Below are 206,359 nucleotides of genomic sequence, written 5' to 3'. Positions count from 1 at the left end.
AAGCATATTGTCTTTAAATCTTGTTGAATTGGATTCAAGCTAGGTGATTAACTGGGCCATTATAACACCTTCATTTTTTTTTTCTGAAAAAGTCTGCTGCTATTTCTTGGTGGATGGCAGCAGATTCTTCTCAAGAATCTCCCGGGAAAGGGCTCCATTCATTGTTCCTTCAATTATATGAAGTCTGCCAGTACCATGCGATGAAAAACAGCCCCACACCATGATGCTTCCACCTCCAAACTACACTCTTGGTATAGTGTTTTAAGGGTGATGTGCAGTGCCATTTCTTCTCCAAACATGGTGTGTTGTATGACAGCCAAAAAGTTCAATTTTGCTCTCGTCTGACCAGACTACACTCTCCCAATATTTCATAGGATTGTCCAAATGAGTTGTAGCAAACTTTAAATGAGCTTTGACATGCCTTTTCTTTAGTAATGGATTCTTGCAGGGTGAAAGTGCATAGAGGCCATGGTGGAGTGCATTGCCTATTGTTTTCTCTGTGACAATGGCACCTGCTGCCTCCAAGTGTTCCTGGAGCTCTTTCCGAGTGGTCCTTGGCTCTTGGGCTACTTTTCTGACTATTTTCCTGACTCCCTGGTCAGAAATCTTACGAGGAGCAGAAATCTTGCATGGCTGGTAGAGTGATGTTGCTTCCACCTGCGGGTTATGGCCCCAATGGTGCTGACTGGAAGATTCATAAGCTTTGAAATACGTCTGTATCCGATTCCATCAATGTTTTGCAACAATAAGGTTGCGAAGGTCTTGGGAGAGCTCTTTGCTTTTACCCATCATGAGATGTTTCTTGTGTGACACCTTAGTAAGGAAAAGCCTTTTTATAGACCATCAATGTACTAAACCAGCTGATATTAATTTGCACAGATAGGAGGTATAATTACTTACAGATTTCAGTTGGTTCATTGCCTTACCTTGCCTTGGAGAACTGCTTTTTCTTAGCATGTTCAATATTTTTTTCATGTGTCATTCCCCTTTATTACACATAACTTTATTTATGGACTTTAATGTTGTGAATTCTTTATATGTGTGGATTTCTTGAGTTAATACTAATGTCTGGTGAAAATTTCATGTGAATAGTATCATTGCAAATATGTTTACACGTTCAATACTAATTTCCCCCACTGTATAATGGACTTGCGGTGATAAAATAATTCATATGTTTATACTGATTAAAACTGTCCAATAATTCGAGTTCCATTCTGCTGGTGGAATGGAATGCCAGTGTACTGTGAGAAACGGTTTAACTCTATCTATTTTCTTCTATCTTAGCTTCTGTTCTGTTTGGGCTAAGCTGTTTTCTACTTTACTCATAGTATTTAGTAATACAATTTGGAGAATCAGGTGGCACAGTGAGGCAGAAATGGGAGGCATAGGTGTGACTGTGTGTGCAAGGTGCCTTGTGATGGACTCGCATCCCATCCTTGTATGTTTCTAGGATAGGCCCAGGATCCCAGGAAAAAGCAGTTACTGAGAATCAACAAATGAATTCGAGAATATGTTGAGAATTCAAACACTTGCACACAATCTTCCACAGTAGTTGGAAGAAATACCTTGTTGATGCGAGTTCAGAGGCCAGACTGGTTTGAGCTGACAGGAAGGCTATAATAACTCAAATAACCACTCTTTACACTGTAATGAAATCCCAGAAAGTACAACACATTGAAACTTGAGGCAGATGGGCTACAACAGCAAAAGACCACATTGGGTTCAACTCTTGGCAACCAAGAACAGGAATCAGAGGCTACAGTTGGCACAAGCTCAACAAAACTGAACAATTGAAAATGGGAAAATGTTGCCTGGACTGGTTTCTGCTGTGACATGCTGATAGTAAGGTTAAAATTTGGCCCATGGATTGTGTCAACAGTTCAGGCTTGTTATGATGGCATAATAGTGTGGGGGGAATGTATTGGGCCATGTAATTCCAGTTGAGAATCATTTGAATGCCTCAGCTTCTCTAAATATTGTTCTTGACCACATGCATTCCTTTATGGCCATGATTTACCCATCTTATAATGGGTACCATAGAAAATCTCAGAAAATTATACCAGCACTATAATGGAATTGTGTTTATTGGATCCCATTTTGGCTAACAGAAGCACTATGTCCAAACTTTATATCAGATTCTGATAGCATGCCCAGCAAACTTTCTGGAACCTAAAAACCAAAGTAAATCTCATAAAATATTTATAGATGGTAATTGTTGTCAACTATAGTCTAAATAACAGTTTCACAATTTGGGAAAGACATCACTGCTTTGAAACATAGTTAGCCTGCTTACTCAGTCACATTAGATAGAAGATGGAAAGCTTTTCAGAATGTTCTACAGGTTGTATGGTTCAGAAGTTGAATAAAATTATGTTATGCAAATTGCTATTTGCTGTTATAATTTGTGAATGGAAAAATTACTTCTTTTTGCAGCAGCCCTGTTATTTTAGTGTTTTCAGGGCATAGTGGCAGGGTTAAAAAATAAATAAATAATTAAAAAATACTTGTATAGGCCACACCCACTTCTGGTTTTAATCTGAATACAGAAACAGACACAAATATTTTGTGTTTATATTACGCCTATATTAGATCTGCCAGTGATGCAGATCTAATAGCACACTCATAGGAGGACAGGCAGGAGATCATTAATTGAATTCTCTGCAGCATGTGTTGCTCTTGGCATTACAATTAGTCTGAAGAAGACAAGGCGAGGCCTGTTTTGAGCCATGGTACAACGCACGTCGGATGTTGTTGACACAGTTGGGTATCATGGGAGCACTTTGAAATGGGATGGCACTCTTGATGCTGAGATCCACTATCGAATATACACATCCAAGCTACATGGTCTTTGGGAAGCTGAATAAAAGGGTCTGGTCAAATTGTAACATTACAACTAACACCAAGATTACGTCTACCAGACATATGTTTTGACTGTCTTGCTGTACTCATCTCAAACGTGGTTGACCTGCTGCCATCAGCTTAAATGGCTTGACAGATTCCAACAGAACTGCCTGAGACAGATACTTTCTCTAAAATAAAATTCTCTAATGCTTGACCACATGGTGCTTAACTAGGGAACAGTGTCCAAGTGTCAAAATGCAGGCAAATGTACACAGGCATCGGAATATTCCTGTATACATGGTTGTTGTAAGTATGCTTGAGTATGCTCCTAAATTCTAAGCTCTCATTCAAATAGAGAGAGCAGAAAGAGTAATGACAGAGACAGAAAAACATAACAGAGCATATTAAATAAAGGCAAAGTTAAATGTGACATTTATTTAAAGTATTAAAAGTTAAGATGAATAATTTTTGTAATGGTTAAATTTATTTTTCATTTGTCAGTATATTTATGATTATAAATTTTAATGTTAGGTGCAATTAATTGACAAATACAGATACCTGTGTGTTTAATTATAAAAATAATAATATACAACTCTAATTTATATGACAAAGTCTATGCATTCTCTATAGAAAATGTATGAAGTGTCTTTGATTTATGTATCCAAAACAGAAGTGAAATGTAGGTCTCCAGAACACAACTGGGCAATGAAAAGGGAGGCATGAGATGGATCCAGCTGTCCTGATATTTTATGCTGGGAGAAATGACCTGGGCCTACATCTTGTCATAGATATGATATGATATGATATGATATGATATGATGTGTGTGTATACATTTATGAAATTAATCACACATTTATATATGTATGTATGTATGTGTGTGTATATATACAGTGCATCCGGAAAGTATTCACAGCGCTTCACTTTTTCCACATTTTGTTATGTTACAGCCTTATTCCAAAATGGATTAAATTCATTATTTTCCTCAAAATTCTACAAACAATACCCCATAATGACAACATGAAAGAAGTTTGTTTGAAATCTTTGCAAATTTATTAACAATAAAAAACAAAAAAAAAAGCACATGAGCTTAAGTATTCACAGCCTTTGTTCAATACTTTGTTGAAGCACCTTTGGCACCAATCACAGCCTCAAGTCTTTTTGAGTATTATGCTACAAGCTTGGCACACCTATTTTTGGGCAGTTTCTCCCATTCTTCTTTGCAGGACCTCTCAAGCTCCATCAGGTTAGATGGGGAGCATCGGTGCACAGCCATTTTCAGATCTCTCCAGAGATGTTCAATCGGGTTCAAGTCTGGGCTCTGGCTGGGCCACTCAAGGACATTCACAGAGTTGTCCTGTAGCCACTCCTTTGTTATCTTGGCTGTGTGCGTAGAGTCGTTGTCATGTTGGAAGATGAACCTCCACCCCAGTCTGAGGTCCAGAGTGCTCTGGAGCAGGTTTTCATCAAGGATCTCTCTGTACATTGCTGCATTCATCTTTCCCTCTATCCTGACTAGTCTCCCAGTTCCTGCTGCTGAAAAACATCCCCACAGCATGATGCTGCCACCATCATGCTTCATTGTAGGGATGGTATTAGACTGGTGCCTGGTTTCCTCCAGACATGATGCTTGCCATTCAAGCCATCAGACCAGAGAATTTTGTTTCTCATGGTCTGAGAGTCCTTTGGGTGCCTTTTGGCAAACTCCAGGCGGGCTGTCATGTGCCTTTTACTGAGGAGTGGCTTCCGTCTGGCCAATCTACCATACAGGCCTGATTGGTGGAGTGCTGCAGAGATGGTTGTTCTTCTGGAAGGTTCTCCTGTCTGCACAGAGACACGTTGGAGCTCTGTCAGAGTGACCATTGGGTTTTTGGTCACCTCCCTGACACCACCTCAGGCCCTTCTCCCCCGATCGCTCAGTTTGGCCGGGCGGCCAGCTCTACTAAGAGTGCTGGTGGTTCCAAACTTCTTCCATTTACGGATGATGGAGGCCACTGTGCTCATTGGGACCTTCAGTGCTGCAGAAATGTTTCTGTACCCTTCCCCAGATCTGTGCCTTCGATACAATCCTGTCTCGGAGGTCTACAGACAATTCCTTGGACTTCATGGCTTGGTTTTCAATTCAATTCAATTCAATTTTATTTGTATAGCGCTTTTTACAATAGACATTGTCTCAAAGCAGCTTTACAGAAATATCAACATGGTATACAGATATTAAAGGTGTGAATTTATCCCAACTGAGCAAGCCACTGAGTGGCGACGGTGGCAAGGAAACCTAAAGGAAATCCTTAAGAGGAAGAAACCTTGGTTTGTGCTCTGACATGCATTGTTAACTGTGGGACCTTATATAGACAGGTGTGTGCCTTTCCAAATCATGTCCAATCAACTGAATTTACCATAGGTGGACTCCAATCAAGTTGTAGAAACATCTCAAGGATGATCAGTGGGAACAGGATGAACCTGAGCTCAATTTTGAGTGTCATGGCAAAGGCTGTGAATACTTATATAAATGTGCTTTTTTGTTTTTTCAAACAAACTTCTTTCACATTGTCATTGTGGGGTATTGTTTGTAGAATTTTGAGGAAAATAATGAAATTAATCCATTTTGGATTAAGGCTGTAACATAACAAAATGTGGAAAAAGTGAAGCGCTGTTAATACTTTCCGAATGCACTGTATATACATATATATGAAACACAATAGTAATATTTGTGTTTTAAATTTTTCACTTTCAAATCTTTAGACCTTTGTGCCTCAAGAATACTGGTGAAATGGTAAAAGTTTCTATCCGCCACAAAAGTAAAAAAAAAAAATAGTGGAAAAAAAAAATCATAAAGCGAACCTTACTGTATAAAGTAATAAAGTGAATACTATGTAAAAATGCATCGGTGTGTTGCTGTATATGTATGAACTGTTTTATAAAAGCAATAAGCCCTGATTTACACTGATTTCAGAAAAGCTGACACGCATTTAAGAAAGCCCCTTAGCTGTTCTGAAATCACTGTAAACCATGGCTTGCTGCTTGACTGTAAGTGACTCAAAAGTACAGCACATTCAAAGTGCATAAAACACACAGTGCATGAGAATATATTTATGTAATTAAATTGCACCTGTTTGTGATTTGCTCTACACTCTACTCACACTAAGCCATAACATGATTAAATTTTGATTTTGAAATAATCCTGCAGCCCTATTATTTACTTTAACTTACATTTTCATGATTTAATTCATTATAAGATTTTCCTCAATTCAGAAACCCTTATTCGGGAAAACCTGGTTGGTAAGGACCTGAGAGGTAGACAGGACTTGGCACACCCCCAGACAGCAAGCCAGTGGCAACGGTGGCAAGGAAAAAACTCCAAGAAGTTAGGCGGTAAAAAACCTTGAGAGGAACCAGCCTCAGCAGGAGGAGCCCATCCTCCTCTGGCATGGTGCACACATTACAATAACATTCTTATTTAAGCTAACATATGAAGTATTAATATATCTAGATATTGAAACAAATTATATACTATGATAATAAAACAATTTATAAATATATTAATATGAATTAATTGATCATCCAATGATTACATGCAATCAGTGGTCTAATGAAGCAACCCCTGTCATCTAGCCACTGGGTCTGACATGCAGAGTGGTTTGACTTTACCAAGAGGTGCCATTTAGTGAAAGTCTCCCACAGTGAGGACAGAGATTCCCCCAAAAGGTTTCTTGCTGCCTTTGATCATCTGAAATCTCCAGTTTAGATAGGCAAAAAGATCCTGGACACTTCAACAATGATAAGAATATCCACATCGCATAATCTAGCTTGTACTTCATCTAGGAGATTTCCAAGTCCTTGATATGGTGGCTTCAGTTTCCTAGGAAGTTTTCAAATGGAATGCAGTGTTTTACCAGAAATATTGAATGCTGCTGTTCCAGTAAACACACTCACGAGCACTGTAAGCCTGAAAAGATTCCCTTCCTCCCGGAGTTGAGGCAGTTGTCACAGAATCTTGGTCAGTACTGTGTATATGATCCATTCCTGCCTTCTCTCTTCTGGAACTACACAACTACACTGAGCAGGTACTATCATAAGCATGAACATATTTCCTGGTTAAGCAAGATGCAACATGAACATTTTTGTAAAAACTGGTTCTATTACAGACCCTGACTTGATTAGGAAACAGAGCTCTGTGACAGATTGTGCAGACATGTGTAGGGCCTTGATGAATCTTGAAGAAAGCAAAGGCTGGGGTGTTTCCAGGCTGGAATGGATGTATGGTTTATATTTATTTTTGATCCTGAGTGTGCATTGCAACCGATGAAGCACATGATATGCAGTATCACTGACACAGTTCTGTGTCTTGCACAGAGTACATCGTAGTATGTGATGTACGCTGAACTCTGGGTCCACCTGCATATCTCGTGTACTCTTTCATTTTCTTCTGGAAGATAATAACTGTGCTGTACCTCCTCACCATGTACTCATTTATTTTTTTCTCAAACACAGTGTCCGTGCTATACCTCCTCACCATGTACTTTTTCATGTACTCTTTCATTTCTTCTGGAAGACAGTATCTGTGCTGTACCTCCTCACCATGTACTCTTTCTTCTTTGACTGGACAAGAGCATCTGTGTTGTACATCATCATCATGTATTCTTTCTTCTTTGCCTGAATAACCTCATCTATTTTGGACCATCTAGCCAGGTTCACTAGCTGATGCTGAAAGCAGTTTTCCAGGCTGTTGCTCTGTTTCAAATGACAGGCATGAATTCATAGCTGGTCTCATCAACACAATCCCAGAAGTGCTTGAGAAAGTAAAAATACTAAGAACATTATTTGACATATATATAGCTTCACAATATTTTTGGAGCTAGACAGCATTCCAATGCTTTTGGAGCTAGACAGCATCCCAATACTTTTGGAGCTAGACAGCATCCCAATACTTTTGGAGCTAGACAGCATCCTAATACTTTTGGAGCTAGACAGCATCCCAGTAATTGTGGAGCTAGACAGTGTCTCAATACTTTTGGAGGTAGACAGCATCATAATACTTTTGGAGCTAGACAGCATCACAATACCTTTGGAGCTAGGCAGCATTCAGCACTCACAAAAATCATGCTACTGAATGTGACATGATGTGAGTATGTGCATTTTTTATGATCTTTTACATAAATTTTCCATTTTTATTATTCTTCTTAAGTTAAACCATAACATAAAACTAAATATTTGTCAATTGTTATGTTGTAGGAATACCGTGAGGACATCAGACAATGATACAGGATGATACACAGATGTTACAGTCATGACTACATGCATAATTCAATTCAGTTTTATTTGTATAGCATTTTTAACAATGGACATTGTTCCAAAGCAGCGTTACAGAAATATATAAATTCAGGATATAGATTTTAAATGTATGAATTTATCCCTAATGAGCAGGTCAGAGGCTCAAAAGGGAACCCATCCACATCTGTGTGACATCGGATAGTGCAAATATAAATAAATAAATCCCTTCTATATATGCTAATACTATGTGGTCAAATAGTGCAATTGTGTAACCAGGAAAATTCATTACAGTTTTTACATGAAGTCTGTTTTGCAACTCTTCAGGATGATGCTAAAGAAGGCCCTACCCAAGGAAGTGCAAGAAAAATTAGACGGCGTAGTGGGACTGACTACAATAGAATGGAAATCATTCATGGCACACATCATGTAGATCAGTACAGGGAAAAAAAGGAAACTAAAGAAGAAGCCGAGGCATTGATGACCCAACTGTACAAGGCACAGCTGGGAGAGATAGTAAGAGCAGAGCAAGAAGAGAAGGAAAAGAAGAAAAAGAGTGCCAACCAAGCTGCGCTGATGGTGACACCACAAGCCACTGCACCTCAGGAACAGCCAATTGTGGCCCCTGTTCCAGTGGTGGCACCGACACAAGCACAAGTGACATACGCTCCAGTACAGATACCTGCAATGCAGCTGGTACCTTTTGAATACATGTATACGGAAAGGCCCCAAGCTCCCCAAAATTACCGATTTCAAGGACAGGTGCCTCAGAACAGGGGCCGAGGCAGAGGGTTCTTATGTGGGGGCCCAATGCAAGGACCCGCCAGACAGAGCATGTCTGCTGAAGGATGTTGAGACCCTAGTCACCTCAGGAGAAATTGTCCACAGGCAATGGCCAGGTACACATGGGGAGATCATGTGGATAGGGCTGAGAGGAGAGGTCAGGACATAGGGCCACAGGCCATGGGACAGGGACAAGGAAACCAATGGATGGAGCAACAATGGCAGACCCCAGTGCCTCATGGAGGGCCGATGTTTGGCCCTAATGAGGAGCCAAACCCACACCAGAGTTGAAGAAGCCCAGAGAAGTCAGAGAGGGAACTGATGCAGTACGTCACCACACTGCACCCGGAAAAAGAACCAACAGTCCTGGTGTCTGTCGGGAAGGGATTAAAGGTACCCTTCATGAATGATACAGGAGCTACTTATTCAAGCATCGGGAAAGAAAAGTGAGGGAATGGAAAGGAACTGAGAACCCATACTTACACAGGTCACCTGATGGGCAGTTCATATATATCTCTGTAACAGCAGTAGACCCAATGGTAGCAGTATGCGTCGTGATTCATAAGGTAGCTGCAGGGGACAAGCAGATGGTAATGGTAGAGGAAGGAAAAGATCCAGACGAGGAAGAACTGCTAAGATCGAAGCAAGTGTGTTGATTCCAACCAGGAGCCCTTGCAACACTCCAATCTTTCCTGTCAAGAAGCCCAGTTCAGATAAATGGAGGTTGGTACATGATTTGAGAGCTATACATCAAATAGTGGTACCTGAAATGCCAATTGTTCCAGACCCGCACACATTGTTATCAAACATACCTGATGGAACAAAATGGTATACGGTAATTGATCTGTGCTGTGCAATTTTTAGTGTACCTCTCCACCCAGATTCTCAGCATCTATTTGTGTTTACTTATGCTGGACAACAATACAGATACACGAGACTTCCTCAGGGATATTGTGAAAGCCCCTCTATAGTTAACCAGGTTCTAGCTCATGACATTGATACTCTTTTTTTGTCGTAGGACCCTGTTGCAGTATGTGGACGACCTTCTGCTTTGTAGCTCAACCAAAGAACAGTGCCAGGAAGATTCAGTAAAGGTGTTAACTATGCTAGCCAAAAGCGGCCACAAAGTGAGTAGAGAAAAACTTCAGTTTTGTAAACCTAAAGTAGAGTACTTGGGACGTGTCCTAGAAGGAGCAAGCCGTAAAATTCCGCCTAAGCACATTGAAGCCATTAGGAAAGCACCCCAACCGCAAACCGTATGACAAATGCTAGCATTCTTAGGAATGGCAGGTTTTAGCAAACCGTGGGTCTGTGACTTTGCGCTAATAGTCCAAACTCTCCGTGATTTAATCAAAAGCGCAGACCAAACACAGCCAAATGCTCCTCTTACCTGGACCCCTGGGGCGTTAGCTACATTTGAATCATTCAAAGCCACATTGATGTCAGCACCTGCATTGGCAAACCCTGATTATGGTAAACCCTTTCACTTGTATATTTCAGGAAAATGGGGCTTTGCATCTGCTGTATTGAAACAACAAGGTGTAGGTAAACAACCTATAGCGTACTACAGTACCGCATTGGATAACGTTGAAAAGGAATGTCACCATGCCTTGGTGGCTGCCGCATTTCCATATTAAAAGGCATCCTCAATTACGATGGGGCATCCAGTCATGCTGTACACAACACATGCATTGCATGCATTATTGACCAGTTAGTCTTTCCTCATTAGCAACTCGCGAGGCACAGGGTACAATGTCATTCTGTCGGCCCTGGAGTTAACCATAGAAAGGTGTAACACAGTCAACCCCGCTGACAAAATGGTTAATCCACAAGACGGATTGCCCCATGAATGTGTGTCCGAATCGGAGAAGTTCCTTAAAGCATGTGCCGACTTAGAGAATCAGTCATTGTCAAACATTGTCTTTGTAGATGGGTCGTGTTTTCGAGCCGATACAGAGAATAAAGCTGGATTTTCTGTCATAGAGGCTAGGTTGGATTCGCTTTCATTTAATACAGTAATGGAGGTCTCTTTACCCCAACCCTGCTCAACACAATTGGCAGAAATCAGGGCTCTAACTGCTGCATGTGAACTAAGGAGTGGTAAAAGCTGTACAATTTATACTGACTCAGCATATGCAAATGGAGTATGTCATGTATTTGGGCCTATATGGGCACAGAGAGGATTTCAGAGGGCAGATGGGTCCACAAATACTCATGGAGCAGCTATATCAGACTTGTTGTATGCTATGACCTTGCCAGCCGAACTAGTGATTTTGAAATGTCAGGCTTACAGGACTGATGGTACTTTTGTTACTAGGGGTAACGCGGCAGCAGACGAGGCAGCAAAGAAAGCTGCTTTAGGATGTAGTAAGCTACCCAGAATCTGATATGGAATCTATTCCTGAACCCTCAGACACACCTCCAAAGCTAACCAGGTCAGGAAGAGAGCATTAAGACTATTGTATAAATATGTAAATATGTGCAAAACTGTTTAAGCCAGAACCCGAACCACAAACCAAAGCAACAAGGAAGGAGAAGAAGAAACAGAGGAAGGGGAGGAAGAGGCAACCTCCAAGACCCTCAACTCTGACTACGAGCCAGGACTCGGCGCCAAAGACCATGGCTGACTTCACTAACATGTGCAGAGCCATATGGGCAACCAACCCACCAGAAACCAGACCCACTCCAATCTCACGGAATGCGGATGTGTAAGAAAACTCCGCAGGAATCTGGCAGGACCTTGCTTCTACAGAATTGACTGAAGCAAGAATGTGCCTGCAAGAGTGTAAAGACATTGAATTTCAACTGTTTAGAATGAGAAAAGATGTTGTAAGATTGAGAAGGGATTATGAAGACGTGGTTTGCAAGTTCTAGGTAGAGAAGGCTGCAGAGGGCCTAAGAAGAATGAGCTGATTGACCAAAAAACACAAACAGAAGTCACTAGACATATGTGTGATCTAGCTGGGGTTCATGGAAGAATGTGTATGGAACCAGGGTAAGAACTTAGGAGAAATAGAAAGGCTCATGGGGAAAGTAAAGTTAACTGAACATGTCCAAAAAAGGGCATTCGCTTCCGTCAATGAGGGGGAAGCTAGTTAGTGGTTCTGAGTGGGAGCAGTCTACCATGAGCAGTTAAACCACAAGGACAAATCCTGTGGTCTTAGCTGAATGAAGCATGAGCACAAGGACAAATCCGATGGTCTTAGCTGAATGAAGCATGACCACAAGGACAAATCCTGTGCTCTTAGCTGAATGAAGCATGACCACAAAAACAAAATCCTGTGGTCTTAGCTGAATGAAGCATGACCACAAAACTTAGAGTATAGAGTATAAAAGAACCAGAGAAAGAGCATTCAACTGCCAAATCTCGAGGTGAAGAGGCGTTCTTTAAGCTGTAATGAAAGCATTGATTTTCTAGAGATGTATAACAGTCTTTTGTTGTATTATGGTTAAAGTATAGATTATGATTATACTACTGTAATTGTTTGAGCAAGATTAATTGTAAGAACTATTGGAATACAACTGGTGACCCTCGTGTCCAGAAGTTTTCATCCATTTGTTATTCCTTATTCTGAGTTAATAAACCGAAGCCTGGAAACAGGCGATTCGTAAAAACTCAAAGACTTGGAGTCTTCTTAAAATTCTTACTCTTTAGATTAGTATTTATTTTAAGAATTACAATTCAAAGCATCAACTCAGCTCAACATCCATCTGTGGGCCCATCAGAGTCCAGCGGCACTTCGACAAAACCCCTGATAAGGTAAGAAGGAATCTCCTCGATCAGCTCTACTTGAATACTGCGTTAGTTTGGCACGAGCCTACTAATGACTGAAAAGTACTTTTAAGTATATCTACTGGATAGACATACCTATAAAAATAGTACCTAGTATCTCGGATAGGCGGGAACACAACCGCAAGGAACAGCACCAATGATGGCCTTGATAAACCCGGGAGAGGAAGAGGTCCAACACCTGCAAGAGGATAATGTGGAACAAATTGTGGAAATACAAAATGAGGCCAATGTCCGCAAGAGCTTCACAGCCCCTATAGCGCACATTCCAGAACCAAGGGGCCCATTCAGGCACATAATAATGGACTTTGTGGATATGGGTAGTGACAATCGGAAGGAGGGTAAGAGATGCATATTGGTGGTAGAAGACTGCTTCAGTCATTGGGTGAAGACTGTTCCAACGACCAATCAGGAGGCATTAACAGTGGCTAAGTTTCTGTGTAGGGAAGTTATTCCACGATTTGGAGTCCTGAATTTCATCAGTTCAGACAATGTTCTGCATTTTGTTAATCAGGTTATAAAGACTGTAGCTAAGACTTTGTGTATGGAGCATAAGCTGGGGTGTGTGTACCATCCACAGTCACAGGGAATAGTGGAAAGGGCTAATGTAATAATAAAAAACAAGCTTACAAAGATCTGTGAAAGCTCACGGCTTAACTGGGATCAACCATTGCCACTAGCCCTAATGAAAATGCGGTCTCAGACTAACCATACTACTCATCTAACCCCACACAAGAACCCCACACGAGGGCCGCCCTATGCCTATGGCGTTTACTCAGGGTCCCTACAAGGGCCCACCTCTTGAACAACTAGAGGGCAAAATGCAGGAATATGTGCGCCACCTAATCCAAATCCACCGGCATTTGTATTTGCAGGTACATGAGGCAATCCATGGTGAAGACGTCACCACACCAGAGAGACTGGTAAAACTAGGGGACTAAGTGTACATATGCACGTTCAAAAGGAAGCACTTCAACAACCCTCGAAGAGAAGGACCACTCAAAGTGGTTGCAGCAACTCCAGCTGCGGTAAAGGTTGAAGGCAAAGTGCACTGGTACCACCTAAACCACTGCAGCCGCAGGGCTGGAAAAGGCAGACTTTTTTGCCCTACTGAGGACGGGGAAGATAGGCTCCAGCGTTCTAATCAAGGAGGGAAAGGTAGACTCCTGCATCCTGCCAGAGAAGCAAACGGCACACTCTTTGTAGATAACCAAGAAGATCTAGATTTCGCAAGTGACAGCGATCCGGATGACCCCAGTCAGGTCCATCCCACATAACACGTGGACAAGTTAGGAGGAGGGGAGAGTGCAGAGCACGCCGACAGGCAGCAAGTGACAGCGACACTCCTACGAGCACACCAGGCTGTAGCACTCCAGAGCACAGACCACTGATGATTCCAGGCAAAGACTCCCCATGGGTAGTACCAGATGTATCACCTGGGGAAGTCCCTGCACCTCCAGCCCCTATTCCACACTCAGACCAGATTCCTGAGGCCCCTTTCATACTTGATGCCAAGACTGCGGAGGGAGTGGTACAGTTGTTAGAGGACGACCGTTACCCATATGAACAGCCATTTGGGACTCTAGATCTACAGGATCTGAGAGATCTCGACATCCTTGCTTATCCCCAGCAACCCCAACAGCACCTGATCATTGTCCCTGTCGCAGATATAAACCAGTCAATTCTACAGCTCCTTTCACCTGAATTCACAGTTCCGCTGGTGCAGGCAGCCCATGCAGTTGGGCCAGATGTCATTCCCCAAACTGGCCCTGAGGCCATACCCCCGAATAAGGCTGAGCCGCACCAACCATCACCCTAATATCCGGGTGCTTCTTGCGGCCATCGTTCTAACAAGTGTTGTCGGAATGACCGCAGTTGTTATTGTTATAGGTGGCACTTCATTTGCCAGTGCCTAACACCAGGCAGGCTGATGCTATACTCCTTCACAGACAATGCAGACCCACTAATGGCTTGCCCATATTGATGAGTCCTACTACACTTGTTAATGTAGTCTATAGATGTGCCTTAGCTTTGCTTAAATTGGCCCAGGGTGCACAGTTGCTTAGAGTAGACACCAACTATACCATCCATTAGAGAATGTGGGCATGCAGTGCTCCTCGCTAAGACGTACAACCCAGCAGTCATCTGGAGTTGATTTCCTGCATCAGAGGGCAGGCATGCTACAACCCATCCAGTTGGTCACACAAGTAGGTCCACTAAAGATTACTGGTCTCTCATAGTTATTTATTTGCTCTGCTGGCACCTTCAGAGTCAGTAATATTACCAAGGCAGATGGGATAACTCGCATTAGGGGCCTGAAAACAATATCGCACCTCCACTTTTCCTTTCATTGTAAGCAGAAGGCATGCAGTAATCACTCCAAACCGTTGTAGTCCAGAGGACCGCCGCCGCCCAAATGGTAAAGCTGCAGAGATATAGCTTTTAAAAGGAGGTTACCTGCCGCCGTAGTAATTTGTATTTAGATGGGATGTTTCACACACACAGTTACCAATCACACCTGAGCGTAGTGCTCGACCCCCACTGATATGACCTTTGGGAAATTTGGATGAATGTTTAGTAGAACCTTACAAAGACCACTACTTGTGTCCTACTGTCTGTCTGTTGGGGGCAGCTTCCTTCAGCTATGGCCCAGCTTGGATGCGTAACGTTAGCCAGAGCTGTGACTTCCGCCCAGTGAGTACCCCTCTAGATGCTTCTATTCCAGTATATGTTGGCTTCCCGCCCACCTTTCTTCTCTGTGTTTGCTCTGAGGAAGGCCTTGATTTTGTAGGCAACATATCTAGCGACTGTACTCACATTAAGCCAGCCCTCATGCCTATGGTGTCCACCCGTGCCCAGTGTGACAATAATACAGATTATATGTGTAAAGACTCATCGGTGGTTCATATACATTTGCCTGATTTAGTAGATGGCACTTTGCCCTTGGCGGATATTTTTTGGTATTGTGGCAGAGACAGGGTACGCCAGACCCTCCCTGTGGATTGGCTGGGGTGCTGTGGTCCAGTATGCCTGGAAGGTAAGACTCGTGTGCTTCCGATGACCAACGACACATATAACAACATTACTGTGCTTTCACGAGCAAAAAGGTACATTGCACATGTATCCTCGTGGACAGATTATGTGCGACATGTTGATGATATACAGTACTCTGACTGGGCTCCAGACCCAAGTGTATCTCTTGACTTTGGTGGAAAACCTGTGGGAATCAATATAAGGTCATTGAATCTGTGGGTGGTGGATTTGCCGCTGTGCTACTGCCAAGCGTCCAAGTAATCCGTAACACCGCATGGATTAACTACATCTGGTACAATCAACAGCAGTTCATTAACTATTCACTCGACACTTTGGGTCTGGTCCATGAGCAACTGCATGCTACTTCTATTATGGCTGCTCAGAACTGCTTTGCTATTGCTCAAATGCATGCCCTGAATGAAGCACTGTGCACCATAGTTGGGTCTGAATGTTGTGCCATTATACCCTTACATACAGAAACACATGGTGTCCTCACCAAGGTTTTGACCTGGCTTAAACAACTGGAGGAGGAACATGTCCATAACACAGGTTTTACCCCTCATTGGCCTTCATGGTTGTTTTGGTTTTTCGCCGATGACTGGGCATCCACGTTGACCCGCCTCGGAGTTGCCATTGTTATAGCTTTGTGTATGAAAGGACTCATTGCATGCTGTGTTATACCCCTTGGCAAGCGCCTTATCCTAGTTGCTGTTAATAATGTTGCTGGCCAGCATGTGGTTGTCCAGAGTTAGTGCCAGTCCAATGTCCCCTTGTCTCCTATGGTTGAGGTGTGTCCACCTCAGAGGGGGGAGGTGTTATTATACAATGTTTATTACATGTCCTGGAATACTCTTGCTTTGTGGTATGTACTTGTATGATACTGGGAATTTATTTCTTGTATTTATGCTGGGGTTATAAGTATCAACGCACTAATGTACAATAACCCCATTTTGCATAAAGACATTGGCTCACTTACGCACCTACTAGTTGTTACTGCATGGCAATTATAACAAGTAAAGAACGATGAAGCAACACTGTAATGCATGACCAATGCTTGCTGCAATTATTAAGGAATGTGCAAGTATGCTAAGGGTCTAGGTGCAGAGAAAGGACTTCACTGGACTTCACACCACAAGTCATCACTAGCTATAAAAAGGCAGGGCGGAGCGCAGAAGAAATAGGAGGTCCTGGAAATCTGTATAGTAAAAGAGGATCAATGAGCCATGCCCTGGGTGTAAGTGCTATCCTAACCTCTCCCCAAGGGCGGCCCCTTGCGATACGCAAAAGTATGGGTCGAAGATATAGTTTCAGTAGAGGTGGACTAGTACATAACACAACGTGTTCCCCGTGTGGACCACCTTATGGACATAAGGCATGATGAACTGTAGGTGGCATGAGCCCCATGAACAATGAATGGATTGTTGGCGGTTTATACTTATATCATGATGTGTATTGTGGTTACAGTGACCCATATTTCATTAAGCTGAGCCAGGTGTAGCCACTGTCGAGCATGCAGTGATGATAAGGTGGGAATTTTTCCTCACAACTGGGTTGAGGTTTTTTCACCCACCCCTGGGATACACTTCTTTTGGGAAAAGCAAATGAACCCTTGAGTCCTGAAAATACAAGGTAGTGGTCAATAAGGCCTATCTGAGAAACTAGGGACGCTATAAGGATATTATCATTAGATGTAGTCAAAAACAGGAGCATTAGTAGTGCTCAAAGTAGTCAACAGAATATCGTCAATTGTATCACTTATATTCAGTACTCAACAACATAGTATCAATTCACATTAGCCAATTATCTGAGCACCTTAGTCAATTATCTGAGCACCTTGACATGGCAGTGTATTGGTATGTGTGTCCTGCTCAGCCTGGTGATAGGTCATTACGTCCAGTTTTACAGCTGCCGTGTTATTTTGAATGGAACAGCACTACAAGAGTGGACTTTTTTACCTCTGATAGCTCAAAATTTGCTTGAGAGACACAGTGGACGATATAGGGCTGTGGACAATATAGGGCTGGAGATATTTTACAGACGGCACGCAGGATATATAACAGTAACAATAAGACAGTTGACTCATGGTGGCCAAAGGGTAAAAAACGCAGTATTTATACATAGGTATCCCTTAAATTAAGAGAAGAGTAAGGCTTAGAGATCCTCATAGGGAGAATGTGGTAATACATTTAAGATGCAGGAAAACAAAAGGTTAACAGAGTATGTAGTTTATTAAGAATCACTATCATACACATCATACACTGGAGAGAGAACAGGTCACCAATGGAATGATACAATAAGCAGGAGGATAAGGAAACCCTGGGGGTACAGGTGAAGAGCAGAGATGTTCCAGCAGAGCTGTAACATCCACTGCCAACTGTGCCAGCTGATGACGTATATATTCACCCAGGCCTGTAAGACTGAGCAGCCGAGAGAGAAAAATCCAGCTGCAGGAGGGTGTTGATCAGCTGGACAGAGATCAGAGAGAAAGGACAAAAATGAGATAAAACAGTAGTGGTAAGACTTAAAATATATCCAGATATATACATGTACAAGCACATGCAAAGAATGTAGGAAACACATACTCATAAGATGTTTTAAGAAACACACACACACACACACACACACACATATACTCACACAATGTATAAGAAGCACCAAAAATGTATAAACAAACTTAGAATTAGAGAACATGTGTAACATTAAGCAATAATGAAAATATATCTCACCTATAATGAAGAAGTGATAACATATCCAAATTGTCCAGGACAACAGGACGATGAGATGCGCACAGCTTGGTTACCAGAAGTGGGAATGCCAGTAAGGGCCTTGGAAAAAATTTTAAATACCCGAAAGAAAAACATGAAGATAAGGGAATATCCAATGGCTGAAAATGGATTTTAAGGGGATTCCAGAGTGATAAAAGTTGGTTCCAATGGTATTTCAAATTGGGAAAACTAGGATTTAAGGGAAATCAAAAAAAGATATTATTACAGCATATTGGGATTTCAAAAGAATTAGATGGGCGTAACCTAAAGATAAGACTGTATAAATATGGGATTGAGTCTGTGCTTAGATTCAGATCACTTTGGGGCGTCTCACTGAGTGGATCTCATGTTGTTTTTTGAACAATTTTTGCTTCTCTCATCCAATGTGTTCTAGATTTTTACTTTCAATTGTGCTTTTGAGTATGATCACTTATGGAAAAGGGTAATTAGCACCACAACTCGTTTTTGACACGACATCAGCAACTAGGAATTGCACAACCATGTTTATATATTTATTAATAGGGCTATACAGCCGTTTAGTGGTTAATCATGGGTATTAGGTGTTATTTATTTATTCTTTTCCACCCAATAGTATTAATTGTCATATTACTGAAGACAACATGGTAGAAAATGTAGATAAATTGAATAATTTTGGGCTGCAGTTGCTTTTGATCTGGTGTCAGGTTATATAAGAATATGCTGTCTGTATGATTACTTATGTGCCTGCAGTCTTGCACATAAATGCGTGTTTTATTATTCATACCACAACACTATAGGGTGTCTTAATAGAAATATTATACTATATATTATCTTAAAAGACAATTATCTTAATTTCTCAGAGCCCCTTATCTCCAGTCCGTCTTGTTTCACTTAAAAAATAACCTAACCTTCGTCTGTGTCACTCCTGACTGGTTTATCGTGAGAAAGGATTGTCCACACCTTCACACACTCCTGACTGGATTTTCGTGGGAAAGGATTCTCCACACCTTCACACACATTATGAGTGAGTTTTTATGTTTGTTCTGCATTTCTGTTTTATAATGCTTGCATGTACATTACCCTATAGTAGTTTATCTCTGTTTTCTGCATACACACCAGGCCTCTGTGTGTGTGTGTGTGCGTGTGTCTCTTTGTTGGACTTCTGCCTCAAATAGCACTTCTAGGTTTCAGTGTAAATAAGAAAAATAAATCTAAAGTGTAAATCTAAATCGTCAGTGTCATGTCCCTAATACAGTCCATTCTCTCCTATGTGTAGGATGAATGTCAGTTTTTCTTATCTCCTTTACTGGAGGGGCTGGATTTGGAGCTGAACACTCGCTATCAGCTTGCGCATCTCACTGCCGACATCACTATGCTGCTCGAAGTTCTTCGCACCCCCTCTGGGAATGCAGGGTTCCCCCCACCTGTCAGATATAGAATCCACCCAGCAAATGTGTGTGTGGATGCCTCTACACAGACAGACCCTCTACCTGCTGTCCCTTCCTCCAACTATCAGACTGATGATGACATGGCCTTCTCTGACCTGGGCTCTGACCTCTCTCCCTCTTTTACACCTGCCAGTCCTGAATATTCCCCTCCGTACACATCAGCTGGCTCTCACACGTCCCCAGGACGTACCCCATTTTACCACCTGTTTTCTCCCTACCACTCTACCCCGGATTACAGTCCCACCAGCCGAGTGAATTCTCAATAAAATTACATACTACTCATACTTGGTCTCCCTCGTGTTTATTTCATATCTGTTTTATATACAACACTTGCGTGAGAGAAATTTGCGGTTTTCTCTCAGATACCCTGCTCGCCTTCTGATAGACTTCGGGGATGAGAGGCTTAAATTCAACTGCCCCCAAAAAGTGCAACGATGATTTAATGAATGGTATCCTCCATCTTAATCTGCCTACATGACAGTTAACCAATTTATTAATACCTGTAATGTGACTGTGAAACTACTCGGGTGTGGGCAACTACATCAGTTTCCAGGTAAATCTATAAGATGCCTGAGATACATGGTAATTGTGGTACCTTATATGCTCGGGCGTGAATTCACACAACAAGAATAGGGGTTCTTTACAAGTATTGGATGTTCCAGTGTTGTGGGGTTCTGCCTGCATTGTTTGGGAATGGAGAGAAGAAGTTAATTGATGTTCAGAGTAGGGTGGGGAAGGGTGGGGTGGGGGCCGATGAGGGATGCTGTGTTGTTGTTGTTGTTGTTGTTGTTTTCTGTTCTTTTTACCTATTGATATCAACCTCGTTGTACTTCATTCTGTATTAACCTAATTTGATGGACAATACCCGAAGCACGATCAGATTCCTAAGTTGGAATGTCAAAGGTCTGAATGGTCCCATTAAAAGATCCAAGATTTTGACACATTTAAAACTACAAAAACCCGATGTTGCATTTCTTCAGGAAACTCATCTGTCTCAAGGATCAACGCAGACACCAAGCTCGCTGGACATTGCATATGTTCCACTCCAACATTGATTCCAGGTCCAGGGGAGTTTCTATCCTGATAAGTTAGACTGTGCCTTTTTCTTCTGATAATGTTATTTCTGATGTAAATGGTAGATATGTGATTGTGGAAGGGAAAATTTCACAAACGGCAGTAGTTTTGGTGAATGTATATGCCCCGAATTTTGATAACGCTCCTTATGCTCAGAATTTGTTGTCAAAAATTCCTGCTTTGAACACATATCTCTTGATATTTGGGGGAGATTTAAACTGTGTCATTGACCCAGTTTTGGACAAATTTACCGCTGTTACCAAGGCACCCTCTGCAATGGCAAAGGTATTCTCTGAGTTTATGGTTCAGAATGGTTACATTGATCCGGGGAGGAATTTTAACCCCACAGTGAGAAAATATTCTTTTTTTCTCACATACATAAATCTTTCTCTCGCATTGATTACTTTTTTATTAATAATGCTCTAATTTCTCGGGTTGTAAATGCTGAATATCTACCAATTGTTATTTCACACCACGTCCCTTTAAGTCTTGACATTCTTCTACTTTCGCATCACACCTTTCGCCCACCATGGAGGCTTAATTCTCTACTTTTATCTGATTCAATCTTTTATTCTTTACTTTGGGAAACTCTAAAGGCCTTCTCAAGGGGACAGATAATCTCTTATTCTGTTTATGCCAATAAAAAATGGAAGGATAAGAAAAAAGAGATATAAGATAATATTCAAGCTATAGATGACCAATATGCTCTCAACCCGACCCCTGAGCTGCATAAACAAAGGCTTAATTTGCAGGCAGAGTTTGATTTGTTATCGACAGGTGAGGCAGAGAGGCTTTTGTTACATACACATGGCAATTATTATGAATATGGGGATAAGGTCGGTCAGTTGTTGGCTCACCAACTGTGTAACCGAACGGCTCCGCGCTCTATTACTCAGATTATGCAGTCCAGTGGTGCATTAATCTCAGATCCTGTAGAAATTAATTAAACTTTTAAAAGTTTTTATTTCTCTTCATGCACAGCTGGAGCTCCTGACAATTCGGGTAACATGAACCATTTTCTTAGAAATATTGATTTTCCCAAAGTTGACCCTCTATTGGCATCTGAACTTGACAGCCCCATCACCTTAGATAAGATAATTAACTCAATCTAAGAAATCACCTGGCCTGGACAGGTTTCCTTCCGAGGTTTATAAGAAATTTCATGTTACATTGGCCCCATTACTTCTGGCTGTATTCTAGGAATCCTTAGAACTAGGTACGCTGTCACAAACATTGAGACAAGCATCTATAACTCTATTGCTTAAAGATGGGAACGACCCAATATTATGTAATTCGTACAGACCTATTAGCCTCCTCTATGTTGATGCCAAACTTCTGGCCTCTTGTTTAGAGGGGATTCTCCCTAGCGTTATTTCAGAGGAGCAAGCCGGATTTATTAAAGGACGGCATTCCTTTTCTAATATTCGCACTCTTCTTAGTATTTTATATTCAAAACAAAACAGCAACTCATCTGAAGTGGTCATTTCTTTGGATGCCGAAAAGGTGCTAAAGAAGTTCAGCTTTGGAGATGGACTGACTCCGTTTATTATATGTGGAACCGCAAGCTTCCATATATACCAATGATGCTAAATCTGACTATTTTACTTTGTCACAGGGTATGCACCAGGGATGTCCTCTGTCTCCCTTACTTTTTGCCATAGCAACTGAGCCTCTCTTGATAACTCATCCTGTATTTCAGGGTATAATCCGCAAGGGAATTGAACATAAACTAGCCCTAAACTAGCTGACGACTTACTACTTTATGTAATAGATCCAACTGCATCTATTCCAGAGATAATACACATATTAAATGACTTTGGGATATTTTCCGGGTATAAGCTGAACCTACAAAAGAGTGAATGCTTACCCATAAACCAATCGGGCCAAAAAATAAAACAGACTGACATACCATTTCACTTGGAGGATTCAAATTCAAATATCTAGGAGTTAATGTAACCCGTTCCGATTCTGCATTAATGGCAGCGAATTTTACACCCTTAATTTCATATATGAAGTCAGCCTTTCAAAGATGGGCAGCATCTTTGCATCATTCTACCCTCTTGGTAGACTAATTCATAATAATAATAATAATAATAATAATAATAATAATAATAATAATAATACCCTCTTGGTAGAATAAATATGGTAAAAATGAACATTCTTCCTCTAGCTTTTTCAGTCCATTCCTTTGTTTTTACCCAAATCTTTCTTCAAGAATATAGACCGATTAATCTCATCTTTTATATGGGCAGGAAAAACTCCCAATGTTTCCAAATTTTCACTTCAAAAGAGTTGACTAAGTGGTGGCCTCTCATTGCCCAATTTCATGTATTATTATTGGGTGGCTAATATTCAGAATCTGGTTCTCTGGGTGCAGGCCCCCTCTCTTCCATGGTGCCACTTAGAAGCAAAGTCTTGTATTTCATTTTCCCTCCCTGCTATGGTGTTCTCCTCCCTTCCTATACCCCTTTCACACTACACGGATAATCCAATAGTATGTACCTCTCTAAAAATTTTCTATCAGTTTTGCCGTCATTTTAAATCTGTCTCAGCCTCAACCATGGCACCTATATGTAATAACCACCTCTTTCCCCCCCTCTTTTATGGATTCCACATTCTCTTTTTGGGAAAGGAAGGATATGAAATGCTTTGAGGATCTTTTCATTAATAATGTGTTTGCAAACTTTTCTGAATTATCCTTGTCATTCAACCTGCCTCCGTCTCACTTAATCCGTTTCTTTCAAATTAGGCATTGTGTCTCCTCCCTATTCGCTGGGATTCCCTCCTTACCTACAAAGTCTGCATGGGAAGAGGTGTTCAAACTGAATCCTCATAAGGGTGGTATTATTTCACAGATATATGCAATGATCTGGAAAAGGACAATTCTTACAATATCAAAACCATTAGTGCTTGGGAAGAGGAATTAGGCCTTTAGCTTGAGGATGATTACTGGGGCAGGGCGTTAGAAAATATACATACCATCACAAGTGCTAGACTTACAATTTAAAATGGTCCATAGAGCTCACCTCTCTAGGAGTAAACTGTTTAAAATATATCCCAATGTTCCTGACATATGTGGAAAAAAATGCTAACTTTTGCCCTGTAACCTCAGTCATATGTTTGCACTCTGTCCCAAACTGCAGAACTTTTGGAACTCTTTCTTCAAAACTGTCTCTGAGATTCTTAAAATCAAATTAGATGTCTGTCTTTTAATTGCCATCTTTGGTGTTCCATCTCAGCATCAGCCTCTGAACTGTAAACAAGCTAGTGTTGTGGCTTTTGCATCATTACTTGCTCGGCGCAGAATATTGCTGTCTTGGACCTCTCCACAACCCCCCTCTATATCAGTCTGGCTTAAAGATTTAATCTTCGTTATAAAACTTGAAAAAATCAAGTATAACATCAGAGGGAGGGGTGAATAATTTTTGGGAAAATGGCAACAATTTATTACCTACTTCAATGATGTACGCACCCTGGAGGTGGATTGAGGGAAGGTATATACGGTAAATACTAATCATCATACTTTTTTTTTTTGTATTTTGTGTCCCCCTTTCTTTTGGTTTTGGCTGTGATTATTTTGTTGTGGCCGGGTATGGTGGGGGTTGTTGGATGGGGTGTTATTATATGTAAAATGCGATTTTCCAATAAAAATTCTATGGCAAAAAAAGTTATTAGCATAAACGTAATTGCAAATTTGAGCTGCTGCTAAAGGGTTTAAGATGGAGACTCCAAAATTGCTTCGGTTAATGTATAGATTGTCCTTTATTTGTGTGTCAAATTTCATAACTTTTCCGCAAGCGGTTCTATGGGCCACCATAGACTCAATAGTGGAAGAAGAAGAAGAAGAGGAAGAAGAAGAAGAAGAACCAGAAATATATCTGCAAGCAGCAATTCTGTGGCCAAGCAATACAGAGGCAAAGTGAGGAGATATGCAAGCATGATTTTAGCTTGGTCATGATTTTATGACAAACCCTTCAGAAGTTATAAGCAAAAATGTGTTTTTTCCATATCTCATGAATACTAGGTGGCGCTGTTCCAAAACTGAGTTGCTGCCCTCAAATTATGATGCTCATGACATAGACTAAGTTTGGTCTGAATATGCTAAAGCATTATAGAGATATAGCATTGCGTCCATTTTGGCATGATCACTTTCAAATTCATTTGTGCATCATTTGAGAAAGATTTGACCAATCAAGAGTTCAATAACTTTTTGTCGGGATGGTCTGAAGATGATCTGTGTCAATGTTGGTGAAAATCGGATGAATGGTCTAGGAGGAGTTCAAAAAAGAGAGATAGCATAAGAAGGTGTGGAAAAATCAACTATTTGGCACATTCTTAAAAAGAAAGAATGCACCGGTGAGCTCAGGAACACCAAAAGGCTTGTAAGACCACTGAAAGCAACTGTGGAAGATGACAGAAGAATTCTTTCCCTGGTGAAGAAAAACCCCTTGACAACAATTGGACAGCACAAGAACATACTTCATGAAGTATCTTTGTCAAAGGCCCCATTCACATTTGCCATTAACATGCGTCCTGGATGATCAGATCACAGTTGGCCAGCCAAGTCGCATAGCCATTCACACCTGGTATTATGAATGCCAGATTTCATACATCGTGTCCTCTGGAGAAAGCCTGTCACACTTTATTGCAGTATGTCAGTCTTCAGTTGCATTTATTTTCATGAAGAAATGTCCCGTGAATCATATTTCATGTACTTTAACAAAATGTTTAAAACAATTTTTATCATGTGGTTCTTTGCCACATGTCGTGCAGTAAAATTGTGTAATGCACACCTAGTTGTGTATTATCCCTTACTTAATGCACACCTTCCAGCCAATCAGAATCAAGCATTTGGACAGACCATGGTATAATTAAATTTAATCAGTGTCTGAATTATACATTGACTTTTTCAGGTTTGCCCAGATTAACTAGTTTTTGTAATGCAGATGCATGTTTCAGTGAACCACTGTGCTTTATCCTTAAAACAGCACATGAACACAGCATGCTTGAAGTAGGGGGAAAATTGCCAGTACTCCCCTTATTCACGTTGGCGTGTGTATCGGCCGGTATCGGCTAATCATTAAGTATTTTGTTCCGAATTTCTAGAGCGAATAAAAGAAACTAGGAGATCTTGCTGATGTTCACAACATTCATTTATTTACTCAAAGGGACAACCATTTGCCAAACTATTAATTTTATAATATAGAATAATAATATATTGTCTCAGGGAGGTTTTCCTTGCCACCGTTGTCTCTGGCTTGCTCATTAGGGATACATTCATACATTTAAAATCTATATCCTGACTTTATATATTTCTGTAAAGCTGGTTTGGGACAATGTCCATTGTTAAAAACGCTATACAAATAAAACTGAATTGAAACTAATATATAATAATTTAATAATGCAATATCTGTACTTTACTGTAATAATGTAATAATATAATAATGCAATATCTGTATGATACTATATACTATTATTATTATTATTATTATTATTATTATTATTAGGATTATTATTATTATTATTATGTTATGTATGTGTGTTTATCGAAAATCTGTTGTAAATACCTTATTCAGAAAATCCACTGAAAGGAGATATGCACATGCTCAGTTCTCAAGGAATTGTGGGTGCTAGCAGATGCTTAGCTTTAGGCTAATTATTTAGGAATAGCAACTCAGGCATACTTACAACAACCATGTATACAGGAAAATTCCAATGCCTGTACGCATATAAACATCATATTCGGAATATGGCTGCAACCTGAATATAGACCTTAAACAGAATTTAATGTACATGTAAACATAGTCATTGTCTGACTAACGATAGAGTAGCATTAACATTATTTATCTTGAGACTTTTGCATTTTTTTAAATTTATCTTGAGACTTGTCAAGAGAAAGGGAACAGCGCAGCTAACAATTTTTGTTCATTGTAGGAACATTAGATTTGGGTTCCCAGTATGTTCCCAAAACATACATTTTTAAGGTTTGTTTTTGGTTAGCTAGGAACATTTTCTTTACAGAAATAGAACAATGTTTTTAGGTTCCCACAACATCCACCAAACATTCTCTTAATGTTCCCCTAACATTCTCTTAACCAGAATTTTCATCATTTATTTTAAATATTCATACATTCATGCATCATTAATCATAAATAAAACAAATCAGCCTATATGAATAAATAATCAGCACACAATCCATGTTTTTGTTGATTCATTGTTTACATAAAATAACAAGCAGTGAATCTCTGGACATTCAAAACAGTAATTATGATTTAATACAAAAAAAAACCCCAACATGAAATCCTTTTCATAGATAAAAATTTGCAAGAACATTGTATCATTAAAAATTAAAACTATAAAATTTTTCAACTTCTCAACTTGAAAAAACAAGTTAACTTCACCATCATCTGCAAATTTAACAAAGAAATAACAATGGCAACATAAGTTAGACGGATATTAGATTAAACAATTAGAATTAGATGAACAATTAATTAAATAAATAAACTTGACTATATAGGCCTTTAATATCATGAAGTTTGTGCATGGCTGTGTCTAGTGAAAAATCTTCTTAAAAATATAAATTAACCTGAAAAGCAAAGATAAAAAAATATATATATATAAAATGTTTAAAAAAATATTTAGTCATAAATCTTCTTAATGAAAAATAAAATACACTTAATCTTCTGCAGTTTGGTTCTCAGATTAAATTATTTATTTTTAAAGAAGTTTATATATTTACATTGAAAAACAAGAGAAATACACTGATTATAGCTCAAGTGCAGCATTGCAATATTAAGTGATTTTGAGATTGACTTAAGCTGATATTTTCGAACTGTGAACTAATGTGTGAAACCTAACTAATTAGCCAGCTAGCTAGCTATCATCAAACATTGTTTAGCCTAAGTAACTAGTTAATTAACTAACTAGTGTGTTGTAGCTATTAGCTTCCTAATGTTAGTCAAAGAGAAGATAAGTGACAGTAAAATTAAGGTCCTTTAAGATGTATGTTAAAGTGTTGAATACAGTGCTATGAAAAAGTATTTGCGAGGAGGTTTTTTATAGGAGGTTTTTAGAATTCAGTCAATGAATTCTGTTTAATATGAATTAATAACGTTCAATAAGTTAAGAAATCTTACTTTAATCTTCAGAATTTAGTTAATGTGTTAATATTAATTTAATTAATGTGTTTTTTGTTTATGAGACCAGTTACTGTGAAACAACTTGTTGAAATGGAGAGAATACAGTTTTTATTTGCATTTCTTTCAGAATTGTGAAATTAATTATTATTAATTTAAAAGAAGGCTGTGAAGAGGATGGTTTGAGTGGCCAAAAAATCTCCAAGGATCACAGCTAGAGAACTGCAGAAGTTAGTTGTGTCTTGGTGTCAGAAAGTCTCCAAAACTACAATCCGAAGTCACCTACATCACCACAAGTTGTTTGGAAGGGTTTCAAGACAAAAGCCTCTTCTCTCATCCAAAAACAAACTCAAGCATCTTCAGTTTACCAGACACTACTGGAACTTCAAATGTGATCGGGTTCTATGGTCAGATGAAACCAAATTAGAGTTTTTAGCAATACACACCAGAGGTGGTTTTGGCACACACAGAGGTAGCCATATGGAAAAGTACCTCATGCCTACAGTTAAATATGGTGGTGGCTCTTTAATGTTTTGGGGCTGTTTTTCTGCCACATTTCAATCCAGTAATGGGGCCTACAGTTGGCTGCTCACTGCGGGCTCAATTTTCTGCCTGCACTGGCCCCAAAGGGGCATGTTTGCTGTGAAAGAGTAAAATGTAGAAGTGCCAGTACTGCATACCGGTGAATACCAGCCCACGTCGAGCCTGGCTACAATTAATACAATGCTGTTCAACTTTGTGACGAATAGTGCCATGAATACCTTGAAAAAGTATCATGCATTTCTGAACTACTCATCAACTTGAAAGCATGAAAGCGGAGCGACGTCCTCGGTGGAGCAGGAAAACAGCGTGACGTCCTCATCTGAACATGAAGGCAGAGCGACGTCCTCATCTGAACATGAAGGCAGAGCGACGTCCTCAGCTGAACGGGAAGGCAGAGCGACGTCCTCAGCTGAACGGGAAGGCAGAGCGACGTCCTCAGCTGAACAGGAAGGCAGACCGACGTCCTCAGCTGAACAGGAAAGCACAGCGGCTTTGAGCGTGAGGTTGTTGAACAGAGGGGAATTCTTGAGTCCGGCAGGAGACGGAGCAACGTCTTCAGACGAGCGGGCAGGCTGAACGAGATCCATAATAGGGGAGGGAGGGCGGGAGATGGTATTAGCCCCGACCACAGACTCCCCCTCCTGTTGGCGTGGCATGGCGTAGTCCTTCATAAACATGGGCGGTGAGTTGAAGGCCAGGTAATTCCTGGTGACCTGCTGCTGTCGTAGCACAGCGGCATTGAGTGCGGGGTTGTAGAACAGAGGGGAGTACTTAGGTTCGGCAGGAGACAGAGCAACGTCCTCAGACGAGCGGGTAGGCTGAATGAGATCCATAATAGGGGAGGGAGGGTGGGAGATGGTATTAGCCCCGACCACAGACTCCCGCTCCTGTTGGCGTGGCATCCTGATGCCCCAGTTGTCCAGCCGGGCGATCTGCTGCTTCTGATTGTGGGTCTTTCATTCTGTCACGAACCGAGGTTGAGGCAGAAGCAATCACAGATATATTAACATTTATTAAACAATTAAACAATTAAACAACAAAACAAAGACACAAAGACAACTTGGTATAACACCGTGGCATGAAACAAAACACCGTGGCATGAAAAAAAAACACCGTGGCATGAAAAAAAAAACACCGTGGCATAGAAGACAGAAGTCTAAGACAACGAAAGACAGAGAAACAGTGCAGACAATGACTATATATACACAAGAGTGCTCATTAACAGAACGTGAATCAGGTGCAGGTGGTCATGTGACCTGTAGTGCAGTGCAGTGGCTGATGAGAACTGGAGTCCAGAGTTTCCTGATACATGACCCTCATCACCAGTGTTAAATGAAATCTGAGTGCAAAAAAGGCCTCTGTTATTTATATGTGAAAAGGTCACTGCATTAAGTTTCAGTTTATTACCAACCTAACCTATAGTAAGAGTAAGCTATGTGTGCGTATGTGTTCTCTCATGAACATACATTCAACAGTGAAAATGGTTAGAAATCAAGTCAATATAAGTTTTACATACTGAGACGATATCATATAAAAACTGTGGCATTTTAAAAAAAATTCTTTTTGTTCTTCTTTTTGAAATTGTTCGATACCAATACCATACCACTGTGTCAGACGTAACCCTTTAGTCATGACTCATGAATGTCTATTTTATACGTGTATAGTAAAGGACGTAACTTCCATGCTTGAGACGTATATGGTCTAATTTACATTTTTGTGGTCGTAAATTATAGAAGCTAGTTCATTATAACTTGTGTCATAACCGTGATAACCAGTTATTCCCTCACCAGCATATCTCTATCTTTCTATTTCTCATAAACACACACACACACACACACACACACACACACACACACAATAAATAGCTTTTCATTTTCCAGAGAAACAAGTGTTGTGTCAATCTCCTTTTCCCTGTTGGGATAGGTTTCCCCCAGCCCTGCCCCCACCCAAACGGCGAAAAAAGCGTGCGTGCACAAAAAACTCTCCCCGGAGATGCTATGCTCGTACCACTGAGGTACTCTGGAAAGCCCTAAGGAAAACTAACATGAGTTAGTTTACAACATTCTGCAGATAAAAGTCATTTAAAACATTAGTTTTTAGCCTTAGGTCTTTCCAAAGTACCTCAGTGGGACGAGCACACCATCTCGGGGGTGAGTTTTTTGTGCATGCGTGCTTTTTTTGCCGTTTGGGTGGGGGCGGGGCTGGGGGAAACGGAGATTGACACAACACTTGTTAGCATACATTCTGTCCTTCAGACTTTCCTGTGCTGGGAAATTTGCAAAGCACCGTGTCTATGGCGTTATGTTTGAGTCACAATTTTGTGCGCACCAGCGGATATTTTGAGCAGAATGTTGTACAGAATTTTGTTAACGTGTGATCAGTCATGTGACTGCTGTACTGAATAAAAGTTTTTTGTTTGCTGCTACCCACATATAGTCATGTGAAAAAATAAGTCCACCCTATGGAAAGTATAATTTTTAAAACACATATTTCGACAAGCAAACATTTGATCCTCTTTGAAACAGTGCCTATTAATATAGTTGATACACTCTATGAAATGTAAAATATGAAAAAAAACCCACCATAAAATGAACATTTTGTAGGCCTAGTCATTTTCAAAGTTTAAATGAACAAAAAACAGACCAGTCACATGGAAAAAGTAATTACACCCCTACATTTATCACACCTTCAAATCCATTAAATTAGAATCAGTGTTCAAGATTGGGTGCCAGTGATTAGAACCTGCTTAGGGAGTGTAGTGGAACCCGTCTTATTTACACCCCTCTCATATTTAGTGGCTGATGTTCCCTTTGTTATTGTGATGTGTGGCGTCATCATGCCAAGATCTAAAAATACCTATGAGCCTGGCAAGGGATTTAAAAAGATGCCCAAATTATTTGATATACATCATTCCACTGTAAGGAAAATCATCTACAAGTGGCACAGATTTCAAATGACTCCCAATTTGTTCAGGACTGGCCATCCCAGCAAATTCAGCCCAAGAGCAGACAGTCTGATGCAAAAGGAAGTCTACAAGAACCTCAAAATTTAATCGCAGAATCTGCTAGTAAGTCTTGCAGCTGTTGGTGTCAAAGTGCATGCTTCTACAATCAGAAAGAGATTGCACAAATTTGGTCTGCATGGGAGGTGTGCCACGAAAAAGTCCTTGCTGTCTAAAAAGAACATTAGAGAAAGACTACAGTTTGCCAATGAGCATATAGACAAAGATCAGATTGAATCCCATGTGGAATTTGAATGTTGTGGGGGATTTGAAACGGGCAGTACATGCAAGAAAACCCTCAAACATCTTGTAACTGAAAGAATGAAAGAAGAGTGTTAAAAAATTTCAGCAAGCCGATGTCAGAGACTGGTGGACAATTATGCAACACATCTACAATAAATTATTTCTGCTAAAGGGGGCAATACTAACTTCTGAGGTCAATGGTGTACTTACTTTTTCCACAGAAGAATATCACATCTATTGATATTTCTGTTATAAATGATTGAAAAAACTAATTTTCCATTTGGTTTTGTTCAAGTACATCAACTTCATTAATAGGCATTGTTTCAAAGATGATCAAATGTTTGCTTATCCAAATATGTAAAAAAAAAAAAAAAAGCGCCATCAATTTCCATGGGGTGTAAAAAATTAAATCGACGCCAAAACTCCGGTTTCACTGCTGCAGTGCCCAGTGTAAAAGCACCCATTTGTTAACATGCAGTGCAGAGCTTACAAACTGCAGTTTTGTCATCATTGTCACCCAATTCAATGTAATTCCACACAAGAGACATCGTCTTTACACACAGCATGAATTCGATGTGTTTTCCCCCCTCTTTTGATTGACAGGATATAATCGGCCCTAATCATCAGATGTTTTATAACTATCATCCAGTGGCCGATAGCGTGAAAAATTGCCTTTATCGGCCGATACCCATTATTGGCTGATACATTGGTGCATCTCTACTTCATACTGTCACGATCTCCCCTTTAGGCAGCGCGCTTGTCGAGCCGGAGGGCGCGTGCGTACACGAGCAAGGTGCGCGAGCGCCCGCTCTTTGAATGTGGACAACCGTGACATTGTTGACTATGGACACGTGTGTTTGTTTTGTTTCTGTTCTGTCTCCTCCCTGTTGTGTTGTTGATTGTTGTTCGGGTGGGTTTTCTTTATTGTCTTCAGCTGCCAGCACTTAGCGCTGATTATGTTTGATATATATACCGCGCGCCTCCCAGTACAAGGCGCGGAGTATTACATATAGTTAATATAGTTCGATTGATTTAGTTAGTTTAAACATTAGATTAGTTCACTTTGTCCATGCTGGTGTTTTCCGCTCCCAGTTCCCAGTCTTAGTTTCATGTTTCGTGTTCCATGTGTATGACCTTGTTTCTCGTTTCCTCGTTGTGATTTCCGCTTAGCCCAGTTTATGCCTGTTTGCTGATTGCTTGACCCTTTGCCTGTCTTGACTTTTTGGATTACGATTTGGATTTGTCTGCCTGCCTCCTTAAATAAAAATGTCTTTACCTGCACCTGCTTCCGTATCCTACTCCCTTACATCTCGCGACGTGACACATACCATTTGAAACTACCTGCTTTGCGTTCTGATTGGTTATCAGGCAAGCACCCAATAAGGGATGTGGAGAGAGAAACAGTGAAACAGTGAGCTAGAAACACAAAGAGGGTTATGAGTACTGCATAACCTGGGCAAAACAGTTTGTTGTTTGGATTTAAATAAGCAAATACTTAAGAACCTATGATTGGATCGTTTTTCATGTTTCAGCTGGCAACAATTCTTTTAACCCTAACTGATGCAGTGTGTAGCTTCTCATCTCTTAAACAACCATGTCAGAAGACATATCCCAGGGTCATAGAAAAGATGTTTCACAACGGGCAACTTATTGGCCTGCATCAAGCAAAGAAAACAACTAAGGAGATTGCTGAAATCTCTGGAATTATGTTAACTGTCCAACACATTATTAAAAACTAGAAAAAGAGCGGTGAACTGTCAACTTTGAGGAAGAAATCTGGTCGGAAAAATTAATGTTCAAAATCTTGAATGATCACAATCGGAAATCTTTAAAACGCTTGGAGATGTCACATCGTAAATAAATGACAGTAGTACTTATGGCTATGTTTAATAGGGAAAGTAAGAGCATATCCACATGCACAGTGTGATGAGAACTTACAGGATTGGGACTAAATAGCTGTGTGGCCTAATCAGTGTGAGGCTAATCACATAAAAATGACTTCAATTTGCATAAAGATTAGACTTTATGCAATGGAAAGCAATAGAAAAAGGTAATGTGGTCTGATGAGTCCAGATTTACCCTATTCCAAGGTGATGGGTGCATCAGGGTAAGGAGGGAACCACATGAAGCAATGCACCCATCATGCATAGTGCCTTCGTACAAGCCTCTGGAGGAAGTGTTATGATCTGGGGTTGCTTTAATTGGTCAGGTCTAGGCTCAGCAACATTATGCAGCAATAAAATGAAGTTAGCTGAGTTCCTGAATGTACTGAATGACCAGGTTATCCCATTGATGGATTTTTTTCTTCCCTGATGGCACAAGCATATTCCAAGATGATAATGCCAAGATTCATTGGGCTTAAATTGTGAATGAGTGGTTCAGGGAGCATGAGGAATCATTTTCACACTTGAATTGGCCACCACAGAGTCCTGACCTTAACCCTATTGAAAGTCTTTGGGATGTGCTGGAGAAGACTTTACGGAGTGGTTCGACTCTCCTGTCCTCAATACCAGCTCTTAGCCAAAAATTTATGCAATTCTGGATGAAAATAAAGGTTGTCACATTGCACAAGATTGTCGAATAAGCGATCTTTACAACTGTGGTGAGCAGTAAAGCATCTCAGAATGAACAACACATCAAACCAAACAAGAATCTGAGGCTATCGTGGGCACAGGCTCGCCCAAACTGGACAGTTGAAGACTGGGAAAAGACCAGGTGATTTTGTTTCCCCCTAATCTTCAACTGCTCAGTTTGGGTAGGTTTGTGTCCATGATAGCCCCAGATTCCTTTTCTTAGCTGACAAGAGTGGAACCCAATGTGGTCTTCTGCTGCTGTAGCCCATCCACCCACCCAAAGGTTTGTTTCTGCATGCTAAGATGTTTTTCAGCTCACCACGGTTGTAAAGAGCGATTATTTTAATTATTATATCCTTCCTGGCAGGTTGAGCCTGTTGAATCTGACCATTTTCCTCTGACCTCTCATCAACAAGGCATTTCCATCCACAGAACCGTATGTTCACTCAATGTCTTTTTTCCCACCTCATTCTGTGAAAAGTCTAGATACTGTTGTGTGTGGAAGTCCCAGGGGATCAGCAGTTTATGAAATACTCAAAACAAATCAGAGAGATCTCACTTTTTCTTCATTCTGATGTTTGATGTGAACATTACCTTTACCTTTACCACTAGCTCATATGTATATATGTTGTTATAATAACATTATTGCTGTACTATTAGTGTATATCTCGTTTATTATTGCATATTGATAAAGGCGTTCCATGTATATGTTTTTTGTTTCATTTTGGCTGTAAGGATACGCTGATTTAGTTTTGTTAGTGAAACGCTTGGTCACGTGATCAGACTCATCCATCCAAAGTGCCCGTGAAACATGCACTGGTACATATAGGGTTAAGCTAACTATGTAACTAGCCCGGTGTCTGTTACCACTGGGAGTGGCCTGTTTTCTATACGACGTTACTTTATTATTGTATTATTATTTTATACCTACGATGTATTAGTTTAGTGATTATTGGTATGTGCGGAAACAAAATTGGTGATAAACAGGCGAGGGAGGGAAGAGAATCCGACGAACTGTTCACGTAAGGGTATTGTCGTAAAGCAGAGTGTCGTAAACCAGGTGCAGCGATGGCCCCGGATAGGGCGGGAGGGGGCTGGTGTTGCGGTAATCAGCTCAGCGAGGCCGCGGTACAGAATCATGGCGGATGGCCCCAGGTGCCTGCGTAGAAAGCAGACGAAACCGAGGAGAACTAATGGTGAGTGGACAGTGTGATTCCGGAAAGGCGAAATGAAAAGGTGAAGCGCGTTTCGTTTGGCTGTTAAGGTTTGGCCACTTTTTGATCATTTTAACGCCTAGATTAACTACTTTATTTACACGAACTCAGTAAAAGTGTGCAGACTTGGTAGACTGTCCAAATGGATAGCTTAATCTGAACCGTTAGCTTGTCTACCTGTGGCAGAAAGCCGTTCTGTTCCCAGACCGTTATCTGGAGAAACTCTCCACTGCTTCGCGGTCGTTTCACGTGGTATATCCTGAGCTGTTTTCTGAATAGCAAACCCTGTAATTTAGTTTCAGAAAAAAAACCCGAGCATTTTTTCGCGTAGTGCATAAACTATTTCTCTACGTGTAATTCATTGTTGTTCGACATCATTCAATCTGTAACCTACCTAAATACCGGCTTATTTAGGTTGTCTAAAGTATGAAAACCTGTATTGCTGTCTAGTGAGTGTGCGGTTTAAGGCTATACTATGCGGTGACATGTTTGAACTTTGTATTTTAACAGAACTGTTGTGTTCTGCAAACTAAGGTTGCCTTTTTGGTTTCTCTCCGGAAAGAATGAAATGTTTGATGTTGAGCTTGTGCATAAGCTTACGCAGTGTTGCGCTTCCTTTAAATAACAACAGGTTCGCGCTGTACCGTTAGAAGCGTGAATCTACCTTTTCCTGCGTGCGTGCGTGTGACGCGCGAGCCTCGCACCGCCCCGCGTAGGCTACCGGAGCCATCACCGTGTCTACCTGCACGATGAGCGGAAAAAGAATGGCGCAAGCTAATGCATCGTTTAACGGCTAAATCCTCGCCATTTATTTCTGGTGCAGTTGGAGCACAAACCGTGAAAAGGAACTGTCGCCCGAAAACCGTTCCGATCACCAGGAGCGAAAAAGCCGAGGCGCGTGCACGCTGCAGCAAATGGCAACTTGTGCAGGTAGAAAACAGATGGTGTTCTGATTTCAGCGGTGCAACAAAGACTGTTTTGTGTTCAGTTTCATGGCTTTGTTCTGTCCTGATCGTTTGTTATAGTTATGGAAAAGACGGTCGGCGGGCGAGGAAGAACAAAAGTAGCGCATAAGGTGGTTGCTAGATATTTCAATGGTGTGCAGTGGAAGCAGTTTCCTGTGAAGTGTTTATGTAATGTAGGTGGGGCCGGAGTGGCGGAGCGGACCGTTAGATGATGCAGTGAGGGATGGGGTTTGGCTCTGATGTCGGACACGGGCCAGGTAGTCTAGGTGATGTAACACCTTCTTATGTCTCCTAAGCTCGCGTCTCTTCAGTCTTCTGTTGAAACTGTCTCTAAAATATCACAAATGCTATATGACATGTTATATACATGCTAGCTGTTTTTGCGTGTGCCACAAAATCCTGAACCTGATTTTTATGAATGTGAATGCTTTGACGAATGCCATTCGACGAGTGTTTTTGCTGCTCGGATTTCTTTGTTGATGAATAGACTGCACATTCATAGATAATGGTAAGATAACGATTACCTTTACGGTATTATTTTTGTCCTGTATAGATTATTCGGATAATTACATGTAGAATAATAGTCATGTTATGGTTTCGTGTGCGCTCAGGTGGAGCCTCCCAGTATGTAGGTGATCAATGATCGGTGACTTCACATTATGACGTGAGGAGCGCGCGGCATCATGGGGGAGCATCGTTCTCTTATTGTACTGTTTTTTTTTTCTTCTTACATTTTTAGTTCTGTCGGTTAAGCTCCGTTAGATTCCGGACGTGACTACACTCACAAACATGCACAAATTAGGTCTTCTTTGATCGAACCGACACAAATGTTTATTGGTCGTGTTTTACGGCTGGATTAGAGAAATTCGGGATGCCAAGAATAAGCGAGGGAGTGAATGTAAATGTAAGAGCTATATAAATTTAATTGAAGAGGGGAGCAGTACTTGTAGAATCATAGGCTTCAACTGTAGCTTTATTTTTCATTCTTATTTTGAGAGACTAAATCTAGAATGAGTTTCTAAAATATCTGAACAACTGTAGTTGTATTCCAGCCCCTGAAGTTTAAACTATCACAATATTATGTTTTTTAAAGGCAGCAATAATTACATTTTGAGAATTCATGTATTTTCAGAACACAGAAATCAGATCAAGAATTATTGGCACCCTTGGTAAATATGTATAAAAAGGTTTATTATAAATGTCTTTGTGGTTAACAAGCTTAATTCAACACTGAACATGCAACCTTTAACTGAAGTTAATTTATGCTAAGAAAGAACAGATTTTTAAAGAAACCATTTATATTACAATTATTGGCAGCCCTAGAATTTCTTATGAATAAAATATAGGCATAACTAAAACATGTGGAAATCCAGAAAGGCCATGAGTAATTTATTTTTCTGTACTGTTATTCTCAAGCTAACAGTTTTTTTTTCTCTTGTGATCTCAATATAACAGATTTCATTTTCTTGAGATCACAACCAGTACCAAATAGGTCACAAATAGGTACCCTATTGTTATTCTACCTTTTCTTCAATTTCCGACTAATTAGATTTTCCGCCATCTTGGATTTTATCAAAAATAGTTTTTTTGCTGCTCCTACTGTTTAATAGTTACAATAATGAAAAATGCTAAAAATGCTTACATCTAACTGCCATTTTTGCTACTCATCCTCCAAATTTTGTACAATCTTCATCAAATTTGGCTCAGATCATTGTGAGACCTGTCCAGGGTTGCAACTAATGATTGTTTTCATAATCAGTTAATCAGACGATAATTTTTTCGACGAATTGTTAATTGGATAAAAAAAAAATTCAATACCATATTTTTCGTTTATTTAAAAATAATCCACAAGTCTTACAAATATAAACTTCAGAGAAAAACTTTACATTAACACAAACAATATGTGAGTAACAAACCATAAAGTGCAGTGAAAGTGAGATTTTATTAATTTAGCATTGTAGTTTTATTATCAGTGTTTTTTTGTGCATAAAACACAACTGTTTGTCCAATTTTATATATATATATATATATATATATATATATATATATATATATATATATATATATATATATATATATATATATATATATATAAAAACTATACATAAAAATATACAATCGGGGAAATAAATATTGGATGTGTCAACATTTTTTTCAGTAAATATATTTCCAATGAGGCTATTCACATGAAATTTTCACCCAACATCAGTATTAACTCAAGAATTCACAACATTAAAGTCCATAAATAGAAATGTGTAAAAAGTGGAATGACACAGGAAAAAATGATTGAACACGCTAACTGAAATTTAATTAATACTTAGTGGAGAAGCCTTTGTTTGTAATGACGGCTTCAAGACGCTTCCTGTATGAAGAAATTAATGGGCCGCAGCATTCAGGTGTGATTTTGGCCCATTCTTTGAAACATATTGTCTTTAAATCTTGTTCAGTTTGATTCAAGTCAGGCGACTGACTGGGCCATTCTAACACCTTGATTTTTTTTCTCTGAAACCAACTGAGCGTTTCCTTTGCTGTATGCTTTCTTTGTCCTGCTGGAAGGTCCACCCACGTCTCATGTAAATCATTGTGGTGGACGGCAGCAGATTCTTCTCAAGAATCTCCCGGTAAAGGGCTCTGTTCATCGTTCCTTCAATTATATGAAGTCTGCCAGTACCATGCGACGAAAAACAGCCCCACACCATGATGCTTCCACCTCCAAACTTCACTGTTTTATAGTGTTTTTAGGGTTATGTGCAGTGCCATTTCTTCTCCCAACATGGTGTGTAGTATGACAGCCAAAAAGTTCAATTTTGGTCTCATCTGACCAGACTGCACTCTCCCAGTATTGCATAGGCTTGTCCAAATGAGTTGTAGCAAACTTTAAACGAGCTTCGACATGCCTTTTCTTTAGTAATGGATTTTGTGGGGTGAGCGTGAGCAGTAGAGTGCACTGCCTATTGTTTTCTCAGTGATGATGGTACCTGCTGCCTACAAGTGTTTCTGGAGCTCTTTTTCCAAGTGGTCCTTGGCTCTTGGGCTACTCTTCTGACTATTCTTCTGACTCCCTGGTCAGAAATCTTGCAAGGAGCTCCTGTGTGTGGCCGGTTGATGACAGAGAGATGTTGCTTCCACTTTATGGCCCCAATGGTGCTTACTTGAGGATTCAGAAGTTTTGAAATACGTCTGTATCCGATTCCATCAATATGTTTTGCAACAATAAAGTTCCATAGGACTTGGGAGAGCACTTTGCTTTTACCCATCATGAGATGTTTCTTGTGTGACACCTTGGTAACGAAAAGCCTTTTTTATAGACCATCAATTTACTAACCCAGCTGACATTAATTTGCACAGATAGGAGGTATAATTACTTGCGGATTTCAGCTGGTTCCTTACCTTGCCTTGGAGAACTGCTTTTTCTTAGCGTGTTCAATACTTTTTTCATTCCACTTTATTACACATAACTTTATTTATGGACTTTAATGTTGTGAATTCTTCATATTTCCAGATTTCTTGGGTTAATATTGATGTTTCGTGAAAATTTCATGTGAATAGCCTCATTGGAAATATATTTACTGAAAAAAAATGTTATTTCCCTCACTGTATATATATTGTGAGTGAAGAGCAACATGGCCTCTTCACAAATAGATCACTAATAAAGAACAGAATTTATACTGCAAGCATGCAAATACAGTATATTATGACAGTAGACTTGATTAAAATTGAACCTCTTAAGCAACTGGCACCAATTTCTCTAACCGCTTGCAGAAAGTGTAGCATTTTGGATGTTGTGCTTCCATGCTACACAGTTTGCCGGTTACTGTCTTCTTTGCGGCATTTAATATAAAATGCTCCCTTGCCTTTCTGGGTTGCACACTTTTTTCCGCGGTCACTTGATGATTAAGCTTCTGTCTGATGGTGATTGAGGTCATTTTGGGCATAAAAGGTAATGTTGAAATAAACACTGAACTGAAGCATTTATTTTTGTTGACTCTTTGTATTCTGCTAAAGCTAGCAGTGTCGTATTCCGATGTTTGATGTCATATGCTATGGACTGGGAAAGGGCTTATACTTCTGGTTAGTAAAAAAAATGCTAGTGTTCTATTTAAGATGATTCTACCCTTCTAAAATCCTACCATCTAGTGTATGAATTTAGTGCATAGTAGGGATGTCACGAGAACCGATACTTTGGTTCCAAGTCAGTACCAACATTCTTAAAACGTGACGGTACTTGTTTTTCCTGAAGCAGCGTTGGAACCGGTTCTAATGGAGGTACCGAGGTTGCAATTCTTCCGGACCTGATGGGGACAGCAAATACGGGCAAGTGTTTTAGTCGGTCCACAAGTGGTGAAGAAGAAAAACAGTAATTACAAGCACACGGGAAAAACTACAGAAGTTTAGCTCCGCCGCGACTCGTTGAGAGGAAATGTGGTATGGAATATGGAAATACTTCACAACCGAGGCGGATGACAACAAACATATAATTGATGCTCTGAAGCCGGTGTGCAACCGATGCTATCGTTCATTTCAAACAAAGCGAGGAAACACCTGGAATTTGGCGAAGCACCTGAAAGACAGTCCTATATTATGTTTGTTTGAGGCAGCTGGCATTGTGGCCGTGAAACCAGCTAACGTTATGCTCCATGTAATGTTTGTGATGGCCAGTTATTTGTAAACAACGCTAACACATTGCAGTGTTATAAACTACCTCCTAATGGGCCACCATGCATCGCCATTCAGCCCGTGTCCTGTCAGCTAAACGTAGCCTAATGTCACTAATAATTATTCAAATGTTCATGCTTTTAATAAATCTTTTTGGCCTGCCACCATATCAGTGAATTTAAACTAACGCTTGCATTCAGAGTATAAGGGGTGCGTGTGCACGTGCGTTTAGGAGTGCTGCACTCCACTGTAGCCTCCACTCATTGTCAGACAGTGTTTGATAACTAAAATCTCTCTCTCTCTCTTTCTCTTTTTCTCTCTCTCTCTTTTTGCCAGTATCAGCCAGAGTAGGATGTCCTCCAGGAGAGTTTTTTAATTTAATTTTTAAAATTTTATTTTTATACCACACCGTGGTATCGACTTTGGTATCGAGTATCGTGTACTTTTGGTGGTATTGGTACCGACTACTAGATTTTTGTTATCCTGACATCCCTAGTGCATAGTGTAACTTTGGTCTGTACTCTCCGATGCGTATTTTTGGAACATGAGTAATGCAGTGAGTAAATGTACCCCTGCTGGGCCCAGACCAATTAATCAATAATGAGATTCGTTGGCAACGATTTTCATAATTGCTTATTATCGATTTTATCAATTAGTTGTTTAAGAACAAAAGTAATCAAATGAATTTTGATATTCAAAAACATTCTCCTGTAATGTGCTGGCAAATGCAAAATACAGGATGTGATGGTGTATCACAGTAATGTATCTATGTATCACCATGAAACTTGATAAATATTTTTAGGACCATGCCCTGAATGTACGGAAGATTGGTGACCATGCCACCTTGTGGCCAAGAACTGTAACAATTTTTTTTTTTTCCCTTATATCATTTGAAATATTTGGGCTAAATTCACAGTTAATTTTTCTTATAATTCCCTGGAGTATGCTGACGTGAATGCACACCAACATCTGAAATTCAAGTGTACTTCCTGTCTACCATCTTGGATTATGTAAAAAAAACTGTGTTTTCAGTACTCCTACTGTAAATCGGACAAAATTATTACCAAATTTGGCAGATATCATCTACAGAGATGACCTCACAAAAGTTATCGAAAGAATTTAAAATATTCCAAATGGTTTGTTCAATCTTCAAACATGACAGTGATTCAAAACATGTCCAAATTGTTCAGTGACCACAGAATTAAGCTTTTGACATGGTCACCTTCTGAGCTAAACCTCATTGAAAACATTGGGATGAGCTGAAGAGCTGGGTATATCTGGAGTAGGGCTGCAGCAGTATACAGGTTTCACAGTATACAGCGGTATGAAAATTGAAGGTTATCATACCATGTACATTTGCTTATCTTATTGAAAAAAAGGCAACCAGATGGAGAATCTTGCCTGCGCATGTGCATCTCCTTTACTCGTCTACTGGCTTTCAGACTCGTCAACTTGCTTCACACACACACACACACACACACACACACACACACACACACACACGCATACATACAGTGGCGAAAATGTCTGAGAGAAGCGAGGCTGATATGACCAATCTCCATCCCCCGCCAAAAAAGAAATTAAAATCTGCAGTTTGGGATTACTTAGGATATCCCGAAAATGAAAGGGGGTTGTCCTCGAGGACTGATATCCAGTTTGCAAAAAAAAAAAAAAAGTCTGTCTGTGCAGATCAAGGGATATGTCTTGTTTATAACTTTAATTCCTTACGAAAAAACGTGTGAACCGTGAGTACCTTTTCATCCCAAGTGTTCAAATGATCACTTCTAGGGAAACTGTCATAAAATATCAATACAAATGGAAGGTGGTGAAACCTTTTTTCCAATATAATAAATGACTCACAAACCTTGTGTTATCTTGCGATCGGAGGCAGATGTCTGAAATCTGGGAAAGGAAACGAGGCCATTCTGGGAGGTAAATAAATATACCAAATCATTTCGATAACAGACTTAAGCTGAGGCATTTCAGAATGACAAAAACAACATTTGAGATGCTGTGCAATGAGATTGGTTGCTGGTTAGTCCATTTATGCGACCCACCATGCCATTGCGCTGTATAAGTTGGCCACGATTGCTGAATATCCCTGAACAAATCACATGATTTGTTGAGGCAAAGTCACATAACTTTGATGCGCTTCAAGGAATTTATTCGGTAAATGTGTATGGAAGTATAATAGTGCCAAATGTCCTCAAGGCAAAATGGCAAGTTGAATTACATAAACTGAATAAAAACATATCACAATAACAATACTTGAATTTTTCTGCCCAGCAATTGGACACAAATTGAAAAAAACCCAATAACAATGCTTGAATTAGTTTCTTCTGCAATTCATTGGGTTTGTATATTTTGTTTGAAAACAAAATTCCAGCATTCAAAATCGAATGCACACATATTCACCTTCCTAAAATACGGTTCCAAAATATTAACTTGTTAAAATACCATCGTACCATCGTAACCTACCATTATTCGTCAGGTAGTATTTCAACAAATGATTTTTCAACCTCACAAATTCAGGCTGCAAAAATCCAGGTCTTTCTCTTCAAATGCTATTGAGCTTTAAATTATGGTAGATTTTGTGTATATGTCCATACGGTATAAAAACATCACAATGTTTAGATATTATTAGACAGTTTATTTAATTAAATATCAAAAATCGAAAAGGTGTGCGTTATAGCTGACACCTAGATGAACACTTAACAATTGGTTTTATGACCTTAATTTGTGCATATCTGCGAATACCGAACTTCCAACGGCAGGCCAACTTTATGCCAGTCTGCTGGGTTCATCTTCTGTTGTGGCTTGTTTGCACAATCCCACCACTAGGGGCTGGGCACAGAGTAACACGTTACAATAGTATCAGCAATCTATTGCTCTTTCTCTGAGACCCAGATGTGAAGACTTGAATTTTAAGACCCGAATTTTTGCAGCCTGAATTTGTGAGGTTGAAAAATAATGTGTTTGAAATATTACCTGAGGAATAATGGAGATGGTATTTTAATAAGTGAATATTTTGGAACAGTATTTTAGGTAGGTGAATATGTATGCATTGCATTTTGAATGCTGGAATTTTGTTTTCAAACAAAATATACAAACCCAATGAATTGCAGAGGAAACTAATTCAAGCACTGTTATTGCTGTGTTCTTTTTCAATTTGTGTCAAATTGCTGGGCAGAAAAATACAAGTATAGTTATTGCGATATGTTTTTATTCAGTTTATGTAATTCAACATGTCATTTTGCCTTGAGGACATTTGGCACTATTATACTTGTTTCCATCGTTGTTTATGTGCATGTTTTCTTATCGAATAAAAAAAAAATCTGCTTCAGTTGAGCGCATACGTTTTTTTAAATGCTCATTTGGGAGGTTTTATTCACATCTGGTGTTCCCATCCAGTGTTTTATTATGCGATATTTAAAAATTCCCATAAAAATACATGGATGTAAACATAGCTACTGTTTACATGGACATTATTTTAAAAGCTCACACAGTTGATGTTATTTTTCATTTAGTAGTTAATAGATCTGCACGATTATGGTCAAAATGATAATCATGATTATTTTGATCAATATTGACATCACGATTAATTATCATGATTATTCATTGATTTTAGGGACAACACATTTTTATTGCACTTTCACATTTAAATAAACAGACCACTGCTGTCAACTCCATGTTGTGCTACATTCCTGATAATGTACAGATCTTTGCATCAAATTAGACTGGTCTTTGAGTCCATCATCTCATAGAAACAAAACATAAATAAAATTGTACCCAAAATTTAATGTTAATAATTCATATTGACAGAATTAATTACGTTTTAATTTATTTATTCATTTTCATATGATTCATTTACATGTGATTCATTCTCATGTGATTCATATTCATGTGATTCATTTACCTTTTCTCTTCTCTCCACCCTTCCCTTTCCCAAATATTTCATTGAGAAGAAGAGAAAAAACAAAAAAAAAACAAAACAAACCCCCCCCGCCCCCCCGGCTGATCACGGCTACTCAATAACTGTCGCTGGTTATATAAATATTATAAAACCCAAGAACAGGCACAAAAATTTAAGTGGGAAGTGTCTGTAACTCCATAAAGTATACAATAAAGGGATGCCATTTATAAAAAAACAATAATAAATAAATAAATAAATAAATAAATAAATAAATAAATAAATAAATGTTAGGAGCGTATACAATACCTGTCTTTGCATTAGAGTACCAGCAACTATAATATATCTACCATTTGCATCAGCGATAACGTTAGTGGACGAAAACTGTAACCTTTTGTCAATTAAAATAGCGACCACTCCTACTTTCAAATTAAAGTTCGAGTGGAAGACGTTTCAAATATGTAAAAACCTTAGATCTCTTGACAGCATTACCTCTGACGTTCCAACAAATAAATCTTAAAAGGAGTGCCTGTCCCAGCCGGAGTGGGACCCCCCTCCCCCGCAACACACCCAAAGTCTCCATAAAACAAAGGGAGACAGCAGTGTTTCCCACCAAGAGTTGTCCACAATGTGAAAACAAGTCAAAGAGTAAGCCGAACTAACTAAATTACCTAAACAAAAAAAAAATTCCAGTAAGAGAAAAGTCCCCTACTGACTTCAAATCTGATAAATAGTCTGCGCACTTTAACAAATATAATGTCCTTACCTTTTAAAGACTTGTAACAAGTAATATAACACAGTGTAGCACGTAAAGATGAGGAAACAACACTAATAAAATGAAATAAACTCTAACCCAGTGAGAGCATCAAAACAGAGAAGCACATTAATGCAGAAGTAAATTTAAGAGGACTGAGTCCACAAAATCTAGACGAAGTAATGAATCGACGATATCTTCAATAAGAATCTGAATTCTGTAGCGCTGGAAGGCCGAGTGCAAAAAAAAGAATAAAAGTGAAAAAAAACTCCACTATATAGGTGATGCAGTTCACCCCGATATCAAGAGTTTAACGTAGTCTCCTGCTTCCTCCGCTGAAATAAAGTCCTTCTGAACACCGTTATATGTAATGCGAAGCCGAGCTGGGTGAAGTATTCCATAGCGAGCGCCCTCAATACCACGAAGTTGACGCCGAACCTCAGGGAAAACGGAGATGGTCAAATCCCTCGTTTTAATCTGCTGGATCTCTCTCGCACGGCGTAAAATATCAACACAGTCACTGTGATAGTGGAATCTGCACACAATAGCTCGTGGTCGTTCACCAGGCTTGGGCTTCGGCTGAAGGGTTCGGTGGGACCGGTCCAAAACCGGCTCCTTCTCCAGACCAAACGCCTCTTTTAACAAGGCCACTACAGCAGCAGTTGTACAGGTGTCAGCGCCCTCTGGAACTCCCACTATCCTAACGTTATTGCGCCATGACCTGGACTCCAAATCCTCACATTTATTCTCTAATTGAGTCACGGTCGCAGTGAGAGACTCGATAGTAGTCTTCATATGAACTATATCATCGGTGCAACCGGAGAGCGCGTGCCCCATTTCCCCAACAGTACCTTTCAGTGTTGATACGGTAGCATCGGTAGCGACTTTATCACCAGCCTGCTGTGTTTTCACGGCCTGCAGGTCAAGCTGGATAGTAGACAGCGCATCCCTGAAAATCGCCTGAAACTCCTTTTTAAAAATATCGGCAATGTCCTTCCTCAGTGAAGCCAGCAACTCAAGCTTGAGTGCGGCAAAGTCAGGGTCACTGCTCAGGGACACAGATTCAGGGGGAGAAGGAGACTCGCTCACGGCGCGCACACTAAGTCTCAGTCGTGTCTGAATGCTACCACGGGTTTTCGTGTTCTTTCCAGACATCTTAACGTGCCACAAAGTTCAAAGTGCAAATAAGGAAACGAAGTAGAATAAGTCAAAATATATTATATGACCAAAAAGCGTAATTAATTACAATTTTGATCAAAATCAGCAGGAGCCTCCAACTTCGCGTCTTACTCCATCGAACACCGAATTCCTTTGACGGAATTAATTGACTGAATTCTAAAAAAACCTCCTGTTAGGCTCACATTCACTCACCACAAACAAAAGCATTTATACTTCATAATTGAACATCAAACTGGTAATATATAAAATAAACTTTTTTGTATATTGACATTTACTGGATATGAAATATACTATATTTACATTTATTCACTTAGCAGACGCTTTTATCCAAAGCGACTTACAAATGAGGAAATATAAGCAAAGCGATACATCAAGCGGAGAACAATACAAGTAGTGCTACCATACAAGATCTTTTAACTGAGTTCTAGAAAAGCAAAGTGCACAGAGTAGAGGTGTAAGTGCCAGAGTAAGTTGCGTTTTTTTTAAAAAAAGGATAATGTGGGGTTGGCGTTTTAGGGGTTAGTTAGTTGTTCACAGAACAACTACCATTGAGGGACATTGAGGGACAGTTAGTGTGAAGGTTCTGGAAAGGGACCTTGAGCCACGCTGAGTAGGCACTACTAAGTGTCGGTCATTAATTGATCACAGATTGTGTGAGGGAATGTAAGCCTTCAGGAGAGTGTTGAGGTAGGGGCTGCTGTTCCAGACAAGGTCTTGTACGTGAGCATCAAGGCCTTGAATTTGATACAGGCGGCTGCAGGTAGCCAGTGGAGGGAGATGAAGAGGGGTGTGACATGGGTCCTTTTGGGCTGGTTGAAGACGAGATGTGCTGCTGCATTCTGAATCATCTGAAGGGGTTTGATGGAGCTGGCTGGGAGTCCCAAGAGTAGTGCGTTGCAATAGTCCAGTTTTGATATGACAAGAGCCTGGACTAGTAGTTGTGTAGCCTGTTTGGTGAGATAGGGTCAAACTGTCATCAAAAGTCACACCAAGGTTCCTGGCTGTCCTGGTTTGCTTGAGTGTGGTTGAGCCGCACTGTATAGTGAGGGGGCAGGCTGGGATGACGAGAAGCTCAGATTTTGCCAAGTTGAGCTTAAGGTGGTGTTCCCTTATCCAGTCTGACATGTCAGACAGGCAAGCAGAGATTTATGCAGAGACAGATGGATCATCAGGCTGGAAGGACAAATAGAGCTGGATGTCATCAGCATAGCAATGATATGAGAAGCCATGAGACTCAATCACCTGCCCTAGAGTTGTCGTTTAAATAGAGAAGAGCAGTGGACCCAGAACTTACCCCTGAGGAACCCCAGTTGTGAGTTGCTGAGTTTCAGAAATACCTCCCCTCCACAATACCTTGAAGGGTCTGTCTGAGAGATAGGATTCCACCCATAGCAGAGCCGTTCCGGTGATGCCTAGGCTGGAGAGAGTTGACAGGAGGATCTGATGATTGATCTGGTGTCAAAAGCAGCAGAGAGGTTGAGTAGGATAAGGACAAATGATCTTGAGGTTGCTCTTGCTAGTCATAAGGCTTCAGTGACGGAAAGCAGAGCAGTGTCCGTGGAGTGACTGCTTTTGAAGCCTGATTGCTTGGTATCCAGGAGGTTGTTCTGTCTGAGAAAATTGGAGAGTTGATTGAAAACAGTTCTTTCAAGGATTTAGGAAAGAAAAGGGATGCAGGAAACAGGTCTGTAGTTGTCAACTGCAGCATGGTTAAGTGACAGTTTTTTAAGCAGTGGGGTAACCTGGGTCTGTGAGGTAGGGTATGTGCCAGTAAAGAGTGATGTGGTAAAGATGTGTGTGACTGCAAGTAATAGTGTGGGAGAGATGGACTGAAGAAGGTGAGAAGGGATAGGGTCAAGAGGACAGATTGTGGGACGGCTAGAGCGGAAGAGTTTTGAGACATCAGTCTCTGAGCGAGGAGAGAAGGAGGCCAGATGAGAGTTACATGGAGGAGGAGCTGGTCTATGCATGTCTGGGGTTGAGAACTAGTTCCTGATTTATGTAACCTTGTTGGGAAAGAAAGTGGCGAAGTCATCTGCAGTGAGAGAGGTAGGGGAAAGGGGAGGAGGTGGACAGAGAAGAGAAGAAAAGGTTTTGAAGGGAGTATGGGTGTTGGGAGAGCTGCCAATCTACTCTTGGTAGTATAGGGCTTTAGCAGTGGAGATGCTATGGGAAAAAGAGGAGGGAAGTGTTTGATAATTGGTTAGGTCAGTCAGATTGTTATATTTACTCCATTTCCTTTCAGCTGCTCTTAGTTTGGCCCAGTTGTTACGCAGAGCTTTTGAGAGCCAAGGGCTAGGGGGTGATGTGCGAGCTGGTCAGGAGTTTAGGAGGCAGCTGCTGTCAAGAGTTGGAGTTAGAGTGGAGCTCTAAAATGTTAATCTAAAATGTTAGAGTGGAACATAGCATGTAAGTTGTGGTGTTTAAGTCCAGTGAGGAGAGGTGGCTATCAGAGGGAAGTGAGGTTGTGACAATGTTGGAGAAGTGTGAGGGGGAAATGGAGTGAAGCTTGTGACAAAAGGAGATAGAAGGTGGAGACAGTGAGGGGAGAGAAATAGAAAACTGGATAAAGAAATGGTCAGAGGTGTATAGAGGAGTAATAAGAAGATTTTGTGTGGTGCAGATATGTGTGAAGGTGAGGTTGAGCTGCTTGCCGGCTTTGTGAGTTGCTGATGTGGCGAACTGCTTGAGGTCAAATATTTTTGTGAACTCATTAAAAAAAAATTTGACTCGACACCGAAACTCCTGCTTCACTGCCGCAGCGTCCCATGTAAAATTTTAGCAGTGCAGAGCTTAGACCTTACAAACTGCAGTTTTGTCAACATTCCACACAAGAGACATCATCTTTACACACAGCACGATGTGTTTGCTCCTTCTTTTGATTGACAAGATATAATCGGCCCTGATCATCGGATGTTTTCAAACTATCAGCCGATAGTGTGAAAAATTGCCTTTATTGGCCGATACATCGGTGCATCTCTTATTTGTGTGTGTGTGTGTGTGTGTGTGTGTGTGTGTGTGTGTGTGTGTGTGTGTGTAGTGTGTGTGTGTAGTGTGTGTGTGTGTGTGTAGTGTGTGTGTGTAGTGTGTGTGTGTAGTGTGTGTAGTGTGTGTGGTGTGTGTGTGTGTGTGTGTGTGTGTGTGTGTGTGTGTGTGTGTGTATATATGTATATAAAGTTGGAGTGATGCTGTATCACAGGGGACATCCAAAACGAAGATTGTTTCTCTGAGACTGTCGGTGCAGAGGACACATAGCTTAGACTTGTACACTGGTTGCATGAATGCAAATTCTGCAGCATGGCTGGTAATCACTTAGAGTTGTAGCTCTGTGTATAATGGCATCACAGGTCCACTAGTCATCAGATGACTGGGCTTGTGAATGAATCACTGAGACAGAAAACAAGTGATTATCAGAGAATACTTTGCTTAAACCCTACAGTGGTGCTTGAATGTTTGTGAACCCTTTAGAATTTCCTATATTTCTGCATAAATATGACCTAAAACATTCAGATTTTCACATAAGTCCTAAAAGTACATAAAGAGAACCCAAAAAATATTATACTAAGGCATTTACATATTGAGGTAAATAATCCAATATTATATATCTGTGAGTAGCAAAAGTATGTGAACCTTTGCTTTCAGTATCTGGTGTGACCCCTTGTGCAGCAATAAGCAGTTATTAAAGCAGCTAAAAGTTTCTGGTAAGTGTTGATCAGTTCTGCACATCAACTTGGAGGAATTTTAGCCTGTTCCTCAGTGTAGAACAGCTTCAACTCTGGGATGTTGGTGGGTTTCCTCACATGAACTGCATGGTTCAGGTCCTTCCACAACATTTCTATTGGATTAAGGTGAGGACTTTGACTTGACCGTTCCACATTAACTTTATTCTTGTTTAACCATTCTTTGGTAGAATGACTTGTGTGCTTAGGGTCATTGTCTTGCTGTATGACCCACTTTCTCTTGAGATTCAGTTCATGGACAGATGTCCCGACATTTTCCTTTAGAATTTGCTGGCATAATTCACAATTCATTGTTCCTTCTATGATGGCAAGCTGTCCTGGCCCAGATGCAGCAAAACAGGCCCAAACCATGATACCACCATATTTCAAAGATGGGATGGTTCCCATGCTGGAATGCAGTGTTTTCCTTTCTCCAAACATAGCACGTCTCATTTAAATGAAAGTTCTATTTTGGTCTCATTCATCCACAAAACATTTTTTCAATAGCCTTCTTTCTGGCTTGTCGACATGGTCTTTTTGGAGAGCTATGGCTTTCTCCTTTCAATCCTGCCATGCACACCATTGTTGTTCATTGTGCTCCTGATGGTGGACTAATGAACATTAACATTAGCTAATGTGAGGGAGGCCTTTAGTTGCTTAGAGAGAGCACCTGGGTTCCTTTGTAACCTCACTGACTATTACGTCTTGTTCTTGGAGTAATCTTTGTTGGTTGAGGGTAACAATGGTCTTGAATTTCCTCCATTTGTACACAATCTGTCTGACTGTGGATTGGTGGAGTCCAAACTCTTTGGATGGATTTGTAAACCTTTCCAGCTTGATGAGCATCAACAACTCTTTTTATGAGGTCTTCAATAAATTCCTTTGTTTGTGCCATGATACACTGTCACAAACATGTGTTGTGAAGATCAAACTTTGATAGATCCCTGATCTTTAAATCAAACAGGGCACTCACTCACACCTGATTGTCATTCCATTGACTCAAAATGCCTGACTCTAATTTCACATTCAAATTAACTGCTAAACCTAGTGGCTCACATACTTTTGCAACTTACCGATATGTAATATTGGGTCGTTTCCCTCAATAAATAAATGACCAAGTATAATTTTTTAAAATTGGGTTTTCTTTGTTTACTTTTATGACTTGTTTGAAAATCTGATGTTTTCGGTCATATGTATGCAGATGTATGGACAATTCTAAAGGGTTCACAAACTTTCAAGCACCACTGTAAGCTGAAGCACCGGGGGAGGCCCGCTCTGTGAAGATACTGCAGATACCCACTCTGGCCTGTGTATGTGTGTTTGCACAACTGTGCTCGTGGCAGGTATCACAGACCCATGGTTCATCAGATGATTGGCAATGCTAAGAGATGCTTAGCACACTGAGGGAAACCCTACTCAGTGATTGACTGAGAGGTGTCACCCAAAGCCACCAAGCTGTGTGACTGTGTGGTAAGGTTTCTGCATGTGTTCTCACATGAACAAGTAGGAGTCCAGGTGTTCGGAGTTTTGACAATGGTCAAAACTGGTCCCCTCCTTTTTATTTATTTATTTGTTTGTTTGTTTGTTTGCAAAAACTGCAGGTTGTAAGTCAAAAGATTTCCATTTACATAGTGTAAATAGTTCATATCCCAAACAAATTATGATATACGGTATTCCAGTTTGATGACACCACCATCAGTCCATGATCGCAAAGGTGTGCACATTTCACATCTGGCCAGAGGCTGAAGACAGGGAGATCTAAAAGTATTTGATCTCACATTATCTCTTTTCACATTACCTTGTGCTTCATCTATCTTGACATCACAGTCTGTACAGGAAGTATTAAGTGTGCTAACGACTCACACTGAATACTCGTATATAGGCTTTTAGTGATGAATTTACCGTCAAGGTTACCAGCTGCAATTTACTGAATACAAAGGACAATCACACTTATAAGAGCTTGTTGGACATCCCATTCCAATACCCAGATTCATTCATCAGTCTGCCAGAAATTTAATCATTCTAGAGAACATTTGTGCATAGCAAGGAGTGTCTACATACTTTGGGTCATATAGTGTATTTTGGGCATTGGAAACAGGATGAATTTTCAATGCTATACTTTGTGCTAGCTCTCTAGGCATTTTATGCTAATATGCTTTTGGGAAATAGAGCCTAGGTCATTCTCAATTCATTTATTCATCTCAATTAAGAAAGTAATCCCACATAATTTCTCTCCCTCTTTCTCTTTCAGTGAAAAGTTTCTCAACTGTGTCAGAAGCAGCTTCAGATTCTGATGATGAAGATAAACTCCACATTGTGGAGGAAGACAGTATTGCTGACACTTCAGAGGAAAAGCCGACAGTATTCCAGCTCGGTGCAGCACAGCAGCTACACAAGGGACACACATTGAATGGTCAGTAAACAAAGTAATCAATTGTTTACTCAATGAGTTACTAATGATAAAATATAATTATTCTATGAATTAATTATAAATTATTGTCTGGAATATGTACAGATGGCAACCTGGGGCCAGATGCTTTGATACAGGAAATAAAGGTCAAAGGTAAGCAAATGACATACTCTCTGTAGCACAGCTACATGAGGAGTGTGAAAATGTAGGAAACTTTCATCCTATGCTATGAGTAAAGGAAATCCTGTAGTGAAGGTTGAAATGAGCAGAGGGAATGGATAATTGTGTGTATTTGTGCCCATTTTGTTCACTCAGTTTGCATCTCTGTGCTAATTTTGTGTGTGTGTGACCCATTTTGCTATGTGTGTTTCATCAAAAGAGGAGTGTGTAACTGATGAAGAGGATGAAGGAGGACAGATGAATGAAACCCCATGGCAGGGAAAGAAAGGGGTCATTTGTCCAGACATTCCAGAGGAGGAACAGGGCACGCCAGAGAGAGGAGTCCATGATGAGAACGGTACAAATTACTGTACAAGCTCTTCCAATTAATTAATTATTTTTCTTTCTTCTCTACTATCTCTACTTTTTTTTAAAACTTATTTTATGTCAAGCTCAGAAGAAAAAACAAAACGCGAATGTCTCTCCATAATGCGAATTACTCTCTCAGGTACACCTGATGATTTCTCTCAGCTCCACTCATGTCCATACTGTTCCCGAGGTTACAAGCGTCACACATCGCTGAAGGAGCACATCAAGCTGCGTCATGAAAAAAGCAAGGATGACTTCAGTTGCTCTCTCTGCAGCTACACTTTCACCTATCGCACACAGCTTGACCGACACATGAACGCTCACAAAAATGGAAGAGAGCAGGTATACCTCACCTCTCTTAAACCGTATGTAAATGCTGGAAACTTGACATGTATATCCAGCCAGTAGATATTAGATGTGCACATAACCACACCAAAGAGACCTCAACAGTTTTTCAATATATATTTTTCCCCACACAAACCGATCTTTCAAATTCCTATGTTCTACAATATTATACATACACTTTATGACCAAAAATATGTAGACACCTGATCAATCACATCCATGAGCTTGTTAAACATCCTTTTCCTTATTTAATCATCTTTTTACTGTTATAATAAATATCACATCTAGGCTTTAGACTAGATTTTGGAAAGTAGTTATGTGGATTTTCCTGTTCAGTCATAGAAGCTTTATAGTGGCACTCATATTGGGCGAGGAGGCCTGGCATGCAGTCAGCATTTCAGTTCATCCCAAAAGGGTTCAGAGGGGTTGTGTGCAGGCCACTTGTGTTCTTCCACACCAGTCTTGACAAACCATGTCTTTATGGACCTCGCTTTGGGCACAGGAGCATTGTCACTCTGGAACAGTTTTGGGCTAGGCTTCTTAGTTCCAATGAAGGGAAATCTTAATGCTACAGCATACAATAAGATTCTAGACAATGTGTGCTTCCAATTTTCTGCTATTTAAATGTGTGCTTCTGACTTTGTGGCAGCAGGTTGGGGAAGGCCCACAAACAGCCATGCTGGTTAGGTGTACACATAATTTTGATTACACAGTAGTGTAGCTATATCCCATTAAGATTTTATATCAACCAGATTAACCAAAAAATGCAAAATAAACATAATACAAAGTAAGATCTAGAGGAATTCTGAATTCTCTCTCTTTCTCTTTCAGAAGATGGGTTCACATTTGGGAGGAAACAGAAAGTTCAAATGTACAGAGTGTTCTAAAGCCTTTAAGTATAAACATCACCTGAAGGAACACCTGCGCATCCACAGTGGTTAGTTGCCACAAAATCACTGTTGTATTGATTGGGTTATTTGGTTTGTACACCGAGTAACAGACTGTAAACTCCATTATACAGAAAGTATTATAGCCAGTGACCTTCCAGTGTCATAAATTTTTATAACAGTTTAAGCTGGATGGTTTACTGTATTTCTGTGCCATTTCTTTGGCATTTATACATTTGGTTGCTTTGTGAGTCAGGCCAAATTGAATTACATGTGAGTGCTATGTGATCGCAGAATGAACAAATATGATAGTGTGCTTCTCCTTCTCTGTCTAGGAGAGAAGCCATATGAGTGCTCAAACTGTAAGAAGCGCTTCTCCCACTCTGGCTCCTACAGTTCTCATATCAGCAGTAAGAAGTGTGTATCAATTTCCCCTGCTGTTAATGGCTTGTCTCACACTCCTGGAGTCAAAGCAGCCCATACCCTGATTCACCCTACACGTATCCTCTTGCGGGAGAAAGTTGACATTGATAACAAACCTTTAGAGGAACAGCTACCTCCTAAGAAGATTAAAGAAGAGCCTGATGAGCATGAACTTAAACCTGTCAGAACTACATCGGTTGTTACTACAACCGCTATCAACACTACCAGCACTACTAATAAAGGAGGTGGAATTTCTATTCAGACTGCTGCTCCTCAGGGTGTAGTACAAACATTAGTTCTACCTACTGTGGGTCTAGTTCAGCCAATAAGCATCAACCTACGAGACCTCCAGAACACGTTGAAAGTGGCAGTGGATGGAAACATGATGTGGCAGGCTGTGCCTAGCTCAAATGCTAATGGAGCTAGTAGTAAGGTTGTTAATCAAGGGCAGCCACAAGCACAAGCAGTGCTTGTGCAGTCTCCCCATCCCCATTTGCAGGTGATTTCTGCAATCTCTCTCCCTGTGCTGGATCAGGATGGAAATTCCAAAATTATCATAAACTATAGTGTAGACCCACAAATTAGCACATCAGATTTGAACGCAGCACAGTCAGCATTGCGACATCAAACTTTGGCCCAAGCAAAAGTGCTAGAGCCAAATATGGCACCACCAGAAGTGGTAAAGTTGAATTCAACACAAACTACAAAGGTGGCACAAACTAACACGACACAGTCTAATGTCAGTCCAACCCAAAAACCACCCACCTCTAGACCAGTACCTGCACAAAGAAGTATACTTAAATCCACACAGTCAGCTGCTCAGAATAAAACAGCATCCATAATAAAGGTCACAAAGCTGGTCCCAGGAAAGACAAAGCATACACAGCCAGCATTGTTGCTTCTAAGAACAACCAATGGGTCTCAGGGCCTGGTGGTGAGACAGTTAGCAGCGGTGAACCCACAAGTAACTCCAGCTGTAGGAACTACAGATCTGAAATCAACCCCAGAATGTACCATCATGGCAGCAGAACACAATTCACTCATTGAGCTGAACCAGGTTGCAGAAGAGACCAATACCTCTAGGGACAGCTGCCAGCCTGAAGACCTGAGGTCAACTTTGCTACAGGGAAATCAGTTGAAAACTGAGACTGAGATTAAGACAGATTGTGAAGAAGCTTTACAGATAGAGAGAGAAAAGGAGAGAGAAAGGAAAGAGGGAATGACTGCACAAAGTGATTCAACAACAGCTCACAGAAGTGTTGTTTGTGATGATGGCTTCCATAACTACGCTACATGTCTTTTTTGTGACAACAGCCCCAGCAGCACTGATAACCTGAATTGTCTCAACAGCAATGAACAAGGACCTGACAGGTCTCTCTCTTCTCTGCTGGGGGATGAAGACTTTGGAAGTGTAGATCAGCCACCTATGAAGAGTCTTTTGCCCCTCCTTGAGGCATACAGCAAAGACTCACACCCCAGTGAAGAGCAGCTGTCTCAAGTTGCTGTATCAGTCAGTTTGCCTGTGGATGTGGTCAGTAGGTGGTTTCAAAGAATGCGCTTAAAGAACATATTACTCCACCACCCTGAAAATCCCCAAAATGGGCAACAGGTAATCACAGGACACTGTTGTGCCTTTAAGATGCTAACTCTGACATAATACAAATAAATCAAATATTTCATAGCATACCTATAGAAAATCTTAATGATTCTTTAATCAAAACCTTACAGTTTTAATTTTTTCACAGACTATTGCAAACTCTCAACCAGAGCCCAGTATGGACGCCCAGACCCAAATCCTGGACATTCCAACTGAACCACACAATGAGGAATCGGTGGGCCAGCACAGAGACCCTCCTTCTCTAAACCTCTCTACAAATGATATTGATATCATCATAAAGACAGAGGATGTGGAAGAGAAAGGGCAAGCCGAACCTTTGGATCTCTCACTCCCAAAGTCCTCTTGTTGTAACACCTCTGTCACCATTGCGGTGTCTGCCACCAAGCCATCTATCCCCACCCAAGAGGAACCGCTCAATCTGACATGTTTCAAGAAGGACACATTGGATGGCAACACCATTTATGTGACACAGTCAGCCACAAGTCCGATAAACATCATAGCCACACCTTTGCCAACTCTGGTTGCAATTGCAGAGCCTGGTGGAATTCCCTGCCTAAGAGCTGCCATCTCCACCAAACAGCGCACCATCCTCATCCCCCAGCTGTCCTACACATACACTTCCCCTTCCACCAACAGCAAGGCTAACCTCACCACTTCCTTCAGCAACAAGGCTAGCACCATCACCACAGTACCATCAACAGACACACAGGGAACAGTACTCGATGACTGTCAGGTAAGAAAGCATCTGACTTACCCAAATGAAATGTTACTGCTATCTGATTGTATGTCCAAATTTTTGTTGGCTCTCTTAATTCTCCAATATTGTGCTGTCCTACATAACCATAGAACAGGGGTGTCCAATCTTATCCACTAGTGTGGGTGCAGGTTTTCATTACAGTCAAGCAGGAGACACACCTGATTCCACCTGTTTAATCAGTTGATCTTGACTTTCAGTAGACTCAGGTGTGGGTTCTGCTTGGTTGGAATGAAAACCTGTACCCACACTGGCCCATTCCGGATAAGATTGGATACAACTGCCATAGAATTTAATTGCTTATCCTTATCTTACTGACCATCATGCTTATCAGAAGGAGAAGACTGATGCTGGAGATGAATCCATGTCCAGGTGGGAGGGGCTGAATGACTGCAACCTCTCCCCCAACAAGAAGAGGAGGAAGATGCATGGTGGCCAGTATGCATGTGACCTATGTGACAAGATTTTCCAGAAGAGCAGCTCTTTACTACGTCACAAATATGAACATACAGGTACATTTAAAAAGGTCCAAGGTTTGGCTTGAAACTTGAAAGTTGTTTGCAGGCCAAAGTGTAATCGAAAATGTCACCATATGTATAGGGAGTCATTTAAACCTCAGTTGAAGAAGGGATGCTTATAAGCAAGAGTGGCTATAGATTATTTGACCACTAGCTGTTTAAGTGGACATGTATTCTAGTGTGCAAAAGTTTGAAATCACTAAGAAATGTCTTTGTTTATGACAGAATGGAATCGACCCAGAGGTAATGCTGGCTTGTAGATTTTTCTCTGATTTTATGGTGAACCTCATCCTATAAGCGCTTAATAGGGTTGAGTTCTGGGGATTGTGCCAACCAGGCCATCAAAGACAGTACTTCAGCTGCCTGTTTCTTCACCAAACAGGTTTTGCATATCTTAGAAGTTTTATTTGACTTTTTTCCTGCTGCATAATGAAATTTGCATCATGGAAGCGCTGGCCACACAGGATGTCATGTCTGATATGCACTCTGCCACCTACAGCACCATATCACCATACTTTATTGAAGGTGTCAAGCATACATCCAGCATCCTTCTCTTAACTCTAGATGCTAAATATGTTCGCTTCTTCAATCCAGACACCTCAAATTAGACAATCTATCCACAATACTCATTTCCAGTTATCCACTGTGGTTTCTTTTGCTGTTTGAATCTTTTCGTTTAATTTGCTATATAAAATTTTTCTCTTAAACTGGTATTTCACTTGTACTATTTAAAAAACATCCAGTAATTCTTTTTTCTATTCTGTTTAGATCCTTTGTACGAAATCTTCAATTTCTTGGCAATCTGACACATGGAATAGCCTTCATTTTGTGACCAATAGATTGTCATGTTTCTTTTTTTTAAATAAACCTTTTAGGGACCAAGCACTGAAAGTCCACAGGGCCGATTTATTTATTTTTACTTCTCTTCTAAGGATTCTTATATATTTTCTTATTTTATATATATTTTCTTATATATTGGAGGTATTATTTTTTTCAAGGTATCTGGCTTTTGGGGCCTTTAACATGCTCAAAATCTCGGCACACACGTCTGAGTCGTTGGCCATGGTACATAAACTTGGTGCATATATCGTACATACAGTAGTGCTTGAAAGTTTGAACCCTTTAGAATTTTCTAGATATCTGCATAAATGACTTTAAACATCAGATTTTCCTAAAAGTAAAATCTGTCCTAAAAGTAGACAAAGAGAGCCCATTTAAAGAAATGAGACAAAAATATTATACTTTTTATACTTTGTCATTTATTTATTAAAGGGTCATGAAACCTCCCTCTTTCAGCTCGTCTACCTTTCAATGTTTTTGAAAAATGTGAAGAAGGGAGCGGGAGCGGGAGTGGGTGTGGTAGGGAAAAGCAGGGGACGAAGGGGGGGGGGGGCGGCGAGCCTTCAGAACACAACATCAATAAAGATGGATGGTGACAAAAAGGACTTCTCTCCTCCTGAATCCCCAGGGCTAAATGGAGACACAATAGATTGCAATGCAGATCCTCTGCCCTAACTATTTGAACCTTTAGCCCCTGGTGTGACTATGGAGGAACACAAAACTGGGGACAGCGTGGATGGGAGAAGTGTCGGAATGGTAGCTAGCAAATAGGCTCGAGTTTTTCATGAATAAAAGGGGGAAAGCTCTTCCCTTCAACGTGGACTCTTGTTGCATAGTTTTGCATGCGATGGCCTGCTGCGCTTTAAGCGGTTAAATTAGCTCAAAGGGCAGGTGAAACTGTCATGTTTAAAAATTAGACACATACTTCATTTGAGGGGATAGAAAAGTCCTAGGGTACCGCATCATTGTGTAGATGCTAACTGCTTTCACGAGCAAGTCCGAGGAAGATGAAAATAGCGGAAAAAAGTTCAAAATTAAGTAAGTTTTCTCCTACAAATAAAATTAATGCATACTAAGATTGTCTTTTATGATGTGCGATACGAACACCTCTGTTAAAATCTCAGAAAATGTAGTTTAGTGTTTCATGAAGCTTTAAGGAAAATTATCCAATATTACATATCTGTGAGTGGCAACAATATGTGAACCTCTAGGATTAGCAGTTCATTTGAAGGTGAAATTAATCAGGTGTTTTCAATCAATGGGATATCAGTCAGGTGTGAGTGCTCTGTTTTATTTAAAAGACAGGGATCTATCAAAGTCTGATCTTCACAATGCATGTTTGTGGAAGTATATCGTGGCACAAACAAAGGACATTTCTGATAACCTCAAAGAGTTGTTGATGCTCATCAGGCTGGAAAAGGTTACAAAACCATCTCTAAAGAGTTTGGACTCCACCAATTCACAGGCAGACAGATTGTGTATAAATTCAAGACCATTGTTACCTCCCCCCCTGTCCCCCCCCCCCCCCAAATTGTGCTCCTAATTACAAAAATTTAGGAGCACGGTTTAGTTTATTTATTTCTTTTTTTTAGAGATGGTTAATGTGCCACAATATAACACACAAGTAAGCATGAGAAAACTTGAGCTTGACAATTATGACATAATTTAGGAACATAGTGTGAGCCATGACAAATTAATTTACCTTCTGATAAACTAAATTTAATATTTTCAGTAAATTTTACAGGCTGTATGCAAAAAAAAAAAAAAAAACAACACCCGTTAACCTGTTCCACCATGTAAACAAACACAAAAAAACCTCAAAGTTCAGTCTTTGAAGTCTGCTCCTCTTAAATATATTTATAGCTACTCTATTGGTCATTTTCCACTGTCATGGTTCTGGGTTGGAGCCAGTTCTCGAACCGCTCTGTGTATATTGTGTATATATCTGAATAATCTCATAAAGGATGTGATTGGTTGGGTTCATTTACCCAGCACATGCAGCGCGCTTTACTTTAATGGTGTTCCCCTAATGCTCCGATCAGGATTTTTACAGCCGATACCAATTTCTTTTCATTTTGATCTGCCGATACCGATCTTTTTTCTTTAAGCTTTAATCAGGAGGTCTATCATAAACATTTAATTGTAAGCTCTCTGCTCATGATCACTGTTAATTGAATTAAAATAATAGCAATGGCACAAATACTGTCGGTTAAATGATAAGATATTTCAAAAATAAATATTTTTAAACAATAAAGAGTCCTAATTAAAAGTGGACTAACACAAAAATTATCCCTATTAGGAAAAATAAGGCTAATAGCCTTCTAAAGAAATAGCAAACTAAGCTTAATGTCAAATTGATATTAAAAGCAACCCATAGTAATTAAACATTATTTCATTTGTTATTTTATGTATATTTTATGAAGATATTATATATTTTTTATATGAAATTATTTATTTATAACTAAGCACATTTTCTGTCTTTACATTTTATTAGTATTTTTTTTTTTTTTTATCAGTTGTTCTTTTTAGATGGGTTCCCCAGTACAGTGTTGCCATGTCTGCTGATAATATTGCATTTTGGGGGGATTAAATCAAAACATGAAAACTGGAGTTTACTTTTCTAGTGATATCTGCCAACTCTGAGTTTAAATGAAGTGAATACGCTGTCTATTAGAGTTGGTGAAGAGAGTGAAGGGAGAGCAGCAGCGTACTGTATATTTCCAGAGTGAAAAGTTGATACTCTTGATTATGATTGGTGAGGAATTATTTCATGAAGAAGTTTGAATTACACCCAACCTTGTAGCCTTAGCATTATTATTATTATTATTATTATTATTATTATTATTATTATTCCATCCATCTTCAACCGCTTACTCCTTTTCAGGGTCGCGGGGGAACCTGGAGCCTATCCCAGGGAGCATCGGGCACAAGGCGGGGTACACCCTGGACAGGGTGCCAGTTATTGTTGTTATTATTATTATTATTATTATTATTATTATTAAATTATATATAATTTACTGGTGCCCAATGCCGCTGTGGCTAAACGAGCATGTCACAGTCGCAGGTTCAGGTCATTTCTCATGATCAATCAAAGATTGTGGTTTGAGAGATCGGCAAGTTGAGAGAAGCAGATGATGTACAGTGTTACTCTTGTTGTCATAATGGCTTCTATGCAGTATTTGCACACTTGTTCGGTTGACTGAGGTGATGAAAAGCAGTGCGAAAGTAATTGTGTATTTTGGAGTTTTTATTCCGATTGTATTATTATTATTATTAACTTCAAACAGGTCACTTGCACCGGTGCGACTAAATATTTTTTCACAGTCACACAAAGTACTTTTCAGTCGCAAATGTGAAGCACTGTGAATACTTTCCAGATGCACTGTATATACTCAGTACAAATATTGTTCTCATCGACCCGAACAACTTTCACACTTTCACACTGACAATTATCCTGGTCACGGGAGCCAAGCACATGGATGTGATTATTGTCACAGTCATAGCTTCACCAAATGGCAGCAGGAAGTGTCACTTAAAACAGGCTTTTAAATAGTCTTATATTTACCCAAATTGCTTAATTCTTTTTTTTTTTTTTTTAAAAAAAGGTTTTTATGGGGATTCGAATTCGAAGTTCAATGGAGTAGGACGCGAAGTTGGAGGCTCCTGCTGATTTCGATTAAAATTGTAATTAATTAGCGCTTTTCGGTCATACAATAGATTTTGACTTATTCTACTCCGTTTCCTTGTTTGCACTTTTAACTTTGTGGTACGTTAAAATGTCTGGAAAGAACACGATAACCCATGGTAGCATTCAGACACGACTGAGGCCAAGTGTGCGCGCCTCGAGTCCCCTTCTTCCCCTGAATCTGCGTCGCCGAGCGGTGACTTTGACTTCGCCGCACTCAGGCTTGAGTTGCTGGCTTCACTGAGGAAGGACATTGCCGATATTTTTGAAAAGGAGCTCCAGGAGACTCTCAGGGATGCGCTGTCTATTATCCAGCTTGACCTGCAGGCTGTGAAAACACAGCTGGCTAGTGATAAAGTTGCTACCGAGGCTACCATGTCAACACTGAAAGGTACTGTTGTGGAAATGGAGCTCGCTCTCTCCGTTTGCACCGATGACATAGCTCACATGAAGACTACTGTTGAGTCTCTCACTGCGACCGTGACTCAATTAGAGAATAAATGTGAGGATTTGGAGTCAAGGTCACGGCGCAATAATGTTAGGATAGTTGGAGTTCCAGAGGGCGCTGACACATGTACAACTGCTGCTGTAGCGGCCTTGTTAAAAGAGGCGTTTGGTCTGGAGGAGGAGCCGGCTTTGGACCGGTCCCACTGGACCCTTCAGCCGAAGCCCAAGCCTGGTGAACGACCACGAGCTATTGTGTGCAGATTCCACTATCACAGTGACTATGTTGACATTTTACGCCATGCGAGAGAGCTCCAACGGATTAAAGTGTGGGATTTGACCATCTCCGTTTTCCCTGACTACACACCCAAGATAGCCCGGGCCCAGGCCACATTTAACGAGATTCGGCGTCAACTTCGTGGTATTGAGGGCGCTCGCTATGGAATACTTCACCCAGCTCAGCTTCGCATTACATATAATGGTGTTCAGAAGGACTTTATTTCAGCGGAGGAAGCAGGAGACTATGTTAAACTCTTGATATCGGGGTGAACTGCATCATCTATACAGCTTCGTCATTTTCGCTATTCTTTTTTATTTTTATTTTTTGCACTCGGCCTTCCAGCTCTACAGTATTTGGATTTTTATTTGAAGATATCGTCGTTGCATTACTTCGCCTAGATTTTGTGGACTCACTCCTCTTAAATCTACTTCGGTATTAATGTGGTTCTCTGTTTTGATGCTCTGACTGGGTTAGAGTTTCTGTTTATTTCATTTTATTAGTGTTTTTTCCTCTGCTTTTACGTGCTACACTGTTATATTATTTGTTACAAGTCTTAAAAGTTAAGGAAATTATATTTGTTATTGTGCGCAGACTGTTTATCAGACTTGAAGTCGGTAGGGGCTTTTTCTCTTACTGGAACTTTTTGTCTTGGTAATTTTTTTGGTTAGTTCAGCTTACTCTCCGAGTTGTTTTCACATTGTGGACAACTTTTGGTTATTGTGGGAAACACTGCTGTCTCATTTGTTTTATGGAGTCTTTGGGTGTGTGTATGTGTTTGGGGGATTGTGAGAGTAAACAAAACATGCCAATGCTTTGAAGGATGTGAATTGGAACAGAGTAATATTAGTCAATTGTGAATCTGTTTTTAGAGGATTTCAACCTAACATGGTGAACAAACTATATTATAGAATTCAGGCAATTTTATTGGGGTTATCTCATACAGTGTGGCAAGTAATAATCTGGAAAGACCTTTGTAATATCACAGTCTAAAACCGGATTTAAAGAGAAGCAAATCAGTAAATGAATCACATGAAAATGAATCACATGAAAATGAATCATATGAAAATGAATAAATAAATTAAAAGGGAATAAGGTAAATGTGAAAAAAAAAAGGTTTTACTCTTACAAAGTTCACTCTTACAACCTAATCATATGTCTAAATGCTGTTTTATGGTTTCCACATTGATCTGTTTCAACATCCTTAGCCCTTTACTTTGATAACATTAACTTTTTCACCTCAAGTCATTCTTAGGTCAAGCCGATCTTAGGGCTTAAGCATAAGCATAAACATTCCAGACTAATGCAGTTCTGTGAAAATTTCTTTAACGTCTTATCTACTGGTTACATATGAGTTGGTTAACGCACTTATTGAGTCAAACGTTTCATGCACATAATGTCTAAATACTTGGTTTTTTTTACTTGGCTGCTTTTAATAAAAAAGGTTAAATGCTTATTTAAACAATGCTCTACTGGAAGATACAGGATTTTTCTAACTCAGTATATACTTACATCATTTACTTGATTAGAAAATACTCTATATATTTGAAAATACTCTATAAAACCTTCCACTTTTCCCCTCTGATAAAGTCCTTTGTTGAGTTGGCAGTGTGTTTTGGATCATTGTCTTGCAGCATGATAAAGTTCCTTTTGATTTAATTTGGTTGTGTTTCTCTGTAAATTGACAGACAAAATGTTCCTCTAAACTTCTCAATTCATTCTGCTGCTACCATCATGAGTTACATCAATAAAGATTAATGAGCCTGTTCCAGAAGCAGCCATGCAAGCCCAAGCCATGACACTTCCCCTACCATGTTGCACAGACTTGTATGTTTTGGATCATGAACAGCTCCTTTCTTTCTCCACACTTTGGCCTTTCCATCCATCATTTTGGTAGAGGTTAATCTTGGTTCCAGAATTTTTGTGGCTCATTTCTGTGTTTCTTTGCAAATTCCAATATGGCTTTCCGATTTTTACTGCTGATGAGTGGTTTAGTTCAACACTTAACTAGTTTAGCAACCTTACTTTTGGTTTAGTAGTTTTAAACATAATTTAAAGCACCTCAGGTTCACTACAATACAAGTTTCAGTTACTTTAGAAACTAGCCACCAGCCAGCCATGACATTAAATTCATCTGCCTAATATTGTTAGGTCCCCGCCAAAAGAGCTCTGACCCATCGATGCATGGAGTCCACAAGACGTCTGAAGGTGTGCTTTGGTACCTGGCACCAAGACGTTAACAGCAGATCCTTTAAATCCTGTAAGTTGTGAGCTGAGGACTCTATGGATTAAACTTGTTTGTCCAGCACATCCCACAGATGCTCACTCAAGATATGGGGAATTTATAAAGCCACCTGTCGGTGTAATTCTGATACAACCTTGTTACCATGGTGCTTTGGGCTGATTCAGTTACTTTAGAATCTTTTATCAGAATTGTACAGAATTATACCTAAACTGAAAATTGTGACTTTATTTGACTTTATACTTTAAATGACTTTATTTCAGTAACCGCAGTAGCAAGGCACACGTGAAAAGCACCACAGATTCACCAGAGTCGGACTGAACCCAGAGTATCTAAAACAACGTATACCCCTTGTACTGGAATTATCACCCATATATTAATATTTGGTATCCTTTGACTGTGATAATAGTCCCTTTTAATCTACTCCCGTTCCAATACTATATTTGGATCAACTTCTTGGTTTGATTAACGTCCTGGTATAAGTGGGGCTAGACCATTCTTGGTGACTCTGCTCTGCTACCATTGGTGTGTGAATGGGTGAATGAAAACCAGTGTAAAGCACTTTGGAACCGCTAAGGTTAAAAAAAAAAAAAGTGCTATATAAGTGCAGACCATTTACCATTTGGCAGATGCCCTTATCCAGAGCAACATACAATTATCTCATTTATTCACTAAGCAGTTTAGGGTTAAGGACCTTGCTCAAGGGCCCAGCAGTGGCAGCTTGGTGATGCTGGGATTTCACTCATGTAATTTCTTACAGATTTTTCCTTTCTGACCATAAAGCATCACATAAAATCACACACATCTTACTTGGAGGAATGCCCACTGGTGGTGCCACCCTGTCTTACCCCCACTTTGGCACTAGAGTTCTTACATGCCAGTGTAAATTCTAAACAAAAGCAATTGGGACCATCAGTTAAGGTGACATTCTGTGTGTGTGGTCTCTGTGAAGTGCCATCATTGTTCATACACCCTGTACAATAATTTTCTCCATTTGTGAAATAATTGACTATAATGTACCGTGTGAATGCAACCATGCAAATGTCCTGTACAATCTCCTATAGTCACTTCAATCAGTGTAGATGTGTTGGAAGAGCTTGCTTGCCTACAAGGGCCTTCAAATAGTTTGTTCTTTCTCAGTTCCTGTTTAAAAATCTGTTACAGTGGCACCTGAGAATGCAATCAATGAATCATCCAAACATCATCCATAATTAGGCTTCCTTCGGATGGTTGTTGGATCCTATAGAACTGGTTGCTATTGCTTTTTGTACTGTTTATTGACTTATGAAGATCATTATGTCAGGTTCACAAGAATAAGGACCCACTGCTACATTCTCCTTCATTGGTCTGTTTGGGTTTGATGGAAAGACACATACAAACAGAAAGTTGCCCCTCCCTTTGTCCTCACATGTACATATATACATCCCACATATACATCATCAGGCACATGGAAAAATGTGACTTTTTAAGTTATATGTAACATATGAACCTTCTCAAAATCATGAAACATTTTCTTCATTTAAACTAACAACTATTTGTCCTGCGCTCCAAAATGTGTCTAACAAGGTGTGAGTGGACTCTTCTTGCTGTCCTTTCAACAATCTCAAATCGGTGTCTAAGCTGCTCAAGCAGGTCTTGATATGCCAAACCTCTTTTGTGTGAATAGTGATGCTATGTGTCCCATCTTTCCACATGTACAACAAACAATACGTTGATTGGGCCTCCTGTTGTCTGTGCAATGTCTTGCTCGGTGTCCATCCGTTCCACATTTATAACAAATTACAGCTTTTCCTGAACTGACTGTTCACCTTTGGGTCTGTGATGGAAATTGCAGACTGATCTAGAAAAGTTCTTCTTTCCCCTGTCTGCTTTTGTATGCGGCAACTAGATTTCTTAATTCTACAGGTCTTTTCGGAGTGGTCAAGTTGAAGTGCTATAATTTTTTAAAATTGTTTCCTTTTATGGTATGTCTACATGCAGATCAAAGGTTTCGCACATATATGGACTAGTCTGTGCAATTAATGCGGACTTAAATGCAACACAGCAATACTGCACATTTAACATTCCACTGTAAAAACCAAACACCACCCTCAACCTTCATGCATATGATACAGGGTGCTCCTCTGGTTGCATTGTCACCTCTGTTATTTTTCTCCAGTTAAACAAAACAGTCCTGAAAAGTCTGAGCAGAGCCTCTCTCCATGTCTCTGTCTGCTGTTCTGTTAAGAACATTCTGGGAGACTGCTCTAGGAACATCTAGATCTACATCTAACATCTGAGGAAGGCAAGACATAATCAGTAAACATGCATCCGAATTAGACAAATTGTACTATTTACTACGTACTCTAGATTTGACATGAACTCTGTAAGATCTCTCCGACCAGTTTTGAAAAGCACCTACTGCTCAAACAAGGCTTTTAGTATCCATAAGAAACAGCTGTCTAACAGATGGGGCATTTGCAATTCTGGGATCACTCTTGCGCTCATTTACAGGATCAGCTGTTCTTAGTCATACTAGTGCCATTGGGAACTGTGCAGAATTGTTTGGAGAAAGTATGCTTCCAAAATATTCTGCATTGCAATCACTCATATCTAATCATTACCACTGCATGGAGCACTAATTGTAAGTTTATTCATAACATATTTGATGGCATCTTGAGTATTCAATTCAATTCAATTCAATTTTATTTGTATAGCGCTTTTTACAATAGACATTGTCTCAAAGCAGCTTTACAGAAATATCAACATGGTATACAGATATTAAAGGTGCGAATTTATCCCAACTGAGCAAGCCACTGAGTGGCGACGGTGGCAAGGAAAAACTCCCTAAGATGTTTTAAGAGGAAGAAACCTTGAGAGGAACCCGACTCAGAAGGGAACCCATCCTCATCTGGGTAACAACAGATAGTGTGAAAAAGTTCATTATGGATTTATATGAAGTCTGTATGGCCTTAGGAGCAGCCGTAGTCCCAGCAGTCTGGAATTAGAGAAGATTTAAGCTCCATCCAGAGGCAGAAAGGATCTGGATCTCTAGTATCTCCATAAATTCATGTGGGGCTCGGCGAAAGGAGAGAGGGAGAAAAAAGATAATTATGACTGCGAAGTAGTAGAACAGAATCTAGTCAGGGTAGGCTTGAGTAAACAAATACGTTTTAAGCCTAGACTTAAACACTGAGACTGTGTCTGAGTCCCGAACACTAATAGGAAGACTGTTCCATAACTGTGGGGCTCTATAAGAGAAAGCTCTTCCCCCTGCTGTAGCCTTCACTATTCGAGGTACCGTCAAATAGCCTGCATCTTTTGATCTAAGTAGGCGTGGTATATAAAACCAAAAGGTCGCTTAGATATTGTGGCGCGAGACCATTTAGTGCTTTATAGGTTAATAAAAGTATTTTATAGTTAATGCGAGATTTTACTGGGAGCCAATGCAGTATTGATAATATCGGTGTGATATGGTCGTACCTTCTAGTTCTAGTTAGGACTCTAGCAGCTGCATTCTGGACTAACTGGAGCTTATTTATATTCCTACTGGAACATCCAGACAGTAAGGCATTACAGTAATCTAATCTAGAGGTGACGAATGCATGAACTAGAATTTCCGCATCATGTAGTGACAATGTTTCTTATTTTAGAAATATTTCTGAGATGAAAGAAGGCTATCCTAGTAATATTATCTACATGAGCATCAAATGATAGGCTGGAGTCAATAATCACTCCAAGGTCTTTAACTGCTGCACATGATGAAACAGAAAGACCATCCAGAGTAACCATGTGATCAGAAAGATTACTTCTAGCTACACGTGGGCCTAATAAAAGTATTTCTGTTTTATCAGAATTAAGTAGAAGGAAGTTAGTTAACATCCAATGTCTAATGTCCTTTACACAATCCTCAGCTTTACTAAGCTTCTGTCTGTCCTCTGGCTTCGCTGAAACATACAACTGTGTATCATCAGCATAACAGTGGAAGCTAATTCCATGTTTACGAATAATTTGACCTAGGGGTAGCATATATAAAGTAAAGAGCAGTGGGCCTAAAACAGAACCCTGTGGAACTCCAAAAGTAACCTCAGTACGCATGGAGAATTCACCATTTACATCTACGAACTGATAACGATCGGTCAGATAAGATCTGAGCCAGGAGAGGACTGTTCCCTTAATACCAACAACATTTTCTAATCTATCAAGGAGAATAGTGTGATCTATAGTATCAAAAGCTGCACTAAGGTCGAGTAACACAAGCAGAGAGACACAACCCTGATCGTAGGTCAGTAGAAGGTCATTTACTACTTTAACTAATGCTGTCTCTGTGCTATGATGAGGTCTAAACCCTGACTGATACATTTCATGAATGTTATTCCTATCTAAGTACGAGCATAACTGCTTTGCTACAACCTTTTCTAAAATCTTAGAGATGAAGGGGAGATTTGATATTGGTCTATAGCTGGACAATTGAGACGGGTCAAGATCAGGTTTTTTAATCAAGGGTTTAATAACTGCTAATTTAAGTGATTTAGGTACATAGCCAGTGCTTAGGGAAGAATTGATTATATTTAGAAGTGGTTCAATTACTCCTGGACAAATCTGTTTAAACAAACATGTAGGTACGGGATCTAGTATGCAAGTTGATGAATTGGCTGAAGAGATTAATGTAGCTAGTTCGGTCTCTCTAAGCGAAGCAAAATACTCTAAACATTGATCTGATATTGCTACATTGTCATGTAATGGGTTTGTTACAGTACTGTCCGGTTTTAATTTAATGGCCTGTATTTCACGTCTAATATTTTCAACCTTATCGATGAAAAATTTCATGAAATCTTCACTGCTATGTAATGATTGAGTGTTTCTCTCTGTAGTGGTTTTATTCCTAGTTAATTTTGCTACTGTGTTGAAAAGGAATCTAGAATTGTTTTTGTTGTCTCCTATTAAGGTGGAGAAATAGATTTTTCTAGCATCGCCAAGAGATTTCCTATATTTCAGTAGGCTCTCCTTCCATGCTGTTTGAAATATCACCAGTTTGGTTTGACGCCATTTACGTTCTAATTGTCGAGTTGTCTGTTTTAAGGTTCGCGTTTGATCGTTATACCAGGGTGCTAATTTTTTTTCTCTAATTATTTTCCTTTTGAGTGGAGCCACTCTATCTAGCGTGTAGCGGAGTGTTGACTCCAAGCTTTCAGTCGCCTGATCGAGTTCTATGTGATCTGACGGTGATCCAAATCTAATTGATGTTTCTGCGAGGTTATTTATGAAGCTCGGTGCAGTAGCTGATGTGTAGGTACGTTTTACGCGGTAGCGAGGCGAGGTGGAAATATTATGATCAATTCGTATTATGAACGAGATAAGATAATGGTCTGAGACAACTTCAGACTGCGGAAGAATGATAATATTTTCTATACTTAGTCCGTATGTTAGTATGAGGTCAAGAGTGTGACCACCATTATGAGTAGGCCCGATTACGTTCTGATTAATCCCTACTGAATCTAAGATGGACACAACCGCTAATCTTAGAGGGTCTTCCAGGTTATCAAAATGAATATTAAAGTCTCCGACGATTAATGCTTTATCTACAGACACAACCAGGTTTGAGACAAAGTCTGCAAATTCACTAAGAAATTCAGTATATGGCCCTGGGGGTCTGTAAATAATAATTAGAGGAATTGACTTATTTTTTGTGGCTACATAACTTATACTGGTATAAAGAATTTCAAAAGAATTAAATTTATGCTTAGGTTTTTGTGTGACGACTAGATTTTTACTATGGATGAGACCAACACCTCCTCCTCTACCAGTTGAACGAGGCTGATGTACATAACTGTATCCAGGAGGACTGGCTTCATTTAATGCTATGTACTCGTTTGGTTTAATCCAAGTTTCTGTTAAACACATTAAATTACATTCCTGATCAGTAATGATGTCGTTAACAATAAGAGCCTTAGACGCAAGAGATCTAATGTTTAATAGTCCTAGCTTCAGATCAAAAGTGCTGGCTGTGCATTCAATATGATTTAATTTTATGTTAATTAGGTTATGAAGATAGACTTTCCGAGATTTTCTATATATTTGTATAGCTCGGGGAACAGACACAGTCTCTATAGTATGTACTACCGGTGCCGGATTTTTAATTGAACATTGATTATACTGAATGTTGTTATTATTGGAAGATGTACTTACGCTAGGCAGTCACTTGGAGTGTAGCGCCTTGGAAATGTTGTCTGATAGCAGTTCCGCTCCAAGGCTGCTGGGGTGCAGGCCATCAGGACGAAACAACCTAGGACGCTCCCAGAACAGATTCCAGTTATTGACAAACACCAGATTCTGCTCATTACACCAAGAGACTAACCAATCATTTAATGCTAGAAGTCTACTGAACTTTTCTGCTCCACGTCTGTATGTGGGAAGAGGTCCAGAGACGATGATCTTCGCGGTGGGTGATCTGCCTCGTACCGTCTCGATCAGGCTGGAGAAGTCCCTCTTCAGAACCTCCGTCTGCCGCAGCCTGGTGTCGTTCGTCCCCGCGTGCAGCACAACCGCTCCAATGCGCTCGTCCTTCTTCAGGATCCCGGATACCTGCGCAGCGACATCAAGGACACAAGCACCAGAAAAACAGTGTGTGCGCACCTTACCTTTAGATGAGGCTACACGGACGTTCCGCACAATGGAGTCCCCGACGATCACAGCGTTGGGTCTGGTCTGGCGGAGAGGGGCGAAGCGGTTCCTGGTTGGAATCTCGAACACCGGAGGTGGAGAGGGTCCAGCCCGCGCCTTCCGCCGCTGGTTCACCCAAGGCCCGAGGTGTGTTGGCGCCGGCGTGACGGAGACCACGGCTGGGAAAGTCCTAGGTGCACGGTCCCTGCACAGAGAAACACACGGCGTAGAGGGGCTGGGAGTGGAAATACCACGCTGTGTGCTTACCTTGGATATGTGGGCAGAGGCACAAGATGTTTCCATATTTATATAACGTAAGGTAAATAATTTTAAAGTATAGAGATTAGAAGAAATTAATGTAATAGCGTTAGCTCGAAGGGTGCTGCTTCCTCAGTCACACTTCAGGTTGCCAGATCCTGGCAAGTGAAGATTACAAGATGGCACCAGTGAGATCGTTACAACTGCTCAGACCACAGTGTGTTGGTTTTTGTTTAATTTTTGCACTTTACTTTAACCTCTTTTTCTTTTAATCACGGCTATTACCAGATACAGTATTACCAGAACTGAAAGAAAGGAGCCAGCGTCAGGAACAGGCTGAGGGTTCAAGCATCCCATGCTCCAGTACCTAACATCCTGCTAGCCAATGTCCCATCTCTGGAAAACAAGCTCGACAGCCTCAGGGCCAGGGTTAAGTTCCAGAGAGATAATTGTGACTGCAACCTCCACTGCTTCACCGAGAAATGGCTGAACCCAGTGGTTTTGGACCATCCCATCCAGTCGGCCAAGTACTTCTCGGTTTACTGCATGGACAGGTCGGTGGAGTTAGGGAAGTCAACAGGAGGTGGAGTGTGTCTGATGGTAAACAGCAGCTGGTGTGATAGCATGAGCATTGTTTCTCTCACATGCTCCTGCACACCCAACCTGGAGCTCCTATCATCAAATGTCACCTTTCCTACCTTCCTCAGGAATTTACTTCGGTTATAGTCAGTGCCATTTATATTCCACCTCAGGTGGACGTGGACACTGCCTTATGTGAACTACATGAGGCTCGCACTCAACAACAGGATGCTCACCTCCTCACCGTTCATTGTGGCAGGGGACTTTAACAGTGCCAACCTCAAACGCACAGTGCGAAACTTCCACCAACACATCACCTGCCCCACAAGGGGCGAAAGGTTCCTGGACCATTGGTACACTTTGTTCAAAGATGGCTACAAGGCACAGTCCCATCCACCGTTTGGGGAAATTGGACCATGAGACCATCTTCCTCGTACCTAGATACAAACAAAGGCTGAAAGAGGAACCTCCGGTTCAGAGGGAGGTATACAAGAAACTAGTCACAGTTCAGACATGTCTCTAGTGGATGAGCTGAACACTTTTTATGCTCACTTCAAGGCTGCATCTAACAGAGCTAATGGCACTAGTGGTACTAACAGCACTAACAGTGCTAATGGCAGCATGCATGCAGAGTGTGTCAGAAGGGGAAACCCTTTCATCAACTTGGAAGAAATCTTTCAGGCATGTGAACACAAGGAAGGCAGCAGGAACAGATGGGATCTCAGGTCAAGGCCTTAGAGCCTGTGCTGACCAGCTGGCACCAGTGTTCACGGCTATATTTAACCTCTACCTGGCACAGTCTGTAATTCACACATGCTTTAAACAGTCCATTATCATTTCTGTCTCTAAGAAACCCCAGCCTGCCTGCCTTAGTGACTATTGTCCAGTAACCCTAACCTTGGTTGTGCTTTGAAAGGCTGGTCAGAAACTTAATCACCTCTTCATTACCTGATACCCTAGACCCTTTACAATTCGCATACCGTCTCAGTCGCTCAAAACTTATGATGCCATCACACACCTCCGACATAGAGCCCTGAGCCATTTGGACACCAAGAGGGGACATTATGTTAATGCTGTTTGTTTCAACATTTAACACTATAATCCCCTCCAGATTCACCACCAAGTTGGAGGACCTGAGACTTGGTCCATCCCTGTGTCAGTGGATCTCCAACTTCCTGACAGGCAGACCACAAGCAGTACAGGTGGGCAGACATGTCTCACCCTCCCTCACCCTCATCACTGGAATGCCACAATAATGAGCTGCTACACCTTCACCATCAAAAGCATCCTGATGGGAAGCACCACAGCCTGGTTTTGGAACAGCACCAAGCAGGATAGGTGGACTTTCCAAGGTTTGTGCGATCAGCAAGTAGTGCTGGACAAAGGTCAGGATGATCGTGAAGGACCTCAGCCATCCGGACAATGGACTCTTCTCTCTGTTGTGGTCAGGGAAGAACTTCCGCTCCCTGAAGGCCAACACAGAGAGACTGCGGAGGAGCGCCTAGGACTAGACCTGGGATTTCTTTTGCAAAACACCCACACCCCCTAAATTCCTGTTAATATATGCATATTATCCTGTATTTATAAACATTTATTCTGTGCAACTACCTCAACTTGGTGTTGCACAGCATTGTATTGCACATACAAATGCACATATCTGCACTTTATTCCACATGTTGTCCATACTTTTTTCTGCCATCTATCTTTTATATCCTTTAGGTTATATTTTTCTTTTTCTACTTCTAAGTTATGTTTTATATCAATTGTTTCCATGTCACCAGGCAGTCATAAATAGCATTTCACTGCATGTCATACTGTGTATGATTGTGTGTGTGATCAATAAAAATTTGAATGTTTTTTTTTTTTTTTGCTTTTAGTACTGCAACTCCTTATTTCAACTGCTCTTTCTTTCTCGCTGGCTTGGCCCTTTTTATTTGATATAGCAGTATCAACTTTGGGAGTGCAATAGCTTATTTTCAATTGACAGAGCTTGTCTCTCTGCCTCCAATCTTTTTAACTGCTTAATTTCTTTTATCACTTTTTGGCATTTTCGGATCATCCTTGAATTTGGGACTCAGGATAGAGATCATCCATAACATTCTCAATACCATTGTACATACCCTCTGAACCGTGCTTGGTAATGTATTTAACAACCAGATCTGTCATTATTAAATCCTTACACAATACAGCGATTAAACCATTTATGACTGCACGTCACATAAAGCAGATAATGTAACTCAGCTTACTTATTTAATGTTCTAGAGTTTTGAACACAAACTTTTTTTCAAGGAAATATTATGTCATCCTGCTCACACTTTGTACCGTTAAAACATTTAAATTCAACAATGCCATGGTCCATCAGGCAAAACCCACACTGCTTTGGGGTTACATTGTAAAAGGTTGCTCCTGAGAAGCACTGGTTACACTTAATCCAGACTCTAACAGTGTGCAGTGAAGAGCAATTAACAAACAAACACCAAATAAGTTCAGTAGTTGCAGTGTACTGTACAAAGGAAAGTCACCAAATATTTACAAAAAAAACCTGCACCCTGCGTGATCCAAAATATAAAAGAGGAAACATAGTCCCAACAGTATTCCTCAGCAGCAATCTCCATTGGTACGGGTGGCAGTAATCCACCAGTATTTTTGACGTAAACAGCTGAGCATGCTTCCGTCCGTTGTCTCTCTTCTGGCTTATGTTCACTTCCACAAAGATATGGCATGAGGCGGTGACCTTGTTGAGTCTCACAATAATGCAAGGACAAGACCAAGCACTTCAGTGATTGTAGTAACAGGGCAAAAATGACGTTACATGTGGCAATAATTACATTAAATACACACGCACACACACACGTATAAAATGCATCATTATGTGGCAGTGCTACAACTTTATAATTTAAATGGGAACCCAAAAACACTATTTGAAAACACTGCCACAGTATGTGGAGTCAGACCACACTACTTTGGGTTTACTAGATTTAAACTTGGATTTTAAAAAAATGAGCCATGTTGGGCTCAGGAAAATACCAGTTCAGCATTTAACTGATTTAAAGTACAGCCAAAACCACACTATTTTGGGTTTAGTAGTAACTTAATTTGAGTCGGGTTTACTACAACACAAGTCTCAGTTACTTTAGAAACTAGCCTGTAATTCTGATACAACTCTGGATAGGCACTCTGTAGCATTGCTTGAGCAGTAGCGGTAGAGTATGCATGGTCTACTGCTTCATGGTTGAGCTGTAATAATAGCACTATACAGTTGACCAGGGCAGATCAGAAATTTCACGAACTGACTTGTGGCAAAGCTGGCATCCTAAGACAGTCCCAGGTTTAAAGTTGCTGAGCTCTTCAGTGCGACCTGTTCTACTGACAGTGTTTGTCCAGGATTACACTGTATGTAATCAACGTAGACAATGTGCTTGATTTTATGCAGCTATTACCAGTGGCTGCCCCGAACTCAATAATTAGGAGGGGTGTCTACATACTTTTGGTCATACAGTGTATTAATAATCCCTTAACTATATTTTAAAATCAATTTAATGGTACCTAGTTAATAAAAAGTGTTCTAAAATGTATTCTATCAAAAACTGACATTTGGTAGTGATTCCAAACCTGTTGATTCTAGTGTAAAATAGAAATGTAGTTTAGCCCCAAGTAATGCCGTGGTCACACTAGACTATAGCGCTCCGTTGACTTTCATTCAAACACATTTGAAAACGGCAGACCGGAAACACAAGCTCATGTATAGAATTTTCGTACTACATTGCATAATGAAAGTTAAAATTTGGTAAACTCTGACCTGTGTAATCGTATCACGTGAAGACGTGATCAATAGATGATCGCAATGTCACTGTGTGACCTTTTTAGTAAAAAAAAAACATTCAAAAATTGAAGCGATAATTTTAGCGGTATTGAGCTATCCTATACTTTACAACACAGCTTTGAAAGATTAAAAAAAAAACTTTATTATTATTATTATTTATTTTTTTTAAGAGTGCTGGTTTGTGGTGTTGTTGAAAACTGGAACAGGTGGCATATTTAACAAATGGAAACATAATCAAAATAATCCCAGACACTTGTTACAAACCATAAACAGATTGCTTCAAGTTAATGCTGTTACCACTTTGCCTGTTTCTCAGCAGCTATGTAATTCGTTTCTTCAGTTTTTTAATTCTAAGATTGATAACGTTCGCAAAGAAATTACACCTGACTCTGCCACTTCACTCTTTTGTCCATCTGGGTTCACTGGTGTTTCATTCACTCATTTCTCACTGCTTGATTCTGAGGCTCTCACAAGGGAAGTATCCAGCATGAAAACAACCACTTGCTTGCTGGATCCAATTCCCACAAACCTATTTAAATCGTGCTTCAGTGTTTGGTGCCCTACTATCCTCAGCATTACAAATGAATCATTGGAGACTGGGGTCGTTCCAGCAGTACTAAAGACTGCTGCTGTTACACCTGTACCAAAGAAGGAAAATGCTGCCGTGGATGATTTTTAGCCATTTTCATCCCATCTCAAATCTTCCATTTTTGGCAGAAATACTTGAGCGTGTTGTTGCCTCTCAACTATGTAATCATCTTACAATTAATAACCTCTTTGAACCCCTTCAGTCAGGTTTTCGTAAACTTCACAGTACTGAAACATCGTTGGTCAAAGTTACCAATGACTTGTTGATGGCCTCTGATTCTGGCGCTACTTCCATTCTTATTCTTCTTGATCTTAGAGCTTTCGATACTGTGATCATGGTTGAAACCTTGAAAGTGTTTTTGGTGTTTCTGGGACAGTTTTAAACTGGTTTAAATCCTATTTTACTGACCGTTCCCAGTTTATTTCTATGGGTGGTTACAGGTCTGACACTAGCTCTGTAATCACTGGTGTTCCTCAGGGTTCAGTTTTAGGCCCTTTACTTTTCAATATTTATCTATCTCCACTTGGGCATCTGCTGCGATCGCTTGGCCTCCATTATTACTTCTATGCTGCCGATACCCAAATCTACATTCACTCAAAATCTGGTGAAAACCTTGATGTTTGTTTTCTTTCTGACTATATTTCTGAGAGAAAAACATGGATGAACAATAATTTTCTGTGCTTGAATAGTGAGAAAACTGAAGTTATGCTTATAGGTTCCCGTCATCAAATTCTCCAAGCTCGTCCAATGTCTCTGTTGATGGCTCTGTTCTAGAGACTCAAAGTAAAATGAAGAACCTTGGAGTAATTTTCAATACCAGCCTTACATTTGATTCTTTTGTTCAGAGCACTGTTAAAACATCCATTTTTCAGCTCAGAAATATAGCTAGACTGTGCCCTATGCTGAACTTCTCTGTGGCTGAAAAACCGATAAACTCATGCCGTTTTAGCTTGAGTTTCTAAATCCACAATCAACAAATTGCAACATGCACAAAACTCTGCCGCCAGGATCCTGCCGGGAACCAGGAAATGTGATCATATTACTCCTGTTCTGGAGTCCTTGCACTGGCTCCCGGTCAGGTTCTGTGTCGATTTTAAGATCATGATGTTGACCTACAAAGCATTACATGGCTTTGCTCCTCAGTGCTTATCTGCTTTGTTAATCCCTTACACCCCAAATCGCAGACTGCACTCCTCACAATGTAATCTGTTAACTATTCCACAAACACACTTAAAATCTATGGATGTCAGGGATTTTTCTGTCTATGCTCCTTCACTTTGGAACTCTCTTCCTCCTGAATTCAGGGAAGCGTAGACTTTTGGCATTTTTAAAGCTCAACTTAAGACACACTTTTTTAAACTTGCATTTGACTGATGAGGTCTTTTATTATTATTATTATTATTATTATTATTATTATTGTTATTGTTGTTGTTGTTCTTATTAACTTTTACAGTGGCAAGAAAAAGTATGTGAACCTTTCGGAATTGATGAGTCTTCATTGTGCTCTTGGTGTCATTTTGATTGGGCGCCCACTTCTTGGTAGAGTAGCAACAGTCCCAAAGTGTCTCCATTTGTAGAATGTTTGCCTAAATGTAGACGTGGTGAATTTCTAAAGTCTTTGAAATCACTTTGTAACCCTTGCCAGCTTTATGTAAATCAACAATTCTTGATCGTAGATCCTCTGAAAGCTCTTTTTGGCAAAGCATGGCTCACAAAAGTGTGTGCAGAGCAAACTCCTATAGTTTGAGGGGTTTTTATCAGTCAAAGTAGCTGTAGTCCACACCTCCAAACTCATTTTCTTAACGAGACTCCAGGTGTGCTAAAACCTGACTCCAATTAGCTTTTTTGAGGTCATTAACTCAAGGGTTCACATACTTTTTCCACAAGCACTATGAGGTTTTTTTGGTTGTTCTCAATAAAGACATGAAAGATCAGAATTTTTTTTGTTATTATTTTAGACACATTATATTTGTCAATACCCTTGACTTAGATGAAGATCGGATCACATTTTATTACAAATTTATTCAGAAAACCATGAAATTCCAAAAGGTTCACATACTTTTTCTTGCCACTGTATATGATTTATTTTTCTGTGTACTGCTTATTTTATGTACGGTGCTTTGAGAAGCTGCTTTTAAAGGCGTTTTATAAAATAAAGTTTATTCTTATTATTATATCATTACATAAAATTATTTTTTAATGGCTTCAAATATTGTTTGACATTTTACTGCTGTAAAACTTAATTACATATGCAAACGCCAGTGCCCTGAAGTATCATGATGTATCCTGTTCCCGCCCATATTCGCAGTGGCGTCCAACAAAAATATGCATGCTTAAAGCCTAGTGTGACTGCAGCATAAGGGCTAATACAAATTGATTACATAGCTATTAATAAACAGTGTAGAAGATATTAGCACAGCATTGTTATGGAACATATATCAATTTTCTATTTTCACTGTCATCATACAGGTAAACGTCCTCATGAGTGTGGAGTCTGTAAAAAGGCATTTAAACACAAGCACCACCTAATCGAGCACTCACGTCTACACTCTGGAGAGAAACCATACCAGTGTGATAAATGTGGCAAACGCTTCTCACACTCCGGCTCTTACTCCCAACACATGAACCATCGCTACTCCTACTGCAAGAAGGAAGGTTATGACCAGCCAGAGCCAAATAATGCTTCATCCACACCTCCCTCACAGCTTGACTCAGATGAGAGGGAGAGCGAGGTTGAAGAGGAGATAGATGATGATGATGATGATGATGAAGAACCAGAAGGAGAAAAAGATGGTGAGGAAGATTTTTCTGGCTTTGACATGAGTGACATAAGAGTGGTCAGGGTTGGTGAGGAATATGATGAAGAAGAGGAGGAAGTGGGGAGAGGAGGGAAAAAACAGGTGACAGAAGAGGACCCAGTGGAGTTGGATACTCTGGAAAAGGAAGTGGTGAAGATTTTGGGCATGCAAGACATGATGGACAGCAAAACAAAGGAGGAAGTAGGGAAAACCAGTGGAGAATGACGTGTTAAATGACACTGTAGAAAACAAGTAATGATGTTTCTCTCTAGTAACTCCATATTGCTCTGTGAAAGATTAAGGCTTGACAAGCCCTTGGTTGACTCTTGATGACAGTGAGTTACTTTGGAAGGATTATTTTGTGTTTTTAATTTACTGTGTATGATCACTGGTGTGCCTGATCCACAAATTACAGCAGTATGTAAACTAGCTATATAAAAAATCAGAAAATTGTTCAATTTCATTAGCTGGATTCAACTGAAAGGTTTTACTGAAACTCAACTTCCAGTTGTTTGTTATTGTTACTGATGACTTACTTTGAATTGTTCCATCTGCAGTCAGGTGACATTTCTACACATTTTTATTGCCAGTGAAGTTTACTAAATCAGTATTTTATCAATATTTTAGTACTTTGAGATAAAAACTAAGATGCATTGTAGGTACATTTATGATTTTATTTATGAATACATAATGCCTCAAGTAAATACCATTCAGTATTTTTATTCTAATTAGGCCAGCCAGTGTTTGCATAGCAGTTTTGTTTTTGTGTCTGTACAAAGGAAATAAGTTTGCACTTACAAAGCACATGGGATCATCTATAAAGATAAAAAAGTAATTGATATGTAATGATATCCATTAAACAGCTAAATTATTGTTTTTGTGGTATAAATTATGTTTGGTTGGAATCCGTATTCAATTCTAATTTAATGTAAACACTCCTAAATGCTAATATCTGCAAAAAGAATTTGATGATTAAATTCTAATAATGACAATGTAAGTTGTTAATGAAAAAAAGTAAATTAAGTGGTCATCCTTGCTATGTCGGTAAATCTTTATAGATGATGCATACTATAAAGTGCACTTTTCTGTGGTATAGTATGTAGGAACATGACAGCTTAAAAATACTTCAGTCAGGGAATTGTGTAGGTCACAACTCAAAACCAGTGTTAGCTCTCCTTCTCCTTCACAGAATTATTTTCACTTAACAGTGCAGTACATGCCCAGAGAGGTCTGTGATGGAGTACCTATAGAAATACAGCTTATAAAGTAATTTAATTTTATAACATCCTCCTCAAAACATGTACTTAGAGAGATTAAAACTAGAAACATTTTGTTAATTTACCATCTGTACTAGTTTATTAACCATACATTTTGAAGCCATTTATAACACAAGTATTTAAGCAGTGTGAACTATTAGATTTGCAGATCAGCCAGTTTATTGAATGCAGTTATGAGAACACATTGTTTCACCCTTAGCATTATTGAATTCTTAATGTGTTAATTTGTAATAGATGAACTATGAAAGGTTCTAGGGAACCCCTCGCCAGCCTTATGCAAGACCGCCAAGCTGTATGTGCCATTCATTCTAATTAATTTGCTAATCCATAAACAAATAAACCATTTTAAAGCCAATTATGAAGTATTTTAAGACTTCTCTAGATGCATAGTCTAGAAACCAAGTTAACTTTCATTTAGACTTTTCAGAAAAATAGACAAATTTAGCATTTATTATGATGGAGAAATAAATCATGAAGGCAGTTTTTGATTCTTACTATGTGTTATAGTTTGGGTTTACAGTTTTTCTCATGCTGGCCTTGTGAATACTTATGGCTGCTTACTTTGGCTTAGAGCAGTATAACATTTCTATGTGAAATGGTTTGGATGCCAGTGGTTTGGAAACTTATAATCAAAGGGCCATTATGAAACTAAAGTATTTTTCCCACTAATTAAGTAATACCTGATTTAATCATTCAGTTATTACATGCTTAGTAATTTACCTTAGGGTAATTACTGGATAATGTGGCATAAGTGAATTGGTCAGAATTTGAACAAATGCACTGGCCCCCACACTACTGCTTTGGAGACAATAAGCAGTCAGATTAAGGTATAGGAAAATGAGGAAACGACAAAGTGACAATGAAGGAGTGAACACATTCTAGTGAAGGAGTGCACTTGATGTAAGAAACAGAAGCAAGTGACTGTGTTTAATTGCATTGTTTTTTATTGTTTTAACCATTACACATTACAGTATTATTCATTGTTGATGTATTGTTTTTAAATATTTGTGTTTACATCAATGCACATGTATATTGTGTATTTTTACCTTCAGTATTAAAAATATCAACAACAATAATGTTTTTAGTTTTTAATAAGATTTTTCATTTTAATGTTTTTTTTTCTCCACACATATGGGCAGTATTACAGGTTGTACTTTTCAGATTTCACTAGTTTTACATTGGAGGTGAGGTATTGTATTTATTACCGGCGTAGCACAGGGATTTTGGCCCTGTCTGAATCAGTCATGTCAGTAATTTTTATAGACTGCATGTGTCTGTGTCTAGGAAGATTATGCTTAATTTTACCTTCTATAAAGTGACCAGTTTAAAAAAAAAAAAGAAAAGATAAGAAAAAGAAAGTTAATACAGTTGAGGATAAAAGTTTATATACACTTAGGCTAACAACATTCAATCTCAGTTTTTCACAACTAGACACAGTACATGTTACCACACATTTCCTGTGAGTCAATTATGGTATCTACTTTATTTCCAGAAGAGGTGATTTCAAAATAATAGCTGAGACATTCCCAGTCCCCTCTGAAAGTATTGGAATGGCAAGGCAAATTATTTTGTTTTTGCTCTACACAAATACATTTGGGTTTGAGATCAAAAGATGAATATGAGACAACAAATAAGAATTTCAGCTTTCATTTCCTGATATTTACATCTAGATGTGTTAAACAACTTGGAACATGGCACCTTTTTGTGGCAGACCACCCAATTTTTTGGCAATCAAAAATAATGGATCAGATAGTCTTAATTTAAAGTAAATAACACTTAATACTTGGATGCATATCCCTTGCTTGCAATAACTGCATCAGTGGTTTGTTTCTTTTTCAGGACATTCCAAATTGTTGTATTGGCTATGCCCAATGCTTGTGCAATAGCTCTGATAGATTTTTCCACTTTTCTCAGCTTCAAAACGCTTTTCTCCCATAGACAGCTCTCTTGTCATCATGTTGGTTTATCCTGTTTTAACAATAAATGTAGTCTTCACAGGCGAAACCTAGGGCACAAACCAATAGTAGACATTCAGAGCCATTCATTCTTTAAACAATCAATTTAACAGGGCATACCTGGGTAACAAGAAACACCTATCAGTCACATGTTCCAAAATTTTTGATCACTTGACAAAATGGGTGGGTGTTCTAAGTTGTTAAACACATCTAGATGTAAATATCAGGAAATGAAAACTGAAATTCTGATCCGTCATCTCATATTCATCTTCTGATCTCAAACCCAAATGCATAGTGAAAAAAAATTTAATTGGCCTTGCCATTCCAATACTTTCAGCAGGAACTGTACTTAAGTGTATATTTATCAGATTTTCAGTGGGTCAAAAGTTGACATAAGCTTTGTTAGTATTTGGTGGTATTGCCTTTTAATTACTTGATCTTGAATCAAATGCTTGGTGTATCCTTCCACAAGCTCTTCAAAATAAATTGCTGGAGTTTTTGCCCATTCCTCCAGACACAACTGGCGTAACTCAGTTAGGTTTGTGAGCCTCCTTGCTCAGATATGCTTTTTCAGTTCAGTCCACAAATTTTCTATGGAATTCAGGACAGAACTTTGTGATGGCCACTCCAATATTTTCACTTTGTTTTCTTTAAGCCATTTTGTTATAACTTTGGTGGCATCTTTTGCAGGATCATTGTCCTGCCAGAAGACCCAGTTGTGACCAGGTTTTAACATTCTGTCATAAGGTTTAGCTTCAGTATTTCTAGATAATTCTCCTTCCTCATGATGCCATCTATTTTCTGAAGTGCACCAGTCACTTTTCCAGCAAAACACCCCCACAGCATGATGCTGCTACCACCTCCATTCTTCACAGTTGAGATTAGTGTTCTTCAGATTAAAAGCCTCACCCCATTTTCCGCCATACACATATGGCCAAAAACATGAGGACACCTGACATATGTGGGCCTTACCAAACTGTTACAAACAGGTTGGAAGGAAGACTTTGTGTGTTGTAGCATTACAGTTGCCTTTCAGTGGAACTAAGAGGCCTAGCCAAAATATATTCCAGGATAACAGTGCCCCTGTGCACAAAGTGAGATCTATGAAGATAAGGTTTGCCAAGGTGGGAGTGGAAGAACTCGTGAGCCCTGACCTGAACCCCACCGAAGGCCTTTGGGATCAACTGGAATGCTGACTGAGCCCCAGGCCTCTTTTCACAACATCAGTGCCTGACCTCATTAATGCTCTTTGAGGGAATGGGCAAATCCCCACAGCCACATTCCAAAATCTAGTTCAAAGCCTTCCCAGAGGAGTGTTGTTATAATAGTGAAAAGGGGACTAAATCTGGAAGGAGATGTTCAAAAATTCTATGGTTGTGATGGTCAGGTGTCCACAAACGTTTGGCCTGTGTGTGTGTGTGTGTGTGTGTGTGTGTGTGTGTGTGTGTGTGTGTGAGAGAGAGAGAGAGAGAGAGAGAGAGAGAGAGAGAGAGATTTAGCCAGTGTTAGTTTTAAAAACCATGATTTTGTGTTCAGTTCCCTTATTCTTTTGTATTTAAACCAAATGGGAAGTGTAAATGTGCATGCTTGATGTGTGAATTTGTGTGAAGGAATGGCTTCTGGTACATTTTGCACTTCTGTAAAGAACATGGCATCTCTGTTTGAGCTGTAAACTGTATATTCCTCCCACCCTGAAATAAATTCTCTATCATCACAAATGATGTATGGCAAAACAATTATTGTAATTATTGTATAATTAAATGTTTAACCCAAGTTGGTGCCCATGTGTAGCATCAGGTCCAATCAGGACAAACACATTTGTGTTAAAAGCCACTTTTTTCCAGAAACAGACCTTGATCTCATTCAATGTAAAAGTCCCCAATTCAGCCTTTTGCCAAATTGCTCGTTTAAAATAATTTAAGCTCTACTCCTACTACTTCAGGCCCTCCAGTTTTAAATGGCTTGTTTTTATAGTAATCCCGCGATCTAATATACTACTGCATCTCACTTTGATGGCAGCGTCAAATCTCTGAAAATAATATTTATTGTTAGTGGTAGGCGGTTGAAGAAGGCCAAATTGGACAAAAATGTACTTAGTGTATAATTAAATGTTTAAAGTCGGGTCCTATGGGTAGCACTGATCATTATTGCTAAACAGTTACATTTTTGTCCTACAAAGGGCTGGGTCCTTTTCTTGCAAACTTTAGTGTTTGTTTGTTTGTTTTTTAAAATCCTGGTCTTGGAGTAGGGGCTTCTTCAATGTCCAACAGCATTTCAGGCCATGGTGATGTTGGACTCTCTTAATGGTGGAGGTACTGTACATATTTGGTACCTGATGCCTCCAACTCCTTCACAAGTGCCTTTGTTATTATCTTGGAATTCAGTTGAATCTTTGGGCTCAAAGTTTGTTCAACCCTGTGTGTTCATTTATACCTCTTGCCTCAAAGATGCAGTGTCTGTCTGGTCCCAAGATTTTTATATTTGTATACAATTGTTTATACAAATGCTCATGATACAAGACTTGTGTAGGTCCACAATTTTTTTTCTGAAGTCTTTGCTGAGTTACTTGGATTTTCCCATGGTAGGCAATAAGGCACTGCTTCTAAAGGTAGGCCCTTGAATACACCTACAGGTGCACTCCCAATTTGTGCCTAATTATGACCACTGGCTAATCAGAAGCTTCTAAAAGTCATTACACTTCAAGACTGTTTAAAGAGACATTTAACTTGGTGTATGTGGACATTCGACCCACTGAGGTTATGATATTAAGTAAAACTGAAATATATCTGTCTGTAACTGTTATTAAAATTACCTACATTTTTAAAGTTGATATGAACAAACTATATGCCATAATGGTCTACTTGCACTCAGGACTATGACTATTTCCATATTTAAACTGTGCGCTCGACTTTCCTGTTGTACTGTTTATATTCATCAGTGCAGTTTTTTCCTTTTAACCCTGATCATAATAAGTGTCTGCCGAAAGGTATTTAAAAATGAATATTTTCAAAGACAATTGCAGAAATATCATGAGCACAGTATCTCTCTGCACAGCATCTCTGAAATTTAACAGATTTAAGCTTCCCTGTCTTCCCAGCTTAAAGTGATCTCAGGAGACAATAGTAAGCAAACCATGCACCCATTTGAACATTTCCACCCATACAAACTTCTGTAGTAGACATTTCACACCAGATCAGCTAGTTGAACTAAAATGACCTAGGGTTGGAGAAGACGAAAAGCACAGTGCCACTGCTCTTTGAATGGAACGGCTACAGTATTCAAACATCACTGCCCAGTGTGAAAAAGAAAGGCATGGGACAAACATAAATATTAAATTTAGAGATCAGTTTTTGTTCCAAGGAGTCAACATATTGAGGTTTCCGTACACAGCTGTATAACTAAAATTTTTGGTTTTCCATGACACAAATATGGCCATCGTAGTTAAACCAAACCAAATAAAATAAAATAGAACTGTTGGTTTAGTAATGCTAATAAATATAGGTAATCACTCACAGAAAATTAAAAATGGTCAAGCAACCTGTATTGGACCACTTGAAGTGAGATGGAATGACCCATATCACTTCAACCAATACATGTTTTATCATTTAGGATGTTAACAAGAAGCCACCCCAAACACTTTAGTTTTTGTGGTAAAAATCTCGTTTTGTATTTTCTTGTTGGCACCTCTGCATTGGGCTTCCTGTTCTATAAGGAAGCCTATAACACAGCAAAATAAAATAAATCAGAGAACAGTAGTAGAAGTCATTGTCCCAGCTCCAAGCACTCCAAGATTCAGAGTTCAACCCACAAAAACACTTCCCATCAAACTGGTGCCATCAAACCATGGCGCCCAGCAAAACCTTGTTGGTCAAGTTACAGGATGATCCATGATTATGTGGAAGATCCAAGTGTATAAAATATAGTCAGGTCCATACATATTTGGACAGCAACACATTTTTTTTTTATTTTGCCACTGTACACCACCACAGTGGATTTCAAATGCAGCAATAAATGTGTGATTGAAGTGTAGATTTTCAGCTTTAATTCAAACTAAAATATTGCATTAACTGTTTAGTGAATTCTGAAGTGTATAGAGCTATACTTTCTGCTCAGATTCAATCAAATGCTGCAAAACTGACAGCGATTTCACAGCGATTTCACAATACAGATGGACAATGACCCAAAACATAGCGCAAAAGCTACCTGAAGGCTTCTTAAGGCAAAGAAATGAAATGTTCTTAAATGTCCGATGACCTCAACCCAATTGAGCATGCTTTTCACTTACTAACAACAGAAAGACCCTCAAACAAGCAGCAACTGAAGGCAGCTGCAGTAAAGGTAGTCACTGACTGCAAAGGATTTGCATCCAAGTATTAAAAATAATCCTAATGTTTATGATTGTTAGTTTGTCCACTTTTGAGCCTGTGAAAATGGAGGTATTCTGCAAAAATTCCTAAACAGTGAATGCAATATTTTTGTTAAACCCCTTGAATTAAAGCTGAAAGTCAACACTTCAATCACACCTTGATTGCCACACCATTGTAATGGTGTACAGAGGCATACTTACAAAAATTGTGTCTAAATACTTATGGACCTGACCATATAGTCCAATAAGAGCTACTATCCAAAAAGAAATTACTACTACTACTACTAATAATAATAATTAAAAAAAACACTCCATGAAAGCAATTTTTTTCCAATAAAAAAAATGGTCGGGCTTACTTTACAAATGGATCCTACATGCTTATGCATGTTAATACATTTTCAATATTTCAGTGTTTTCAAAGAATGGCTATAATTTCAGAAGTTACTCTTCAGATGGTGAAAGATGTATCATGGCATATCGAATATGGCCTCATACTCGTGTAGAATAAGTTCAACAATTTGGTTTTGGTAAACCATATGTACCGCCATGTGCATGTTCTCAATCTCAGGACGTAACAGAGTTGGACCAAAGACGATTGCAATACTCTGCGTGGTCATCCTATTCTCCTCGCCATGCTCTATTACTCTACAAACACATACATACATGTTATATAGACACCGTAATTCTTAAATTACCTATATAATGTATAGGTATGTATATATTTTTTGTTTTCCTGCATTTAACACACATGTTAAATGTATATATTTACCCACTTTCTCAGGTGTTTAAAAAGTTCCTGCATTGTATCTTGGTTGGGTTGAGGCAGCTGCTTCACTAGATCTTTGATGGCCATCACTTTTTGTTTATAGTCTGTGATTTCTACACACACACACACACACACACACACACACAGAGGTAGAATCTGTATTCATATCATCAAGTCAGGAGGAGACTTGTCTCTGCCTTAAAACTTGCTGATTACTGTACATTCAATTTATTTTTTGTTTTTAGTTCTCACTCATTAATAAAAATACATTAACATACACACTTGCACAATCAGGCACACACAGAGTTGGTTTCTTTCTACTTACTAATGGCATTGACAAAGTCATTGAAGTAGGTATAGGTGAAGAGTGGTTCTGGAAGCTCTCGGAAAAACATCTTGAGTGCTCCGGTAGCCACATGAATATCCTCCCATTTACTATCTTCCAAATTGATCTTCTCATCTAAGAGAAAGCGCAAATGTGACTTATACCAGATGACTGAAGTATATAATACATAAAAATATGTATATGTAATATAGCCACAAACAGCAATCTTCTTTGTGAAAGTTTGTCATTTTGAGACGATAGTTCAATGCCAGTTGTGTGAAATGCCTGCTGAAATCTGATTGGCTGAAGCCACCACCTTCAGCCAAACAGATTTCTGCAGGCATTTCATGTTTTGGATGCAATTAAGTAATGATTAAAATTCCATTTACAGATCAGCAAAATGATGCAGCACACCAAATTTCAGCTCAAACAGACTTTTGGTTCCTGAGAATAAGCTATTCTCTGCACGATTTCAATGACCACACCCAACCTTTGCAGACATCCTCAGAACCTTGTACAGACCATGTCTTTCAAGTTTGGTTCAAATCCACATTATCAATCATGAATCACAGATGTTTGAGTAAACCAGCTCCACTTTCTTAGAATGTTTTTAATATTTTGATAATTGAATTATTGAAAGTCACACTCTGCTGTAGTAGCTGATGATGATTTGAGGGCAGCCATAGTTTGCTATGAACGCCCACCACACATATTGGTGGAGAGGAGAGTGATGTAGCCAATTCAAGGATAGAGATTATTAGGGGGCCATGATAAGGGCCAATGGAGGAATTTTGCCAGGCCACGAGGATTATACCCCTATGGGATTTTTAATGACCACAAAGTCAGGACTTGGTTTAATGTCTCATGCAAAGGACGGCGATGTTTTTACAGTATATTGGGGCATTAGGACCCACACAGACCACAGGGTGAGCAAAACCTACTGGCCTCCCTAATAAGATAAGGTAAGGTAGTACTTTATTAATCCCCAGATGGAGAAATTAGGGTGTCACAGCAGTAGCCAAAAAAAAAAGAAATAAGAGTTAAACGAGATAGTAAGGAGAACAATACAGGGATATATAAAGAGTATATACAGGATATAAAAATATATATAGACATAAGCGTAAACTCTATATACATTATATATATATATATATATATATCTATATACACACACACATTCATATGAGCAGTACATACAGCAAGCAACAATGTACAGTTCCACTATACAAGTAGCCTATGTACATAACGCATATGTACAATACTATATACAAGGAGCTGCTGTGACCGGCTGCCGCTCGCGTCGGCGCCTACTTGACCAGTTCCAGCAGCAACCTTAGTTTTCCAAAAGAGGTCTCTCATCCGGGTAGTGCCCAGGCTCAACCCTGCTTAGCTTCAGTGGAAAATAAGGCAAGAACTGCAGGGTGATATGGCTTTGGCTCCAAAAAGCTATTTTTACAGTTTGAGCAAAAGAATCAATCTAAAAAAATTATTTTCACTGTACAGCTTATTTTCCAAAAGATGAGCTTGTTTTTGTGTGCACAAACATGAACAAACACAGAAGCTCAGAATCTTGTCCTGTATACCTCTCGAGTTTTGTGCAAATCCATTTAAGCAAACATGAATTACAACTGTTTGAGTAAATCAGGCTCCACCTCATTAGAATTAATTTACGTGGTGGCCATATTGTTTACAAATGTCAACATGTTTTAAATACTTATTTATACTTATTTACTTAATGCTAGCTGTGTGACATTCCCATGAAAACTGATTGGCTGATGGCGTCCATGTTTTTTTAAGTAACTAAGTCATCGACAAATTTCCTCTTACAGATTAGCAGATAGAAACATCATACAGAATTCAACTTCGATCAGACTTATAGTTCCTGAGATCTGACCTTAGCCCTCCCCCTATGAATAGCAATGACCCCAACTTTGCAGACATCCTCAGAACCTTGTACTAAACATGTTGGTGGCATGTTTTTTTTTTAAAGTAATTATATCCTCAACTACATACCCCTTACATATTAGCACATACTAGATGCACCAAATCAAATTTCAGCTCAGCCAGCCTTATGGTTCCTGGGAAACAGTTATCTGACCTTAGCGCCACCCCCTATGCATGACCATGCCACAAACTTTTTTTAAAAATGAGCAAAAAAGAATTTTCACTCTATAGCTGTTTTCACAGTAAAGCCGAGTCACAGCTACAACTCCGCCTCAGTAGAATTGATTGACGTGTGGTAGTCATATTGTTTACAAATGTCAACATGTTTCTGACAATTGTTCAGGTTCACAATCTGCTTAGTATGGCACCACATTTCTGAAGATAGGCCAAAAATAGGACAAATTCACAAAACTAGGTTTTGCATATAATGCTAATAAATTTTTCTTGATGTTTTTTTTTTTTTTGGGAGAACTCAAGGAATCCCCGGCCAAAAGAACCGTCATTGCAAGACTAGCAGGTCATGAGATATGGACTACAACGTAAAACCTTGTGCTACTGGACCACCATCAGGCCTGTGTGGGTCCCCCATAGTGGGGGGCATACTGCACCTTTCCTCCAGTGTTACTATGATTTATGGTCTTTAACACTTCTTGCTTGGACACCTAAAAATCCTAACAAAAACAATAGTGTTCCAGCAGCAAGTGCTTGGACCACTAATAATAATAAGAATATCTTTGTACAGTCTCCTCCGAAGTGTCGGACCAGCAATGCCAATTGTTTTGTTTTTGCTGTACACTGAAGACATTTGGGTTTGAGATGAATTTGAGATGGTAGGTCAGAATTTCAGATTTAATTTCCTGATATTTACATTGAGATATATCAAACAATTTAAAGAACATGGCACCTTTTGTTTGAACCCACCCATTTTTCAAGTGATACTGGATCTGGATATGCTGTTCCAATACTTTTGGAGGGGACTGTATGCTGTACATTAGTTTCCCTTCACTGGAACTAACCAACCTGTTCCAGCATGTACAGCTGCGGTTGGACGTTTTCATAAACTCATCATGAACATGAATGTCATGGCAATATTTGGCTTTCAGTAATTTTGAACTGTTCATTTTCTGGGGCAGAATGATTGTACAACATACAGTATCTCACAAAAGTGAGTACACACCTCACATTTTTGTAAATATTTGATTATATCTTTTCATGTGACAACACTGAAGAAATGAGACTTTGCTACAATGTAAAGTAGTGCATGTACAGCTTGTGTAACAGTGTAAATTTGCTGTCCCCTCAAAATAACTCAACACACAGCCATTAATGTCTAAACCACTGGTACCAAAAGTGAGTACACCCCTAAGTGAAAATGTCCAAATCGGGCTCAAAGTGTCAATATTTTGTGTGGCCACCATTCTTTTCCAACACTGCCTTAACCCTCTTGGGCATGGAGCTCACCAGAGCTTCACAGGTTGCCACTGGAGTCCTCTTCCACTCCTCCATGATGACATAACGGAGCTGGTGGATGTTAGAGAACTTGTGCTCCTCCACCTTCCATTTGAGGATGCCCCACAGATGCTCAATAGGGTTTAGTCCAGCTTCTTTAGCAAGACAGTGGTCGTCTTGGAGGTGTGTTTGGGGTCGTTATCATGCTGGAATACTGCCCTGCGGGCCAGTCTCTGAAGGGAGAGGATTGTGCTCTGCTTCAGTATGTCACAGTACATTTTGGCATTCATAGTTCTCTCAATGAACTGTAGCTCCCCAGTGCCGGCAGCACTCATGCAGCCCCAGACCATGACACTCCCATCACCATGCTTGACTGTAGGCAAGACACACTTGTCTTTGTACTCCTCACCTTGTTGCCGCCACTCATACTTGACACCATCTGAACAAATTAGGTTATTTTGGACTCATCAGAGCACAGGACATGGTTCCAGTAATCCATGTCCTTAGTCTGCTTGTCTTCAGCAAAATGTTTGCGGGCTTTCTTGTGCATCATCTTTAGAAGAGGCTTCCTTCTGAGATGACAGCCATGCAGACCAATTTGATGCAGTGTGCGCCGTATGGTCTGAGCACTGACAGGCTGACCCCCCACCCCTTCAACCTCGGCAGCATTGCGGGCAGCACTCACGTCTATTTCCCAAAAACAACCTCTGGATATGACGCTGAGAACGTGCACTCAACTTCTTTGGTCGACCATGGTGAGGCCTGTTCTGAGTGGAACCTGTCCTGTTAAACCACTGTATGGTCTTGGCCACCGTGCTGCAGCTCAGTGTCAGGGTCTTGGCAATCTTCTTATAGCCTAGGCCATCTTTATGTAGAGCAACAATTCTGTTTTTTCAGATCCCCAGAGAGTTCTTTGCCATGAGGTACCATGTTGAACTTCCAGTGATCAGTATGAGGGAGTGTGAGAGCAATAACACCAAATTTAACACACCTGCTCCCCATTCACACCTGAGACCTTGTAATACTAACAAGTCACATGACACCAGGGAGGGAAAATGGCTAATTGGGCCCCATTTTGACATTTTCACTTAGGGGTGTACTTACTTTTGTTGCCAGAGGTTTAGACATTAATGGCTGTGTGTTGAGTTATTTTGAGGGGACAGCAAATTTACACTGTTACACAAGCTGTACACTCACTATTTCACATTGTAGCAAAGTGTCATTTCTTCAGTGTTGTCACATTAAAAGATATAATCAAATATTTACAAAAACGTGAGGGGTGTACTCACTTTTGTGAGATACTGTACATCTTTAATATTAAAAAAAAACAATAAAAAAAACAAGAATATGGTTCACAAGTTTTAATTCATTTGGGGTTTTCTGTAATCAACACAGGACCAAAATGAAAATTTCTTCAGTTCAATTTTCTATGGGATTCAAGTCAGGGGACTAGGATGGCCATGGCAGGACCTTGAATCTGTGGTCAGTAAACCATTTTTGTGTTGGTTTTGATGTATGTTTTGGATTATTGCCCTGCTGGCAGTCAGGTTTTCATTTAATATCGGTTTACAGTTACATTTACAGTGGCAAGAAAAAGTATGTGAACCTTTTGGAATTTCATGGTTTTCTGAATAAATTTGTCATAAAATGTGATCTGATCTTCATCTAAGTCAAGGCTATTGACAAATATAATGTGTCTAAAATAATAACACAAAACAAATTCTGATCCTTCATGTCTTTATTGAGAACAACCAAAAAAAACCTCATAGTGCTTGTGGAAAAAGTATGTGAACCCTTGAGTTAATGACCTCAAAAAAGCTAATTGGAGTCTCGTTAAGAAAATGAGTTTGGAGGTGTGGACTACAGCTACTTTGAGTGATAAAAACCCCTCAAACTTTTGGAGTTTGTTCTGCACAAGAAGCACACGCTTATGTGAGCCAAGCCTCGGCAAAAAGAGCTTTCAGAGGATCTACGATCAAGAATTGTTGATTTATATAAAGCTGGCAAGGGTTACAAAGTGATTTCAAAAACATTAGAAATTCAACAGTGTACAGTTAGGCAAACATTCTACAAATGGAGACACTTTGGGACTTGATAGGAAATTCTCTTATATCATGTACTCTCTTATATTATGAACTGCTGTCAAATACCCATGATGAATGTATACATTTAATTACCTCTTAAATAAGCTGATCAACTGCCATCCTTTCTTATAGCTGGCATATGTATTTTCTGTCTCTTGAAAAGACTTATTTTCATAGTGTGCTGTGTATTTTGTCTATCTGTCTGGCCCCTGCACCAGTAGAAACTGTCCACGCACTGCTGTTATCAATGTGTATAAATACTCTTGGTTTGTATGAATAAACTCGGATGTCTATTTGAGCATGCATGTGTTAGTGTGTGTTCATTTAGGCTCCCCAGATCGATCTGAAACACTCTGAGGAGAACCACACTTTCTAAGCACAGAACTAAAAGTTAATAGAAGTAATTGTAGAACAGGCTGAAAGGCATGACGGAAGATCTGAAAGGCATAATCTGAGATTCCTGAGATACATGGAAATCTAACAGGACTGTTGCTACTCTACCAAGAAGTGGGCGCCCAGTCAAAATGACACCAAGAGCACAATGAAGACTCATCAATGAGGTAAAGAAACAACCCCGAATGACAGCCAAAGATCTGAAGGCATCATTGGAACTGGCTAACATCTCTGTTCATGAGTCTACAATACGTAAATCATTGAACAAGCAGGGTATATACAGCAGGACACCACGAAGGAAGCCACTGCTTACTAAAAAGAACATTGCTGCATGCCTGAAGTTTGCAAAAGAGCACATTAACACTCCACAGTGGTATTGGCAAAATGTTTTGTGGACTGATGAAACTAAGATTGAACTATTTGGAAAAACCACACAGCAATACATCTGGTGTAGAAAGGGCACGGCATATCATCATGAAAACATCATCCCAACCGTAAAGTATGGTGGAGGAAACATCATGATTTGGGCCTGCTTTGCTGCATCAGGGCCTAGCCAGCTTGCAATCATTGAGGGGAAGATGAAATCCCAAGTATATCAGACAATTCTTCAGGATAATGTGAGAATGTCTGTACGTCAGCTGAAACATTGTAGAAGTTGGGTGACGCAACAGGACAACGACCCAAAACACTGGAGCAAGTCCACAACAGAATGGATTCAGAAAAACAAAATCCGCTTTTTGGAGTAGCCAAGTCAGATCCCAGACCTCAACTTAATAGAGATGCTATGGAATGACTTGAAGAGAGCCATACACATGAGACATCCAAAGAATATGACAGAGCTAAAGCAGTTCTGCCAGGAAGAATGGGCTAAAATTCCTCCTGAACGATGTGCAGGTCTGATCCACAGCTACAGGAAGCGCCTGGTTGAGACTATTGCTGCCAAGGTGGGGTCAACCAGTTATTAATTGTAAGGGTTCACTTACTTTTTCCACTGCCATTTTGAATTTTGAATGAGTGTGTTCAATAAAGACATGAGGGATCAGAATTTTTTTTGTGTAATTATTTTAGGCACATTATATTTGTCAATACCCTTGACTTAGATGAAGATTAGATCACATTTTTCGACAAATTTATTCAGAAAACCATGAAATTCCAAAAGGTTCACATACTTTTTCTTGGCACTGTATATACCGCTTTTCCAGACACTCAAAGCACTTTACATAGTATGGGGGGATCTCTTCAACCACCACTAGTGTACCATACACAGGGATGATGCGATGGCAGCCAAAGTGCACCAGAACACCCACCACACAGCAGTTACTAGTGGAGAAGAGAGAGTGATGTAGCCAATTCTGAGATGGGGATTATTAGGATGATAGAGAAGGGCCAATGGGGGAATTTTGCCAGGATACTTGGGTATACCCCTGTTGATATATGATGCAACTCATGATCCAATCCATAGTCAGACAGATTGTGTACAAATGGAAGAAGTTCAAGACCATTGTTACCCTCCACAGGAGTGGTCGAACAACAACGATGTTGTAGCCTGCGATGTCACAAAGGAACCCAGGGTAACTTCTAAGAAACTAAAGGCCTTTCTCACATTGGCTAATATTAATGCTCATGAGTCCACCATCAGGAGAACACTGAACAACAATGGTGTGTATGGCAGGGTTGCAAGGAGAAAGTTTCTTCTCTCAAAAGAACAATGCTGCCCTTCTGCAGTTTGCTAAAGATCATGTGTGCAAGCCAGGGCTATTAGAAAAATGTTTTGTAGATGGATGAGTCCAAAATAACATTTTTGGTTTAAATGAGAAGCGTTATGTTCGGAGAAAGGAAAACACTGCATTCCAGCATAAGAACCTTACAGTATCTCATCTGTGAAACATGGTGGTGGTAGTATCATTGTTTGGGCCTCTGCAGCTGGGCCAGGGAAGCTTGCCATCATTGATGGAACAATGAATTCTGAAGTATACTTGCGAATTCTAAAGGAAACTGTCAGGACATCTGTTCCTGAATTGAATCTCAAGTGAAAGTGGGTCATGCAGCAAGTCAACGGCACATCCGTGATCTCAATATTGATAAAAATAATCGGGATTATCATTTTGGCCATAATCGTGCAGCCATACTTCCAACACATCAACTTTGAGAACTGACTGTTCACTTGCTGCCTAATATATCTCACCTCTTGACAGGTACAAGTGTAACGATATAATCAGTGTCATTCACTTCAACTGTATATACAGCCTACAGTATATAACTATCATACATACATATATATATTTATATATCTATATATATCTATATATATATATATATATATATATTACCATGATTAACAGCAAATCTCAGCTTCTGTATGACTGCCAGATTCCCACTTACTCTATAGAGACCATCCAAACTCAGACCTAAAATAACAGAAAAACAGGTTTTTGTAATGAGTGTAGAAATTGAATCATAGTCACATAGTTTTGAATAATAGCCAACCTTTTCAACTGTTTTCAAGGTGTTAATGCAAGTATAATCATTAACTATTCCCTCATTAATTCCTGCGGTAAATTTATTCTTTAATCACTAATGCCTCTCTCTGCATCAAGGAGAAACGTCCAGCCTAAAATACCCAAAATACACTGTAGCATGACAATCTTAGTCTAACTACAAGTAGATGTGTCTTGTAGTGAAAACAATTTGACGTTTGGATTTAAAAAACATTATACTGCTTACTTAACCCTGAGGAACTAATATCAACTGAATACATTTTCTTATGGTACCTTGATTCTCTATGTAGTCAATACACAACTTGACAAAGTGAGGGACAGTAGTTTTCTCCCTCTGACAGAGACTGATCAGATTACTGCCAAACACCAGATCTACACACACAACAAGATGGTGAAGGTATTGTCATGTGCAAATCCCAATGTATACGTATAAATTTATGCATGTCTATATTTACCTTTGATGTAACCCTTGTCTTTAACAGCCTGCAGAGAGGGTCTACGTGTGAGAAATTTCCTCAGCCTTGTTTTGGTCTTCTTCTGTTGGTCTTGTATCTCTTTCTCATGTTTCTCTAGTCCAGGAGATTCTGGCATGTCTTCTTCAGTAGCCTCATCAGACTCCCAGGCCTCAAAATGCATGCACACAGAAGACAAGAAAGAAGCATATGGATACACTGTGTCTATGGTGCTCTATGTACAGTCATAGTCTGAAAGTATTGGAATGGTAAGGCCAATTCTTTTGTTTTTGCTATACACTAAAGACATTTGGGTTTGAGAACAAAAGGTGAATATGAGATGATAGATCAGAATTTCAGCTTTTATTTCCTGATATTTACATCTAGATGTGTTAAACAATTTTTGTTTGCCTTTGGCATTGGGCATAGTCAATACAACATTTTGGAATGTACTGAAAATGAAAGAAACCACTGGTGTACTAACAACCAGCAGACAGGTCGGGAACTGAAAATAACAGCAATTGGTGACAGAAACATTGTGAGTAGGGATGTCACGAGAACCGATACTTCGGTACCAAGTCGGTACCAACATTCTTAAAACGTGACTGTACTTGTTTTTCTGCAGTAGCGTTTGTACCGTTGTAACGATTGTACAGGGATTGCGATTCTTCCGGACCTGATGGGGCAGCAAAAACGCGCAAGTGTTTTAGTCGGTCCGTAAGTGCTGAAGAAGAACGCCTATAAGCACACAGGAAAAACTACAGAAGATTAGGTTAGCTTAACAAGTTTAGCTCTGCCCCGACTCGCTGAGTGGGAAAGAGAGGAAAGCTAGTATCGGCACTCACAGACACGCGCACGCACACCTTATACTCTGAATGCAAGCATTCTGTGTCTATGAGTCTGTCTGTGAGTCAGTCTGTGAGTGCACGTGCGTTTAGGAGTGCACCTCCACTCATTGTTCTGACAATGAGTGGAGGTGCACTCCTAAACGCACGTGCAGTGTTTGATAACTAAAATACCCCCCCTCTCCCTCTCTCTTTGCCAGTATCAGCCAGAGGAGGATGTCCTCTAGGAGAGTTTTTTTATTTTTTATTTTATTTTTTTACCACACCGTGGTATCGACTTTGGTATTGAGTATCGTGTACTTTTGGTGGTATCGGTACCGACTACTAGATTTTTGGCATCGTGACATCCCTAATTGTGAGAGCAGTGAAGAAAACCCCAAAAGCAACAGCCAGTTTCATCAACAACCTACACAGGGCAGGGGTGAAGGTATTACAATCCTCCGTTCGAAGAAGACCCAGAGAGCAGAAATAAAGAGGCCATATAACAAAATGCAAACCACTCATCAGCAGTAAGAATCAGAAGGCCAGATTGGAATTCACAGAAATACAGAGGAAAAATCTCGACAAAAGTGATGGAAAGGCCATAGTTTGGAGTAAGAAAGGATATGCAAACTCAATATTCAAGCATGGTGTAGGTAGTGTCATGGCTTGGGCTTGCATGGTTGCTTCTGGTATGGGTGCACAAATTTTTATTGATTATGTAACTCATGATGGTAGCAGCAGAATGAATTCAGAAGTCTACAGAAACATTCTGTCTGCCAATTTACAGAGAAATGCATCCAATCTAATTGGGAGAAACTTCATCATGCAGCAAGACAATGACCCAGGGAAGTTTGAAGGTATTACACTGGCCAAGTCAAACACTAGACCTTAACCCAATTGAGCATGAAGAGAAAGCCCCCAATACAAAAAAACACCTAAAAGAAGCTGTGATACAAGCCTGGAAAAGCATCACAAAGGAAGAATGCAACAGTTTGGTAATGTCAGTGGGTCGCCGGCTTGATGCAGTTACTGTAAACAAGGGATATGCCACCAAATATTAAGAGTTGTTTACTTTAAGACTTTATCTGTTTCAGTACTTTTGCCACCAAAGGTGCCATGTTTGTTCCAAGTTGTTTAACACATCTAGATGTAAATATGAGTAAATGAAAACAAAAGAACTGGTCTTGACTTTGCAATACTTTTGGAGGAGACTGTATGTGGTATGTGTGATGTGTTTTGATGACTTAGGTGATCATGTATACTGTATATGGAATTCTGTGTGTGTATTCTTACATGTATATTTATGGCTTCAGTTAGGGCTTTGAACCACTCGTTAATGATGCTGTCACTATCTGATTGAATAAGGAGCTCTGTACCACGCTGAGTCTTCACCTAAGCATACATGTAGAAAAATATATTCATTAATAATAAAAATGAAAACAATGCAACAATCTCTGAAACTAGAAGGATAGAAGACCATTCTTCCAAAAGATATTCCCTCAGTTCCATGATGCTGGTGGAGAGTGCTGTCTTGTCTAATAAACTGTCTAATAATTACCTTATTGTACTTGTTAGAATTTCAGCCTTAAATCTAATCATTCAGACCAAACCGGAAGTTCTACAGAAACAGAACTTGGTCACTAGATTCAACTGAATCTATCCTTCTGCTATTTTTGTCATAACAATAAAGTTCCACCAAAAAAATTGTCATAAAAATAAAGAGAAACAAATTATATTTGAAATTTTAATATTTCTTTGTAAGCGAAAATATATGTGGCAAAATGCAATTTTACATTTTGCTGCACTAATTCCACGACTGCCGTGTTATTCTGAATAGTGTGGAAAAGAAAATGTAATAAAAAAATTGTATCTTTCATTTGACTTGATTATTTTCTTGTTATTATTGTATAACAACTTATTATCAACTTATTCAATATTCAACTAATTACTGAATAACAAGTTATTATTGCTGCAACACTTCTGGGTTGGGTCGGGAATCAGGAGGCAGGCTGATCGCAACTCAAAAGGCCTTTTTATTCTATCTACTTTTACTTTCACTTTTCAGCGGACTCATTCAACCACACACACACACACACACAAGTGTCTATGCTGGATCTCTTTCTCTCTCGCTCGCTCATTATGGGAGGCACTGAAAGCACCAACAGACACACACAAGTAAACTCAGGCTAACAGCTGACGCTCAACCACGCCCCCACTCCACATTCGCATATACTATGCATAGTCCAAAATGTGCAAAATAAACACCAAAATGAGATGACTAGATTTTCTGCAATTTGTCTGGTGACCTTTATTATTCAAGGACACATTGGACAACACCAAAATGTCGTGGTGGAAAATCTGGTGTAAACATACTGACATTTGTAAACAATTATGTGTATGTGTAGAGTGAGGTTCAGGGACATCTTTACCTGAATCGATTAACACCAATAACCTACTCTATAGGATGATTCTAGGAAAAATAGTTCCTAGTCCATGTGATTGCAGGTTTTAAATGAATCTTACAAAAAAAATTCCCAATCCGCATGTGTGTCCTGTGCAGGTGTGTCTAGGTCATGATGCACTCCTACAATACAGTGGTTGTATACTCTTTAAAAAAAGGTTCCTTGGGGTTTGATATAGATCCCTGGGGTTCTGTACTTAGCCAATAGAACCTTTTCCCAAAAGAATGGTACTATATAGAACCGTTGGAGAACAAATAACTTTTTTTTTTTATAGTAAAACAGTTCTATAATTCGAAGAATGCATAAGGTGAAATTGCTTTGTGGAATGTTCTTTTGGATCACCACTTACGCTAAGGTGGTATATATATATATATATATATATATATATATATATATATACACACACATACATACACAGTGCTGTGAAGATTTGCCCCATCCTGATTTCTTGTGTTTTTGTGTATCTCATACTAAATTGTTTCAAAAATTAAAACAAAATCTAAGATAAAATAAAGGCAACCTGAGTAACACAAAATACAGTTTTTAAATTATGTTATCCAATACGAGTTGGGCCTGTGTGAAAATGTATTTACCCCATAGTTACTAATTCCCCAAATCTATGAAACTGCATTCATAATTGGGTTCAGCTGGACTAGACACTACCATATTTACTGCAACCAGCAACCTGATTACTGCAAACCCTGTTCAATCAAATCAACTCTTAAATAGAACTCTTTCAACAGCATGAAGTTGGTTAAAAGGTCTTACTCAGTAACACACTATGCCAAAATTAAGAGAAATTCCAGAAATTTTGAGGAAGAAGGTGATTGAAATACATTAGTCTGGAAAGGTTTACAAAGCTATTTCAAAGGCTCTGGGACTCCAATAAACCACAGTGAGAGCCATTATATCCAAATGGAAAAACACGGCACAGTAGTGAACCTTCCCAGAAGTGTCCGACCATCCTAAATTCCTCCAAGAGTACAGCAATTGTTTAAGGGGGCAAGTAGTTTTTCACATGGGGTGACTGATTAAGTGTTGGATAATTTTTTTTGCATCAATAAAAAAAGTAGAAATAAATAAAAATTGTATTGTGTGATTACTCAGGTTGCCTTAGTTTTATTTAGTACGTGATGTACACAAAAACAGACGAAATCAGTAAATCTTTTTCACCGCACTGTGTGTGTGTGTGTATATATATATATATATATAGAGAGAGAGAGAGAGAGAGAGAGATAGATAGACAGAGAGGGAATCTCAGTGTACAAGCAACAGCCCAGGAGACCATACATCATTGAGTTCTCACTCAGCGGACACTGAGGAGACACTTAATTACCGCCTGTTTGCATCTGCCTTATCCCAGCTATCCTCTCAACCACAGAAACCTCTGTCAAGCCTATTGATTTAGGTCTTTGGCCTAGACCAGTTGGATCACCCAACATATTAAATCCAAGGGCCCTCATCAGTAAAGTCGATGACATCAGGAAGGAAGGGGGGGAACCCCCTTTGGAATGAGACATTTTGCTCTCACCCAGGAACCCAAAGCATCCCCTGTTCACACATTCCACAATCAGAGCACTCCATATAGCCTACAAGGACAATGACTGGGAGATGGAACATGCTTACCTTGTTGAATTAGCTCTTCACACCACTCACAGGGCAGAGGACAGAAACATTTCATTTCTGTTACATGAAATCTATTTCAATGTATTACGTTTTATATAAGGCTTATAATGAGGTAGCCGTGGCTCAGGTGGTAGAGCGGGTTGTCCACTAATCGTAGGGTTGGCGGTTCGATTCCCGGCCCACGCGACTCCACATGCCGAAGTGTCCTTGGGCAAGACACTGAACCCCAAGTTGCTCCCAATGGCAAATTAGCACCTTGCATGGCAGCTCTGCTACCATTGGTGTGTGAGTGTGTGTGTGAATGAGACACACTGTAAAGCGCTTTGGATAAAAGCGCTATATAAGTGCGCCATTTACCAACTCAGTTTGTTATCATTATTGCTGTTATTTATCTGTGTTCATACCACATGCCTCACAAGTTGATTGTTATTATCTGCAAACGGATGTTGCCCATGCCTATAATCCCAAAATGTATTTATTAATGTATATACATACTATTATACTTAGCAAATTAACTATTACAGTGAGGGAAAAAAGTATTTGATCCCCTGCTGATTTTGTATGTTTGCCCACTGACAAAGAAATGATCATTCTATAATTTTAATGGTAGATTTATTTGAACATTGAGAGACAGAATAACAACAAACCCCCCCCCCCCCCCAGAAAAACACATGTCAAAAATGTTATAAATTGATTTGCATTTTAATGAGGGAAATATGTATTTGACCCCTCTGCAAAACATGACTTAGTACTTGGTGGCAAAACCACTGTTGGCAATCACAGAGGTCAGACGTTTCTTGTGGTTGGCCACCAGGTTTGCACACATCTCAGGAGGGATTTTGTCCCACTCCTCTTTGCAGATCTTCTCCAAGTCATTAAGGTTTCGAGGCTGACGTTTGGCAACTCGAACCTTCAGCTCCCTCCACAGATTTTCTATGGGATTAAGGTCTGGAGACTGGCTAGGCCACTCCAGGACCTTAATGTGCTTCTTCTTGAGCCACTCCTTTGTTGCCTTTTCTGTGTGTTTTGAGTCATTGTCATGCTGGAATACCCATCCACGACCCATTTTCAATGCCCTGGCTGAGGGAAGGAGGTTCTCACCCAAGATTTGACGGTACATGGCCCCGTCCATCGTCCCTTTGATGCGGTGAAGTTGTCCTGTCCCCTTAGCAGAAAAACACCCCCAAAGCTTAATGTTTCCACCTCCATGTTTGACGGTGGGGATGGTGTTCTTGGGGTCATAGGCAGCATTCCTCCTCCTCCAAACACGGAGAGTTGAGTTGATGCCAAAGAGCTCCATTTTGGTCTCATCTGACCACAACACTTTCACCCAGTTGTCCTCTGAATCATTCAGATGTTCAATGGCAAACTTCAGACTGGCATGTATATGTGCTCTCTTGAGCAGGGGGACCTTGCGGGCGCTGCAGGATTTCAGTCCTTCACGGCGTAGTGTGTTACCAATTGTTTTCTTGGTGACTATGGTCCCAGCTTCCTTGAGATCATTGACAAGATCCTCCCGTGTAGTTCTGGGCTGATTCCTCACTGTTCTCATGATCATTGCAACTCCACGAGGTGAGATCTTGCATGGAGCCCCAGGCCGAGGGAGATTGACAGTTCTTTTGTGTTTCTTCCATTTGCGAATAATCGCACCAACTGTTGTCACCTTCTCACCAAGCTGCTTGGCAATGGTCTTGTAGCCCATTCCAGACTTGTGTAGGTCTACAATCTTGTCCCTGACATCCTTGGAGAGCTCTTTGGTCTTGGCCATGGTGGAGAGTTTGGAATCTGATTGATTGATTGCTTCTGTGGACAGGTGTCTTTTATACAGGTAACGAGCTGAGATTAGGAGCACTCCCTTTAAGAGTGTGCTCCTAATCTCAGCTCGTTACCTGTATAAAACACACCTGGGAGCAGAAATCTTTCTGATTGAGAGGGGGTCAAATACTTATTTCCCTCATTAAAATGCAAATCAATTTATAACATTTTTGACATGCGTTTTTCTGGATTTTCTTGTTGTTATTCTGTCTCTCACTGTTCAAATAAATCTACCATTAAAATTATAGACTGATCATTTCTTTGTCAGTGGGAAAACATACAAAATCAGCATGGGATCAAATACTTTTTCCCCCTCACTATAGGCTCTGTAAAATACATTACGAATGTATATAACACAAATTTAACTATTAGGCTTTTATTATCTCGTATTTAGGCCAATATATTTGGCAAGTTAGTCATTATAAAGTCAAATATGTGATATTTGGTATCTGTTTTAGTTCTAACATTTCCAGAATACTAATGAACCACAGATTTTGATAACTCACTATGTAATTCCATATATAAGAGTAAAGACCCAACCACCACAAAGTAACAGCAAGCATGGACCCAAAAGTATCATGCAAATTAATTGGAGGGGAAGACCAAACTATCCACCAGTCATCCTAAAAGACCACCACTGATTGGTTGGAATCCTTAGAGGACTGGACTAGCCAGAAAGAGTTAAAATCCTATGACACCAAAGAGTCTCTGCAAAACAACAAACAGATGAGGGACAGAGCTGGACAAAGTCATCAGAGAGTTCTCCCCAGTCAACATCTTCGGGGAGATTACCTCTGCTTGGTTCCTCAGTCTAGAACCGCCGCCAAGCTCATTAAGCAAGTCTTCCAAGACGCCACTCAAATGCCAACCAGACACTGACCAATAACCATTGCAGGAATCCCTTTTGCACAAGGACGTAATGAGGGAATCCCCATTTGGAACAACAATTCAAAAGGCAAACACGGTACCCCAAATTCTCGCTGAATTGGTGCATATAATATGTTTAAAAGAAGCAAAAGTAAATTAATAAGTTGATGGTTTGTTCAAGTCATGAACTGTAAAATAGGATACGGTGCTAGAAACTTGTAAGTTCATACTCTCTGTTCAAAGCCATTTTCACCCCTGTTTGTGTGTGCGCATTTGTGTGTTAGATTACTTTCTGTGTAGTAGAATAGTTTAATAAAGTCTCGTCTGTCTTAAATATACGCATCTTATTTGCTTGATAAGTCTACTGCCTTGAACTGCCGATCTTGTTACTATGCTCTATAGAGTGTTTCACTATATTTTGGATATTATTGCCGGTGGCCACAGAGGTATTATCTAATGCATAATTAATAAGTACACTAATTTCAACTTATCACTGGATGAATAAATTATCAGAAATATTAAATTAGCAAATTTTCCCCATCTGAGCTGATCTGCTAGTGTCTCCAACATATAATGGTGGAGAATGTGGGCAGCTCAATCTAATTAGCTAATTTTCCCAACTATACACACACACACACAGTCATGTGAAAAAATTAGTACACCCCATGGAAATTGTTGACTTTTTTGACATTTAGACAAGCAAACATTTGATCCTCTTTGAAACAGTGGCTATTAATAAAGTTGATACACTATCAAATGACACAAAATTTACATTTTTTTGTAATTTTCACAATTTAAATTAACAAAAAAAACCTGATCAGTCTCATTAAAGTAAGTACACCCCTACATTTATCACACCTTCAAATCCATAAAATTAGAATCAGGTGTTCATTATTGGATGCCAGTGATTAGAACCTGCTTAGGGAGTGCAGGTGGAACCGGTCTTATTTACACCCCTCTCATATCTAGTGTCTGGTGTTCCCTTTACTATTGAGGTGTGTGGTGTCATCATGCCAAGGTCTAAAGAGTTCTGTAAGGCCTTCAGAAATTTGTCCACAACTGGCCATCCTAGCAAATTTAGTCCAAGAGCAGACCATCTGACGCAAAAAGAAGTCTCTAAGAACGACAAAATTTCATCATAGGATCTGCTAGTAAGTCTTGAAAAAGCCTTTGCAATGCTATAGTTTGCCAATGAGCATATAGACAAAGACCAGGCCTTTTGGAATGTGCTCTGGACAGACAAATCAAAGAGTTGTTTGGCCACATTAACAGTTGACATGTTTGGCGCAGACCAAAGGTAGCTTTTCAGGAGAAGCGCCTCATACCAACTGTGAAGCACAGTGGTGGAAATGTTATAGTTTAGGGTTGCTTCACTGCCTCAGGGACTGGATAGTTTGCATTCATTGATTCCACTACAGTACCATTACAACCATTACTGTTGCATGTACTGCCGCCGCAAGGCCACAGAGGTAAATACAAATCAGTCACATGTGAAAGTCATTTGAGAAATTACCACCAGGTGGCACAAAGGGACGGTTTGCAAAAGACTGGAATTGTGACGCTTTCGCTTTATGTTGGTGGTTTGTAAATGGCAATCAAATATAACGGAATAAATTAATAGTAATAAGAATATGATATCATTATTTTTATGTTATCAAATAAAAAAATCAGCAGTGACTGATATTGTTATTTTCAAAGCTTATTAAAACAATGTACGTACAGAGACGTGATGAGAGGAGGGCAGACATAGAGGATATTCCTACAGAGTTATTCATCGCATGTATTTTACGCCTCGATGCACTAATGCTTGTTTCCTCTTTCTCAGGAACAGAGTCTTTTTTTCATGTACTTTCCTTACTTACTTATTGGGCTATGGAAAACTGCTTACGTCTGTTTATTTTTTTGCATGGAATTTCTGTATTTTCCCCATGTCTTTTTATTGTATTGATGTGATAAGTTTCAAGGCATGATCTCTGCATCTCAATTTTGAAGGTCTCTGGTCACCATGTACCGGAACAGAATTGTTTTGTGTTCTTGGAGCATGTTGTTTTGCTCATTCCTATTCACTCTGCCTTTCGACCTCACTCTCTCTTGGCTCTTCTTCTTCTTGCCTCCTGTAGAATAGCCACCTTTAGTTCCTGTATCACTCGAACCTAAGCAATAGATGTCCTGATTCAATCTGATTCAACCTGTTCCAATTGACATTTATCACTCTTTATCAATATTTCCTTTCTATATACACAATGCTTTCTGAATATTAAAACTAAGAAGCTTTCACTGATATCTGCATCAGTGTTACTTCTTCCCGGGCCCAGACAAGAGGTAATCAGTCACTGCACTCCAAATTTTGGTTCCGACTGGTATCGGACAAGAACTTAACATGATGTCTCTGTTGTAAGCAAGCAGAACACATCACGTGACGCATTTTGACAAATGACATACATCGCCAGAAATTAACTTTAAACTTCCTTAGCCAATTAAATTCTGTCTTCTTGTTTAGGTCAGCCTGTAGTTTCTCACTATTGGTGATCTCTAAAAAGGAAATGACCATATTTAGACCAGCTATCATGACACTAAAGGGAATGATCTTTTCAACGATACCAAACACTCGCTGTTTTCAAGAGTGATCACGGAGATATATCTGGCTTAAAAATGCTAAATTATGACAAAGTTCGGAGAAATTGGCAGATGCAAGAACACCAAATGCCTAAAAATAAACATTTTAATGTGAACTTTTGTCATTTTTATGGTATCAGTGTTAAATAAGACACTATCGAAGCAAAATCTGAAAACTGACCAGTATGCACAAAAATGGCTTTTTTGCCATCCATATCTCACCTTAATTCTAACACCATGTAATTCTTATGTACATGTTAAACATCCATTCAGTAATCAATCAGGGGATGTGCATCATGTTTGTGCTCTTTGGACACATCGTTTACAAAGAGATTTGGATATGAGAATTTAGAAGATAATTTGGGGAAACGTCGACAAATGAGGAAATTTTATTTAGCAGATGCTCTTAAATTGGATTACAAAAAGTTCTTTAACTTCACGTGCGAGGCTGCAGTGGACTGTTTTTGTGTTTCCCAGATGCCTGTCAAACACCCTAGCTGCTGTGCTGTTAAAAGCTTTTGATTTGTAAATGTGTCACAGTGACTCATCCCCCAGCCAGAAGTGAAATCTTAAAAATAAAAATAAAGAGGTGTGCATGCATGTACGTTTTTGCGAGTATATCACATTCAAGCAGTTATTTTTGATAGGAAGTGTATCTACATTCCCAGGGTCCTATGTTCCCCAGATTTATATGGCACATAATAAGCCTTGTATTTTTTTAAATCTAACTCATGACATCATGATTTATGTATGTAATTTGGGCGGCTGTGGCTCAGGTTGAGGAGCGGGTTGTCCACTAATCGTAGGGTTGGCGGTTTGATTCCCAGCCCACGTGACTCCGCATGCCGAAGTGTCAAGTGGGCAAGACACTGAACCCCGAGTTGCTCCCGATGGCAAGTTAGTGCCTTGCATGGCAGCTATGCTACCATTGGTGTGTGTGTGTGTGTGTGTGTGTGTGTGAATGGGTGAATGAGACACAGTGTAAAGTGCTAAGGTTAAAAAAGCGCTATATAAGTGCAGACCATTTACCATTTAATTTAATCCAGTTTGTTTTTGCCTTCAAATATGCTAGTCTTTTTCTAGTCTATTTCTGTATGTTTCTGCATTTATTTTAATTAAGATAATTTTGGTCACCTTTTTTTATTTTTAGCTGTGACTGACATCTCTATGCTGAAATGTCCACATACCAATGCGGTGATATAGTTATAATAGAACAGCGGCATGCAGAGACTTTAACAGGGGCAAAAAATGAAAAGGAAAAAAAAAGGGGCACATAGCATGCACTAGTGGTGCCTCTAGACATTTCAAACATCCAGGGCACAGCCCCCAAAGAGAATATGAAATGTGCACATACAGAGTGCATGCCAATTTCTTTTTTTTTTTTTTAAACATGTAATTAATTAATATCATATGCCAGTGGAACGGAAAGTGGAATATGGTTTTGTGAATAAAGTAAAGTTGCAAAGTAAACAATATTGTCTTGATATTCATGATACACATTTATTTTAAGTGCCAGTGCCCTAGACAAATATTCACACACTCTCTCTCACACACACTAGGGCATTAATCCCATAAGGCACTCCTGAAAATACATTTTTGCTTAAAAAACATTTTAAAGGGCACCACCTTTTCCACCTATACCTTCTACAAACACATGCTCATGCACACACGCATATATGCTCTGCATTAACTTAAGTGCAAAAATGACATGTGAAAATGTCCCTATCTGAGGGGCTCATGTGTGCCTCATCATCCTTGATATGTGACTTGGGGCAAAATAAAGTGGAATGATTATTTTCCTGCCTCTTTAGTTATGTAGGAAGTGGAGGGAACTGGAGGTCCAACTAACCAGATTAAAAAAACCGTACAGTCAGGGCCTCAGACAATTACCATCATACTGGAAAGCTACTAGCCAATGCATCCTTGAAATGATATAGAGTAGGTATTTTAAAGCTTAATGAGAACTGGGACATGTTCATCCTTAACATTTGATTCCTTTTATGACTGTTTACTGTGTTTTATAGGTTACAGTATGGCATTTCTTCAGTTTAGTGTATACATTACACTATTGTTCATTTATGGAGATGAACTGTATTTATGTATGAATGTAGACTAACAGCTATTTTTTAGAGAAGTACAAATGAGGGTTCAGCATGTGCAACCTAGTTAATTTTCCAAGTTCACAACTTTCATAAATTTCAAGTGTGGATGAAGAATGGATACTAATGTATGTTTAAACTAACGTATATTGTTATTAATTTAAGTGTGTTTTGGTGTTTAAAGTTAAAAGATAATAAAGTTACTAGAGCCCTTGGAAATTAATTCCTGACTACATAAAACCTTGTGAAATGTTATCTTAATGTGTTTTAACAGAATATTGAACTGGGGAACCTAGGACACTGGGAACATAGGACCCTCAGAACATAGGACCCTGAAAACATAGGAATGATCTCATTTGATATAAATGCATAATTTCATCTGTGTCTCATGGATGTAGATTTGGTTTGAACATTGGGGGGGTTGAATAGAAGTGTGAATAGGTATGCTTCCTGATATTAATTTTATTAAATAAAAAAAAAAAAATTAATGAATACACTGAAAAAATGACCTTTGTTATATCTGCAGTGCCACTGCATAATTTCTGGTTATCTACCTCCCTATCCATCTATCTGTCTAATCCATCAATCAATCAAGCAATCAATCTATCTATCAAGCATTTATGATCAAGTGATTGTTTCATTAAAACAAATTCTACAGGGCATAATAACAGTCCAAATGAAAGCACACTGTAACTGAAGAAAACTTATATACTTCACTTATTGTGAGACTTTGTGAACATGACGTCCAGTGTGAACAACCTTCTTGTTGATGATAATGGGAACAATTAAAATAAAATTTAGCTAACATAACAAGGCATTTTTTTTAGCTAACTTATTATATTGATTGTTATGGCTAAATTGCAATGAATTAGCAAGCTAGCTACAATAGACATGGAGTGTTGTTAGCTAGATTACACCATATTAATATACTACCTACTAATGAGCAAATGTTTTTTTTATGTCCCTCTCTGACCAGCAATGCAAAATAGCTTGCTGGGCAGTGCTTCTCTTCATCTTCAAAGCTACCTACAACCAACTAATCAACCAATATGTGCAATGGAGGGGGGCTTTTAGTGTTTTTATCTGATTTTTAATTACAAACTAACAATCGATTCGAAACACCAATAATGTTACAAATGAAATTACATTCTACACATATTACAGTTGATCATGGTGTAAATTTTGGGTTGGGGGGATGGGGGTGTAATTGCTAGTTCTGATTATTGGGGTTTTTTCCAAAGAATGTTTCAATTAATAATACACCTACTACTAATAAAAAGGACAGATAACGAATAAAGCACCTATTGAAATGCAACATTTCTCATTATTAAATGTACATTTCAAATATTTGTATTTGTGACAAATATTAAATAATGCGGTCGCAACATTTGACAATAAAGCCTACTAATTAATGTAGAGTATTAGACAACTAGGCTACCACTCTTAATGCTCCCATGCAGAGTAATAAACAATCTTTTTATTTTATTGCAACGACTAAATAATGCAAGATACAATTATATAAATAATAATGCACATCTTTCTAAAGTTTAACAAAATAAAATACGGGGTAGTAAGCACAGAACACAGTCTTGACATTTACTATTCTGCTTGAATTCATTCTAAACAACAAATGCTTACATGCAATTTTGAGTACTAAATTTGGTTCTGTTAATATGATTTGTTTTTAATTTGTGTTTTTCTTGTATTCTCCACTGAATGCAAATGTCAAATCTAGCCCACTGGCAAGCAGGGTAGACAGTTACTTGCAAAATGAGCTGTAACACATTCTTGTGAAAATCTGTAGTTATAGCGCCACTTAGCGGTCAAGAGCAGCAAATGTATGTTGTCACTGCAACTGCAGCCATACCAGCAGCCGCAAAAAGTTTATTCTGGTTGAGTACCATCTGTATGAATTCTCCATCATACCAAAGAGTGCTTGAAGATAATGTGAAGCCATCTGTCCAAAAGTTGTAGTTGAACTGAAAGTGGACCTTTCAACAGGATAATGATCCTAAGCACACTACCAAATCCACTAAGGAATGGCTCAAAAAGAAGAAATTGAGAAGTAATGGAATGGCATAATCAAAGCCCAGATTTGAATCCCAGATTTGAAATGTTGTGGGGGGATTTGAAATGGGCAGTACTTACAAGAAAACCTTCAAACATCTTGCAACTGAAAGAATATTGCATAGAAGAGTGGTCAAAAATTCCCGCAAACCTAGTGGATAATTATGCAAAATGCCTACAAGAAGGTACTTCTGCTAAAGGGGGCAATACTAGCTTCTGAGGCCAAGGGTGTACTTACATTTTTGCATTGAATTCTATCTAGTTATTGGATAATAAGCCTGGTGTTTGGATATGCAAAACAGCAATAACATTTAATACACTGCATATATCACATACTACCCCTACAGTGAAAAGATAATATGAATATCAGCTTAGTGTGATGAAAGTATGACCTGCAGATCATTTGCAACTTGCAAACATCTTTTCAAACTACTGCTTATGCTGTGTCATGGGGTGGCATAACACGCTTAGAGGAAAAGTGCTATCCACCCCTTCTGTATGCATGAGCTCACAGATGCCCATGATTGGCTAGTGTCACTGTGATTGACAGGGGAATGCAAGTATACCATCCCTCCCATCCAGACATCATAGCTAATTATTCCAGCCACAAATGACAGGGTGATCTCTGGATGAGAGGGATGAACATTTTTCAAACATGTGTTGCGCCATTCTGGAGCCCACAAGCTAGTATAGAAATATAAATAAAGCTGACACATTACTGATGAAGTTTAAAAAATGTACTTTGTTATTTGAATGCTTGTGTCGCTATCACATAAAAACAAATTTAAACAAATCAGCTCCCAATCTCCTATTCTTTTGCCATGTCCAAACACTGATAGTTATTTTATAGGACTATATTAACCCCTGTGCCAGCTGATTCATCTTAAAGCATACAATGGGGGAAATAAGTACTGAACGCATCAACATTTTTTTAGTAAATACATTTCCAATGAGGCTATTCACATGACATTTTCACTAGATTTTGGTATTAACTCAAGAAATCCGCACATATAAAGAAATCCAAACATTAAAATCCATAAAGGAAGTTATGTGTAATAAAGAGGAATGACACAGGAAAATTCCTCCATGAAGAAGAAATGGAGGGTTATGGAATGGCCTAGTCAAAGCTCAGATTTGAATCCCATTGAAATGTTGTGGGGGGATTTGAAATGGGCAGTACATGCAAGAAAACCCCTCAAACAGCTTGCAACTGAAAGAATACTGCATAGCAGAGTGGTCAAAAATTCCAGCAAGCCTGATGGACAATTATGAAAAATGTCTACAAGAAGTTACTTCTGCTAAAGGGGGCAATACTAGATTCTGAGGCCAAGGGTGTACTTACTTTTTCCACAGAAGATTTATCACATCTATTGACATTTCTGTTGAATAAATCATTGAAAACTTGTTGCATTTTCCTTGTGGTTTTGTTCAAGTATATCAATTTCATTAATAGGCACTGTTTCAAAACTGATCAAATGTTTGCTTGTCCAAATATGTATAAAACAAAACAAACAAAAAAAACCCTATTTCCATGGGGTATACAGAACCTTTTCACAGGCTACAAAGAACCCTGCAGGGGTCTTTTGATTGAACCCTTAGAAAGGGTTCTATATAGTATCTTAAGGATTCCAAATATGAAGCACCCAACAGAACTCTTTAAGGTTCTATATTGAACCTTTTCTTCTAAGAGTGTATAAGAAAATATAGTTCATCTTACAGATTTTAATAAGGGGCAGGATTAGATTCAAATAACTGTTTCATAGCAATACACCCAATCAAGCTAAAATCTCTTGTACTTTACTGTATAGTGCTGATCTGTGAAAGGATTTTTTCTGTTTACTAGGTTACTTCAAAAACATAGATTATGACTAACATTTGTCGAACGGCTGATATATACATGTACAGTCCCCTCAGAAAATATTGGAACGGCAAATCCAATTCTATTGTTTTTGCTATACACTTAAGACATTTGGGTTTGAGATCAAAAGATGAATATGATCGAGAACAATTTCAACTTTCATTTCCTGCTATTTACATGTACATGTAAATAAACAACTTACAACATGATACCTTTGGTGGCAGAGTAGCCAATTTTTAGGTGAACCAAAGTAAAGGAATAGACAATCTTGAAGTAAATGAAAGTAAATAACACAATATTTGGTTGCATATCCGTTGCTTGCAATAACTGCATCAAGTCGGTGACCCACTGACATCACCAAACTGTTCCATTCTTCTTTTATAGTGCTATTGCAGGCTTGTAGCAGTCTTTCAGTTGTTATTTTGGGGGTTACTCCCTTTGTCTCCTCTTCAGGAAGTGAAATGCCGCTCAATTGGGCTAAGCTCTGGTGACTGACTTGGCCAGTCTAAAACATTTCACTTTTTTTTTCCATTGATGAAGTCCTTTTGTGTGTTGGCAGTGTGTTTCGGGTCATTGTCCTGCTGCATAATTAAGTTCCTCCCAATTAGACTGGATGAATTTCTCTCTAAATTGACAGAGAGAATGTTTCTGTAGACTTCTGAATTAATTTTGCTGCTACCATCATGAGTTCCATCATCAATAAAGATTAGTGATCCATGCAAGCCCAAGCCACGACACTGCCTCCACTGTGCTTGACTGATGAGCTTGTGTGTTTTGGATCATGAGCAGATCCTTTCTTTCTTCACACTTTGAGTTTTCCATCACTTTGGTAGATGTTAATCTTGGTTCCAGAACTTTTGTGGCTCATCTCCCTATTTCTTTGTGAATTCCAGTCTGGCCTTCAGATTCTCACTGCTGATAGGTGGCTTGCATCTTGTGGTATGGCCTCTATATTTCTGCTCTCTAAGTCTTCTTTGAACAGTCTATTGTGATACCTTCACCCCTGCCCTTTGGAGGTTGTTGGTGATGCCACCAACTGTTGTTTTTGGTTTTTCTTCACAACTATCATAATGTTTCTGTCATCAACTGCTGCTCTTTTCTGTTCTTTTGTTCTATTTCATGGACAACCTGTTCAATGTCTGGCTGGTACCACTGGTTTCTTTTTCAGGACTTTCCAAAGTGTTGTATTGGCTATGCCCAAAGGCTTGTGTAATGGCTCTGAACTGTCTTTGCTGTTTCAATACTTTCAGAGGGAACTGTATGGTGGGTTCTGCACCACCTGGCCCTATGCATGAACCACAACTGATTGTAAATTTTTTTGACAATAGCAGTGGAAATCAAATATTTCTGTGAACAGTCATTAATTAAATAATTTATCCAATCAGTGGTGTTTACCTCTAAAACATGTTTCTTGCTGGATTTGTCTTTGGATGCCTTCTCTACAGTTGCTCCTTTCAGATCTACACTGAATTCGGTCTTTGATTGATGGCTCCCAAACTGAAAAAGAACATATGTGAATACTCTCTCTCTCCCCAAGTTAGCAAATATCAGGTTGTCACTTACCCAGCTGGTGGCCACAGCCTGACTTTTGGCAAATATCAATTGAGAGCCTTGCAAAACTGTCCAAGATGAAGTCCAGTTCTTACTATGGGTGAGACATGAGACAACAAGAAAATCAGAGATTGATAAGCAGTTTGTTATAATTATCAGTTTTCCTTGGGCAATTTTGCACATCCATGTGCTAACTGGAGGTCCTGATGTATCAGTATTTCTTATCACAGAATATAACGCATATTTTTATATTTTTATAGTTATTAGATATTGAGTCTTTTATTTGAACGGAATTGTTGGTGCTAGGGAAGGGAATGTACTAAAAGGCATCATCTAGTAATAAAGATTAGGAAACTCTGAATATAGAAGTATTTTTTTTTTTTGCAATCTTAAAATATCATTGCATTTTCTTTGGTATGTCTTTAGCTTACCGGACTTTTTTGCCATGTTCAGTGATCTTGGTTACATTTAGGGGTCCAGATTTTTCACAGGGCTAAGGAAAAAGACAATAAAATAGCAATGTAAAAGTGGAGTAGGAGATGGATAGGGAGTGGGACCAGAAAGTATCGAAAGTATACAGGAACAACATGTAAACCAAAGGTATACCATGTATACAAATTGAATCTACCTGGTGCATAAGACCTCTGTCCTCCTAGTTAATTGTACTATCCCTACCTATAATAATGCTATAATAACAGGTTACAGCAAAATATTAAAAATGGTATAACAATAATTACACCATTAAACATTTTTTAATTGTTTTCCATCTAGTTTTTGATAATAAGCCTGGTGTTTAGATATGCAAAACAGAAATAACATTTAATACATACAAACACTGCATATATCACATACTTCCCAATACAGTGAAAAGATAATATGAATATCAGCTTAGTGTTGAAAGTATGGCCGGCAGATCATTTGCAATTTGCATCTTTTCAAACTACTGCTTATGCTGTGTCATGGGGTGGCATAACACACTTAGAGGAAAAGTGCTATCCACCCCCTTCTGTATGCATGAACTCACAGATGCCCATGATTGGCTAGTGTCACTGTGATTGACAGGGGAATGCGCGTATACCATCCCTCCCACCCAGACACCATAGCTAATTATTCCAGCCACAGATGACAGGGTGATCTCTGGATGATAGGGATGAAAATTTTTCAAACATCTGTTGCACCACTCTGTAGTCCACAAGCTAGTATAAAAATATAAATAAAGCTGACACATAACTGCTAAAGTTTAGAAAAAAAAAAAAGTACTTTGTTATTTGAATGCTTGTGTCGCTATCACATAAAATAAAATTTAAACAAATTAGCTCCCAATCTCCTATTCATTTGCCACATCCAAAGACTGATAGTTATTTTATAGGACTATATTAACCCAGTCCCAGCTGATTCATCATAAAGCATATTGTGGGGGAAATAATTATTGAACACGTCAACATTTTTTTTCAGTAAATATATTTCCAATGAGGCTATTCACATGAAATTTTTTACCAGACATCAGTATTAACTCAAGAAATCTACACACATAAAGAAATCCAAACATTAAAGTCCATGAATGAAGTTGTGTGTAATAAAGCATAATGACACAGGAAAAAATGTATTGAACATGCTAACTGAAATTTATTTAAAACTTAGTGGAGAAGCCTTTGTTTGTAATGACAGCTTCAAAACGCTTCCTGCATAAAGAAATTAATCGGCCGCAGTATTCAGGTGTGATTTTGGCCCATTCTTCTGAACATATTGTCTTTAACACTCTACAGTCTGAGGCCTTTCAGACACTTTTGAGGTAGTCTGACATGCCTTTACTTTTTAATATATTTCACCTATCTAAAAAACAATCATGCAAAAATGCTACATATGCTAATATTTACTACAAACTCACCAACAGTAATTTGAGATCAGTAAGAATGTCATGAATATAGGTTTTGTTTAAATCAACTTTAAATTTACACTTTTCAAAAAACCTATTTTCAGTGGTGTTTGGGATACTGTGATAAACACATTATAAACATTTTTGACAGGACTTTTGAGCTCTGAACCTTGTAAACATAGGTGTTGGCTACACATAGGTGATTAAATCATGCAGAAATGTCATGTGGTCTGACTACAAAAGTTGTAGAACTTTGAAGTGACACTATTTTTTTCAAAGCCAGTGGCTTACACAATGAATATAGATGAGATAGGTGTCAACACCTGTAATAGTTCCCATCCCCACTGTCAAAGGTAATGGCCTTCCCTATTGTCAAAGGTAATTGCCCATCTGGGATGTCATTGTGTCTCCCACACCCCACACCCATCTGGTTAGTGTGAATTGTAAGGAAAGAAGAGACAATAAAATCCTTTTTACAGTTTATTGAAAATACTGTGTTCAACCCCAAACATGCAATGGAATACTACAAAATAAGATGAATAAAAGAACAATGAATTGTCATTCCTGATCAGGATGCCAAGCTTCAAAACAGTTTCTGTCTTGTTGAAGGCAAAGGAAGACTTCACATACTTTGTACTTCCATGGGGTTTTTATTTGGGAGCAAAGACTATGAATGAAAAACTTTATCTATAGCTTATGGGTAATTAGTTGACCTTTCTGGTTGCTATGATACGTTTTTCTAATCTGTTACGTAGACAGAGGTTTTAGCAAAGCAAGCTGCTTTACATAGGTTTTATCTAGAAAAGTGATAGATATGGTATGCACAGTTGACGGAGGCAAAATAATTCACTCAACTCTGAACATGTATGTACTATGAAAGGCTTTAGAAACGTTTAGCTGCAGCTTGCGTGCATCATGAATTGCAGTGCTACGCATGTAATCATACTCATTCCATGACAAAAGCTAGACAACAAAACTTACTCATCACAAACATCCTCTGCCGGATCAAGTCGCAGTTCGAAATGGCAACGTTCGTCCTCACTGTCCTGATTTTTGGGTAAAATGAGCTCCAGGCGCTGTGTTTCCCCGGAGAAGTGCCTGCTTTTCGTGTAAAATGTGCGAGCTCCAGGCGGTTTTCCCCGGATGAGCGCCAGGCGCTGTGTTTCCCCGGAGAAGTGCCTGCTTTTCGGGTAACATGTGCTCTTGTCACACATTTTCTTGCCTTGTAATTACCCAATAACGACCGCCGATTTACCATAATGCTATCATATGAATATCTCTCATTGCTAATGGGTGGGACATCAAGAGCTGTTTTCTGACTCAGAGACTGAAACGTGCATTCTGTTCATTTTACTCTCCTCACAAAGCTCTAAAAGTATGTGTAGTTTCGATCTATAAATATTTGGAAAGTAGACTGTTCAAGGTTTCTGGGGATGTCAATTTTATTGTAGGATAAAAACTCTGAGATTTTGATGCGGAAGTGCGAACATTCTATTTTCTCCTGCAGGCGGGAGAGCCGACCGCTAAGGGTTAATCTTGTTCAATTGGATTCAAGTCAGGTGATTTTCTAACACCTTCATTTTTTTTTCTCTGAAACCAATTGAGAGTTTCCTTTGCTATATGCTTTTGTTGTCCTGCTGGAAGGTCCACCAACGTCTCATCTTCATCATCCTGGTGGATGGCAGCAGATTCTTCTTAAGAATCTCCCGGTAAAGGGCTCCATTCATCGTTCCTTCAATTATATTAAGTCTGCCAGTAGCATGCGATGAAAAACAGCCCCACACCATGATGCTTCCACCTCCAAACTTCGATGTTGGTATAGTGTTTTTATGGTGATGTGCAGTGCCATTTCTTCTCCAAACATGGTGTGTAGTATGACAGCCAAAAAGTTACATTTTGCTCTCATCTGACCAGACTACACTCTCCCAGTGTTTCATAGGATTGTCCGAATGAGTTGTAGAAAACTGTAAACAAGTTTCGACATGCCTTTTCTTTAGTAATAGACACTTGCAGGGTGAACATGTATAGAGGTCATGGTGGCATGCATTGCCTATTGTTTTCTCTGTGATGATGGTACCTGCTGCCTCCAAGTGTGTCTGGAACGGTTTACAAGTGGTCCTTGGCTCTTGGGCTACTCTTCTGACTATTCTTCTGACTCCCTGGTCAGAAATATTGCGAGGAGCTCCTGTGTGTGGCCGGTTGATGAAAGAGTGATGTTCATTCCACTTGCGGATAATGGCCCCAATGGTGCGTACTGGAAGATTCAGAAGTTTTTAAATACATCCAATAACGTCAATATGTTTCACAACAATAAGGTTGCGAAGGTCTTGGGAGGGCCCTTTACTTTTACCCATCATGAGATGTTTCTTGTGTGACACTTTGGTAACAAAAAGTCTTTTTATAGACCATCAATTTACTAACGCAGCTGATATTAATTTGCACAGATAGGAGGTATAATTACTTTCTAACTACTTACAGATTTCAGCTGGTTCCTTGCCTTACCTTGGAGAACGTCGGGGTTACGCATGTAACCCTGTTCCCTGAGAAGGGAACGAGACGTTGCATTTAGCATAACAGTATGGGAACGCCTTGCGCGCGTGACCGGTATCTGAAGCTTGTGTAAAATCATACCTCTACTTATAGGCCTGCCATGATCAGGTGACGTGGCAATTAAGTGCGTCGCATGATATATATATGGCACCTGTGAACCACGCCGCCAGCCTCTATTTTCTTAAGCGAAGATGCAATTCACAGGCCTGCCCTGGTATAACAGTGCTATGCAACTTCTCGTTCCCTTCTCAGTGAACAGGATTACATGCGTAACCCCGACGTTCCCTTTCAAAGGAAACTTCGACGTTGCATTTAGCATAACAGTATGGGAACGGGAATATCCACTCCGTCATACTGAGGGTACGGCCTGTTCAAAAATACCCAAGCCCGAGGGTCAATGCAAGACACTGGAGCCCATGGTGGAAAGAATATCCAGGCTGTAATAACGAATGAATGTGTGTGGCGTAGACCACCCTGCAGCAGCACACACATCCTGCAAGGATACCCCTTTGGGCAAAGCCTTCGAGGAGGCGAGTGCCCTAGTGGAATGAGCTCTTATGCCCAGAGGCATGGCGAGACCGCGCACCTCGTAAGCCATAGAGATTGCTTCCACTTTCCAATTCGAGATGCACTGCTTTGACACAGCATCACCTTTACTGTCACCGCCAGAGCGGACCAGCAGCTGCTCCGACTTACGCCACTGGCCGGAGCGGTGGACGTAAGTACAGAGAGCCCTTACAGGACACAGCAGGTGCATCCTCACTTGTTCCGGTGTGAGGAACGGAGGAGGGCAGAAAGCCTGCAACACCACAGGGTGGGCAGCCAATGTAGGCACTTTAGGAATATAATCCGGCCTAGTATACAGGAAGGCCTTGGCTAATCCAAGGCAGGAAGGGGCAACAGAGAGAGCTTGTAGATCTCCAACTCGATTGAGAGATGTCAGGGCCAGCAGAAGAGCTACCTTTAGAGTCAGAAGCTTCTCAGAGGCTGACTCTAAGGGCTCAAATGGGGCCCCTGACAGACCTTCCAAGACCACAGAAAGGTCCCACGAAGGTATGCGCGGCCTGCAGATGGGCCTCAGCCATCTGACACCATGCATGAACCTCGAAGTTAGAGGATGTTGCCCCACAGAGGCTGCATCAACAGGGGCATGGCTGGCCGAAAAGGCGGCCATGTAAACCCTGATTGTAGAAGGAGCCCTTGAGAAACGCTCTTGTAAGAACTCCAGGACTGTAGCTATTGCACAGTTCACTGGGTCTAGCTGATGTTCCTCACACCACAAGACAAAAAGCTGCCACTTGAGTGCATACAATTTCCTTGTGGATGGTGCTCTAGCATTTAACATGGTCTCTACAATCTCAGTTGTGAGAAAAGAATCTATGAGCTGGTGCCCCTCAGGGGCCAGACCCACAGTTTCCATAGTTCTGGCCGAGGGTGATAAATCAGCCCTCCGGCTTGAGACAGTAGATATACTCTAAGGGCTCAAATGGGGCACCTGACAGACCTTCCAGGACCACAGAAGGTCCCAGAAAGATATGCGCGGCCTGCAGATGGCCCTCAGCCGCCTGACATCACGCATGAACCTCGAAGTTAGAGGATGTTGCCCCATAGAGGCTCCATCAACAGGGGCATGGCTGGCCAAAACGGCGGCCAAGTAAACCCTGATTGTAGAAAGAGCCCACCCCGCTGAGAAACGTTCTTGTAAGAACTCCAGGACTGTAGCTATTGTGCAGTTCACTGGGTCTACAGTGGATCCCTGCGGATGGGAATCTCCCAAGGAGTGCCATCATGCAGGGATATTATCTCTCAGAACCATATTTGAACTGGCCAATAAGGTGCTACTAGCAGCAGACATAGACTGTCTTGGCAAACTCTCGCTAGAACTTGTGGGAGCAGAGCGATGGGGGGAACAGCGTACAGATGTGACCTCGGCCACATGTGCACCATGGCGTCCAGCCCTAATTGTGCGGGAGGAGTGAGGGTGAACCACAGCGGGCCATGTGTTGTGTCCTCGGAGGCGAACACATGCCATCCCGCTTGACCAAACCATACTGCGAGTATGGACTCCACCACTTGTGGATGGAGCCACCCTGCTCCAGATGAGGGTCGCACCAGAGACCGTGAGCTGGACAGCTGCCTAAGACTGCGCTCCAGCCCATGATTGAGGTGTCTCTCATTACCATCTTGCGCTAAGGAGACACCCCTAGAGTGTGACCCACGGCTAGAAACCAGGGACACTCAAATTCTCAGAGCACATAGGCATCGCCAAGTGACACTGATTATTCTCAGAGGTTTCGTCCTTGGATGAAACCCCCAACTTCTCAGCCACCACTGAATGGTCTCCTGTGCAATAGGCCCATAAACGCCAATAGTCTCCCAAGATCCAGCTTTATCTTTCTCAGTGTTGATAGGATTGACCCTACGCATGTTGGGGATAGACACGCCCTCATCATAGTAGAATCCTTATAACCCCTAGAAAAGTTGTCCACTGCACTGGGGAAAGCATACTTTTCTGAGATTCAACCTGAGCCCAAAGCACTTCATGTGGGCGAGAACAACATCTCGATGTTGAACCACCAGTTCCGTGGATCGTGCTAGAATTAACCAGTCATCCAGGTAGTTTGGTACACAGATGCCCTGGAGTCACAATGGAGCCAGAGTGACATCCATGCACTTTGTGAAGGTGCGAAGGGATAAAGCTAGCGATATTTCTATGTGGAAATATGCACCTTTTAGATCTATCGCCACAAACCAGTCCTCAAACTGAATCTGTGGCACGATAAGTTTGAGTGTCAGCATCTTGAACCTGTATGTCCGAAGAGTACGGTTCAGATGACGCAGATCTAAAATTGGCCGCATACTCCCATCTTTTTTGTGGACCAGGAAATAATGGCTGTGAAAACCTAGGGAAACTAGGTCCAAAAGGGAACTTACTTCCTGTGCTAACGTCGGGCTCTGGTCTGTGCTGACTACTGTGGTGAGCACACCTCTGAACCGGGGGGGGGGGGGGGGGGGGGGGGTCGAGCTATAAACTGGACCTGGTAACCCTTTTCTACAGTAGACAGAAAACATGGAGACACATTTGGCAGTACTTTCCACGCTGCCTGATGGTCTTTTAGTGACGTTAACTATTCCACATTCTATTGGAGGGAAAGCATCAAATTTTTGTTGCCCTGTGACAACTCGCTGACCAGAGAACACTGAAAACTTGGGGACCACCTTGGCTAAGGGAGGCCCTACAGTAGCACTGGGGGCTACCTGCCCTAACAACCTCATGTCCCCTGATACGTCCCTCCACGGCCCCTCAGGACTGCTCTTCTTTGCCTGCTTGGCCTTTATGACCATTCTCAGATCAGGCCTAGTAGCAGACGCAACTGTGGCCGCCCGGTTTCCCTCACTGTCTGCTGGGGTTGGCGGGCTGCCATACTCACCTTCTGGGTCTCCCTCGCACTAGTGCTGGCCCGGGCTCCACTCGTGGATGCCCGGGTGAGCTCAAGACAACAGGGAAGGAACTGGCTTTTTTGAATGCCGCCATATGTCGAGCTCACTCAGCAGGTCTGCTTGGTAGGCCTGCAACACTGTCATTGTCTGCAGTGACCCACAAGCAAGACTACTACTGCATAGGCTTGCCCACCAATGCCTCGGCAGCCTTATACGGTGGTCTGCGATGCAAAGCCGGCCCCTCTAATTACCTGTCGTCGATGGAGAGAGGTAGCTCACAAGCGCCTCCTCCACCTTCAGCATAGCTAAATAGCCATGCCGTTCATTCCCCACAATGGCTGAATAATCCAACATCGTGGGGTTATAAATATGGCTTATGCATGGTTTTCCCCCAGAAGCCTGATATTTTGTCATGCACTTCTGGAAGACAGCGGAGCTTCTGCAGTGTGAGGGATTTACTTTCACTAGGGAGAAAAAGGCTCATCCAGCCTTAGTAATCACTTCAAGCAGCTCTTTATATGCTGCTCTCAGTTTTTAGCACATCCTTCTGGCTCCGCGGAAAGAAGAGAGGAAAGAAGAGAGGAAAGTGTGCACTTTTCCCCGTGATGAAATGGGAGCAAGCCGTAACACACTTCCTGAATTCTTTCTCGCTCATTACTTCTCTCTCTTTTCTTTTCCTTTTTTTTAAAAAAAAAAAGGGATAGAAAAGTTTAGAGATTTTGAGAAAATATAGAGTAGAAATGAAGCGTTTTTGTCACACAAACAACAGACATGCAGTCTCGCTGAAGATAATAAGGCTGGCAGCGTGGTTCACAGGTGCCATATATATATATATATATATATATATATATATATCATGCGACGCGCTTAATTGCCACGTCACCTGATCATGGCAGGCCTATATGTAGAGGCGTGATTTTACACAAGCTTCAGATACCGGTCACGCGTGCAAGGCGTTCCCATACTGTTATGTTAAATGCAACGTCGAAGTTCCCTTTGAAAGGGAACTGCTTTTTCTTGGCATGTTCAATACTTTTTTCCTGCGTCATTGCACTTTATTACACATAACTTTATTTCTAGACTTTAATCTTGTGAATTCTTTATATTTACGGATTTCGTAAGTTAATACTGATGTCTGGTGAAAATTTCATGTGAATAACCTCATTGGAAATATATTTACTGAAAAACTTATTTCCCCCACTGTATTATTTCCAAATTCATTTATTTAGTAGTTTACTAATTATTCAGTAACTTCAGTGAAACAAAAAGACAGAATGACTTAAGAGGAACAGCTTTGAGAAAATAAAGTGAAAAAGTGATAGAACATGTTATACTAATGGAATGAGGATGTTTGGGGGAGGAAGGGACAGACAAATCTGAATTTTGAAGAGGAACCTTTATTGCACCAAGTGGCTGAAAAAACTTTGATGGCAGACCACCTAATTTATAAGTGAACTACATATAGTCTCAAAGTAAATAAAAGTAAATAACACTTAATATTTTGTTGCATATCCCTTTCTTGCAATAACTGTATCAAGCCGGCAACCCCCTGACATCACCAAACTGTTGCATTCTTCCTTTGTGATGCTTTTCCAGGCTTTACAAGGAGCTCTAACTTCAGTCCCCTCTTCAGGAGGTGAAATCCATTCTCAGTTGACTTAGCCAGTCTAAAACCTTTAACTTTTTTCCCACCTAAGGAAGTCCTTCATTGTGTTGGCAGTGGTTTTTGGGTCATTACCTTGCTGCATGATGAAGATCTGCTCAATTAAATTGGTGGCATTTCTCTGTAAAGCAGGCAGAATCTGTAGACTTCTGAATTAATTCTGCGTCTACCATCTCGAGTTACAATGTCATCAATCATCAATAAAAATTAGTGAGGTCATTCCAGAAGTTGCCATGCCATTACCTCCAACGTGCTTGTACGTTTCCGATCATGAGCAGATCTTTTCTTTCGCCACACTTTCGTCCTTCCATCACTTTAGTAGAAGTTAATTGTGGTCTCATCAGTTAAGAACACTTTGTTCTAGAGCTTGGCTCATCCCTGTATTTCTTTGTGACTTCCAATCTGGCCTTCTGATTCTTAATGCTGATGAGTGGTTTACATGTTGTGGTAAGGCCTCTACATTTTCTGCCTCTACATTTCTACATTTCCTCTACAAGTCTTCAATTGGTGAATTGTGGTACCATCACCCCTGCCCTGTGGAGGTTGTTGGTGATGCCACTGAATACTGTTTTTGGGTTTTTCTTCACAACTCTCACAATGTTTCTGTCATCAACTGCTGATATTTTTATGCCCAATGCTTGTGCAATGACTCTGATTCATTTTCCCTCTTTTCTAATCTTCAAAATGGCTTGCTTTTGTCCCATAGATATCTCTCCGCTCTTCATGGTGGTTTATCTTTTTTAACAACAAATGCAGTATTCACATAATACCGAGGGCTCAAACCAAGAGTAGAAATTCAGAGCTATTAACTGCTTAAATGATCAATCTAACAGAACACACCTAGGTAACGAGAAACACCCACCAGTCACATGTACCAATATTTTTGATCACTCGAAAAAATGGGAGGGTTCAAACAAAGGTGCCAAGTTTTAACACATCTAGATGTAAATATGAGGAATTGAATGCTGAAATTCTTATCTAGTGTCTCATTCATCTTTACATTCCTGCTAGAGGTCAACGAAGTGACCTCCGAAGCAAAGTTCCTGTCTGAGGTAGAAGAGACGACCTCTCCAGCCAAGTTCATGTCCGAGGTCAATGAGGCAACCTCCCAAGCCAGGTTCCTGTCCGAGGTAGACGAGACGGCCTTTCAAGCCAGGTCCCTGTCCAAGGTTGAGGACACGGCCTCTCAAGCCAGGTCCCTGTCCGAGGTCGACGAGACGGCCTCTCAAGCCAGGTCCCTGTCCGAGGTCAAAGAGACGGCCTCTCAAGGCAGGTTCCTGTTTGAGGTCGATGAGGCGACCTCCCAAGACACTTTCCTGTATGAGGTCGACGAGGCGACCTCCCACGCCAAGTTATTGTCTGAGGTCGACGAGGCGATCTCCAGTCTGAAACCGACATCATGACCAACCAGGTTCTGCTCACGCTTGAAACCAATGGCCCAACCAACAAAGTTATGCTCACACCAGTCTGCTGACATGACCAGCCAACTACTCCTCACGCCTGAAGTCAACGTCACGACCAACCAAGTTCTCCTCATGCCGGAAACCGACATCACGACCAACCAAGTTATGCTCACGCCAGAGTCTATTGACACGACCAACCAAGTTCTCCTCATGCACAAAACTGACGTCACAACCAACCAGGTTCTGCTCACACCTGAAGTCGACGTCATGACCAACCAGGTTCTTCTCACTCCTGAAGTCAATGTCCCGACCAACCAAGTTATGCTCACGCCAGAGTCTGTTGATACGACCAACCAAGTTCTCCTTATGCCTGAAACCGACATCACGACCAACCAAGCTATACTCGCGCCAGAGTTTGTTGACACGGATAACCAAGTTCTGCTCATGCCCGAGTCTGTTGACACAGCCAACCAAGTTCAGCCTGCAGAGTCAATGGAGGACGACGCTCCGCCTTCCTGCTCCACTGAGGACGATGCTCTGCCAAGTAAGTATGTGTGTATATATATATAATAAGTAATAAATTAATAATATATATTCTGGTGTGTGTCTGTGTGTATTGGGTTCTTTTCAGTCTTATATAATTGGATAAACAGTTGTGTAAAGTTTTAGTCTGATTATATATTTGTAACACTCAGTTCGTGGATTTTATTTTAATTAAACAAAAAAGGTACTGAAAGTTTGCCCCCTCCCCCATCCGATTAATCGAAAAAAGAAAAAAATAATAATAATCGGCCAACTATTGGATTATATATATATATATATATATATATATATATATATATATATATATATATATATATATATATATAGACACACACCTTATTGTTAGTCTCCAACAAACATGTACTATGCCTCCATTTTGTCACAATGGGAGCGGGCTGTCTTCGGTCCAAACTGCATGTTTTAGCCATATTTCCACTCCCCTGCAAGAGACAGATTGAACTAAATCAGAATTAACACATATACACACATTGTATATACCAAGAACTAAACAATTTATAGCCACTCAAACAGTAGATGTCCAAATAAAGCATGTATACTCAAGAACATGAATTGAATGCATTCATTAGTGACAGACAACACGACTTGAAAGTGACTACGTTATACAAGTTATACATTTAGCAGTATTACCTAAAGAATAGAATGTAAAAATTATAGTGCTTGTTATAGCAACTGCAAACAAACTATTACCCATCACTTCTCCCCACTCTGTCTTTCTGAAAGATTTTTCCCATGCAAAAAAAATTAAAAGAACACCTTTGAAGTTGACTGTTAATGCACTGACACTGGAGCCTCAATAAATAAATGCTAAATAAATAATCTCCTTATATAAATACTGAGCAATTTGTCATGTATGTCTATGATTAAAAACACAGGGTGAGGGGTACTAATTACAAGATTTTATTGTCCCTGCTCAATATTACACTGCTACAATATCCAGTGACATTTACACTGTATTACAAAACCTACCAAACACATTTTACATACAAGTACTGGATTTTAACATTGGCTCTCCATAGAAGATAAAATATTTTCACATTTATGAGGAAAAACCCATTGTTACAGATGTGAAATCTCTCCGTTATGGTCATGAAAGTTTTGAAAGCGGCACTTACCTGTCTATGGAAAAGTATATAAAATGTTTTAAAAACATTAAGAGATGTCTAGTGGGTATTTAAACCACCAAATTTTGACCTCTGAGACTCTGATTATGCATTATTTAAGCCTGCGTTCACAGTATATCTGATGCATCTCTGATGCTGTTGAGGTGTAACCAGCGTGGTGGTGTTCAAGACTCAATTAAGAGACCATGAAGTTGATGTCAATCGCGATCATGTGTCAAAATGATCGCACTATTTTCAGCCAGTTTGTGCAGTACAATGTGCAATCGAGAGTCAAAATGATCGCACTATTTTCAGCCAGTTTGTGCAGTACAATGTGCAATCGAGAGTCAAAATGATCGCAGTATTAGGCTTTGTGTCAACATCGTTAGCACTAGGGGTGTAATCTGGCCTGGGCATTTGGGGCTGTAGCCTGAAGATTTTTTTCTTTTAGTCCCGAATAATCCTCCACTTGGAGCAGTCTGTCACTATGTAACTGAACGTCAGAAAAAGAAGACGGCAGTGTTGTAATTTTGTATCCTCAGTGAAGGGAGTGTTGTATTTTATCTTCAGTGACTGCAGGCAAGACCAATCAGACAGTTTACAGGAAAATACGTGGAAATACTCATGTCTTATTGGCTTCTGCCACACACCAGCTCACACAGTCAGTTAGTGTAAGGGGGAAAATGGATGTGTATATCCATTCAAATGTGTAAATGATGGTAGAAGGTACACTCATGGCATCTAATATTTTATTCCATGGACATTCAAAAGAATGCAAAATGTAAAACGTGGGGAGAGTGAAACCATTTTATATATATACACATAGTATCTCACAAAAGTGAGTACACCCCTCATATTTTTGTAGATATTTGATTATATCTTTTAATGTGACAACACTGAAGAAATGGCACTTTGCTACAACATAAAGTAGTGAGTGTACAGCTTGTGTAACAGTGTAAATTTGCTGTCCCCTCAAAATAACCCAACACACAGCCATTAATGTCTAAACCACAGGCAACAAAAGTGAGTACACCTCTAAGTGAAAATGTACAAATTGGGCCCAAAGTGTCAATATTTTGTGTTGCCACCATTATTTTCCAGCACTGCCTTAACCCTCTTGGGCATGGAGTTCACCAGAGCTTCACAGGTTGGCAATGGAGTCCTCTTCCACTCCTCCATGACGACACCACGGAGCTGGTGGATGTTAGAGACCTTGTGCTCCTCCACCTTCCGTTTGAGGATGCCCCACAGATGTTCAATAGGGTTTAGGTCTGGAGACATGCTTGGCCAGTCCATCATCTTCACCCTCAGCTTCTTTAGCAAGGCAGTGGATGTCTTGGAGGTGTGTCTGGGGTGGTTATCATGCTGGAATACTGCCCTGCGGCCATGCTCTGCTTCAGTATGTCACAGTACATGTTGGCATTCATGGTTCCCTCAATGAACTGTAGCTCCCTAGTGCTGGCAGCACTCATACAGCCCCCGACCATGACACTCCCACCACTGTGCCTTGACTGTAGGCAAGACACACTTGTCTTTGTACCTCTCACCTGGTTGCCGCCAAACACGCTTGACACCATCTGAACCAAATAAGTTTATCTTGGTCTCATCAGACCACAGGAAATGAATCCATGTCCTTAGTCTGCTTGTCTTCAGCAAACTGTTTGCGGGCTTTCTTATGCATCATCTTTAGAAGAGACTTCCTTCTGGGACGACAGTCATGCAGACCAACTTGATGCAATGTGTGGCGTATGGTTTGAGCACTGACAGGCTGACCTCCCACCCCTTCAACCTCTGCAGCAATGCTGGCAGCACTCATACGTCTATTTCCCAAAGAAAACCTCTGGATATGACGTGCACATATGATAGCACGTGCAATCAACTTCTCTGGTCGACCATGGCGAGGCCTGTTTTGAGTGGAACCTGTCCTGTTAAACCACTGTATGGTCTTGACCACCGTGCTGCAGCTCAGTGTCAGGGTCTTGGCAATCTTCTTATAGCCTAGGCCATCTTTATGTAGAGCAACAATTCTTTTTTTCAGATCCTCAGAGAGTTCTTTGCCATGAGATGCCATGTTGAACTTCCAGTGACCAGTATGAGGGAGTGTGAGAGCGATAACACCAAATTTAACACACCTGCTCCCCATTTACACATGAGACCTTGTAACACTAACAAGTCACATGACACCGGGGAGGGAAAATGGTTAATTGGGCCCAATTTGGACATTTTCACTTAGGGGTGTACTCACTTTTGTTGCCAGCGGTTTAGACATTAATGGCTGTGTGTTGAGTTATTTTGAGGGGACAGCAAATTTACACTGTTACACAAGCTGTACACTCACTACTTTATGTTGTAGCAAAGTGCCATTTCTTCAGTGTTGTCACATTAAAAGATATAATCAAATATCTACAAAAATATGAGGGGTGTACTCACTTTTGTGAGATACTGTATGTGGGTGTGTGTGTGTGACGCTAATAGTGTCATCTTTTTGGGAATCAGAATATGCTCACCCTAATATATGCCTTTGTTTAAACCAGTAAAGGGGTTGAAACTGAAACAATCATGCTGAGCAGGCAAAGAGGATGTTTAAATGTCTACATGAGTTCCAAGTTAGGTGAACATGACATGAGCAGAGCATAAGGACAGCTAATGTACTTTGCATGGCACTGTAGCAGCTAAACCTACACAGTGATAGCTTAGCTGTGCCTCCCCTTGGCTAGAGGCACCAAACTAACCTAGTGTCTTGTTAGATAGACAAAAAGTTTTATATTTTATCATTCTGGTAGTCCTGCAAACAGTAATAACACACAAGGTAAGTTTTATGATAAATCCAACTTTTTGTCAAAATTTTCACATTTTTTAAGAAATTGACCAATAGTATGTTCCTGCAATATCGGAGGCTGCAGTTTCAGGACCGCATTTCTAGGACCCTAGTTTTTGGTGACGGCGCCACATACCGAATCCTAGGACCACATTTCTAGGACCCAATTTTGGAGAACCGAAAAAAGTGCAACCAAGTCAGTATTTCCACCAAATACTAACTACTTATAGTTTTAAAGGTTTATTACACTCAAATACTACTTTCTTTCTTGCAATTCAACTTGGCTGCTAAGAGCATTATGTTGAGCAATTTGTGTGACTAATTAGCATATTTAACTCATCAAGTAAAATAAAGAAGGAATCATATGCTATGGCCTTTTCAGTCACTAGATCTAAACCATATATTTTAAAGTACAGAGGCAAGACACAAGGATGACTCTGGGGGCAGACTCAAGACTGTGTATATTTTATAAAATAATAACAACTGAACACACACACACACAAAACCCATTTGTTCATCAGCTGCCACATGGACAGAACTTCTGCCTTCACCAACTCCTGAGAGAGAGAAAGATGGAGTGAGAGATAGAAGTGAATGAAATAAGGAACATTTACTTGAAAATGTTCAACGGTGTAATTTTAAATTTCATATTTAAAAGAGCTTAGTGACCACAGAGCACATGTATACACACACAAATTATATACCATACATATATAATTAATATTAATATATATATATATATATATATATATATATATATATATATATATATATATATATATATATATCAATCTTCATGCCAATTAATGTTCATATTACTGTTATTGTGTACTGTTCAAAGATTTGGAAAATTGTATTTTGATGATTTGGGAAGACTGTTTGTTGAAACTTTCATGTCAATAAAGCCCCTCTGAATTGAGGAAAAAAAGTGAATAGAGGTAGATGCAAGAAATCCAAATAGAAATAGCATGTTATTGACATTACTTTTCCTGACCCATAAAAATTTAAAGCTCAGATTGTAAAGTATTAGCAGCACTACCTACCAAAGGAATGTTCTCCCTTCTTTCCTCAATTGTTTGTGTATCCCTCTATTAAATTCCTTCACTTCACTGAAATAGTAAATGGAGAACATAATGACTTCTGAGTTAACAGGAATACTGTTAACGCTTAAAAAAAAGGATACATTGGACATTGTGTAAAAAAATTACATGTTCTACTCTTACCTGTGATGATAATCAAAGACAAATTCTGCAGCACAGCCAGGCTATATATGATTCTGTCAAAAGAAAATGATTCCTTTAAATAGGCAAGGGTCTGTACAAGAGCAGCACATAGTATAGTATACAGTAGGGTTTGAAAGTGCAGGATCAGGACCACTCACAAATACATTATATTGTTAGGCATACCTCTGGAAATAGAACACCACAGATGAACTGCACTTCAGATAAGATGCAGTACTGACTTCAGATAAGCAAAAAGGGTGTCCTGTTGTTCTTCACTGTCAAGACATATTATAGACATATTATAACTCAATTTGCATTTCCCAAGAGAAAGTTTGCAAACCTTACCTTCATGGAGAACTGTACGGTTGAAATGGCTCTCTAAATGGGTTTTGACTGTGCTCAGCTTTGTTGGGTGAAACAAAGCTGAACTTCAGAAAGTGCAGTGGAAGTCCTTGCAGTATGTGGTGCATTTCTTCAGTTCAGGCAAGGATCGCCCTTCTTGGATTGTTATGTGCCCAATTGGTCAAATTAAATATTTTAAGTTCATTTCATAAACATAAATAGACATAAATTAGGCCTAAGCCTAATGGTCAAGAATCTAACATTTTAATAGTCAATTATTATGCAGGCCTATGCATTTCTGACTATTAAAAATGTCAAATGTCTCATTCAACATTACAAAAACAATGTCAAAATGAAGAGACGTGCTGATAATGTATTGAAGGGTAAACAGGCAGTCAGCATTATTAACTTAACTTAATTACAATGGTAAAATAATGAGTATTAACAAGCTTTCAAAATGAAGACAGTAGCATTTAATGTAGCAGACACATCATATCGGCATGCTTTTATAATATTTTTAAGTTTAATGTGCTGGCTAGACTTTATTATCATAGTCATTAAGTCCACACACAGTTGGGACTTGCCAGTCGCATTACAGTTTCATTAAACGAATATGCTAACAGTTCATTTTACAGCATTATAAGCTAATATATGATGTTTCTATATAGTGCATTTAAGACTATAGTTAGCAACTCTGTCACTCGGTCGCTAGGTTAACTTTGCTGTCCAATTCAACGCATCACAATTGGTTTTTAATGTTAAACAAATAAAAACATTTTCACATTTGATACTCACACTGATTGTTGTCCATCTTCTATGTTGCCAGAAAAAATGCGGTCACTGGTCCTCTATTTCGGTAGGTGGCATTGTCACTAAAAACCTAGGGTCCTAGAAATGCGGTCCTAAAATGCAGCCTCCAGTACTGCACGATAATGCTACTGCAATGGTTCTCAATCGGGGGGGGGGGGGGGGGTGTTTTCAAGAAAAAAACACAGACGGGGCATTATTCGGGTACTCAGTGTATTAATATCGAATGTGCATTAATGGAAAAACTCTGCATTCCTACTCCCTCTGCATTTTCTTTTTGCTGGGGAAAGGCGGAGCTTAGCCTACCTTTTATCTAGCTGTCAGTGCAGACCAGTGTTGCCAAGCCAGCGACTTTTCAGACCCCTTTAGCAACAAACCTTTCCAAATGTGGCCAGTACTGTCCTGCAAAAGCGAGGTCTTGCTTTCCCGCTGCACTCACACCTCTCTCTGTGGCTGCTCTGTTCAGTGAGAGGCTGAGATTTAACAATGTCATGGATAACGTGACGTGCCCTTCGTCCCAATTTATATCATTCATATGCGAATGTTTTTAGAATGCAAGATGAATGTAATGCAACATGTTTTACATGTAAAATAGTACACGTTATTACAGCCTAGTTCTCTTGTTCAAAGTAGTTATAGTGTTTAGAAACATTTTTGATCATTCATGTTCCATACCTGTCCTTTATATAGTTTTATAAAATCATAAAAGTTATGAAAAGTAATAAAAAAAAAGGACAAACACAAAAGACAAAAAATCTGGGATGGGAGGTGCCACATGAAATTAGCCCTCACATGCAAGAAAATACATGCATGGATTTTCAGTCTATTTTATTCAGAAGTACACATTTTTAAAGGTCTTTTGATGGAGAAGAATCTGGGCTCAGCCCCGGATGATTAACAGTCCATCTAATGCCCCTGGCAAGTATTAACAATTTCAGTAGTTATGTTTTAACCATGTCTAATAATGGCTGTCATTTAGATTCTACCTCGAGGAGGAAAAAAGAAGCAATCTTTCAAACAGATAGGAAAAACATCATCGCGAGAGGTGTGTCCTTTAAGGTAAGCGATCAGCTGAGTGAACATACTATACTGTATGTGCACTCCTATTCATCTCTCTCGCTCTCTTTCTCTGTCTCTCTCACACACACACTTACATTTATTCAAATACTATAAGAACGATAACATTGTAGCGGTCCATGTAAATCCCCATGGTGTTTTCATTTTTAGAATTTAATTTCTAAAATGTTACTATAATAAATAAATTAATAAAAATTTCTAAAATGTTCCGATAAACAGTAAGCCAGAAACAGATCGCAGTAATATAGAAAGGCTCAAAATTGTGACCATTTTGGTCGTACATACTCCCGAAATTTAATCTGTGTGACCTCAAAATATATTTGAACATTTGTGCGAGTGCAAATAATTGTTGTGGTGCGACCAGTTTCATTTCTCTAAAAACCTTTGCTAATTACTGCACAGTATGTGCCTGATGTGAGCTGATACAGTGACTGGTACACCGTTCTATCCAACGTTACAAAACCAATTAAACTTCATCTTTACACTCTCAACTTTAACGCAGACTTTAGATTGGTCACTATTAGCTGCCAATCACTCCCTTTCACTGCCCTCCACTGTCACGTGACAGGGAGCTATCCAGCGCGCTGAAGAGAGGACGAAAAGAACACAGATTTCTTTTGTAATCCGCCTAAAGTTGGTGATGGCAATTATGTTTTGAGCATGGATCCACCAACGGAAAAGTAGGCTTAAAGCGTCATGAAACACTAAACTACTTTTTCTGAGATTTTAACAGAGGTGTTCTTATTGCACATCATAAAAGACAATCTTAGCATCCATTAATTTTAATTGTACGAGAAAACTGGTTCATTTTGAGCTTTATTCCGCTATTTTCATTTTCCAGGTTTAAAATCTCATCCTGTCACAGGCAGTGATGTGGCAATGTACTATAATACTTGGATGACGTGTCGGTGTCTCATAATTATTCATAAGACTGCATGTTCTTATCCTATGAGTAGATGTTGTCTCTTAATTATTCATGAGAGCATGTGGTGCTTTCCTACACATATGGTAGATGAGAGAGGTGTTCAAATCGGTCGCAAGTGTTTGTTTCAGTGGTGTAAGAGTTCAAGTGTGTTTATTTGGGAGAGCTATGAGAATTGGAGAAAGGTGGACTTCAGACTTGCTCATGAAAGCAGTTTGCATCTACACAATGATGCGGTAACAAGTCCTGAGGACTTTTCCATCCCTTCAAATGAGGCGTGTCTAATTTTTAACTGACAGATTTACTTGCCTTTTGCGCTAATTAAACTGCTTGAAACGCCTCAGACTGTCACGTGCAAAACTATACAGCGAGAGTCCGCGTTGAAGGGAAGAGCCTTTTCCCTTTTATTCGTGAAAAGCTTGAGCCTATTAGCTAGCTACCATTCCGACATTCTCGCATCCGCGCTGCCTCCGGCTCGAGGAAAACAACATAAAATATATTATAAACTGTACATACAATATATAATATAATATTAAAGCTCCGCTGGACATCCTATGTAAAATTATGCAACGAGAGTCCGTCTTGAAGGGAAGAGCCTTCTCCTTTTTATTCGTGAAAAGCTCGAGCCTATTAACTCAAGTACCATTCCAACACTCCTCCCATCTGCGCTGCCTCAGGTTTTGTTTGATGTTTTCCTCCATAGTCACGCCAGGGGCTAATGGTTCAAAGAGATAGGGCAGAGGACCTGCACTTCTATCTATCGTGTCTCCATTTAGCCCTGCGGATTCAGGAGGAGAGAAGTCCTCTGCCACATCTGCAAACTTTGTCACTATCCAAGTTTATTGTGTTTACAGTGTTCTTAAGGTTCACCCCGTCTTCCTCCCCGGCCTTTCCCTGCCACGCCCACTCCCCCTCCCTTCTTCCCACAGCCATCCACGCCCATTTAAGCTGCATTTTTCAAAAACATTCAGAGGTAGACTTGAGCTGAAAGAGGGAGGTTTCATGACCCTTTAAAGCCTGTTTCACACCTAACTTTAAAGAGTTAGGACCACCAGTGCTGCCAAGAAAAAAGTTAATTTCGAGCCCTGTATAAGTCAGTCATCTAACAGCATCATCATGGTAAACAAACGTGCACCGGTGACATGCATATAATTTAATATGAAGCGTCCGTAACGGTCTCGTTCATAACGCATTATTATGGTTGTTCAGAGCAAATAAGGGAGATGAGTTGTTGATCATAAATTAACATGGACATAATTTGGCTTTGTACAGAAAGTTTTGTACAGAAAGAAGGCTTTATACAGAAAGATGGCAAGTTAGCGCCTTGCATGGCAGCTCTGCTACCATTGGTGTGTGAGTGTGTGTGTGAATGGGTGAATGAGACACAGTGTAAAGCGCTTTGGATAAAAGCGCTATATAAGTGCAGATCATAGTAATTATTAGTATATGATATAAACTTAACCTTGAAAACGTTATGGAGGTGACACAGCAATGAAGCGTTGTGACTTCCTAAATATAGCCATTACAAATTCAAAAGGCACTCACACACACATACAGCACTGTTGAGTATATTTATTTCTCAGACATTTGTCCTTCTTTCTGCAAAATGCTTATTGTTAATATAAAGTTTAAAAAAAGAGGTTTTTGAACCCTCTTTTGAAAACATGAAATATGGCTGGTTGAAAATGTCATTTTAGTATTCGTGCACACCTCATAGGTGGTGGATAAACATGGCAATTTCCTTAAAATTTCTACTATAGCACATTAATGCAGTAAAATACCTACCTAAATGGACAATTTAAAAAGGGTTTTGTTCTTTTGTTAAGAACTATATTTTTTAAACGTAAGACTGACATTTGCATGTAATTGCAATTGCATGTAAATAAGTTATCACTCAAAAATACACAAAAAGTGCAGTATTTGTTTTCTCTCAAATAAAACGGGAGACGAGTCAATAGACATTAATCTGGAATGATTTACAAGTGTTTTGAACTCTTCCTTATTAACTAGTAAATTAAGAATATTTCATTAATATTCACTAAGGTGAGTTCATTAACATGAAGTAAATATACACCCACCCTCCACGTTAATAGGAACCCCTGTACATTTATACAGCTGTCCAATCAGCCAATAATATGGCAGCAGCAAAATGCATAAAATTATGCAGACAGAGGTCAAGTGCTTCAGTTAATTTTCACATCAAACTTTGGAATGGGGGGAAAAAACATGATCTCTGTGACTGTAAATTGTATGAATTGTGACTGTAAGCATGGCATGGTTGTTGGTATCAGATGAGCTGGTATGAGTATTTCAGAAATTGCTGATCTGCTGGGATTTTCCCAAACACAACAGTCTCTTGAGTTTACACAGAATGGTGCAAAAAAAAAAAAACACTGAGTGAGTGACAGTTCTGTGAGTGGAAGCGCCTTGTTGATAAGAGCAGTCAGAGCAAAACAGCCAGACTGGTTTGAGCTACCAGGAAGGATACAGTAACTCTTATAATCCCTTTTTACAACCGTGGTGAGCAGAAAAGCATTTCAGCATGCACAAAACATTGAACCTTGAGGTAGATAGGCTACAAAAGCAGAAGACCAGATTGGGTTTCACTCCTGTCAGCCAAGAACAAGAAACTGATGCTATCATGGGCACATGCTCACCCAAATTAAACAGTTGAAGATTAGAAAAAATATCACCTGGTCTTTTTCCAATTTACAACTGTCCAGTTTGGGTGAGTCTGTGCCACGTCATGATAGCCTCAGATTCTTGTTCTTAGTTGTCCCAGGTTGTCCCATTGGAAAAACCTGAAGACATGATATCCGATTTCTTTAGCTCGTCTTTTTCTTACTTCCAAGTTTTAGTCTGTTTGTATATATTAGTTTTTTTTTATTTATCATGCACTCTAGACTAGGAATGGAGAACCACGTGGAGAGAGCAGGTCGCTTCATGTACACACACGATCAGCTAGCTGCTAGTGCTACAAAGATCTGTGCTGCACTCCGGAATGTGGTTCAACATTCCTAAAGAACTGCTGAGACCATACAGAGGCTGCAGAGCTGAATCCAAATCAAAGGCGAAGAGGAGACAGTACAAGCCCTTCATTCCCTCCATCATCACGTTTGGTCTCTTGGAAATAAAATGGACGAGCTCAATGCACTGATCGGGACGCAGAGGGAGTATCAGGAGTGCAGTGTGATTTGTTTCACAACAGAACACTGGATCTCCTGTATGCAAGTGTGAAGGGGGCATATACTTCCTCTTCTCTGCCTCCACTGGGAAGGTCTGACCACAACCTGGTCATCTATTGTCGCAAGGCAGTTTATGAAAAAGAATAGCATAAGATGAGGGTCACAAGAGGCAGAGGAGATTCTGAAGATCTGCTTTGAGACTACAGACTGGGAAGTGATATGTGAACCAGCCGGGAAAGACATTAACAACATGACAGACTGCATAACAGATTATCGGTTTCTGGACAAACACTATAGTTCCTGTCAGGAGGGTGCAGTTTTTTCCTAATAACAACCCTGGATTACCCAGGACCTGAAGGAACTACTAACAAAAAGAAGCAGACTTTCAGGAAGATGGACAAGGAATAGATTAGGAGGGTGCAGAAGGAGTTAATGGTGAGACTGAGGGAGAACAAAGAAGCCTACAGAAGGAAGCTGGCAGGTAGGCTTCAGCAGAACACAAAGGAGGTGTGTGCTGGCATGAAGCAGATCACTGGCTTCAAGGCAAAATTACAACCGGCAGGGAACAATCTAGAAAGTGCCAATAAGCTGAGTTTGTTCTTCAATAAGTTCAGCACGACACCCTCCCACATCTCCTCCACTCCCTCACCCCGACTTCTTCCCCAACTCCCCCCCAAGATCAAGCATCTTTTCCCAGCCTGACATCCACACCAATTCTTCCCTGCTCATCTCAGAACCGTTCACCCCCCCCAATCACAGCCTTCTTCAGAGGACTCACACCTCTACCTTCCCAATTACCCAAATTAGCCATCCTCAAAGGAATCACTATTCTGGATCCCCTGCAGTTTGCCATATATATACACTGCAAAGGGCACTGTGCTCTCCCCTTTCTCTTCACCACGTACACCATAGCTTTTCAGTACAGGTCAGATCTCTGCCATCTTCAGAAATTTTCTGATGACTTGCTGGTGATCGTGTGCAAGGGATGGACAGGAAGAGGAGTAAAGGGACCTGGTCAACAACTTGGTGGAGTAGTGTGGCATGAACCATCTGCTCCTCAGTGTGGCCAAGACCAAGGAGATGGTGGTGGACTACAGGAGGAAGCAGACCACAACCAGCCCCATTACCATCATGGGTCAGGACGTTGAGCTGGTTGACACCTACAGATACCTTGGTCTCCATCTCAACAACAAGCTGGACTGGAAGGTCATCTCAGAAGGTGTGTACAAGAAAAGGATGAGCAGACTACTTTCTGAGGAAGCTAAGGAACTTTAATATTTGCAGCAAGATGTTAGAGATCATCTACCAGTCTGTGGTTGCAAGAGAAGTTTTCTTTGCAGTAGTATGCTGTGGAGGCAGCATTAGAACTGGAGATGCTGGCCAAGTCTTGGGCTGCTCTCTGGACAGTTTCAAGGTGGTGGTGGAAAAGAGGACACAACAACTATCAGTCATTTTTGACAATGAACAGCAAGTTCTCCATGACATATTAGTAGACATTCAGCTCCACTGTAGAAAGGACCGGTACAGGAGGTCGTTTGTACCAACTGCGATAACACTGTACAACAGCTCTTCACTGTGCTGGGACACTATCTGCACCGAGCCAGTCTTAGGATAAGCTCATTGGATGATAGCTGAAGTACCACCATCCATATGTAAAGGCACCACCACTTTACTTCAATGTTTTTCACACGGTTTACAATGTTGACAATTTTTGCACTGCACTGCCACTTTAATTGCACTCAAATACACACACAAATGTATATTTCTTCTTATTTTGTTTCATTTATAATGCTAAAATCACCCTTTGTATAAGGATATTAAGGGCTAGTATACAATGTAAGGATGTGAGCTCAATAGGGTGACCAAGAATCTTGCCTGTACCACACCAAGCAAAGTGGAGAAGAATTACCTACTTTGCTCATTATCAGAAGTGTCCAGTCTATCCTGTGTAATATTTTGAACTGGGTCTCGCTATTTTTATCACTGGTAAGGACATGTTGAGAATTCTCTGGTATTGATCTCCACATTAATTTCCACAGCTAAATCATGCTGCCATTGCCTTCTAGCTGCATTTGCACTGTTGGTTTTTTTTTTTGCAAGGGGTCTTTTTGGACAAATGTTTTGATAGAAAATCTCTAATTTCCAGGTATCTAAACAGATGGAAATTTGAAATAGCATATTTCCTTAATAGCTTAAAACGACAGCATAATTTTTCCATTGAAAAGCTTTAAAAATTGTATTATGCCTCTATTATACCATACCTTAAATGCCTTATTCGACCCGGTCAAATGCTTTTCCCGCGTCTAAAGCTACTACCCTACACTTTAAATTCCTTCTTTTAGCATAATGCATCACATTCAAAAGTCGTCTTACACTGTTAAATGAGTTCCTGTTCTTAATGAACCCAGTTTGATCTGATTTTACCAGAGAGGGAAGAATCAACTCTAATCTACGTGGCAATACCTTCATGAACATCTTGACATCTACGTTTAGCAATGAAATTGGGTGAAAAGAAGCTGGGCCCTCAGGGTCCTCAATTAAATATTTGCCTTATACAGTGCTGTGAAAAAGTATTTCTTCTTCTGATTTCTTCTTTTTTTTTTTGTTTATCTCTCATATTAAATAGTTTTAGATCTTCAAATGAAATACAACAAAGGCAACATGACTAAACACATAATACAGTTTTAAGATTCGGAATTCGATGGAGTAAGACGCGAAGTTGGAGGCTCCTGCTGATTTCGATTAAAATTGTAATTAATTTGCGCTTTTCGGTCATACAATATATTTTGACTTATTCTACTCTGTTTCCAAGTTTGCACTTTTAACTTTGTGGTACATTAAAATGTCTGGAAAGAACACGAAAACCCGTGGTAGCATTCAGACACGACTGAGGCCAAGTGTGCGCGCCGTGAGCGAGCCTCCGTCTCCCCTTGTATCCGCGTCGCCGAGCGGTGACCCTGACTTCGCCGCACTCAGGCTTGAGTTGCTGGCTTTACTGAGGAAGGACATCACCGATATTTTAAAAAAGGAGCTCCAGAAGCTCCAGGAGACCCTCAGGGGTGCGCTGTCTACTATCCAGCTTGACCTGCAGGCCGTGAAAACACAGCTGGCTAGTGATAAAGTTGCTACCGAGGCTACCATATCAACACTGAACGGTACTGTTGGGGAAATGGAGCATGCGCTCTCCGGTTGCACCGATGACATAGTTCATATGAAGACTACTATCGAGTCTCTCACTGCGACCATGACTCAATTAGAGAATAAATGTGAGGATTTGGAGTTGAGGTCACGGCGCAATAACGTTAGGATAGTGGGAGTTCCAAAGGGCACTGACACATGTACAACTGCTGCTGTAGCGGCCTTGTTAAAAGTGGCGTTTGGTCTGGAGAAGGAGCCAGTTTTGGACCGGTCCCACCGGCCCTTCAGCCGAAGCCCAAGCCTGGTAAACGACCACGAGCTATTGTGTGCAGATTCCACTATCACAGTGACTGTGTTGACATTTTACGCCATGCGAGAGAGATCCAGCGGATTAAAGTGAGGGATTTGACCATCTCCGTTTTCCCTGACTACACAGCCAAGACAGCCCGGGCCCGGGCCGCGTTTAACGAGGTTCGGCGTCAACTTCGTGGTATTGAGGGCGCTCGCTATGGAATACTTCACCCAGCTCGGCTTTGCATTACATATAACGGTGTTCAGAAGGACTTTACTTCAGCGGAGGAAGCAGGAGACTATGTTAAACTTTTGATATCGGGGTGAACTGCATCATCTACACAGCGGAGTCTTTTTTGCTATTCTATTATTTTTATTTTTTGCACTCGGCCTTCCAGCTCTACAGAATTCGGATTTTTATTGAAGATACTGTCGTTGCATTACTCCACCTAGATTTTGTGGACTTACTCCTCTTAAAATTTACTTCTGTATTAATGTGCTTCTCTGTTTTGATGCTCTGACTGGGTTAGAGTTTCTGTTTATTTAATTTTATTAGTGTTATCTCCTCTGCTTTACGTGCTACACTGTTATATTATTTGTTACAAGTCTTTAAAAGATAAGGACATTATTATTGTGTGCAGACTGTTTATCAGTCTTGGTAATTTTGTTGGTTAGTCCAGCTTACTCTCCGAGTTGTTTTCACATTGTGGACAACGTTCGGTTTTTGTAGGATAAACTGCTGTCTCATTTGTTTATGGAGACTTTGGGTGTGTGGGTGTTTGGAGGATTGTGAGAGTAAGCAGAACATGCCAATGCTTTGAAGGATGTAATGTTGTTTAATTGCGAATCTGTTTTTAGAGGATTTAAACCGAACATGTTGAACAAATTATATTATAGAATTCAGGCAATTTTACTGGGGTTATCTCATACAATGTAGCAAGTAATAATCTGGAAAGATCTTTGTAATATCACAGTCTAAAACTGGATTTAAAGAGAAGCAAATTAGTAAATGAATCACATGAAAATGAATCTCATGAAAATGAATCACATGTAAATGAATCATACGTAAATGAATCACATGAAAATGTATCACTTGAATATGAATCTCATGAATATGTATCACATGTAAATGAACCATATGAAAATGAATAAATAAATTAAAGACATAATACAGTTTTAAACTGAAGCAAAAAAAAGTTATCCAACACCCATGTGAAAAACTAATCGCCCCCTTAAACTCTGGTTGTGCCACCTTTAGCAGCAATAACTGCAACCAAACACTTCCGATAACTCTAGATCAGTGTTTCACCGCACTGTGGTGGAATTTTGGCCCACTCTTCTTTGCAGAACTGCTTTAGTTCAGCCACATTGGAGGATTTTCAAGAATGAAGTGCCCGATTAAGATCCTGCCATAGCATCTCAATTGGTTCAAGTAAGGACTTTGACTAGGCCACTGTAAAACGTTTTTTGAGCCATTCAGAGGTGGACTTGCATAATGAAGACTGGACATTCTCCTTTAGGATTTTCTGGTAGAGAGCAGAATTCATGTTTCCTTCAATTATTGCAAGTTGCCCAGGCCCCGAAGCAGCAGAGCATCCCCACACCATCACACTTCCACCAACATGCTTGACCGTAGGTATGATGTTCTTTTTTTTGGAATTCAGTGTTTGGTTTATGTCAGATGTAACGGGACCCCTGTCTTCCAAACAGTTCCACTTTCGACTCAGAACACACAGAACCACAGAACATTCTCCCAAAAGGTTTGCGTATCATCAAGGTGTGTTTTGACAAAATTCAGACGAGCCGTAATGTTCTTCTGAATTAGCAGTGGTTTTCCCCTTGCCATTCTTCCATGAATGCCATTTTTGCCCAATGTCTCTCTCAAGTTCAAATGGTTTTATTGTCATTTCAACCATATACAGCTGGTACAGTACACAGTGAAATGAAACAACGTTCCTCTAGGACCATGGTGATACATAAAACAACACACTAACCACATGAGACAACACAGAACTAAATAAGATTTACAAACATTCTACACAAAGTGCACGTGCAGATGTGTACTAAAAACACAGGACAGTACAATACTACTAAAACAGGTACAGTAAGTGACAGTGTAGCGCCGAACAGTAAGCAGTTTTAGTGTGGAAGTGTCTGATATAACAGGTAGTGCAGAAGATAGGTGCCAAGGAGTAACAATATCATTTTAAAATGGTATAAATGTAAACATAACATGCTATGACTTAGTATTCAGCAGATTAGCTTATGTTAAATATGGACATAGCAGTTGTTGTGGTAGCAGCCATGTAAAGTGTACAATAGTGACAATAAATTAAATACTATATTTTTATAATACAGTAGCAGCAAAAATGCAACAGAGTTCATGAAGGAATTTGCAAACATTGCAATGGGAGTGGGATGGTGTTCAGTTCAGAGTGTGTCTGTGTGTGTGTGTGTCTGTGTGTGTGTGTGTGTATGCATGTATGTCAGTCCAGTCTCTGAGTATTGAGGAGTCTGATAGATTGGAGGAAGAAGCTGTACACAGTCTGGTTGTGAGGGTCCGAATGCTTCGGTACCTTTTTCTAGACGGCAGGAGGGTGAAGAGTGTATGTGAGGGGTGTGTGGGGGTCATCCACAATGCTGGCGGCTTTGCGGATGCAGCGTGTGGTGTAAATATTTGTGATGGAGTGGAGAGAGACCCCGATGATCTTCTGAGCTGTCTTCATTATCCTCTGCAGGGTCTTGCGATTCAATGAGGTGCAATTTCTGAACCAGACAGTGATGCAGCTGCTCAGGATGCTCTCAAGAGTTCCTCTGTAGAACGTGGCGAGGATGAGGGGTTTGGAGATGGGCTTTCTTCAGCCTTCGCAGAAAGTAGAGATGCTGCTGGGCTTTCTTGGTCATGGAGCAGGTGTTGAGGGACCAGGTGAGGTTCTCAGGTGAACACCAAGGAATTTGGTGCTCTTGATGATCTCCACAGAGGAGCCATCGATGTTCTGCGGAGAGTGGTCGTTCTGTGCTCTCCTGAAGTCAACAACCATCTCTTTTGTTTTGTCCACATTCAGAGACAGTTTGTTGGCTGTGCACCAGTCCGCTAGCCGCTGTACCTCATGTCTGTATGCTGACTCGTCGTTCTTGCTGATGAGACCCACCACGGTTGTGTCATCAGCAAACATGATGTGATTGGAGCCGTGCATTGCTGCACAGTCATGAGTCAGCAGAGAGAACAGCAGTGGACTGAGCACACAGCCCTGAGGGGCCCCCGTGCTCAGTGTGGTGGTGCTGGAGATGTTGTTCCCGATCCTGACTGAAGGAGGTCTCCCAGTCAAGAAGTCCAGGATCCAGTTTCATAGATTTGGGGAATTAATAACTACAGGGACAAATACATTTTCACACAGGCCCAGTTGGTATTGGATAACTTTTTTGCTTCAATATATAACATTATCGTTTAAAAACTGTATTTTGCATTTGCTCAGGCTGCCTTTGTTTTTATCTTGGATTTTGTTTTAATTGCTGTAAAAGAAAAGCAATAGGTCCTTTTGGATCTGAGGCCTCAGAAGATCTGACAACACGTCCCAAATAGAGGACCAGAAGGACTCTATCCAAAAACATTCCCAAAACATATACCTGGACTTGCACTGCTACACAAGTGACAAAAAGGGTCAGACTGTTTCATCTTATACAACAAACAGGGAGTGGCATATGCCCTATATATTCATTTATAATGAATCATTTGATGAGCCGGGTTCTTTGAGGTAACAAAATAATTTCCCCAGACAGTATCCCAATCGATCACTATATTAAGTTTTCTCTCCTAGAAACCCATAACAGGAATATTTGAATATTGTTGTACCAGAAGTGATTTAAAGATTGTACTCACTAAACCCTTAGAAACCATATTAGAATCTATCCAATTTATCACAGGGTAAGGAGTGACCCTAGTGGACCAGGGTACTCCATAAGCTTTCAGCGCAGACCTCAAACTTACATACAAAAAAAGACAAAGTCCTGGGTGAGAGAATTCATCTTTCAGAATCTGAAAGGATTTTAGACCATTATCATTCTACAAATCTATTAGAGTATAAATACCACACTCAACCCAGCTTTTAGAAACAAACGGCTTATTACCGGTATAAAGATTACTATTATTCCAGAGGGGAGTAGAGTCACTATTTGAACATGAAGCTCCCATGATCTTTTCTGCCTCTTTCCAGATTTTAATGTAATTGGTCCAAAAATTTACCATGAGATATTCTTAGATTCTTAGATATTCCTGTAAAGGGTAAGTTCTGTAAATGCAAGGGGTAAGTAATATTAGCTTCTATGTCCTGCCATGACACAGAAGAGTCAGCATTGATCCAAGTCCTAAGAGGTCTCATTTGAAATGGTAAATAATAGGACCAAAAATCAGGTAGGGATACAGTGCCCTCCACTAACAGTGGGACACTTGGTAAATATGAGCAAAGAAGGCTGCGAAAAATTGCCAGTAGGAGGTGCCAGAGGTAACACTAAAAATGGTAAGTTTAACCTTGGAAGTATGCCCATTTTAATAGTGGCTATCCTACCAAGCCAAACAGAGCGGAGACCAGCACTGAAGATCACTCCTTTTCATGAAGAGATTAATAATTCCACTTGGATATACTTCAATTCAATTCAATTTTATTTGTATAGCGCTTTTTACAATAGACATTGTCTCAAAGCAGCTTTATAGAAATATATGAGACAATGAAGAAAAGATTCCAATTCCAAGATAAGTAAACTGCTCAGCAACCGGAATCATAATAGGTAATAATAATAAAAGTTTGATTTGTATAGCGCCTTTCCAGAACTAAGGACACCTCACAGTAAAAGACAACAATAATACAGTACAGTCGAACATACGGGTCATATGGACAGTAGACATTTGCCCAGTCCAGAACAAGAAACAATGCAGTTACATAGTTATAATAATCGTACAACGTTCAAATAACAATTTAGTATAACAGTCGAACATATATGGCCTGGATCTCTGATTTAGCAGCTAAATTAAGGGGCATAAGTACAGATTTACTCCAGTTGATTTTGTATCCAGTCTGTGATATTTGATACATACAGGTGCATCTCAAAAAATTACAATATCATGGAAAAGTTTTTTTTCTTCAGTAATTTAATTAAAAAAAGTGGAACTTTCATATATTGAATGCATAAATTAACATACTTTTCAGAAGGTCGACATTTCTGTATTATAAATTCTTTATTCTAATATTTTGAGATACTGGATTTTTGATTTCAATGAGCTGTAAGTTATAATCAAGATTAAAACAAAAAAAAGGCTTGAAATATTTCACTTTGTATAATGAGTCTACAATATATGAAAGTTCCACTTTTTTAATTAAATTAAGGGAAAAAGTTTACTTTTACACAATATTTCAATTTTTTTTAGATGCACCTGTATAACAAAATGTCATTGGTGTAAAGTAAAATTTTATGGGACGTATTCATACAGTTTATAGGAGCTATTGCAGAGCACTGCCTAATTGCTTGGGTGGAACCCTTGCTAACAAGGGTTAGATTCCATCTAACCCAGGGGCTTTATTACTACTCATGGAATCCAGGGCAGATTTTAGTTCCACAATTGTCAAAGGGCTGTCCAATAAGTTATGCTGAGCATCATTTATCGTATTTATTATATATATATATATATATATATATATATATATATATATATATATATATATATATATATATATATATATATATATATATATATGTGTGTGTGTGTGTGTGTATGTGTGTGTGTGTATATATGTGTATATATATATATATATATATATATATATATATATATATATATATATATATATATATATATACACACACACACACATTATATATATATATATATATATATATATATATATATATATATATATATATACACATATATACACACATATGTAATCCCCTTAGTCCACATTCCAGAGTAATGTGTTACCTTATATATTATACCCCTGTGAAACAGGAAGTCATGGTTGAACAATTTAAAAAAAATGTAAATATCAATGGGAATATACATCAAATATATTTTTATTTTTCTCTTAAGAATTCATAGGGGTGCCAATAATTGTGGCACGCCTATATTTTTTTTGGATAAACCTGTGTTGTGTTTGCAATTGTTTGTTATCCATGAGAGCAGAGTATTTTTGTGAATTTTTAAAATAAAAGATCAAAAGGTTAAACAATAAAGAATTTTTCACAGCCCTCTTTGTTCATATTTACCAAGGGTGCCAATATTAGTGGAGGGCACTGTGTGTGAGTGTGCATGTTATATATATATATATATATATATATATATATATATATATATATATATATATATATATATATATATACACACACACACACACACACACACAGCTCCTCAGACCAGCCTCTAGGGGTATGAATCATACTGGCTACCTGATACACTGAAACATTTCTCTTCCAACAACAGTCTTCACCCAGTCAGAGAAGAAAATTAAAAAGGATGCAAGTGCAGATGAGACAAATGATCTTTAAAAATAAATTGTTTGTTTTATCACCTACAACATGTGTGCTACAGTATCTAACCGTGCTAGTGGTCATTGACTAGAGTGCTTTGCATGCATAGTGTAAAATTAAAGACACAGAGAAAGACAAGTTGGTCACAAAATTATTTCAGGCAAGTCTCTACCCCATCATGCATTTCACTAGTGTGTGGGCAGTTGTGACAGGTGTGGGATGCTCAGAATTGGTCGGAAGAGATGATGGGGGGAAAAGGTGATGATGTTGTTCCCTGTGTTTGGTATGTGTAAGTGTTAACTGATCAGTACTAATCATACATAGGCATGAGGGGGAAAAGTGCGGTTGGTGTAAACAATACCTCAGTCTCTGTGGTTTCAGTGACATATTTCTCCTCCCTCTTCACAAAGCTGTCTCGTAATTGTGGGGGCTTCCATGTACGCTCCTGCATGGTGCGGTTGTAGCAGAAGTGCCTACCATTTGCATCTTTGTAAGTCTCCGAGTCTGTGTGTGTAGTAAGTGGGGAGGATGAAGGCAGTGGAGGCAAAGGCGACTGATTGATCTTTAAATCTTGCAGGTTAGCGTAGACAGGTGAGTCAGGCCTTCCCTTCCAAGGAGACACAGATGATGCATTTAATCATAAAATTCAAAAATAAACATGTAATAAACATATATTTTTAAAAAACCTGGAAATGTATGGAGCTTGGAAACTGACCAATGGATTTAAATATGAATTTTGTATATATTAATTAAATACATGTCGTACTAAATAGTTTGTTTTAATTTTAATTGTGTGGTGTATTTAGTAAATGTACACTTTCACCTTTTTTTGTTTTGAAATTGCTAGGGATAAGATTTCAGGCTGTAAAAAAATCGGAACCCTAAGATTTCAGATTTGGAAAAAATAAAAATACAAATCCCTAAAATTCTCATTTCAAAAATATGAAAATTAGGTCAAATTAGGTTACTGTGATTTCTACCACACATGTGCCATGACTGCAGAGTGAAGAGAAGTGAAAAGACGAGCTGTGGAGTGGAGTTTAAAAAACAGAAGATTAACTGGAACGAGGTAAGTGTGTTAAGGCTGGCACCCTCATTACTTCCGGTAAAAGTCAAAAGAACACACCCCACTGAGCGACTTGTGTTCTGCAAATGTAAGGAGTTTTCTGATTAAGAGCTCAGGTGTTTTCAGGTTGGAGAATGAACACCCCTCACTGAGAGAATTATTATATTCTGCAATGTAAGGGGTTTTCTGTTCATTCATGTTTGACATAATCTTAGAGGTCTCTGTGTGTGACTGATATAGAAGGTCGCTTTGTTAATCTTATTGATCAAAAGACAGTATCATTTGGTGGATTACGTTTAAGAGGTTTCTGTGTGACTGGAATGGAAGGTCTCTGTCAAAATAAAGTCAAACTCCAAGAGGTCGAAAAAAAAACATTCTTCCCCAAATTCTTATTGATTAAAAGTACACAAGGTTTACTCTGTTTGGATATTTAAGGAGGGTTGGCAAGGAACTCGGGGGATTTGCAGACAGATCTCCTGCACAACTGCTCTGTGTAGTTTTCTCTACCAGGTATGCAAGTTTGATTCTCTTATGTTGTATTATTAGGATTCCTCCATCAGGTGGAAACCTATTGTTATTGTTCGTATTCTGCTTCTTCTTATTATTATTCTCATTATCTCCCTAAAGTGTCCAATAACTCAAGATCTGAATGGCCAGGCCCCAAATCTACATGATTTTTCCCTCTGCTCCATAAATCCAAGATGTCTGAAAATTGGTATACATGACATATTTTTCACAGGGAACAAAAAAGCCATTGGGACCCATAAAGTCCGCCATGACAGAATTTCCAGTACATTAAAAATTTGTCCAAAACTACAAAAAATCTTCATATGAACCATAGGTTTGATTGACTTGAACTGTGGTACATACGTGTGGGGTACATGTCTTTCTATAGTGTGCTAAGCAATAAGGAATTAAATAAAAATTGGCTGAAATATTTATATATTGGTGAATTGACAGCTGTTGCACATTTCTTGTGTCCATAAATTAATGGAACTTTAACCTATGGACTTAATCTATGCCACACACAAAGAGGACACTACAGCATGTAACCATGTGTGATGGCAACCTCATATCTTAAAAAAATAAATGTCATTAAAAGGAATAATGGTATCGGTTATATAACATTTAACAATATACTTATTGTCCACTAGATGGTGCCGTTCGTCTTGGATCAAGCCAAAGTACACTTTAGTGGCAATAGCTTAAAAGATTGCATTGTAAACTGAATTGTATTCACTGACTAATGTATGTTAAATAAGCGTTTTTGTATTTCTTTTCAGTTTCACAGGAAATGTAACAGAAAATTGTCAAGAGAAATTAGGTGATTGCACTTATGGAACAAAGTAAAAAAATCAACAACTTTACTTTTTGCCTGAGTGGTCAGTCAAACCTCTCTACAAGCTGAAATGTGTTTATCTATCTGTATATACTCACTCAAACATGTGAGCAAAGGACTGAAAACTACAAAATGAACTTAAAATCTGCCATTGATTCAAATGCGTTGAAATGTGGGACACATTTCTGTGGGACACATTTCTCTACTACGTCCCTTTTGAAATGATCCGCAATCTTGAGGAGGAATCCGCCATTGCTGCTTGCAGCTGTGTTTATGATTTAATTTGATTGGCAACGATGAATGTGATTCTTTATTCTTATTACTGGATTTGGATATGTTCCTAACTGGTTAATTAAATTATTAGACGATTATATTCTGACTTATTCTGAAATTATTGTCTCTAGTAGATTATGTTAAGTCCATGTTTCCACAAATCTACGATCAGGTTAGTAGTGGACTAAAGCTCAGTTATAATTGGAGCATGAGGCACATTGGCTGAGGCTTTAGAGCTCTGACTAACAAATTGGCATTAGTTCAAGCATGCTTAGAGTGTACAGGCTCGATATGGAATTTCCTTTTAGGACTAGGGATGTCATGATACCAAAAATCTAGTAGTCGGTACCGATACCACCAAAAGTACATGATACTTGATACCAAAGTCGATACCATGGTGTGGTATAAAAATTAAAATTTTAAAATTTTATTAAAAACTCTCCTGGAGGACATCCTCCTCTGGCTGGTACTGGCAAAAAGAGAGAGAGAGAGGGGGATATTTTAGTTATCAAACACTGTCTGACAATGACTAATAAAACAGTGGAGGCTACAAGTGCTAAGGTGCACTACTAAACACACACATACACCCCTTATACTCTGATTGCAAGCATTAGTTTAAATTCACTGATATGCTGGCAGGCCAAAAAGATTTATTAAAAGCATGAACAACTGAATAATTATTAGTGACATTAGGCTACATTTTGCTGACAGGACACGGGCTGAATGGCGATGCATGGTGGCCCATTAGGAGGTAGTTTATAACATTGCAATGTGTTAACAAATAACTGACTATCGCAAACATTACATGGAGCATAACGTTAGCTGGTTTCGCAGCCACGATGTCAGCTGCCTCAAACAAACATAATATAGGGCCAGTCTTTCAGGTGCTTTGCCAAATTCTAGGTGTTTCCTCGCTTTGTTTGAAATGAACGATAGCATCGGTTGCATGCCGGCTTCAGAGCATCAATTATATGTTTGTTGTCATCCTGCTCAAATGCAGAGCATTTCCATATTTGACTCTTAACTCTCACCTTTCTTCTCAACGAGTCGGGGCAGAGCTAAACTTGTCGCCATCTTCTGTAGTTTTTCCTATGTATTTAAGCGTTGTTCTTCTTCTTTACCACTTGTGGACCGACTAATACACTTGCGCGTATTTGCTGCCCCCATCAGTTCCAGAAGAATTTCAACCTCGGTACCTTCATTACCAAAAGTACCTACGCTACTGCAGGAAAACAAGTACCATCACGTTTTAAGAATGTTGGTACCGACTTGGTACCGAAGTAGCGGTTCTCGTGACATCCCTAGTGTCTGGCTATTGTAATATTTTTCTACCCAAGTGTACATAGAAAACTATGGCATGATTATATAAAGCTATTTTTAACTTGGGTAATGTTTTTCTATCTTTGTAAATTTTAGAGTCCATGACCTCTGACTAGAAATAATGTTACTATAATTAAGTGTCTACTTTCTAAGGGAACTAAACAAAATATTTTTAGATAAAAGGGCAAGCATGAATGGCCATCTAAATAGTATTGTCAATTTATCTCTGTCTAATGGCCAAGACTGACTAGTTTTGTGATCGTGAGACGAATCTAAACATGAAACGTGACATGGACAATAACTAAGACTATGACTGTGGTTCACTATGTATTGAATCTAAAGTAATCAAATACAACGCAAGAATCTTATCTATATCTAACGTAAGTATCTATACTAATCTAATATTCCGCGCCGTGTGCTGGAAGGCGCGTGGTATATATACAAACAATCAGCGTCTTAATTGCTGATGGCTGACAGCACTTCAGACACACGTGAAATAACAGCCAATGTCAGAACAGGGAGGAGACATAACAGAAACATAACAAAAGCACGTGTCCAAATGTCACAGTTGTCAACAAAGGAAAAGCAGGTGGCTCACGCACCTTGCTCGTGCACGCGCGCCCACATGCTCCACAGCACACTGCTTAACGGGGAAACCGTGACACTGGGAAATAAATACAGCATTGAGGTTCTTCACAGTTGGAGTCAGATTTAATTTAAGAGAGAGTCGAACAGAATTGGAATAACAAATTTAATATTACAAATGTATCCACATCGCTTTGAAAAGACAGAAGCATGCAGGAATCCTTCTACCACGTCATTGGATACCATCATTGGACCAGTGTGTGGACCTTACAAGTGCATCTAATGCTTTTTATGTTGCACTCAGTAATGGCTAGTCTTCTACAGTAATGTAAATACTTGATGCTTAGTATATGCCCAGTGAAACTATTTAAGTAGCATTTTCATCCATCCATCCATCATACCGCTTTATCCTTTTCAGGGTCATGGGGAAACCTGGAGCCTATCCCAGAGAGCATCGGGCACAAGGCAGGGTACACCCTGGACAGGGTGCCAATCCATCGCAGGGCACACAATCACATACACATTCACACACCCATTCATACACTACGCACACTTTGGACATGCCAATCAGCCTACCATGCATGTCTTTGGACTTGGGGAGGAAACCGGAGTACCCGAAGGAAACCCCCACAGCATGGGGAGAACATGCAAACTTCACACACACAGGGCCGCGGTGGGAATCGATCCCCCAACCCTGGAGGTGTGAGGCGAACGTGTTAACCACTAAGCCACTAAGTAGCATTTTAGCTAATTTAATGTTAGCTTGCTGGCAATTATTAGCAGCAAACAGCATAAATTAGCGGTTTGTCATAAACACTTAAATATAGAGCATCCCTGGGAGCCCAGCGCCCTTTCATCATTAAATTAAAATGTTTCAAGTAGGATTTAGCCACAGTTCTTATAGTATATTGTTCCAACCAAACTGTAAATAGGGAAGATTAACTAGAATGAGGTAAGTGCATCTAATGTTTTTATGCTGCACTCAAAATGGCTAGTTTTATACAGTAATGTAAATATTGGATGCTTAGTAAATACCCAGTGAAACTATTTAAGTAGCATTCTAACTATTCTGTCTGTTAATTTATTTATTAATTTTCATATGATTCATTTACATGTGATTCATTTTCATGTGATTCATTTACGTATGATACATTTTCATGTGATACATTTACTGATTTTCTTCTCTTTAAATCCAGTTTTAGACTGTGATATTACAAAGGTCTTTCCTGATTATTACTTGCCACACTTTATGAGATAACCTCAGTAAAATTGCCTGAATTCTATAATATAATATGTTCACCATGTTAGGTTTAAATCCTCTAAAAACAGATTCGCAATTGAATAACATTACTCTGTTCTAATTCACATCCTTCAAAGCATTGGCATGTTTTGTTTACTCTCACAATCCCCCAAACTCCCACACCCAAAGTCTCCATAAAATAAATGAGACAGCAGTGTATCCTACAATAACCAAAAGTTGTGCACAATGTGAAAACAACTCGGAGAGTAAGCTGAACTAACCAACAAAATTACATTAATACAGAAGTAGATTTAAGAGGAGTAAGTCCACAAAATCTAGGCGAAGTAATACAACAACAATATCTTTGTCGTTGACAAAAAAGACGCCGCTGTGTAGGTGATGCAGTTCACGCCGATATCAAGGGTTTAACATAGTCTCCTGCTTCCTCCTCTGAAATAAAGTCCTTCTGAACACCGTTATATGTAATGCGAAGCCGAGCTGGGTGAAGTATTCCATAGCGAGCGCCCTCAATACCACGAAGTTGACGCCGAACCTCATTAAATGCAGCCCAGGCCCGGGCTATCTTTGCTTTGTAGTCAGGGAAAAAGGAGATGGTAAAATCCCACACTTTAAATCCGCTGGATCTCTCTCGCACGGCGTAAAATGTCAACACAGTCACTGTGATAGTGGAATCTGTACACAACAGCTCGTGGTCGTTCACCAGGCTTGGGCTTCGGCTGAAGGGTCTGGTGGGACCGGTCCAAAACCGGCTTCTTCTCCAGACCAAACGCCTCTTTTTACAAGGCCGCTACAGCAGGAGCTGTACAGGTGTCAGCGCCCTCTGGATCTCCGACTATCCTAACGTTATTACGCCGTGACCTCGACTCCAAATCCTCACATTTATTCTCTAATTGAGTCATGGTCGCAGTGAGAGACTTGATAGTAGTCAGCATTCTAACTATTCTAATGATAGCTTGCTGGCAATCATTAGCATTGAACAGCCTAAATTAGCCGTTTTTGGCATAAGAAACACCTAGATATAGACCATCCCTGAGTGCCTAGTGCCCTTTCATAGTTCATTTAAAATGCTTTGAATACGATTTAGCCACAGTTCTTATGGTACAACATTCCATACAAACTGTGATTTAACTGAGGGGTGTAAAGCTCAGACCTGGAGGGACACACAACCCTAGAGATTTTTGTTTACCCTGTTCACACACCCAGTTCAATCTATACAGGCCTTGTAATTGATATGTGAAGCCATTGCATTTAATTACAGAAATACTCAAGCCTAGGACTTTTCATATTGTTTGTTTTGTTGATTTGCTTTAAGGTCAGTTTATAACTGAAACCCCACAGAGTCTGAGATGTTTTTGGATCCTGGAGATGTACTGACATTTGTTCTTATTTCGGTTACTTACAGCATATTAGTGGCAAAACTGTCATTGCACTGTATTCAGCACTAATTCTGCTACAATAATATGTGAGCAGCATGTATGTACATGTTTGTATTTTTTAGAAAATCAAGTTTAAACTTGGTTAGAAAAAAAATATGGAAACTGAAATACGGCCATAAAACACATACTAAATATATTTTTCCAAGACTTTTGAGTACTGGATTATGTAAACTAGAGTTCATTCACATAAAACAATCCACTGATTTAACTTTTGTGTGACACTTTTTGTTTTAGAAAGGCTGTATGCGAGGGAATGTCAATGGTCATGTATAGTGATATCTTTCACAAATGGGGATATAATGACCCACCCCCTAATGGGTTAATCAATTTGTAATGCCACTGTGGAAACTAAAAGAAAGAATCTGAGGAGGCTAAAAGAAAGAAAGAAGTTTTTGTTTGTAGTTTATTTACAACATAGTGCACAATATCATCAAAATATTAAAAAATGAGGTTCAAAGCCATATTTCTGAGCACACAGATTTGAACACACAAGCCTTTGTGCCAACCAGGAACTGTTTCCAGGATTAAGTAATAGTCATGTGGATAAAATGAAATTGTTGGAAAATTGTTAGCTTTTGAAATTGTTAGCTTAACAGTGCCTATTAATGAAGTTGATATACTTGAACAAACCCACAAGGAAAATTAGCTTTTTAAATCATTTATTCAGAAATATTAACATATGTGATATTCTTCTGTGGAAAATGTAAGTATACCCTTGGCCTCAGAAGCTAGTATTGCCCCTTTTAGCAGAAATAACTTCTTGTAGGCGTTTTGCATAATTGTCCACCAGGCTTGCTGGAATTTTTGACCACTCCTCCATGCAATATTCTTTCAGTTGCAAGAGTTTTCTTGCATGCACTGCCCATTTCAAATCCCCCCACAAAATGTCAATGGGATTCAAACCCAGGCTTTTCCACCATTCCTTGGTGGATATGCTAGTGTGCTTAGGACCATTATCTTGTTTCACTTTCAGTTCAACTTCAAGTTTTGGACAGATGGCTTCACATTATCTTCAAGGACTCATTGATCTGATTCTAGCAAGCTATCCAGTCCCTGAGGCAGCAAAGCAACCCCAAACCATAACATTTCAACCACTGTGCTTCACAGTTGGTATGAGGTGCTTCTGCTGAAAAGCTGTCTTTGGTCTGCACCAAACATGTCTGCTGTTACAGTGGTCAAACAATTTTTGTAGAATCTTTGATTCGTCTGTCCAGAGCACATTATTCCAAAAGGCCTGGTCTTTGCCTATATGCTCATTGGCAAACTGTAGCCTTGCTCTAATGTTCTTTTGAGACAGCGAAGGCATTTTCCTGACATGCCTCCCATACAGGTCAAATTTGTGCAATCTCTTTCTGATTGGAGAAGAAATGTACTTTAACACCAGCAATTGCAAGACTTACTAAAAGATCCTGTGCTGAAATTTTGGGCTTCTTGGAGACTTCTTTTGCATCAGACTGTCTGCTCTTGGGCTGAATTTGCTGGGACGGTGTCTGAAATCTGGACCACTTGTCGATGATTTTCCTTACAATGGAATGATGTATTTGAAATAATTTGGAGCTTTTTAAATCCCTTGCTAGACTCATAGGCATCCACAACCTTTTTTTCTGAAGGCCTTACAGAATTCTTTTATATCTTGGCATGATGACCACACACCTCAATAACAACTGAAAATAGACACTATATATGAGAGGGGTTTAAATAAGACAGAATCCAGCTGCACTCCCTAAGCAGGTTCTAATCACTAGCACCCAATCTTGAACACCTGATTCTAATTTTATGGATTTATAGGTGTGAAACATAGGGGAGTACTTACTTTTTACAAAAAAGTAAGTACTTACTCGCTTTTCCAAAAAAAATACTTACTTTTTTTAATTAATTAATTTTAAAAAAATTAAAGCTGCAACTAGCAATAAATGGTCCCTTGCCAATAGGTGCACATTGGGGCTGCTCTGCCAAGGGAAAGCCATTCCATTTTTCAGAATTTATATAGTTGTTTTTGACATTTTCTTGTTGCCAGTAAGTGGTGCTATGCCAATAGCTGAATATTGGCATGGAGATAGCCTCAGCCTTGTGCAAAACATGTGAAGTCTTGTGCAGATTGAACATTGTATCTCTGATTTAGAGTAAGTCACTTCCTGTCGTCAGCAGGTGGCGCTATGAATATAACTGAAAACCTACGACTACTTCGCAAAACAAGGTTTGTGAAATCTCATATTGAACGAACGATTTCATTAAATATATGAGATACAATACTATTATAACAATTTCCTTTTTCAAGGTAAAACATCAAACTTTGTGAGACTGCCACACCCATGCCGTGCAGCGAAAACTCAAAAGCTTTGCAATTTGGCATCGTCAAAGCCTTTAGATGAGATTGTTTAGTTAGCACTTAGCTAAGTGTTGCTAGCATGTTTAGAATTTGCTGGCATATTTTTATATGTTGCTAGAAACAGATCAGTATAAAACATGTCACTTCCTGTTGCCAGTAGGTGGTGCTATGACTACAACTGAATATTGGTATGTAGATATCTTCAGGCCCAGACTTTTATCAAACATGTGAAGTTTGGAGCAGATTGGACCTTGTATGTTTGCATTTTAACAGTTTCCTTTTTAATGATGAAACAAATTTTGTGAGACCACCACGCCCACGCCGTGCAGCCAAAACTCAAAAGCTTCACAATTTTGCACGATGAGGCCTTTAGATAAGACTGACCGAATATGATGTTGATCCGAATTACGTTTTACGTTATGATACACTCCTAACATAAGTGTTAAAAAGAGCTAAGAAAATGGAATGGCATTCCCCTGGCAGAGCAGCCCCAACGTGCACCAGGGTGCAGGGACCTGTTCATCATTGCTTGCAGCTTTAATCTTTGTATATGAAATTCCGAGTTGCTGCAGTGATTTCTTTAGCACAGATTGAATCAGCTGGAAAATGCTGTCTTAAAGCAGAGAGTGTGAGTGCTTCTATGTTGGAGAGAATTCAACAATGTCAAATGTTGTTTAAATGTTTATAAAAGACACATTACCTATGTCAAGGAGACACACATGCAAAGACCTGGAGGTAGCATTGGCACACACTAGGGTGAATCCCATTGAAATGTTTTGCAGGGATTTGAAATGGGCAGTACATGCAAGAAAACCCTCAAACATTTTGCATCTGAAAGAATGTTGTATGGAAGAGTGGTCAAAAATTCCAGCAAGCCGATGTCAACTGTGCAAAAGCCTACAAGAAGTTCTTTCTGCTAAAAGGGGCAATAATAACTTATGAGGTGTATTTTTATTTTTTTCCACAGACGAATATCACATCTATTGATATTTCTGTTGAATAAATGATTGAAAAAGCATTTTCCTTGTGGTTTTGTTCAAGTATATCAACTTTATTAATTGGCACTGTTTCACAGATGGTCAAATGTTTGCTTATATTTATTTGACATACATATATTGACATACATATACACACACATATGTATATATGTGTGTGTGTGTGTGTATATATATATACATACACACACACACACACATATATATACACACACACACACACACACACACAAATACATACATACATACATACATACATACATACATATATATATATATATATATATATATATATATATATATATATATATATATATATATATATACACACATACACACACACACATATATATATATATATATATATATATATATATATATATATATATATATATATATATATATATAAAATAGCGCCACATGCACAAGTGTAAGTGCTGAAAGCACACATTTCCCACCAGGCTGTTTCAACATGCCACTGGGCATGCTCACATTCTTTTTCTCATTCCAACACCCACACATACGCACGCTAACAAACCTAAAACAATTTCTTCTGTTCACTTTGGTTGGGGACAGGAATAAAGTTCATACCTTTTAAAAATTGTTAATAATTAATCAATTATTAAAAAAAAAAAAAAAAAGCCAATAACTAATGACTAGGGAATTGCTTTAAATGGATGATGACACCTTCTCGAAAGTAACCCTCAAGCTATAGCACCCTTCACTCTGAGAATGAATTCACAAGGCCTTTTGTTTCTGCCTTGCACTGAAAATGCAGGCGTTTACATGCATCTTTACACACACACACACACACACACACACACACAGAGGAAGTGGTAATTTTGTGACACAATCAAATGGGCTTTATTTTGCCTCCTTTTAAATATGCATTTTTGGTATGCCCCTTTTTCAGCTACAGTCAACAAACTATGTATATTTGTTACAACCATACATCGGGGGGGAGATAAGTATTGAACGCGTCAACATTTCTTCCCGTAAATATTTTTCCAATAAGGTTATTCACATGAAATTTTCATCAGACATCAGTATTAAATCAAGAAATACAGAAATATAAAGAAGTCACAACATTAAAGTCCATAATTAAAGTTACGTGTAATAAAGCGGAATGACACAGGAAAAAAAATTATGAACACGCTAAGAAAAAGCAGTTCGGCAAAGTAAGATAACCAGCTGAAATCCGTTAGTAGTTAGAAAGTACTTATACCTGTGCAAATTAATATCAGCTGGGTTTGTAAATTGATGGTCTATAAAAAGGATTTTCGTTACCAAGATTCCAGTAAGCACCATTGGGGCCATTATCCGCAAGTGGAAGCAACATCACTCAGTCATCAACCGGCCACGCACAGGAGCTCTTTGCAAGATTTCTGACCAGGGAGTCAGAAGAATAGTCAGAAGAGTAACCCAAGAACCAGTTGGAAAGAGCTCTAGAAACACTTGGAGGCAGCAGGTACCATTGTCACAGAGAAAACAATAGGCAATGCACTCCATTGCTCACGCTCACCCCATAAGACTCCATTACTAAAGAAAAGGCATGTCGAAGCTCGTTTAAAGTTTGCTACAACTCATTTGAACATGTCTGTGAAATACTGGGAGAGTGTAGTCTGGTCAAACGAGAGGAAAATTGAACTTTCTGGCTGTCATACTACACACCATGTTTGGAGAAGAAATGGCACTGCTCATCACCCTAAAAAGATGTTTTTCATCGCATGGATGAAAAACATCTGGCAGACTTCATATAATTGAAGGAGCGATGAATGGAGCCCTTTACCAGGAGATTATTGAGAAGAATCTGCTGCCATCCAACAGAATTTCCAGCAGGACAACGATCCAAAGCATACAGCAAAGGAAACTCTCAATTGGTTTCAGAATAAAAAAATCAAGGCGTTCAATGGCCCAGTCAATCACTTGACTTGAAACCAACTGAACAAGATTTAAACACAATAGGTTTAGAAGAATGGGCCAAAATCACACCTGAATACTGTGGCCAATTAATTTCTTCATACAAGAAGCGTCTTGACACTGTCATTACAAACAAAGGCCTTCCTGTTGCCAGTAGGCAGCGCTATGACTATAGCTGAATATTGGCATGTAGATGTCTTCAGGGAGGAATACAGATTAAATATTGTATGCTTTAGTTATAACAACTTCCTGTTTAATAGCAGTAATAGCATCATGCTTTAGCACTTAGCTAAGTGTTGCTAGCATGTTGCTACCATGTTTAGAATTTGCTGGCATATTTTTATAATGTTGCTAGGAATACATCAGAGTAAAACATGTCACTTCCTGTTGCCAGCAGGTGGCGCTATAAAGATAAATGAACATTGGTATGTAGATGTCTTCAGGGCAGGATCTGTATCAAACATGTGAAGTTTGGTGCACATTGAACATGGTATGTCTGAGTTAGTGTAAAACACGTCAGTTCACGTTGCCAGCAGGTGGTGCTAACGAACGATATGATTTGACAGCAGTGGTCCTAGAGGCCAAGTTATTTATAATGAGGAGATCTAATGTATGATACAAAGAATGTGTGTATTTCTGAAACATTGAATGATATTCAATCATTTATACACCATTTATACAGCCATTTTTTTTTCTTTAATATATTATAGCATCAGCAAGCGGCCAAACTCCTCCATTTTTGACCAGTCCCCTCAAGAGTTATAGCCATTTAAATAAAAGTGTCCACGCCCACTTCAAACCTTTTGATGAGCTCTTGTGAGGGTAAATCAAAAGTTCATTCCACTTTTTTGATAACTATCCGGCAATAGTTTTATTTCACTTCAGCGAAAAACCTATTACTAGTTCGCAAAAGAAGGTTTTTAATATTATCTGAAATATTTACCGAACGGTTTGACAGACTCCAATGGTTCTTGAGGCAAATATGTTTAGAATGAGAAGACCTATCATTTGATATATTAGTTGTGTTTGTTCAAAACACTGCGTTACCTACAACCGTTAACACCGACAAAAATCATGATAGTGCCAACTAGTGGCCAATTTCTTTAAAACTTTGCACAAGCCTCTTAGACCAAGAGTCAAACAGGTCCACCAAGTTTCGTTCCGATCGGCCATTGGTAAACTTGTCTAATAGCTATTGAAATTTGATTGACCGATGGCGGCCATGTTTTTCAATATACATGAATATGCTCATAGTTCAAGGTTCCATGGTTACAGCCAATTTCATGTTTTTTCAGTATTCACCACCATCTGGCAAAACTGCCAACTTTTTTGGCCAACCACAGATTGTCCTTACACATAAGCACACCAAATTTGGTGAAGTGACTCATTTCTTTCAAGACTTATAGCCATTTATTTAAAAGTGGCCACGCCTACTTCCTGTGTTTTCGCATACCGTAGCTACGTCAATTCAAAAGTTCAAACTGTTTTTGATAATTTTTGATAGGGAGACATCATAGATTTGTTTGGCACTGGTTTGTTCCCAATAGGACAAAAAAGCTAGGACCAGTTTGGAAAAGTAGGTTTTAAAAAAAAAAATACACGTTTTTTTCGTCTGGTCCCAAGGATTCCACAAATGTAAGTGTGACAAATGGTTTAAAAGTTACGGACATTTTTCTAAACATGCTCACTATACCATAGGGGCCAATCTGGCCGAAACTTTGAGACGCTGTAGTACTCTGGGGTACTACCTTCCCTCAAAGTTTCAGCTCTCTAGTCCTTACGGTTTGGTCTGCACAATCAGTTTTAGGGCAGACTAATAATAATGAATTTTTTGTTTAAATAATAAAAATCCTTACAATTATAATAAGTTTTCAGCCCTAATAATAAGTTTTGAGCCACTAATAATAATAATAATAATAATAATAAGTGAAAAAACACCACCATCATTATATTCCATGCTATTCAAATGAGCATGATCAACAATGTCTATTCAGTAAACATGTTAATGTAAGACTCTTCACCTTTTTGCAGTAGCAAATAAAATATAGTGGCAGCAACTGCAACAGCGGTAATGATGAGTAACTACTGTACATTTGATAAGGAGCTTAGTTACAACTAATAACTTGTTAGGTTTATTTATAGTCCAGACTTTGACAGCATTCCTGACCTTTTTAAAAGATAAATAAGCAAAAAAACAGAAACAACTAAACACTAATGCTAGCGATTATAGTTGCAGCCGACTCGTAAACAGTTTCTGGTATTTTCTGCTGTAATTACGTAACATGCACACAGCACACAATAACTATGTATGAAATGTGCGCACAGATAGCTGCCTCATCGTGCGAGTACCGAATTGACTTCAGTGGCTTATTACGCTTGGGCGGTCAAATAAATACGCGCACATCATTTCAAAATGCAGGCCTGGCCGAGTATTCATGCATACACATTCAGTGAATGTAAACAGTTGGGGAAAAAATAGGAGGTGTATCAATACAGCATATTGAATCTGTGCATTAAGTCTTAAAGTGACAGCAGTCTAATAAACCTGCAACTGTCTGTGTCATTAATGTTAATCAAACAACAAAAGAAAGAGAAAATCACTCACTCACTCATTTGACTGAATAACTTCAGTAAATTTAATAAGAATCACTGTATAGGTCATATAGTGAAGTCTATTTTATATTACATTTAATTGCTTTATTCAATTTCTGTAGTATTTCTTACTTGAATACTACTGATAGACCTACCTAAGAAAACATATCATTATTGTGAAATAATATTGTAGTCATATTGCCCACCCCTAAACATTTGGTGATTCCATTCTTACATTTCACCTGAAATTCACTTCTTAATGTAATAAATATCATAAACCCAGCTGATAGGATTTTTTTTTTTCTTTTTTTCATTTTAGGAATTTAAAAAAAAATAAAAAATGAAAAAGTTGCAAGAACAGAGCTGTGTTCAGAAATGAGTTTGTTGTCCTTCATAGACAGATTAAAATCAGTAATAAAGCATGAAGCTTGTTGTTATGACATGCTGCTGAATGTAACTACTCTGTACTCTCTCTCAGCCTATATAACTGTGGGGGAGAGGCATCAAATAACTGAAATGTCAACTTGAACTGGAGGACAATATAGTGTGATACAATAAAACAGGTTCATTTGTATTTCTACACATACCTCTATATCCCTGTTTCTTTGAAACCATTTTTTGATAGGAAAATAGTTGAGGTCCTGATGACATGAAATATAAATATTAAATGGCAATGGCAAGATGTAATAGTGGGATTTTTTTGTTCCATTTATGTTGCCATTGGTTTGTGAAGGTTAATATTTATTTAAACAGTTCAGTGTTGAGTTTACAACTGCAATTATTTTTGCAAAATCTTTTTCAATTTAATTACTTTCTGGACTCAGCCGGACTTGAATTAGACTCTTCCATTAAGGACTCGGACTTGAGTCCAACTCGGCCCGTTTTGGACACTGACTAGATTGGTTAAGGACTTGGTCTCGACTCGAACTCGACAAAGGTGGACTCGGACCCAACATTACCACAGGTTAAATTAAATACACTTTAAGACTGTTTAAATGCCATGTCTAGCATGCTATTTAAATTAAATTGTAGTGCTCTACATGGATCATTTTGTTTATGAGACTGCTGTCCTTTTGACTATTAGGCTTCAGCTGCATTCTTTATCCTTTTGCATTTGTGCTAACCAAGAATGAGCAGAATGAAACTGTCTGTGCTCAACAAAAGCAAACGAGTCAACTGTAGCAAATGAGCTAGCTATAGTGGTAAACAAAAAAATATCAAACAAAATGCACTGACTAGCTGGAAAACTTTAGCTAAAAAAAAAAAAAAATTCTAGCTTGACAACTGGTGTTGTCTCTGATAACGTTTCTGGTTAAACACTGGCCCTGATAAACGCCAGTGTTTTGGCATGATGTACAATGTGTCTGTAGTAACTTAAGAAGTCCTTCCTTAATTAAGAAATCTCTTACTTCAACTTACTCTGGGTTTGCACGAAGACCTGAAATGTCACAACACAACAATACACAATTTCTATAAAGTTTCTCCACTACCAAAATAAGGCTACTTTATATTATATATATATATATATATATATATATATATATATATATATATATATATATATATATATATATATATATATATATAATATAAAGTAGCCTTATATTATAAAACACTATATATATATATACATACACATGCAACTGTACGTGCTTTAGATGAATGTATTGTTAAATGTTTCCATTATGTCCAACTGCCTGTAAAGAAATAGTACTTTTCTGTACTGTAGCCTTATGGTGGAAAACTCTACATTGTGGTGTACATCAGAACTGGGATCAACAGGATCCATGAGACACAACAAAAAAGTAGCAGGAGCAGGCCATTTTTACTCTCATAGCAGTCAAATCAGACACTAAGAGATTAAGCTTGCAAGACAAAGAAACCCATGTTAATTAACAGGGGTCATATTGGCCTTAGTGATGTCTGACACCTTGACCCCATTTGGACTTTACTTATTCATTATTTCATTCATCTATAGTAAGTGATTAATTTGTAGCAGTGCTGCTGTGATTTAAATTGCTTATTTCTTTTATATTGTAAGAAACAGAATCAACTAAGGTCAGTAGAAAATATTGTAGATAGAAAAACAAAACCAACTGTGGAGCAGGATTGGTCCAAATCAATGCTATAGTTTTGCTATAAGTAATGCTATAAATTTGGTCAACAGTGCCTGTGTGAGTAGGAGGGATTGGTCAGAATTCCTTCAGGGTGGGATTAAACAAAACAATACCATGCACACCACTGCTTCTACGTTTCACAATTTATTGTGATGTCAGTGTATTAAATGTTTTTCTGGAGGTGTGATGTGAGGGAAACATAACACTGAGGGACACTTGCAATGAAGTTGAAAATCAGTTAGTCCTCATGTGCTGTTTCTAAAAGCACCACCTACCTGGAGCTGCTCGGTCGAACTGCTGCTGAACTCATCTCCAGATTCCACATCGCTCCAATTTTTCTCCGTCGCTTCTCTAGGATATTCTTCAGGTGCAGTAGTCTTGTGTCGCCCTCCTTCCCCCTTTCTCTCCTTTTCTCCATCAACTGCTCTTTCTCCTTCCTTCCTCTTCTCCCTCTGTCCATCCCCCGCTTTCTCTCCATCTCTATTGCACCTTTCTTCTCTTTTTCGTTCCCTTGATTTATCCTCTCCTATCTCTTTTTCCCTCTTACTCTCCCTCTCTGTATCTCTATCACAGCCTCCATCTTTTTTCCACTCTCTGTCCCCTGTCCACTCTTCTCTCCCCCCATCCCCTCCCCTTTCTCTCTTCCTCTCTCCATCACCTGTTGCTTCTTCTCTCTTCTTCTCACCCTCCATATCAATCTCTCCATCCAAATCCAGTGGTGCTCTGAGCCTGAGAGGGGACTCAGCCCTGGTCCAAGGCAGAGAAGTATGTTGCACGATCGGGAACGTTTGCTGCCCGTGCCTCCTGGGGCTTTTTGGACTGGCTTTGTCCTCTTTGGGTGCCTGCAATGCTGCCTGATATCCAGCATATGGTGACTGAACAATACTTTGCTTGCTCAAACTCTCATCAAACTGTTTGAGCTCCATGGTAGTTAGACCTTTTTTCTCAGATCCTCCTCTTGTCCCAACCCCACCTACAGTGTGCGGGAGAGGTTTGGTGGGGGGCATGAGGGCTCGCCGCACTTCCCGGACATACTGGGCAGGTACATAAAAAGGCTTACTTCCCTCCTCCTTACGGACCTGCCACCAGTCTTCATTGGTCTTTTTTACCAGCAGGTAACATTCACCTTGCTTGATGGAAATCATACGGTCTTTGGATTTGTATTCATAGTCGTACTCCACCTCAATGTACAGCTGACCTGGGGCGACTGCGAGGTCGCTGCGATCAGCCATCCCTTCCTTAGAGGCCAGAGTTCAAAGTTTTGGAAGCATTCTCTCCAGTCCTGGAACAATAGAAACTCATCTGAAGAAGAGAGAGAGAGAGAGAGAGAGAGAGAGAGAGAGAACTGCTAATTCAAATATAAATTTGAAAAAATAAGTACGCCTTATTTATTTATTTTACATATTTTGACAAGCAAACATTTGATCCTGTTTGAAACATTGCATATGAATAAAGTTGGTACACTATCAAATGAAACATAAAATATACATGTTGTAGTAGTTTTCACAATCTAAATTAGAACAGATAAATAAATAAATAATAATTAAAAAAAAAAAACAGATCAGTCACATGGAAAAAGTAAGTACACTCCTATATTTCACACACCTTCAAATCTATAAAATTAGAACCAGGTAGGGCTGCACAATTAATCGAATATCGATCGCGATTACGATTTTGACTGCCCACGATCGACTTCAGTATTAACGTTTAAAGTTCGTCCTCCGCTCAGAGAAAACTCCACTGTTTTCTCCACTCAAATCAAGCGCTTTCTAACTACAGCCAATCACATAGCGCGGCACAGGGATGACGTCATTTTGTAGTACCAAAAGCCCGAAACGGAGTTAGGAGTTTTAGCCCTCTAGTGGCTAGCTTCGGTTCGAGCTCCAGCGCTAGTGCGAGGGGAAATCATGACACTAGCATGATGCTAAACGGCACTACAGAGGTTGTCGAGGACATTAAACGTCATCAAGCAGAACTGGAAAAAACTTCGCAGATAAAATCAGGGCTCTACAGTGCGACCATTTCACTCGCATTTGCGAGTGAAAAGTACTTTGTGTGACTGTGAATAAATATTTATTCGCACCGGTGCGAGTGGCCTGTTCGGAGTTGTAGAATACAATTGGAATAAAAACTGCAGGAAGTCCAAAATGCATCTACACCGAGTTACTTTCACACTGCTTTTCATCTCCTCGATCAACCGAACAAGTGTGGAAATACTGCAGAGAAGCCATTATGATGAAGAGAGTAACTCTACATCATCGGTTTCTCTCAACTCTCCGAGCTCACAACCGCCATCTTTTATTGATCCCGCAAAATGACCTGAACTTTCACCTGCTCGTGTAGACACCGCAGCTTCACGCGGAGTAAATTAATAATAACGCTAACACTACAAGGTGGGTTTAATTCAAACTTCTTTATTAAATAATCAAGAGTAGGAACTGTTCAGTCTGTACACATACAGTACACTGCCGCTCTCCTTCACTAACTCTAATTCACTTCATTTAAACTCACGGTTGCCAGATATCACTAGAAAAGTCAACTCCAGTTTCCATATTTTCATAATTATTTTCCCCCCAAAACACACTATTATCAGCAGACATGGACACTGTACTGGGGAACCCATCTAAAACTGATAAACAAACAAAAATAAAACTACTAAAATGTAAAGACAGAAAATGTGCTTAGTTATAAATAAATCATTTAATATAAAAAAATAGATATTATAATAACTTCATGAAATATAACTAAAATGAGAAATGAAATAATGTTTAATTTCTATTGGTTGCATTTAATATCAATCTGACATTAAGCTTAGTTCGCCATTTCCTTAGAAAGCTATTAGCCTTTTTCCTAATATGGATCATTTTTGTGTTAGCCTACTTTTAATTAGGAGACTCTATTGTTTTTAAGATATTTAAAAATAAATATTTTATGCTTGTTTGTTTATCAATTAACCAACAGTATTTTTCATTGTTATTATTTTAACTCCATTAACAGTGACCACGAGCAGGGAGCTTACATTTATCTGTTTATGATAGACCTCCTGATTAAAGTTTAAATAAAAGAAGATTGGTATCTGGATCGGCTGTAATAATCCTGATCAGTGCATCCCTATTGAACACCATTAAACTAAAGCGCATTGCATCTGATGGGTAAATGAACTCACCCAATCACATCCTATATGAGATTATTCAGATATCTACACAATATACACAGAGCGGTTCGAGGACTTACTCCAGCCCAGAACCATGACAGTGGAAAATGTCTAATAGTGTAGATTTAAATATATTTAAGAGGAGCAGACACTGAACATTGATGTTTATTGTATTTGTTTACAGGGTAAACAGGTTAACGGTTGTTTTTTGCATACAGTCTATAAAATTAACTGAAAATATTACATTTAGTTTATCAGAAGGTAAATTAATTTGTCATGGCTCACACTATGTTCCTAAATTCTGTCATAATTGACCAACTCAAGTTTTCTCATGCCTACTTGTGTGTTATATTGTGGCATGAGAACACTTAATAAATGTGAAAATGCAATAAAAATATGTTATCACTAAAATCAATTAATTATCGTGATAAATAATCGAGATCACGATATTGATCAAAATAATCAAGATTATCATTTTGGTCATAATCATGCAGCCCTAGAACCAGGTGTTCAAGATTGAGTGCCAATGCTAAGGAGTGTAGATGGAACCTGTCTTATTCATACCCCTTTTATATCTAGTGTCTGGTGTTCTATTTGTTATTGAGGTGTGATGTCATCATACCAAGATGTGAAGAGTTCACTAAGGTCTCCAGAAAAATGGTTGCCTAAGAGTCTGGCAAGGGATTTAAAAAGATCTCCAAATTATTTGAGATAAATCATTCCACTGTAAGGAAAATCATTTTTGATTTTGATTTTTGCTAAATTGGCCAGGACTGGCCACTCCAGCAAATTCACCCCAAGCAGACTCTCTGATGCAAAAAGAAGTCTCCAAGAAGCCCAAAATTTAATCACAGGATCTGCTAGTAAGTAAGTCATGCAACTGTTGGTGTCAAAGTGCATGCTTCTAGAATCAGAAAGAGACTGTGACACAAATTTGACCTGCATGGGAGGCGTGTTGGGAAAAAGCCAATGTTGTCTAAAAAGAACATTAAAGCAAGACTACAGTTTGCCAATGAGCATATAGGCAAAGATCAGGCCTTTTGGAATAATGTGCTCTGGACAGACGAATCAAAGGTAGAGTTGTTTGGCCACAGTAACAGCAGACATGTTTGGGGCTGACCAAAGACAGCTTTTCAGGAGAAGCATCTCAACTGTGAAGCACGGTGGTGGAAAGGTTATGGTTTGGGGTTTCTTCCCTGCCTCAGGAACTGGACAGCTTGCATTCATTGAATCAACTATGAATTCTGCATCATATCAAAGAGTTCTTGAAGATAAGGTAAGGCCATCGGTCCAAAAGTTGGAGTTGAACCAAAACTGGACCTTTCAACAGGATAATGATCCTAAGCACACAAGCAAATACACCAAGAAGAAGAAATGGAGGATTACGGAATGGTCTAGTCAAAGCCGGATTTGAATCACATTAAAATGTTTGGGGGGGGGGGGGGCTATTTGAAATAGGCAGTACATGCAAGAAACCCTCAAACATCTTGCAACTGAGAGAATATTGCATGGAAGAGTGATCAAAAATTTCAGCAAGCCAGTCAGAGACTGGTGGACAACTATGCAAAAGCCTACAAGAAGTTATTTCTGCTTAAGGGGGCAATACTAGCTTCTGAAGCCAAGGGTATACTTAACCTTCACATCAAACATCAGAATGGGGAAAAAATGTTGCATGACATACGTTGGTACCAGATGGGTGAGCAACTGATGAGAGGTCAGAGGAAAATGACCAGGTTGGTTCAAGCTGCCAGGAAGGTTACAGTAATGCATATAATCACTCTTTACAACCGTGATGAGCAGAAATGCATCTCAGCATGCACAGAACATCAAACCTTGAGGTGGATGAGCTACAACAGAAGACGACCACCTCATTGGTTTCCACTCCTGTCAGCCAAGAACAGGAATCTAAGGCTATCATGGGCACAGGCTCTCTCAAACAGGCCGGTTGAACATTGGGGAAAGAAAATCACAATCGTCACAATCACAAGTCTTCAATTGTACAGTTTCGGTGAGTACAGAACCTTTTGTACCACCATGTTTACCACAATGTTTAGGCAAGCAAAAGTACAGAAACAGATAAGTCTTGAAGTAAATTAAAGTAAATAACACTTAATATTTAGTTGCCCATCCCTTGATGCATTAACTGCATCAAGCCTGCCACTCAATGCCATCACCAAATTGTTGGTTTCCTCTTCTGTGATGCTTTTCCAGGCTTTTACCGCAGCCTCTTACAGTTGTTTGTTTGTTGAAGGGTTTCTTCCTTCAGTCTCCTCTTCAGGTGGTGAAATGCATGCTCACTTGGGTTAAAGTCTGGTGATTGACTTGGCCACTCACTTTTCACCCCTGATAAGGGGATGAATATGACCATGAAACTGTTATTTAGCTAGAAACCTGGATGAGGTAGAAAAACTCAATACATGGCGGTTAACCTCCTGATGTTCCGACGGCCCACCATGTAAAAATAGATTTTTTTTTGCCATGTTTTGAGCAAAACATTGCCATTTACACAGCTTCTGTGTGTACATAGGTACTCAAATACTGTTGGAAAGCTAAGAATCTTGTGATTCGATTGATGTAAACATTTTAAAAAGATACAATCAGAACAGCAGTGGTCTGTCAGACCACCAACACACAATCAAACAAACAATTACAAAATGGAGGCAACTCACACTTGAAGCCTCATAGTAAATGGTAAATGGCACACTTATATAGCGCTTTTATCCAAAGCGCTTTACACGGTGTCTCATTCACCCATTCACACACACACACACACACACACACACCAATGGTAGTAGAGTTGCCATGCAAGGCGCTAACTTGCCATTGGGAGCAACTTGGGGTTCAGTGTCTTGCCCAAGGACACTTCGGCATGTGGAGTCATGTGGGCCGGGAATCAAACCGCCAACCCTACGATTAGTGGACAACCCGCTCAACCACCTGAGCCACAGCTGCCCCAGTAGTAGTAGTACACTGGTCCATAACATCCCAACATTGGACCTTTGCCAGTGTAACAAACAATCCAATTATGTAAAAATATTCAGTCCAAAACACATTTTACAGCAGTAAATCCCCACGGACGTTTGCTGCGTCATTTCAAATTAGTGGAAGATTTCTCGGAAGATCACGTTTTCTCTCTCAGTTCGTGAGTGAATATCGTGAGTGGAGAGGAGACGGGTTGAACCGGGAGATAACGCATGATGATAGATGTTCATGTAAATGGCCTCCATGGATGATCTGGAGGCCTTCTTGGAGCTCTTCAAGCATGCAGCAGCTGTGCTCCTCGGAGGTCGGACCACCGCATTTTCCCATTATTAAGGACAGGTCATATGGAGTGATGCAGGACACTCAACCTAAAGAAGAGACGACCCAGTTGTTGGTTCCAAAAAAAGTAGGGAACTTCTGTTGCATGCAGCTTATCATAATTCCACGGCTGGGCATTTGATAAAACACAAAGCCATCTAATGGCTTTCTTTTGGCCGGGTATTCGCAGTAATGTTCGTAGGTGGAGTACGGCATGTCTTGAACGTCAGCTGGTGAATCCACCGGCAACCCCAAAAGAGCCATTGCACTTATAACCCTTAAATCAAGGCCACATTCAAAGTAATTAGCATGGAGCATGTCTGGCCATTAGAAATGTTCACACAAGGTTATTGCTTTGTGCTAGTCCTGGTGGATTATGCGAAAGAAATCCTAACTGACCAGGACGCTATGTTCATATCACAGACACTTCGCAATCTTTACAGATTATTTGGGACTAAATTGATTCACACCAACATTTACCATCCACAGATGGATGGGCTGATCGAACAGTTTAATAAAATGCTTATAAATATGATTCGTAAGTTGGGATAAGTGACACGAACATTCAAATTATTATAAGAGTGCAACCCTTGTGACGTCTTAGACATCATTAGGGAAAACTGGAAGGAGGCACCTTCTAATATCAGAAACAAAATTCAGTACGTTCTGGACCGAAGGGCAAAACTTCACACAATTTGCGCCAGGCCCAAGAACGACAATCCTGACTGAATGACAGGGGTATTCGGCTATAGGAATTTGCACTGGGAGATAAAGTACTCATTTTACTACCCACAAACTACTTGCAAAGTGGCAAGGACCCTTTGAGGTCACACAATGAGTCAAAGAAATCGACTGTGAGGTCAGGCAAATGGATAGAGGTGATGCACTTCATATAGAACACCACAATCTCCTAAAACTGGATTGAGGCAGTTCCTGTGGCTCTGGCAATAGTGGTTCCCAAGAGGGAGGAACTAGGACTGGAGGGCAGTAAATTGTGCAGTTTGTATCTTTTTCGAATACAGTTGATCCTGTCTTCTGTATCTTTTTGCTAGCTTGGTATCTGTTATTCCTTAACATGCATCTACTACTATTGTCAAGACTTGAATTGAGTGTTCTATTGTACGAACTGCAGAAGTTAAAAAATACAGAATGTGCATGTACACAAAGGACTGATAAGGCCATCTGTGCAGCAAGGTGCTCGTTAGAGAAGACGCACCAATGTTCAAGGACGTGTGTAATCACATAGCAGAGATAAGCTATAGAGTGTCTTTGTTTTAAGTTTCTAAAAAAAAAAAAAAAAAAAAAAAGGAGTGTATCAGGATGGAGTCTGGTAGATGCACTGCGGACATCTTGGCTCTATTGCTTCGGTAATAAAGTTTATTTTCTGGCATCAAAACCTCAAGACTCCGAAGAGTTTTTATTTTTGCTGAAGAAGATTCCATGAGATAAAAACTGCCATTGTCGGCAAGATTGGAAAGGAGCCAAGAAGTAGAAGCGACAGCAGACTGACGCAGAATCGTGCTGTACAAACAGTAGCCACTGAAAAAAGGTAAGCAATTTTGCTTTAAGATAATTACTTTGTGTGGTTCGCTGTAGGTCAGCCTGAGGCAGTAAAAACACTCTTAAAAGGCTTTTCCAAATTAAGAAGAGGGTGTTTTTATCTGAGAAAAGAAATAATTGCATGCAATGATCTGTTGTTGCTGTTAAGTGGGCCTTGATGGACAGCAGTAAAATATACAGAAAAAGAGAAAGTGTGCAAAGTCCTATGTATACCACTCTTTTATGTTAAGGAAGTGGATCAATATGGTCTAAACAGATAGGCCACCTGAAAAGTTGACACTCAAGCTTAGAATAAAAAAAATAAATGTTTGTGTATTTTGGTAAACAGTGAACCTACACTCTGCTGTATTAGTGGAAAGAGGGTGTAACTAGACAGAGGCGAGCGGTTGGCACTGTGCCAGAGGAGTGAGTGTGTGTGCAAGTCTGTGTCTGCAAGAGTTTGGCATCGCCCTAAAGAAGTGTGTGTGTGAGTCTGTGCTCGTAAGTGTTAAAAATAAGTCTACGCTCTTTGCTTCAAGGATTTTCTCGGCTTTAACCTTTACTTTTATTTTCCTTTCTTTGGTGTTGTCCCTAGTTTGGGGGCTGTAGGGTGGCTGTTTCTTTCCTAGGTGAGTTCCTGTCGGCATGACCTACCTGACCCCAAATCACTCACAACGACTGCTGTGAGGTACTCTGTATCTCCTATTGTGTATTGAAGCACCATGTCAATCTGGTAATTGGACGCTCCAATTTGCTGGGTCAGCATGCACTTGATGGGCACTGGTTGCTTTATTATAACATACATACATACATGCATGCATGCATGCATGCATACACACACACACACACACACACACACACACACACACACACACACACACACACACACATTAGAGATGCACACACATTACGATACTAAATTTCTCAGCCGAGACTGATAACCGATACCAATAGTTCTGCCTTTTATGCCTTCTTTTACATTAATAATTAATTCCACAATTCTGAAGGAAATGCAAATAAAAACTTTATTCTATCCATTTCAACAAGTTGATTCACAGTAACTGGTCTCATAAACAGAAAACACATTACTCAAATTAACATTAACACATTATAAATTCTGAAGATTAAAGTAAGATTTCTTAACTTATTGAATATTATTAATTCATATTAACATTGACTGAATTCTAAAAAAACTCCTGTTAGGCCAGGGCTCTACGGTAACAATTTCTTTGTGCTCCTAATAACAAAAATTTAGGAGCACAGTCAACAATTTAGGAGTACAGTTCAAGTTTAGTTTTTTTCTTTTTTTTTTTTTTTATTTTTTAGAGATGGTAACGTTAATGTGCCACAATATAAACACACAAGTAGGCATGAGAAAACTTGAGCTTGTCAATTATGACAGACTTTAGGAACATAGTGTGAGTCATGACACATTAATTTACCTTCTGATAAACTAAATTTAATCTTTTCAGTTAATTTTACAGGCTGTATGTAAAAAACAACTGTTAACCTGTTCCACCTTGTAAACAAATACAATAAACCTCAATGTTCAGTCTTTGAAGACTGCTCCTCTTAAATATATTTAAATCTACACTATTAGACATTTTCCACTGTCATGGTTCTGGGCTGGAGCCAGGTCTCAAACTGTTCTGTGTATATTGTGTATATATCTGAATAATCTCATATAGGATGTGATTGGGTGAGTTCATTTACCCATCAGATGCAAAGCACTTTAGTTTAATGGTGTTCATTAGGGATGCACTGATCAGGATTTTTACGACCGAAACCAATCCAGACACCAATCTTTTTTGTTTATGATTTAATCAGGAGGTCTGTCATAAACAGTTAATTGTAAGCTCTCTGCTCATGGTCACTGTTAAGCGAGTTAAAATAATAGCAATGAGAAATACTGTTGGTTAATTGATAAATAAACAAGCATAAAATATTTATTTTTAAATATCTTAAACAATTAAAAGTCCTAATTAAAAGTAGACTAACACAAAAATGATCCATATTGGGAAAAAGGCTAATAGCCTAAGAAAACAGTGAACTAAGCTTAATGTCAAATTGATATTAAATGCAGCCCATATTAATTAAACATTATTTCATTTCTCATTTTATTTATATTTTATGAAGTTATTATAGTATATATTTTTCGTATTAAATGATTTATTTATAACTAAGCACATTTTCTTTACATTTTAATAGTTTTATTTTTGTTTGTTTATCAGTTGTTCCTTTTAGATCGGTTCCCCCAATACAGTGTTGCCATGTCTGCTGTTAATAGTGTGTTTTTTGGGGGATTAAAACAAAACATGGAAACTGGAGTTGACTTTTCTAGTGATATCTGGCAACCCTTTGTTTAAATGTAGGGAATGCGCTGCGAGTTGGTGAAGAAGGAGAGCAGCAGCGTACTGTATGTTTATAGCCTGAACAGTTGCTAATCTTGATTATGATTGGTGAGGAATTATTTAATAAAGGAGTCTGAATTAAACCCACCTTGTAGCGTTAGCATTATTATTAATTTACTCCGCCCGATGCCACCGTGTCTCCACGAGCAGGTCACAGTCACAGGTTCAGGACATTTTGCGGGATCAATAAAAGATGGCGGTTTGTGAGATCGGGGAGTTGAGAGACGCAGATGACGTACAGTGTTACTCATCATCATAATGGCTTCTCTGCAGTATTTATACACTTGTTCGATTGACTGAGGAGATGAAAAGCAGTGTGAAAGTAACTGTTGCTCGGTGTAGATGCATTTTGGACTTCCTGTAGTTTTTATTCCGATTGTATTATACCGAACAGGTCACTTGCACCGGTGCGAATAAATATTTATTCATAGTCGCACAAAGTACTTTTCAGTCACAAACGCGAGTTTGCAAGTTGGAGGAAGTAGGGGGTTTAAACTCCAAAACACATAAGGAGTTTTATGACCATGTGTCTCCCACCGTGAAGCAGTACAGAAAGAACGAACAGAAGCTCAAAACTCAAGGAAGGGAATTGCAGAGAAAGTTGGTACAACTGCAGCTCAAAGAACTGACAAACAAAGGCAAGAAAAAGACTCAAGCTCCAGTGAAAGACAAACAGGAAACAGAATCAGCAAAAATATAATTTCCATCTGTCCATTTCCGATACCGGTTATCCTTCAGGGTTGCGGGGAACCTGGAGCCTATCCCAGGGAGCATCAGGCAGGTTACACCTTGGACAGGGTGCCAGTCCATCACAGGGCACACTCACACACCCATTCATACACTAAGGACACTTTGGACATGCCAGTCAGCCTACCATTTTCATGCATGTCTTTGGACTGGGGAGGAAACCCCCGCAGCATGGAGAGAACATGCAAACTCCACACACAGGGCAGCCGCGGGAATCAAACCCCCAACCCTGGCAGAGGCAAACATTCTAACCACTAAGCCACCATGTGCCCAAAATATAATTTAGTATTATATATATTATTATTTGCACTGATTAATTTAATTTTGTTTCCTGTCTTTGTTTATGATTTTTGTGCCAAGAGAGCATACGGTACTATGAAAAAGTATTTCATGATTTATTCTGTTTTTGTGCATCTCTCATACTAAATAGTTTTAGATCTTCAAATGAAATACTACATAAAACACAGGCAACCTGAGTAAACACAAAATACAGTTCTTATTATATTTTACTGAAGCAAAAAAAGCTATCAAACACCTGTCACCTATGTGAAAAACCAACTGCCCCCTTAAACTTAAAATTTCAGTGTGCCAACTTTAGCAGCAATAGTTGCAACCAAATGCTTCCGATAACTGGAGATAAGTCTTTCACAGGCCTGTGGTGGAATTTTGGCACAGTCTTCTTACAGAACTGGAGGGTTTTAGAGCATGAACTTCCTGTTTAAGGTCCTGCCACAGCACTTCAATTGGTTCAATTCAGGACTTGCAAGAGAGGCCTGTAGGTCCTTTGATGTTGTCCTTAGCTCTTTTGTGACTTGTGCTGGATGAGTAGTTGCTGTGCTCTTGGAGGAATTTTGGAAGGTCAGCCACTTCTGGGAAGGTTTACTACTGTGCTGTTTTTCCATTTGGAGATAACAGCTCTCACTGTGGTTCTTTGGAGCCCCAGAGCATTTGAAATAGCTTTCCCAGACTGATGAATCACCTTATTCCTCATCATTTCTGGAATTTCTTTTAATATTGGCATAGTGTGTTAATGGATAAGACTTTGTAACCAACGTCATGCTGTTGAAAATGTTCTATTTAAGTGTTGATTTGATTGAACAGGGTTTGCAGTAATCAGGCCTGGTTGTGTCTAGTCCAGCTGAACCCCATTATGAACGCAGTTTCATAGATTTTGGGAATTAGTAACTACAGGGTCAAATACCTTTTCACATAGGCCCAGTTGGTACTGGATAACATTTTTGTTTCATTAAATAATTTAAAAACTGTATTTTTTGTTTACTCAGGTTGATTTTGTTTTATCTTAGATTTTGTTTTAATTTCTGAAACAATTTAATACGAGACATATACAAAAGCAGAAGAAATCACTGCACTTTTTCACAGCACTGTAAGCTGGGCGGGTGGAAGTAGGTATCTGGGCTTTTGCATGGGCCATGGGCAGGTGCTTCACTAAATTGATAAAACAGCAGCAATTGTGGCCTGCCTGAGACCCAAGACTAAAAAAGGGATGAGGCAGTTCATGGGGTGGTTAAGATGTTGGACTACTGATTGGAAGGTTAAGTTAAAATCCCAGCACTGCCAAGCTGCCACTGCTGGGCCCTTGAGCAAGGCCCTTAACCCAGAAATGCTCAGTTGCATACATGAGATAAATCTAAGTCGCTCTGGATAAGAGCGTCTGCCAAATGAAGTAAAGCAAAGCAGTTCCTGGGGCTGGCTGGCTATTATAGAAGGTTTGAACCTAATTTTTCACGTCACCAGAGTGCTGACTGACCTCACTAAAAAGAGCACCAGATCTGATCCAGTGTCTGCAGCACTAAAGTTTAATGTCATCATGTGTTTTACGTCCTCACGTTTTACATCATCAAATTGCGATCGATTCATGAGAGATTCTGTGTGTGCTAGGAATGCTCCGATCAATGGTCCGCCAATCAGTATTGGCTGATAATCACATTTAGAGCTGCAACAACTAATCAATAATAATCGATTATGAAAATCATTGTCAACGAATCTTATTATCGATTAGTTGGTCTGTGCGCGGTACATTGACTCATTATGTTACTTCTGTTCTGAAAACACACGTCGGAGAGTAAATACTAAAGTTGTGTCCCAAATGACATACTATACACTTTACATACCGTCTTAGTGCAGTGTTTCCGCGGACCCCCTAGTGTTCAGTGTTGTAATTGCAGGGGGTCCATAGGAAAGTTTTTAAGATGTTTAAATAATATTATATATATTATTGTTAAATGTATCAAAACATATTCAAATGAGATGTTGTAAAATGAATCAATTTGTTATTCGCGTGCATTCACAAATATCACGTTAGCTGAGCTGACGAGCGTTCATTTATGGATTCCTTTTTAATTTATTTACAAATTAAATCATTTGCAAAAACCTGTGAGTGGTAGACAAGTTCAAGTGTCACATTGATGGATAAAATAAACAACAGAGTCTCAAATTAAATGTCACACCAACAAGAAAGTGTAAAAAATAAAATCTTGAAATGTTTTGATTAAATTTTATCGAACTTAGGGAAGCTCAGACCTTTGGCATTTTTAAAGCTCAACTCAAGACATACTTTTTTAAACTTGCATTTAACTGTTGATGTCTACTTTTATTATTATTGTTGTTGTTATTCTTATTAACTTTTAAAAATTCTGTGTACTGCTTATTTTGTGTTCAGCGCTTTGAGAAGCTGTTTTTAAAGGCGCTTTATAAAATAAAGTTTATTATTATTATTATTATTATTATTATTATTAAAATAAAGCAACATATAGCCCATAATTGTTGTGGAGTGAGGGGGTCATTGTGGATTGTTCGAAATATGCTAGGGGTCCAGAGCTCACAAAAGGTTTAGAACCACTGGTCTAGTGTATGAATTTTAGAAAGGTAGTATCGTCTCAAATGGAACACATTAGTTCTTTACTAAGCCGTTTCCTAGTCAGTGGCCCATGACGTCATACGCACGTAATGTGATGCCACTAGTTTTAGCAGACACCCAGAGTCACTGACAATGACTTTCTTTTGTTTACTGTTCATGTCAACATTACCTTTTATTCCCAACATGACCTCAGTCACCATTAGACGGAGGTGTAATCTTCAAGTGACTGAGGAAGAAAGTGTGTGACCTCCAAGTCCTTTAAGGCAGGGTATCATTTTATATTAAACAACCTGAAGATCAAACTTTATAAAGCAGAGTTTGTGTAGCACCGAAGCACGACAGTGATGCACGAGCACAAACTTATGTTTGTATCCAAAATACTCCACTGTGTGTAAGGGGTGGGGGAAACTGGTGCAAGATGCTTAAAAGGTTTAGTTTAATTTAAGTTTGTCATAATATGTTGTATTTGCTCGCTTGCAGTTAACATTTATTATAACAGAAGTGATCTGTTAATAACGAGGCTGGGTTGCTCCTCACAAGCAGTGGGAGCGCAAGTAAGATCTGTAATGACTAATTAAAACACTATGATCAAAAGTAAAACAATATGCCTAAAAGCAGTGAGTAACAGAAATCATAAGGTGCAGTGAAAGGGAGTCTTTATTATTAATTTATGAATGTAGTTTAATTCCGTGCTTTTTGTGCATCCATAAAAACTAATGAAAAATACTTTTTTTTTTAAATAATATATATATATATATATATATATATTCTGGTGTGTGTGAGTGTATTGTGGTCTTTTCAGGCTTATCTAATTGGACAAATAGTTGTGTAAAGTTTTAGTCTTAAATTTATATTTGTAACACTCAGTTTGTGGATTTAATTTTTTTTTCCTCTTTTAATTTATTTATTCATTTTCATATGATTCATTTACATGTGATTCATTTACATGTGATACATTTTCATGTGATTCATTTACTGATTCGCTTCTCTTTAAATCCAGTTTTAGACTGTGATATTACAAAGGTCTTTCCAGATTATTACTTGCCACACTGTATGAGATAACCCCAATAAAATTGCCTGAATTCTATAATATAATTTGTTCACCATGTTAGGTTTAAATCCTCTAAAAACAGATTCGCAATTGACTAACATTACTCTGTTCCAGTTCACATCCTTCAAAGCATTGGCATGTTTTGTTTACTCTCACAATCCCTCAAACACACACACACACCCAAAGTCTCCATAAAACAAATGAGACAGCAGTGTTTCCCACAATAACCAAAAGTTGTCCACAATGTGAAAACAACTCTGAGAGTAAGCTGAATTAACCAAAAAAATTACCAAGACAAAAAGTTCCAGTAAAAGAAAAGGCCCCTACTGACCAAGTCTGATAAACAGTCTGCGCACAATAACAAATATAATGTCCTTAATTTTTAAAGACTTGTGACAAATAATATAACAGTGTAGGACGTAAAGCCGAGGAAAAAACACTAATAACATTAAACGGAACTCTACGGACGGACTCTCTTCTGTTAATTTGTACTTTTTTGTTGAGTTTTTGAAAGTAGGATGAAAAGTGCAAAATGAAACACAGAGCTCCCTCCACGCCCTCACACAACAGGGTTCCTACAGTGCCTCAGTTATCAAGCTAGATAAGAACGGATTTATTCATAAATAGTTCTTAGGAGCATTTGTACAAGCTATTCGTATCCTATTCATGATCCTTTTAGAACATACAGTGGGGGAAATAAGTATTAAATCCATCAACATTTTTTTTCCATAAATATATTTCTAATGAGGCTATTCACATGAAATTTTCAGCAGACATCAGTGTTAACGCAAAAAATCTGGAAATATAAAGAATTCACAACATTAAAATCTGTAAATTCTGTTTTATTTCAGGTTCTTGTTTTGTGGATACCTTATGACATTTTTGAAGATACCAAAAAGAACTCCAACAAAGCACCTCCTAGTCAGCAGAAATGTATTGTTCCCATTTACTTCCCCTTAATCTTACTGTTGTCTGTTGAATCAACGTGCGTATATTTAGATTAGAGCCTTTTATTGTCCTATATACAATTACAGTATAGTGAACCAAGTACTCTGTCTGTAGTAGACATCAGGAAAAAACTGTCCAGGGCTAACCCACCAGCCGGGGTGCTCAGGGAATGTGCTGATCAGCCTGCATATGTCCTAACAGACAACTTCAATATCTCCCTGAGCCAAGTAGTTGTCCCTATGTGCTTCAAGACAACTACAATCATCCCTGAGCCAAAAAAAAAATCTGTGACCTGCCTCAATGACCGTCATGATGAAGTGCTTTGAGCAGCTAACCACAAAACACAAAGAGCAGTCTTTCCACAACACTGGACCCATTCCAGTACATCTACCACCCTAACTATTCAACAGAGGACAGTATATCTGTTTCTATCCAACTGTCTTTGACTCACTCACCTGGACAAAGAGGACAATTATGTGAGGATGCTGTTCACAGGCTTCAGGATTCAACACAATCATCCACACAGCAACTAACAAAAGTTGAGCCTGCTGGGTTTGACCACCTCCCTCTGCAACTTGTTCCTAAACTTTCTGACTGGGAAACCCCAGTCCATCAGGATCCAGCACCACCACACTGAACAGCAGCTGTGTTTAGTCCACTGCTGTTTACACTGTTGACCCACAACTGGGCTGCTATATACAGCTCCAATCACATCAAGTTTGCTGATGATACTACAGCAACCATGACAAGTCAGCATACAGGGAGGAGGTGGAGTAGCTTGTAGAATGGTGTAGAGACAACAATCTGTCTCTTAATGTTGATAAGAGATGATCATTCAGAAGGACCCGAATGGACCACTCGCCACTGCAGGTAAATGGAACAAGTGTAGGGAAAGACAAAAACTCCAAGTTTCTTGGTGTGCACAGAAGTTCTCTCCTAGGCTCTACCTGCCTAGCCAAGAAGGCAAGAACAATTGTTTCTGTTGTCCGGTCAAGGTAATGTGCTTGTGCTGTGTATTTACTGTACTGTTTGTGCTCTTCTCACACTGCTATGTATCTGCACTTTATGTAGTCCTGTGTACTGTGCCACTGTACCATTCCGGTGTTGCACCAGTCCTGGAGAAATTCCATTCCAATGTATAAAGGTTATACGGAACTTATTTTCTCTGCATTTCTCAACTTTTTATGAACCTACAGTCGACAATGATATGGTATCTCTAGAGCAGAGATGGTCAAGGGCCCAGGGCCCAAAAGTGGCAGCTAGGCAGTGCTGGGGCTTGAACATTCTGATCAACAGCCTTATCCACTGAACCAGTAGTGGCACATAAAAACATGAGTATGATCATGACTGAATATCTGAATGGTGCCGAGTCATTCCACAAAGGAGTGCCTACAACATGTATTGGGCTGTATAAGACATCTCCTAATAAGTGTTTGCCAAGTGCAAATGAACATTCATACATTGAGCCTATCTAAATTCTTCATACACAAAATCACAAAGATCAGCCTACTCTTTTTAAATTGAGTTGGTTCTTTTAGGATATACAGAATAAATAGCACGCACACCTTGATGCCCATTTTCTCACTCACAATCAAATATAGACAGACACTCATTTCTCATATTTTTTCATGTCACAGTACATTCCTTCTCATGCTATGCTGTTACAAATGCATTACACAATCAGCACTGTGTCAGGTCTGTGATTATTCAAAGTGTCACACACAAATAATTGCAAAATAACACTGTTTAATACCACCTAAATCTTTAAAACAATTTCTTGTTGTTAACAATAATAATAATAATAATAACTGCTATTTTACTTTGTGAATTTAATATATTTTTGAAAATATACACTGACTGCAACACACTCCAAAAAAATTGGGACAGTCGACTGTTTACCGCTGTGTAACATCACCCTTTCTTTTAATAACACTTAAGCATTTGGGCATTGAAGACACCAGTTGGTTAAGTTTAGCAAGCAGAAATTGTCCATTTATCCATTATGCATTTCTTCAGCTGCACAACTGTACAGGGCCTTCATTGCCTTATTTTGTGCTTCATAATGTGTCGGACATTCTCAATCAGAGACAGGTCAGGACTGCAGGCAGGCCATGCTAACCCCCGCGCACTCTACTTACTAGTGAGGTCACGATACCAAAAATCTAGTAGTCTGTACCGATACCACCAAGAGTACACGATACTCAATACCAAAGTCGATACCACGGTGTGGTATAAACATAAATTAAAAAAATTTTAATTAAAAACTCTCCTGGAGGACATCCTCCTCTGGCTAATACTGGCAAAAAGAAAGGCGGGGGATATTTTAGTTATCAAATACTGTTCGACAATGACTAATAAAGTGGTCATTTTATTAACTTGTTAACTTGTAGAGGCTACAAGTGCTAAGGTGCACTCCTAAGCGCGCGCACACACACACTTTATACTCTGAATGCAAGCATTAGTTTAAATTCACGGATATGGTGGCAGGCCATATTAAAACCATTAACAGTTCAATAATTTAGTGACATTAGGCTACATTTTGCTGACAGGACACAGGCTGAATGGCGATGCATGGTGGCCCATTAGGAGGTAGTTTATAACATTGCAATGCATTAACGTTGTTAACAAATAACTGGCTATAGCAAACATTACATGGAGCATAACGTTAGCTGGTTTCACGGCCACAACGCAGCTGCCTCAAACAAACATAATATAAGGCCCGTCTTTCAGGTGCTTCGCCAAATTCGAGGTGTTTCCTCGCTTTGTTTGAAATGAACGATAGCATCGGCTGCACACCGGCTTCACAGCATCAATTATATGTTTCTTGTTATCCGCCTCAAACACAAAGTATTTCCATACTTGACTCTTACCATCTTTCCTCTCAACGAGTCGGTGCGGAACTAAACTTGTCGCTATCTTCTATAGTTTTTCCTGTGTGCTTGTAGGCATTCTTCTTCTTCTTTACCACTTGTGGACCGACTAAAACACTTGCGCATATTTGCTGCCCCCATCAGTTCCGGAAGAATTGCAACCTCGTTACCTTCATTACCAATGGTACCGACACTACTGCAGAAAAACAAATACTGTCATGTTTTAAGAATGCTGGTACCGACTTGGTACCGAAGTATCGGTTCTCGTGACATCCCTACTGCTTACGCAACCATGCACTTGTAATATGGGCAGAATGTGGTTTGGCGTTGTCCTGCTCTGGATGGCAGCATATGTTGCTCCAAAATGTGTACATATCTTTCTGCATTAATTGTGCCCTCACAGATGTACAAGTTACCCATGTCATGGGCACTGACACACCCCCATACCATGACAGACGCTGGCTTTTGGACCACAAAACACGATTCCACTGTACCACTGTCCATCTCAGATGAGACAGAGCCCAGAGAAGTCGTCAGCACTTCAGGACAGCGTTGATGTATGGCTTCTGCTTTGTAAAGTAAAGCCTTAACCTGCAAATGGTGTTGACTGACAAAGGTTTGCCAAAGTATTACCAAGCCCATGTCAGGATATCCATTAAGGTGACGTCTGAGGGATCTGAGATCACGTGCTTACAGAAGTGGTTTTCGGCCTTGGAGACTTGACCGGATTCCTTGAATCTTTTAATTATATTGTGCACTGTAGAAGATGAAATGCCCAACATCCTACCAATTTGTCTTTGGGGAATGCTTTTCTCAAAGTGTTGGATTATTCACTGACACATCTGTTGGCAGATTGGTGAGCCTCTACCCATCCTTGCTCTTGAAGGACTAGGACTTTTTTTGGAAGCTCCTTATATACTATGATTAGATGATTGCCTCACCTGTTTCACATCACCTTCTTATTTCAACTTGTCACATCGCTATTATTCCTAAATTGCCCCTGTCCAAACTTTTTTGGAACGTGTTGCATGCATCAATTTCAAAATAAACGTTTATCTTCAAAAAACTATGCAGTTGATTAGGTAAAATATCAAATACCTTTATCTTAATCTTTACACATTTTTGTTTAAATACAAGTCAAAGTACATTTGCAAATCACTCCTTTGTATTAAATTAGCATTTTTCATACTGTCCCAAATTTTTCGGAATTGGGGTTGTACAAATGATGAGCATTATATTTACAGGATGTTTTACCCTGCACTATGTGTAAATTCTAGACACTATTGTGCATGAAACTGCCAGGAGATTTGCAGTTTTTGAAATACGGAAACCAGCTCGTCTGACATCACCAACCATGGCAAAAACTAATGCTGCCTACAAGTCCTATAGGAAATGTGATCATTGTAATGGCATCCATGTGCATTCACCTAATAATGTCATAATTAATATTCGGGAACTCATATTTTCCTACGAGGCATGTCAATAACAAAAAGTGTTGGAAGTTCCCAATATGAATCTACAGCAGACAATAAGATTTAAGTAATAATTATGCATGTTAACAGTTCAGTTATTTATTTTGTTTCAAAATTTACTTCCTGTTGTTGATTATATCCATTATAAGAACAAATAAACTAAAAAAACAAAAAAAATATTAAAAACAAACAAAGTTCTCATGCCATCTGATTTTTCCAAAATCACTTGAACACACACCACTTTGTAATTACCACCTCAAAATTTATACACACAAACTTGGACAGTAAGAGATCGCATTTTTCTGTAGCCACAGGATTGGGTGGTTGGATAATGGCATGAATGAGCAGGTTTACAGCAGGTGAGAGTGGACAGTGAGTGTATAATGCTCACACATGGACTTGTATACAAATTTAGTAGTTCACTGACAATGACTATGTTTACATGGACAGCAGTAATCTAATTATTGACTTTATCCTGAGTAAGACAATATTGTGATTAAGGTGTTTACATGAGTCGTGTTCAGAATACTCCTGTCATGTTCCCGTTTTACATGTTATAGATCATAGATCGATTAATGGCACACATCATTACATCCCCGCGCCACACCGTCCAACGTCCCTCCAGAATTTCACGTATCGATATACAGTTCGTCTTTGTTATGGTACCATATACAGTTTTGGGTGTTTTTATTTTTAATTTTTACGAACACTTCAAGTGCAGTTAATTATTTGTCATGCTGTACATGCTAATAGACGACTGCTTGAAGCCGTGGGCTGTGTCCCAAACCGCATACTTACCTACTATATAGTAGCTGAGATACATGCATTTCACCTACTATATACACATGTATTTCACCTACTGTATAATAGGTAAGTTCGCGGTTTTGGACGCAGCCGTGCTCTCTTGCTTGCGGTAAAAAAAGTTGAGCACTGCCATGTGATCGTGTCCTGTCGCAAAATGCGGTGAAAACTCCCACACGATGTTAATAGTGTGATTAAGGTGTGTACAGGTCTGTAATGCACGTCGATAATGCGACTAAAACAGGAATACTCCACATGTCTTAATTCGATTTGTGTTTACTTCGAGTATGACTTTAAGTGGATTAAGGTCATTAAAAAATGCTGTTTACATGGTAGTTTCTTTATCAGAGTTTTTCTTAATCGGGTTAATATTGGATTATTGTTGTCCATGTAAGCGTACTGTCTGATTACTATTAACAAGAAATTGTTTTAAACGTTTAGGTGGCAGGAAAGGGTTTTATTCTGATATGACTACTGTGTGAATGTTTTAGCTGTATCACTTGTAAAAATCACTGACCTTACACAAGGTGCTCCTATTAAAGTGGCCAGTGAGTGTATTTGCTATATAACTGAATGCGGTGATAACTAGCAGTTCATACTCACAGAAAGATTATTATTCTATACAATTGGAAAATTGTTTTACTGTTGACAACTGCTGTTGCCGGAAATAGAAAAAAACTCATTTTAAAATGAGACCTTATCTAAGCAGTTGACGTACCTTATGGAAACTGTTCGACGCGTAAAATGCATCGAACGTAACATTATTTTGAAAACGTTACTGACACGGAGTTAAAGATTGGGTGAACGACTTGTAAAAAGCTGTCTAGAGTTCAAGCGAACAAGTAAAATACCTGTTTGCAATACCTCTAGCCAACTTCATAACTATACCTGCCAGTAGTCGCTAGAATAAACGTACTTCAACATGTTTTTCTGTAGATAAAAGTTCGAGTGTCTTCATTACAAAACACGTCCTTTGAATTTTCTACTCTACTCGAGAACATATTTCGTCCTGGTTAAGTTGGTTAGCCACCTTGGTAGCAATCGCAGTTGCATGCCTGAGTTAACCTGCCTCGTTTTTTCGCTAACTGTTTATTTGCGTATTTTCTGAATTTTCATTCGTAGAGGAAGCACCAACAAACAGCAATATTTGATGGCTTTGACTTAAAAACGTCTAATAAACGACGACCATTACCAGGTAAAAAAAAAAAATTAGCTAGCGAGCCACTGAGATAGTTGTAACAGGTCCTAAACTCGGACATGAAGGAACAGGTTCTCTCTCATTCCTCTGTGAGGGAAACGGGAGTTACATTAACACTAGCAGGAAGTTTCAATAGAGTGTACAGTTTCGTTATCATGCTTAGATGGCCTGCTTAAGTTACGTAAATTTAGCTAACACATTTAAGTTAAACTCTTTTTGGTGAAATTTAACATTCCATCCAGTACTAACCTTCAGGGACACATACCTGAAACTTTTATACGGAAAATTCTTCGTGTCCGGCGAGGACGTCCAGTGATGTGTGTTCGTCCTCGTGTGTGTGGGTGGTGTTTTGTGTTTTTTGTTTTTTGAAGAAAAAAAAAAAGGTTTACAGTTAATCCTATTTACAATTTCTTAGTTTCAATAGAACAGACCTGGGTACGGAGCGACACTCGACACTCCTCACTCCTCCGCAGCCACTCCACTGTTTTCTCCTGCTCGCTCACACAAGCGCGCGCACCCGCGAGTTCCATAAAACGCCGAAGTTCATCGTCACAGCGACACGGTGTCGAAATCTGGTTTGGATTACGTGCACCATCGCGTGGACAGACAGACATACAGACAGACACACGCAGCAATGTTATGTGGAATTGAATGGACTCTGTCTCTTTCTGTCTTTGTGTTCACACGCAGCAGTAAATATTATTGTAGGAGTTTCATATGGCATACATGTAGTTGTCTGAGTATTTTGTGTGCAATTCATACAGATTTCAGAATCCATCAAGTCTATTTAATTTTTGCCCTCTGTGGTGTATTCTGTGGATGCCTTTGAAGTTTAGTCATGAAGTAATTGTTCCTAAACATCTGTGTTCTGAAGTTAGCACTGGGAGTCAGGAAATAATTTCAGGGGGAATGAGATGGAAATATACCAAATAAAATCACCACATTGGGCCTCATTTATCCATCTTTTAGTAAAGTTGTGTGTAAATGTGTACATTTTTGTAAGCTAAACCAAACTACAAAGTTCTACTGTGTTTACAAAAGTTTTGAAAACACTGATTTTCTTCATACTCGCTTGCACATGTTGATGAATGTCAATCACCCGTAAATTACCAGGCACATGCATGGCACAGCAGATTTGCATTTGGTGACACCTACAAAACTCCATAGTTCACAGAGCCAAAATGACAAGTAGAAGCTAAACATATTTTGACTGACATCTAAGCCAATAAAAGTGCATATTATTTCGCAGTGTAATAGCACCTGGCCAAAATCTGGAGCTAGAGTACAGAAAAGGTGAATTAAATGTAGGCTAAATTAAGTTAGGAGTAAATAAAATTATTATACACTCACCATCCACGTTAATGCACTTTGCTTCTTCTGGAATTCAATTAATAGATCTCATATGGTAGCACTTCTTGTATTGTTCTCTGCTTGATATCGCTTTGCTTGTATCTTTCTCATTTGTAAGTCGCTTTGGATAAAAGCGTCTGCTAAGTGAATAAATGTAATGTAATGTAATGTAATAGGAACACCTGTACATCCATACAGTTATCAGTTATCTAATCAGCCAATCATGCGGCAGCAGGACAATGCAAAAAATCATGCAGATACAGGTCAAGAGCTTCAGTTAATGTCCTTTTCAAACATCAGAATGGGAACAAATGTGACCTCTTTGACTTTAACCATGGCATGGTTGTTGGTACCAGATGGGCTGGTTTGAGGGCTTCGGAAACTACTGATCTCCTAGGATTTTCACACACAACAGTCTTGAGAGTTTACACAGAATGGTGCTAAAAACAAAACAACATCCTGTGTGCGGAGAGTTCACAGGCTGAAACACCTTGCTGTTGAGAGAGATCAGAGGAGAATGACCAGACAAGTCTAAGCTGACAGGAAGTCTATAATAACTCAAATAAGCACTCTTTACAACTGTGGTGAGCAGAACACATCAAACCTTGAGGTGGATGGGCTACAACAACATAAGACATCAGGTTCCACTCCTGTCAGTCAAGAACAAGAATCTGAGGTGATCACTGCTGTTGGTCTTCTGCTGTTGTAGCCAGTGCTTAATTTGTAAATCTGCAGGTCCCGGAACAATAAGACAGCAGTGATTCGGCAAGTAGGGAGGCACGTAAAAGGTCCCGGTGTTGTTGTCCAACTCTATTTCTGCATCGGGATCTGTTTCTGCATCGGGATCTGTTTCCCCCAATCCCCAGCCCTTTCTAAACGGTATAGGGCAAACTAAGGGGAAAAAAGAGAAATATGATCAATATGTCCAGGTATTGTGCCTTTTGAGAACGGTCACATATTTAGACTTGAAAAATTCACAGTGATGTGCATGAGCACACATTCTTCCAAAAGACTACAATATTTAAAGTGAAAACATTGTTTATTGATAAAAATATACAGTGAGGGAAAGAAGTATTTGATCCCCTGCTGATTGTGTACGTTTGCCCACTGACAAAGAAATGATCAGTCTATAATTTTAATGGTAGGTTTATTTGAACAGTGAGAGACAGAATAACAACAAGAAAATCCAGAAAAACGCATGTCAAAAATGTTATAAATTGATTTGCATTTTAATGAGGGAAATAAGTATTTGACCCCCTCTCAATCAGAAAGATTTCTGGCTCCCAGGTGGCTTTTATACAGGTAACGAGCTGAGATTAGGAGCACACTCTTAAAGGGAGTGCTCCTAATCTCAGCTTGTTACCTGTATAAAAGACACCTGTCCACAGAAGCAATCAATCAATCAGATTCCAAACTCTCCACCATGGCCAAGACCAAAGAGCTCTCCAGGGATGTCAGGGACAAAATTGTAGACCTACACAAGTCTGGAATGGGCTACAAGACCATTGCCAAGCAGCTTGGTGAGAAGGTGACAACAGTTGGTGCAATTATTCGCAAATGGAAGAAACACAAAAGAACTGTCAATCTCCCTCGACCTGGGGCTCCATGCAAGATCTCACCTCGTGGAGTTGCAATGATCATGAGAACAGTGAGGAATCAGCCCAGAACTACACGGGAGGATCTTGTCAATGATCTCAAGGCAGCTGGGACCATAGTCACCAAGAAAACAATTGGTAACACACTACACCGTGAAGGACTGAAATCCTGCAGCGCCCGCAAGGTCCCCCTGCTCAAGAAAGCACATATACATGCCCGTCTGAAGTTTGCCAATGAACATCTGAATGATTCAGAGGACAACTGGGTGAAAGTGTTGTGGTCAGATGAGACCAAAATGGAGCTCTTTGGCATCAACTCAACTTGCCGTGTTTGGAGGAGGAGGAATGCTGCCTATGACCCCAAGAACACCATCCCCACCGTCAAACATGGAGGTGGAAACATGCTTTGGGGGTGTTTTTCTGCTAAGGGGACAGGACAAGTTCACCGCATCAAAGGCACGATGGACAGGGCCATGTACCGTCAAATCTTGGGTGAGAACCTCCTTCCCTCAGCCAGGGCATTGGAAATGTGTCGTGGATGGGTATTCCAGCATGACAATGACCCAAAACACACGGCCAAGGCAACAAAGGAGTGGCTCAAGAAGAAGCACATTAAGGTCCTGGAGTGGCCTAGCCAGTCTCCAGACCTTAATCCCATAGAAAATCTGTGGAGGGAGCTGAAGGTTCGAGTTGCCAAATGTCAGCCTCGAAACCTTAATGACTTGGAGAAAATCTGCAAAGAGCAGTGGGACAAAATCCCTCCTGAGATGTGTGCAAACCTGGTGGCCAACTACAAGAAACGTCTGACCTCTGTGATTGCCAACAAGGGTTTTGCTACCAAGTACTAAGTCATGTTTTGCAGAGGGGTCAAATACATATTTCCCTCATTAAAATGCAAATCAATTTATAACATTTTTGACATGCGTTTTTCTGGATTTTTTTATTGTTATTCTGTCTCTCACTGTTCAAATAAATCTACCATTAAAATTATAGACTGATCATTTCTTTGTCAGTGGGCAAACGTACAAAATCAGCAGAGGATCAAATACTTTTTTCCCTCACTGTAAAAAATAACAGTAGATGGGTGTGTTAATAAAGACATAAAAACTCAACAAACATAGGTTCTGTTACCTGATTTTCAAAATATAACTGGGGGAAACAGAGTTCAACACAACACCGGTCCCTGAACTTACAGTGCTTCTAGAATCTCATGTAGCAAACGATATTCGGGGCTGATAGGTAGGCCTACGTAATTGCTCACACTGGTACAGCGGTGTAACAAGTTTATAGCAGTGAGTATTCTCAGTACAAAGGGAAACATTTATGGCTTGCACATTCTATCAGCTTAGCAAAACAGAACCTTATGCCCACTGTGCGGTCACCTCAGATACAATGCTGTGAAAAAGTATTTGTACTTGAAGTACTTGATTTCTTCTGATTTGTATATATCTCAAATTGTTTCAGAACTCAAAAGAAAATCTAAGATAAAACAAAGGCAATTGAATAAACACCAAATACAGTTTTTAAATGATAATGTTATATATTGAAGCAAAAAAATTATCCAGTACCAACTGGACCTGTGTGAAAATGTATTTGCCCCCATAGTTACTAATTCCCCAAATCTATGAAACTGCATTCATAATGGGCATCAGCTGGACTAGATGCAACCAGGCCTAATTACTGTAAACCCTGTTTAATCAAATCAACACTTAAATAGAACTTTTTCAACAGCATGAAGCTGGTTAAAAGGTCTTACCCAGTAACACACTATGGCAAAGTTAAAAGAAATTGTAGAAATGATGAGGAAGAAGGTGATTGAAATACTCAGTCTGGGAAGGGTTATAAACCTATTTCAAAAGTTATGGGACTACCTGTTTAAGGTCCTGCCATAGCATCTCTTGAACTGGTTCAAGTCAGAACTTTGACTAGACCACTCCAAAACTTTAATTTAGCTTTTTCTGAGCTATTCAGAGGTGGACTTACTCCTATGCTTTGAATCACTGTCTTGCTGCATAATCCAGTTGCACTCGAGTTTCAGCTTACGCATTGAAGACCGGACATTCTCCTTTCGGATTTTCTGGTAGAGAGCAGAAATCATGTTTCTCGCAATTAATGCAATCTGCCCAGGCCCTTAAGCAGCAAAGCATTCACACACCATCACACTTCCACCACCATGCTTGACCGTAGGTATAATGTTCTTTTTGTGGAATTCTGTGATTGGTTTATGCCAGATTTAAGGGGACACCTGTCTTCGAAACAGTTCCACTTTCGACTTATCCATCCACAGAAAATTCTCCCAAAAGCTTTGAGGATCATCAAAGGTGTGTTTTGGCAAAATTCAGATGAGCTTTAATGCTGTTTTGGGTTAGGAGTGGTTTTCGCCTCGCCACTCTTTCACGGATGTCATTTTTGCCCAGTGTCTTTGTGATAGTGGACTCATGAACAGTGACCTTTATTGATGCAAGAGAGGTCTGTAGGTTCTTTGATGTTGTCCTTAGCTCTTTTGTGACTTGCTGGATGAGTAGTTGCTGTGCTCTTGGAGGAATTTTGGAAGGTCAGCCACTTCTGGGAAGGTTTACTACTGTGCTGGGTTTTTCCATTTGGTGATAATGGCTCTCACTCTGGTTCTTTGGAGTCCCAGAGCCTTTGAAACAGCTTGCTCATCGTTTCTGGAATTTCTTTTAATTATGGCATAGTGTGTTACTGGGTAAGACCTTGTAACCAACTTCATGCTGTTGAAAAATTTCTATTTAAGTGTTGATTTGATTGAATAGGGTTTGCAGTGATCAGGCCTGGTTGCGTGTAGTCCAACTGAACCCCATTTTGAATGCAGTTTCGTAGATTTGGGGAACTAGTAACTACAGGGACAAATACATATTCACACAGGTCCAGTTGGTATTGGATAACTTTTTTGCTTCAATAAATAACATTATCATTTAAAAACTGCATTTTGTGTTTACTCAGGTTGATTTTGTTTTATCTTAGATTTTGTTTTAATTTCTGAAACAATTTAGTATGAGATATACACAAAAACAGAATAAATCAAATACTTTTTCCACAGCACTGTAAGCTGTTTTAACATCCATCTGATGGAGCTCAAGGTCAAACTGAGCTGCCATTTGCATCAAGGTATGTACTGATGTAATATTTGCAGTCGGAGAGAAAGTTTTCTGGTTGCCTATTCCTGCTACTTGACTATAACCCTTTGCAGCATATCTGGCCTTTCAGACCCATTGTTTTCAATTTAATAGACTGGAGAATGGAGAATCCATTTCCTCCTTCATAGCATTAGCTGGAATCTGTGATTTCAATTTTCAGTATTCAATGTTGGCTAATATTTGGTCATCAGTCTTGATCATTTACATAGTCCCTCAAGTACTGGTGAGTTTTTCTTTCCGTTTTGGTGTAACAGCTACTATGACTATCTGCTTTTGTCTAAGCATATTCTATACTTTCTGAAGTTTCAGTTTGAGGCCACTGGGTCTCCACTGGGCTTTGATCAGCAATCTCAGCCTTTGGCATGGGTGGATACAAATCTCTTTCCTTAAAGATCATCAATCATAACCGGGCCAGAGTTTGGTGTTTGACTACACATTTTGTTACGAACTTAATCTTGTTCCAGAACTAGCAGGCTTTTATTTATTTTTCTAGTTTTTTTTTAAATCAAAGTCTAATCTGGCCTTTCTGATCTTGAGTGTTACCAGTGGAACAACACCAGCTAGTGCTCACAAGATATGAAAAAAGCATATTTTTGCTCTTCGGACTATTTGTCCAGTTTCCACCAAATTTGACTCAGAACATCTTTAGTCCATGCCAGCAATAAGTTATGGATTCCGTTTTGATAGACCAAACCAAACCGTCGGTCTGACTGACTTAAAAATTTGCATCCACTGGCATATCATTACAGGTATATGCCCTGAAGGTACCTGAGAAGTTTGGGGAAACCTTGTGGTAAAAAGATATAACAAAATTTATAATATGCTTATAGCTTTTCTGAATTTTATCCAATGGCCATGCATCTCATGTCTTTCAATTCCTTAGGTCCTACAGACACCAGTGATATACTGTACATTTTTCCATAGTACACCCTTTTGTCTGTCAGCCATTTTGAAAAAACGGCTGTCAAAAACCTACTTTTTCAGAGTCCCGCTAGACCACTTATCCAGTATTCACCAAATTTCACATAGATCATCATCAGAGCATGGTGAAAAAACTTTTGATATCTCAAACTGTTTCCATAAAACACATTGTCAAAGTTGACATAAGCACGTACAGTGCCCTCCACTAACATTGGCACCCTTGATAAATTAGAGCAAAGAAGATTGTGAAAAATTGTTTTTATTGTTTAACCTTTTTGATCTTTTGTTTAAAAAATTCACCAAAATACTTGCAAACAATTGCAAACACAGCACAGGTTTATCAAAAAATATATTTGTTAGATATATGCCTGCAACAATTATTGGCATCCCTATAAATTCATATGAGATAAATATATCTGAAGTATTTTCCCATTGATATTTAAAAAATTTTTTTAGTACACCTGGGTGAACTTCTGGCACACGCAGAGAGGTAGCCATATGGAAAATACCTCATACCTACGGTTAAATATGGTGGTGGCTCCTTAATGTTTGGGGACTGTTTTTCTGCCAGAGGACCTGGACATTTTGTTAGGATACATGGCATCATGGACTCTATCAAATATCAAGAGCTATTAAATGAAAATCTGACTGCCTCTGCCAGAAAGCTTAAAATGGGCAGTGGCTGGATCTTCCAGCAGGACATTGATCCAAAACATGCATCAAAATCAACACAAAAACAGTTTACTGACCACAAAATCAAGGTCCTGCCAAGGCCATCCCAGTCCCCTGACTTGAAACATTTATGACTTTTATAAAACTATATAATGGACAGGTATTGAACATGAATTATTAAAAATGTTTTTGAACACTATAACTACTTTGAACAAGAAAACTAGGCTGTAATAATGTGTACTATTTTACATGTAAAACATGTTGCATTCCATTCGTCTTGCATTCTAAAAACATTTGCATATGAATTGTATAAATTGGGACGAAGGGCGCATCTCATTATCCATGACATTGTTAAATCTCCGGCTGTCAGACATTCACTGAACAGAGCAGATGCAGAGAGAGGTGAGAGTGTAGCGGGAAAGCACGACCTCGTGCTTGCAGGACAGTACTGGCGACATTTGGAAAGTCACTAAGGTTTGTCCAAAAAGTTACTAGATTTGTCGCTAGGCGCTTTTTTTTGCAAAAAAAAAAAGTCACTAAAGGGGTCTGAAAAGTCGTTACGTTGCCAACACTGGTCTGCACAGACAAGTAGATAAAAAGCAGGCTAAACTCTGCCTCTCCCCAGCAATAAGAAAATACAGAGGGAGAGGGAACGCTGAGTTTTTCCATTTATGCATATTCTATTTGAAACGCAATAAAAAAAACCGAGTACCCAAATGATGCCGTATCTGTGAATTCTTAAAAAAAATTGCGCCCTCCCTTCTGATCTCTCCACGCCACACTGGCTGAGAACCACTGCATTAGATGAATAAGCATAGTGTAATGATCGGCTATGATGATGTCATGTGGGGTCAGGGGGCGTGGTCGCCGCCCTGCTCTCTCTCTCTGTGACTTCCACATTGTGTGCTGCATGCGGTTTCATGTAAGGTACCATTTTTGGGATGTTTTACTCGGTTAATCCTCTTCTAATGACCGACCTGTAACCATGCGTAAGCCTATGGTATCCTTCAATGCAATAAACGAAGAACAGCACTTTTACTTTGTGTCCAGCTGAGTTATATTAACTTTCCTGAGAAACCCGTAAGGATCTAGCCGGATCCTTACAATTGGCGCCCGAACTGTGAATGAACATCCTCAGAAAGAAAAGTTTGGACACCAGAGAGTGAATGAACTTTAAATGTGGCTTTCGTACTCGATGCTCATAAGGCAAGTGAACTGTAAGTGAAGTTTCATTCGTGCTGGACCTTTAGTTAGCTGGCACGCATGCTAGCAGGATAAACTAGCAACCACCGAAGTCTCACTGCGTTGGTGGAGAAAACCCACCATTGGACAATTAAACATTTTTTTTGCCACTATAGTTTTTCTAAGTGTTGCCGTCTACGTTTTTCGAAGTGAATTTCCCTCGCTGTTTTTCTGCGTGTTCCCGGGTTCTTATTATTATTATTATTATTTTTAAAAAAAGACCTTTTTGTGACTTTTGTTTGTGTGGATTTGCTGTGAGAAATTGTGTGCAGCGGCATCATCAGAGACTCGTGCATGCAAGGCAAGGACTTTGGAAAAGTAAAGGCACGTTTCTGATTGACTGATTCGACAGCACACCTCGGCGAGCTCTGGCTACTACTGGCCTGCATAGTAGAGGAGAGGACAAGGCAGGACTTTTGTGTCTGGATTCTATGGACAAACGAGCTAAGTAGCACTTTGTGAGCAGAGAAAAACGCACCGTGTGTTTAATACGTATGTGTTTGGGTGATAAAAAAAAAAGTAAACACCCATTCATTTTAAACTGTTACTGTTGGATTTAAGGTTGCTGTTACTAAGGTTACTGTTGCTACTGGGAGTACATGCAGTGACTGGGTATTTTGGGATACATGTATATATACATGCATATATCTTTTCTTCTATATATGTGTCTTAGGATCATCACTGCTCTCCGTTGAGATATGCTGTCTTACTGAGGTTAATGTAACTAATGTTAAGCATTTTTTTCCCCTTCTCATTTAATTATTGATAGGGTGTTCTGCAATAGTATAACCACATTTCACCCTAGATTCTTACTCAACTTTTGCAATGGCTAAGCGTTTTGATATATTCACATATGGAGGTGGTAATGATGAGGGTAGTTTGGTTTCGCCACACAGTCTTGCTGCTCAGGTAGATAAGTTGCAATGACAGGTAGACACGCTGACATCAGCACTTAGTATGTCTGTTGACTTACAAAGCAGCTTGCTGCAGCAGTTAGAAGAACAGACCTCTTAGCATTCACATAGACAGGACACAAAGGCACACCCTATACTTACCTCAACCCCTGCAACGTGCACACTCGCTAGCCACACCAACCAAGATCATCAGACTTCTCAACAGACACAGGGACAAGCCTCTAATGCCTACCCTGTATTTAGCTCAACCCCGGTTACACACACTCTCACTAGCCACACTGAGCTGTTACATCCACAGACACCTGCTGTTCATTCAGCCCATTTCCCTGGACTTATGCCACCCATATTTGATGGGGGTAAATCTCTTGACCTAGAAGAATGGCTTCAGTCTGTTTCTTTGTACAAGACAACGCTTGGTTTATGTGACACAGTTCTTCCTTGAGTTGACAAGGTTATTTGGAAAGGAGCCCCAGAAGTGGTATTCTGCCATGCAGCCACACCTACTCTCATGGGAGCACTTCTCAGATCTCTTTCAACAGGCCTTCCTGCTTACAGACAATGTAGAGAAAATCTGGAGAGGGATTTTGGACAGAGTTCAGACTTCCCATGAACTACATGCTGTATTAGGGCCTGTTTCTTCTAGTAGAGCCCCCATTGCCCCACACTTCCTCACCAGGACCTGCACTGCTACAAATGTTTGACTCCGGGGGTCACCACACGCAATTGTGGGAACTGTAGGAAAAATAGGCAGAGTGGTAATGCTGAACCTACTGGAGGGGTAGCTGTAGTTTCTAAGATAGACCAGGAGACCCCAAGTACTTCTGAGGTCACTAGAGGTGGGACTGGTGCTTGGCCTCGTAGGTTTCAAAGGGCTCGTGAGGGTAAGCAGAGAACGGAGTCAGGGACCAGTGCACAACAGACAGAAAGTTCACACACAGTTAATTTGGTGCGAAACAGCCCAATGAGGTCAAAGAATACTCCACTGACGGCAGTGGTGGTCGTCAATCAGGTTTCACTGAAGGCGACCCTGGATACAGGCGCATCCATTTCAGCAGTCCATCCATTTACCCTTCTTAAATGCGTGATAGAAGGAGATGTCGTTCTTCCTTGGAATTTTTCCCCGCTGGAGTTGGCGGACTCAAAACAATGCACCCCATCTGGTGTTGTATGGCTACCTGTTCAACTACTGGAGCAACCATTTACTCACCGCTTTGCCGTGATTCCAGACCTGTCTTGTCCCATTCTCTTAGGGACAGATTTTATGATTCAGGCTGACATCCAGATCAACCCAGCCACAGGAAGCGTTAAACTGGGAGATAATGCCACCTCAGTGCCAGACCTATACTTGCTGGAGTTTGATGATTTGGAGGGCCATGTAGCTAGCCTCACCTTTAAGGATGTCCAGACTGATCTTGGTCCAGTGGTGGAACAAGCAGCCTTGCCTTCAGCAGACAAGAAAAAACTGGCACACCTAATGGGAGACTTTGTTCATCTTTTTGGGGCAAAGCTGGGACGTACTTCATTGTTTGAGCACACAATAGACACTGGGACTGCAAAGCCAGTGTGTCTTCCTCCCTACCGTGCTTCACCTGCAAAAAGAAAGATTATCGATGAACAGATTTCCAAAATGTTGGAGGATGGCATTATTGTGCCTGCTTCAGGGCCCTGGGCCTCTCCAATTGTGATAGTCGAAAAGCCAGGCGCAGATCCAAGATTTTGTGTAGACTTTAGGAAAGTGAACAAATATACAGTGAAGGACTCCTACCCACTTTCAAGAGTGGATGACTCTCTAGATTTTTTGGCACGTGGTAGATTTATTTCCACACTGGACCTTGCACGGGGTTACTGGCAAGTGTCAGTGGCCCCAGATGCAAAACCAAAGACAGCATTCATGTCACACGAAGGGCTCTATCAGTTTAAAGTTATGCCTTTCGGGTTATCAAATGCACCTGCAACATTTCAAAGATTGACGTATTGATGTATTGGCAGGGCTCACCCACAACTGCTGTATGGTGTATCTGGACGACATTGTGGTCGCCTCACCGACCTTTGACCAGCACCTAGAAGACCTCGCCAGTGTGTTAGGGCATTTGGCAGATGCAGGCCTTTCCTTGAAGCTGGCTAAGTGCCATTTTTGTACACCAAAATTACGCTACTTGGGTTACCTGGTGACACCAGAAGGCCTTGGCCCTGACGAGGGTAAGGTGGCTGCGATTAAACAGTTTCCCACACGAAGACAGTTAAAGATGTGCAACAATTCCTAGGAATGACAAGTTACTACCATAGGTTCATCTCAGGGTATGCCCGTATTGCCGAGCCGAATATTTGCCCTCATGAGGGAGGATGCCCCATTTGTGTGGTCCACTGACTGCCAGGTGTCTTTTGATTATTTAAACCAACAGCTAATCAGTGCCCCAGTCCTTATTTTGCCTGACTTTGAGAAGCCTTTTGCAGTACACACGGATGCCTGTGATGTAGGCCTTGGTGCTGCATTGACCCAGACTGGTGAGGATGGCTTGGAAAGGGCTGTTGCTTTTGCGAGCCGTACCCTGCACAAGTCGGAATGCCCATATTTCATTTCAGAGAAGGGGTGCCTGGGGGTAATTTGGGCCTGGAACATTTTCGTCCGTACATTGAGGGCTCTAGTGTCACAGTGGTGATGGACCACAATAGCTTGAGGTAGTTGATGACAAGGCCCTCTCCTTCAGGACGACTGGCTTGATGGTGCTTGTGGCTGCAGGACTTTGACTTTGAGGTTGTCCACAGACCTGGCTCGGCCAATCTATTTCCGGATGCACTCTCGCGAAACTCTACCAGTGGCCCTTTGGGGCCTATAGACCTGTTACCATCTTACACCATAGTTGGCTCTAAGTTGGCGCCTAAGGCGCCAGCCACTAATGGTGTTGGAAGACAGAAAACAGTTTCAGTCACTCCAGCAGGCTGACAAAGTCATCTCATCAATATATACTGACTTGGAGAGCGGCCCTTGTGTGGATTCGCCAGGCTTCTATATTCTGGACTGGCTGGTTTACTTTGTGGACAAAAGGACTCCCTGCTGGCTTCATCCACACAAGGGTCTACGCTTCTATGTGCCAGAAGCTCTGAGGGGCACTCTGCTGAAATACTTCCATGATCACCCCATGGCTAGCCACTTGGGTGTAACCAAGACATTTGAGCACTTACAGAAGCGGGTCTACTGGCCAGGTATGTGGGGTGATGTTAAGAAGTATGTATTGTCCTGTGTAACCTGCCAGCTGTCCAAGCTGACCAACCAGAAGCCGACGGGCTACCTAAAGCCAGTGGTGGCATAGGCTCCCTCGGACAATACGCCTGTGTCCACACACCCTGACTTTGTCTTACCTCACATTGATTTGCGCCCTACTCACCCACAGTCTGTGCACACAGAAACACACTCATACGCCCTTGGCCCTAGGCATGCAGAGGTTCCTTACCTCACACATATGCATACACAGCCCACTCACACAGGAACGCACTCCTATGCCCTTCGTCCTAGGCACACACCTGTAACTGAGATTAACAGGTGGACAAATCCTTATTTTGCTCCTCTAATTGAATAATTAAGTGATATGTTTTCAGTTTTTCTCATTCTCTGGTCTTATTCTGTTTTATTTTTTTTTAATGCTATGTCTGAGAAGGCCTTATATTGGTTTGACAGTCTATTGTCTAACAAGAGTGAATGTTTCTTAATAGGATAATGTGACATACTGCTTTGTTTTTGAAATACTGTTAATGCCTATGTGCCTTGAGGTTTTGATGTTACGTTATTATTTCAAATATTGTGAAGTTCTGAAAATGTTAATTCAATGCACATTGAAAAAAAAGAAATGCTGTTCTTGTTGCAGAATGTTGGACTATAGTTATGTGGAACAGGCAAAGGTGTGATTAATGGTACTGCTTTTTGTAGCCCTACTTATGTCAGCTGTCACACAGGCACCTAGGCACTGTTAAGTTTCCTTTATGTTATGGCCTGAGGACAGCCCTTGTTTTAAGTGGGGGGATATGTAATGATCGGCTATGATGATGTCATGTGGGGTCAGGGGGCGTGATCACTGCCCTGCTCTCTCTCTCTCTCTCTGACCTCCACATTGTGTGCTGACACACTGTCTCATGTAAGGTACCATTTTTGGGATGTTTTACTTGGTTAATCCTCTTTTAATGACCGATCTGTAACCATGCGTAAGCCTATGGTATCCTTCAATGCAATAAACGAAGAACAGCACTTTTACTTTGTGTCCAGCTGAGTTATATTAACTTTTCTGAGAAACCCGTGAGGATCTAGCCAGATCCTTACAATAGACTGAATCAAAACTAACATCAGAATTTAATGCATTTTTACTTTCTTTAAAATTGCACTTGCTGTGGCATCTCCATCATTCCCTTTCAACTCATCTGATGGTGGTCGTGGAAAATTAAATCTACAAACTGTATTCTACTTCAGGCATGTCTTTGAATGTCTTGTACTGTGCTCCTGAACACTGTTCACACTTTCATATAGTTCAGTGTAGAGCTGCAACAACTAATCGATAAAATCGATAATAATCGATTTATGGAATCGTCAACAAATCTCATTATCGATTAATTGGTCTGCGCGCGGCACAGGGGAGATTTACTCATTACGTTACTTCTCTTCCGAAAACACGTTTTGGAGAGTAAATATTAAAGTTGGGTCCAAATGAAGTACTGTACACTATGCACTGTGTACTCTACCGTCTAGTGTGTGGATTTTAGAAAGGTAATATCATCTCAAATATATCACTAGCGTTTTTTTTACTAACCGGAACTATAAGCCGCTTCTAGGCGACGGCACATGACATCATATGCATGCTAGCATTAGCAGACACCCAGATTCACGGACAATTACTTTTTTCAGTTTACTGTTTGTCAGCCTTAACTTTTATTCCCAACATGACCTCAGTCACCATCAGACGGATGCTAAATCGTCACGTGACTGAGGAAGAAATCAGTTTTGAAATTCTTCTGAAAAATACAGGAAAAAGACTAAATTCAGTTCATAGACCAACGATGGGCAGTTACATTCACTAAAGACATCTGATAAATAGGCAATTAATAGACAAACTATAATACAATAAATCTTATAACATTTCACCTCAATCTGTCTGATATGCTATTTACTGAACTGTATATTGTGAATATATGTAATTTAACTTACCTTAACTAGCACTGCTCCATTCGTTCTCCATTGCATATAAAAATAGCAACAAAAAAAAATCAGTCAACGATGATTGAACATACATCCACATTGAGTAAAACATACATTAATGAATATTAATGCACCTGACTTCGCAATCTGATTTCCCTTCAAACATGTTTAGCAGGGCCTTGCACATTTTGGGGGGCAGATGCTCAAGTGGGGGGAAAGGGCACCCCTCTCAATTACTTATAAAAAATGACAGTTTCATACTGTAGAACATCTATTAATTTCCAATTCACAAAGAGACAATGGTCTTTAGTATTCACTATTTCTACATATAGGCTATCACAATTGATCAGCCTCAATGATTAAATCATAATATTAAATCATAATATGTGCAGATATACTATGTGAATTAGTATTATTATAAATACAGTGGCAAGAAAAAGTATGTGAACCTTTTGGAATTTCATGGTTTTCTGAATAAATTTGTCATAAAATGTGATCTGATCTTCATCTAAGTCAAGGGTATTGACAAATATAATGTGTCTAAAATAATAGCACAAAAAAAATTCTGATCTTTCATGTCTTTATTGAACACGCTCATTCAACATTCAAAATGGCAGTGGAAAAAGTAAGTGAACCCTTAGAATTAATAACTGGTTGACCCCCCCGGCAGCAATAACCTCAACCAGATGCTTTCTGTAGCTGTGGATCAGACCTGCACATCGTTCAGGAGGAATTTTAGCCCATTCTTCCTGGCAGAACCGCTTTAGCTCTGTCATATTCTTTGGATGTCTCATGTGTATGGCTCTCTTCAAGTCAATCCATAGCATCTCTATTGGGTTGAGGTCTGGGCTCTGACTCTGGCCACTCCAAAAGGCGGATTTTGTTTTTCTAAAGCCATTCTGTTGTGGACTTGCTCCGGTGTTTTGGGTCGTTTTTCTGTTGCATCACCCAACTTCTACACAGTTTCAGCTGATGTACAGACATTCTCACATTATCCTGAAGAATTGTCTGATATACTTGGGAATTCATCTTCCTTTCAATGATTGCAAGCTGGCCAGGCCCTGATACAGTAAAGAAGGCCCAAATCATGATGTTTCCTCCACCATAATTTGCAGTTGGGATGATGTTTTCATGATGATATGCAGTGCCCCTTCTACACCAGATGTAGTGCTGTGTGCTTTTTCCAAATAGTTGAATCTTAGTTTCATCAGTCCACAAAACATTTTGCCAATACCGCTGTGGAGCGTCAATGTGCTCTTTTGCAAACTTCAGGCATGCAGCAATGTCCTTTTTAGTAAGCAGTGGCTTCCTTCGTGGTGTCCTTCCAGAGATACCCTGCTTGTTCAATGTTTTACATATTGTAGACTCGTGAACAGAGATGTTAGCCAGTTCCAATGATGCCTTAAAATCTTTGGCTGTCATTCGGGGTTGTTTCTTTACCTCATTGATGAGTCTTCGTTGTGCTCTTGGTGTCATTTTGACTGGGCGCCCACTTCTTGGTAGAGTAGCAACAGTCCCAAAGTGTCTCCATTGGTAGAATGTTTGCCTAAATGTAGACTGGTGAATTTCTAAAGTCTTTGAAATCACTTTGTAACCCTTGCCAGCTTTATGTAAATCAACAATTCTTGATCGTAGATCCTCTGAAAGCTCTTTTTGGCAAGGCATGGCAAGCGTGTGCAGAGCAAACTCCTAAAGTTTGAGGGGTTTTCATCAGTCAAAGTAGCTGTAGTCCACACCTCCAAACTCATTTTCTTAACGAGACTCCAGGTGTGCTAAAACCTGACTCCAATGAGCTTTTTTGAGGTCATAACTCAAGGGTTCACATACTTTTTCCACAAGCACTATGATGTTTTTTTGGTTGTTCTCAATAAAGACATGAAAGATCAGAATTTTTTTTGTGTTATTATTTTAGACACATTATATTTGTCAGGTTCACATACTTTTTCTTGCCACTGTACATTACAAAATCATGCAAAAATGCAAATACATTCAGATAATTCTAACTCTTTTCCTTACAAATAAAATATACTTTTATTCAAACCTAGTATGCCTGGTATGGTACAATCTTGCCTTGAGGCAACATGCAGATTTTTGTAATGTGTTATGATACATTTGATGATACATAATGTAATGTTTTTGAAAATCCTTCTTTACTTTCCAATGAAGGTGACTCAGTTTTTTGTAGGTTATTATCTGGACAAAAATGAGAGAAAAATGTACGTTTCAATGGAGAAAATATGGAGCCATCTGACATGTGCACATGTGCTGATAAAGGATACAAAATTAACCCCTGTGGGTCATGTTACCACTTTTTTTTTTGCATTGTCATTGGTTGGTATTTGAGTTCTCCGCCCCAAGATAGCATTGACCAATTAAATGGGCATCTCATTTTATATATATATATATATATATATATATATATATATATATATATATATAAACCTAAAATAGGCTATGTTGCCTGGAGGCAACACGGTACCATATAGTTTTAAATAAAAACTAAAATTCCAAAAAGAAAAGAAAAGGAAAAACGATCTTGCAAAAAATATAATTATCACGAAATATACCATAACGGCTGTACTCTCATGAATGAGCACATGATTAGAAAGGCCAAGGTCAACATTTTCGCTAAACAATATGTTATATTTCAGTCTGTTTTTCACCAAACCGTATCATGCCTTCAGAACATTTGAAGCCGCATTGGATTATTTTACGATACATTTGCATCCAAGAGATACGGTATCTCTTATTCAATCAAAAACAATGCCTTTTTCCATGTATTCACCAAAAATAGCCATAGATACATATCGACTAACATCGAATTACTTAAACCAATATCAGAAATATTACAGATGAGCAATAATAATGAAAGGATTAATAAGATTACAGAGACAGCTGGAACAGCACATTGCCTACCTTTTCCAATAAGAAAACAAAGATGGCCTCCTTGCAACAGGTGAGAGCGTACCAATTAT

At 39.6% G+C, this 206,359-nt stretch overlaps 3 protein-coding genes across 13 annotated transcripts; 1 reads left to right on the top strand and 2 right to left on the bottom strand.

The window, feature by feature from the left end:
* Positions 1-35,447: 35,447 nt before the first annotated feature.
* Positions 35,448-82,885, top strand: zeb1a (zinc finger E-box binding homeobox 1a). 4 transcript variants are annotated; one of them, XM_053651725.1, is made up of 10 exons: positions 35,448-35,671; positions 53,124-53,285; positions 53,388-53,435; positions 53,662-53,799; positions 53,950-54,152; positions 54,990-55,092; positions 55,378-57,074; positions 57,211-57,816; positions 58,172-58,349; positions 80,204-82,885. In XM_053651725.1, the coding sequence occupies exons 1-10, from the start codon at positions 35,614-35,616 to the stop codon at positions 80,755-80,757; spliced, it is 3,747 nt and encodes a 1,248-aa protein (XP_053507700.1). In that variant the 5' UTR covers positions 35,448-35,613; the 3' UTR covers positions 80,758-82,885. The 4 variants fall into 4 exon arrangements, with proteins under 4 accessions (XP_053507700.1, XP_053507699.1, XP_053507701.1 ...); XM_053651724.1 differs by having other exon boundaries at positions 54,987-55,092; XM_053651726.1 differs by lacking the exon at positions 35,448-35,671 and adding an exon at positions 36,350-36,619 and having other exon boundaries at positions 54,987-55,092.
* LOC128624253 (uncharacterized) lies at positions 68,501-72,889 on the bottom strand. 3 transcript variants are annotated; one of them, XM_053651746.1, is made up of 3 exons: positions 72,211-72,889; positions 72,012-72,108; positions 68,501-68,900 (listed from the first exon to the last, which is right to left on the bottom strand). In XM_053651746.1, exons 1-2 carry the CDS (start codon positions 72,786-72,788, stop codon positions 72,021-72,023), a joined length of 666 nt encoding a protein of 221 aa, XP_053507721.1. In that variant the 5' UTR covers positions 72,789-72,889; the 3' UTR covers positions 68,501-68,900; positions 72,012-72,020. The 3 variants fall into 3 exon arrangements, with proteins under 3 accessions (XP_053507721.1, XP_053507720.1, XP_053507722.1); XM_053651747.1 differs by having other exon boundaries at positions 68,856-68,873; XM_053651745.1 differs by having other exon boundaries at positions 68,503-68,900; positions 72,012-72,887.
* LOC128624249 (rho GTPase-activating protein 12) lies at positions 82,732-188,879 on the bottom strand. Of its 6 annotated transcripts, none has more exons than XM_053651733.1 (14): positions 188,782-188,879; positions 166,257-167,283; positions 149,110-149,355; positions 127,641-127,745; positions 116,261-116,322; positions 115,842-115,923; positions 115,674-115,775; positions 100,162-100,260; positions 98,045-98,213; positions 97,863-97,961; positions 97,422-97,499; positions 89,222-89,356; positions 88,904-89,009; positions 82,732-88,775 (listed from the first exon to the last, which is right to left on the bottom strand). In XM_053651733.1, the coding sequence occupies exons 2-14, from the start codon at positions 167,211-167,213 to the stop codon at positions 88,598-88,600; spliced, it is 2,418 nt and encodes an 805-aa protein (XP_053507708.1). In that variant the 5' UTR covers positions 167,214-167,283; positions 188,782-188,879; the 3' UTR covers positions 82,732-88,597. The 6 variants fall into 6 exon arrangements, with proteins under 6 accessions (XP_053507708.1, XP_053507706.1, XP_053507705.1 ...); XM_053651731.1 differs by having other exon boundaries at positions 188,600-188,874; XM_053651730.1 differs by having other exon boundaries at positions 188,616-188,874.
* Between the last annotated feature and the right edge of the window lie 17,480 nt (positions 188,880-206,359).

This window comes from Ictalurus furcatus, chromosome 20 (genome assembly GCF_023375685.1).
Source record: "Ictalurus furcatus strain D&B chromosome 20, Billie_1.0, whole genome shotgun sequence".
In the NCBI taxonomy this organism is placed as follows: domain Eukaryota; kingdom Metazoa; phylum Chordata; class Actinopteri; order Siluriformes; family Ictaluridae; genus Ictalurus; species Ictalurus furcatus.
The sequence above is the reverse complement of the archived record's forward strand: the minus strand, read 5'-3'. Positions and strand labels throughout refer to the sequence as shown.

Excerpts from the sequence above, each read along its gene's own strand:
- zeb1a (XM_053651724.1), top strand. The coding sequence starts at position 35,614 with ATGGCGGATGGCCCCAGGTGCCTGCGTAGAAAGCAGACGAAACCGAGG. Across the intron at positions 57,817-58,171 it reads CAGTACTCGATGACTGTCAG|AAGGAGAAGACTGATGCTGG; the intron begins GTAAGAAAGCAT and ends CATGCTTATCAG. Across the intron at positions 58,350-80,203 it reads TCACAAATATGAACATACAG|GTAAACGTCCTCATGAGTGT; the intron begins GTACATTTAAAA and ends GTCATCATACAG.
- LOC128624253 (XM_053651745.1), bottom strand. The coding sequence starts at position 72,788 with ATGGAAACATCTTGTGCCTCTGCCCACATATCCAAGGTAAGCACACAG.
- LOC128624249 (XM_053651733.1), bottom strand. The coding sequence starts at position 167,213 with ATGGCTGATCGCAGCGACCTCGCAGTCGCCCCAGGTCAGCTGTACATT. Across the intron at positions 97,962-98,044 it reads AGACAAGGGTTACATCAAAG|ATCTGGTGTTTGGCAGTAAT; the intron begins GTAAATATAGAC and ends TTGTGTGTGTAG. Across the intron at positions 88,776-88,903 it reads CTTTTTAAACACCTGAGAAA|AGTAATAGAGCATGGCGAGG; the intron begins GTGGGTAAATAT and ends ATGTGTTTGTAG.